General features: G+C 44.3%; 5 protein-coding genes across 6 annotated transcripts; 3 read left to right on the top strand and 2 right to left on the bottom strand.

Annotated features, from left to right (window-relative positions):
• Positions 1-20,612: 20,612 nt before the first annotated feature.
• Positions 20,613-74,907, bottom strand: TSNAX (translin associated factor X). Of its 2 annotated transcripts, XM_059841602.1 has the most exons (7): positions 74,767-74,907; positions 68,735-68,874; positions 42,469-42,576; positions 40,291-40,405; positions 38,525-38,655; positions 24,010-24,137; positions 20,613-22,414 (listed from the first exon to the last, which is right to left on the bottom strand). In XM_059841602.1, exons 3-7 carry the CDS (start codon positions 42,482-42,484, stop codon positions 22,040-22,042), a joined length of 765 nt encoding a protein of 254 aa, XP_059697585.1. In that variant the 5' UTR covers positions 42,485-42,576; positions 68,735-68,874; positions 74,767-74,907; the 3' UTR covers positions 20,613-22,039. The 2 variants fall into 2 exon arrangements, with proteins under 2 accessions (XP_059697585.1, XP_059697584.1); XM_059841601.1 differs by lacking the exons at positions 68,735-68,874; positions 74,767-74,907 and adding an exon at positions 44,341-44,435.
• A 521-nt stretch (positions 74,908-75,428) lies between these two features.
• Positions 75,429-109,517, top strand: EGLN1 (egl-9 family hypoxia inducible factor 1). Its single transcript, XM_059841600.1, has 5 exons — positions 75,429-76,490; positions 101,225-101,344; positions 103,412-103,548; positions 104,903-104,970; positions 106,761-109,517. The coding sequence occupies exons 1-5, from the start codon at positions 75,576-75,578 to the stop codon at positions 106,823-106,825; spliced, it is 1,305 nt and encodes a 434-aa protein (XP_059697583.1). The 5' UTR covers positions 75,429-75,575; the 3' UTR covers positions 106,826-109,517.
• A 10,590-nt stretch (positions 109,518-120,107) lies between these two features.
• Positions 120,108-125,463, bottom strand: SPRTN (SprT-like N-terminal domain). The gene is made up of 5 exons (XM_059841599.1): positions 125,066-125,463; positions 123,751-123,850; positions 122,876-123,004; positions 121,859-122,126; positions 120,108-121,572 (listed from the first exon to the last, which is right to left on the bottom strand). The coding sequence occupies exons 1-5, from the start codon at positions 125,338-125,340 to the stop codon at positions 120,848-120,850; spliced, it is 1,497 nt and encodes a 498-aa protein (XP_059697582.1). The 5' UTR covers positions 125,341-125,463; the 3' UTR covers positions 120,108-120,847.
• Positions 125,464-125,545: 82 nt separating this feature from the next.
• Positions 125,546-130,591, top strand: EXOC8 (exocyst complex component 8). Its single transcript, XM_059841598.1, has 2 exons — positions 125,546-127,181; positions 127,861-130,591. Exons 1-2 carry the CDS (start codon positions 125,658-125,660, stop codon positions 128,467-128,469), a joined length of 2,133 nt encoding a protein of 710 aa, XP_059697581.1. The 5' UTR covers positions 125,546-125,657; the 3' UTR covers positions 128,470-130,591.
• A 23,382-nt stretch (positions 130,592-153,973) lies between these two features.
• On the top strand, positions 153,974-161,252 carry RHOU (ras homolog family member U). The gene is made up of 3 exons (XM_059841597.1): positions 153,974-154,325; positions 155,110-155,168; positions 158,237-161,252. The coding sequence occupies exons 1-3, from the start codon at positions 154,001-154,003 to the stop codon at positions 158,690-158,692; spliced, it is 840 nt and encodes a 279-aa protein (XP_059697580.1). The 5' UTR covers positions 153,974-154,000; the 3' UTR covers positions 158,693-161,252.
• Positions 161,253-243,793: the final 82,541 nt, after the last annotated feature.

Here is a 243,793-nt window from a genome sequence, read left to right as displayed (position 1 = left end):
TTTCTCTTGTACTAAGGAGCCCAGAAGTGGACACAGCACTCCAGATATTCCTCACCAGGGTTCCTTAGAGGGGCAGGATACCCCTCTAAGGGTATTGCCACCATTACCTGCTGGCAATGCTCTTCCTGATGCATCCCAGGATTCCATCAGTCTTCTTGTCCACGTGGGTGTGGGCATGGCTCAAGGACAGTTTTCTGTCCACCAGGACCTTCAGGTCCTTCTCCACAGAGTTGTTTTCCATCAGCTCAGCCCCTAAGCCATACCTTGGGTTGTTCACCCCTGGTGAAGGACACAACCTATGCTACCCATACAGATATATGGCCTCCACCTCACAGGTCCCAGCACAATAACAAGTATATATACCAAACATACTCTTGGAAAACAATTTCTTTTCAGGTTTAGCCATACTGGCCATTGCTTGGTCTCAGAGCCATCGTGTGACTGTTTGTGAGTCCTGCTCTGGCACTGCTTTGCATGTCAGATACTCCAGATACTCACTGAATTTAGCAAGACGTGTACAGCTGTTATGGAATTCATTGGCTTCAAGTAGCCATAAACATCTTGGAAGCAGGACTTCAAGGGATGCTTAGAAAGTTTGCAGATGATACAAAATTGGGAGGAGCTGTCAACTCTGCAGAGAGACCTTGACAAATCAGAGGGCCGGGCAATCACCAACCACATGAAGTTCAACCAGGGAAAGTGCTGGACTCTGCACCTGGGCTGGGGCAACCCCAGATGTATGGACAGACTGGGGAATGAGATAATGGAGAGCAGTGCCATGGAAAGGGACCTGGAGGTCCTGGTCAGTGGCAAGGTGAACATGAGCCAGCAGTGCCCTGGCAGCCAGCAGGGCCAGCCCTGGCCTGAGGGACATCAGGCACAGCATCACCAGCCAGGCAAGGGAGGGGATTGTCCTGCTCTGCTCTGCACTGGGACAGCCTCACCTCAAGCCTTGTGTGAGTGCTGAGCACTACAATAAAAGAATGATATAAAGCACTTAGAGAATGTCCAGAGGAGGGCAATGAAGATGATGAAGATCCTTGAGGGGAAGGTGTTTGAGGAGTGGCTGAGGACATTTGTTCAGCCTGGAGAAGAGGAGGCTGAGGGGAGACCTCATTGCAGCTACAGCTTCCTTGTAAGGGGAAGAGGAGTGGCAGGCACTGATCTCTTCTCTGCAGTGACAGTGACAGGACCTGAGGGAGCAGCCTGAAGTTGTGTTTAGGCTGAATATTAGGAAAAGATTCTTCACTGAGAGGGCACTGGAACAGGCTCCCCAGGGAAGTGGTCACAGCACCAGCCTGACAGAATTTAAGAAGCATTTGGACAATACTCTGAGGGACATGGTGTGATTCTCAGGACTGTCCTGTGCAGGGCCAGGAGCTGGACTTGATGATCTTTGTGGGTCCCTTCCAACTCAGAATATTTTGTGATACTGTGAATTTTATATATGTATTTTCATTGCTTTTGTATGGCTATGGATATCTTTATGTCACAGAGTTTTTTCATTTTGTTGAAAGGTACTATCTTTTATATATATATGTATGTGGTTTTGTTGGTATAGAGGCAATTTTCTTCACAGTACCTTATTTAGGACTCTGTTTTGTGTTTGTGACCAGAATCAGGGATATTTTAGCTGGGCAGTGCTTACACTGCTTCTTGAAGTGCCCTGCCAGTGAGCAGGCTGAGGTATACAAGAAGCTGGGAAGGGACATAACTGGGACAGCCTGATCTAAACAACCCAAGGGATATTCCAAACCATATGTCTACATGATGTCATGCCCAACAGTAATGGTTGGGGGAAGGAGGAGGAAGAGAGGATGTTCAAATTTGTGGCATCTTTCTTCCAAATTCACTGTTATGCATGATGGAGCCTTGCTTTCCTGGGGATGACTGAATACCTGCCTGCCCATGGGAAGTGGTGAACGAGTTCCTTGTTACATATCTTTGGAACAACATGAATTTCTGCTAAAATCCCCTTTCCTGTTTTTAGGTAATTTTAGTCCTCCACCATTTCCAGTGTATCTTCTCCTCCCTAGTTAACACATACATAATTTTTGCTATCCCTAGTATTTCTCTAGTGATAGTTTTATTTCTATTGTTATTCATAATTACAAGTTTTATATGAGCTTATGAGTGCCCACTGAAAACAGCTTTTATTAACTTTGCTAAAGTTAAACCCGCTTCACTCATAAATCATCATATCCACTATTTAATCATGTACATGAAATCAGTGCTTTCCAGATGGCCTCCATCCATCCTAGTCTTCAAGAATGCTCCTTTCTTCTCAAATGCAGGAAATGCAATTGTAAGTTAAATACACCATCCTGTGCACGAGGAAGTTTTCACAACATTCAGAAAAGTTACTAAAAAAAGCTCGAGTTTATCTAACAACTGTCATATTACTAATTTTCTCTGGTTTCAGTCCCTTTACTATGAAATACAGGACATGCTAAGAGAGTTTTGACCTCCTGCTCCAGTCTGTGCCCTTCCTGACTTGAGAGAGAAGACAGCAAGCAGCTGTGCCTCACATGCCAAAAATAGCCACACATCCTTCTTCTTCCTTCAGCCTTGCTGCAGTGCATCTGATTCAAGTGATGTCAGTGCTGGCTCCCATCAATCAGAAAGAAATTGGTTCTAAAAGGGCAGCTCTAGGGGTGCAGACAAAGGGCCCATCTAGCACAGCCTTGCCCCCAGCTCAAAGCCAGGGCAGCTCTCTCAGCAAGAGCAGGAACAAGGCAGCAGCCACAACATTTCCCCTTTGGACTGTGCCACCCTCCTCTGCCCATGTGTGCTCAGGAGGTTTCTCAGCTCAGTGAGGTTTGGTGAGTCAGTAGCCTGCCATGGTTCTCAGGCTCTCCAAGGGCTTGCCCAGCCCCACCCTGAGCCTGCTGCAGCTTTTGGCCCACACAGCATCCACGGGTGAGGGGCTGCCCAGGTCTCACCTGCTGCACAAGGCACCAGCTCTTGCTCTGAGCCTGGCTATGGCTCCCTGCCTTTTGTGAGCTCCTGGATTTTTGTGCATGAAAAAGCATATTTTTCCCAATGAGTCTGTGCCTCTGATGATTTTGTGTGTTAACTCATAATGTAGTCCATTTTCCAAATTTTGCACTGCTAAACTAGTCAAACTGACCTAGTACACAGCCCCTCTCTAATTTTTTTCTGTTTCTGCTTTCTGGGATGAGGGGACTAAGTAAGTGTTCATGTTTGCTATGGATTCCTGCAGTGGCATCTTCATGTTTCCTGTTCTGTTCTGTGTTCCTTTGCAAATGGTCTGTAACATCTGATTGAGTGCAACCACACACTTAACTGATGTTTTCTGATATATAACTTATGCCACGGTTTCCTTCTCAGTGCCTGTGATCATTTCAGAGCTTTTCATCTTACATGAGAGGCTGGGAATTTTTTTTCCTGGTAGGTGCTGATTCAATTCACACAGTGAATTTCATCTGTGGTTTGATTGCCCAGTTAGTTATTCAACCTCACAAGGTCCTTCTGCAGTTCTTTGCAGCCAGCTCTTGCTCATGCTAACTCAAGTAATTCAGTAACAGCAGCAGACTTGTTCCAGCTGCTTATATGGTGAACAGGAGGGGTTCAAGAGACACTGGTCAATGCAAAGCTACCAAAAGGTACATAGTCTCAAAGCAAATATTTAAAAGAAGCAGGGCGTGATATGTACTCAGGAAAAAAAACCTGCTAGTGAGTTCTTTGCATTTGTTCTGAATCTACTGGTAGATTTTAAAGTTAATTCCAAAAGTTTTAAACTTTATTCCAAACCTCACCCCTTCTGCTTCAGGTGAGCTTGCCTTACCTCGTGTGTACTCACATCAGTGTGTATATTTAACAAAAAAGTCCCACCACAATAGAATACTCAGCAGACTATAAATCATTACCTCAGACGACAAGCAGGAGTATGTGTGAATATGTGTGAGTGTGTACAGAGAACATGACATTCTGTTCCTTTATCCAGAAAGGAGCTGCTTTTTGACAGCCATGATCATTCAACTGCCAGACCATTGGAAAGGAGTTGCAGGGGGATGGCAGATAGTTTTTACTGAAGACTTTAGGCATAACTGGAGAAAAAGGTGCAGATACCCTTCTGAAGCAAATGCTAGTAGAGGAGAATAGTACCCTTGGATTTTAATGCTGTTTTAATTGTGCCCTAACATAATTATAACCATAACCCTAAGCCTGATTCAAATGACATAGTGAGACATCCAGAGATGTAGAGAAATCTACCCCACTCCAGTTTGCCCTAATGCACTTTAGGGCAGCAGTTAAGTGTTTAGCTTGAGAAGGATGGTGTAAGAAATGACACAGTAGAGCATACCTAACAGTGGATACTATAATGCTGTCTTCTAGTTTAGATTAGTCAGGAGGGAGCTGGAGAATTTTGCTATTTCTTAATTTCCATTTTTCATTATAATGGCACATATAGGCACAGCTGCCAAAAGAAATTGTCCTGCCTGCTCCCTCCACTACTTCTCCAGTTGTGCCTGCCTTCCCTTTCCCCATACTACTGCCTGCTTTTTGCCGGCAGGAGAGTTTCATTGGCTCTACAATTAACTAGGATTTTTTTTCCCCACTAAAAACTTTTCTCCTGTGAAAACTGTGAAGCTACAGCATTACACGCTGCATCAGAAATCACACCAAATTTTAACAAACCCTCTCTGTACTGAAGGCAAAGCTGGTGCCTCTTTCCTTCTCAAACAGCTTCCTGAGCCCTTGTGCAAGCTCCAAATTGACCCGTTTTCCACCGCTTGTCTTGGCCTCTCAGCTTCTCATTATCTACACATAGCTACTTCTTTGTGCAGTACCTTCGCTTCCAATTGGCATCAGGCTATGAGAGCTCCCCCTGCACCTGCTGCCATAAAGAGCAGATTTCCTGTAGCTCTGTCCCTTGTGACCTCTGCTTCGTCTCACAGCTCAGCTGCAAAATCTGCCTTTCTTCTTCTTCTTGTATTCATCTTTGCTTTTCCCTCTCTGCCCCATCACTGCTTCACCAGAGATCTTTTCTGTTTCAGTAGTAAATAATGAATTCATCAAAGCACGCCGCTGAAGGGAAGCCAGCTCTACTTGCAAATTCAAACCAAATTAAAAAAAAAAAAAAAAAAGGTTTTGCCTGGTATAAAAATGAGGAAACCCCAGACATGTTATACTTATTTATTTTTATCTCTTCAGCATCAAGACATCTTGATATTTTTAAGCTGGGCTCGCATGTGGCACTGTGGCATCTATCATAGATCAGAAGAGTAAAAACCATCATGCTCATGTTCTAATATGGATTTTTTTTTCCAGCTATTCTTCTCATCCTCTCTCCTTCCCTTGAAGAACCATTTGCAGGGCACCTTTTGAAGGATGGCTGCAGCATGGACTGGGACAGCTGCAGTGAGGTGGGAGGCTGGGAAGGAGAGCCCAGTGTGGAGCAGCAGCACAGGCTGGCAGAGCGCAGTGAGGCAAAGCACCCACTTGCCAAAACCAGAAGAACTGATTTCACTTTCAATGATGAAATTCATCACCAAATTATTGTTTTCCATCAAAAACTAGTAAAAGCCAGGGTATTTTGGGTTAGTATGCAAAGAACTTTTAAATATATGTATTTTGAGGTCACCCACAGAACTGAAGCAAAAATTTTTTTGCATGGCTTTAATCAGTGTTTTGTTTAGATGTACCATCATACCCTATCCAAAATTAATTGTTCTAAATTTGTGCTTTAGTTAATTCTGTGGGTACTTACAATACTTCTGGAATACACTTTGTGATGTGATTAGCATAAAGGTAATCTTCCTAATAGACAGAAAAATAAAATAAATACAGGCACCTAAATACAGGTGAAAGGTAAAAGTCCCAGACTCAGTTATTAAACCACGGAACTCCTAGAAACTTCAGCTAAGCCAGGATTTAAAAAAATAAATAAATAAACAGCGGGTTTTTTTTTTAAATAAACAGCTTTTTAAAACAAACTCATGTCAATCTGAAAGAAAAAGATGAGGCTTTATTGTGATTCTTGTTATAGGTGAATACATTTCACTTTCCAGAATCACCTGTTTCATTATTCATATCCAACTGTGGCAGAGCAGCTCTATGGCTTTCCTGGCATCATTATCTGATCCTGTTCCAAAGACAGTGACTCAACTGGTGTCAGGGTAGGCTTCAAAACAAGAGTAAAGCTGATAGCTCATTATCACTCAATTAAAATATTTATGGGATTAATAATCACATATTATGGGTAACTCAAAATTTTTGAAGTCCTAATCCAGTGGTATACAATTCAAAAGAGTTAAGCCTTTCAATGTTTATTTTGACTGAATGACTTTCCATAAATTTAAATTAGTTGAAGAAAAGAACTAAGTTTCCCTAGAGACACCTGATCACTAGCAAACGAGATAAGGATTCACACTACTGTTCTGCAGGCTTTAAAAATGGGTTTTACTCGTGATAGTGTGAACCAGCCATAATTATATGTCAGTAAATCAACTAAGAACAAAACTGTGAGAAACAAAAGCAGGAACACTGGTGATTTAAAAAGTAGAATAAACCTATTGTTTTCATCAACTGTCCTTTTTACTGAATTAATCACCCCAAATCCCAAATTTCCTCAAATTTATTTCTCGCGCTGTTCAGTATCTACTGCTTGTCGCAAACTGGGGTTTAAACACTACACTACAGCCACTAAGTAAACAAACATTCCTACATTTTTTTTTTCTTTACATCTGGATATGGAATTACTTTCTATTGAGCTGTCATTATTTTTAGTGGGAGTTTTTTCACAGCACATGTGTGTTTGGGTTTGAAGTTGTCATTATTTGGCTGTAGCATTCATTTTAAATAAACCTTACTTCTATAACATGTCATCTTAGAATGGCCATTTTATACATCCATTCTCATGTGTGAATTGAGTGGGTCCCAATGAGGGGAAGGCCATTTTCTCCCATTTTCATACCAGCATGCCTTGTAAGTGAAGAATCCCTTCAATAATGTATTAAACAGAAATTCACAGCATTGAAACTCCTAATATGTAAAACATGTTCCCTTGCGTGCCAGAATTCCAAGGGGCACTAAAGCAGGATTGCCATCTGGGGATTGAAAGCCCACACCCTCACTTCTGTAGGGTTTGCCTGAGAATGTGCAGATGGGCAATGTAGCAGGCATCCAGGCATTTCTGAGGAAATGGGAAAAAACCTACTCTCCTCTGTGACCTTCACAGACCTTGCCTGTTCACAGGTATTTTCCTGACTGCTAAGCCAGCAGCCAGTCCTGCCGGTGGTACTGTTGTCTCTGCCTGATCGGAATTGCAAAAGGAAATATTTCTCTGGTTGGTGATACAAACCACACATAACAATTCTAGGAAATTCTGGTTGGCTACTTTTTAAGAAGTAAAGTATATGAATTAAAAAGTCATCCTCATTTTATTCTCCAGTTCAGGAAATGCCATCAGGTGACACAAATGTTTCAATTATAATGCCTCAAAAGAGGAAAGCTGATTCCATTTCAGACACCATCAGATAATGCTTTTGCCAGAGGATGTTATTACAGTTTTAGGCTAAATATATAATATAAATAACCTGTCTTCTGCTATAGAAAAAATCACTACTGTCTGGAAACAATTATTGTGAGATAATACAGGGAAGTTTGCCAGCCAAGCTTGTTACATTTTCTAGCTCTACATTTATAATTTACGTTAGTGCACAGCACTATCTCTGCACACAGCCAAGGCTCTGCTGCTCTATTTATGAACTCACTTTACGTATCAGTGGCAAAATTATAAGGCTGAAGTAAACCATGCAGTGAAGTAATCTAAACTAAATCCTTAGAAGATATTAATTTCCATTCAGGAAATAAGCACCACCTTTAAATGGACCACATTCAATATGAGTGAATTATTATTCCAATTATTCCGCCAGCTTTACAACTTGCCTGTGGCTCAATGCCAGCATTTTGCTTAGCAGACTAGTGAAAATTTGATTTTCAAAGGCACCAGGTCAGCTGCACACTCAGGGGGCAGGTAGCGAGCTGTAGCAGCCACCTTGGTCAGACACCCGGCCAAGGAATTGTCCATCACCTCATTTTACTATGTCAGTAATAAAAATAAACAAAGCGTGCTCCAAACAGCTATCTGGGCCTAAGAACAGGGACCCAGTTTTCCCTGCCCCAGTGATCTGTGGAGAAGGATAAAGTGTGGGAAAGAGTGTCCTGCTGAGCCTGCCCTGGGACAAGGGACGTTCATGAAGGAAGCAGTCATCCCTCCTGGGCCCACAAGTGTTTATAAGGGAAGGCAGGGCAGACATGCACAGGGAAGGGGAGGGAGAAAACCACTTCAACAATTTTTTTTCATTCTTGGATCAGCAAGTTTCAACTGCACTGGAGGTGAAATCCTACGGAAGCCAGTGAAAAAAATCTCACAGGCAGATCATAGGACCAGACTTCTACAGAGAAAACCAGCCCTTACCATTTCCCAGCTTGTCAACAAACTCAGAATACAACAGAGCATGCTCTGGGAGAGCTCTTATAATGTCACTCATATTTTCTTGGTCTGATCACAGGAAACTGGAAAATTCTCTTAGGGAACAAATATCTGGCTGGAGATAAGGCTGCATTTGCAGTTCATGGCTCCTGTGTGATTTGAAGTGGAAAAGGCTAAATGTGGCTCCATTCAAAATGTTGAAGTTAGCTCCTGGGAAACATTCTTCAGGTGAAATGAAAGTCATGGAAACTGTGCAGATGCCTGCTTTTAAATGGTTGTGTGAGAATGACACTTTTGCTTCCCCTTTCACTTTTATTTCCTTATTCCTTGCACGATACTTATTTTAAAGCAAAAAAAGGAACAAGAGCAAAAGTGCTTGCTTGGCTTTTTGAAGTTGGAGCAAGTGCTTTGTCTATAGCAGAGATAGGACTCTGGGGTGGGGGAAGGTTGTTGCAAGGCTCTGTCAGCTGCTGTGCTGCAGATGCCACTGCTGCTAACTGCCAGGCTGTGGGCAGGAGTCTGGCACCTGGGAGGGCAATGTTGGTTAGAGGGAAGATGCCCTGATTTGTGCTTCTCATCCATCTGACCTGTGCCAAAACTCTGCAAAAGCATGATTTGTACTAAATAAAATTGGGTCCCCAATTCAAAGCCTGTAAGTTAGGATATTTGTCTGTCTTACTGGCAGCTCATGGGATGACATCGGTCTTCACAAGGTCTTATGACAGCTCAAAACCTCAGTCACCTTCTGGAGGTTCCTATGCCTTCCAGCTGACTGCAGAGGGAACCAAGGAAGGTCACCTTCCTCAGCTTAGCACCCCACACTCTAGGAGATGACTCTGGGCTGAGATGACAAGTGGCCACTCAAACAGATTTAGCCCTTGGGCTGTGATTCAGCCCTTGGGAAAAATAACCAGAAAAGGAGAGAGTGGTGCACATGGTTTGGCAGAAAGCAAGAAGGAAAAGTAAGAGGAATAGGGAAGGCAAAAGAGAAAAAGGGGAAGAAATAGAAAGGAATGAACATGAGCTGTAAGATGGAAAGCAGCTGCCAAAGGGAAACACCAAAGAGACTACGGGGCTAAAAGTGTCTGAAGGGTCAAGCAGAGGGAAGTCAGAAGCACGTGATTGACAAGCCTGAGCATCCTGTGGAGAAGCATCCCTGTGCCTTGGCAGAGGGGCAGCAACTGCCCAAGGCCACCAGAGTGACTGGCTCAGCCACCTCCAGGGCCTGGAGGGAGCCCTGCGTGAAGGACACTGCCATTTCCTCTGTCAGGGTCACTCTGTGATGGCCCCTTCTGCCATTCCTGGTAAGAGCAGAAGTTTAGCACTTGGAAATCAGCAGCCAGAGAAGTCAATTGTCTTTTCCTCATGACAAGCATTCAGCACTGTTCAGCAGACACAGGGCAGGGTTTCTGACGCATGGTACCAGCAGGAGGAATTTTTCAGCTTTCTGTTTTCAATTTCTCTTTTAGATGGGAAATAGTTGGCAAATTATTCAGTGCTTTTTCCTTGCTCTGCTTTCCAAATTATCTCAGCAGGACCAAGGTAACATAAGCACAGAGAAGCCTTGAAATACATTCAGTGTGTACTGGAAATCTCTGGAAACACTTTTGGTTTAATTGTTAAATGTCTTTCATACTTACAATGTGCTCTGAAAGTTACACAAATCTGCATGTTATACAAATCCAGTGATTAAAATTCACTTACTGGTTCATAACAGTACATGTACTGCTGAATGGCAAAGTTAAGGCTGGTGAATAGAAAAGAATGGGGAAGACATTAGCCAGTGTAATTGCTTTGATAGGGTCCATTATCTTTAATGGAGTTTTTACAGTTGTGCACACGTGTACCTGCTGTGAAGACACCAAATTACAAATAAAACTCTGGTGGAGCCAAGCCACAACTTAACTATTTAACCATTGATAATAGGACCACCACTGCAGCTGGATTAAGTACTGTAAAACACAGTGAGATGTGTTTACTCTTTGACAAACCTTCCTGTTCACCACTCAGTGCTGTGAGGAAACATTCCTTAAGGGGAGCCTGCACATCTGGGAAGGGAGCATCCAGGCTCCAATGTGCCCAGAGCTGCAGCGAGAGGCCCAGGGAGGCACAGAGGAAATTCTCACAACTGCCTGTTTCCCCACCACAAATTAAGTGACTGAGTGATCACAGGCCACAACTGAATTACAGGAGTGAGTCACAGAGTTCAAAACAAGAGCATCCACTAATTGTTTCATGGAAGAGGCTCAGGGAAGTCTTAAGAAGGATTTTGTAGGATATTCTTTTACTCATTGTGAGCTTTGTAGTCTTTTGTAGCAAAGCCAGCCCTTGTGATCTGAGAGTTTATTTTACGACTCATAGCCCAGGGAGGGCTGCGTTCCAGAGCTGGGCATCCAGCCCTCATGGGCAGCTTTTTCTGCTGGGAGCCTGGAACAGCTTTGGAGCTGTCTTCTGGAGCTCTCAGACACCACCAGATGGCAAATGGGAGGAGGGGATAAATGGCCTTGCTCTCAGTCTAGCTGTCCCATCAGCTCTGTGCAAATGTTTTGGTCAGTTTGATTAAGATTTGTTCAGCTGCGTTTCAGGTGTTCAAGGGAGGAAGACGCCCTGTAATTTTTATTTGACAAATATTTCTACCCTAAGCCTCTAGAAGTGGATGTCTCCATGAGCATCCCCTGAGCCTTGCTTGGTGGGGCTTAGAGCCCCAAAGGACAAAGGACATTCACCCACGGGCAGATTGCTCTGGTGAGGTGGTCACTGAGGCTGAAGATGCCTTCCACAGCTTATTAGCACAGGCTCACAAGCATACTGCAAACTTATGGCTTGTCCCTGCCTCGTGGTTGTGCTTTGGCCCTTCCCTGCCCCTTCCTGACCACCACCCCAGCAAGATGCTGCAGCTGAGACACACACAGACTTTTACAGTGCTGATTCCCTCAATCTCTTTGGCCTCTGTCTTGGAAAAGCAATCTGTTACCCTTTCTGGGTAACTCAGCTCCTCCATAAGCGCTCTCGGCCCTGATTTGCCTGGTTTTTGTCATGTTCCTCTCCCACAGCTTCACCTCTATTGTGCTCCAAGTTACCAGGATCCAATTTTCAGAATCCAGGAATGCAGAAAATAGTCCAGGATCCAAAATGCACTAGTGGTATAGAAACATCTGCAAAAATGTCTTATTGCACGCTGGGTTTCCGTGTACCCATTTCTCAGGATAATTCAGATTTGTGCTCTCCAGCTGCTCTCCAGTTGGTAACCCTGAGCTTTTCCTTTTTGCTGCTCTCTCTGTGCTTTGAGACACAAAGTCTCCTCTCATTCTTGCCATCCACTTTCTGATTCCACAAACCTGTCCAAGACAGAAAAGGATCACAGCCTACCCGTTGGACTGTTGTTTCCTGAGCTAAGGCTTATTCAGTATCTCAGAACCCTTCACAGTACTTCCTTCCAGGTCAGAACCAACCAAGGCTCAGTGACTCAGTTGTCTGGAGTCATGTTCTTTTCTAATTTCAGTCATCTTCTTTCTAATTTCAGTCACCTGAAGATAAAAAAGTCAACAGAGGAAGCAGATGAATCAAAATGGGATTTGCAGTTTGGTGGAGAAAAGACTGTGGAGGCAGGTACACTTGGCAAAAGCTTAGCTGGGGGGATTCAGAGGCAGGCAGGAAAGACTTTATGCCTATATAGTGATTTCTTCCCATTGAGATTATATGGGCACAAAATATGTAATGCCCAAGAGCTAAGGTCCCTTCCAACACAAACCCCTCTATGATTTTCTTATGATTTTCTTATGATCTCACCCTTGTATTTTTTCAAGTGAAGAAATTGAACAGTGGCTGCTTCTGGACCTGTCCTCCACTAAGAGCTCTCTGGTGCAGAAAGATCCCTGCTGTTGGCAGGAGCTCCTTTGCATTTTTCTTCTACCTGAATTTTTATTAAAAAAGAGTATGAATTTTTTTCCATTGACAAAAAATAAAAAATAATGCAAAAATAAGCAGGCTTGGAAAGTGAGCAGAAATTAGAAACTTTTGCCAAAAATAGGAAATTTTCTGTGTTTTGCACTTGGATTTAATGCAAAGTCCATTTGGAATAAAGGTACTTGCCAAATTATTATCAGGAAAGTGAGAGTTAGCAAAGTTATCAGCCAGGATTAAGAAGGAGCCTAAGTTAGTGGAAAACTATCACATTTGGGACCATTTACTAGAATAGTAACATTTATGGTCTTGTATTTAAAACAACAGCTTGGTTTCAGCTGTCTAAAAAAACCCATTGCATTACTGCCAAGTCATTAGCTTACAAAGCTCCAGGCCCTGTCTACACACAAGCCTGCCATCAGTTTAACTAAAATCACTATTTAATCCATTTAGAGCAATCAGCACAACCCTTTTTTTTTGGGTAACCAAATTAACCTAAATCAATACAAGCCTGTTGCAAACAGAGACAAACAATTTTAGGACATTGACATCAAAACCTGCATTAGCTCAGGCAGTGTAAGTTTTTTGGTGAGGCAGGAGCTCAGGTCAAGCCAGGAAGATGCTGCCATGGTTCTTTTTGCACCACAGAGCTGTGGCAGAAGCACATTCAGCAGCAGCTTTGAGTTGAGGTGCCCATGCATGGTCTGGATCCCCACTGCTTCTCCGGGCCATGCCCTGCTGTATTCGGGAGCTGTGTCCTCTTCCCAGCCCCGAACCCAGCCTGAAAAACCAAACCAGTCCCCTGGGGGAGCTTTAGGGGAAAGGTTTAAGACATGGCTGGCTCCTGTAGAAATCATTCAGCTTCAATGGCCCAGGAAACCTGGTTTAAACTCTATTCTCCAGTGCTGAAAAACACGAGAGTGTAAGCACAGACAGCCCTTTTCAACAACATCCTCCTTCCCAGTGTTTGCAGCTGCCTGGGCAGGAGACCAGGTCTCCTCTCCAGAGACCTCTTGCGCCCTTCTGCTGGGAGACAAGGAGGAAAACACCAGCAGCAGCAGCAGCAGCTGGCCAGGGAACAGGCTGTTCCCCCGGGGTGTGCAGGTCTTGGTTGCTGTGCTGATTCCCTGCAGGGGCTGTCCAGCGCTCGCTCACGCTCAGGGAGGGGAGCAAAGCTCTCAGCAGGGCCACCCTCCAGCCAAACACAGCACTCATCTGCAAGAACCCTGGGCCCAAAGTGCATCAGGGGGTTCCTCAGCTCAGTTTGGTATGTTGAGGCAGCAGCCTGCAGTGGCTGTCACTCTCTAAGGGCTTGCCCAGCCCAACTTTGTGACCGCTCCAGTTTTTGGCCCACACAGCATCCACATGTGAAGGGTTCCCCAAGTCTCCATCCACTGTGCAAGGCACAGCTCCTGGTGCTTGCTCTGAGTCAGGACATGGCCAGCTCCAGTTGATGGTGTCTCATTCTTCTTTTGGCAGAGACACTGAGTGGTTGCTCCGTATCAATCTTTATGGCACACGTAACTCTCTTAAACCCTCCCTATCCAGCCCACTGGATTTGCAGTTTCCTTTCACAGAGAAACTATTCCCTACCTTTAGTCATCCATTCTGCCTTTCCATGGATCTTTTCCAGTTCTGCTATATCCTTTTTAAGATAAAGGATCAGAGTCACTCTCAAAAGCAGGCGACCCAGGGATTCATACAGTTACATTTATACAGCATATCCTCGCTTTTATTCCTAGCCCTCAAAATTCCTAACATAAGAATGGGGGGTTTTTTGCTTATTGACAATCATTGAATAGATATTTTCTTTTAAAAACTCCCAGTATTTTGAAGGAGGTACATGGGGATTATGTTTCTCTATGTATTGCTTCACATCTACGTACACTCAGTCTGTTCCCCATCCTGTCACTCTGCAGGTCCATATTGCTCTTCTGCACATTTTCTAGTCACCTGTTGTCTTTACTACGGTGGATATCTCACCGTGAGCAAACTTTTTCACCTCACAGCTCCCCTTCTTTTCCACATCTCTATGTGTATGCGCCGTATGTGTGCCCAGGGCAGCGGGAGGGAAGTGCCCGGGAAACAAGGCAAAAATCCAAGTAGGTACTCACGTATCAGTTATCCCATTTTCAGGTGCTGCATCAGCAAACATCCATGGTAACACCCTACAGTAAAATGTGACTTCCAAAAGCAAAAGAGACCAGAACCAGAGAAGCAGGGCCACAGGCAGGCCAGGGAAGGGCTGCCAAGTTTCGGAGACACCTTCATAGCTGCCTATCTCTGAGTTTTCCTGCTGCCCAGAGGGAGCATCAAGCTGAATTCCGAGAACTCCTGACGATCTCAGGGAGAGCTTTGAGCTTTGCCCCAGGTCAAAGCTGCAGGATGTAGCTGCTGAGTTTCATCAGCTTAGGGATGCCACTACCTTCCCTGCTGAAGCTGGGGATTTCAAACTCTTTACTGAAGCCACCAGCTGGAATTTATCATAAAGACTGAGAGGACTCAAACTGTCTCTGACCTTTATACATGTGCATGCTGGGTCCCAAGCATTCAGAGGTTCACAAATGAAATCTGTCTTTGTTAAGCTGTGGCAGAAAAAGACGGAAATCCCCCTGAAACCTGTGATCTTCCAGAGGCAAAGGAACTGCTCTAAAACAAACCAGCATCTCCTTCCTCCCATGGCTGTAATCCAGAAAGCAGCTTACATTAATGAGGTATCTGGCCCCCAGCTAAGCTACAAAAAGCCAAAGATGCTCAGATACGACTGTGACAATATAACATAAAACAGCGCTAATTTTGTACTGCAGAATGCCTGGGTAGCAACAGTTGTCTACAGCCATGTGTCCAGACACACCAGCTTCACCTGATCTTTTCCAGTGTGCCAGCCTCCACCCTGGAGCTGGGTACAGGACAGGCAGGAACTGTGGGTGTAAGAAGAGATCTAGGCTGTTCTCTGGCTTTCAGTCCCAGAGTAGGTTTCGCGTGGAGATCGTACCCTGCAGGAGAAGGACCTAACATTGCCCTTGAATGACCTTTAGAAGAAGAATCTCCAGGGTAACATTTCTAAGTCTATTGATGTAATTTTGTAAGTGATTGTTATAAATGCTTTTCCACTGGGGCAATCCAAGTGATGACTATGTCTATATTATCCCCTCTAAAAGCCTGATGGTTCATCATCCCTCTGCTGTGGTGCATGCTGGGTCTCTCCTGCCCTGGGACACCCCTGAGCAGCACAGTGCAAGGGAGAGACAAAAGCCCAGGACAACACAAGGGACCAAATCACCTTTAGCATAAACTGGGCAATTAAGCACCAACCCCAGCCCCCTCTCTGTTCAGCCACTTCTTTTATCCTGCAGACACACTGTGGGTTTGGAGCCTCCCATATTTCTACCTGAGGGGCTTCTGTGGCAACAACAGTCAGGGCAGAGAAGTACACAGGCACATTCACACATGTAAGAGCATTTTATTTCATACCAGGAGTTCAACAGCTAAAAAAGGCTTGCATTTTCTTGTATAGGTAGCAGGATTAGAACATAAATTAAGGAATTTAGGACTCTCGTCTATAAATTGTTATAGACTCTTTCAACATACTAGTTCAAAAAAGAACATTTGTATAATTCATAAATCTGCAAGAACACACCTGGTCAAAGTTTCTCATGGCTTTTTATTTATCTGTCTTCAAAACACCATATGCACATATGATGAGATATAAAATAAAAATATGCTATTCTCTGGTATTCCCCAGATTTCCAAATAGTAGGGTACGCAGAGAGTAAAAATTATTAGTATCAGAGACCTACCTCAGTCTAAAAATGAAATTTACACCACATCATTAATTGTGTTTATAAGCATTTAAAGAGAAAACAATAATTAACTTGTAACTCACAGCCAAAAGCTTGAGCACTCCAAAGGCTGGACACTAGGTGGCAGAAAAATTATATGTTCCCCAGTACATGACAAATACTCATCCTTCTAGTAAGGCAGGCCCAGGGAGTTATAGGATGTATCTCAAATAAATTGAAGGTTTTTAGCTGCTCTGCTTTTCCTGATCTGTTCAAATGAGCACAGATTCTGTTAAGGTTGGGCTTTTTTGCTCCTGCAAAGCAACATTTCTCCAACAGCCCATCAACCAGGAGCCATCACAGGCAGAGACTATGCTGAAAAAGCTGGAAAAAAGGTTTGGGAAGGAGGCAAAGGAAACAGATGTTAGTACACATCCTGCCCGTGCCCTGCCCTCCTCTTCGTGCGCTCCAGCAAAGATATAGAAACCATAAATAGAATAATTAATAAATATAAAATAACAGGCATCAGGACTTTATGAAGGCGAGCAGGAGGTTCTACATTAGTGCTTCCAACATCATCCCCTGCTCACTGGGCACATGTAAATGCAGGCCTGTGGCAGGTCACAGACACGCCCATGCAAGTGACCCTGGCATTTGGGTGGTGCAGCTTCTGGCCTTGGCTGGATCTTGGGAGCAAAAGGAGCTCGGGCTTGCAATGGTGGGAGCAGGGCTGGAGGTTAAACAGTCACACCTTATTACAGACTCCTGGCTGATTTACTGATTTATGGCTTCATCTTACTCATCTTCCCTCGCAGCCCCGGCATCTGCTGCCTGTCACTTTTACTTCCAGGTGCGAGGTGCAAAGTAAAACACACCTACCAACTGCCCCTGGTGCAAGGAGAGAAAACAACCCCCACTCCCTCCTAAAAGGAGACTCTTGGAACTTAATGTTCCCATGACATCCAAACTCCCAGAACTGATTATTCAAGCACATCCTTTGCCACCCTGGGGCCTGTCCCTGAGCATGAAGAGGTTCATTTTAACAAAAACCTGGACAACTTCCAGACCAGTATTTTCAGCTTCTCTTGCTGGGGTCATCTGAAGAGAGGACCTTAAGGAAGAATTTCATGGAACTAGTAGGACACTTCTGGATTAAAAGGGACTCGCAAGCCTGCAGGAAAGCTCAGGGCTATGGGAGAAGTGCCCAAAGCTAGATGCACCCCAAAACCTCCACTGCATCTGTAGCCAAGAAACAGTTTATGATGGGCTCAGGAAGTCATCTGACCTTTTGTGGCGGTGCAGGAGTAGAGCACACACAACAGAGTCTTTCTTTAGGAGGAATGAACATCTGCATGACATGAAAACAACACTAGGGGGAAAAAAAAGAGGATGAACCCACATGTCACTGGTCTGCAAAATCCAATAGTGGAGGCTGAGTTCAGCCCCCCCGTGTGGCTGAAGGGACACCAGAGCCAGCCTGCCTGGTCTGTGGGAGGAGCTGAGAAAGGAACCATCGCATCACTTTTGGCCAGCATTCAGGGAGGCACCGACTGGCTCCAGAAGAAGTCACGAGCAAGTCTCTTCTGCTACATTCTGCAAATAGGCCTTTCAAAGGGATGATGGGTGAGGTAAAAAGAGGTAGAATTTGTGGGAAATCATATTCCTCAAAGACAACCTTCCTCAGAACTGGCGAAGAAACTTCTTTCATGTTTGTAGGCAATTTTCCTTGGCTCGTGATGATTGCAAACCTCAAAAAAACCGAGGTTTGCTCACCTGCAAAAGCAACATGAGATCTGCCCACCCACCCACCCATCCTGACACATGGCACCATGGCTGCCATAGGACATATGCACCAGGCCTTATCCGAATGCAGGAATACCAGACCTCTCCCCTCAGAGTCAGAGCACTGCTCCCAAATTTGGAGGTGTGAGCAGACAACCCTACCTAAGAAACCGATCGATTCCTCTTGCTGCACGGACACATTTTACCCCAGGATTCCAGCTAAACATGGAAAGGACTGAACCATGGGATGGACATGGGCCATGGCTCAAAAGAACAGTACAGCCTGAGAAAGGATAAGTAAAGAAAGGGAAGAAACAGAGCAGCAATGCCAGCGAAATGGACACGTAAACAGCACACAAGGGGAAACTGTGGTTACCGTAAGCATCCCTTTATGTTAAAAACTGTATCTAACCATGTCTCTAACAGCTGCAGATGATGGCAATTCAAACATCAAGGTTTGTGGCTACTAGTGTGGGAGTGAAGGTAATGTGAGTGGGAAGTTGGGTCATATGGGAACTGAGAGCTTGTTGATTAGTGACAGCATGACTGGAAGCCTGCAAACCCTGCACAGTCCAGGACCTGCAGGTTCTCAGCTGCTCAGGAAATCAAGTTCCCCTTATTTATGGCCCAAAGCTAGATCAATGCATTGGGGACCTTGTGGTAATTTTAAATTCAGTTCCTTTGGTCAACTCCAAGTCACTGTTATAGCTGAGTCACTTGGTTTCAAAGTGTTGTTTCCAACTTCTTGCAGAGCTGTCTTCCTGTCCCACGTCCTCCACAGTCCCACCCTCCTTGCATGTGCACCCGCTGTCCTGTGGTTCAGCCTGCTCTTCCTCCATGCTATCCCACTTCTTGCCACTCTTCCCCCCTTTGTCTCCACCTCACTTCCTTCCATTTTGCCTCTCCACTGCCTTCACCCTTCCCAACTAACCCTTTACTGTCACACTGCAGACTTCCATAAGTTTGGACAAGTTTCTTTTCCAAAATGGGAAGTGGTAAACCAACCTACTACTACACACCATCTTATGGTAAAAATCCTGTCACTTTATCCCCTCCCCTTTCTACCATCTTCCTTTTGTTTGTCTTGGTTGACCTTTTGCCTAGTCTTAAACTGCAAACTCTTTGAGGGCAGTGCCAGAATCTGGCCTGGATTCTATAAAGCTAAATATGCTAAATATTATAAAAGGTGTGGTTTATTTTCTTTCTTGTTCTTTCGATTTTCAATAAACTCACTGAACACCAAGTAAGCAGGAGTTTAAGTAGACAGACATATGTGTCTTATCAACAGGAAGTTTCTCTTGCATAACTTCTGGCAGTTCTGGAAAGCTAAATGCGGGTGCATTTTTCCTCACTGAAAATTAACACTCAGGGAAAAAAGTGAACCCGTGAAGAAAAATCATTTCTGAGAAAGGAGATTCCAGAAAGAGAGATGATGTTTAGCACGCAGAGCTGCCCTTGTGAAACATCTGCTATGACGTAGGCCTGTTCTGGCTGCAGACCAAGCGTATCAATAGCTCCATAGAGTAATGGGATAAGAAATGGGAAAATTGCCATTGCTTGTTTAGCAGCTTGTTTTGCTGATAAATGTCTGTCACTTTTCAAATAGCTACAGTGCAATTGTTTTTTGGGGAAAATATTTCCTTGAGCAGGAGGTTTTCAGGCCATTAGCTACTTCCCATCTGTGCTGGTGTTTTAATACACTGCACATACACTTTGCTCCTTATTAGAAATTATTCACAGCTTTTGATTATGGCCAGGCAGCATGAAGTTTAGAAATCATGTCTGCCATTAAAAAAATTTCTCTTGCCTTACCGAAAATTTAAATCTCAAAATCATTAGAACCAGTATGTACTTGTTGAAAGAGCATCTACTTCTAAACATTGCTAGGGGGTAAAAAGTACTCTTTTTAGAGATCTGTAGTTTTAAAATGATTGACTGTATAAAAGCAGGAGCTGACTAAAGTGGTGGCCACTGTGTGCTCATTCCATGGCTAGAGGCAGAATGTCACTGAGCCAAGCAGTGCAATGTGCTGAAATTCATCTCATCTGTTTCAAACTGTGCCATGAACATTTTTTAATTCCCCCTGATAGCTGCTAGGACAGACAAGAGACAGACCTCTGTTTAACATCACACACTGCATCTAACAGTACCTGCTTTCACTTCACACACTTACACTAAACAAGCAATGACTTGCAGTAAATTTAGTGTGCCAAAAGAGGCACAACCACACTGTAGCTGCATCAACTGAAATGCTAGATGCATGCATCTCAGGGAGAAAGTGACACCCCAAAACTATTCCTTTTTTAGCAACAAGACTCCTTTCTTTTCCCTGCTCTCATCAGGAAAAAAAAAAAAAAAAAAAAAAAGCAGAGAACAAAGGTGAGACGTAGAAACATGGGAATTGTTGCAGATTTGTTCCAGGGATATACTTGCTTTGTCATCTGAATCCTTCGCATTTTTTTTCATTCAAAAGATTCACATGAAGTTTCTATACTAACTAGTTTTTAGACACCACAGAATAAAGTTAAGGGAGAAGAAAAACATTCAGCATTAGAAAGTGCCCATGGAAGTATGAATATAGGAATGGATCAAAACTTCCAAGTGAAGTCCTTCATGGTGGGAAACTTGCATTGTAATTTACCACTTGGACTGACAGGCAAAAGGACCAACATAGAGACAGTGACTACTTTTCAGAATTTATTTTAAAAAATAGTATTAAACAATAGGAAAAATACCACTTCTTGTTCAATCCACCCCATACTACTTTATGTGGAAACAATGGAAAAATTTGACAGAAATGTATTTACCCATTCCTATCCATATATCAGATGATTCCAGCTACTCAGGACATGCTCATGGGAAAAGTACTGGCAGTATCACAGCATATGGAAGTGGAAATAAAAAACATGCAGTATTTTCAATTGCAGTTGGGAGGCCTATTTCCTGGAGTCTAGAGATCATGTTGTTTTATCTGTTTTCCTTTAGCATTATGTACATTATCAGACTTTCATAACTTCAGACACCAGCATAAAGCCCTGATTTTTTGCCAACAGTGACATACCCCCCTCAAAGATAAATGTGGAAACCAGAATGCCTGCCTTACTTCTGTTTGCAATTTCCTTTCCACAGGAACATGCACATGATATAGTTCCTGCTAACATGTATTTAAAGCTTGGCTAGCCCTTTTCCACTTATACCAGTTCAATCCCACTGGAGGTCCTCAGGGCAGCACAAACAATGGAGAACAGACTTCCAGCACTGCAACACATTTGTTCTGGCCAAAAACTGCTTATCCAAACACCAAATTACATACTTTGTATGACAAATTATTTTGTCTACAAACAAAAATATGTCAGATTCTGCACTAAACTTTATTACAAAAAATGTAGAACAATACATCCCATAATTATTTGCTGTGGATTTCCTAGCTCATCTCAAACTGTGAAGTACCAGTGTTAGCTCAAACAGAGCTCAGTTTTAACAGAGACCCAAAATAACAGGCAACGGTGGTATTTACCTGGTGCATTTAGCTTCATTATCAATTGGCAAAAAGTTGACTTAGTTTCATAGTTTAAAGCACTAATCAGAGAAAACTTGAATTACACGGCACTGTTGAGACCACCCCAGTCTCAAGTCAAGGGGTGCGCTTATGCACAGGTGCATTGTTGTAGGTGTGACATGAGTACAGAACCCAAATACTCAAAAAATGCATCAGCACAAACCTATGGATAATGCTAAATAAGAGCACCTAACCAATTTTTTACCACTGCTGTGCTTGATGAAAACTTGTACCAACAACAGTTTGAGGTGAGTCATACAAATGACAGTCACTGGAGTAGAATGCAGTGGAAATTTTAGTAATTCTGAAAGAAGATACAATGGACCAATACAGGAAATTCCATACCAAGAAGCCAAAGTCAAACATTTCTTCTCTTGCACATCATAAAAAGTATTTTTGGTTACAAATTACCACTGCAGACAGCCTTCTCATAGATAAAACTAAAAATGTCTCTACCTAAAAAGCTTTGAGAAGGGTCAAAACCCCACAAAAGACAACTAGAGAGCTTTCTCTATGTCCTCTTCTCTTCTGAGTAGCAAGAGCTTCCTGATTTTAAGGAAGCCCCTCCTCTTGGTCAATCAATTCCGTTTTGGTGGAGAACACATCAGCCAACATGTGCTTTGGGATTTCGGATCCCCGTACTTTTAACGTGTAGCAGGCATTCTCTACTTTTGCCAGACTCTGTTTCAAGGTGTAGAGCTTCTTTGAGACTTCATAAGGTCCGGTGTTGCCAATGAAGGTGAACCCATCGTAAATCTGGCGCAAGAACTGGCTCAGTTCGAAGGGTGTGTCTATGTCCCCATTCCCAACGCTGCTGATGCACAGCCGCATCAGCTCTCCCGTCAGATCCGCCACTCCCAGCAGGTAATCCACAGGGGTTACCTTCAGGCTCCATGTATGCGGCTGTTTGTCACGGGAATTGGAGGTCTGGAGACAAATTGGAAGAAAGTCCAGCACAGAAATGTGTGAGAAAGCCATCTGTAATGGTTCAACTACATGCTAACTCATCTAATATAACTGGAAATTTAAAACATTCTGGAAAATTAAATTGCATGGCACTTCCATATGGACTCATTTCATAAGTACTAATCTCCTTCCAGCATACAAAAAGGTAATTTCGACTTGAGATGTCATTTTCATTCTAGCAAGTATGATAAATATACCCTAACTCTACCATCTCTATTTGCAAACAGTATTATCACATCTTTGCAGCAACGTTTATTTGCAGTTGTTTGGGCTTTTCTTTCATCTGACAGATCTCAGCCTGATAGATTTTTTTCCTAAATAATCAGTCCAAAGAGAGCAGATCAGTCAAAAATAGTCTGCATTATGAAAAAAAAAATATAATTTCATAATGGCGTCTTGAATTTCAAAATATATTCTCTACAAGTAGCCACAGTATTCTCAGATCTGTTTTATATCAACTGAGCTTATTAAAATAACAAACAAAAATCTTCATGAAGCAAACCCATTACAGAGTTACAAGTATGCTCCAATATCCAAGTTTCCAACACTTTTTATTGCCAGCATATTGGTAACATGGGAGACAATGCAGGTTTCTTTCTGTTCACTTGTTCCCATAATATGCTATCTACCCAAAGTGACAGCTCTGGTCAGAGGCATGCACGCTGGGGTTAACAACTTCATAGTTGGTACTTCTGGTAAAAACAAATTAATTTCAGCTAAAAATCAGGCTTCTCTGCAAATATCTTACCAAGAGAATAAAAAAAGAATGAGAAGTGCTTTACAGCAGAATCTCCTCAGCAGAAGCAAACTCAGGAATTCATGTAAAGCAGCATTACTGTACACTGCACCTCAACTGCTTGTGCACTTCTGTAGATGGCTACCAAATCACTGTTGTCCTCTGTCAACAATCAAACTGCACCCAGTTTACTGTGTTTGGTGATAGCAGTTTGTCCCTATAAGCTATTTAGGGCAGGCTAGGAGTACAGGCAAGTCAAGAAACAGCAGATACAGCATTAGGGCTAAGGTATGATGGGATACCAGTTTGTCCTCCGAAAGGAATCAGCTCCAGAAGAGTTACAAATGATGCAGTTAAGGCATATGCACAAGGCAAATACAGTGCCTCCAGTGACTAGTTCAATACCAGCAATAAGATTTCAGTCGTGGAGTTCATCCTGCCTTGGACTTGTTTGTGTCCTCCAACTTCTGCAACATCACTATACACCAGAAGGTCTTAGAGACAGCCCGAGGCAGGAAAAATACCTCTGCTACATTTGTTAGCTAGCAATTCACTGTCCTGGATCTTTTGCCGTATCAGAAAGAGTTCAGTTTGCTCTGAATGAAAAGGATGTGAAATTTATAAACTTGCATCCCACAGATTTAGTTTACTACTTAAAAGAATAAAAGGCATGTTTTTGTGAGTCAAAGCCCACATGTCTATCTAATCCCATTCCACTAACTGGCCTTATTTAATCAGATGCCAAAAATGTGACTAAGCCTTCTCGCTGCATTTCCATCCCAGAAAGATGTTTGTCAATTGAGAAAAGAAAAACTTTTACCATGTTTGTTGTTTCTTCTCTGTCTTCTGCTGTAAATATTAGTTGTTTGTTGATCTCTTCAACACTGATCAAAGACCGTGTTTTGATAAAATACTGAAACGAAACTGCCTCAACATATTCTTGAAGTCCTGCAAAAACAGCAGAAACAAGCTCATGCTTCAAACTTTCCAGCAATGACCCATGCTCACAATTATTTAGTTTTTAAGAAATCTTTTAAGTGAGACTATTTGAAGACTACCAGCAAAAAGTGGTATTAACATAATCCGGAAATAACATTGAAACATAATCTAACATAGCACGTTTCTGAAGCATGAAAGTCAGACCAAGCACACAGACCAACATGTTTAAGTTTTTACTCCATCTGCATCTTTCATGCAAAACCTTCTGTAATTTCTATATAAAGCATCATGGTATTCTCAGAAACATACTGAAGATCAGCTCCCCACAATGTTCCCAAGGGCTCATACTCGGACCAGTATAGTTTAATATCTGCATCAGTGTCACAGAGAGTGGGATCAAATGCAACCTCAGCAAATCTGCAGATGACACCAAGCTGAGTGATGCAGTTGATGTGCCTGAAAGATGCGATGCCAGCCAGAGGGACTAGGACAAGCTTGAGAAGTTGGGTCCATGGGAATCCCATGCAGTTTAACGTAACCAAGTGCAAGGTGCTGCACCTGGGTCAGGGGATCCCCAGTATCAGCACAGGCTGGGGGATGATCAGATCAAGAGCAACCCTAACCAGGAGGAGCTGTAGTAAATACTTGTTTAAAACTGAGCTTCCCACTTCTCTATTTTGTGAGAATCAGGCTCCTTAAAATACGCAGGTTTGGTGAAATTCACATTCAAGGCAAAGCATCTGTTGTTACAAATCACTCCAGACCAAATAAAAAAATAAATAAGCAAATAAACAAACCAAACAGGACTGTGATGTCCAATAAGAAGACCAACAGGTGATCCTCCTTTGGCAGAAGGGTTGGACTAGGTCATCTCTAGAGGTCCCTTCCAACCCTAACTGTTCTGTGATTCTATGAATACATTAATAACTGTTCTGTCCAAAAGAACTTACACTCTAAAATTAAGGCATGCCGAGGGACAACAGGAGTTAGTGTGTTGGAAAGGGAATAAAAGATGGGATAACAAATGCAGCTTGTACCAGATCTGTATACCGTCTACAGCTACCTGCCACAATTCTCTCTCACTACCTACTTAGCAGATGGTGGTTTTATTATGCATTAATGTGGATGTGACAGCCTGGAGAAAGAGAAAGCCAGATAAGTTTTCCCAGAATTGGCCTCAGAAGCTTTAGGGAGCTGGAGATAAACAACGATAGCCAAATATTAAAACAACCTGCAGTTGGTGTTTTTCTAATCTGTTTTACTGCTTTTTCTCGTAGGATTGTTTAACAAGACCTAAATCGGTGTCTTTTTAATTAGCCAATCAAGTGAAATGTATTGATTAAATGACCAATCAGGTCCACCTGTAGTGAACTGAGCTATAAAAGAAGAGAGGATGAACTAAATGACGCTTTTGCCACTTTGCCTTCTGATCTGATTATGTATCATCTCTCACTCAACAGTGACATGTTACAACAAAGGTGGGATCTAAAAAAAAAAAATTTTGAATGTTCAGAAAGAGATTTCACAGGTTGTCAGTTTATGTGCAGAGAGCAGATTTGGGGGAAGCATGTGATAAAAGTTCCTTAGCAGAAAGCTGAAGCTGGCACTGTTGGTGGAAAAAAAGGCTGGAACAAACAGCTACGGCAGTACTAAGCTAAAAAAAGTTGTAGAGACAAAGTCGATGCCTGTGTATATCTGACCCATGAACAGAGAATGCCCAAAGAGGACATTAAAGGAATGGCCACATGACAGAGGAGGTTCTAGCAGAGCTATTCTGAGCCATTTTAAGGGGATGACTTCACTTCAAGAGACACTAGCAGGTATCTTGCTGCAAGAGGGCCAGGATTAGACAATAGTTTTGTCAGTGAGAAAATGAGGATGTAACCAAGGGTACCAGAAGTAGAAGCCTGTTTCCATTAGAATAATCTTAATATTCTCAACTGACCTGTACAGTGCCAGGACTTCAGCTTATAGAAGTATGCAGGAAGAAGCAAATTTAGACTTCACCTGGATCAAAGAAATAGTTTAAATCAAAAAGTAGAGAACATAGATTTGAATAACATATGACTGTGGAAATACCCCAAAAAACTCAAGGGGTAGAAGGCTTTCCAAGTTACTACTACAAAAGTATGATAAGTGACCTGCATTTTTTTTTTCTTTTAAATATGTATTTGAGCAGAAGCAATTCAGAATGGCAATTCCTTTGCAGTACTCTACAGCAGCACTGGGAAAAGCAGAATAAATATGCAGCAACCAAACTCACACTCAAAACTGCTGTTCACAAACCAGAACACAAACACAGAGCTGGCAAGGCCAATTAAACACCATAATTTAATCAACAGAATTCAGGTAAAGCATTCTGGGCACAAGCAATAGAAAAACACTAGATAAAAGCTACTCAGGATCTTTTAAGATAAATAACTTCACAGGCTGTAGAGAGGTAGATTTCATCACTCACTCTTTCCCTGACTTACCTTCTGATGTAACAGGACCAGTAACCTATTACGAAATTTTAGCTTTTTCTGTGGATAAGCTGTAAGCTACCAGATACAGCAGCACTCATCATGACATCTGTGAGAATCTCCCTCTGCTATCTATGGAGAAGACTATCACATATGAAGAATCAACTTGGCATTTTCCACAGCTCTCAGAGAGATCAAATTAGCCCTCAGACTTTTTGGTAAACAGTCTTCTTGATCAGTCAGATCTCCCACTTTCAACTCACTCCACTTCACTACTTCATACATGTTTTGTCCTTCCCCATTGTAAGTGTTTGGCTCCTCTTTTATCTTTATTTACTTTTTAATGTGGGCATATTTATACATATGTACGCACATAGATCTTTGCTTCCTCCTGCCATGCCACACTAGCTGAAATGTTGCTCCTGCCTTTGGTTTAACACCACCATGTGAATGTTGCATACCGTCTGGTTGCCATTTACTGTCACCTTCTCACAATTAGGGAATCTATCTCACACTATTTAGTAAGGCTTACAAAACGCAATTAAAGTTGCTATCACAAATAGACTGCTAACAAATCCTGTTCATTACTATTTTGCAAAAAACATTAGTATTTTACTTTTTTTTTTTTAACAAGTCCTTCTTCCAGAAGTAGCTACAATATGGTATTTCAATGAGCCAAGACCTTGAAACAAGGTATTTCCATGTGCAGGTAGAAGGATGTTTAAACATGTTATGTTTTAGCTTAATGGTAGGACATCCGCTATTTTCAGCAAATAATTCCCAAGGTGAAAAACCCCATCCCATTTCACTACACCATCCAACAATACCTTTCCCCTTATGCTCTTGTTTTGGATTTATTCCAAAATTAGCTTATTTATGGATTGAGCTGCCAGTAATAGAATAGTTTTTAAGACTGCCTTTTATGGGTTTGGGTTTTTTTGTAGTACAAGGACAAAAATACCAATTAAAAACACCACTTTTTTTACTAGCACCTCTTAAAATTAAAGATGAAAGGTAAAAAAATAATTGCTTAAGTATTTTGATATTTTATTACATTTATTCTATAGAAATAGCTTATACTAGACAAGTAACAGTGATCCAGTATAGCAGCTCCCTTCTATGTTTTAAAAAATTTATTTTGTGCACAAGAACTACAGAGTTACACGGAGATATCTTCTGAGCATGTATCTACAAATATAGATTTTTCGGCCTGAAAATTTAAGCACCTTTTGCCAACTGATATTCAAGACCTTTTTCCTTAACTACATATGCAAGATCTGAAAAAGAAGAAAAAGAAGTTACCCTAAGAAACTTAGAAAGAAATTAGGTTTCTTAAATGAAAAAATAATTTAAAAAAAAGTAATTGGAGCACTCAATCCAAGAGTCATATGAATGCATAAGACAGAGGAAAAGCTAGTTCTATCTAAAGAATGAGTAAATAATTGAAAATACTTAATTGCAGGAATCATATTAGGGTAAACAGAATATAATTCCACTTGAGATATGCATGCATCCATGCATGCATGGAAGCTTCCACCCAGAATGACAGATCAAATAAGAGGTGAAAGTTTCCTTCTAAAATTTTGTTTACTTCATTTCCTCCTTTAAATCTCGGTTCAACAGTTACAAAACAGGTTCAAAAGGATTTCATGCTTCTTGGTTGTTAAGGTTAGCAATGCCAGTGCCACCTGCCATCTTCTCAAATAAGCTGCTTCTCTCCCTATTTCTTCCCAAACTCATTTTCTTTCATCCTTTGTCCTGTTTCTCTCTATCTTTTTGTTTAGAGAGGAGCCTGTGCTGATGGTGTGGACACAAGCAGATAGACACAAGTCTGTGCTCTCTCACCCAGCTCCTCCCCTAAGCCATGCAGCAGGAATCACAGGCCAAGAGCAGCCACTAGAAAGATGGTAGGAAGATACACCCAGCAAGCTTCTTCCAGGATCAGTGTATGAAGGGTGGGGTACATTATTTACAGGGCGAGTCATGTGAAACTACCCACTTGCTGATTCATTACAAAACCAAAACAGCACCGACAAGGCTCTATCTTATCCTCATGTTTAGGCTGGCAAGCTACACTGCCATTAAAAAACCCCAAACAAACACAGAAAAAAACTTCCCTTCTTTCTCCACTCCCAAAAAAACAAAGAAAGCAACGTCAAAAAAATACCCACCACCAAAACACAGAAATCCCTGCAATAATCCAGGGGAAAAAAAAGTTATATTCTTGTGGAAATCCCAAACAGAGAAATAATTACACAGAATATGGGGAACATGCTAAACTTAAAGAACTTGTTTCCAGAAGCATGTGGATGAATAAATGGGAAAACGAGTGAAATAAGCAAAAAAGTAACCATCAATTGAAACAAGTATATACAATAAATTTAGAAGTATTAATACAAAAACTAAAGCCACTGTCCTATTTAGATGAAACTGGTAATTCACACCTTAATCTACTCCTTTAAAGTTCTCTGCATACTTGACAATGACTCCTAAGATTCAGACATCTTTTTCTTGGCAGAAGGGGTAAAAATTTAGTAAATTAATTTAAACTGAGGCTATGAAACAATCAAAGCATTTTGTTGATTGTGAGCATGAAGTCAGAGGTTAATTTTATAACACACACTGAAAGAGGATAAAGCAAGCTCTCCTCACAGACAGGAATGCTCTGGACATCCTGTTGTGAAAACGGCTTAAAAGAGTAATTCCAGTCAGGGATGGATTTTATAAAACAGTACTAACTAATAAATACAAATAAAAGTACTAGAACAAAAGTCTGTATGAGCTTACATATTTGGAAAAACACATGTTTCTATTCACTCAGTAATAATTCAAAAGCTGAGTAGGTCTACTATTATATCAATAATTAAAATAATGTAAATTTCTTCTGCAAAGCCCTGAATGCTTTGTTCATTAGTCAACTGCTACTTGACACATCCACATCTCTTCTAGCTGCATGTGTTGAAGCGATGTATTGTAGATATTGAAGTGTTAATATTGCTTGCACTTTGTTTAAAGTTGAATACACACTTCAGGGGAAAAGGCAATACCAAGATTAGTCAGTTTTCCCAAAAACCCCAGAAACAAATATAAGTTCCCTATCAGACAGGTGCCTGTGAGAGTTAAATTATTTCCTCAAACAGGAAGAAAAACCCTTCAAAGAACTGCAAACAATATTTTAATCTCTCATTGCAGAGAGCAGGGAATCAAGCCTTTTTTATACTGCTATTAAAAACACATGGACATATGACAAATGATAGGCCTTTTTGCAGATCAATAATTGTGGGTGAGAAATTCACAAACTTTTATTTTGCTTCTACTTGGAGACTTAAGGGATGTACCATGCTTACTTTTGTAATCAAGGTTTTTGTTCTGAAGTTTGGGGTTTTATTCCAACTCACAAGCCCCAAATGTAGTAATTATGAAGGGCACCCAATGTTTTACATGAGTTCTTAAAAAAACTATTCCTGTGACAAGTAGTCTTCCTGACCTCTTTAACTACCCCCAACTGCCTTCATAATTAATACAGTTTTAAAAGTCATTCAGTCAGACAGCAAATTTTACACTGCTGGCAGCCTTGAGGGCAAGTGTTCAAGATACCAAAGAAAGGAAGCTCTGACTCAGCCAGGATGTTCAATGATCAAAGAAGAAAGAACACCTAACACAACACAGCTTCTGCAGTTCAAAACACAGTGAAAGTTCTTGAGGTGATGTTGTTTCCATGCAACAGACTCAACTCACAAGCACATCAGAAGAACCAATGGTGGCCATTTGTCCACATAAACACAGATCTGTGGGATGGCACAAAGGTACTTCACCACTTGCCAACCTCTATTTCTCCCCATGTGACTGCAAAACAAAAACCGAACCATGATGTGCTATCCCCCATTGCTTCTTGGAATGGAGTTCCTCTATGATATATTCTCCTGTGTGATTTTAAATAAACAAACAAAAAAGATTCACAGATTTTTTTTTAACTTCTCTTATGTTCCAGCTGTGCTTGGTTACTGCAAAGGCTGGAGAGATCTGGTCTGTGAACCACTAATGTCAATAACTGCAGGGTTGAAAAAAAATCCTGAGCCAGAGAACAAGGTCTCCTCCATTTCCCAGCTATGAAACTGAATTAAAAGACAAACAATGTCACTAATTTCAGGCTGTGATGTGAGTAACCGCAGTGTTTGTCACAATAGTACAGCAGGACTTTAGGACAGTTAGGTCTGAAGGGACAAGCAGGAAAGGACAATCTTTGTGATCATGCTGACCCACGGCATGCATCTTTAAAAGACTCTACATAGCTTCTCTTATGGACTTCTGCTGCTCTGAACGGCTCCTGCTGAATTTACCTCTCATTCAGGGATGAGCTGATAATCAATTCTCACATAGTGCATGCCTAGCTTGTTCATGTCAGAATTTGCATTCACGTTCACAGGTTTGTTTTAATTTTTGTGTATAGACATACAAAACTTGCAGCAGAAAATACAAAGTGAGAGGCTTTGCAGTCGGTGTTTTTTCCTTTTCCTTAGAAGAACTTAGGAAAAAGGAATGAACCAAAAATAATAAAAGGGCAGCAAAATGCAACAAACTGAAGGTATCAAATTTCAAATAGGCAACTTGCAGAATGAAAAAAAAACCAAACCAGTTTGACCAAGTGGGCATGTGAGTCAGAGAAACACAGAAAATAACAAAACAGAAAGAAATAAATTAACAAAATTGTATCTGATAACCATAAGCTTATTCACTGCAAATTCTGTTAATTTTCCAGTATAATCAGGAAACTTTGTTTCCATTTCTGGCATTTTACCCCTCACCTACAACAGCAAGAGATTAATTCTTCAGTCACATCCTGTTCCTGTGTTACTGTGTTTTCCCACCATCTTGCATAAACCTGATTGCTTCCTTCATGGTCAGCTTTCCTTTCAAGTTTTAGATGTATTTAGGTCTCATCCTGGGTGAGACATTTACAATTTGTGATACCTTCTTCCTGAAGTGCAAAGCTTTTCCTTTCTCTTACCAACCTAAAATTAAATATGTCATCTATTTTAATTACAGATTTGTTTTCTCAAGAAAAAAAACAAAAACAAAACCAGGTTTTTTACTTATACTGTTCCTGATGTGCAGAACAGTACATTAATATTATATTCTTGATATTGTGTACCTTGATATTATTCCAGAAATACATGTGTCTTTACAAAGGTAGAACAATCTGAGCATGTTATTTCCATATTTTGAGTTAAAAAGCTAAGGGAAAAAAAAACCTAAAACAAGCCAAGTATACACAGAAATCATTACATAGATAGTTCCTTTAGTTTGCATTCTAATTAAAATCCTTCATACAATACCCAAAAAATGTTGTTACTTAAATCATCAGTAATCTAAAGCTGGCCTGCTTGGACAGACTCCACTCATCTCCATAGCATTTCTTACAGCATCCTGCCTGGTGGTCCAACATACTGCAGTTAGAAAGTGGCATTCTAGTGCAACTGAAGTATTCCCTTTTCATCCACACAGACTTAACTGGCCTGGTCCAATCGAGCAGTGCAGTTTGTTGCAGTATCTTACATGCCTGAAGTGACTCTAAATGGCATAAGGCAGGAGACAGAAATAAGCTCCATTATACCAATCTCTCAGAATACAAATAGTGCCTGCACAAGATAAATGATGTGTTAGACTGCGTCAGTGCTGAACTTTTACACAGAATTTCCTGCATCATCATCAGCAGAAGCAGAGCAATAGTTTTGACAAGGTGCTGACATTTTACAGCCCCATCATCTAATCCTATTGAGAGCAAGTGCAGACATGATAAACAGCTAATGAGCTTCCCTGTGCACAGCACTCCATTCGCCACTGCTGCAAGCACAGGCACACAGCAAAGGTCAGCCACTTGCATCTACCATCATCACCTCACGTCACTCCACTTAAGGAACTCCAGAAGAATTACGGGCTCCCCATTCAATATTTCGTCTTAAGGGGTAAAAAACTGAGTAAATAGCTAGAGATTTCATTTAACAAAGTCATGTTGAAAAGGTACTCCATTCAATCCCACACAGTGCCAACTTACTGAGCAGTCCTTAATTTTCCCTCTGCAGTACACAAGTTTTACATTTATGCAGAGAAGATTCAGAACATGCTTTGAATAATTACATACATCCTAGCATAGAATCACAGAATTTTTCAGGTTGGAAAAGACTTTTAGGATCAACTGAATCCAACCACTAACCCAACACTGCCAAGTCCACCACTAAACCATGTCTCTAAGCGCCACATCTACATGTCTTTTAAATACCTCCAGGGATGGTGACTCCATCACTCTCCCGGGCAGCCTGTTCCAATGCTTGACAATCCTTCCCACGATTAAATTTTTATTCATATACGATATAAACCTCCCCTAGAGTGACTTGAGACCATTTCATCATATCCTATTTCTTGTTACATTGGAGAAGAGAGCACCCCCACCTGGTTACACTCTCCTTTCAGGCAGCTGTAAAGTGCAATGAGGTCCTTCCTGAGTCTCCTCTGGGCTTAATCTCCAGCTCCATCAGCCATTCCTCAGCGGATCTGTGCTCCAAATCCTTCACTTGTTCCATTGCCCTTCTCTAGACACGATGCAGAACCTCAGTGTCTTTCTAGTGATGGGTCTAAAACTGGACACAAAACTTAAGGTGCAGCCAGTGCTGAATACAGGGGGACAATCACTGCTCTGGTCCTGCTGGCCTCACTGTTGGTGATAGAGGCCAGGATGTCACTGGCTTTCTTGGTCACCTGGGCATGTACTGGAGGATCATGTTCAGCTGCTGTAGACCAGAAACCCCAGGTCCTTTTCCAGCAGGCAGTTTTCCTGTTGTTCTCCCCCCAGCCTGCAGCACTGCATGGGGCTGGTGTAGCAAAAGTGTGGGACCCTACACAAGTTGCAGAGCACTTCTTTCTTGTCATGAAGTTCCATACAGATATTTTCTGTATACTGTTGATATTTCCTTCCCTCAGTAGCTGAGAGTTAAATATATATATAAAAATACTTAAACACATATGTATATACAAATAAAAAATCCTGAAAATTTTCTTCCTTCCTTTCATAAATCCATACAATCTTTCTCAGTCCTTTTCTTGCATAGTGTCTCTCAACAATTTTAAAGAAAGAAAGAGTACATATTTCCTCACAGGATATATAAGGTATACACTGCAAAGTGGGCCAAAGGAGCAGGAATTCTATATTACAAATAGTAAAGCTTTAAAAATATCAACAAAGCAGAACATTCTAACATAACAAATGAAGAGCTCTGCATTAAAAAAAGACTTCATTATTTCAGTATCTCTTTGTTTGCTTGTTTAATCATCCCCTGGGACAATCTGTACTGTTAAGAAACGTGTAGAAAACAGTCATCAGTTTTTGTTGTTGTTCAATTAGTGCTATACTCAGTGTTTGAGCTCATGCAAGTGTCCTTTGGGGAAACGTCCTGCGTGCCATTAGCACTATTCTTAATGAGGGAAAGCACAAAACTCCTTTAGTGCTCTGCCAGAATTGTTTTATCTTCGAGTCAAAAGAACAACTGCTTGGAGTAACCCCAAAAAAAGCATTTAACAATTACAAGTGGCAAACAATATTCCCAAGCATAATACTCATAGCATTCTTCTATTTATAGGCTAACAGTTATAATACTGAATAAAATATGTATTAGGCAGCTTTATTATGCAGACAATCACGATTCCCCAGTTAAGGCTACTACAGTGGTTTCCATTATAAGCTCAATTTTGAACCCTTTTACTCCTTCAGTGAGAGGTAGGGTGGGGAACAGGAGGATGTTTCATGTTTGGTTTCAAGACAAAGGAGAATATTTTTAGGAAGTTTGAGGTTAATTAGACATGCTGCTTTTGAGATATGGGACATAAGCATTTCTTTATTCTTTTTGGAAGAAAAAAGAAATTTCATGGCAATGCTTTTGTTCATAAAAAGCTTTTTAACTAGTTCTCCAGAATTTCTTTAAAATACAAAATCAGAGTTGAAAACTAGGTTAAAGGAAGGTCAAGACTTACAGCCCTAGGAAATATATAAAGACAAAGACCTAGCACTTTTCTTAGTTGCTTTTATTTTCAAAAAGACATGCAAGCTTTTTCCACCAAAAAAAAAGCAAAGCAACAATTAAAGAACACTACACTTAAAACCAAAACTAAACGCAACATTCTTAACTCTTATCACTTTTCACCTCCTAATTACAGTTCTTCATAAACAGTGGTTGGCAGGTGGAATAAAGCATTCTCTCTCCCAGCTGCTCTTCATCTAACTGTCCCTTCATTCTTCCTGCTTCTAGGTTTTCTATCTCAGCTTCATAATCCTGACATCAAGCATCTTCACATCTCTGACACCTCCCAGATGCCAGCTTCAGCACAATCAAGATCTACGTCTTGAAGCCTGCGTATTCCCTTTTTGCCATTCCAATGACTAACTGGAGAGCAGAGGATTTAACGAAGGTAAGAGTAAGGGTCTGGTTGAAAGTCAGCATTTTATACTTGTCACGCACACAAGCTCATTTACACAACGCCTCAAAGCAATCCCTGTCTTCCCAGTGACACACAGGTACATTCTAACACTGCTTTACCAAACATGCACTATGGGCAACAGTTGGCACAAACTTTCCTTGCAGAGGAGCACATGTAGGAGAGCTAGAAGGTTAGGTAGATCATGTGGATGATGTACTGAAATAGAATGAAGGCAACTTATTTCAGTTGGATTTTATAAACAGTCTCCTTAAGGAGACACAAATACCTAATTACAGAAACAACAGGAAGATCTTAGGGCCAACTATTAAACAACTGATGGGAGTGCACAGACTCACCATTTACCTCACCTGAAGAGAGGGAAAAAGTAAAAGTACAGGTATTTCCAGTTCTAACTTCAGAAATGCATTGGGGGACTGTGTATTTCTACCCTTTAGTTCTATTCAAAAAAACTGCAAAGTTCAGGTATTTGAGAGATTCCACACCTGGCTGCTGGAAAGATAGAGAGCAGAACCTACTTCTTCTCTCCCTTATTTAGCACACTAATACCTTCTTGCCTTTCTTTCTTTTTACCTTGGGAGGTCAGTAAGATTCATTCTCGTAAGTTTTCTTAAGACTGTTGTAAGAAAATTCTTTAATTCTATGACAATCTCACCCCAAGTCCCATGTAAGCATTAAGGATGTGCTACCATACATGCAACTGTGTGCAGTTCTGGGTGTCACTATTTAAAAAGGATGTGAAGGTCCCTGAAGGCATCCAGAGAAGAGCAACAAAGCTGGTGAAATCATTGGAAGGAATGTCCTATAAAGAGCAGTGAAGGATTTTGGGCTTGTGTAGTTTGGAAAGGACAAGGCTGAAGGGCAACTTCCTGAGGTTCCTGAGGAGAGGAAGTGGAGAAGGTGGTGCTGGTCTCCTGTCCCATCCAGTGACAGGATATGTGGGAATGGCTCTAAGCAGGAGTATTTCTTTTGAGAAGGTGGTCAAACACAGGAACAGGCTTCCTAGAGAGGTGGTTGATGCCCCAAGCCTGTCAGTGTTTAGAGGAAGTATTTGGACAATGCTCTTCACAACTCTTTTTGACTTTTGGTCAGCCCTGAAGTGGTCAGGCAGTGCCATTGGATGATCACTGTAGGTTCTTTCCATCTGAATTTGCCTATTCTGTTCTAAAAGTTTGCAGCTGTGGAGGCATTGAGTCATCAAACACATGCATCATGGCCCCAAATTCCTCTGCTAACTACTTCTACTACTAACCTCCCCTAGAGTAACTCATCCCACTCTAAAATGGCCAAATATATCTTAGTCATTTTAAGAGGCTGAGATTTACAACACCAGAAAAAACTATTAAAAATTCTGAATTATTCCTGACAGAATACTTGCAGTTGTTTTCTAAACATTTTATTCAGGTCTTTTCTGGTATTAATGAGTACCTTTATGCAAGTCAGAAATAAATTATGCAGGAAAATCAGTGTGGCTGACTGTGTATTTGCCAAATACACAAAGCAAAGCTGAACAGTACTTTTTTTCATTAACTTCTTTATTTCCAGATTGCTATGGCTAGCTTAAGTTTAGGTATCTTTCACGTAAAAAAGAAATTTAACCTTTAATTTCTGAAAATATTTTTTTTTAAAGAAACAAAAACAGTATTTTTTTTTTTTTACTAAGAGGAGAGAATCTGGATATAGAAAACTAGCATCAGGTTTGCTTACTTGTTTTGTAAGAACATAGGTGCAGACAGAAGTTATTGTGCAGTAACTTTCCATATGTCTGCCATGTAGGTATACTCTCTCATGTGTGAGATGAGTCAATCTAATTCCAGGCCAACTGCTCCTCAGTAGAACTAGAGGCAGGTAAGCCTCTTTCATTTTTCTGCCACAAAGACATATATCAAACAAAACAGAGTCAGTTCAGGTGAGGCAGCTGATGCAGAGTAAGTGGTTACCCTGTGACAATCTGACTCACATGGCATGGCTGATGGCTTGCACCACACAGTCTCACAAAGATCCATGAGGCAGCAGAGCTCAAACACTGCTGTTCTATATACAACATTATATGACTCACACAGGACTACAAACTTCAGGGGTTATTCAAACAAACTTTACAGGTCACAATGAAGCTTTCAAAAAAAACTGAATTGCAAGGATTCTCAGCTTTTATAAGCAGTACTTAAAATGAAAATCAAAAGACATTTTTAATGTGTTAAGATACTCATAATACACTTTGAATAGTACTGTTCACAGTTTAAGTTCATCTGTAGTGTCAGCATTTTGAATTATCTCTTTTCATTGCGTCACTACAGTACTTGGCTATAATTAGCAGCAAGACATACAGATTAAATGGCACTAAGAAAAACTATTTACATCTAATTTGAGCAACCCAATGCATCACAGGTAAGAGGACTGTGGAATTAATCAGAGCTATTGAAGACTATCAGGGCGGGCTCCTTCCTGTTCCAAATTGCTAAACTGAGACTCAAGGCCTGTGTCACTCTTACAGCAAAGTTAGTTTAAGACATGAGTACAGGTTATCTTAACCATTGTTTGTCTTGTAAATTACAGACACGTATTTGCTGCTGGTTAATCAAACCAATCTTATGGACATTTTTAAACAATTAAATAATTCAGGGCAAATCTTCAGCTCTCATCAGCTGAAGTTTTGCCTAAACAAGGAAAGATATACACAATTCCAAATTGTTTAAAATGGAATTGATAAACACAAAACACTTTTATACCATGGAAAGAAGTTACATATTTTACTCATGTGTTGCCACAACCAAGGCATACCAATTTTAGGTAATATTCAGATTGTCAGCAAGGAGTCAGCAAAGAAATATGGTTTGGCAGCAAGAGTCATGAACAAACTGGGATTAAATATTTCAAGAATGTTAACAAAGACTGCTGTTTACAGAGGGGAGCAGAAAAAGATGCGACTCAAACACACAAACTAGTTTAATGCTTGTAACAGAGAGGCAGAAGCACATTTTGAACCTAGAAGAAAGAAAATGCTAAACTAAGGATTTAAATTCATTAACTTTATCACCTCGAAATCACTTTATCACACAAAATGGATCATTTCACAAGACAGTTGCTCCCACTCTCTTCTTAAAAATTGTAACTCTTCAGGCAGGGCAAATGAGTGCACTACATATTCCTCTCAGCCAGTACATTTGTGAGAAATACTCTGAACCTCATCTTAGGGCAGGGTCCAAATTGTTCCAGTTGTAGACTCCCATTTACATCTTCCTTTAAACTGCAATGAAACTGTAGAACAATAGCTTCTCTAATACCAGAGCTAACTTTGCTAGTAACAAAGATGAACCTGAGTCCTGATTTATAATCACAGAAATTTAACAAATTCAGACCTGCAGTATGAAGAGGAAGTATTGCTACATAAAGAGAAAATAAGCTTAGTTCAAAACTGCACACCTTTCCTAATTTAATATTATTTACCTGGAGATATAGCTCTGTGGAACTGATACATATCTTCTCCAATCAGTTCTTGTGCAACCTGCTTGATCTTCTGTCGGACAGCATTTAGCTTGACTTCAGATTCACTTAGTATTTCTTCCCCATTGGGAGCACTGCAATCATAAAACAGAAACTGAATGAGCAGTTTCCAGCATGAACAAACTGCTAAAAGACATTACACTTTTTCTTTCACTAATCAATACATTTTTACTGGCTTCAAGAAAAAGCAAAACCGATACTAGAATGAGAAATAGTTTAACTTTCACAGATAGCTATTGCAGGTTCTGAAATTCTGTAGATTCTTACCAAGAAAATAATCAACCAGTCAGGGTTCTGGTAGCATGATGCTTATTCCAGACTACAGTCATGATTATTGTTTAAGTAAGAAACACATACAAAGGCTTCAAAAAATATTCCAGGAAACTAGCAGTATTTACACAAGTCCTTCAACGTCTTTAAAAAAAATTAATATTTTGCAATACTTGACAGTATTGCAAAATACAATACATTATGTACTTCTACATGGGATTTTTTTTTAAGGAAGTAATTATGGATTGGGCTGTTCAGGAACAACTGAAATATCTGATTCACAACCACAACATATACTTGGCATTTAAAGTTTAGTTTATCTAATTTCCTTTAAACTTTCTCCTCCCCTGAGCCCAAATAATCCACATGGTATATTAGTTTACAGTCTCTTTAAGGAACTACTGATTAATTGGTCTGGAGAAAACATTTAAAAGCAAACAGTAAAATTTACTGAAATTAAAGCCACAATAATTGTGAAAAGCAATGAAGAAGGAAATACAAAATACAGCATGGAAAATTTCTACTCTCACAAAACCAGGAATGCCTTATAAAACAGGAATCTAAATTCAGAGGAATGAGTTCTTTGTTGTCTTTGTTGTTCTTTCCTCCACAAGTTCCCAGCTACCTAGCCCCTGCAGTGGGAGTAGTTATTTACAGTCGCTGTAGAGATTACTGGAACTATTGCAGTACCTCTCTGCAGAAGAAAACCAAGTTAAAGAGTAGACAACTTCATAATCTCCATTCATCACTGCAACTATAAATAGTTACTACTTCAACATAAATATATTGATAGGTAACAAAATGCAAATTAAGATAAATGAAATTACAAAGAAAAGTAACAGGGAGAGCTGTTATAACATGCAAGACCAGTGTTTGTCACGTACAGCAAACACTTCATACAGCAAGCTATGCAAAGCTTCAAATTTTCCTGTTGGCCTTCTAGTTTGTCTCTGGCTTCCAAAGATTGCTTGAAGGCTTATGAGAACACAAAACATATGGAAGCTCAAAACTTCACGCAGAAGCCTATCCAGCTGTAGTATTTACATAAACAGACCCCAGATCACCTCCTATTTGCATTTTTGACCCCGGGTGGTGGTGCAACAACCAAAATGGTGACGGAACTGCCCGGGCAAATAACCTGAAGGAAGGGTGCATAACTCCTCTCTCAGCTTGCTGAGAGCTGGAAGGCTCTCATCTGCTCCTCACTCTACTGCTTCACACTGGTTAAATAAACCAATAAAACCAACTCAGAAACCTGTACCGGCATCTTTTAATTCTCTAACTGGACTGTGCATTCATTAGCTCACATCCACTTGAAAGGATGCTTATGGGAAGTTAATTAAATTCCTCTCAACAGAACATTGCAGCTGTTACTCACAGACAACACTGCAAGCAGACTGTAGGTTTCCATGAACATTTTCACGCTTGGCGTGACTCACCTGGTGAACCTGTGGAGCAGAAATATCGTTCTTTTGCTTTCGATCGTTATATCCCGACTGAGCTTCACGAGCCGCTCGTATTTATCGTGCCGGGTGTCAAGTTCCAGCTGGAATGCTGCAGAGTCAATCGTTACAGCAGAACTCAATTGTCACACAAACACAGTGCAGGGGAAGAGAAGAGCACCTGTGCTGCACTAACTCCTTACAGACCCCACCAGCCTTGCCCCTGGGCACCTTTCTCCAAGGTGGGCTGTCCCTGCATGGGGCACGGCTGCAGACACCATCACTGCCTGTCACCTGCCACAGCTGCAAAATTCATCATTAATACTACCTTTGTTTAATAAGCCAGGTTAAGGAGATATCAATCCTGATGATGCCTTAAAGCAGCCTAAACAATTTTTAAGGTAAAATATTTGGTTTTGCTAATAAAATCTATTCCACAATACTGTTGTTCTGGAAGCAGACTGAAAATTTCACCCCAATTCAGCAAAACAAATCAAAAAATAAAACCCTACAATCATTTGTTAATAAGATTCACCAGTGCTTAAACCAATCAAATAAAAAGCATCTGGCTAAGGCACATAGACTGTTCAAAATGCACCATTTAATTATAAGGAAGGTTGCATTTCACATCCCAGCTAGACTTGGCCAAAAGCTGAATATTTTTATATCTCTAAGGACTAGAAGTACTAAAGAAAAGTGAGATCAATTGCTTAAAATAAGATTTCTGACTTGCTGATATTAGTTCTCCCTAACTACAACAAATACAGAGAAGAGAAGAAGCGTATCTGGTTTTGACAGTCAAACATGATAAATGTTTACAAAGAGTGGATCTTTGAAAAACTTTGAGGAAACCATGTCCCTTAAATTCTGTCTGAAATTAACCAAACATGGATGAATGGATCTCATGAGAAAGGAGGGAAACAACTGTTTTGAAGTGGAAGCAGTAGCAACTTTTGACAAACTGATATGCACAACGTGAAAAATTAAAGTTGAAAGTACAGTTGCTCTACTCAATTCAAGAGCAAGTGTATATACAATACTCAATATAAATGATAGAGTGGATTGGCTGAAAGAAGCCTTAGAGATCACCTAGTCCAAAAGGACAATTTCCACTAGATCAGGTTGTTCAAAGCCCCCTCCAACCCGGCCTTGAACACTTCCAGAGATGGGGCAGCCACAGCTTCTCTAGGCAAAGTTCAGGGGTCATGGTTAATCATCTGCCAAGCTGATTTACACAGAAAAATATAAACACCCATTTTTAAAATAGCCAGGAAGTTATATGACATTGAAGTACACATTAACCATCTAAAGCAGCTCATATTTTACCCTTCTTAGCTTCATAAAAATATGTGACATGGGGAAAATTTTACAAGAATTAATCTGTTTCCCATCTCAAATCTCCTTCCTTCTTCAGTCAAGGCTTCTCATTTCTGAAGGTCAGCTTTGCTTTGTTAGGGGTTGTCTAATGAGAAATTTAAATTTACTGGAGTTTAAATCTGGTTTGGTGAAAAATCCTATAAAAACAATTTGGCTGAAGGGAAGTTTACACCTGACTTTTTAAACAACTTCAAATATACGTTAATATTTAAAAGGCATTCAAAGTGAATAAAGTGACTACATGAAGGTCAATATTAGTTAGTTGAAGTCTTTTTTTTTAAAGTGCAGGTATAAACAACTACCATCTCTTGAAACAATGCATCCAGATTTACATTTCAGTAGTTTAGTAATTTGTGAATCATGTGAATCATAGCCAAGGTCAGAGCCTCCTCGGTTTCCCAAAGATCACCATCTCCTCCTGTTGCCCCTGTGGCTCAGATTTTGTATTAGAATTCTGCAGATCCTACAGTTTTCTGTCACCAAGGGCCTGATCACCATTTGCCTGGCTGAACACTTGTGCAATTTGCTCAGCATCAGGTTCAGCACAAGTGAGTAGGGCAGGGGGAACAGCAGGTGGGATGGAAACAGGACCAAGTCATGAACCAGGCAGAGGTATGCAAAATCCCACTCCGAGGACTTCACTGCACAAAGTGCAGAACACTAAGCTCTAAAGGTATGGAGTATGAGTCAAATTAGTTTAGAGTTTCTTCCTCGGAGAAACTGGTTTATTTCACTAATAACTTCCTACAAATTTCTACACTACATTTTTAAAATCTGGTTTTCCAAATGCTTACTTACATTTAAAAGACGTCATCAAAGCTGAAGGTGGATTAACATTCTCTTTTTCTTCTCTCCTTTGACCATGTGGAAAATGATCATGTTTTCGTTTTCTGAACCCACCTGATCCTATTAAATAGCAAAAACAACAAAAAAAATTGAAAAATAGTTTTGCTAGAGCATAAGGAGCACGAGAGTGCTGTCTTCAGAGCATTCCTGACAGCAATCATATTCCACAGGACAGAATAAGGTAACTGGATGAACCTTATTATCAACTGATGCCAGCTTCACATTATCATGTTACTTCTACCACACTGCTAGTGAAAATTAGGAAAAAAAAATCCATTTCAATGGATGAGCATGGCAGGAACCTAAGCCTTTTTTTTGTAAGGTCTTTGGGTCTTCACACCATTTTATGGTTTCTTGCTGTACATGAATGGTTGCATGGAAATCTGTGATTTTCACAGGTCTTCAGTAATGCAAAGAAGAAGTAAGGCACTATTTAAGCAGACTTCCCCTATTCAGGTATATAGGTTTAGCTCTTGCAGTGTAGCTTCTTAGGCCCTTACACTCTGCCCATTAACCAGTTTCTTCTCTGAATGTAGCTGCTCACTTCAGCTGCTTTGTGTGCCTCTTCCTTAACCCTCCTTTTCAAACCCACACCCAGAACTCATCTCTTTTGGACTACATTTTACTTCCAATTTACACCTTATATTGTTTCTTCCTTTTATCCTTCCTTCACCTTGGACTAACTCATTGTGTCACCCATTTCTCAACCATTCCTCTGTCTCCTTCCTTTTGGTAACAGCTGGACACTGTTCCTCCTTTCCAAAACAAAAAATTTGGCAAACTTGAATACAGGCATACCTTTTGAATACGTGGAGTTCTCTCAATTTCCTTAAAAGAAGAACCAAGGGAACACTGGATTTTAAAATGTTTCCGCTTAATTGTTTATTATCCCAAACCAAAACAAGAAGTGGGCGTAGCTACTTTCTTAAAGAGGACACTGAAAATAATTTTTTTCTTTTCTGTTGGACATGAGTTCAGGGTTTTGTTTTTCCTACAGCAGTATAAAACATTAAATGCACCCCTGAAAGAGTGCTGAAGGGAGGTCTGTGTGATTCTCAGTGGTGCCAGGCAATAGAACAAGAGGCAGCAGGCAGAAACCAATGCACAGGAAGTTCCATTCTTCCTGACTATGAGGAAGAACTTCACTGTGCAGGTGACCAAGCACTGGAGCAGACTGTCATGAGAGGTTGTGGATTCTCCCTCACTGGAGGTGTTCAAGAACCATCTGGGCACAACCCTGTGTCAGGTGCTCTAGGATGACCCTGCCTGAGCAGGGAGGTTGGACCAGATGACCCCGTGTGGTTCCTTCCAGCCTGACTCGTTCTGTGACTCTGATTCTGTGACTGCCAGGGCTAAACCAACACACAGGTGGCAGAGCAAGCTGTGAAAAATATGTATTTCACATATATATTATGCTATATACATAATATTTTATACATACACATATATACACACACACGCTATACTGAACAGTTAGCACAAATGCTTTACAGGCTTCACACTCAGCTTCCCTCTGTGGCATCTGCTTTTCCACCCCCAGGGACAAAGACCCCTACAGCCAGGTTCTCTGGCGCACCCGCACAGCCCCAGCGGGAAGGCCGGGCACCCACGAAGGAAAGGCCCGGCCTTCACGGGTGACACCCGTGAAGGAGCGGCCTCTCGCACTGCGAGTTTCACGGCACACTCGTAGGGCGCCGCTGGGCACGGCAGAGGCCCCGCACCCCCGTCCCCTTCGAGCCGCGGAGCCTCCCCCTGCTTCTGCCGGCTCCAGCTCCTCACGCCTCGATCTCCTGAGGGTGGGGTGGGGTGGGAAGGGGACATCACCTTCCTTGCCGCTCATCACGAAGCTGCCGCCGCGCCGCGTCCCCCCGGCAACCCGCAGCCGCCCCGCGCGCCGCCAGGACCCCGCCGCGCCGCCCGCCACCCCCGCCCTGCCGGCGCCATGGAGGGGCGCCCCACGGGTGCCAGACGGCGAAACGCCGCACAGGCGGCAGAAGCCCGGCCCGCCGCCCTCGGAGCGGGAGAAGCGGTGCGGAGCAGTGGCGGCGCGGAGCGTGATTCGGACGTTGCTACCCGCGACATCGGGGCAACGCTGAGGCTGGACCGTGCCTCCGAGAAGGCGACTCCGTGGGCAGCTAGTGTGCGACCCCGTCGTGGGGCCTCAGCGCCCGCGGCATTACGGGAAATGTAGTGCCGGGCGGGGCGGTGGCGCGGTCGGAGTGAAGCTGGGAGCTCTGGGGTTGCGTGTCCGATGTCCCGCTGGTGGCTGTCGTGTCCCGCCACCGGGGCAACGGTGGTCCTCGGCTTGGACCCGCAGAAATCCAGCGACATTCCGCAGCCCAGACCCGCACAAAGCGGCTGTCATGTCGCCTTCCCCTCACCCGCAGACTGATTCCTTACTGCCCCTTTCCTCCCCGGCACATCAGCACTATGGTTCCAGAGAATCACATAATCAGTTGGGTTAAAAAGGACCTCTGACATCATCGGGTCCTATCTATGGCTGAACACCACCACCGTGTCAACCAGACCATGGCACTGAGTGTCACGTTTAGGGACACGTAAAACACTGAAGCACTTCCAGGAATGGTGACTCCACCACCTTCCCGGAGAGCACATCCCAATGCCTAGCTGAGACATTCTTTCTGTGAAGAAATTCCTCCTCACGTCCAACCTAAACCTTCCCTGGCACAGCATGAGACTGTGTCATCTGCTTACTGCCTGTCCATTCCTGGCTGCTTAGTGCCCCTTTCCTCCCCAGCACGTCAGGATCCAGGTGCTCTCCTTCCAGGTAATGTGACTGGGAGCAATCCCCAGCGCAGCACCAGGGGCCGCCTTACTCCCCTTAGTGCCCATCCACGTGGTGTGCCAGGGGAAGGAGGCCAGGGGGGATGGCAAACTGACACCGAGACAGGATCTGGAAACTGGAGACACTAACTGTACACCGAAAAGATCTGATAGTGAAGCCACATGATACCAGGAAAAGAAATCTGAGAAGCAGCAGATGTAGCTGCTGGTACAGAGGAGACAAATTCCCAAACTCAGGGTATTTGCATCCTATGTTTAGTCAGGCCTGGTAAAAATTATGTTTCCTCTACTGGAGACTTAGTATGAGAGGACACACTGCAGGACTGAGCACGAAGGAGATGGATGCACACTGTAAACATTTCCCAGCACAGAGGGCACTTGATGATGCTTCACTTCTTATGATGATAAGCTACAAAAAGTCTGCTTGCCCACTAGATTCATACTTCCCTACACATGCATCCTCATGGATACCTCCGACGTGTTTAAAATAGGGATGGGTCTTGCAAATCCCCAAATCAAAAGGTTTGCAAATCATCAGTCTTGCTGCTCTGCTGCTAGATCTCATTTCTTGTCACAGCTGTTGCCTGTTTTAGTAGCTGGATTCCCAAGGAAACAAAGCTCATATGAGCACAAAGGCGGAGTGCTTGCAGCCTTTGTGTATGGGTGTGCATGTGTGCCTGTCCTTCCTCCCCACCCTTAATAATTTTTTAATCTGTTGGTCAACTGGTCGATCTGATTTGACAGAGGGAAAGAACCTCCAGGAGTGATTATAAACATCCTGAGTAAGGAAAAATTTTTGGGTGGAACTTGCACCTTACTAGAAATCAGATAAGCCCAGCTGTGAAATGCAAATGCTTCAGAGTGGAAAGTTAGCAGAGCCCAGCCTGTGGGAGTTCTGGAAGAGCAGGGATACCAGCCCAGTATCAGGTCTTTTGCATTTAACAAATAAACAAAGACAGCTTTTGACAAACTCGAATATCAGGTGAATCTGTCAACAGATTCAAGAGGACAGTAAATCACCTCACTAGATAGCAGAGGAGTAAAACTTTGACAGTGAGCTTTAAAGTCTGGAGGCAGCCAAGGAGGAGTTGCTCAAACCTGGTATTTTCGACTGTTGAGAACACGTGACTGTCATGCAGTGTTCAAAATTATTCAGAAGAGTAACATAAAAACTCTCTCCAATTTCCTAATCTGAGAAAACAGATTTCAATCACACTTGAAAAACAGAGGACAAAGAGGATCCCGGCAGAACTTCCTCAGGCCTGATCTGCATATTGAGTTGTGCAACAGCTTGATTGCTGCCCTACCAGCTGCACAGGAGATTTCTGCTTTCTATGGGGCAAAATCAGGTCATGAAATGATTTTTGTCAGTGTTATCGCTGCACACATTCAGGCACAGCCTTTTGTTTTAGAAGATGTACAAAACTGCTTTTGGAAACACATACCTTTTTTTTTTTTTTTTTTAAACTGTGCTATTTCCCTGTTCTTGGCAGCTCTTTGGACAAAAAGCAGAGTTGTTTTGGTTATATCGATGTCACAGGAGAGTGGAAAGAGTGCCTGCTTTTGAATGCTTCCCAGCAGTGGAGAATTTTCAGCCAATTGGGAGTGAAGGTCAGGTCTTCAGCTGATTTTTGCTGGATTTAGTGACAATTTGCACGTGTACTGAGATACTCAACTTGTTTGACTTCAATTGGGTGCTGTTGTGAAAAAGAACTGGTTGGGGTTTTTCTTCTGAAACAATCCACTTAAATGTGGCAATGTTAAACCACTTTGGTAACAGGTTAGTTGCAGTATTTTTCACTTTCTTCTAGCTGGTATTTAAACCTTTTCCCTTCCCCTTACAGTTTTATGTTCTTTATGCCGAAGTGAATGGCACCTGCACCTCCCCAAGTGTGAAGGTGGAATAGCAACATTTTGAAGGAGGAATTGGTAGGAGAAAGGAGTTGTGAGGATTTAGGGTAGAGCAACACCCTAAATACCAAAACCCAAACAAGCTAACAACAAACCAACAAGGTTTTCTCAAGAGACTTAAGGTCACACTGAGATGTTGTATATGAGTTGCACACGACTGTGCTCCAGATCCTAAGACAAGGTTGGTAACTCAGTTTTCACTTGGGAAAGAAGTGTTTTTCAAGACTCAGGGCTGTGAGGACAGTGCACAAGTGCATAGACCAGACATAAGCTGTGCCTTTCTGAGTGGGGAAACCAACTGAAAACAACCACTGTAGGGAGTTGTAGCTTCTCCATTCATTTTATCCCTTTAGTTTGCTGCTTTGAGCAATGACCTGCTTCAGCAACACTCCTACACAATGTCCTTCAGTGAGGCTTCTGGTCTTTTGCAGTACTATCAGCAGAGGCTACCTCAACATGGCACTCAAGGGAGCAGGAAAGGAATCATTCCTTTCCTGTAAAAGCCTGAGTTTAACACTGACTCAGCTGAACTCTGTGAAGAGCAGACAGAGGAGTGTGGTGGGTCCAGCTCAAGAACCACACTACTGAGGCTGCTTCAACACCTACAGCTTCAAGTAATGGAGCTGCACAGAGGTAGGGCCCAAGTGATTTGTCAGACACATGAAATTACCATTTCTTTCTGCCCTCAATCATTTTGATGTAGCTCAGTGGAAACTGTTTAAGATCCCTGGGATCCCTGGCAGAGCTCATGGTGTAGCTCTTCATGCCCCTGTATGGCTTGTATATCTTTAGAGACAAATGCTATCTTTGTGGTGCCCTCCCATGTTTAAATAACCAGCCTGGAAATGTTTCCTAAAGTTTCTGCTAAAGCAGAATAAGCACTATGGATAGTTAGAGCTGGAATTATCCCAGCGTATCCTTTTGGGTTTCATTTTATCTCATGACATGGCGCAGTACTCTTAGAGCAAGATTGTGAGGTTGCCTTGGAGATGGAGGGCTTAGCCACGGGGCAAGCTGTCACACCGAAACGTTCCATTAGCCAGGGTAACTGTGAAAGCTTTCCACAAACAATTGAGTGAAGTGAAGTGACAAAAAGCTTATGAAACGGTCACAGGGGAATTGCATAAACTGGGGTCAGATGTTCAGTTTGAGACTGTTCCATGACCGAGGAGTTTTGCAGCTGGTTGACGAAAGGAAGGGGGAGGTCAGCTGGTCTTTAGCTGTTATAACAACAACCTGTTATGTTTCTCAGGCAACAGAGATGCCCACAGCAGTGGCAGGATGGATCAGGAGGATGATTTCCTAATTTCCTGGAATAAGGTTTGAAAGCTGTGAATATTTTCCTGCTGGTAGAATTTGATATTTCAGGATGCAAGTGTTAATACACCATGGTGCAGCCTTTGAGTGGATCAGCAGAAAGACTTTACGAATGCACCATTGATTTAGCTGACTTGTAAACGAGTGAGTGGAAAAAAGGACAGAGAATCCACAGACTTGCTGCAACATCCATCTGGAAAAAAAAAAAAAAAAGAGACCAAACTATGCATGGTCTTTACTCCTGATGTTTAGTTTATTTCTTACAAGGGAAAACTGGAAAGTGACCGGCTGTGAATAATGTACCCATAGGGAAAGTTTGTTTCTAAACATGAACAGTTAGGGCCTGGCTTATGTCTGGGTGGGTGCGCTGGCTTTTTAATAAAGATTTCATTCTACTGAGGCAACCACATAAAAGAATTGCTTTGGAGGAATTCAAGGTGAGAATATCTTTATTTTGCATCAACACCAACACCCTTAATGCAGTAGAAGTGAAATGCAAAAATTAACCTTTCTCCTTCATCTCTCCCATGCCCTGCTCTGTCTGAAACCCTTGCAAAGTGTAACTGAAATGATATGATCCTCTGTATTTCTAGCTGCTCCAGAGTAGCTTGATAGTTAGATGCTGGGCTTTTCTGCCACAGCATGGAGGCAGGACAGAAAATGTAAGAGCTTAAGTTACAATGTGTTTTAGTTTTGGAAAAGATGCTGGTGGAGTAAGAGCTGCAAACAAAGAAAACTTAAAACGTTTCCTTCAGCTTTGGGAGTCAGAAAAGTGAGGGAACCTGAGGGTATGGCTCTCATCAGAAAAGGAAAATCCAATTACATAACAGCAGAATTTGCTTGGGGTTTTTTTGTTTGTGTGGTTGGTTTTGGTATGCATGCCTAGGTCTCTCATCTGAACCAAATGAACCTTAAAGAACCTCAGATGCTTTTCAGTTCCTACAGCCCTCAGTACTCTCTGCTGCCCCTGTACTGCAGTGCCAAATACATATTCTCCTTCACCCTCTTGGTCCTCTCCAATGCTGCAGCTTGGAAGTAATGGCTCTTGGCAAAGGAGTTAATCTGATTCATCTGCACTTAACTCTCTATGAGAAGGAATCTGAGAATGGCCTTTTGTGTCTACATCTGAGAGAGGCAATATATTATATTATATATGGAAAGCCCTTATTCACGCCTATGTAAATCAGGAATAATTACCATTAAATTGGGTGCCATTGAGATGACTATCAAGTCATGAGAATTCCCAATGTACAGAATATTTTATACTGCGGTTTAGGTAGGGCCAAAAAAACACAGCAAGGCTTAGGTAGTTAGAGAAATGCTTTCCTAACAATTCCCACCAAAAAGTTCTGTTAAAAAAGCAGTTAAAGTTGCTCCAGGGCAAAACACACCCACACAAGAAATGACAGGTTAGGGGAACCTTCCCTGCATAAGCTATCCTGCACACGTCACATTAACCACTCCCAGCGACAGACTCCAAACCCCAACAAGAAGCTCCCCTTGTTCTGCAGGATAAAGAAGCAAACTAAACACCTCCTACATGCTCCAGTGCAAAACCCTCAGGCTTTTGGAACACTAACATTAGCAGCTGGTGCATGTGGAGAGTCTATGGTGATTATACGCGGAAATGGAGATTAAGTGCCCCCTGAGCATAGGCTCTGTTGGTACTGCTGGTCTCAGGGACCTTCTGTGACTTCATCAGATTGTTTTTTTCTGTGGTTGGCCACTCCACTTAGTAGACCCCTTCCACTATGCAGAGCTGAAGAGCCATCTGTTGCCTTTTATTACACTGGAGAATGAGCTATTTGATATACTTACACCAGAATAAATATTTTCCCTTGCTGAAAAAATAGCTACATCTGCACCAGGTATTTGTATGCAGCTTCTTCTAAGTGCTTTATTCCCAGTTGGGCCAGAAAACATTTTACATGAAAGCTGTTTTGTCACACGACACTATGGGGTGCAAGGATGATGATATGAAGTTGCAATTTTAATTAAAGCTTTATTTTTTTAAACAGAATTTTATGATTGGCATAGCATACAATTCTGTGACCAGAATCAAACATTATTTTTATAATCAGCGTATCATAATTTTCTAGGTAGCTTAGCTCAAAATTTGTACCACAGGTTGGCTTACAGTTCCTAATCACCTGGACGCTCTGCAGAATGGGTCAAATCTTAATATTTGGCTTGTGGTATCAATATAATAATCATAATATAGAATAAAAACATGAAACACTCAGAACCTGGGGGAAGCAGATGATGGTGAAACTATCCCTGACCACTGGGAGATCATGGGTTCTGCTGTCCAGTGGCAACTGTGGTCCAAGTCTCACTGTAGTCTCATAAGTGCTTGATTTTATAGACAGCGCTCTGTGTTCTGCCACACCTCCCTGTTTTGTGATGGTGTCATCACAGCCTGAGTGCCTGGGACCTTCAAGGCTGGTAAGGAAGGGAGCCCAAGGCCCAGGAACCTTGAGGCTGATAGGGAACAGGGAGAAGAATTCTGTGTGGTGCATGGGACCTTCCAGACCTGATGAGGAAGGTAAAGGAGACTGATACATGACCAGTTTGGTCACAGAGAATGGCCATTTGCCTTTTGAACTGGCATTGGTTAAGCTACCCATATTATGAGGGGTCAAGAACAGGGGGTGCCAGTTACAGACTTGTATTGAAGAAGCCTTGCTTCACAGTGTGTTGGTGGTTTTCCATCTACTTCCCTACATAGCTTTTTACCTTCCCACACCTAGTGGCTGCTTTCATCCAGGTTTCTTGTGCTCCAGTGGGTCACAGTGACCAGTACTGACAGGTTTCACCTGGTTGTTTAAATGCTAACACAGAGTTAATTCTGCCTTTTTATGCCCAGGTACTCTGAAATAATGTTTTAGCATCAAACTAATAGGCTTTGTCTGCTGCCCCTGTGCCACAGGGGGCTTGTGAGTCTTCTCATACTCTGCAGAAAGGTAAATCTATTGATCCAGGCACAGAAACCAGAATTTTTGTGCTTGTTCTCAGGGGAGGGTTTTGACAGAGCTGCATCAAAACAAAGAATTCAAGATGAGTAGAGGAAGAACACTTGTGTTACAGACCTTTGTCCATTCAAAATGAGCTGGAGAAAAGGTAGTAGTCTAACAATGTCATTTTGTGTCATGGGTGATGACCTTGAAGACACTGAGGGCTGAAAACCTCCTCACAGAAACTTTCATATGTATGCCAAAGCTGTGATTTGGTCACAGGCTGTTACTTCTGCAGGTGTCTCCAAAATTCAGGCCCAGCTATTCCTATGTCCTGTGCTGTATGATCAGCTTTGACCTGGAAAACTGAAATAGTGTTAAAACTGTGCTCATTGCAGACTGAACATTTTATAGTTCTGTCACAGTGTGAAGGCCCCAGAGTGCAAATCAATAAAGGCTTTATATGCATTTATATTTTAAAAATCACCTTTAAAAAGTCAGCATGAAGGTTTTATTTTCTGTCCTCCAGGAAAATCCACCTATTCCAACAAACCCCGGAGAATCAATACTTGTTTAGAAAACCGTAATAACTGAAACATTAATCCTAATGACTTTTAAATGCCTCTATTACTGGTTTCTAAGTTTATCACAAGCTATGTAAGGGTAATGAACAAATTAGGGTAAGCTTGGAGCACAGGTCTTATAAGGATACCTCTAGATGACATGCATATCTCTACTCAGTGGTCCAAGAATATGATCTCAAAATGGGTGAAATACTTTTTTTGTTCCCATGACAAGAATACATCCCATATGGAAGTCATCAGTATCAATGCTAAGCTTCCCTGTAAGCCCTTTTGAGCCACTCTTATTAAATATACATTACACATACACCTGTACAAGCTGAAGTCTTGGAAGGACATGTCTATTCCCCAGAAATCAAAGTGCTTCAATGCGGATGCCTGTGGGGGGACAGTAATCATACAGCAGCCAGAGAGCCAAAGGAATGCTGAGATTTCAGAGCCTGTGTGATTACCCACAGCTGTACAAACAGTACAGTGGAGAAAACACACTGACCTTGGCCATGTTTTGAGAGTGCCTGATAACCAGGTCCTTCAACAAGCCTTTTTCAACATGAAGAGGAAAGAAGAGACGGTGACCCTGAGGAACAGGAGGAAACCCAGTAATGACTAAAGTGGCAACATGGCAGGTCAGCAGCTTGAACATCTTCCAGGGACTGGTCTGGGACAAAACTGGTCCGTGATGACAGACATCTGCCTTATGTACCTGGCAGCATGAGAAGTGGATTAAACCAGATATATGACAGCAATATCTCAAGTACAAGCAGACAGCACACTTCAAAACATTAACTACTGTGCTTTGACCATCCCAGAAATATCCATGGCAGAGAAATTTTAGTCTGTTTGCAGGAATTTTGAAATAGAATTTAAAAAGCAGAGAGTGTTTCAGTGCATTTCTAAATCCACAGGGTTGTGGCTATCTTTTTTCAACTTATTAGTGCCTATATCCTACTGTATAGAGAGAACATTGAGGAGGCCCATACTAGCAAAAATTGTAATGCTCATCTCACTGACCTCCCTTTCACCCTTGCAAACAGGTATTTTCTTTGCTGTTTCTTCACATGTCTGGGGAACACACCCTCCAACACTTGCAAAAACAAACACTATCACTGGGCTGGCCATCAGAGTCCCCTCTAACTCTTATCTTGGGCTGTGTCCCTCTAGGGTTGTTAAGTTACACACTTAACCTCAAGGAATCTCTCTCCCCTCCCTGTGGTGGACAAAACACAGTGATCACCTAACTCATAGAGATGTTTGGCCCGTAAATGACAGAGGCTTGATTCAGCATCAAAGCTACAAACTAACTTCTTCCAGAATATCCCACACCTAAGAGTAGGCTGTGAGGATGATCCTCAGAATGGTTGCAGCAAACAGTTTAAGGTTTGAAGGAAACCTTAGCATTGTTTGAGGTGGAGGACTAAGCATTACACAATACTTGTTTTTCTCACCTTTTGAATTTTGCCCTTGTAACATGCAAATCTGTATGCATCCCTGTGTTCACTGCCATCCAGCATCTTGGTAAGCAGAAAATAAAAAAAAAAAAAAAAACATAAAACCAAACACCTCAAAACACAACAAGGGCAGTGAGAAGATGGAAGAAGATCAGAAGGTGAAGGTCACTGTTCTGTCACTTAGTCATTCATGGAGAACTCCCCTCCTAGCACAGGCAGTATGAAAGTGTTTCCCTGTTAAGGCTTCATCCATAGCTGCTGCCAGCTTGGCAGGGAAAGCAACTCTCGGATGAAAACAAATTCCCATGTTCCCATGACATTGAGTTGCTCCTGCAACACTGCAGCTGTCAAAAAACTTGAGTGACTCCAAGGAGAAACTGCATTTACCCTGGCTGTTTTGCTCTCCCTTTTCAAACACTAATTTTATATTCTACAGTCAGCCAAGCAACTCTTTACAAATTTTACAACCCATTCTCTCAAGAGCCTGAGGGCACAAAGCATTCACATAGTGCACAACCTGAGAACTAAAGCATAAAATGTATGAAAACACATAAAGCCTGTATGGACAGTCCTGAATAAGGTCAGTGAATCTGCCTACACCTTTATGAGCAAGTGCTCACCTGACTAATAAGAGTTAAAACCAGACCATGTTAAAAGTTGATGAAAGCACAAGTAGATACAGCATATTAAATCTGCCACACAGTAATCCTGCATCTGATTTACAAGAAAGTGTATAAAGCATGTCCTCACCAGATTATCCACCAGCTGCATATCAAGAGCTTTAGAACAAATTTAGAGAATGAATAACTACAAATTGTATGTAATGAGTAGCTGGGAAACAGGATAAGATGCAAGATGAGTCTTTTAAAACTACATCATGCCAAACTAAGCAATTACCTTTCTTAGATGTGATTAACTCAATCCCTCTTTAGGCAGAGGTAACATAGTCTGTCTCAACTATTGGACTTCAGCAAAGCATTTGATTCAGTGCCACAACTTTGGTGATTAAAAGGCAAACTGGAGAAGATGAAGATTAGTCAGCAAACTGTAAAGCAGTAAGGAACTGCCTTAAGGGAAGAATACAAGTTGCATTGGACAGGTGCTGTGCTGGGATGAGGGGGTTCCACAAGTACCAGTCTTAGGACTTTCAGTGGTTTTACTGACAGTTCAAGATATTTTAAAAAAAAAAAAAAACACCAAAAAACCAGGGGGGTTGTGAAACATTACTGATCTGTGATGAAATCTGTCAACAGTAGACAGCTGGAGGGTGTTGCTGGTACTCAAAAAGTTATGGATATCACAGGCAGAAATCTCTCAGAGATTAAATTATACAAATAGAGTCAAATGGTGTAGTAAAAATCAGACAGAAAAACAGTAGAAATTTTTCTAATAGCATTGTGGAGAAGACACTAGAGAAACTTCATCTGGAATATTGTATAATATTCCAGTTAAAACTGTTTTCAGAAAGCTCTCAAACTGGAACAGGTGCTGTGAAGACATATCCAGGAACATTACAGGGAATAAACAGCCTGTTCTGCAAGACACTGGAAGAACTTCAGAAAAGCAAAGGAAGAGAGAGCTTATGATTTCTCACTATAAACAGTGGTGGGGGGGGTCGTCAACTTGAAGGACAATCTGACTCAAAAATATTTGACCGCAAGCTGGTCATCAGCAGACCAAGTCTTGAAATGAGACCAACATTCCTAGTTACCAGAAGCATGACCAAAAAGGCTACCCACAGAGGAAGACAGCAGCAAATGTTGCTGCTTTTCGATATGAGATCTCTTTAGTTTCCAAGGAACCTCTACTACATGGCTGCCTGCAGTGACCCAGGCCAGTGCTCCCAGAAATCAATCTCTGTTCCTACTCTTGTCCTCACAGCAGTTGCTGGTGGTGTCCCAGGAAGGTGTTCCTCATCTCTGGTCTTACACAAGCAGGCGTTTCACTGGTTGCACAGACTTGAGAGGCAAATCTTTGAACCTCTGTCTCCCAGCCCTCAGGGAAGATCACTCCCTCTTCTCACAGTGGCATTCAAAATACAAAATCCTCTTCTATTTCTCCAGCTGCCAGTTTTCCAGAAGTGTTCTTCATTTTTATCTTTGGCAGCAGTTGAACAGCTCATTTCTCCAGCCCAGGTGCTTCCTCCATCATGGCGACCGGAAACGAGCAGGCTCTGAGGCAGGCAGGTTACTGAGCCCCTGTGTGGTGCTTCTGCCCCTGCCCAGCCCTGCAGCTTGTCCTGCTCTTGGAAGGGCAGCACAAGTGTCTGTGGGGACCTGCCTGAGCCAGCACCTGCTCTGTCCAAAACACACACACTATTGCAGTTGAAAGAGAGGGGCACACAGGCTCCTGGGGAGAGAAGGAAGGGGAGGCACACAGCTGCTGTTGATCATCCATGTTATGGCTACAGATCCATAGGGCCTTTCCCCACAGGGGGAAAGAAATGTGTATTTTGAAAGGTTTAATGTTATCTTTTCTGGACTCAACTACTTTAAAACAGCATGTTAACTATGGCGGACAGTCAGGTGCTACAGAACAACACAGACGTGCTCTTTCATATTTTTGAACTTTGAAACCTCCTTTTTGGAAGAAGGGGCAGAGAGTGAGGGTCAGGCAATAGGACTGTAAGCTCTGTCAATTGTACCAACTCATCTAGAGCATGTTAGATCCCCCAAAGCCATTATCATCTCTTGGGGACTGGCTTTCTGTGTGATCATAGCGATGCACACTTTCACCACCTGCTCTGATATGCAGCTGCACCTGCCCCTCCTTCCCAACCCTGAGGCTGACCACGAGGAAAATGCCCTTTGTCACTTTGTCACTGCTGGCCATGCCAGGTTTACTAAACCACCCACCTTTTTTATTCAGCATTTTACTGGCCTTGTAAGAACTGGAACTTTTCCAAATAGTGCTTGAAGCCACCCAATATCTGCTCTTCCTCCTTGCTGGCAGGGGCTTTCTGCAGCCAGATGAAGTCGTGGGTACCTGCAGGGTGTCCCCTGCACCCCAGGAAAGCAGGGTCTGCTGGGAAGGTTAACACTGACTTTTCCTTTGCATGTGATGGCATCAAGGAGGTGCACAGAACTTGCTCATAGTTGCAGCTCATGTGAATGTCAGCTCTACTGGAACCCAGGAGTCCCCTGGGCTTTGAGAAGGGGATTTTGCCAGTTTTTACAGAAAGCATTAACAGGGAACACACTGTAAGCAAGCTTGTGGAAGGCAGAGAATATGAGACAGAGCTGTTTTAAATTTCTGTTACTACAGTACAATCCTGGCCTGGGCCCAAGGCTTCTCAAAACTGCCCAGTACCTACTCTAATGGTGATGGCATTCAGAGGTAAACCTGTTCCTATGCAGATGGAACAGACAAATGTCACAATAAATAGTTCAGCTGTCTATCTTTAGAGCAGAGCTTCCACACATAGACAGAAAAGTAGTTATTTTGCCCACTCCTTTGTATGTTGGCCCTGATGTCCCAGCCTGACTGACCTTTCACTAGTGTGAAACCTCTGAGGGCTATTTTCATCTTACTGTAAATCAGCAGAGCTTCGGGGTTGGCATCACAGGAGGTTCTTACCTCATGGGGACTGTCCCAGCACAACCTTCCTCTGGAGCACACCTCTGGGCAGGAGTTAACAGGATCTGCTGCACACCCTGACTACTGCTGGCTGTGGCTGTCCCCCCGCTAGAGGAATCCTGAGCCAATTATTTAGCATTTCTTTCTTCCCTTCCTTAAGAGAGGTCCCAAACAAGTACCAGTATCCTCCCTTCAGGCAGTACTTCTGCCACCCTGCTACCTCGCTGCAGCCAGTGAGGAGGTGAGCAGTGCAGTTCTCTGTGGTCTTCTGTGGTCACGAAAGGGGGAGGTGCCCGCAGAAAGCAATTTATCCCTCCTAAAATCTTAACCATGTCTGTCTCTGAGGAAGTGCCCAGGACAACTTTGCTCCTGACATTGGTGCTTCATTTAGACACCTAAATTGAGGTGTGGACAAATCCACACCCTTCTGTTTCTCGCATGATGTTTCACAAGCAGAAGTGTTGTAATTCTCCTGCTTGCTGCTCTCAGCCGCTAATGTTAGATAGGATATTAGATTAAGTACATCCACCCATGTTCTGGCAGAGCCCTTTCCCCCAGGTGACATAAATGATAATTTTCATCTTGCTTCACTAGATATTCAACATTGTGTAGTGCAAAGCATGCATATTTTCATATTTGGCTGTGATCAATAACACAGTTCCTATCTCTGGTAACAGACCAAAACACCGAGGGTTGGATCCTCTGTGGTGGTTGTCAAAATGGCAGTGTTTTGTAATCAATAGCCTGAGAGTCTTTCTCAGGAAGATTTGCATTGCAGGATCAACAGCAAGAGTAGTCCAAGCCAAGCTAATGAAAGAGACAGTTAATCCCAAAGAGCCAAGTCCCTGGAATGTGCCCTGCTCTGGGAAGGCATCACTCAGCTACATGCATATAGCTGGGTATGTCTGGTGTAGCTGAAGCTGGCAATTAGCCAGAGGTCGGGGCTTGGTTGGTGGTTGGGGTTTTTTTGCCTTTTTTTTCTTTTTTTTTTTTTTTTAAGTAAGAAAAACATCCACAGTTGTTCCACAGGAAAAGAACAAGTAATCTACCCACATGGAATATATGCCGTTGTCCTTGTTTCCTCCTTGCTAACTTTCACCTTCTGCTAGTGTAATTTGAGTGACAAGATTTTTCCAAACATCAAAGTAGGATAAACTGCAGTTGTGTGCAACCGATGAAGGAGAATAACTGGTAGGCTTTTAACAAATCAGGAATATGTGCACAGGACAGATACTGAAATGCACAAACTTTGCATTGTTTTACAAAAACAGCCAAAGGCAGAGCCGCACAGGTGGAGTCCTACAGCTGTAGGGTGTCTGTGCTTCACTTCCCACTCTCCCCTTCCCCTCGAGGCAGCTACTACTGAGCTGTGACAGCTGAGCTGCATGTGAAGCAACTCAAACCACTTGAAGTTTTCAACCTGACACGTTAAAGCAAACTCCCCTTACCCAAGCAGGGGAGTGAAAGGAAGCCCAAGGCATGATTCTTTAGGGAGGCAAGACACCCCAAGTGACACCACATCCCCTAGTGCCTGAGGAGGGCCATTTGCACATACAAATGGTTAGGAAAGCCCAGGACACAGTGGTTTGCACCTGCTTTGCCCGGATGCACATGCCTACACCCTGCCCAGTGCAATGAGGGACACGCGGTGAGTCACATTCAGTGCAAAGTCAGGTCTGAGCTGACCGCATGTGAACACCTTCTAGAAGGCAGCCTGTAAAACAGGCTTTCCTCACCACTGATCCTATGGAGCTACACACACACTGGCAATGAAGCACCATCTCTAAAAAGCATCCCAAGCATAAGCAGAAGCAGCAATGACAGTCAAAGCTAGAACCACATGAAACTGCATAGGCAGGCCATATCACCTATAGTGTCTGAGCATCAATTGGCTGCATGCAATACTGCTGACAGTGCAAGGGCCTGAATTAAATGAGTTTTAAGATGAGGTCCAGTCACTGACTTTCTGCACTTTCCTAGACTGCTGCAATATAAAATTAAACAGGTCTGTGTTGATCATAAGTAAAGGTACCAAAACATGTCAACCCCTTGCGTGGTGCTTGGTAGAGCAGACCCAGGGAATGTTGCACTTCAGGGCACCTCGTTGGGTTTGACTGGCCAAAACCATTTCTCTTGGCTCCTCATCTGAACTGGCAAAGTTGACTTTTGCCACTCCAGGATAAAAGACCAGGACTGGGACTGGCTCTTACCACTCAAGAGAACGTAGAAATGGTCCAGCTGTTACAGGGAGCTGACAGAAGATCTTGGAGAAATGAGTATGCTGTCATAACACCATCATAGGAGGTAGAAATAGCAGAGGTGGGAGCAGGGCAGTACTTTGTATCCTCCCATTCCAACTTCCCAAGCCCTGCTCTAACATACCTAGGAAAGCCACCACCATTCCAGCTGCTCACTTTTTCACCAGTGACAGCCAACTTAAGTGAGCAATCCTTATGTCTTGCTGCCTCAAAGCCCAGAAACAGCTTCATTTCTCCTGGCAGAGGCAAGATGGTGCTTTTATTTCTCTGTCAGGCTTAGAAAAGCCATAACATAATAGAGCAGATAGGAGAGCCCAGATAAAGGAGAAGAGGCACAGGCTGAGTATGGGGCCAGGTGCCCAAGCCGTCCATTTGCAGGTAACCCAGCATGCCCAGTGCAAGGCATCTGGGCGCTGGGTGGAAACTAAAATGTGGGGCTGAGAAATCGTGTAGCTGAAAGGAATTTACATGGCCGTGCCCTACATGCTGAAAGCTCCCCCTGCTTATGTGCTGGGAGGGACAGAGTTCCTCCTGCCTGGCACAGAGCTGCCTCAGCCCTGGGCTGCGTGCTGCCCAGCTCGCACCTTGGCCCCACTTGGATTCACACACACCACACAATGCCTTCGCAGAGATATATTTATCAAGCTAAAAAAAGTTCTGTTTAGCTGTTGTGTTGGCTGTGAGGCTGAGTTGCGCTATCTAGGAGGGAAAAAGAGGCCACCTGGAGCTGTAAAAATCTCACAAGCTGGCAAAATAAGAAGGGCAGCATGCTGGTGGGAGGTTGGATAGTTACTGGAGTGGAAGAATTCCAATACAGAAATGATTCATCTTCACAGCACGGTCCCTCCCCCCACATAAAAAAAAATTCCTTTTACATATTTCCTGGAATATGTGATTGTACTAGAAGAGTATTTTATGCTCCTGTTATGAAAGGGAATCCAGTCCAGTGGGAGAAAGTCATTCTTGGAATAATTTTCAGTGAAATCAAGAGTTGTAACTGGACAGACTTCAGTGTAACAAGTCCTTGGAATATTGGTGGCTGCTGCAGTCATGTTTTTGTAGGCAGTCTGGATCTACAAGTTTTCCTAGTATAATAATTGCAGTAAGAACTGTGAGGTTTTGTAACCAAACTCGTTTATGCTGGCAAAATCCCTTCTTTGGATGATAGAGAGGCGACTTACACCACTTAATTTTTTCCAGTTTTTACTTGGGAGTTGCTGTTCTATTATGTGTTTATGCTGTCTGCACAACAGGTGTGAATGATTACTTCTGCATTGTTGTAACAGTACCCTTTTCTAGCATAGACAAACTAAAAATGTCTAAACTATTTTCTTTTTTATAATGCAAATTTTGAGATATGTTTGGGGAAGAAAGAAACGACTACCTTAAAACAAAATAGATTGATGACCTATAATAGCCTGCAAGATAAATTCTGTGTGACAGTAAGAGAACAGAATTAACCAAAATAATCTAGATTGTTTTCTTGCATTATTTTTATCGCAGTTGGCATCTTTATTTCTGAAGCAATCTCTATAAACATCTGCATGAACTTATAGCCTGTGTATGTCTATTTTCATTTCTAAGATCCAAGTTAATCTTGTTTGCAGCATGCAAAGAACTTGAGCAGGATGTGATACCACTTTATGTCATCCCCACTTAGAAGTGCAATAGCCCTGCAGCATCACTGCCTGGCCAGTCCAAGCGGCAGTGGGACACCCGCAGATTTGCCATTGCCAGTTAGACTGCAGATGATCTAAGGAACTTCTGGGAAGAAGATGTTCCCTGGTGCATCTCCTGGAAGTGAAAGGGAACATGATAAAGAGAACAAAGTTGCAGGGGTAAAAATCTAAGCATGGGGAAATACGGCATCACCTTGAAGGTGGGATTTCAGCTTGTATTTTGTTCTGGAAAGAATGGAGATAGGCTTGAAAGGTTCTTAAAGCAAAGATAAGCAGGTGTGTTTGATGGTTTAAAAGCAGTGAAACTCAATCTGTGCTTGTAGAGAGCAGCTTTACAATATTTCCCTATGTATGGCACACAGAGCAAAGTCGCTCCATCCGCTGTGCAGAGCAAAGAAGCCCATCTGCACATATAGAGAAATACCATCAGCCACAATATAAATGGATTTGCAGAAGTTGGGTTGAATTTTTCTCTTACTAAGGTAAAGAGATCAGTGAAAAGGGGTGACAAAACAGCAAGCAAAGAAAACAGATTTCGTAGCAGCCCTGTGAATGTGCATGCAGCCACAGGGTCAATGAGTATGTGTCTCACAATCAGAGAAAGGATGTTGCAGCAATCAGTATAAAAGAAGGAGACTCTGGCACAGTTTGGGCTACCAGGCTGGCTAAAAAAAGAATGTATCTTGTAGCTATTACCCAAAAATAGTCTGCAAGATTAAAAATAGCATGGATATATCAATGTCTAAAAAGAGATCAAAAATGAAGCCCATGAAGATTGTAAGTCATATGAGATGCAGAACTTAAAAGCTTATAAGAGTGATGAAAATTAAATTATACTAATTCACACTGCCTAGTTTCAATCACCAGAGCCAAAACAAGCAGACAGCTTTATTTACTGTTCTTTCATTTTTTCTGGGATGTACAAACTGAAGGTGCTGTATGCCAGACCTCCCATGCTTCTCATTTACAGACCGTGTTTCCTGCTTGCACAGGCCTCTCTCTTCTGCCACCACCTCAAGCATGTCCTTTGGTGGCTACCTCAAAAAGTGCCTGGAGGACTGAAAAGGCAAGAAGCAAGAAACTGTCTGTGGAGGAACAGGCTGTGTGAATCCCTCTCTGCAGGTTAGACATCTGTCTCAGGTTTGCAGGGTTTTGCAAAGAATTTTATGTGCCACCTTCTCTTGCCCATGGGTTATAGGATGCCCACCAAATGAAGTTGGTGTCCTGGTCTTGAAGAGACAGCAGCAGATCTGACTGAATAGGGACCAGCAGCTCACACAGGCTGCTGCTTAGCAAGTCTTAGCACCACCAGGGGTGTAGCCAGCTGCCTGGGGGCATTTTAGACTTTAGTTACAGACCCAGCACCCTTGGTTAAGCATAGATCCTGCTAAGATATTCTAATCTTTCATCTGATTTAACCCTCCATCCCTGCTCAGGAGTATTAAGGGTTTACTTCAGCATTTGCAACAGGGCCCAGATAGATGAACAGCTTAAGGTGAAAGGACAAGCTAAGCAGAGGGGCTGCAGCAGAGGCTGATCCTTGTCCCATCTGGGAACAGCGCAGAGCCCTGTCATTTGTGCTGTGTGCTGCTGCAAGCACTGGACTCAGCCGCCTCAGCCTGAGCAGTCCCTGCATGAGCACACCAGGCTCAGATGAGACAAGGAGAGACAAGGAGAGCCACGGGAGGGGCAGGCAGGCTGCTGGGGGAACTGCAGCACCCTCTGGGGTAGCATGGGGAAAGGAAGGGAGGGAACAGCTCTACTCAAAGCCCTGCTTGTGCTGTCATAGCCTGTCTGCAACCACAGCATGTAAGCAGCCATATGGACCCAGCCAGACTGGAGACTCAAGCTTCCAGCTGTTGTTGAAGCGTCAGTACCCCCATCCAATCCCACCATGTCTGTTACCATTCTCCTCCTAACCATCGCTACCCTCCCAGATTTGTCAGCAAAACTGTTTGTATGCTTCCCCTGCTCCTCTGGAATCAAAGTGAGCCATGCTAGCTCAGGCAGCTGAAACACAAGGTCTGCCTATATCTAGTTCAATGCTAGTAAATAGGTCAAGGAAAGTTGGCAGGGTGTGTGTGTGCCTGAGAGCTGCGTGAGCAGTAATCTCCTCAGCTGACAGACCTGGAGTTTACACACTGACTTAGGCACCTCTGTGCTGGTCTGCCCCATGCATCCAGGAGCTGACTTTGGCTTGTGTTCAGTGCAAGCTACACCAAGAGAGTCTGGTCACAGGAACTCCAGATGTGCCCAACACTTTTTCATCCCTACATGCTCCTTGACTGCCTCTTCCCTCCACTGGCAGTCAAGGAGAAGGTTCCATTGAGGTCCAGCTGGGGTCAAGCAGAGCCACACCATGCTGCACACACTGTCAGGGGCACAGTCCCTCCCTCCTGGAACAATAGGGTGTGAAAGCAGGGGTGTGGATGGGCCTGGCCATGCAGGGTGCATTCCCTCTGCCTCAGCACACAAGAGCATGATGCTGCTGAGCTGCCTTCTCACACCAGCAGTTTCCATGCCCCTAATTGCTTGCAGCTAGTGAGATACGTTTTTGGTGATGCTTTAAATGCTCAGATCTTGACTACTGGGGCCTAGAAACGCTCTCCTCCTAGGTGTAATACATGTTCTGTGGTGTAGATGGGTTTGGGGTTGAGCTTATGAGAGCAGAGAATTTGCAAGTTCTCACCTCTTCCTTCCTTCCTTCTCAAGCCTCTCAAATCAAGATGCCACAAACAAACCACTTTCTTGCAAGTGCCTGTACTACTGTTTTATGTAATTCAGAACTGCAAAATCACTTTCTCTGGTACCATAGCAGGCATCAGTGTGAGATTCTCTGACAAGGGATCCAAGGAGACCTAGTGTTGATTTCTCTGTACAACAAGAACCTTACTCTCTAAATAAGATAATTATCAAGACGGTGCTTGTGCCCATTCTTGTTTTCGGGGACTCTCCTTTCTCTTTGCCACCATGACTCATAAAACTCATTAAGCCAGTGTATGCCTAGCAGAACATTTAATTACACAGCAGTTGCAGGGTAGTGACGAGATCTATGTTTAACAGGCTGACGGCAAGATGGCTTTATCTACAAAGCTGCTTAGATGTCAATATAGCCAGTGCCATCCATAAGGCTGGGCAAGCCATACCAGGCACCAAAACAGCAAGGAGGAAGGTAAAATTCGTGCCAGTAGGCTCAAGACACCAGAGATTTGCATAAACAGTCTGCAAACCTGCCTGTCATCACCATGTCTGGGGCAATGTGTGGAAACATTATCTGGTAAATCAACAGCCTTGCACTGCACAGTGACCTAGATAGGAAATACAATGCAAGAAGGGAGAAGGTTATACTGTGCAGTGTTGTAACATAAAGATGAGGTTATTTGCTGCTGCCTTTACTCTAGCTATAAGTTTAATAGTCAGTAAACCACTTGAAAACAAGTTCTAGCCTCTCCCTTCTTTCTCAGACACTCTCACAGCAAAACAGCATGCAGCCAGACCAATTTATGAACAATGTATTTCAGTAGTTAGCAAAATGTTAACAAAATATTCTTAAAACCACTGTACACATCTCAGCTATGGGTGCACAACTTCAGAAGTACAGCCTTAGGATGTCTGAGAAGCTGCTCAGAGAGATTAAACCAACATCGGAGGGACTACTTCTCTCTTGTGTGTGTGAACAGGCTTGTTTACATTAAGAAACTCTTTCCATTGTGGCCTTTGAGAGTGCAGTAGACAATTCAGTTGCAGCAGCCTAGGATATGTGAGACTGACTTTGCTCACTGGAACAAAAAAGCAAAGGGAAGTTTTTGGGAGCTAATGCATGACACTGTTAGAAATCCCCTCCCATTTGTACATTTTGTCCCGATTACTTAGAAGCCAAGCATGACCAAGTGATTTGTCATCAGTTTTGGTTTTGTGAGGTTTTCTCCTTGTAATTTACCTTACAATTAGCACTTTGTATCATACATTCTAGCCCATCTAAGGGCTGGTCTTAAAATTCCACCATAAAACCTCACCACACTGACAGAAGTAAGCACTGTTCTGGTAGAGAAAACACATCTCCCTCACCTTTAAAGAGATGAAGAAATTGTAAGCTTTTTTAAAGAAATTGTAGCTGGATGGAAGGCAGAGGAATGATAGCCTTGTAGGGCAGTGGCTCAGTTTTCCTATATTATTATTATTTCCATATTGTTTTTACGTCAACAAAATAAAGGTTTCTCTTAACTCTGAAACTCTGCTGGCATGAAGAAAAACATTTAAAGATTGCATATCAAAGGTCTTAGAGATCAAACAATAACTTATCTATAGACCACGTTCAATATGCAATCTGTAAGCAGGAAAGTAGCTTGCTTTCATTATTTCATTCTTCTGTAGACAGATTATTGCCTTCAAAATTAGCCTTGTTCACTCAAAATTATTGAGCTTAGCCAAAATTAAGCCTCTTTTTCATATTTCCGGGTTTTTTTTTTCCCCAAAAGTATCCAAACAAGTAATGGAGTATGCCTCTTTCAAATGTATAGTACACAAGATTTTGATATTGCCATGAGGCTGAGCTGTCAGAAGTCAGAGCGAAATTTTTCTTTTTCAATCCCATTTTTTATATTTACTCCTTTTGAAAATAACACATGAAATTTTACCCAAACATAACCTCTCTCCCATATTTAAACTGTAGCTAAATCTTGGAAAATACAGTGTAGCTAAATTTTGGAAGACAGTGCTTTTTAATCTGCCATCACAATCAAGGGACCTACAATACGGAAAAGGGAGAGCGTTAGGTCAGACTCTTCTGGTTTCTGTAACAGTCACCTGATTTCCTTCTATATTTCATATTTTTCAGAAACAAAATTCCAAGTGTTTTGCCCTTGGGACTTAGTCCAGAGTTATATTTGTGATTATTCTGTCATATATTACCACACTCATGACAGTCCATTAGAAAAATTGAATAACTTCTACATGGTAAACAACAGCATTTCTTACAGCATGTATTGCTGTATTCACTGGTCCCAGTGAAACTATTTCTCCATTTGTGGTGGGGAGAGAAAGATCCCCTCTTCAGGAGTGTCTCTGACTGATTGAGGCAGGTATCTTTTTTTGTCATTTGCAGCTGATGGTCACTGTGGCTTCATTTTCCACACTGCTGGCAGTAGTTTCTCTATAGCATCTAAGGGAATTTCTCTCTCCACACACATTTTTAGGAAGAACCTTATATCTTAATTATCCTCCTCTCAACCTGTCCTCACACCTCATCTCACAATGAAGGAGATCCTGTTCCCCTTCCTGGTTCCACCACACTGCTCCACAACTCTGCTTCCTCTGCCTTCATCAGAGCTCAGCACTCCCCCACACGACATTGCAAAACCTCCTCAGGGATGAAGACCTCCTCTATTTATAGAGCACTGAGGCTAGATGAAAGTTTCCAGAGAGTTTTCTGGAAGAGCTCACATCTAGCTGCTCTGAAGACTTACAAAGGGAAACAAGCTTCCACCTTGCTTTAGAGCTTTGCCTGGCATCTAACAATCACTAAACCTTTGCAGTACAGTATGTAGTGCACCAGGCATGTGTTTGATGTTATACATTGGTATTTATGAACCTCTGAAAACTTTTCTTCCTGACATGCTTGGGGCAGATTCTCTACCATGAACCCATATTCTCAATTGATTTTTGTCCTAGGTCTGTGATTCAGAGCTATCTTAAGATAACAGAGAAGAAAAACTTTGGTTTTAGCTTTGTGCTGTGGTTTTTCCTTAAAAGATTGAGGCTGATATTTTAAAATCAAAAATAAGGTTCCATTAACAAATGCACTGCTGTGTGTTGCTCCACAAAGATATGATTCAGCATTTTTTTCACTTGTGTCACACGTTAAATACAGAATATGCTTTAAAATAGTGGATAAACAGCTGTAGCTGTAGCTAAAATAAGGTAGGAGTCCGTCTGGGGGGGCAAATCCTCAAACACAGTCTGTGTGCCTATATGAGCTAGCCATGTTCAGCCTCTGAAACTGGTAAGTTGCTGTTTATTAAAAAAAAGAAAAAGGCAGCAAGTCTTTGACTACTTCTGTCCATAGCACATGGCTTTTATTGGAGGATGTGTTTGCACAAAGGGAGGAGTGTTGCCTCCTACACAAATTTCAACAACCATTTGAACAATTCGGTAAATAGATGAGGACAGAGTCTTCATCTATTGTCTGCCTGTCCCCTCCAGTCAGAAGTGAACCACACAGTGAGAAAGCTCTAAAGGAGAAATACTTTTTAGGAATCTGCCTTTTAATGAAAACTCCTGAACATGGTCCTGGCATTACCAACAATCTGAGGATAGACACATACACCCCGATACAAATGTACAAACAACAATATACACCCAAAACAAGAAAAAAAGAGAATAATTCCAGGGAGAAAATACAAACCTAATGCAACGGGAAAGGAAAAAAAGTGAAATCCACCTCCTGACAAGATAAACATTATCATCTTCCCTTCCACTCTAAGTGGATGAAGAAGGAGCAAGTTGCTTCTTGACCTGTTTTTTGCTCCTGCATAAAAATGAAAGGCCATTTTTTCTAGTACAAATATAATGCCACCTTTTCTCTAAGTCACCAATTAGCTGACTGGACAAGCAAGGAACAGGTTCAGGTGACTCAAACAGTGACAAGCTGATGCAGAATGATAGCAAGACTCAATCACAACCCAGCACTAATTACAGCTCTGTAGCACATACTATCACTCTGAACACAAAACAAGCATGTTAATAATACAAATTTAGCTGTGCACTTGCACAAAAATCCTTGTAAACTTAATTTTCCAGGACTTAATATTTCACTACTGCTTTGTAAAAGCTCTCCAATGTACAATTCCAACATTGTTTCAGTGGAGTCATGAACAGCATTGTGCCATCTGAATGCTCATTGAAAGAGATAAAATGAATAGTGTCAGTTTAGAACATTCAGGGAGAAGACAACAATTTTCATAATATGGGAATTTAAATTATTGTATATCCACTCCTAGCATTCCTGGTTTAGTAAATATGTCCTTGGTATAAGTTGCTTGGGATGTGCTTTAAAACATGATGAAATACCTTACTCTGGGATTAGTCAAAGATTATTTGCACAGAGGGTTGTGCTTTTAGCACAGAGAACACCATCATAACATGTGTGCATTGAATATCACAAATTTTAATACCGTATGAGTTCAGTTCTAAAATATCAATAACTATTATCATCAACAGCCAGAACCTTTCAACTACTAAAACCTGAAAAGAAAAACAAAGAAACAAACAAAAACTTACAAAACTGCAGTCCCTGGCATGCTGTTTGCACCAACAATAGCCTGAAACACCTCTCCTTGCATCCTTAGATAGCAGTATCAGGTGACGCTAGCCATTATCTTGTCTTGGTACAAAATACCCTGCACTTTGGATCTGCTGATTCCCTCAATACAGTTTCAAAATGAAAAGCTTCTCTTCAGTCAGAGAAAAGAGAAAGTAGAAATGGGTTGAGTTACATAATGTGAAGTAAATAAGAGTGAACTACATGACATGACCGAGTCAGCTTACTATTCTGACTTGGGTGGTCCTGCTTTTCCCTCCCAGACTCCTGGCCCTGCTGGTCCACACCCTCTCTTATACCACATCAAACCACTTGGTAAGCTGATCCAGCTTGTTAATCCAACAGAAAACTACTCTCTTAAACTGACTCACCAAAAGGCTTGACAAGAGCGATGCCAAGGAGAAAGGCTCTGGAGGGAGCAGAACCACCCCTTCTGGTGGCAGCAACTCAACACTGTGTCTTAAGTGAACCACAACTGAAGAAAGCGTTGAAGAAGGGCACGAGAGGAGCACTGAAAGCAAACAGAAAGGCGTAGAGTAAGGGCACTATGTCTTTGGGCAGAATAGAAATGCAAGAATAGACATCACAAAGCCCTTGGGATGGGGTAGACACTGAAGGGTGCAATGGCAGGAGAGCAACAGGACATTGAATTGTGTTATGCATCAGAGGGGGGCATGGGAACACAGGCACTGTCCTGGCAAAAGGAAGAATGGCTAATGACAGAAAACACAGTACTGAGCCACCTGGATTGCAGTGGCTCTTTGGGGTTCAGGCTCACAGTGCTTTTGTCTGTGTGCATCTGCAGCCAGCCCTGGCAAAGATGAGCTCTTTGGACAGATGTGCTACTTTGACAGTTTATACAAAACATGAGCTATAATCTTGTATCCCCATTGCTCAAGAAAAGAGGGAGGACACCACTGTTCACTCGAAAAACAAACAAAATGAAGCCTGTCCCCATTCTTCTCAAGAAACTGCCTCATTAAAAAAAAAGAAATAAAAAAAATCAAACAGCTAAGTGTTATTGAGGAATACCACCTAGTCAGTCTTAGCTCAAAACCTCACTCACTATTATCTTTTCCTTCCTCTCTTAAATTACTGAGACAGGTCTCTCCTTTCATAGCAGCAAATCTTTTAAGTTCACCATTTTCTTGGAATCTCCCCTACTTGCACAACTGCCTCCATAAGAAAAAGAGTTTAGGGGTATCAGAAATTATGGTAGTCATCTGGAGAAAGGGAAAAGAAACTGCATCTTCACCCAAAGATAAAATGTCCAGGTTTTTAACAAATTTGTCTTCATAGTTTTAAGGAACACTTCCTGAGTTCCTCTCTTGAGCTCTGCGTAACTGTCCATAGGTAATCAGAAAAACAAATAGAAAAGGTGGAGACTTTGTAACTCATTAAATAGCACAATATATTGCAAGGCATGAGCTGAGGTATTCTCAAGCTTCCCAAACCAAGGGGCAGAGGGCAAACTGTCCTTGCCTACACCCCAGGGCATCCCTGTTCTCTTTTCCAAGTACAAGACCAGGCACTGGCAGAAGTATGAACTACGTGCCTGGCAGCCGAAAGACGAGGAAAGAGAAAATATGATGTGCAATAAATCAGGTACACACAAAATAATCGTGGCAGGTCACATCATCCTAACACTGCTCGGCATTGTTTCCACCTTAATGATCTTTCAGCATGTCACCATGCTGAATCATGATGACAGAGAGGCAGGAAGCACATATCAGATGGAGAATGAACAGGTTTTTTGTGATTGTGGTGCTATGAAGTGCTGGGCTTTCTTTATGTTGGAGTCCTCTGTTCTCACTCTGGAAGACTTGTCTGCGGAAAAATCAAGAAAAATTTCTAGAGCAGTTCAGATAAATTTGACCTACATACAGATAAAACAGGAATCTCTCTTTTTTTGCCCCCAAAACTACTCATTGCTGTATCAGTGAGTGAATTTCAAATGGGTTTAAAAAACGTTCTTTAAAAGTAATTTTCTGTTCATAACTGGACTTTAAGCACCCTGAGGGCCTGCTGGCTTGCTTAAGTTAGAGGCCAAAAATGTCCGTAATTGTCAATCTTTAGTAAGACAGGGAGTTCTTTTCTAACCAGAGCCAGAAATACTCCCTCTGGAGAAATCTCACAAACAATGTGAAAAAAAGCTTTTCAACTTTCCATGGTACAAAGTTTAAAATGAGGACAAAACTGGAATGAGTTGGTCTTGAGGATTTTCTAAGCTATGCTGCATTTCCATAGCTTGACAGATACAGACATGTGGAAGCAGAATTTTCAGCTAAAAAGAAAAAAAACCCCTTATTTTTGTATTTAACTAGCATAATTAATTTTCCTTAAACATGAATAAAATTATTACAGTAGACAAACATTTTAATATGTATAAATCTCTCTGGATCAACCCTAACCATATTTTTGGTGTAATAAAAGTTTGCTATATTCCCAGATATGAAACTGCATATAATTTCAGACAGATTAAGGGACAGCAAAACCAATTTTAGTTAAACAGCCCGGAGGAATCTCATAATATTAAAGACAGTATTAAACACAAGTTTACATAAAGTAATTGAGAATACTCCTTATGATTTAATCCAACACTTATAAACTCAAATTGTAATGACAGGTTTTTTCTTTTAAACATTAGACCATTATGATATTCAGTGATAAACAACCAACTTATTCTATGACTTTAATTTCAGCAAAAACTTTTAGAGAAACTCCACAATGGCATCAACAAGCACTAAGCAGAATGAAAGATGGTACAGGGTGCTGCAGATTATTTTCAGAGCTCTAAGCCAAATTCTCTGTTGTCCCAAGGGCCCTATTCCACTTCATACTGTGGAAAACACCAAGTTTCTGGCATATCAAAGCCTAGATCTTGAAAGCTCTGAGACCCCTTCAGTTATGCTGACTTGAGGGAACCCTGTGTTTGGTCATGTGCTCCTCTGTAATGGCTGGCACTGGTTCTGCCAGCCAATAATCCCACATCTTTCAGACCACATCTACTGGGTGATCCTTTCCTTGCTTTCCAGAAACAGGGGCCAGGGGAGGTATCTGGGAGATTAATAAACCATGCTAACCCTTTGAGTACCTCAGGAAAAGAGAGTGCACTCAACAAAGGAGCACTTGCATAGCCTTGTGGATGTACTCTGTACACTTTGTCCTGATTAGAAAGGAAGTGAGCTTAACAGAGAATCCAACTCAGACAAACAGTTCTGTCCTTTAATTCAGAAAATCTGCAAACCTGTTACAGTTCACTTGCTAGTATGAAAAGCAAGCTTGAAAAATGGCACTGTTGAGACCAGTGAATAATGGTTTAAGTGGAACAGCAGCAGTCAGGCTGAAGAACATGGCGGAGTGGTCTGGGTGGAGGAGAACAAATGTTACAAGCCCCCAAGTTCTGACTTTTAATTATAATGCTGTTGTAGACACGCATCTGTCTCACTGATGCCTGAATGCTACCACCCACCTCAGGAGCACACACAGCTTCCAAGAAGCCTTCTGGCAGCAATGAAAAGCTTAGCCTGGAGTCCAAGCACTTTTTTCCCATTCACAGCGAAACTATCTCAGCATGAGATAGTTTCTCATTTAAACTTTATTTCTGAGCTGGCTTTGTAACCTTCTATATATCTTGTTACTCTGCATTCCCCTTCTCCCCAGGCTTCAAAGATTCTTTTTTGGTTCCTTATGTAATCTCAGCGCTGCAGTACGCAAGCTATCTAAAGCATGGTATAAATGCAGCTATTATTACTACTTAATAAAAACAGAAAAGTTATTCATTGACCAGCCTTTTTTTTATCCCTTTCTAATAAACATATCAGATCCATATCTAAGTGGTGATAAAAAACTATGACCTTGCACTAAGTTTATCCCATAATATCCTCATCATGACTGGTATTTAATTTTAAAGACTTCATTGCATTCTCTGCAAAGCAGTATGTCTCATCATTACCTAGTCACCAGTAAAGCTCTTTTCCAACATTCACTGACACAGACAAGAAATTAGCTATCTTAGAAAGGCCACTTAGGGACCAAGTGAAGAGCAACCAGCTGAAAAAAAAAAAGAGAAGGAAGTCCCTTCCTCCTCTGTTCTGGCAACCATCATATGGATCATTTTACTTAGTATACCATATGTTGCTTTTTGTTGTGCTTTGTCCTTACACTGTCTTTTAAGGCACAAGCTCTTTGGCAATGAATAGAGTCTTCTATGCTTGGAAAACATTTCTAGCATGTTGCAGACACTGCTATTGTCATATAAACACTCACTGTCCTCCTGAGTTTCCTTACCAACACTGCTCCTCAACACAGCTTTGTCACTGTAAAACAATCTTCATTAAGTTTTGTGTCACTGGTATAGTGCTGCAATAATAAGGCAAATGCTTCATACACCCAAAGATGGATTTTGTTGAAGCTGGTATTTCTGTTGACCATGCTGTGAAACAGTATGATGTCAAGACAACCTGAAGTAGCTTAGCACATTAGCAAATGTGAAAACTAAGACCTTTGATTGCATCCCAAAAGACATGAGGAAAAGAAAGGGAAAGAACAGAAGACTTTTGAAGCCAAATTAGCCAGTAAATTAATAACTATCATTAGATTTCAGCCAGGCACCATATTTGTGCCTCGGTCTTTTCCTAGTTGTTTCATGGTTGGATGACTGTCTGTGACTTTCATCTCCATTGTGTTTGCTGAAGGAGCACACAACAAATGCAAAAGATCTTTAACTCTTCTGTTTCTAGCTGGCAGGATACCATTATTTGCATTTCTCAAGTTTTTGAAAATAACAGCCTTGACACTCTTCTCATTTAGCCCAGTTTAACAATGCTGCAAGTCCAAGGAAATCAGCTGAATTCATCTCATCTTAAAGCAGCTAGAGGAATGCCTAAACCTAGCATTTTTGACATACCTCCTATACCTACAGTTGAAGGAAAAACTCTCATTACACATACATTAAGAATCTGTCCACTTCATGCACGGGATTTAAAACTTGGTTTTAATCCACTTCCCTCTGTTCTTATCAAAAAGAAATTACTAATCAGATATTTTGGGGTTTTTTTCCCATCTTTTCCAGTTCATTTGCTACCTTTTTTTTCCTTTGGTGGTTGCTGTTGTTTTTAATTCTCCCTTGGAGCTCACTAGTCATATTCACCTTGAAATTTTATCCACTGGGCTTTCATGACCTTGTCCTCTCAGCACTCCTTTTGCCTTTCTAATAATTCACCCTGGTTTTCCTTCTCATTTTTCATGTATGTACCACAAGGCACTTGTAGCCTTGGTACACTTTGTTTCTCCTGCATGCTTCATATAGTACATTCAGTGCCTAACACTTCTCCAAGTCCTATTACTATGCCAATCAATCCCAAATCCAGCTCTATAGGAGAGATAAGAACTAAACCATTTTTTTATTAATTGCATACATAAAGTCATATCACTGTAATACAAGTATATTGCAGTGTTAAACCTCACAAAAGCCTGTGAGAAGCAAGAGCATTAGTATTCCTCTTCTACAGTGGCAGAGGAACAAATCACTTATCCAATGTCATGTGAAGTCCTGTGGCAGTCTCTGGGTTCATTTCACCTATCTACCTCAAAATCTGTATATTGGGTCATGTATTTTACACTTCTTGTGCTTTAGAATGGATTTGCTTAATTTACAGGCAGTGCAGACCAATGGCATGAATCGAGTACCACGAGCCCAGCCCACGGAGCAGCTATTTGCTGTCTGTTCACCAAATGGTTCTCTGAGAACATGGATAGGAGAAGATCCAGCCCAGGAGAAATAATTGCTCTGCCCCACCACACAGCTCTGAAGCACTGACTACCGTGTTGGGCTGTACTGCAGGAAACTCCACTTTCCTAAACTAAACCACAAGCAAGCAAAGGCACGGTTAATTGGATCACTGGAAGCTTAAACATCACCTCTGAGGAGTCCAGATGCCCATGTGGCTTTTGGCAACGGATGTGACTGAGCTGAGACCTTTGTCCCTCTATAAGCACTGCTCTGCCAAACGAGCTTCCTTTTGCCTGTCAGGGACTTTGCCATGTTCATCCGTTCATCACAGCACAGGCCCCAACTCCTGGCCTCGCCTTGTTTTGGCAGCTACATCAACTGGCTCCTTTTTCCTGCTTTTTGCTTTTTAATTTCTTAATCAGCCTAGCTCCGGCCTTCACTACCACTCCGTTAGGCGGGACACAAGCCACGTGTTATTTATGAAGGAGACAGCACATGTCTCTCCCGCTCCACCAGCTATCCGGCGGGAGTATTTTGGGGCCTACGGGAGTGAAAAAAACTGGCTCTCCACTGTAGCCAGGTGCCGCCGCCGCCGCCACCCTGCCTGTCATTCAAGCCACAGTGCCCAGCTTCCACGTCACCCGCCGCTCCTCGGTGCCCCCGCCTCACCTGCGGCAGCCCACACCCACAGGGGCAGCCGGGCAGCTCGCTACTGGGCTCACGGACTCCCTCAAACTAGCGACTTGCCCAGCGACGACGGGGCGGCCGCGGCAGCCCAGAGCAGTGACACCACGCAGCAATTTCCCCACTCTCCGTGCCGGGAAGGCCGCACTCGTCATAGGGAGGGAAGAGCGCCATTCCCACAAGAGCACTGCGGCCGCCCCGCTCCGAACCGCGGCCTGTCCGTGCGCCCACGACTGTACCGGCGCCTCCGAACCCCTCACGCAGCGGCGCGGAGGACGCGGCCGGCTCCGAGCCGGCCCCGCCCGCCCGGCCACGCCCGCCTGACGCGCCGGCGGCGCTGGCGGGCTGGAAGTGGCGTACGTGCACAGCGGGCCTCTGGAGTGGCGCCTCCTCCTCCTCGCCCCGGCAGAGCGGCGGAGGCGCGGTGGGTAGAGGCGGCGGCGGCGCCGGCCTGTGCTGCACCGGGCAGAGAGGCCGGCGGGGAGCGGAAGGCAGCTCCGTACCGCGCCGCTCCGCTCCCCCTCGGCCGTTCCGCCGCCGGTGGGGCGGCGATGAGGCGGCGCTAAGCAACGTTAGCGGCGCAGGGAGGGCGGCGCGGGCCTCCGCGCGCTGGAGGAGGCCGCGGGCCGGCGGAGGCGGAGGGGGCCGCGGCGGAGCCGGAGCCGGGCGGCCATAATGCAGTAAGCGCTCCTTCCCCGCGCGGCCGGGCGGGGGCCCGCGTTAGCGCCGCTCCCGCCCGCCTCCTTACATAATACGACCCGACGGAGCGGGGCTGCGGCGGCACCACCAGCACCATGGCGAATGACAGCGGTGGAGGCGCCGGTCAGGGCGGCCAGGGCGAGACCGGCAGCGGCAGCAGCGGCGGCAGCAGCAGCAGCAGCGAGCGAGACCGGCAATACTGCGAGTTGTGCGGGAAGATGGAGAACCTGCTGCGGTGCGGGCGCTGCCGCAGCTCCTTCTACTGCAGCAAAGAGCACCAGCGCCAGGACTGGAAGAAGCACAAGCTGATTTGCCGCGGCGGCGGCGCTGCAGCGGGCGGCGCGGCAGAGGGCGCTACCGAGCCCCACGGCGGGCACCCCCTGCCGCCCCGCGCCCACGGCGGGGCCTCGGCAGGCAGCGGCAGCCGGGCAGGGGTCGGGAAGGGCGCAGCGCCGCCGTCCCCGGAGGCCCCCGCCGAGGCCGCTCCGCTGACCAACAATCACGTCGCCGCCGCTGCTGCAGCTGCCGGCGGTGAGACGGAGGCTTCGGCCGCGGCCCAGTCCCCGTCGCCCTCCGGGGAGGCAGTGCTACTGTACCGGGACAAGTCGAACCTGTACCCGGGCGGCGTGCAGGCGGGTCCCGGTGGGGCCGCGCTGCGCCCCAATGGGCAGACCAAGTCGCTGGTGCCGCAGCGGCTGGCGCTGGAGTACATCGTGCCCTGCATGAACAAGCACGGCATCTGCGTGGTGGACGACTTCCTCGGCAAGGAGCTGGGCGGGCTGGTGGCCGAGGAAGTGCGGGCCCTCCACCACACCGGCCGCTTCACCGACGGGCAGCTCGTCAGCCAGAAGAGCGACTCCTCCAAGGACATTCGCGGCGACAAGATCACCTGGGTGGAGGGCAAGGAGCCGGGCTGCCAGACCATTCGGCTCCTCATGAACAGCATGGACGATCTCATCCGACACTGTAATGGAAAGCTGGGCAACTACAAAATCAACGGCAGGACGAAAGTGAGTGAGTGAGGGAGGGAGCTGGGACCCCCGGTGCCCGGCCTCCCCCTGCTCCTGCTGCCGGGGGGGTTGTAGAGGGGGGGCGGGAGCGGGGCCGTGGAGCCGGCGCTTCCCCGGGTGCGGGCGTGTGTGCGCGCACGTGTGCGGCTGTCTGCGGGGCTGCGTGCGTGTGCGCACGTCCGTCCGGCTGTCTGTCTGTCCGTGCGGCTGCCTGTGTGGGGCTGCGCTGTGCGTGTGCGCCCGCTGCCGCTCCGCTCCCGGGAGCCGGCTCATACTTGCGAGTCGTGTCCAGTTCTGGGCTCCTCAGTATGAGAAAGAAGCTCCTGTCTTTCTCTAGAGGGTCACAAAGATGATTAGGGGTTTCGAGCATCTCTGTCATGAAGAGAGAGTGCGGGAGCTGAGCCCTTTTAGTCTAGTGAAAAGAGGATAGAAGGGATGTAATTAATGTATGTAAATATCTCAGAAATTGATGTCAAAAAGACGGTGCCAGATACTTCAGTGTTGCCCAGTGACAGGACAAGTAGCAGTTACCATGAACTAAAGCACAAGAAGTTTCACCTCAACAAGAGGAAGAGCTTCTTTACGTTGAGGGTGGCAGAGCACTGGAACAGGCTGCCCAGGGAAGTCGTGGAGTCTCTATCTGGAAGCATTCAAAACCTACCTGGACGCCTTCCTGTGTCATCTGCTCGAGGTGACCCTGCCTGGGCAGGAGGGTTGCACTGGATGATCTCCAGGGATTTCCAGCTCTCACAGTTCTGTGACCCACGCGGGCCTGGGCCGCAGCCTCGACGGGCGGGTTGCTGTCCCGCGGGCAGCCTGGAGATCGCTCTCTACCGAGGGAAGGTGCAAAAGGGTTTGATTGCAGGTAAAAAAGGTGATCTTATTTATATGCCTGCGTTTTGTTAAAAACTCCTTGACCTGGGAGCTTATCCACTAGGTGATGAGTATTGAAATCGGAGTTCTTCGTGGTCTCCCGAAAAACACTGGTCAGACAGCTCTGACCAGCCTCGGGAAGCAGGGGGCTGGCTGCGAGGTGTCCCGGCAGCGGCGCTGGCTGAAGAGGGTGGAACCACTTGTGCACAGCGTTTGTAGGCATGAATGTGCCAGGTTTCGGTAAACCTTGGCTCAGGATGTGGCCTGCCAGGTGCAGGACTTAAAAATGTGGTCAGGAGACCCGCATCAGTGAGTGAGTGCCCCGGTGGCACAATAAACCCGTGAGTTACAGTGAGGCACTCTGGCAAATGGGTGTTGTGGCAGGCAGTGGTATCACAGCCATGGAGCAGGGCGGCTTTGGGCAGAGTTTTTGTTTTACTCTCATTAAGTCACTTTTCCACAAAAATCTTACTCTTTAGCTCTATTTTGAGACCCGAGAACTGAGTCAAAATCTCCCATTGTATTAGCCTAATTTGCGATTCCTTTCTAGTCCTTTAAATAAAATTCATGCTCTTAGTAGAGAACTAGTAATGAATATTCATCAGTAGCTTTTCAGCTTAATAAAAAAAAAAAGAGGGGTGAAGCCCCTTCAGACTTTGCTACCTCTGTTAAAGCATAAGGAAGCCAGTGAAATGGTAGGAGTCATCCTGCCGAGGTGGTTGCACTGTCACAGATGGACTGTTGTTGCTGCAGCTGCAGGATCTCAGCTGGTAGGAAGCTGCGGGAGGGAGGGAGGAAGGGAGAAACTGGACAGCAAAAAACAGCCCTGGATTTGTTCAGGGCACGGGAAACTCCTGTGATAAAGAAAAGAGGGTGGGAATTTTTTTTTTTCTTTGCAGTGCTGTCTTTGCATTTCTTCGGTTGAACCAGTACTGTGCTCAAACATTTCAATGGGAACATGATGTAGAGTCCTCTTAGATTCCTGCATGACTTTTCTAAGCCAACTTATCTTTCAGGCAGTCTTAAAGCTCCTCAAGGCTTCAAACTTGCACTCTAAAAATATCAGTGGTTTTGCTGGATTTCAGTTTTATGTAGCAAAAAGGAATACTGCTTCTGTTTTTCTGTGCCAGTGGTATGCTTCTGTAAAAAATAGGTGCCAAGGCTTTTGGAATTGTAATCCTCAAGCACGCCTGTAATTTCTGGACCACTGTATTTTATGTTCCTGCTTGGTTTTTGAAATCCCTCTCTTTGGGGAGTCAGAACAGGTGTAGGGATCAGATCAGTAAGAGCACAGTACTTTAGTCTTGGTGGCACAGAAATGCATTACTTTGTCTTCTTGCTTTCCCTTGCTTATTTCCCTGCAAAAGACAGTGCTTTTAGTGTGCAGGAGAGCTCAGTTCTCTAAAATGCCAGCAAAAGCAGAATGAAAACTGTTATTCACTCTCAATATTTACTTCAGAGTTGAATAAACAGAAGCAGATGATACCCAGAGTATCGCTTCAAATAACTTGTATTGTAATCATATAACTTGTAACCCATTGGTGGTGTTGGCATTGAACTTGCCGTCACTTCTGTGGCAAGTGTCTGTTGAAGTGCACTTCAGCTGTATGGAAGCAGTGTATGAAAAAGAAAGAGGAAATGGGTCTGAGGTGTGTATATATATCCTGAATCTCTTGGCTTGTAAATCTGCCTGTCAGGGAAAAAGCTGTTATGTTAATAGGATCTAATTCAAACATTTACATTCACCAGGGCCAGTCCACTAAAGCAGAGAACATGAAATAAGGTAAAATGTTGATTGTGACCTGAGATTTTATGTTTTAAAGTCTCTGATAGGTGTTTTCTCTAGGTTACCTGGGCCACCTAGAACTGATCTGCTTATACTGATGTGGTTCTGCCTAGTCCTGAGTGTCAGCAAATTACTCTCCAGCCTGAAAAACAGCTATATAGCTCTAGTTATAAACTAGCCAGGCACCTTTGAGGTGTGTGGAGACAGCAACAAGTATAAGAGAGTGGCTAACTATTTACTCATCTTGGAAGTCCTGACTTACTGCATTCCTTGCTTTTGTTCTCTTTCTTTCCAGACTCTGCTTCCTTCTTTTCTCTAGCAGACAGTGGCACATACGTGCATATTTGAGCTCTAGTGTCTTTCTCCTACTTCCTGCTACTTTATAGTTTTTACTTCTTTCATCTTTTCATAAATCCCCTTTTTTTTCTTTTGTCTTATCAGTTGCCACATTTGTACATGCATGTATTTCTGGGTTTTGCCTGTCCTGTTCTTATGTGACTAGTGAAGGTAAAAGCCTGGTCATCAAAATCAGGAAAAGAAATTGTCCTGAATCACACCCCAGCTGAGATGGTTTTTCTTCCTTCCCCATATGGAGCATGAAGAAGGGGTTAGGGGTGGTGTCAGGTTTATGATTTTTTTTTTTGCTAGCTTTCTCTTTCCTGTTTTGTGGACTCTCTCATCTGAAGCTTACATCATTTACTGGTCCTGGAGTAATGCTGTGACTTCCCAGTTGTGGACTGTGTTCCTAATAATCACCATATAACCAGACATCTGATCCATCAGCTATTCCTCTTTCTGCTCACCATTACACCCAGTGCCAGCCGTCTCCTAAACCCTACCCTCTGCCTTTTGTTGGAAGGACATTAAAATAGACAGTTTGACAGGCCCACTTGCATCCCTTTAGTTTTTCCTTCATTCCTACTTCTAGAAACCTGTTAGGAGACCAGTCCTGTTCAATTTGCTGCATTTTAATGCTCTCCTCTCTCTGCTAATATGCTAGTGACACCCATTGCTTCTCAGCCACCTGTAGCTTAAAAAAATTCTTTATTTGTTACATATCGTGCAAACTTGCTTTTCTGCTTTTTCTGTCAATTGCTTATCTCTTACTCTGGAGATCCTGGAGTTTTTGAAGACCTAGAGGACCCTAGCTTAAGACTAGTCTAACTGTGCCCTATTAAATTAGATTCTTTCAAAGTTAGTAATGCTCCTTTAGAAAATAATTCTCTAAGAGTGAGTGAATTTCTTGTACCCTGCTGTTAGCTTTTTTATAAACTGGACAGAAGAGGCTCTCTGCTCTTGCTACTTATTTATGTTGCAGCTTTTCTACAAACATGTTGGATTAATGTTACCAAGGAAAAGTAAGATTTATGAGTGTTCTTTCCACTGTATCTTATTCTACAAAATATAACTGTAAGCATGTGTGGCAATAAGAAGACAGTGAAAAATAAGGGTGAATAAGGACTTGGCAACCAAGCAGGTACTGGAAAGTGATGATGATGCCAAAACTGTGGTAGAAGAAAGGAAAGAAATCACAGGGGCAGGTGTGCAGCTCAGGTAAGTCCTGCTCTGGTGGAAGATCTGTGACTGGAGATCTGGGCTTAGGAATGTCTGTAAAGTGGAGGCTTTCCTTCAATTTGCTTGTGGCAATGGAAATTATACTGATCCTCCTGTATCATTCTGGAGATCATTTCACTATCACACCTCAAAATTATTTCTTGGTAGAAAACTTATTCATCTAATTGCTTCCTAGTGAATGACCTCATGTATGGCCTTGAATTTGCCACTGGGTTGTGGGAAAAGTGTGGATAGGTCTGTCTCAGTCTCCCAGTACTCACTTGTGTTGCTTGACCTTGATACAGAACATGACCAATGCTCATCCTTATCTGTTGGTTGTTTCCCTGACAGCAGCGCTTCTGTTGATGATGTTGTTTTCTTGTAGATGAGTGTGCTGTCTGCAAAGGACTGTGTGATGATCCATGGATACACAACAGCCTACATGCAGTTCTTAAATCCCTGTTGGGAGTAGAGCCCTGACATGTGACAACTATAGTTTTCATTTTTTGTTCCTTATGTACAAGCCTTTTGGGTCCCAGGTGAAGGAGGTGATCAGAAGAGTTGACTGGGTTTTCTCCTGCAAAAGATCTTTTGATGGAAAAGCTCAGCAACATCCAGAAAATACTCTTGTTTACAGCCAACTTTAGCATTGCTGTGATTCTGACAGGTTCTTCTGTTAGAGAAAATTACAGAGATATGCTGGTTTCTGAGGGCAGCTGTGTGGTGATCGCAACTTCAAAGTGTGGTATGAATATAGTGTGTCCAAGGGTGGGGAGCACCACCTGTGACTGCTAGAACTTCTCCACACCCCTGTGTGTTAGGCTGTAGTTCAATGAACATTTTGGGCTCGCAGCGCTGGAGTAGTCACTCTTCTTTGCCAGCACAAGTATTTACATGGCCATCCTGTGAACTGGTTTGGGGAACTGATCCATCTGAAAAATAAACTGGCAAAAGAAGTGCTCCTGGTTCAGTGTTCGGATGTTTGTGCTGGCACAGAGGACTGGCAGATGGTGAGACTTTCTTTCAGCAGCAATGCAAATTTATGCCAGTTTAAAGTGTTTGCCAAACTACAGCCTTAGTTTAGCACTTGAGTCTGATTCTCCCAAAATTTGCCCTTGAAGATTCAAATATAGTTTAAGAAATCTTTGCTAGCTATGTATTTTTTTTGTTTCTTAACTTTTCTCTTTTTGCTCTTTTGTATCAGAGTGAGATTTGGTTCTTGCCATCAGAAACACATACTTCTGTCCTCAAAGAATCTTTCTTACAACAATTTCATACAGAAACTTGGCTCGTCTACCCACTAGGTGATCCCATATAGCATGTACAGAGGAAACATGTATTTTCCCAAATGAAAATTGATTTCCCCCATGCTCCCAGCTTCAAAATCAACCTGCTCTTAAGCTTTATTGGCTGCTCCTATCCTTTTTCTAGAGTTTTATTAGCATCAAAGATGTTCTTGACCTCTCTTTCAAGAGAGAGCTGGATTGGTGTCATCTGCCATAAACTGTGTGCTGCAGCTTGCTTCTGTTTGCTGCTAGTAAGGAAGGTTCCTGCTCAGCCCCATCCCCTTGTGTTAGCTCCAGTGCTTGTTCTTCTTGCTTTTCCAAGCCATTTTTGACTGTAACTAGAGTTGACATTTTTTTAGTTGTTACTGTTCTGGAGATAAGGAACCTGTAGCATTGTAGTTTGTGCTCATCAGTGATTTTGTGCCCTGTGGATAATTAATTTTTTCCTGTCAGTGATATCAATGATTTCTTGACCGTGTTGCTACTTTGATGTTCTGTGCTGTCTCTTCTGCACAGAATGGGCTCATTTAGTACTAAGAATCAAGTAGGATGCTTCTCATAGTTGTACAGCTTGAGAGGAAGAGCTGTCTTCCCTTCCCTGTGGCCTCTTGGACTGAAATTCTTTGCAAGTGATGTCCTGCCAAGTCATAGGACTGTCTGAACGGCAGTTCTCAGATCCCTGGGTTTGTTGTATCAGTAACCTTGACTGGTTGGTTGAGAGATGTTTTCCTTTTTTCTAAATGGTGCCTAATTTCTGAATAGGCTGCTTGGTATTTCCTGAAAAAATAAATTGGCAGCATATTATTCTCTTCTGTGGTATTTACTGTGTTCATTAGATTTGTAATTCAGTTGGATAGCCTGTCTTGATTAATATCTGATGGCTCTTGGCTTGAACAGGCTAGGTTGCTATTGGAATTTTGCAGGATGCTGTCTTTCTAGTTGCTTCTGTGTTCTGTACTGGGTGCTAGTATATATGTTTGTATCTCTAGGTATGTACATAGTGTACTTGGAGTTTAAATGAAAGCTTTCTCCTGCAGCAGAAAGGAAACTTGTTATAAAAGGGAAACGGATACTCTATGTAAAGCAAAAATTTCTTCTTGCCTATCTGGAGACTAAATAATTTCTCTTTAGACTCCTTAGAAAGCTCTTGTACAAAGACAGCACTTTTTTCAGTGTAAAAATTAATTTTGGGACTGTTGTGAGTGGGTTGGTTAGTGAATTCCTCAGTAGGACACTCGCGGGGTTCCCTGGCTCTTGTGCCGATGTATTTTGTTACTTTTCAGTGGGGGAGTGACTGCAAACAATGCAAGGACTGTACAAGTGTTTTTTGGAAATCAGCATACTCAGATTATATCAATTCAAGTTCTTTATTCATTGGCATGTTTTTTACACTCCACTAAGAAAACAGTATTTTGAAAGCTATATTTTTGGTGAATAGAACAGTAGAGTTATTTGACTTTGCAGTTATTACTGAGTGAAATAATCATTATTTATGATACCCTTTTTGTCTTCTGCATTTGTGACTTACTTAGACCCTTCAGAAGGAGGACTAATGCTAGTCTTTAAAGCCTTTTGGGAAAGTCATTTGGTGCTGATGAAATCCTTGCAAACTCCTTTGAGGTTCTGAAGGCTGTTGGTTAAGATGGGTGGTCAGGCGTATTTCCAGTGCAGGCTTGTGCCAGAATTAGCTGGTAAGTGGCAGTCGTAAGCTTCAGGTCAAAATCCACTCGCTGTTCCAGGGCAGTGTCTGTCAAAAATAGAGCAATGCTTTTATGCACGTAACAGCTGCTTACACTTGAAGACTTTCTTGTTCTTTGGTATTTAACTTAAAACTGCTTGAGAGTATTTTTGTTAGCACATGATGTTATAAATAGGAATCGGGTAGAAATGTGCGTGCCTGCACGTCTGGGCAGAGGTTGTGTGTGGAGGTAGGGTGGTTATCAATATGTTGTGTGCATAGTGCTCTAACAAAGAGATGAAGTCCATACTTGTAGGGTAACTAATGGGGCCTAAAGAAAAAGGTTATTTAATAACCAAGGATTAATTTTGTGGATTAATTTAGGCTCAGACCAGCTTAGAGCACATAGTTTGATCATGAAGGCATTCTGCATTGTAGAAATTATGTACACCTTTGAGGAGATGATGCTGTGTCATCTTAATGTGCTGCGGTGAGAGCAGAGCCTGAGACTGCCTTGCTTTGTTTCAGCAAAAACAAACATGATGTTGAAAATTATACAAAGATGAATGCAGTGAGGGAGTTGTTGGTATTTTGGGGTTTTTTTCCTCCTAGCAGGGTGGAGAAATTGTTGCATTGACTGTCAAGTTAAAAACTGTACTAAATGCTGAAGACATTAGGGCCTTATATGTGTTTGTTTGGTTTGGTTTATTTTTCCTGGGTTTTGTTTGTTTTGTTTGATTTGTCGTTTTGTATGAAGATATTTTAAATCCATTTCCAGGAAGAGCTTGTATTATCAATTCACATCAATTTGTTCCGTTGATAGCTTGAAATTCTCGGTGAGTTGGCAGAGGCTATAGGATTCTCTGCTGGGCATAGTCTTGCTGTGGTTTGCTGCCCTTCTGGTATGCCAGGGTCTGTTATCTTCCTGCTTGAGCACGTCAGACGGCTGCAGTTATATAGTTTATAACAGTCTTGACATTACTAGTCAAATGAAACAAAAATGTTTCAATAGTAGTTTACGTGACCATTGTGATAATGTGGAATTTAAATTGCTATAGATTAAAAACTTGTCCCAGCTTTGAGGCAGCAATCCTCATATGTTTAAGTTCTCTGGACTGTGAAAAAGTCCAGGGATGCAACATGTGTAAGGTTTCCAAAGTAGTTTATCAATAGTTAATAACATATCTCTCTTGTTGCTGTTCTCTGTCTTGTGCAAGCATCTGTTCAAGCGGCTAAACCTTGCCATGGGTGCCAGGATCCCTCAACAGCTTCTGCTGTATTCGAACAGTGTGTGGTCTGTTCTCTGCTGAAGGCATTGGGCCTTTCCAGTTTCAGTGGTTGCCGCATTGTTGTTCAGGCAGCTGGCATGCAGCCTTACTGCTGTGAGAAAGGAGACTGGGGCCAGTTGATAAGGGCTTCTTAAACTGACTCCTTTTCAGCTGGCACACTGGATGATGCCCAGTGAAATAGATGCTGGCTGAATTGTACCTCTGTTTGGCTTAACCTTATTTGTGTGTGCCTTAGGCCCCCTATGACAGTGCATCAGCCAGGCAGTAGCACTATTCATAGTGGTGGATTTGGTCTTTCAGGTCATACATGGAGATGCTGAGAGAGTTGGGGCTATTTATGTGGCAGAGGAGAAGGGGTGAGGGGACCATACCAGTGTGTACAGGTACTTGACAGGAGGAGTGAAGAAGAGGGATCCAGACTCTTGGCAGCAGTGCTCAGTGGAAAGGCCGTGGGTATGCTGAGATACAAGAAATTCCATTGAAATGAAATAAATGCTTTTTCCATTGTGATGAACCAAGAAGCAGGTTGCTACAGAGGTTGTGGAGTCTTCATCCTTGGAGATACTCAAAACCTGATCAGTGGTCACCCAGCCTGCTCTGGGTGACCCACCTTTCAACAGTGGGCTAGACCATGTGATCTCCAGAGGTGACTGCCAAATTTGGCAATCTGTTAAAATATTTTCTCCAGCAATGGCACTGTCAGTATAAGTCCTGCTTATTGCATCTCTGAATGAAGTTACCAGGAGTCTGTCTTCCTGCTAGTGTCATTCGCTCCCTAAAGGATCATTGTGGTCAAATATGCCAGTAATGTAACTGTTTGAAATATTCCTGCCTTGGATCCCTTTTGGTCATCCAGGTGGTCACTTTTACTAAGTCTGTGCTGCTGCCTCTTTCCTCTTTTCTCCCAAGTTGCCTGTTTTTCCATTCAAGTGTGCGTATGTTCATAGCACAGTCCTTTCCTAGCAAAGCTTGCTAATACTAAGCATGTGTACACTCCACAAGACTGATTTAAGCAAATGTTTAAGAAATTAAAGTCAATTGCCTGTAGGGGATTCATACTTACTCTCCAAAATTACTTTAAAGTTACATGTGATCTTGAGTCCACTTCTGTACTGAGAAGGCATAGTGCAGCAGGTATAGTTATCCTTTTCTTCCAAGACACACAGAAAAATGAAATATGCTGTTTCAAAGCCACAAACTACCAAAAAGTGCTTTTACTTTTAATATTTCATGTATTTTTACTTTTTTTTTTATTTGTAACAAACATCTGGCCAAATATTCTTTGTGGTACATTTCAGTTTTATTTTACTTATGAAAAATTCCACCCACTCCGTATTAAAAAAAAAAGTGTGGGGAGGGAACATTTGAACTGGTAAGAGTCAGGCTTATGTATTTTGCCAGGCTGTTGAATAAATAAAATCCTGCAGCTCTCAAGTTATGATCCTTACCTCTTCCATCTACTTTGTAGTCATTTTCTTTCATCTGTATTCCCCACACAAACTTGCTGCTCCTGCCTGCTTCCATCTTGCCTGTGCTCCCCTGGGGACCTTGATCTGCAGCAGTGTGTTCCTTTCCTGTTGCAGTAGAGGGGAGGGAGAAGGAGCAGGTGCTGAGAGAGGCTGCCTGCCCCAGCAAGGATGCAGAGGCTGAGGCTTGCCTCAGTTGCTGCTCTGTGCCAGGTACGGCAGTTGCAGGCACCCTGTCAATGGCCTGTCCTCTGCAAGGACTGTGTTAGAGAGATAAGAGCCGTGTGCCTCTCGGGAGTGTCAGCTTGGCCATCCCTACCGTATATCTAGTGGTAAATTGAAGCCAGATGGAGTTGTGTTCATCTGAAGTGACCTTCTGTATGAACTAGATGCTAGGCCATGAATTGTGGGTTAAAGGTAAGCATTTTAGAGGATTACCCAGTCTTACTATGAAAAAACCCTAAAATTTAAAGCCATTTGTTCTTATTGTTCAGATGCTGAAGACCCACCCTGCTCAAAACTAACACTTTTTGCATTCTGGCTAATTTGGTTTAGGTTCTAGCAGGCTGCCTTCTTGTGTTTGCTCAGTGGGAGTTCTCCCTTATCAATGTCTGTTTCACACAAGTATTTGCCATCTGTGTTTATACTACTATGTAGTTGTTGTAAATAATCAATAATTGTTCAGTATTTAAAGCTTCAAAGTGTATATAAATTATGTTCTCATATACCACTGACCTCTGGCAATTGAGGAGCTCTGAGACAGAGGTTGTATCTAGGCCACGCTCTGTAATACGTGCAGATGGATGGATACATTTGCCATTAATTTTTGTAATCTTGTTTTAAAAGCCATTTGTACTTTTGGCCTCTGCAACATCCTGTAACAGCGAGTCCTGCAGTTTGATTAGATGGAAAAGGAACTTCCTTTTGTTTAAAACCCACTGATGGTGATTTCAGTGTCTCTGGACTGTATTGTGAAAACTCACTTCCCAGTAGTTTACTTGTCATATTCTTTAAAAAAGTCTGGCACTTGCTTGCATGCATTTTTTCAGCTGACACGCTTTCCCTCCTAAATTGAAAAATTGCAGTCTTTTTTGTCTTTATCCAGTGGGTACTGTTTCATTATTCTAGTTATTCCTGCTGCACTTCTGTGCAGCTTTTTTGGTTATGCTGATCAAGATAAGGCAAGCAGAAGCACGGTATTTAATGTACGAATGTATCCTAATTTTGTACGCTGGCAGGGTGATGTATTCTGTGTTACCTTCTTTAGTGATTTATGACACTTCAGTTGCTTCCTCTGCTGTGCTGACATGAAGTTCTTGGGAGAACAGCCTGTATTTACTGAATTTTTTCCTAAAGTGATGGTATCCAGTTTAGAAGACACCACTGTATAAGAAAGATTTTTTTCTTTTTCCCCCAAGGGGTATTTCTTTGCACTTACTATTTCCTGAATTTCACCTCCTGTTTTGTTGTTTAGGCAGCTGGTACCATTTTACACCCCTCTGTGTGCCTTTCTGCAGCCAGGGCTGGGAGGGACTGCAGCATATTTAAGTACTGCAGGTAAACACCATCCCTCTGCTCCTTCACCCCTGTTTCCCAGGTCATATAGAAATAGTACAGGTTGTCTGGGAATCCTTCTGGTAACACCCCATTTTTCACTAAAAGGAGGTTAGTTTGCTGTAGTGAAGTTGCAACTGGAATTTACTACTTTATTGGTCTTTCCTTTGCCTGTTCCGTTACTAGAAAATGCCTTGGAAGTAAGATCCATGGTTCAAGTGCTTTATATTTAAAAATGTTCAATGTTTGCATTAAAATTAATGGGTTGAGTAAATTTGCATTAAATCTCTGCTATAGCTTGGACAAAATGACATGTAATGACTCTTGAAGGCCTCCTAACACCTGGCACAGACTCAAGAATAACACAGGAGTTCCTATACTGGAGTTCTGACTTTGTCATTTTCCTTAGTGAAAATAGAAAATGGGAGTTGTCCCACTCCTGAGCCAAGGCTATGCCAAAATTATATTTTAAGAGGTAATAAGATAAACATACATTATTTTTACCTGTTTAGTCCTATAGCTTTATATAAAGGACCTTATAAACATGGAAAATAATATTCCGCTGCAGGACATGCAATTTAGATGACGATACTATCAACTAGCTTTATTTTCAGTTTAATTGTCTCATATAGCAACTTGGATTTTGCAGATTTCTGGTTTTTACTGTGTCTTTTACTCTTTCTACACTCACATCCTGCTACTTTGAAGGAACACACCCACTGAAAGACAAAGCTAGTAATAAATGATGCTTCCTCACCATTGAGACTTCGAGTTCTGCAATTCAGCTTAGAATAGCTCCATATTAAAACCCCAGAGAAAACTTGCCTTTGAAGAGCAAAGATTCCACTGCACCCCCCTGCCTTCCTCCCTGCCCCCCACCCCTTCCCTTTGGGAACAGCTTTCTGGAGAGAGTGATGGAATTCTTCAGGGGCTCAGTAGGGAACAGAATTTGCCAGAGATAGGAAGATAGGGTCCCTTTGAGAATTTTTTTTCCTTTGAAAAATCTGTTACACTTTTTTTTTTCATCATCTTGCCTTCATTTTTAAGGAATGGTTATCTTTTTTTGGGAACCCTTAATTAAGGGTTGTCTTTACAGAGGACATAAATTCTTGTTTTCTGGAGTAACTCTGTTGTCTTCATGGTAGCTATATCACATTGCTTGTCTTGATCCTGGAAATAAAATACATCAATCGTTTTACTGATTTTTGTGTGCTCCAAGTGGGGGGATAAATTGATCAATAGGCTTGAGGGCAGAGCAGGCATTCAGAGAGGTAAGTAGCTTTTTGTAAGGCCACCCCATGCAAACATTTTACCTGGAGTACAGCTGATGTGAGCAGCCTTCTGCACGCAGTGGGTGGATATGAGCACAGTGCTGTGTGTAGAGCGGCAGCTTTTTTCTTATCTTTGGTTGCAAATCTGTGTGCTGAGCATAACCTTGGATGTCCAAGATGTTTTGTGGTGTGGTACATTAGGGGGCTGGAGGACACCCAAAAACAATTACAGCTGAGGCCTGCTGAGGTATCTCGCTCGTTAGTGCTTGCAGCTTGATTTCATGGGGTTAGTAGCAGGGTAATTGCAATTAAAACCTGTGCTGTGGAGCTTGCTCCCTTTGTTATTGCAGCACAGGATTGGCAAGTATATCCACTGTCCACAGGTCCTTGACCGCTCCTCCACTTCCTCCTTGTTTTTCCCTACAGCCTTTCCCTGGCTTCACATCAGCTTTCCTATTCTTGGTTGCCCATCTTCAAACAAGTGTGACTTTGAGAGAATACAGAAAAAGTCTTGGGGTCTGTAGTGTCTTTAGTATAAAGATAAAGGGCCCTTTACTACACATTGCAGAAATTAGTAAATCAGTTGGCTGCCTGCAGATAATTTTTTGAAGTGCGGCTCCTATTTAGAAACTGCTACCCAGTGTTAGTGTGCAATACTAGATGTAAATTTTAGGACATGTGTGGTTTATTTCCAACAATTATGTAGAAAATTTATTTCAAAACACAGTTTCTGCCCGAAAGACTATTTCTTCCAATCCTGAAAGCTGAAGTGATTGTTTGCTGACTTGAAGGGGAAGTTGACTGTGTAGAAACCTGGAATCTAAGATTTTTAGAGTTGGCTGCCGTTCTGTTTTTTCCTTAGTTCTTGTGATACTTGGTGTAACTTTCCCCCTTTCAATAATGCAGACTTTTGTCTGTGTCCTTCTGGTGTCTACTTTCTTCATCTTCCTTTCATGTCACTGTATGTTGTCTGTCCATCAGTAATTTCCACTGCTGTTGCCTGAGTTGATGATGAGTTCATACCTTGGGTATGAGTTGTTTCAGGTCATTTGCAAACTGAGCGAAACACTGTCATCCATTATGCTCTTGCCTCTTTTTTCTTCTTTTCTTTAATTGGCACAACGTTAAGCTGAGAACAGGCTTTACTTAAGCTCTGCAGATCTTGCATGTAGGTTGCATAAATATGTGCTGTGGAACAGTCCTCTTGTTCTGACGTGACACCTCTGATCTAGGCTACTATTGCTAATCCCCACGATCTCTCCCCAGTGAGTACTGTAGATTGCAAAGCCCTAGCTGTCCTTTGGTTTACCAGGAAAGTTTCTGCTGATTGGATTTTAAAGGACATACAGATAAACCTTTCTGCAAAAACCAAAAAAAAAAAGGAGGTGTGCATATCCTGTCTTGAAATTAATTATTTCTAGATGGGGTGTGGAATAGTGTATTTCTCTTTCTGACTAAATACAGTGCTTTTAAGAAGGTTTAAGAGTATGTAAGTGCTGGCTGTATGCTAACACAGCTGATGTTGAGATTTTTTGATTTTCTGTGTGAGCATTTGAGGGGAGAGGTCCTGGTTCTGTGTTCTTCTGAATGCCTTGGAAGAGGGTTGGGGAGGAGAAGTCTCAGTGACAAGTTGTTAAAGAGGAGCTGTCTTGTTCCTGTCAGGTTTTGTATACCATGGCTTTTTTGCTAACATTACCATTTTGTGTGGAGTTTGGATTCTGTCACTTTCTGATTTTTAGAGTGGGAAATTTGGAATTTGAGGTTAGCATGTGACTTCTGACCACAACACTTGAGTTAAAGACAGTCATAACCAATTTGATTGACAGGAGCCTTGTCACTTAACATTAACAGGCTTTTTAGTTGTTGTTCACAGGAAAAGACTAATCTATGGAGAAACCTACTTGCCTTTTGGGAAGGGTGAATAATTTTATATATTATATATATATATATATAATACTAATGAATACTATTTTTGTTGTTGAAATAGTGGCAAAGGTGAAAAGATTTTTTTATTAGGTTGGTCTTCTTCATAGCAGCTTCCTAATGCCAAGTATAAACAGACTTGGAACAAACCAGATGGGTCCATTTTAACCAATTTATAGTTGATAATGCAGCATGTTCTATTTTTTCCAAGGCATGAGAGTGATGTGTTTTTCCATCACGCTGGTCTCCTGGGCCAGTGGCTATGATTGATGGGGAGACTGGGAAAAAAACCTGTTGAAGCAGCACCAAGGAGCTCGGCAGGAGGTCCTATCCTAGAGATGATCTTGTTGCTGTCATGAACATAAACTCACTGTATGGTCAGTTGAATTGGCATTTCAGAAGACAGTGGGGCTTTTGTATTGGCCAGACAAGCACAGTTTCCTCAGGTGTTTTTGACTCCCTGGAGTCAGTGTTGGGTACGTTCAGATCTTTCTCATGCTCACAAGGCCTCACGCTCTTAGAGCAAATACATTGCATTCCTGAGCCACTCTCCTTCCTCTGAGCCAGTGCAGCCTCCGTGTTTGCAGCAGAATGCCTCCATAATCTGAAATGACACAGCTGGCTCTGCTGGGACATACAGAGATGGGGTGTGTTTGGGAGTCACTTTTCTGACTTGGCATGCCAGCACCAGCAGTCCTGCTCGTGGTGTTTATGTTCAGCCTGTAGTGCTGCATGGCCTCAGCTGTTCCTCAAGGCTTTGCCCAAGGACTGGTGGGAACTGAGGCAGCTGGAATACCAGTAGATTTGTTTAATGCCTGCGTGCATTTGAACTGGATACGCTGGGTGATCTGGTTAAAACAACAGAACCCCTAAGTGTTGTTTATGCCAGCTGAGAAAGAGGCCCTATTACTGGACTGCGGTGGGATTGTAGAGAAAACCTTGGATCGAGACAGTTTATGTGTGAAAGCCCATAAAACGTAGCATGGGCAGAGTCAGTATTTCTTGCATTTAAATTGTAGGTGGCTTGAAAGCATATTACAGACTGCTCGTTGCTGTTTGGCTTTAAACCTTAGTCAGACTTCTGTGCAGTGCTAATATAAATTAAATCTGTCCATAAATAATGTCTAATAACATTTCAGTGCATAGTTACTTCTTTTTCTGTAATTTATAAATAATTTCAAAGGATTATCTGGACTCTAATATTAGGAGTGTATGCTATAGCATATAATGTGAGGTTTGGGCATGCTGAATCATATATGTCCCCTTGAAAATAGCCTTAAAACCTGTTTTAAAATCATTGTCCTCAGCATACCGTTTATGACAGTAAATCTTTCTGTGGTTAAAATCTAGAGGTGGTACCTGAGGCCTAGATTTGGACATTTTACTGCAACTACATTAACATTTGCTAAACTTAAGGAACTTGCAGTGCACGAGCATTTCCAAGTATCTGGCTAAACATAGTGTACTAAACACACAATCCTGTTCCCGTGCAGTTGCGCAACATTCAAATTTATATAAAGATACCTTTCCGCAAGCTGAATTTCACTTATGTGGATATTTTATTCCCTAAAACAGAAACAAAATTGCAGTTTTAAGTAAGAAATGAATCTCCCTCCTAGCAGTTAGCAAAATGATTGTGTATGGTTTATCTTCTAGGGGAAAGAAATTCTAGGCTTCTCAGTATGTAGAGTTTTGAGGAGAGAAAGGCAGAGATGATGAGTGACATTCTTTAAATGGCAAATTTCTCAGCCATTTAGTTTTGCAGATAGTACAGTAAGGTTTGGTTTAAAAAGAAAAATAAAAAGCAACCACCTCTTGCCTACTGTTAATCCTTAGTGTTTCTTCTTTCCCAGCCACTTCTGGTGCTAAGAAGTCCCCAGGCTTGGTGTTTGGGCTAATGTGTGTGCTTTGTCTTTAAGGTAGTGTGTCACAGGTTGAAAAAGAGTCCTTAAGATTGAGTTCAGTTGTTGTTTACCCAGTAGATCTTACACAACTGAAAAAACTCACTGATAATATGTAATAATCTAAAAATAGATAACCATGCTTTTTTGTGTGCTGTGCCATCGGTGTGCCTGCTGATGTTGGTTGGCTCTGGAAATCTGGTGTGCACAAAATGCTGTCAGAATATATTTTAAGTGATGTAGCTGAATGAGACTTAACTCCATACTCTTTTAGTGCACTGTTGTAATTTGCTTTAGTGTTATGTTATTTTTAGTTCCTAAAGATGTTGCTGCTCTGTGCTCCTTTTGAATGGGTAGTGATGAAACTAGGAAGTTGAGTAGTCTTATGCGAGAGCAGAAAGCTCTGCCCCATCTTGGGGAAAAAAGTTTCAAAGTACTTATTTTCTGAATGGTTTTATTCATTTCAAAGCAATTATGGTGTTAAATTAAAAACAGACTCTTAAAATCTGTGTTGACTGACTTACTTCTCTGTCAAATTTTTATATACCGCCAAAACAGTGAGTCATGAGTCTGCTTCTCTTGAAGGGTACAGGGAGTTAGCCATGGAGGCCTGCCAATTCTACAAACATATTTAATATTATTCAGCAGTGGTTTGAATCTGAAGTGTATTGGTCATCTTATTTAATCATGCTCTGGACAGATTTAGACCGACACAAATAAAAGTATGCTTTAGACCCTTCCTAGCAGCAAAGCCAAGTGTTGTGTTTGCTCCTCGGCTTTTAACAGAGAACTTTCTGCCTCTGGTGGCAGTGCTTTCCATCTACTTTCTTTGGGAAGCCTCAATTAAGTATATCTGGGGGATTTTTTTGTTTGTGTGTTCTGTTGTTGACCTTTTTTTTAAGTTTGCAGTAGACTTTGATATCAAAACTATCAGACTGTGTTGTATTGAACCTTAGGGGAGGGAGCTATTACTGCTTTGAAGCACTGACATATCTTGGATGTGCTTATATATTTTTTTTTTTTTTTTTTAAGGAATGCAGGTGGTTTAGACTTGAAGACAGTGTCTGTATTCAGTGATATGTTAGATTAAAAAAAAGTAGTTTAAATTATTACTCTATTTAAGTCAGTGTGCAGCTCTCTGTGTTCGTTTTTAGATTTGAACTCCAGTTTATTTTCCTGATAAGCAGTTAGATTAAGTTAATGGAAACTTAGGGCTTCATAAGATTGAAGGACTGCAGGTGTATTTGCAGTGCCTTCACTGACTCAATTTTAAAACAGCACCTTTTTGTTAAACTGGCACAATTTTGAGAATAGGCACGTCCCACCTAAACTGGCTAGCAGCCTGGAAAATGCCTCTGTGTTGTGCTACAGAAGATACAATCTTTCTTTTTCCTTGCCATTTGTTAGCTGACTCAGCCCTCTCTTTGCCTTTGGAGATTTGAGACTTGCAGCTTTACTAGCTGAGTTACAGGAGAGCAGAAAAGCTCATTGATGTTTAAGCACTTTTATCTCAGTTTAGTAGCAGTGAGAGCTGGAGAACTTCAGCTGGGAAGTGTTTTAGATCTTCCTGTTATGTCTGTCTTTAGCACTGGTTTCAGTTGCTCATGGGTTCACCTTTGGAGATGTGTTTCCCCCATTGCCATGCTCTCCTCAGGGCTCAGTCAAAGTCTTCATGCAAGGAACACGCCTTCTGCTGTCCCCATGTAGAGAATCAATACCATTTCTCCCGGGCTAATTCCTCTTGCTTGATAGTTTCATAAGAACTTCTCTGTCCTATTTCTTACTTGTTAGATGTATTCATCAAAGCCTAAGCACATCCCACGTGCACAGTTATTTCCTGAATATCAAACTTAAGCAACTGCAGTTCTGTGTTTTTTCCTGTGCCATGTGTAAGAACTGATGAATCATCTAGACTTGTATGCACATTTCTTCAGCGATTTAAGAGCTGAAGAGCATTTCTTAGAGCCTATGGGCATGCATGGATTAAAGGAATGGTACTTGAAAATGAGCTTTGTGTGGTCCTGCTGTTGAGGACAATTAGAATTGGATGGTAAAAGGAGAGTACCAAACTAGTTGTTGCTACAGGGAAAAATACCTGAGCTGGTTTTTTTCTCCATGGCACCATGGTTACATTCAAGCTGTTTGGATCCCAACTTCATGTGGCTCTACTGGCCCCAGAGAGCTCAGCTGAAAGTGGCCACTGAACCAGCATGGAAACTGCTGCCTTCTGGCTTGTGTCACTTTATTAGGATGTTTGAAGTGAATGTCGTGACCAGGTAAATGTCACATAAAAATGAAGACAGGAATGAGGCCATGACTTGATGAGGAATTATCTACTAGTTAGCAAGGCTTTTCTGAAATGTGGTCTGAGAAATCAGTATCTGATTGGCAAGTTAGAAATAAGCAATGAATAAGGGTGTTAATATGTTGTGCCAAACTTTTGATGGTATGGTAGGTTATGTTGCTTGATTTTGAATGCTTATGAAATGTGGTTCTATCCAAAGCAAGTAGAAATCTTGTATTGGCCATTGCATTGAAAAGCCTGGGAAGGAGGGGGATAGGTCGGGTTACTGAACTCCCTAGAAGGTCATGGAAGATGTAATCCATGTACATAGCTGAGTGCTGATTCTATTAATAGTGTAAGCAGCTAAGTCAACTCTCAGTTTTTCCTCTCTCCCTTCCTGTCTAAGTTCATTTTTCATCTCTGTTCTTAGTTCGGTTTGCCTTCACTTTGCCAAGCTTTCCAACTTTGCTGTTAAAACTTGGCAGGATACAAGAGAGGGTGACCTGTGTTTGCCATCCTTGCCTTCAGTTGCTTGGGTTTTTTCCTGAAAGAGCAGATGACTCTGTTCTTACAAGAAGATGGCACAAATAGCAGGTGTACGCTTTAGCCAGGGTTTATTAGTTTGTGTGATTGTTGGTTTCTGTTTGGGTATTTGGGGTTTTCTTTCCTTCACTCTGCAGCTGGGTGTTTACCATATCTGCAAAGAAAAATGTGAAAGAAAATAATGGCTCCTAACTCCTTTGCTAATGGACAAATCGAATTGCTGTAGTGGTAGTTTAATATTAGGAGAAAGGGCTTAAAGATCAGCGATTCAAAGCTGCTTCAACATGTCAATTTTTTTCTTTATTTTTGTTTCTAACTTAGAGATTCCTCTCTTCTCTTGAGGATGTGTAATGACTTGATTAATTTTTAAGCTGCTAAGTAGCAGTTTACTTTTCTCTTGCATGTTCTCCAGCTGATGATGACTGCAAGGCATGAATTTTTAATAAAAAATTTTTGCAGGGCCTGATATTTCTCTCCAGCTTTTTTAGTTTCACATTGTTGAAATGTGTGAAAACTTGATTCTCTAGCCTTGCTTACTAGACTATGGAGGATAACAGCAGGAAATTTTACTCAGATAGAGGTTAGTATAGAAATATACTTAGATTAGCTGTGTCTCAGATTTATTTTACCTTTTTTAGATTGCTCTGTTATGGGTAAGGCTGACAGGAGTTTCTCCCTGCTGGCATTTTCTTTCTGTTGCAAGTTTCTGTCTGTACTTGTGAAGGATTTCTCTCCCAAATTTGCCCTAAACCAGGACATTTATGAATCCAAGCCAAGTTGTACCATACTAGCATGTGTAAGTTAGTAATCTTGATCCTCCTCACAGAAGGTGATACTAAACCAGTCTTTTGTTCTTTTGATTTGACTGTTACTTTGTTCAGCTTGTGAAAAGTCATAGCCTTATGTGTTCTTAAAATGAAATATATTTCTTCAGAACTCTTGTTTGTCAGGGATGAATAAATTTTTGAAATAGAAATACATCACAAACCAAACAGGGTTGGGTCTTTTTTATATTTAATTTTATTTTTCTTTGGTTCTTCGTTGTAGTGGTGTGTGAAGTTTTTTTCTTTAAATAATCTGTCAGATGTCCAATACCAAGGATTTCCAGTGAAGTCTTTGTGAGCACATCTGATAAATTTTGGTAGGAAGTCATCGGTCTTGCATTTAGACATCTTGTTTGGCTCACTGAGATTTGCAGTTCCTTCAGCAAACAGCAAAAGTGCCATCTCCTTGACTAATGCAGCTTTAATCTGAGATTAACAATAAAGTTTAAATATTAATATGTTTATTATATTTATTTAATAAATTAATAGAACACCTGTCCTCTCCATTACATGTTTGTGGTTTTGGGGGTTTTCCCCCCTTAGAGAATTTTGTGTTCTCATGTTACTGGTATTCTCCTCTCTTTCCTAAGAGTTTGCTTTGATGTTTCCTTTTTTTTTTAAGGAGCGATACCTAAGCTTTCAGGCATCCAGCAGTGAGAGAAACTGAGAGGATAGAAGATAAAGCTTAAGTTTGTTTACCTTCAAGTCTTCCTTCTTTAATAATGGGAGAGGCTATCATACATTTGTGTGAAAGGAGGCTGAGATTAGTCCCAAACGAAACTGTTTTCAGCTGCACTGTTGTGGTGCGCCTCCCAGGGCTGAGTCTTAGCTGATGTCTTTTACATAGTAAAAAAACTGTTGGGACTATGGTTTATTCCCTCTGATGCTACCTTTGTGCATTTAATTGTTGATTAGGGTAATGCCTGACACAGTAAGGATGCCTATTCTTAGCAAAAAATCTGTGGTTTCAATTAGTTCTTCTGTTAACAACTTAATGTTGCTTTTTGAGCTGATGGCCTTATATTCCGGACTTAGAACATTTACACACAGAACATCTCTGTACAAATAGGAATCAGCAGGAGCTTTAGCATGTGAGTACTTCAGACTTGATAGACACAAGTTGGGCAGATATCAGTGTGGGGAGGGCACGTTCATGCTTTCTTGATTACTCATGAATTCCAGGGGGTATCTTAGGACAGCGCTCATGTGCTAGACACGAGTGCTCAGCCTAAAACGGAATGCTCTTGGGTTAAAGAAGGTTAATATTAAAACTGTTGGCACAGGAATCCTGTGAGTGAACAAATCCAGTGTGACTTAAATACATTTTTTGCAGAAATTAAGTTTACTGAATGTTTAAAAATAGTAATGCCCAAGAAGGACAAAAGAGGAGGCTCATTTTTTTTGTTAAGAAAATGCATGTAATACTTTGAGTTGAATTAACTGATTGCTTCTGTGGGACAGCTGATGAGCCACCCAACTGGGTGGCTCCTTTTTTGGAAAGCTAGAAACTTTATTGTTCATAGCCCAAAATGTTAGGGAATCTTGGACTTTCAGGTCTCAAATGCCTGGCTGTACCAACTGCCACTAACAGTGTTTGGTAAAAAAAAAAAAGCCACGGACACCAATTTTTCTAGGTTCTTGATATACATGTCTTTGCTTTCTTATTTATACTGTAACATGTTAAAACAAATGACAAAGGCTTTGTTATTTATGTGGATCACTTCTTTGTCCTGTCTACGTGGGTAAGCTTGTACTTCATGACAGTTTGGCACGAACTCACTTCATACTGTTGCACAAAGCAATATATGTTCCATGTTGGATAAATTGTTACATTTTGTACCTTTCTTTATCATGGGTTAACTGGGGCCACAGCAGAGGCAATGAATATTATGCTACAGCAGCTGAGTTGCAAATTTATTTGCTTTCCAATTTGCTGTTGAGGGCTGAATCATTCTCAGTGTTATAACAAATGCATAGTAGATAAGTTACCGCAGCAAAACTTTCTTGTTACTTGGAGTTGATGATAGGAGACGTTTCAGACTCTAAAGTGAAAAACAGGAGGTCTTTTTAAAGACTGAAAGTATTTTAGACTCAAATAGTTGTATGAAATGAATATGGCTGCTCTTTATGTGAAATTGGTGACAACTGGTGTTTCCTCAGACATTCCAAAAAGTGTTGTTGGTCCTCTTTTTCTTCAGCAGTGTGGTGTGAAATATTGTTTTGTTGCCTTGGAGTCTAACTCCTCATGATTAAAGTGAGAATTTACATTGCTCTAGCTGCTTGATCTCAAAATTCACCTCATTCTGAGAGATTTTTAGTAGCTGTTTTCTCACAGGTAGTGTCTAGGTTTAATTTGCATGATAGATCTCAGCAAAGCCCATTAAATTAAAACTTTCCTGCTATTAGGAATACTGTTCTAGAGTTGGACCTGAATCTGCTTTCAGCACTGTTCATGCTCCATGAGAGCTTGGTACGATTTATGTGGTACATGGGACTTTTTTATCAGGTGTTGGCTTTCAGTGGAAACCAAATATCTTCCTCTTCCAGCCCAGCTTTGCTTTTGTTTTCTTCCTTTTTTTTTTCTTCCTAAGAAAGGAAATTACAGAACCCTGTTACATTATTTGGTATCTTTAACTCACTGTTTTGATTTCTGTGGGTTTATCTTCCTGAAGCAAAACTGATAAGTCACGACTTTGCCAAATATTAGATCACATTCTTGATTTGTGTAACATTTTCATAACATGATGCCTGTAATCATAAAGGCATTATGATTACAGTAAAGAGGCTAGGAAGCTGAAATGCCTAATGAAAATTAGAAGCATATTTGGATTTTGTATTTTTAAGTACTTTTCATGCAGTGCAGTCGCTTCCAAATAATACGAATGGAGTTTGTCTTTATTTTTAGGATTCTTTAAAGTCGTGGGCTTACAACTTGGCAAGTACTGTGTTCTGATTTCTGCCTAGACATAGCTACTACAAACTGCTGTTTCTATTAGTAGAGTATATATGGAAATACAAATTTTTAAAAGGTTGCTGCTATAGCAAAATCCATTCTGCTTACATGTGATATGCAAATATTTTATGGATTGAACTGCAAGTACTTTAAACTTTCTCAGTTTGCGCAAAGCACAGTTTATCCAGCTACCTGCACTGAATGTATTCCTCAATGCTTGCAAGTAATACAAACTGTGGAAAGCTTTATTTATAGCATATAAAAGGGGGGGAAATTAAAATGACCAGTATAAAGCAAAAAAGTCACTTTATTGGAAAATATTTTTTGTGTATTACATTAGAGGTGAAAGAGTTTGCAATGCAGAGCTCTGACTTAGTTCTAACTTAACCAGGCTAACTCTAGACCGTTTTTTTATTTGTTTATATAAGTTTTTTCTACTTTTTTTCATACAGCAGGCAGTCATTGAGATTAGCAGTATGCTGGTTTGTTGGTAGAAATTCACCTTTTGGTTGGTTTTTGGTTTTTGGGTTTTTTTTTGTTTTTTTTTTAATTCATGCTGACAGGATATTGTCACTGTGAGTACTGTGGTGACAGTGGGTGACGACTTGGAAAACTTCGTTCTGATCTCTTTCAAAAAAGTGAAATGATTATTTCTAGCAAAGGCACAAAGATACAGGGATGTGCTGTGCAACAAACCAGCCACGTGCTCTGATAGCTAATCAAGCTAATCATGCCATCTGGGTGCGAGGGCCAGTTTGTTTCGCACGCACATCCGTATGTCTGAAAACTCAGAAATCGCCTTCCAGGAGTCTTTCAAGTCAGCTGAGCAAAGTGCAGCCTGGGAAGTTTAATACACTGCTGTACTGAGAGTTGTTTGATGTCAGAAGGTTATTGCAGATTACTGCTCGGTGTCTGTTTTCCATTTCTCACTTCTTGTCTAAAAAGGATGTTTTTGTTGTACATGTAGGTTTGTTTCAACAAAGGTTCAAAGACCTCCTATGTACAGGACAAACCACAAGCCCAAGAATGCTCTTGGAGTGATGGAGTAACATGGGCTACTGGTTTTGTCTAAAAGCCTCCTAAAAATAGAAGTTTGGCAGTATTTTTTGAGAAGGAGTTCTTTGCATTGGAAACACAGGGGGGGGAAAAAAAAAAGATAAAAAGATAGCTGTCTGAACTTGAGTCTGGAAGATTTCTTATCACAAGGAGAGGCTGTTAAATTACACACAATACATTCTTCCTCTCTTCCATGTCATTCAGGAGAGGGAAGTCTGAATGATAAGTCACAACATGAGAGTAGCCCCACCTTCCATGCCTTAATTAAGTGTTCCTCTCAGTGTCTGTCGGTGCCTTTGTTGTCAATGTCTGTGTTCTAAACCACTTTTTAACTAGAAAGAAAGCACAGCTAAAAAATTTCTTTGCACATTATTTCTGGTTTAATTTTTCTATTGCTTATGTATTATTACTTAAGAATGAGTGTAGATAAAATGTAGACTTTTCCCACACACAGAGATAAAAGTAATTCTTGTATTTGATTCTTTGACTCCAGGCTATGGTAGCTTGTTATCCAGGCAATGGAACAGGATATGTGCTCCACGTTGATAATCCAAATGGAGATGGAAGATGTGTTACATGTATATACTATCTTAATAAAGACTGGGATGCCAAGGTATGCAATAATTTCTTTCTAAAATGTTTTTTGCATATATATATATTTGCTTGAGGTTTTTATTCATGTCCTTATTTCTGTGCCTTAGTTGTGATTTTACGCTGTGTTAACTGTGGTTGTCCTTTGCCTCCCTAATTGTTAGTGAGAGCAGATAGAGATGAAGCATTTATTTTCAAGATTTTGCATGATGTCAGCAGGACCTTCTTGACAGTAAGATTGGAGGAAAGTGGTCAGTGCCTCCCCATACACAAAGAGAAATTAAAGGCAATTTCATATAGTCTTAATTTAAATTTTCCTTATATTCCTGTTGAATCTTGAGTTTGCTGTTTGTGGAACTAGATTGCTTATTTGAGTATGCTTATAAAAAGAAAGATGCTATAGCTTGGGAGCATTTTCAGATAAGAAAAGAGTTACAGTCATTGCTACATCAGTATAGTTCAAAGCAGCACAAGTCTTGTATTATTGTAGGTACAGGGTGTAGAACAGATTTATACCACAGTTCAGGTAGTCTAAGAATTTGCTACTAGTGACTATGATTAAAGTGAATTTTTAGTAAGGATTTTCCTAGTGATTCAATGGGACTAGGTAGATTTGAAGAACAGATGTATTTGAATGGCAGTATTGAGACTGTGAAAAAGCAGTGCAAAGACAGCTTTGCTAATTCTTTGATTTCTCTGCCATTAATGATAGAGAAGTTTATTCTCATAGTGTATGGGGGAAAAAACAAGATAAAACTACTGATGCTTCATCATGCTAAGAGAGTAGCATGTGGAAGAGTACATGGGAGCAGTCAGATTCTGTGCATAGCATGCGCCAGATATGGATAACACAAATTGCTGATGAGAGTTCGTTTTCTTTTTACCCTAATAACATACTTGCATAAAACTAGTAGATCAGAAAGCTGAGTCAGATGGATACCCTTCAAGCTTTCTGTTTCTGATGTGCTCTTTGACATGTCAAATTGAATCTTAGAAGTAGAAAATTTTTTTTTTTTTTGCTGTGGTAGTATCTTTGCATGTAAATGGATTGATTGTACTAAACATCTTAAAGTGCAGCTGTGGGGATTTTTAGTTGATATATGGTTTCTGTCTTGGAAGAAAAAAAAGAATACATGCCAGAGTGTGGAAGTCAGGCAAATTGCATTTTTACAATCATTGTGAAAAATTTACTAGCTGGGTATTTAATTTATGAACAAAGACATTTATTTCCTGCAAAATCTATTTTAAATTACAAATTAATGTACTATCAAGTATATTGTTTATTGAAAAAAGAATTTCAGACTTTTTTTAGGTAATAAATGGATCTAAATTGTCACTTGTTTGCTCACTTGGATCACAGATGCACCATATTTATATCAAATTGCCTTGTTAGTACTTGCATTGTTATGTCTGTTAAGACATGAAGGTCTATGGTGGCCATCTGTAGTTAGATTTAACAACATCAACACCATCAGTAGGAAGAAGTTAGTGTGACGTAAATATAATTAACCCTACCTACTTGTGCTTATTTCTAGACATACACAGGTAGGTTCAGCTGTTTTCCAAACCTGGAAGAGATCTAAATTGACCATGAATAGTACAGATTCAAGCTTTAGTTTGAAGTTTCCTACTCTTTCCTTATTTTAATTACACATAAACTTGTGCTGCAGTGAAATGAAATAATCTCTTTAATGGGGAAAGGTGAAACTCAGATATGAAATAAAATGTTTCTCCCATCTAACACCCAAAACACCCATAGGTGTTTTTAGCCACCTATGTAATATTAGTCAGTCTTGTCCATTTTTGTTTTGCTAATAGTAATGCATCACTCCTTCCATCTAACTCACAGCTTTTACTTAAACATGAAAGGATGTAGCATTCTGAAATAACTCAGTGAAAAATGTATTAAACATTTTGTTAAATGAAATGTATTGACAGAAAAGCCATAGATTGATAATTTCTATAGCACGTGATAAAGGCTTTTGTTTCAGTTCCAGGTGTCTGAAATATTTTCAAATGTGACATTCAGAATTATTAAATACAATGAGACATGGCTCTCAAGCATTGTTTGTAAATATTTCATTTGTAGGTAAGTGGAGGCATCCTTCGGATATTTCCAGAAGGTAAAGCCCAATTTGCTGATATTGAACCCAAATTTGATAGACTGCTATTCTTCTGGTCTGATCGCCGCAACCCTCATGAAGTACAGCCAGCATTTGCTACAAGGTAGGAGTGATGGACTCTCTACTGTATGGTGCCTGTCTTAGCAAGTAATGAGAAATTAGGGACACTGTGAGTTATTACTCCTGACAAACAGGAGAGTGGTTTCTGCTAAGGGATGATTAGGCTTTCCCTGTGTTGCTGAGTTTGTAGTGTTGCCTGATTTCTTATTTTGGAGAAAACCTCCTGAGTGTGTAGATGGGAAGTTTTTGAGGTTGTGCTTGGCAGAACTCAGTGGGAGCACATAGAGCCATAAGCAGGCCCTAACTTAGCTAAAGGGTGCCATCTTCATTATTTCTCTGTAGTTTCTTTACATCCTTTTGACTTGCCTTTGTCCTTACCACCCTGCTGTGTTACTGGAAGAGTGACTGGGTACTTCAGTTTAATGTTCCCTTTTGTTGGCAGGGAGCTGTAAGAAAGTAGTAATTTTCAAGCTAAGCTACCATATTCTAATTTGGGAATTAGGTGAGGGCTGTGGAACACAAACAACCATCAATACACAAATATTTTTATGGAGTATTAGAGGAGCTGCTCCCAGTCTGAAGCACAGGAGGAACTTGATCTCTCTTTTGTCCCTCGGTGCAGGGCAGTATTTGATGCTAAAGGTACCCACATTGACTGCCCCCCCATCCCCCATGATAAGTGACATTTCTAGATAGTGGCAATAGGTAAATCATTTAATCCAGACTTCCTGTTGCCCATGTTTTAACATGTTTGGATGGCCAGAGCACTGAACATTGACTGGAGCTGTGAGATAACACAGCTACGTTTGCAAGAAGTAACTTGAAACTGCCTTTAGCATATCGTCTTGCAGCTTTTCCAGAAGCTGTACCATTTTCCCCTCCCCCTCTCTACTCCCAGAAGAGTCATGGTGAAATGCCATTTACTAAAGCTCCTTAAAGTCTTTTCTCAATTGCTGGCATTTTGTATTTAAAACCTCTATGGGCAGTGGAAAACAAAAGGACCTGTGTAAGAAAGGGTAGTTAATTGTCCCTTGTGGCAAATATCCAAAAAAAGATGATACTACAGTGTGACTCAGTGATGTACTTGACCTAGTAAAAAGATGAGGTCACAGGGCAAGGTGATGTGGGTAGAGACTTTATTCTGGACAAGAGCCATAAATAGCAACTCCTTGGGAAAAAGAGTGTAAACTTAGAGCATCAGTGTCACCCTTTCAATGACTTTTCAGATAATACCTACTAGTAGGAAAAAAACCCCAAGCCCACTGCTTGCTTTATGAAAACTTTCCTCTGTCAGACTGTAGAAGCATCATCTAATTTAGGTTGTGTTTCATGTCTGTTTCACTGGTATTTTGCTTCACAGAGTTTGCTTCAGGAGTTCTTTTTTCTTATTTCCTTAGGTACGCAATAACAGTGTGGTATTTTGATGCAGATGAAAGAGCACGAGCTAAAGTGAAATATCTAACAGGTAAGCTCTTCTTAATATTGTTATTTTTTTGTGGAAGAGTAGCTAAGTCTAGCCTCATCTCATTGGCCCACCCTCTGCACAAAAAGAGAGAGAAAGTGGCATAACTCGAGCTAGGTTTCACAGGGAAGGTGACCCAGGGATTGAACTCCTGGGCAGTGATTCATGAAATCCAGGTCAAAGCCTGTCCTGCTTATACTTCCTGAGGCCTGAAGCTGCTCAGTATTTTTATGTGGGGGATACAGTTTCTCCCTACTCTTGTCTCCCTAATATAGGTGGAGGATAAATACACCAGAGACTGTAAGGCACTGCAGAACTGAGAGCTCTGGAAATAGTTTCAATTGAACATAGGGGTCCAACAAGTGAATACAACTTTACTTGACTAGAATTTTTATATCAGGAAAACAGAAGCCTAAAATGAGAATCTGTAATTAAAGAATGGACTTACTTCCTTTATTTCCAATTTCACCTATGTAGCATCTGTTTTCCTTCTCTGGCTTCTCCCCCAAGAGGAAGTTGATCTAATTTTCCTGTTCAAATTAGCATTATAAGGAGAAATGGCCTAGGACTTCTGTCATGCTTGTAATTGCCATCACAATTTTGTGTTTGTTACAATAGTTTAAAAATAAACCAAAATCAGGTGTATGGCAAGTGCACACACACGCGAACACGGCTTTGTCAAGAGCTCTGAAACCAATGATGTTGAAAACGTGTGCCAGTCATTTCCAGCTGGGACTTCCATTTATTGCTGTCTGGAGCTCCTAAGCAGCCCCTGAGCTGTGTACAGTTCAACCAAGTCCCTCTTGGTGCTCTCCGTGACCGTGCATTTTGGGAGTGGCAAGAGCAGTGCACCTCCTGCCTGGCTTTCGAAGGGAGCCCCTCAGCTCCAGCTGGGAAGGCTGTCCCAGGGCTTGGTGGCACATGCCTGGCAAGGCACAGTTGACTTCCCAGGCAGTCAGCCTGCCTGGCGTCCACAGGAAGCCTCTCTGTTCCTAAGCCAGCCTTCATGTCACAAGTGTGCAAATCTGCAGCTCCTGGAGTCAGCCTTGCTGGATCAGAGCTGTTTTGTAGCCTCTGCACAGCTTCAGCTGCTGCCCTTTCAAAAGGAGTGCAGAGAAATGGTGGGCGGGGGTTGAGGCTCAAGCCCGAAGGAAAGGTGCTCCCCCTTCTGCCCACCTCCCTTTCCAGGTCCCCCTAAACTGCAGGCACTTAAGGAAGGAAGGCTGGGTTGTTTAAATTTCACAGAATCTCAGAACCACCTAAGTTGAAAAGGACCTCTGAGGTCATCAAATCCAGCCTATGACTGAACACCACCCTAAAAACCAGACAATGGCTCTGAGATGGTGCTGCCAGAGATGGTGACTCCACCACCTGCCTGTGCAGCTCATTGCAATGTTTAATCACCCGTTCTGTGAAGAAATTCTTCCTCCTTCAGTATTGATTTTCTCTTTAATGGGTTTAAATCACCATATTATTGTGGTTTCAGTTTCCAGTTGCAATTGAAATTGCATTCTTTGCTCTGTATCTGCAGCAAGAATTGTGCAAGATGCAGTTTATTTTCTGCTGACGATAATACGTGAAATTATAGCATGAAGTGTCATAAAATAGAAGCCTATTCATTTTTTGGATTAGTGTCAGGCTAACTAAAGTCATGCAGAAAATGTGTGAGTTTTTCTTGCTTATGGGATATTGTGTTTTGATAGTAAAACTTTATTCTGGAAAGTGATGTAGACTGTTAGACTGTACTTTGATAAATGCTGAAAAATACCATTTTCCTTTTCATATTTCTGCAGGTGAAAAAGGTGTGAGGGTTGAACTTAATAAACCTTCTGACTCAGTTGGGAAAGATGTTTTATAAGCCTTTGATTTAGCAACTCCCCTTGCTGTTCACCCCGATAAATCTTGATGCTATCTATTAACTTTTGAATGTGAATAACAAGATAAAGGAAAATCAACAACAAACCAACATCTTAATACGGAAGCAAACAGTGTTTCAATGTTGCATCAAAAAGAAGGTTCTTTGACTGCTGAAGCATTGTACTATGTGATTGTGACTCCAGGCCTGTGACTGCTTATGTGAAGAAGATAAGCAATCAGTAAGAAACACCATATGCATCTGGACATAAATAAGTGCCCTACATAGAATTTGTCCATCCTTATATTTTGCCAGACCTGTCATCCAGCTGAATCCATTTCATCTCTCCCTTTTTTTATATGGTAAAAGTTTGAATTTTGGGTAATTTTTGTATGACCAGGTACAGTTTGTCAAAATTGAGTCTTAAAAAAAAAAAAAGAAAAACTGATAAAAAGGAAAAAAATTACAGTATTCTCCAATATAACATGGATCTATTTTTGTAAAACTGTTCATACTGTTCTCCTCTGCCATGAAAGACCTAATTTAATGTAAGGGTTGCCAGTAACTGATAATCACTTTAATTTTTTTTTACAACTTAATTCAGAAAAGGAGCACTTTAATTACCAGCTAAAAATCTGATTGTTTTATATCATATCTCACACTAATCTTAACTTCTAAAGATTGCTGCTGTATTGGTTTTGTTGTTTTTTGGGTTTTTTTTTTTTTTTTGACTATGTTCTCTTGAACCTTATTAACAAAAGCAAATCAGTATCTTGCTATTAGTAACATTCAGTTTGTGGTTTTGTATGTTGAATCCACAGAGGGGAAGTTTCTGTCTCTCTTCTTTTTTCTTTGGTTTCTTTTTTTTTTATTTTTGGAGGGGGGATGTTTGGTTGGTTTTTTTTTTTAAGTGACTGGCACTAAGTGAACGTGACACTATCAGTTGCTGTCATTGGCTTTGGGGACCTAGTAAATACCATCAAGATACAAGAATATACAAGGGCTTTCCTAGGCTATTAGAGGTACCCAGAACCTCCTTACTTACTTGACAGAAATTTTTGAGCTTTCTCCGTTTTCTAAAAGATACTTGCCACCCCCCTTTCCTTTGTATATAAGTTAATAGAATATCTAAAATTCACTTTTTAAAATTTCCTTTTCAAATGTTGGTGTCCCATGCAGTCTGTAAGTTGACACCTTGATCTATTATATAGTATCAAGGAGGTGGTCAGCACACTGAAGCTGAACTGCATCACTCTGTAGGCTCCTTGTGCAATAATACATCTTTAAATTTTCACTGTTGCTGAAGGATTTCCCCAAAAAGGCACTGCCTTTTGATCAATACTGAGGTATATATTTAGTAAGAAAACATTTGCTTTCTTTTACATTGTTTTTATTTTATCCAGAAGATGGGATATCACAGAATAAAAGTGAGATGTGCAGAAACTGTGATATTCTTATTTCTAAGAAATGGATGTTTTGGACACAGATTTTTTTCTTCTTCTTCTTCTTTACCTTTTTTTTTTTTTTTTTTTTTAACTGAGCTTTAAAAGCTTGAGAAAAGAAAAGCAAACTTATCAAAGACAGCATTCATATTTACAGGAGTTTCGGGGTTGTTCACCTTACCCACTGCAGTTTTCTATCTGTCCCTTATTTCCTTATTTAGCCAAAACAATGTGAGTGTACAGAAATATTTCTGTATATATTACAACTTGTGACAATTTTAGCATCTGTATAGTTTGTATTCAATTAAAGACCCTTTCTATGGAAAGCTCAGTAATTTTTTATTAAAAACATTACTATTGTTCATGTAAAACATGAAAAAGCTAATTGTTTAGTAACAAACTGACAGAAGGGGAGAAAAATTCAGTATTGGTATATCATTTAGGAGAACCAACAGAAATCCCAGCTTTTTTTGATTTCACTTTTCCTTTTTTTAGTAAGTTCTTGCCCTGTACAGTTCTCTTCCTCTTTCTTCTTTTCTTCCCAGAGAAACAGACAGGATACCTTTACTGTAAGTGCCTCTGCCAACCTGGCCAAGGAGTGCAAGTCTTCATTACTGTCTGGTCTGCAGTGCTTTTAGGCTACCAGTGAAACAAGCAAAAAAGTCGCCTCTTCTACTTGATCTTCATTAGTACTCCTTTAACAGAAGTTTGGTTTTGTTTTAGCAATGTAAGCATAAGCCTTTAAACTCATTTCAGTCCCTCTGTAATTCAAACCGCTGCAGTCAAACAGCGTATCAAATTCTAATCACACTGTAGGTTTGTGCTTGCCAGACAGGTTTAAAAAGTGCTTAATTTTTCACTCCATGTAAGTCATTACAACAGGGTCAACAAATCAGGTCAGCCATTTCTTCCATGTCCTTTAGAAACTGTTCATTTCATGTCGGTTGAATATTCAGTCTTGAGCATCACCAAGCAGGTCCTTGTTTTAAAACTATTTTTTAAACTGTCTTATGATCTGTATGTGTCTAGTCCTGGTTAAAAATAAAGCTTCATAATGCTATTTTTATTCATGATGTTAGCTGGCTGTGAAATATGAGACCTTTATCTATAGCAGGCAAAGAAATTCAGGATTCATTTACAGGTTGCCTATAAAGTTGTGTAATTTCAAAGCAGTGTTCATTATGAAACATCTCCTCAAGTTGCTTGTAAAGCTAATCTAATTAAAAAAGATGATGTATAAAGGTTCTTGAAAACTATGTGGTTATTTGTAATCTTTGTAACTTTTAAAATTACTCTCTAGCAACTAAATTATGAATGCCTCCTGATAAAGGGGGTATGTAGAATTTTGGTTGTTTTGTTGTGGGTTTTTGGTTGGGATTTTTGTTTGCATTTGGGTTTTTTTGTCGTGGTGGTTTTGGTGGGTTTTTTTTTTTGGTGGTGTGTTTTGGTTTGGTTTGGGTTTTTAAGTTTTTCATGTTTTTGGGGTTTTTTTTAATTAGAGCTGTTTCTGTTCTGGAGAAGGATCTGGGTCTTTTTTCTTTAGGCTGCCTACAATTAGCTGGGTGTGGTCACCATTTTCCTGATGATTTCCTCCCTCAAAAACAGAACCCTTTTGAGGCTTTCTGAAGAGTGGTTATGATGTAAAGTCAGCTCTAGTTTTTTCACCACTTTTGACAGGTATGTGAGGTACAGAATGAGTCACATTCAAAGGGGATTTGTAAGGTTTAATGGGATGTCCTCAGTGTTATGTGGCTCCCAATGAATTACGGGCCCTTGAGAGAGGACAGAAGAATGGTGGAGGCTGCAGGTGCTAAACTGTAAGAGATAGCACACACTATTCTTCCTCTTTTTATGAGCTTTGTATTGGCTGTATGGTTATCAAGGAAGCAGCTGTCTGGCTGTGCTTCTGACATCACTCTAGCTTTTGTGAAGCCCCCTGCATGTGCTTGTCTGTCTTCAGCTAGTTCAGAAAGAGTTACCTGGATTTTCAGACAAGTCTCCAGAATTAGTGCACCTTTCATTGCACTTGGGTGCCAGTTGTGCATATTTCTGCTCTAAGGTGATGTTTTTTGGTATTTTGTTAGGTTGCTGTTAGGAGCTGATGGCAAAATGCTTTAAAGCTTTTTCCATGTTCAATGCTGTAAAACTTCTTACAAGTTCTCTTGAAAGTACTTCTTCCCCATCCTAGTTTTACATTGAACAAGGAAGAAGCCTTTCTTGCAATCATCCTGTGTAGACCTGGTTTGGGTTTTGTTTTGTTTTTTAAATTATCACATGATTAAGCACAATATGCAGGGGGATTTTTTTGCGTAGTAAATTTAAACACTGCACCAGGGAAAATAAAGTGTTTCTCTTGAATGTTTCTCAGAAAAGACATTTGCAGATTTGAGAGCTGACAGCCTGTATCATATGTAAAACATCTGGCTTTGCTGACCACTTCAAGGTCAGCAATGGAAAAATCACATCTCCATCCTACTGGTAAGTATGACCAAACTGAAAAGTGCCATTTCTGTGCATGCTGAATGCTTTGAAGAAGGGGGTAGAGGGCCAAGTGATGAGAGCAAAGTCAAAGTCACAAAACTCCAGGAGTCTCCCATTTATACCTTGCCTGCAGGCATGCAGATAGCAGCATGCTCTTGCAAATACTTAGTAGGAATTTATGAGCAGCAAAGACTTTGAAGAAGTTCATGGGTCTTAGCTGGATTTGGATCTCACCTGCTGTTTGGAGGGCATGGGGGTCAAAGTGTGGATCTCTGGGTCTCCCATTGTCAGCTTTTTTTTTTTTTCTTTTTTCACATGTAAAGCTTGAATGTAATTACTGCACATGTACTGAAGTCTGTTTGTACAGGAGCTGTTTTCACTCTGGAACATCTGCTGCATCAGAGTTGCTTGACACTGTCTGTTAGGGGTGGATAGCAGCTGACAGAAGCAGGTTTCAAGGTCCTCTCTCCTACCAGACAAAACCAGTTCCAGAGAATTTGCTCTGTTGACTTTTTCTACCACTTACTGAGTTTCATCAGGCTTTTCCTGATGGCTTTGAAGTTGCGTGAATATACAGAACATTTATCCCTTTCCTGAAATATGAAAAAAGATCTCCAAACTCATAGCTCCCAAATGAGTTGGCTCTAAAAGTGGAAGGGACAGATGAGATGTAACTTGCCAATCCACTGGGTATAGGTTCAAGTCTTTAGCAGGAGAGGAAGGGAATAATGAGTTGAATAGAAGTGGTGAAGTAGGATGTGAAGAGACTGGCACATGTGACCAAGGTACAACATGGTGGGTGGGTACGAGGAATATGGGACAGTCCAATTAAAAATATTCTATAGGTATCTGCTTTGGGAGGAACATGAAGTGTGAGGAAAAAGAATGCACAACATGTTTGTCTCAGAAAAGACAGTTGATGCATCCCATCCATCCTTTTCCTCATGCATGTGTGTTGCAAACAAGCATGTTTTTATCTCTGAATGTTCATTATGTTCATAACTTTACTTGAACTAGGAGATGGTTTCCTTGTCTGTATTCCAAAAGTAAGTTGTTGGACTTTCCCCTTATTAAAGATGTAGCTTGGGATTAAACTTCTAATGTAATAGTTGATGGGGTCTTCTGGAGAAGTTTTTGTAACTACCTTTGTAACATGGTGATAAATGCTGGAAGGGTTGGCTGGCTCGTTTAGCCCCTAAGCCCAGTACCGTCCTTTCCATATGGCTGAAAGTTGGCAGGGCATGCTTCACATCAGAGTGGGAGGGATGTAAACCACAGAGATGGGCTAACAACTTACCAGGATCACACACAGACAAGCTGTGATAAAAGGCAGAGGCTTCAGGGCAGTGTCTGAACTGAAACCCATTATTTCTTTAAAATACTGTTGGAGACGGGAAGTAAAATTTCATCTCTGAATATTCTGAATATCCAGTGCTCCTTGTGGGCTTGTCTGTGTCAGTGTGGTTTGCCAGCGTGGAACCAGTTCCTCTCCTGGGTTTGTTTCAAGGGCTGATGTGGTTCTGTTTTATTTTATTTAAAAGCAAAAAGATTAAGCCATCATAATTAAAGTGTAGAAATTTGAGTCCTACTCACAAATGGAAAGCCTAGTGCCTGAATATCATATTAGGTTTGAGTTGTATTTTGCTACCTAAAGAAAGCAAGGTTTAACCAAAAAAAGCAAAAAAGCAAAAATAAAAATTATCTGGAAGGCAAGTCAATTTAGTTGTAAATGTGTCTTGCTTATGTTACTGCATGTAAGCAAGCTTTATAAATATAGTTTAAAAGATTGCATTGTAGCAGAAGACATGGTGGCAGCTCTAAGGAACACAAGGAAACTAGAATTTTGGGTCTGGATTAATGACTGTTGGAATCCTGAGAATTTTTTTCATGCAGTAAGATAGGAGTGAATCAACCAACCACTACAGAAAACTAAATGCCACCACCCCTAGATCTGAAAAGTAAAATTTTGGTGAGTGCTGTGCCATGAGTTACTGGAGCCAAAAGATCCTTTGGAACTGTTTTTATAGGAGCGCTTGAGAACATCTGTGGACGTCAAAGAGAATATTTCCTCAGGGAAAATGTGATTGTGGACACCGCTAATGTTTGCCAGAGGGCCGTGGCTAATAACAATCTGTTTTCTGAGATTAGAGTCCAGTTGATGGTGTTGTTGATAGCAAAGAGCAAAGTTTGAGCTGTCACATTAGGCATATTTATTTTCCCTTCGCTTCCCCTTCCCCAGCCACAACATAATAGTGAGTAATGTGGTGCTGGACACGTGTTCTGCACAGTCATGTTTTAATGAACAAGCAGAAACTACAAAGTTAACTCTCTTCAATCCCAAATATTTCTTGTATCTAAAAGAGCTCCTGTAGGTAGCAATTTTGAAACTTCTTTGACTAGTTTTATTTTTTCCCACCTGCTCTTTAAGAACATTATAGCTGTTTGATTTGATTTTGGAGCTTTTTTAGCCCTTTATTTAAAATAGCACATTAGGAAATGACTGTATCTAGCTGCGAGTTGCTGTAGCTCTGCAACCGTGGAACATTATGCAATGAGATGAGGAGGGAGAGCACGTACTTCACGATAAGGCTTACACAAATCCAAGAGGGCAGGTGGGGAGCGGGGGGCCAGCTGTGGCCAGGCTGTGACTGGGACACCAGGAGTGGGATGCAGAAATGCTTCAGGCTCATGGGACTGAAGAGAGCAGGTGGGGTCCTGCTGTGTCACAGCCAGGACAAGGCCTCGTCCCAAAGCAGAAAAACATGTTCTTTGTGTCCCAGAGGTGACAGAGACACACTGCTCCCTTACAGAGGAAGGATGCTGTGTGACACAAAAGTCCACTGGAGCAGGGATGGAGGGGTGGTTACACCTCCAGACCTTACAGTAGGTTTGAAAATCTGCTCATTTCCTCATGTGAGAGCGCCTGGAGAGCAACTGCTCTGGTTCCAACCTGCCTTTGCCATGTCTGCTCCCACATGTGCCTGGGGGCCTCTCCAGCCCCTTGTTACCCCAGTGCTCTTGCATCCATCCAGGGCTCCCCGAGCACTGTCCCACGTGCTGTCAAATGAGCTGCAGGTCTTTCTCTCCCGCTGTGCCACTTGAGTGGGGGTTGGAGTAAATTGTAACAATCTTGGCTGAAGAAAACAGTTGGGGTGGGGGTTTTTTTGTGAGGTGACAGCTGGTGACGGCCTGGTGGCTGCCTTTCCAGGTGGTCAGGTGCTACACAAGCTCTGGCTGCGCAAAATGCCTTGAGAATAGCGGCTACCAAGCCATGGCTGGCAGCACAGGCTCTGGCTGGTGCTGCTCCTGCCCTGAGTGGGTGCTGCCTGACAAAAGCTCTGTGTGCTAAGCTGCTGTCTCTGGGAGGCCAACTAACCCTGAATTGTTCCTTGTCCTTCACAGAGGTGGTGAGGTTATACATGACAGAGCTGAACCATGGCAGTTCATGGGACGTACCCTTCACCTGGCACTGCATTTACAGTCCCTTGACCATGCAACAACCACCCAGCAACAGCTTCACACCAGGCTTGGGCAGTCTCTGCTGAAGAGAGGTAGAAAGAATGAGACTGAAAATTGTTGCAGGTTTCATGGGCAGGACATCTACTTGTCAGTCTCCTAAAAATGGTGTCACTTCAGCACACACCCATATCCACATGTGAAAACATGCTGAGGGTTGGGATCAACCCATCCTGTAACAACTCATAGCTGGGTGAGGATGCTTGCCCAACAGCAGAAGCCTCCCATCCCTCTCCTCTTCCTGAAGAAGTTAAGGCAGTGTTTCCCTCCATGTCTGCTGCAGGGTGTGCATGGACTGACTGCAGCCTCTGTGTGGTTCAGCGTGTGCACGGCGGGGGATGCGAGGCATTGCTTTAGGGTGGGAGTGCTGCAGAGTTGGTTTGGAGAAGGTAACATTTCTGGGTGCTGTACAGGGAAGGTGGCACTAAGGCAACAACTTTTCAATGTTTTCCTTCCAACTGAGGGCTCCCCATTCCTTCAGGGGATGCTTGTGTTTAATGCTTGTGTCTGTAACACCTGCAAACAGCTCCAAAGTCATGGCATTGCTTACCACTTGCGACCTGTGTCCGCTTCAGCAACATTGCATTTCATGGCCTAAGCCCAAATGTCAGCAGTGAGACTTCTTGGCAGAGTTGTCTTAACTCTGCCATATTGCCTGGGAAATGCTGCCTGATAGCTTGGATAGACTTAGGGTTTTGCAGTGCACAAAATACCTTCTACTTCTTCTCATGGGATGCTTTTCTGGCATTCTAAATCTCTTCTAGGTACATTCAAAGTTAATTAAGTCTGAGTTTTCATTCGTGCTGTCTGCAGGGCTGATAATCCTCCCCACCACAGCGTGACTTGGAGAGGATTCAGCAATTAGGCTTGGCAGGGCAGAGCTTCCTTGTACCTGTCCCTGTGTCATGGCACCTGCCCAGCTCCTGCTGAAGTCCCCCAGTCTCTGATGCACGTGACAGGAGACTTATCCCCCATGCCCACAGTCTGCATGGTGGCAGTGATGAGAGCTGCCCATGCCAAACCTTGCAGGGAGTGGAAGGAATGCCCAGCTGGAAATCAGCTGATGGTCAGAGATGGTGTGAGCACCTCTGGGATAGACCACGGCAAGGGCAAGCAGGTGGACCTTAATTGCCTTCAGCTGTAATTTCAATTTGACCTGAAGTACTCCTGGGGTTGTTAGGTGGAAACCTAGGGCTGTTTATGTGGGAAGGGGCGCCTGAAGGTGGTCTGGTCCAGCTCTCCTGCCCTTTAACAAGGTCACCCAAATCTAGCTGTCAAAGACATTGTCCAGTTGGGATTTAAGTATCTTCAAGGATGGACACTCCAAAACCTCTGCAGAAAATCTGATCCTATGTTCAGCCGCCCTTGCTGAAAGAAATTTTTTTCTCTTTTTAAAATTAAATTTCCCATATATGTACTGCTAAATGTAAATCAAAGGAACAACCCAAAGGATTCTTAGCAGCATAGCCTGGGGAACAGAGCAGATTTAAGAGTCCCTTACTTGCAGCTATCCATACTCCTGGTACAGGTGCCATCCTCTCTGAAGCTCCTGGGGTTTTGGCTTATCCTCAGGATGACTCTTCCCTTTGGATATGTTTCTGTTTGCCATCTGCCAGAAGAGCCCAGATCTGTGCCATGTCCTTCCAGAGCTGCAGTACCTGGAGCAGCCTGTGCCCAGCCCTGTGGCCCTGTGACACACCAGGGAGCTTTTCTTGCTGTTGGTGCTGCAGCCAGGCCCTGTCCCACCCTGCAGAGGCTGCACTGGCATCTGCAGGAGGGCACCTTCCAAGTGAGTCACTTGCACTCAGCTTTGTGCCTGCCTCCAAACACAACACCTTCCCAGCAAATCAAAAACTGCTTATGGATCAGTGGCAGCACACCCACCAAGGGGATCATTTGGGGAAGGAAGAAAATCATTACTGGGATGCTCCAGGAAAGAGACCAGTGGCAGTGGGAAGACAAATGTAGGGCAGCAAAGCAGTGGGGAGAAAGCGGGGTAAGAGCAGAGAGGCCCTTTGGCCATTCCTGCCATTGCAAATTGCTTACTGAAGCCACAAGAAGAATTAAAACCTTTAACTAAACCATATTTCTATAGCTCATATCTTGTAGCAGGCTGTCACTGATTTCTAGCTCACATCTCGCCCCAGACTTTTTATGCCACTCTGACAGCTCTCTGAATAGAAGGTACTTGCAGTAAACACAAAAACTGTGATCCAGAGACTGACATGAGTGAAAGAAAAATTAAGCAATGGTGAAGCCAAATACTTGACTCATTGGGTTTTGCCCCTTCAAAAATTCTTTGTTACACAGTTTAGGAAATATCATGTCCAAGACATACTAAGGCAAAAAAGCAGGTGAAATTATGTAAATGAAAGGTGATGGGTGGACCAGAGACAGGGTGAGCTATTGAGGCCAAGCTGCTGCACCTGCTTAGAAATTTAATCTAGTCTTAAAGCAGCCTGGCCTGGCAGAAGCTAAAAGGAAACAGGAATTAAGGCCATGGCCACATCCCATCTAAGCTTTCACACCTGTAGTGCACTACCCTTCCCTGGGCCTTTTACACCCCTCTGGCTCCCTGGCTTAGCCAAGGCACAGGAGTTCTGTGTTTTATAAACACCTCTGACTTCCTAAAACTCTGTCCTGCATCTCTTGCAGAGCTGTGTTGATGCCAAACGGGGACAGAAAATTAGCTTTGTCACTGCAATGGATGCAAGCAGTGCAGTATCTGTAACCCACAAAAAGGATGCCTTTGGGCTTACTCCTGAGCCCTGAAGTGGAAAAACGAGCTACTCTCTCATCTTCCCAGTCCTTCCTGCAGCAAAGTTAAAGAATCACTAACGGAATCTAGTTAGCAGTGAATTTACGTTTTGTTTCCCAGCTAGTCGCAGATATTTCCCCCACCACCAGCACTGTTCCTCCTCCTTTAGCTTGTTTGTGGTCCAGTCAGGGTTGCTGGTGGTCACGTTCAGCCTGGAGTGCAGGGTAGGCGAAGCACGAGCTGGAAATCCTGCACTCTCTGGTCTCTCCCCGCGCAGGTTGGAGAGGACGAAATTAGAATTTCTTACGTGCAAGGAGTGCCACCTAACGGCCTGGTGAAGGATCCCAAAGCTCCGCACAAAGCTCCTGGGGTCGTGACATTTTTTTTCCATACAGGAGTCTATGAAATCACACATACGTATTTTCACATACAGTGAAATGCAAGTCTCTTTCATGACCTGTGTGCCCACAAACCACACTTCAAGGGTAATTTTTATGCAGAGTCTTCACATTCCTATCTTTTAAAATAGTTTATTAAATCCCAAGGCTTCAAGACAGCTGTAGTAATGCGGATGCAAGTAAGAACTTGGGTATTTCAGTTTGGGTGTAAAACTGATGAATGCTGGCTATCAGTTAGGGAGCAGCTGCTGGAGACCAGCGGTTGCACTGCTGCCTTCACCACGCCAGGCAGCAATAAACATGGTCACAGGGAGATGTGGGCCAGGTGTAACCTCACAAGGTCGCCTGGTCCAACCTTTTAGTGGCCTTTCAATTTAAGGTGGCAAGATTCAACAAAAGGCACAGACATGGGGTTCTAGGATGACCAGACCCAGCAGTGCTGAGGCAAACTGCTGCGGTAGCAGCTTCTTAACATTCTCCAGCCAGAGCAGTCTGCATCCTCCCACCATCACCATGGATTGCTCCACCCACTTGAAAGAGATGTCCATCAGCCTTTTTCCTCAGAAACTTGTTGTTGATTCCTTCCTGCTGCTAAGCCTTCAGTACAGTGTATCTTGCTTTACTTGAAGAGATGCTGTGTGTATGGAAAATGCAGGAGAACTGAGGGGCTCCAGAAGAACACACGAGGAAGAAAACCCTCATAAGCCATTTAGTGTCCTGCTGCACCAAGGGAAGTTTGAGGTCTGAATAGCTGCTTTGCACCTCAGGAATTATTCAGTTCTTGTCCAGTTACGTCTAAGCCCCCTCTAGCCTTTAATTTTGTACTAGATTATTACCTGGTGACCTTCATTAATTACACTGGCCCAGAGGCAGGTAGCCAAGCCTGCTCCAAATGAGCAATATTTCTCTGGTTGTTCTCTTGGGAAATGTTCCTAGAACGGGGGCTCAGGTAACAGGTTCCTGGTTCCACACTCTGAGCAGCAGACCCTGCCCTGCCTGAGGGGCTTGCTTCCACCCAGATGCAAATAGCCTCCTCCTCAGCTTATGCACAGGCACTGGGGTTGAAGTGGCTGTGAGAATACACTTCTCCCAAATATGCCAGGTGAAAACAAATAGAGGAGACATGAATGCACACTATTGCTGTTAAAATATGCTCTAAACCAGACTATTTATTTTGCATATCTTCTTGCAAGATACTAATACATTTTAGGAGCCCTGAGAAAAATTCTTCCCACTGCTTCATCAGAATTCAAGTGTTATGAAAACTTCCTAGATAACATTTCCATAAAGTAAAAAATACTTGCTAATATGCGACCTTCAGGACTTCCTGCCTGATAACCAGTTCCAAGGCAACAGAAGAGCAGTCTCTTATGATAACAATGAAAGGGCCAAGTAACCCCCACTTAGGTAGTTTTAACCTCTGGAACTCCTCTCTGACTTATCCAGAGCAATCCCAGTAGGTCACCACAAAATGAGGTGGCTTTTTCCTTTAGTTTGCAGAACCTTCTAGTGACAAAATGCACACACACACTTGACCCTCCTTCACAGCTGCTTTGCCTTGGAAATCAAGTCTATTAACTTATTTCTCAAGTTTCCATTCAGGCAACTTATGGTGCATTTCAGTGAAGTGGGTTTGTTCAAGGCTCACTGACAGCATGTGTTGTTCCAGGCAGTATCTAAACTCACTCAAGGACAAAGACAACTGATAGAGAGGATGGAATTTCTCATCTTTGACCCAAATTGAGCAGTGTATTTAAAAAACATACTGGTAGTCATTGTTATCCTTGTGGGCAGGACACTGTATTCAAGCACAACATTTTACAGAAACAGCATTTGTAGTAACATACCCAAAATGAAGGTGCCCATGACCCACTAATAACAACCTGCAATAAATAGTAACTGCAAATCCTTCCTCTCTGCATAAAAGAGATGCTAGTCTTAGAATACTTCCTTGTAAAAACACATGACAGAGGTGCTATTTTTCCATAGCTAATCCAGAATTGCTCAATTGTTTGGACAATGACCTATTTTAAGACGTGTATATGAGGGACAGACTTGCCTACAACTTAAGCTCCCCCCTCTCTCAACGGGCTACACTATTCACTAAATTCTTCATTTGTTTTTTGTTTGTCATTCAAATGAACAATTCAGAAGTAAAAGAAGACATTAGGAAAAATCCCCACATTTAACAATATCCACAATCCTTCTCCTTTCCTCACGTCTGTAACAGTAGGAAAGTCAAATGAGGAAACTGCAGAGAGCAATTTTAATGGAAATACCTCTCAAAAATACTTCATGATGTAAGAGATGCTTTGTGGTGCAACTCTCTCCCTCATCTTAAAAACGTAAGATAATACAAATATTTCTTGGTAGTCCTGTCCTTGAAAATGTCAAGTATCACTGATAGACAGCTGCAGCTTTAAGAATGAAGTATGGAAAATTACCATGGCAAAGCAAGTTTTACTATCAGTATTCATAAAATTTTTCAGAGAAGTGCAACAATAGTGAAACCGTTTTAAAAACAGGATGGAGAAAGCAGCAGTTGATGCAATCTGTACTCACTAGCATCTCTTTTTACAGAGAAATTAAAGAAGGAAATATGTTAATAGAGAAAGGCTCTAATAAAAAAGAGTATTATATACAGGTGAACCCACTGGTAAGTGACACAAAATGGCCAGGCTTAGTGGAAATTTAAACTTCAGTAACAATTTATTCAGAGTATGCAACAACAACGTAATTTACATTAAACTTCTGTAGTGTCAATATTTTTTAAAATATGAAGCATTTAACATGAGTTAAGAGAGCAGCAGTAACACTGTAAACATGTACAGCCATTTAAAATTACAGTAACAAGATATAAAACTATTTTGTTTAAAACCTCTTTATATAAAACAATTTTTATGTTTAAGCAAACATCCAATCAGTTTTACTGATTGTAAGGAATCACACAGTTTAATGCTTAACCCATTAAATACCTTAGTGCACCAAGAGAACGTTTCAGGCAGCTCACATAGAAAACACACGTGCCTGGCACTCACAACTTCTCATGGCACAATGGCTTTAGTATTCAACTGACTGGCCTGCTAACCATGAACCTGGCTGGCTTCCAGAAGGAGCAAAATAAAGACTGGCAGGTAATGTCACTTTAATCCTAATTTGTCCTGTATAGCACTTGAAGGAAGTTTAACTGGAAAATCATGAAAGCTTTTATGACATGTCCAGGAACAGTCTTTACCAGTATTCCTAGCAGCATTCCACACAATTTTTACTTACTTACTACTGTGAGGATATGGAGGTCAGCTACATTTTAAATTCCATTTCAGAACAGGTACATGGAGTTTAACCACAGCTAAGCAAACCCTGAGCAAAAATTACCTTTCAAACAATGTTTCCAGCCCTGGTTTATCTTTCTAAGAAACTTTCTGCTGTTCTATGAAAGACAAGAATCAAGATGTTCATTTATTTCAGATTCCAAAACATCAGTCTCACAGACAGGACAACTGACTCTTCTCTCCTGCTGCACAGGATTGCTAGAACTTGCAGAGGACTCTGTAAATTCAGCTCCTGGTTTTGTAGTTGTAGGGAAAACAGTACCCCCCTTTTTGTTGAAATACTTTTCAAAGGCAGTTTTGTCTTCCTTTTTTGGCCATTGCTGCAGTGTATTAACACATTCTAAGCTTTTTTTCCCAGATGCACCCTGAGCTCTTGGGGTCTGCTCCAAACAAATTCGTTTTGGTGACCAGTTAGAAGATGGCATAGCCCTCTTGCCAACTGGTGAGCCTTGGCTTGATGTTCCTTCAGCAACACGAGCCGTCCTAGCAGGCAACCCCCAGTCGTTCTCGTCATCTTCTGTATCAGCAGCACAGAGTTTTGGAAACTCGTGCTTTAATGCAAAGTTGCTCTTCTCACTGGCACCACTGCTATGGAGCGGAAAGATGCTGCCATGGGGTAATTTTTCCACTTTTATCTCCTTTTTAGGGATTGGTGTTGTCCTTATGGCTGAATGATGCAGTGAGCTGTGTGCTTCACTGTTTGCAGTGGAGCTGCTGGCATTTGTGTTTTTCTCTGAAAGCACACCGTCTCCTCCTCCAAGCCGATATCCCATTCCACTAAAAGGAGTCAGGTCTTTGCAATTACCCTGCATTTGAGTCTTGCCTGCAAAATCAGATTAAAAATGAGTTAATAATTTTTTCATTAAAAAAAATCATGGGCTTATTATTTGAGGTGCTACACTGCTGCTTGAAAATAATGCATCAAACTAAACTTTTTGCAGACAATTCAGTTGAGGAGCAGCCTAGGAGTGCACAAACAAACAGGCCCTGTTCTTTGGCTATGTAACAGTAACATCTAAACCAAGCTTATATAGTGTTTGGTTCATATTCATTCAAGAAAATGTCTGGACAAAAATCAATTCAGAAAAGAAAAAAAAAATATAAAATACCTTTGTTAGCTGACTTGAAATGTGGAGATTTTGCTGTCTGAGTTTTCTGCTTGGACTTCTCTGAGAATTTGTCTGGCTCCTTCACTTTTGTGAATGTGCCCCCACAGGTCTTCTGATGTTCATCCCACCAGAAGTCATGTGCAGAGGGTGCTCTGTTCATTGAACGCTTCACATATCCAAAGTAAGGCGCTCTCTTCTGGCAGGGACCATTGCATCGCCACCAGTGCTGGCGGTACAAATTAATCTCATCATAAAAATTGTGATAGATCTACGTTAAGGAAAAAAACACAAAAAAACAGTCATTCAAGAAGTTACAAATTTTATATCACTAGCTCTATAATATTTTTTAATAATCTATTTCCATTCAATTCTTTCCACTACTGCTGTGATTTTTATACTAACACTTAAAAGAGCTGGACCTGAGTAAAATTTGATCAATATTTAGCTACCATTAAAACAAGGCTTTAAAAAAAAGACAGGATGTGTAGGAATATATCCTGGTTATCTTGGTGGAACTGCAATAAAATCACTTTGGAAATCTATCTACAATTTCACCTAGAATGTGAACTGTTTAGAATGCATTGCAAACAATACCAGTATTGTATTCTCCTTTTAGCTATTACCTTAATTGATCTTATTAGACACATTATTTTTAAATATTGACACAATATCATTACCCTTTATTGATGTAAATCTTGATTGCTCTTCACATGGAGCACTTCTATCCCTGCTACCATTTAAGCTCTTTCTAGTTTACCACAAAAAGCTTTAAGAAAAATTCTTACAGAGAACATACCTGAAAATTACATGACTAACAGCTCACCACATCTTCCTCAACCTATTCCCACCACCATCCCCAACAAATAACTATGGAACTAGCACGCACTTGGATGCAAATTTGTATTGGTACCAACTGTGGAGTGTCTAATAAGAACATTACTTATTCTGCACCAGTCAACTAAAACAGCAAACCAGGAAGAAAGCTCTGTTAAATCAGGTGAAGAGGATTATTCTTACTGTGACATTGGCTCCAGTCAGGAGATTAATGCGACGCATGTGCTTGCAGAACTCCGGTCCGTGAGACTCACGATCCTTGTAGTTATGAGTAACAAAGAGCAGGGCATGGATCATTTCGTGCAACAGTGTCTGCAATGATGCAACCATTAGATATTCACTGAAAAGCATTGCATTTTCAGTTTCACCATTAAGTTGCAAGTATTTTACTCATCTACATTGGTAGTGGTTACTGATCTTACCTTTGATTATTCACATACTCAGTCTGGGTCATAAAAACATAATTGATGTATCAAACCAAAATTACCCCTACTCCCACATCACTAAAACATGCTGCATAATATCACTCCAATAAGCAGCATTCCAAAAAGAAGAAATAATCTTCAAACTTTAATCACATCTTTAAAGACGTCATCCCCTACACACCCCCAAAAAAGAGCCACTTTTGAGCAAGCTGAAACTCTACAGCATTTCTGTTCTTAGGCAAATCGGAATGGTCAGCCAGCTCAAAGCAGCAGCTCTGGCAGAGGCCCGAGGAGCAGCAAAATATCATGTTAAGTCATATCCTTATTTTCTGCTGCTGACCCTTTAGAAGCTACAGTCCATGTTTGCTTTGAATATTAAAGGATAATTTAGGAGTTAAAAACTTGGAGTGTTTTTTTCTCTATATAAAGTCAATAAACTTCTACTTGGAGTTGCCCACTTAGAAACATAAAACTAAAGATTACCATGCTACTGCAACACAAGCCACACAAACGTAACAGTCCTATAACTTACAGCACAAAAGAATACCGCTATGAAATCTAAAATGTTTGTATGAAGTAGAGGGGTGGGCACAATACAATTTATGTGCAGGTTCATAAGCCATGTTCAAATACCTCCACAAGATCCTTCCTTGGCCGTAACTTTAGGAGCGGCTCACTGAGACGAATGGAACACAACCCACTTCTTTCGTGATATGAACAGATACCAGCAGAGCTGAAAGGAAAAGAAGAAAGAAAATATGAAAATCTATGTGTTTCTGTAGCACATGAAGAAAACTGAGAATTTAAGTTAAAATGCCATCCCCTGTAAACACATGCTAGGTCATTCAGAACATGGAATAAAATCACTTTGAGTAGTTACTTGAAAAACTCAGCATTGTTAAACAAAAAAAAAAAAAATCCACAAGTTCCTTAGAGAAGAAAAACCTCTTTTGAAGGCAGAAGAATGTTTCCTTCAGAACTTGTGATGGACTAAAATACACTGCACGGAGGCTGGAGAGTCACAGCAGCAAATGCTGACTTAATTGCTGGTTGTTTCAATTTCACTCCCCACCCTTCCTCAACTTTTGGCTCATACCGAATCTGCATATACTTCCACTTCTGTGGACTAACCCAGCAAGCACCACTTTTCTTGTCTGTGTTAGTCCTACTGAGTTAGTTAGTCCTCTATCAGTGCAATATCCAATTATTTCCAAATGCCTAAAGAACACTGCAGGCAGCAGAGGATAAGAGGCAGCGGGACTCCAGCCGCCACCAACTGCATCTGCTGCAGAACTGCAGACTGCACTTCAAAGATTCCCGGGTTTGTTTAACCTCAGATTTCTTCTATATTCCCCTTCCTAACCCATTCTACATTTTTCGAATATACTGTTATTGGTTTATATTTGCCTATCCGTCGTGCAGTAAAACTACCATAAAGACTGAGAACCAGAGCAGCAACACGAGTACGTCAGGTTTCCACACACACCATCTAAGACCAAGTAATTTCTTCCATTTTAACATCCCTCCGGCTTGCCTGCACCCCGGGGAAAGCCACTGATGGCTGCCAGGGACGACAGATGCAAGGTAAGGGAGACAACGACAGCGACCAACTCCCGTCCCGCCGTACGGTCTCTGCCAGAGATGTGGAACATCCAAGTGCCCGGGAAGAGAAGCCGAGGCACCAGCACGGCGCTAGCGGGGCACAGCGAGGAGCAGCACAGAGCGACAAGTGACAGCTCCTCCCCGACACTGGCAGCCACTCGCTGCGGCTCCATGGGTGCCGGCCCTTCCCGCCGCCCCGACACCGCGCACGCTGCCGGGGCAGGCGAGGCACGGCGGGCCGCTCCCAAACACAAGGATGGGCCTGCCCGCCGCCCGCCCGGCCGTGCGACCGCCCCCGGGACAGGGCAGCTCCGGGAGCTCGGCCCCACACCCCCCGGTGCCGCACCTGGTCATGCGGGGGCTCCAGGACACCGTGACAGCCTCCAGTTTGCCCCAGAAGAGCGTCTGGTTGAAGTGCACGAAGAGGCCGTGAACGTCGGGGCTGGGGTCCAGCAGCTCCCACGCCTCGTCCACCACCGACAGCGGGCGGAGGGACGAGAGGTACGGAGAGACATCAGGGCGCTTTGCTGCTGCTGCTACTGGTGCCGCTGCCGCCGCCTCGTCCTGCTCTTCCCATTCCCGCTGCAGCCTGAGCGCCAACAAGAAATCCTCGTCCTCCATCCCGAGCGCGGCTGCCGTCGGCCGGCACAGCCGCCACCGGAAACCGCAGCTGCCGCGGCGCACGCGCAGCACCGACCCGCGGGCTGCTGCCGCCGCGTCCTTCCGAGAGCGCACGCCGCCGGCGTCCCCTCCGCCCCTTCCTTTCCTTCCCTTCCTTCTCCTCCCCTTCCCTTCCTTCCCTTCCCTCCGCCCCCGCCTCATCGCGTCACCGCGGGCAGCCGTTCCTGCCGCCGAGCCGCGGGACGCAGGCGCGGCGCGGTGTCGCGTCCCCGGTAGCGGCAGGGCGGGTACCGGGCGGCGGCGGCTGCGGCGCGGACATGGCGCTGTCGCTGGGCGAGGGCGGCGGTGGGAGCCGGCTGCGGCGGCAGCTGGAGTCGGGCGGCTTCGCGGCGGGAGAGTACGTGAAGCAGCTGTCGCAGCAGTCGGACGGGGACCGGGACTTGCAGGAGCACCGGCAGCGCATCCAGGCGCTGAGCGAGGAGACGGCGCAGAGCCTGAAGCGCAATGTCTACCAAAACTACCGGCAGTTCATCGAGACGGCGCGGGAGATCAGCTACCTGGAGAGCGAGATGTACCAGCTCAGCCACATCCTCACCGAGCAGAAGGGCATCATGGAGGCCGTCACCCAGGCCCTGCTCCTCCAGGCCGACCGCGACGACCCCGCGCTGGGCGCCCGCCGCGCCGCCGCCGCCGACCCCTTCCTGCCGCTGTCGGCCAAGGATGCCGCGGCCAACGAGGAGGGGCGGCAGCGCACTCTCACCACCCTCCTGGAGAAGGTGGAGGGCTGCCGCGACCTCCTGCCCGAGAGCCCTGGCAAGTACCTGGTCTACAACGGCGACCTGGTGGAGTACGACGCCGACCACATGGCGCAGATCCAGCGGGTGCACGCCTTCCTCATGAACGACTGCCTGCTCGTGGCCACCGCCCTGCCCAACCGCCGCGGCGCCTACCGCTACGACGCCCTGTACCCCCTCGACGGGCTGGCCGTGGTCAACGTCAAGGACAACCCGCCTATGAAGGACATGTTCAAGCTGCTCATGTTCCCCGAGAGCCGCATCTTCCAGGCTGAGAACGCCAAGATCAAGAAGGAGTGGCTGGAGGTGCTGGAGGAGACCAAGCGCAACCGTGCCCTCAGCGAGAAGCGGCGGCTGGAGCAGGAGGCCCTACCCCGGCCCGCCCCGACGCCCCCCGAATCCACCAACCCCTTCGACGAGGATGAGGACGAGGAGGAGGAGGATGAGCGCTCCGCTGAGGAGGAGGTCGTTGACCTCTCGCTTGAGTGGATCCAGGAGCTGCCCGAGGACCTGGACGTCTGCATTGCTCAGCGGGACTTCGAGGGGGCGGTGGACCTCTTGGATAAACTGAACGAGTACCTGGCGGACAAGCCCGTGAGCCAGCCCGTGAAAGAGCTGCGGGCCAAGGTGGACGAGCGCGTCCGGCAGCTGACGGACGTGCTGGTGTTCGAGCTGTCCCCAGACCGCTCGCTGCGAGGAGGGCCGCGGGCCACCCGCCGAGCCGTGTCCCAGCTCATCCGCCTGGGCCAGTCCACCAAGGCCTGCGAGCTGTTCCTGAAGAACCGGGCAGCCGCCGTGCAGACGGCCATCCGGCAGCTGCGCATCGAGGGCGCCACGCTGCTCTACATCCACAAGCTCTGCCATGTCTTCTTCACCAGCCTCCTGGAGACGGCCAGGGAGTTTGAGACGGACTTCGCCGGCAACAACGGCTGCTACTCGGCCTTTGTAGTCTGGGCGCGCTCGTCCATGAGGATGTTTGTAGATGCCTTCAGTAAGCAAGTATTTGATAGCAAAGAGAGTTTGTCAACTGCGGCAGAGTGTGTCAAGGTAAGAGAGTCCAAAGAGGGGGGTGGTGGGGCACAGCAGCTGAAATAAAGGCTTGAAAGCTCTAAAGTCTCTTTTCTAACCCTCGTTTAGTTGTTGACTCTTGTGTGGGTCTACACATAGGTTTTCTGCGTTGAAAGATTAATATTTATATGAAGTTTGTTTGGCTTTTTTTCATTTTAACAGAGGAAAGCCTTAAGGTTATAATACATGTCAAAGAAAAACCCTGCCTTTATCAGGAATGCAAAATGTGTTGATTCTTAATTTGCCTTTAACTAGTAGGAGGTCCTAAAATTTACGTAAGCTACACCTGAATTATAAGTACTTCAGAACTTTTTCTTTGTTTTCCAAGGCTGTCCTTAGCTACATTTTCTTACTTTTTTTGCAAGACTAACTTTCTGAGGTTGTGCTTTCTTTCAGTTGCTAATTTGGGGGGGGGAGGGGGGAAAGCTTACGTGTGTGGGTTATATAGTGTAATTGTCCAGAGTATTTTTGGCAGCCAGGATGTATCTTTCAGTTACTAATTTCTCATTAACGAGATTCTTAAAGCACAAGAAATAAGTATGAGTAACCCTTCTCAGTTTTCTGAGATAAATTTGGTAAATGTGTAAAATGTAAAGGGAGCCTGCACAGTAATAACAACACAGTAATAACATAACATTGCTTTTCTTTGTTATCCCAGGTGGCTAAAGAGCACTGCAAGCAGCTGAGTGAGATTGGACTGGATCTCACCTTCATCATTCATGCCCTCCTGGTAAAGGATATCAAAGGTGCATTGCAGAGCTACAAGGATATCATCATCGAGGCCACCAAGCACCGCAACTCTGAGGAGATGTGGAGAAAGATGAACCTGATGACTCCGGAGGCGCTGGGGAAGCTCAGGGAGGAGATGAGGAGCTGTGGGGTGGGCAATTTTGACCAATACACAGGTGATGACTGCTGGGTCAACCTCAGTTACACTGTAGTAGCTTTCACTAAGCAGACTATGGCCTTCTTGGAGGAAGCATTAAAGCTTTACTTTCCAGAGCTCCATATGGTTCTCCTGGAGAGCCTCGTGGAAATCATCCTGGTGGCTGTCCAGCATGTCGACTACAGTTTACGGTGTGAACAGGACCCTGAGAAAAAAGCATTCATTAGGCAGAACGCCTCTTTCCTGTATGAAACTGTCCTTCCTGTTGTGGAAAAAAGGTTTGAGGAAGGAGTTGGAAAACCAGCCAAGCAGCTACAGGATCTGAGAAATGCCTCAAGATTGATGCGTGTAAATCCGGAAAGTACCACCTCTGTGGTGTGAAGTGAACCTAACTGTTCCCGGGAACAAGGTGGCAGCACTTACTGAACATGTTGTACATTGAGCAGATGAACTAAACAGGGGTTTTTTGAGTCCCTGAAAGATGCAGAACTCTTGTCTGCTGCATTCCAGAAGCTGAAGACTTTGAATCAATCCCTGCAAGCATGTAATGCTTTATTTGGTGAATGGGGTGCAGGGAAGTGAGAAGGTGTAGGTCACGTGTCCTTGGACAGCATATCCTGTATGAAGGGCTTGTGTAGTATTTGTGACTTGGGAAATAACTGTAATACACAAATTTTGGCCAATTGTTTGTGAAAGTCTTACATACATGTACAGCAGATGGCAGGAAAAGATCAATTCTCATCATGTCACTGTAGCAGTTCTTTTTTAAGGCAGTGTTCTGGTAGGAGGGGAAGTGCTGAAGCATTCCCAGGGTGTGGTATTCAGGAAGGCACATCCACCATCCAGATGTGACTCAGCACTTCAGATAAATGACATGGATTTGCACAATGTGATTTTTGTGGTAGCAGTGCAGACTTTTCTTTAACGTTGAGATTATCTTCATTCATTTCAGAGGCAGATTGAAATAAAAATGTTTTTAGTATAGGTTCTAGTGTTTGGGTGAAGGGGCTTTTTCTGTTAAATAAGCTGGCCTGTCAGCCCAAGTTATAAGTGTCTGAAAACAAACCTGCTGTCAGAACCATTTGTTCGCTTCAAGAGAAGTGAGAATAAATTGCTTCCCTTTCTCTTTGTGTTCCTCTTCCATGTTTTCTCATGGATCTAACTGGGGTCACATCCATTTAGTGAAGTGTGCACTGTTGCTTGAGGTGCTGTCACAAATGCATTACAGGCTGTTGTCTCCTGGTTGGAACCATAGTGAAGAGGCATAAATGCTCTTGAGACATGCTGGGCAGGGAGAGGGACTGAAGGGACTGTTTCATTTGGAAAAAATGGAATGCTAGTTTTGCTGTACAGAACCAACACCTGGTGAAGAGACTGAGGCTTTTTGTAAGAGATGTGAACTTTGAAATACACACTGTCTCCTGCAAGAACAAGCATCATTTCCTGTAATGCAGCAATAAGCAAGAAGAGCTATCTTCTTTGCATAAATCACAAGGATTTGTTTGGCAATTTTAGTGTTGATGGGGAAACTTTATACAAATGCTCTTATGTTTGGATTGAATGGTGTTGGCTGGTGTCTCATGCAGTGTATCTTTGAAAATAAAGTAAGCCAAGTCTTGTGTCAAGGCTGGCTTTGGGAAGCTGTCAGCTTCAACTTCTAAGCTGTACAAACTTCTTCTGTTTCTGTGCAAACTTTCTTAGTTGTGAGAAAATCATGTTACAGCTAAGGGACCTTGTAATCAGTCCCTCAAAAAGCATCCTTAACTGGAATAACTAAATATCCTATTCCTGTAGTGCTTTCAAATTAAAGGTCTAGCAGTTTGTATCATGGTCATGAATGCCTTGTGACTGCCTGAACAAACAAAAGGTATCACTAGTAAAACATTCTGCATAACTGTTATATTGAAGCTTCTTAATTTCTCCCTGTTTTCATAGTGCTAGTTCAATGCAGTTTCCACTTGAGTGGCTGGGTTTTGTTCTCTTGCTCTTTGGATGCCTTTTGAACTGTCAGATTTTGCAAAGCATTCTATTGTCTCTGCTCACTTGCTTTTCAATGTTTGGGCCTTTTGTTAGCAACTCACAAAAAAAAAAAAGTCATACAAAATGTTTTTAAAGGGTAACTTGTTGCTCCCAGCTTGCATTGATTGAAAACCAGTGAAATAGCTCTACTGTTATTTTAAGGGACAGGGACAGTGAGTTAGAACTTGTATAACATGTTCTGTCAAAGAGAGACTGAGTGTCCTACTGGTGTTATTTCAGTAGTGAACTATTTTTGATATCAGAACCTGGTGAAGTATAGCAAAGTAATACAATCTCTGTCATCTGTTTGAAGTGGGAAACCTAATCTGAGAAATACTTTCAAGTGAATTATAAATGAGAGCTCTCTGAGGTGATGGGTATTTTGGAGGAGAGGGAGAAGAGATGGCTTTTTTTCTTTCTGTGAATATGGATATATTTCTTTTTATTTAACAGCAGAAGAAAGAATAAATACAGATGAGCCTTATCTTGTGTGTGTGTGTGTGTGTTTGCAGGAGAAGGGTTAGATCTGGAACTCTAGACTGATTATTGTGATGCTTGGGGATTTAATGCAAGAAGCTGAATTGTCGTTTCCCAATTCCCAAGCATTAACATGAGGCTGAAAAGGAGGAGAGCCCTGTTCATGCTTCTGTTGTGAGATGGTGTAGCACAGCTTACCCTTAGCTGAGGATGAAATGTAGAATGTAATTTTGCCACATGCTCTGTTATGCCTCTGTCACTGAGCCCTTCATCAATCTATTTATGGCACACTGAGCCCACTGATTTTGTCTCTACTGCCATCCATGGAGCAGTGGGCATTAAAACCAACATTGATGTTGGTTTTAATGCATCAGGGACTTTTCATTTGAGTAATCAAACATCATGTTCCTGTGTCTGTCACAATTCAAACAGGTGTGGATTGTATAAACTGCTATAAGTGGCATTGATATTTTGTGACTTGTAACCCCAATTAAGTCATCATAAAAAAAAATACTAACATAAAGAAAATGGTGTGGAATTAAACTAAACACCCTTTTATATTAATTTGGTTAACAGAGAAAATCAGTGTATGCTGAGTCACAGTTTAAAACCTTTCAGTTTTGGAATGGCACTTCCCTTTTCCTGAGCTGTACACTTGTGGCGATAGTGTTGTTCAAGTTGGGATTTGCAGTAACTACTGAATGAACTACAGGTCTGCTAATCTGAGAAGGCATTAATACTGGGGTTTTTTTTGGGATAACTGCATATAAAATCTGGTTTCCTTTAGGTGCTGTGGCAAAATTGTGTAAAATGATTTTTTAAAATTCAGGTAAATTTATGTATTAGAATTTAATGCAATAACTTTTCTGATCAGTGAGAAACATGTAATTACACTTTTGGACCTACAGCACTAGTGGTGTGTTTGTTTTGATCGTCAGAAAAAGGATGTTTGGAGTTCAGGGAGGTCAGAGAGCTTCAGGTCAGTCCCTTGTGAGGGAGAGGTGAGCAGCAGCCAGCTGATGAAAGCCAAGTGATGTCACTTCAGTTACATTCTTACAAAGTCACTTCAGCGAGTTGAGGCTGGAAGAAAATGTTTCTGGACATAGAGAGGCTGTACTCTCGTCAGATGGGACTTTGTGTGTATGTGTGTGTATGCGTGATGGACCATCAACACAGAGGCAGTGTAATGCTAAAGGGTTTGTTATCTTCCAGACTTTGTTGTGTCTGGAGTCCATCCCTGCTTTCCTTGGGTGCTGAATGTGTAGCACAGCCTGTCCCCTCACTAGATGGAGCTTTGTGCACGCCTGCGAGCAGGCACAGGCATGGGAGCTGTGCTGCCCTGCAGTGTGGCTTGGCAGGTTTTGGGTAGCATGCTGGGGGAAGAAGATGCAGAAAATGATCCAGATGTTGTGTTCAGGTCTTTTTCATTCCTTGGTAGTGGCTGTGTTCTGCATTTTCTAATCTTTGTACTGTTAGTTTTTTAGGGTTTCCAGTTTTCCTGAGGTGTTTCTGTACTGCTGGCAGGTGTCCTCTAGAGTATCTCACCTTTCTGCTTTTCTTTAGGTAAGTACCAACATGTAACTTGTGTTCTGCCTGAAAAACGCTGCTACACTTCAAGCCCCTGCAGAGATGTAAAAAGTTGCTTGTCCCAGCTGCAGTTTTATGTCTCATGTAAAATGTTCAGATTAGTGACTTTTCAAAGTCAAGTTTGTGTGACCTCTGGTCATTTAACTTCAACATTGGACTGAAATTCCTGTGTAACTCCATGCTCAAAGAGCAGATTTGCACTCCAGCACAGTAACAGAGAAGGTCCCCACCACCTGTCGTTATAACTTACACACTCTTTGAATTTCCTTTGCTGCCACCTGTTTAAATTGAACTGGGTTACCTTTCACTTAAAATTATTAGTTGTTTTACAGACTCTTCAGTGTATTTTCTCTGATGAAAATCAAATCTGGCATGGGGCTTATCTGCCAAGCAGCTCTGTGATCATAGACATCTTTCTCACAGGTTCGGGAGTTGTGATATGCCTTCAATCCCTACAAAGTTGGAGGATAGTGGGGAGAGAAACACCTCAAACTGGGGAAAATAGATTTGCGTCATTTACCTCTTCAAGGGATGTTGACTGGAGTAATAGATTAGAATTTGCTTGAGCCACCTTGGACACAGAGTAGTTACCTCTTGTGTATTTAGGAAACTGCTTATACAGCTTCAGCAGCCTCAACATGCTCTGTAATACAGTTCTCAATTTCAGGGTTACAAACTGAACTAGATTATCTGCTACAGGTGTGCTCAGCTTGACACTGAGATAAAGTACTGGCAAGGGATATGGCCTGTGCTGTCCACTGAGCAGCAGTGCCTTTCCTGGGGCTTTACATGGCTGATCAGGGCAGTTTTCAGGCAATTTTAGATCAGCCATCTGAGGGAGGCCCTGTGGTATTTATTCTCTCTCCCTCCCCATGCAGTAGCCACATTCCTTTCGATGGGCAGAGCATCTCACTTCCCACCCTAGGGGGAGATACTGTGGGAGGATGGAGAGGAGCTGCTCCCCACATTTCTTGAAGCGAGGTGCAGTGGTGCAGGGCCACCAGCGGGGATCCCGCGGGAGCCGTGCACTGGGGAGCCTCCCCTCGGTGATGTGGGGAGCACGGGCACCCCCTGCCAGCAGACACAACTGCATTCCATCTGTTCTCACCAGCCACTGCAAGAGCAAAGCTGGTACAAAAGCTGAGAGATTGATCTCTTCGTGTCAAGGCAGGAGTTGGACCCTGAGGCATCATCTTCGATTGCCCAAAATATAATGTGGCACTCCAGCTGTTGGGAATCTTGTTCAGGTGTGCTAATAATATCTTGGCATGTGATTAGTGAATGCAATGCACCAGGGAGGTTGACCAGGAAGAAGAGTGGTTACTGTTAACTTCACTGCTGCTTTTGCCAAGGCAAAACCTTGGAGATGCTCAGATTGATGATGTTTTCAAGTTATTAATAAATTAAAAGCATATAGCTCTTCATCTAATTGCACCAAGACATACATTTCTTCCTCTGTCCTCCCTGAAACTGATCCTAACAAAATCAAGAGTCTCATGAAGGTAAGAGAGACTTTGTCAAATCCATTGTGATACAAGACATGTGAATCTAAACACTACAAACTTTGGGAAAATTAAGATCTGAACTTCAGACATTCTCCAAACTGACTGGGATGAGGGAAAACTTTGCCTCATACTCTTCCAGGCTTCTGGACTTTGAGTTCTCTGTGCTTTGAGTAATTCCTACTGTTAGTAAAAATCACAATTCACAGACAACAATCTGTGCCAGTCACACTAATGTGTTTTGCTTTGTTTTGTTTTGTTTTAATTGTAGCTTTATGGCACTGCTGCAGTCTGGGGATTCCTGTTATGTTAATTTTCCAAACCCAGTACTCACTATAGGAAGGAGCCCACTCCTAGTCTCAGCTCCTGCAGGATGGGATTGTCAGGAGAGTACTTGAAGCTCTGCAGAGAATTCTTCCTTCCTCAGGATTCAGTGAATTTTTCTCTCAAAGTGCTGATCTCTGATAAGCAGCTTCTGTTCTGCTTTATTTTCCCCTCACTATCAATTGGCAGGATTGTTTGTTTTCCCACTCCTCTCCAGCAGAGGTGCCAGACTCGCTTTGTGGAGGAAGGATGTCAAACTGAATGTTGAGTTACAGTCGGTACATCTGTCCTAGCACAATTCAGGCCTGTCTGCTCTTGCCATTGACAAAGTTGATGGGGAGGAGGGGGATTGGGAGGCTTTCAAAGAAAGATCTGTAATCTTTGTCTCTCTGACTTCCACCCAGCACGGTGCTTAAATACACACTGAAGATGCCCCCCTGAATTTGGGAAGCCCACTCCCATAGTCAGAGGCAATTAGATCCTAAAGTGCTTTTTAGGAGTGGAGGGTCAGTAAATTTCTTTTGAAATTTGCAAAAACAATTGGCAAAGAAGGGATGGAAGAGCAGCACCAGAGCAACAGCACCACATAAGCAAACAAAATGTGTGTTTCTGGGACATTTCAGCTCTAGTGTGACAAACGGTGATCCCAAACAAAGCCTGCCCCTTCTTAGGTGGGAGCAGTAGTCTCCATAAATCATCAGTGCTGCAACTTTCCAGGAGGCAGCAATAACAGCCTTGGACCCACTAAAATAAAGTCACTTCATCTGACCGGCTGTAATAGGTGACCCCACATCAGAGGGGAGGAAATGCCCTCGGGAAAACGATGACACTTAAGGAAGGGTGCACATGGAGGCTGGATCCCCTGCTGTTCTGAGACGTGGCTCCACCTGAGCCTGACACCAGTGCTGGCTGGCATTGCCCCAGCCTCCTGACACACAGCACCCTCCCTCATTTTGCCCCCTCATTTTGCCCAACTCCAGAACCTCCCGTGGTGAGCTTTTCCCTCCTGCTGTCTGCTGGCCTGAAATAGGTCTCCTCCCTGCCGGCAGGATTAACCCCATCCTCTTTGCTAGGGGACAAGAGATGTGTGCAGGGAACAGAAGGCCCCGGTGCCACCACCCCGCAGCTTCACACCAGATAACCCCTCTCCTGGTGTGCCTCTAATCAGTCACTAGTTTTTGTCATCCACTGAAGTTTATTACCATTTAAATAGCCTTTCAGCCTGAGACGTCCTGTGGGGTTTCTGCCTCTGCTGCCTCATGCCCTGTGAAATTAATTCCTGTAAGAGCATGTCCTCACAGGAAAATGGTAAGAGCTCAACTAAGCTGGTTTAGAAACTGTTTTAAATCCCCACAAGTCCTTCTATGGCCCTTTAGTTTGGACTGGGGCACTTTCTAAGTACTCGCTTGAGGTAAAATATGCTTAGGCTGGAAAGTGATTATTTCCAACCAAAATTACCGCACTGAATCCTGCTGTCTGGGGCAATGTTTTTGAGTACTGTGAGCAAATTCCATATTTAACTCTGCATGTGGTTTTAGGCCTTGAAGATTTAAGGGCCAGACTGCAAATGCCTTTAATCAGGAAGCAATTAATTGCACAGATTTCCTCCTTGCAGCCAGTGTAGAACTCCACCAGGTAATACTCCCTGTGAGGCAGTGGCTCATGCCTGCACACTACTTTTATTACTGTGCATCTCTGCTAATTAGTGTGGTAGGCCAGGTGGCTACAGGGGGTTCAGATAAAAGGTATGATCAGTTAAGACAATTTAAAAATAGCTTTAAGAAGAAATATCAAATGGTTTGCATTCCTGATGAGCTTTTTAATTTTTTTTTTCCTGAAGAAAACTTACAAGAAGGATTGATACTTTTGATGGAAGTCAAGGACCTGATTTTGACTTCAAGGGTTGTTCCAAGTAATTTGTTGTCAAGCACACTCAACTGAAGCTTTTTCCAGTTGATGCTCACCCAAGACCAACCCCAAGCAGAAAACACCTGCTTTGTATCTCTTGCACTCACCTTAATGCAAAGGATCCCAGTCCTGGTTCTCCATCAAAAATGATGCTCAGCTTCACTTGGAGAGGAGTATGGGAAGCTGGGGGACATATTTAGCCCTCATTGACAGACCCTGGAGCAGGACACAACACACACAACGTCTCACAAAACAGGAGGGTAAGGCTTAGCTGCCCCTCTGCCCCACATTCAGGCCAGGGCCATTGCTCCACCTGCTGATGCTGACACCAGCCTTGTTCACTCTCTCAAACAGAAGTCTCACATCCTTCCTGTCCTACAAGCTGGCTATAAAGAACAAATTTCCTCATTATGCTATTATAATAATTTACTAGCAGAAACCTTCCTCTCTGCACACACAACTCTTCATGTTTGACTACTATAATTGCATTTTCAAAGTTATAAATAACACGTTAGCCTGGTTTATGTGTTCATGCAAGTCAGGCTATAAACTGGCAGATGAATGAAATTAACTGTCTCCAGAATTCACATTCCTGTCACTTATTCAATTATTTGATCAACGTAATTGCTCAGAGCAAGAGCTAATTGGAAAATGACATGCATTTACCCTCTCTATAGAGGAAGAGAGGCTTATCAGGTATTTTACTGCAGGCACTTTCATTACTTCCAATATTCTGGAAGAAACAAGGGTTTTAAATGAGCCAGGCTCAAACACACAAGGCTTTTTTTTTTTGGCCAGATGCTTCCCCATCCTTAAAATAGCTCCAGTGTTTTGCAGTGCAAGGGTTTGAACACGCCTATACTGCAGCACACACAGGTATCTTGGCACACACGTATGCGAGCTGCAAGCCAAGCTTGCCTCCAGGGGTCTGCAGCACAAAACATGCTCCTGCTCTGTCTATCTGTATTCATGCTGGAGCTGCAGCTGTATGTGTTTGGTTCTTTCTGTGACAGACTCCCATCCCTGGCTGCTGATGCGGAGAATATTGGTTGGCTGAGCCTTGGCTGTCAGGAGTAGGAAAGGCAGAAAGTGATTTTTTCTGTACTGCTGGTGTAGACAAGACTGTAAATTCCCACCTTGCCAGCTCAAATCCTTCATCAAGGTTACAGCTTGAAACACCAATACCTTTCAAATTATTTTTCTCTCCCTCACCTTGCCCAGATATCCTGGTTAACATTCTGAGTTTGTTATTAAATTTTCTTATTTAATTAAAATCTAAGAAAGGGGTGCTAGAACAGAGGGGTGAGGGATAGAAAGAATCAGTAGGTAAGAGGCTCAAATCCTAAGCTGGTCCCTCTTTCCATTATTATCTCTAGCATTGTCTGGAGTTGGAATATTTCATTTGTTTAAATAAGGGACAGGGAAGCAATTTTCCAAGCTGTATGGAAGGGGAGGAAGTTCATCTATCAATGCCAACAGTTTGCAGCCTATTGTCAGCAGGCCCTGAGGGTTATCTGCTGGGGAAAGGGAGCTAAGAAAATCAACCCTGTTGCCAGTTGCCTTAAATTTGTGACAGATGGTCTGCACCTCTGCTGGAAAATACTGGGGTCTGCAAATTAAAATTTGGGTAAAACCTAGTGGGTTTTCCTCTGGCTATCCATGAGCAGGTCAAGCATCAAGGTTTTGCGTGCTTGGTGAGATAGCTCCAGAAGTGGTCCATGGAGCACATGAGTGAGAAACACTGTGCCAGTTCTCACTCCCTGAGGTGTAGCAGGGCTGCTAACTCTGCACAGGTGGTACAGGACAGCTCCGGGAAACTCGCTGCCTGCCTGCCGTGTCCGAGGGGCTGGCACTGCCTACATTTGATGAGTAGTGAACCAGGTGGGCAATTTTTTAGTTCATCCAAGAGGAGATGAAGAAACGAGTGCAGCACAGTCTATTTGTACATGCAGCAGGACATGCCTGATACTGGAGGATTTTTAGAGTAGGAAGCAAAAGTATCCAGTAAGAAAATAAAAATATCCTCACTGTGCTTGTGTATGTGTCCCAGCTGTCCCTGGGAGAAGGAGAGTTAGATTCATTAAGCACCTGTAAGCAGAATTTTCTTGTGGTGCTGCTGTGCAGTTTAGACAAGAGGGATACTGAGGGCCTCAGGTGCCATTCCTGCTCACAGCTCTGTGACACACACGGCCACAGCAAGCTGCAAACAAGGACGATACCGAGGTTTGGTGTCATGTCAGTGATCCCATCCAGTGGAAAAATGACCTCAGAGTGCAAAGCTGTGATCTCAGAGCTGTGGCTAAGGGAACAAATCAGTAACCTGATGGCGCCAGAGGACACCGCACACGGGGCATGCAGGCTCCTGCTGCCAGTTCTAGGCAACAAGGGAAAAAAACCCCACCAAGATATTGTAGGCATCTCCTTGAACTCACGGCTAAAGCAGGGCACGGGAGTGCCGGGAAGCGGCCGCTCCAGGGCGCCAAGGCAGCAGGGCCAGCAGAGGGAGCCCGCCGCTGCCGCATGCCGCCACCTCCGTGAGCCCAGCCCAGCCCAGCCCAGCCCAGCCCAGCCCAGCCCAGCAGCTCCCCATATCCCCCGCCCGCACCTTTCCCAGCCCCGCACGCAGCCTCGGAGCCCCGCAGAGCCCCCGCACGCATCCTTCAGCCCCCCCACTCAGCAGACCTGCTGCCTTGGATCTCGCAGCCCTCCCGCCCAACACTTCCCTCTGCCCAGCACCCAGAAGGCTCATGCCTCCCCAGCTCGGGGTCCCGGCAGTCCCACAACCAAGCACACCGGCAGACCTGCATCCATTCCTGTAGCCCTGCAGACCCGCAGCCTAGCACCAAGCCCCACATTCCCAAATGCTCGAATTTCATCCCCATGTCGCAGCAGCCCTGCAGTGCCTACACCCGTGCCCGCAGCCCATCACCCAGCACAGCACGCAAGCTGTAAAGCAGCCCCAGAGCTGCACAGCTCCATGCGCCGGCAGCCCCAGAGCCCGCAGCCCGGCTCCAGCAGCTCAGCATCCCAGCCCAAGGCGCAGCAAGCGCAGCCGGCACAGAGCTGCTGCTCCTGGGTCTGGGCTTTACTGTGGCTTCTGCCCTCAGGCACAGTGACAGCTGTGACTGGAGGCGGCTGTAGTTATATACTGGGTATTTGCCAGAGGCCCTGCTATGAACTATATTGACAGAGGTGCTATTTCTTTCCTGGAAGCTGGATAAATATTTCTAATATGATCTTGCCACAGCCTGAGCCTGAGGAGGCAGCTTTATACGTGTGTGGATGCAGCCAGCACTACTGATGCACTCCTGGTCCCAGTGCTCTGCAGGGCTGGAGGCAGGCAGGCAACACAGGAAAGGCAGGCAGCAGCTGCCTCTGCAACTTCTTGGCTCCAATACGACAGCTGGTACTTCACTGTGAGCTTTGCTCCACCAGGAACAGTCCCTCTCTATGCACAGGAACAGATTTTTCAGAGGGATTTTAGCACTGGAAATTAACTGGAAAACCTGTTGCTTTTGTTATACTGGGACATTCATCCTGCCGACTGTGAATCAACATGATTGCACTTCTACAATAGAAGAATTCAATGAATGTACGCAGAAAAATAATTCTCCCCCAGTTTTTGTCTAGTCCTGTCCACTTTGTGGTCCTGCTGAACCTCATGCTAGCAGCTCCATACAGGAGGGTGGTAGCATGATCAGCCTGGTGGAGCACTCCTCACCTGGCTGACTTACAGCAAAGCCTTGCTATTATATCTAAAGCCATAGCACAGGTGTGCTGCTCCTCTGTGAACATATTCCAGAGGCACCTGGGGGCTGTCTTAGCTGAGATTTCATCCTATTTTTTATTCAGGCACAAAATATCTGGTTACCATTTTCAGCTGAGAGAAGGTGCTTGAAATGGAAAAAGTCAAGTCACAAAATGGGATAGAAAACAAAACAGTGGAAAATATTTTCAGGCAAACAATCAAAATGCAGTTTGAGTCAATGGTAATATTAAATTTCAGTGCTTTCAAGATTTTTTTATTATTATTACTTAAAAGTAAAATTATTTAAATTGTAGAAGACATTTGAATAAAGAAAACATTATTCTAAATGTCAACAATGGAAAAAGGGATGCTTTGATATTCATAATTTTTTCCTTGCTACTTTCGTTTGAGAGATGTATTGGGTATGTTTTCTTTTGTAGGTCTCATAAGAAAAACAATAGTTTTAAGGAAACAGAATTTTTCAATTAGACAACATTTTGCTGAAAACTCCTATCTGGAAGAAAGCTGGAAATAGTTAGTGTGAAAAGTCTAGCAGGAATCTTTTAGTTCCAGATGTGTTATTCTGTTTCCCCTGGTATGAAAGAGGTACTTAAATTGAAGTTAAAAGATGCAGTGCCGGTGTAACTAACTACACATTTCCTGACATTTGTGCCTGTCAGCACAGGAGTGGTTAGGCTGCTATTTATAAATCTGAGCTTAATTCATTCTCATATCACAGGGGGCAATCAAGACCCCAGTGATTCCCAGGGAGAAATCAGGGCCAGTGTACAAGAGGCTTTTTCCTAATTTATTTCTGTCTGTGTCATGTTTGGAAGAAAGATACCCATTGCAAACACAGTGCAATCCCAGCCCTTCTCTGCTGAGTCCGAGTCAGCTTCTTAGGTCTTAGGGATCTCAAGTCAGGAAGGCAGGATGGTGTTGCGGCTTAGGATATGGACTGTGAGTCAGAATCGTTTATAAATTAAAAACAATGTTCCTTTAATTTATTAGCAGATCATTCTCTAAACAGAAAAATTGCCTTTAGAAAATTTCAGCTGTAGGCATTTTAAAGACAAAAGGACTAAAAAAAATAAGTCCAATTGACATTTGATCATTTCTGCATCAACATTATATTTATCCTTAACCAGCTGTTCTGGAAGGAAAAGGACCAGGGTAAATACCAGAAATATCCTGATTTGCATTTTAGGCTTGCCAAAGTCCCATTGATTAGGCTGGGAATGTTGATTAAGGACCTCAAGCTGTGACCCTCAACAATTCAGTGAGGTTACTCCTGCTGCTTAGCAAGGCTTGAGTTAAATTGGAAAGCAGGATAGAGTGTCAGTGAGTTTATCAGCTCTGAGCAGTGTGTTTCTATGCAGATAACCTGCAATACCTCCCTGCTCAGCCCAAGTCTTACAGGGGATTCAATAGGTTGTCTGTCTGCTGGTAGGAGATATTAAAGTCCTTCAAGGGAAAAAAAAACCCTAAAAACCAATCCTTCTTTGGACTGATCCTCTGGAAATCAGTCATTCAGTCAGTAGAGTTAATGATCAGTTGGTGGGGTTAATAGCCAAACCTGAAGTCAAAGATGATTAAAGCTTAAAAAAAATTAACCACTCAGTGACCATAGTCAAAGACAATATTTAGTTATTTTTTGATGGTTCCTTCTCTGTCTAGGCTCACACAGAAGCTGACAAGGGATATTTTAACTTGTCAAGGCAATAGCACCATAGAGACAAAATACTAAGGAGCCCATCAGTTTGCTGCACAGGACCTGTTTTGCATACCAGGCCTTTGATCTTTAAGTGTATTTAGCATTGCCATTTTTTAATGAGTGTGGTGAGGAGGTGAAATAAGTCCCTTGCTTAAGTAGGACAATTTATTATTGTCACTTAGCTTGTGAAGGACAAGCCATGCAGAAGAGCTCCAGTCAGGGGAGAGAGGCCTTGAACACAAGAACATTTATGCTTCAGTTAACAGGGAAGCAAAGTGCATAGGGGTTTGCAGAATCCAGTTCCCACTGCTTTGGGGAAAAAATAATGGGTTTATTTCTTCATCTTCAATTCATACTTCCTCAGTTTGCTGGCAAAGGAATTTTTAATTATTTACTAACAAAGATGGGTGCTTTCTCCTTCTGTTTCATGCTGTGGCAATAAGGTTGTTGGGTTAATGTTGACTGAATAATCCATGGTGCCACTAGCTGCTGTGCAAAGTCAAAGGAATTTACACCAATTTTGAGGGTACCTGCTGAGCCTGTCAATCCAGCAGGGAAGGAAACAGGAACCACTGCAAACCAAGTAGAGATTTTTCCAGTGAGACTATGGAGAGATGCTGTGATACAGGTAAACGATATAACATAGCTAAGAACAACTTCTTCTTTCAAACACAAGACTGTAAGAAACAAGTGTAATTTCTTGTTTCTGTGATCTTTCTCTGCTGGAGAGTAATCTAAAACCCAGGACAGACAGCACTTAACAGCACCCAGCTGTACATCTGACAGGTCTTGATTTTGTCTTCTTGCAAGCAGTGGCGGCAGCAAAAGACAGGCAGGGTTTTGCTCAGAACCCAACATCCATGTGTGCCTCACCCACAGGGACTAGTTATCTCCTGGGGCAGTGCCTGGCACTGGTCAGCTGGGCACACACAAGGAAGAGACCCAAAAGGGCTCCCATGAGGATATCTGCTCCTGTGGTTTTCAGGCTGCCCTTCAGGGACACACAGGCAATCCACAGGACAAAAGGAGCTGATCAGTGAAGTGAATGGAGAAAAAGTGAATGCAACAGGTGCGCATCTACTTCCACATACACAAACAAATATTACAGTGAGGGAGCAAGAGCACTGAAATACACCCTAGGCTTTGTCTGGTTTTCTTTGTGTTGTCAGTGAATCACCATGGAACCATAGCACTTGGCAATCTCTGCATTGTTTTACAAAGGTATGGTTGGAAGAGTGATTGTTAGGAAACACCACTGCATCCCAGCTACCTAGAAACAAAATGAGCTGTCCCTAACCATTCCTGACAGCCCTGGGTGTTTCACCTTGCTGGAGATGCCTCAGTCCCTGGAGGCAACTGCAATATGCAATTGCCCACACCTCCGGAAAGTATGTTCTACCATCGGTATTGAGCTTTCCATGCTGCACTTTGAGCTCATTACTTGCTTCACATACTGTGGAGAATGGATTATTTCCTTTCCCTTTGCTGTGGCAAAAGTGCAGAGTGTTCAGCTCCCCATTGTTCATAAGGCCCTACTGCAGGGACAGCTCCCACCTCCCTCACCTCAGCGCTGGCCAGTGAGCCAACAACAACCAATGTACCCCAGAGCAGCCCAGGAGCAGCATTTTCTACAGCTTTCCTTTTCTGTTGCATTGCTTTTATTCAGTGCTGTCTTCCCAACCCTAAATACCTGCTGGATTTGCCTCTAGTTTTGAGTTTTGAGTGCTTTTCCAGTGGTAATTTCTACCTCTAGCAGTATTTCCCTAGAAGGAGACAAAGCACACTCCTGTATCCTTGGAGCCTACTTTCTCCTTTTTTGCCCTTGAGGAGGGCTTCCCTTTCTTTGCAAAAGGCAGCTTTTAAACCCATGGGGACTGCACCACACACACACACACACACACACACACACACACACAGAGTGAGCTCTACATTAACCAAGACCCAAGACAACGCAAAGCATGGGAACAACAAAAAAATAGAGCCCTGTACGGTAGTCAGTACCTGGAGCTAAACAGAGATATTCTACCCCTCATATATTTTTTGTTAATTGTTGCTCTGGACATTTTTGTTTTATCAGATGGGGAAGGACACTCGAGACCCAGCTAATTTGTGTCTCTTGTCAATGGCTCTTTGTTTTCTTTTAGCTTTTTTTTCCCTGGCCCTATAATCAATTCTTTGTTCTCTTTGGCAAGCTGGCCACTCAGAGCATTACATCCCTGTCTTAAACCTGGCTGCAGTACTGTTCAGAACAGCAGCAGCAGCATCTGCTGGGGTGGCAGTGATGCGTGGCCACCGAGGCTCCCTCTGGCAGGCACTGCACAAAAAATCACCTACCTGCATCGAGCAAACCCAGCTCTGCAGTGACTAAAGAGACTGAACTGCAGAGGAGAATGCACCTTTTTCTCTACAAAACAAATGCAGTGCTTTGAACTTTCCCCTCACAGGCACTTTATTGTCCTTGTTCATGGCAAGCTCTCTGTCTGTACAAGTGTAGGCTAGCAGCGAGGTACTAATAAATTAATAAAGAGGAGGCAGGGCACAGGCCCAGGCAGTTGCCCATACAGTTAAATGGTTGGCACTGTCCTTGCAGGAGTTTGTCCCAGACCAAGCAAATACTCCGGCAGCCAACGCCCAGGCAAGTTTCAGGAGCCAGGGTTGTTCTCGGCAGGTGGTTTGGGCATGGCTCTCCTGCTCTGGGGGACAGGAGCTTGTCTCCCTGAGCATGGCTGGGAGTGCCAGTGCATCTTGGGAGTGGAAAAGACTCCCTGCTCTGTTTTATTGTCTTATGTGAGTGAAAAAGACTTCCTGCTCTATTATCTTATGTGGCTGTAGACTTTGTGTCACAGCAGTGTGCAGCTTTTAGTGGATTGACTCACCCTGGCATCCCTGCAGAGCAGGGAAGCGCTGTTAAGCCCCTGGGTCTGAGGGCAGAAGGAGACTCACAGAAACACTAAAATGGGTGCATGACTCCAGAGAAGCCTTCAAGTCCCACAGCCCTCTTGTTTCTTAAGCTGTTGCCCCAGCCCCAGGGTGTGAAGCTGGTGAGGGTGAGCCCGCCATGGAGATGGCCCCTGGTCTGGTGGGGATGCTGAGCTGCCCAGGATCCCATGGGGCAGTACAGGGACCACCTCCTTTTGAGCTCTGCAGCTGAGATGAAACCCAGCCTGGTGAGGCTGGGCAGACTAAAGTGTGCACCAGGCAAGCCTGGTTCAGAGAACAGGATCAGGCTTGCACTTAACTTGACCCTGAGGGACTTGCAGAAGCTTAGGCAGGGACATGGCTTCTCTACCCCATACGTTTTGACTTAGTGAGACATAGGAGGCCTCAGGGCCTCTCAGAGGCCCACACGTCAAATCCATATGGATAGTTTGTGCAGAGGAAATTGGTGGGGTCAGGAAGAGTGGAAGCTGCTCAGTGCTTTACAGACACATTGCCTGAAGTGCCTCTCCTGAGAAAAACAGAAAGCAGTTCAGCACCACGGATTTTCCATTTTCCCTGTTCCAATTTTTCCATTCATTTTCCCCATGTGTGTGTTAAGAGGGAGATGCTCAGTCACTCAGCTGCTGGGTCACCTGTATCTGTTCTTGAATCATGTCCATCACTGTGGTGTCAGGGACTGCAAATACAGAAAATCTGTGTTCATTAATTATGGCATTATACGAAAATACACCGTTTTACTAACAGTCCTATTTTGAGATTATTTTTATGAGTGATATCATTACTTTGATACCTGAACAACTGAACCTTTTGACAGAGCACCTTCATGTTTCCAGAGCCAGCTCCCAGGCACTCAGCTGAAGTCCCTGCAGAGCCCTGTGCACCTGGAGTGGGGATTTGCAGCTCCCCACTGGTGTGCAGTGGGTGGCCCTGCCCTAAGACACCCAGGTGCAGTGAGCCCAGCCCTGCCCATAACCCAGTGACGAGCTTTGCTCCAGCCAGTGGCCAGCCCGAGGCTCTGCAGGGCCATATGGATCCAGATTGTGAGGCTTCAGCTGTGTTTATCCCAGCCTGCTTTTTCTCCCAGCTCACCTCCCACTGACACCTAAACACCTGTGTGGAGGGAATATTTGCGCCTTTCCCTGCTCCAGGGCACTGACAGCAGAGTTGCAGTCAGGGCCCGTTACCCACTCAGGGTGGGGCTGCAAAACTGAGGGAGGAGGAGGCAAAACCTACTCATGGCTTTACCTTAATTGTTATTCTCCTTTCTGAGTCTTCTTCTTTCTCAGTATTGCCTCTGGTAGGTATTTTCTTACATACAATTGCTTAAAAGCAAAAGGAAAACTCACTAAAATGAGAAATACCACCACCACCACCAAAAAAAAGAAAAAGAAAAAAATCCACACAAGAAATCTGGGACTCATCCAGTCTTCTGCTAATTAGCCATAACAAAAACCATAAAACAAGAAAGCAAAGAAAAGCCCAATGAAGGTAATTGGGCGAGGCTGTTGTTAAAGCAGGAGCTGTGGGAAACAGGGACATGGCTGCAGACAACATCACCTTTTAGAAAGCCCAGACTTCTGAGGTCTGCCTGAGTCCTATTTTTTGTCAAATCATAGTAAATGGTGTAATTATCACAGCTGTGCTTTAGACTGGTTTAAGAGGTTGTACTTTCCTGACTGCCTTTGGAGCACAACAGCAGTGGCAGGCAGATTCCTGCCAGCACAGCTTGGCTAAATCCACCAAAACAAGCAAAGAAGCCTTCTGGAAGAACTTGCTGGGTGGTTTTTGCTGGATGCTTGTTTTCAATGACAAGTTTCTGAGGAAAACAGTAGCATTTTAAAACCTATGTGTATGGCCAAGAAAGCTTGTGGACTTTTCCCTCCTCCTCTCCAGCCAATACTTTGCTGCCTCTTTTACAATGCCGTTTCTATTGACGCAAAGCGAAGATAAGGAGTGTTTGCCCATGCTACCACGCTCAGTTTTCCATGTGTGGCTTCTGGCTGATTGGCCATGTGTCTCTGCTGAGGTCTCAATCCATTTTCAACTGAAAGAGTCTGGGTTCTTGCTTGGCTTATCATGCCGACACAGCTGGCAATCCATTAATCTCCTGGTCCCGATGCCTTTACTCCAGTGGGAAAGTTGTGGTGCTTTTCAGTGGTTTGCATTTCCAGCTAACAGAGGCTGGTGCACAAAGCCCCTAGGTTGCTTCTCCACAACTACCAGAGCTGGGAGTGGTTCAGCATTTTCATCCTTCTTGCTCTAACTCTCTCTGCCAAAGATATGGAGACCTGTAAAGCAGCAGAAGAAACAGGTTTTAAGCAGGATCACATTATCTACCAGTAATGCCCTTGTTCTCATCTTTAGTCTGAGGACTTCAAGACATCTACAAAGTACCTTCTCAAACACTGACAAACTGAGACTCAGTTTGCACTCAACAGAAGTTTTCCTGTAGAGTTTTGGGTTTTGGCACATGAATTCTGTCTGCACCCTCCCAAGCTAAGAATGGACACTAATCTGTCAAGGCTATCCAGAAAAGGAGTCTTTGCAATTTCATTCTGTTCAGAAAACTGTTTTAAACCAGACTGGTAAAAACACTGCTTTGTGAAAGTAAACCATTCTGGAAGAGTTTGCCTCGTAGAGCCATGCTGCTAGTACTGTTTTGGCAACTCTTTGTTTCAAAATCCAGCTCCAATGGACTAGACTTGCAATTTCTTGGGCCCAGCCTTGTATGCTATTGAGGGAGTCCCAGGAAGAGATGGGATGCTTGAAAGGGAAAGAAAACCTTATTCTGTGCCTGGCTTCTATGTCTGATCATGTATACCTATTATGGTTGAAAAGTGCTGTCTTGAAAACTTAATATTAGAAGACTTAATATTATTCTGTCCCTGAAAAGAGAAATATAATGCCTGTATAATAACTGCTTTCCAGTATACCAAACCTGCTCACTGTTCTCTCCCAAAGCAGACTGTGGGGTGGAGCATGGTGTGTTGAGAAGTGCCTGCTCCTCCCCAGTTGTGTCTGCCAGCAGCAGGGATGTGGGATGGATATAGCTGGCTCAGGTAAGCTGGAGAACCTGGGAGCCTCCACATGTCCAGCTGAGCCAGGACAGTGCTGTTTTGGATGGCAGGGTTTGCTCCACACCAAGGGAATCCTGTTCTTTCGTTTCCTTTGTTTTACGATGCAGCACAGAAAAAGCCATGACTTTCCTCCTCTGCCAAGCTGCCCTGGAGCTGTGGATGCTTTCCTGCAATTCCTGCCCTCAAAGTCAGGCAGCTATCGGGGAAGAACATCCTGCTCACTTTCAATAAAACTAACATTTGCATCGGCTTGTTCCAAGCTTTCCAATCCCCACCAAGGACATCCTAGCAACCACTTTTGGAAAAGATCTTTAAATGTGGAAAGGGAAAAAGGCTTTTCAGCAGTGGCTATGGGGTTCTTCCAAGTTTGATGCCAAGAGGAAGTGGCTGGCTCCAAAAGAGATAACACTAAGACCAGGTGTTGTTTTTCAGATTTTCAGAGTAACCAACTAAAAATTCATGGGACAAACTGTCTGCAAAGGCAGATCAGCACAGAAGTATTGGCTTGGCCAAACTTTTGGGAGTGGGAGGGTGCAGAAGCAAGTATGGGAGCATCCCTGAAGAGGAGACAGATCTCTCTGCTCTCCTCACATCCCAGCATTGTTAACAAAAGTGAAGGGTCCCATTAGGAAGATGGTTTGAGCCCTCATACAAGGATGTGTATGGCCCAGTGAGAGGTGTTACTAGTCTGCTCTAACAGGGAAGGGAATGCATATGAGAAAGGAAAGTTTTCCCAGCTGCTGGAAAGAACCCTTAAAGAACAGAAGCATGGCAGACTAGGATTTTGACAGCTGTATTGGAAGACCACCTGGGAATTAGTGGGATTGTGCCAGCTAAGGAAAACTAATAAGGGGATTCACCTGCTGGCTGACAGGCAGTCTGTCAAAGAGTACCTGTGCTGCAGATACCACGCCCATTTCCAGCGCAGGCAGCTCTGCTCTGGCTCCTCAGAGATGTGTCCAAACTGTGCTGTCTTCTCTGCTCAGCTCTCTCCTCCATCACTCCTACCAGTGTGCAGCACATTATCCAAGGATGTTTTCTTCTCCAGCTTAGTTGTTGGACTTCCCCCCTCTCCATCTCTTAAAAAGGGGCTCCTGTGGCAGAAACAGAAGAGTAGTTATAAAACCCAGTGTGCAGAAGGGCAGTGAAATGCAATAATCTCCAGGGCAGGGGCAGTTCCACCAGTCAGATGTTTGGCAAAGCTGGTATCTTTGTTATTTTTCTCACCAAGACATTTATCTGCCACCACCTAGGTCTTCTCCAGTGTGTCCCCAGCAGTGCCCAGGTGACCTGCTGGGTCCACTGCTTGAGCCAGCAGGGAGAGCCCTGGGAAGAGCTCCCAGCTCTGGTGCACCCAGAGGGGTGTGGGGCAGCCCTAAGGCAGTGAGGGGCTTACACAACAAGCTGGCAAATTGGTGACTGTCACACAAAATCAGGACATGCAGTGCTTTTCAGCAACTGTGACCCCAGATCAGCTGAAAAGGATTTTGAAAGTGAGATAAAGGGCTCACCTCCCACCGTGGTTCTCCTGCAGAGGGACTGCAGATAGGAGGCTAGGGTTAATTTGTTTTCTGAATTAACTAGGAATTTGGGAGCCTTGAAGCAATTGTGCTTTGTTTTGGTTTTGTGAGAGTTTTTTCCAGGTTTATCTCAACAACGGGTTTTGTCTGGGAGTTTTTGGTACCCTGTCCTAAATTCAATCAGAACTTAGCTGGCAGGGTGGTGAGAGTTCATTGTGTTAATAATGTGTGCTACTTACTGATACCATTCCCCAGGTAGTGAAAACTACCCTGAAATCCATACATAGGACATGAAAATGTTACTAAAAAAGCTCAGGCAAATACATATTTTTGTAAAACTACAAATCAAATGTAAAAGTAGCAGTATTTTGTACTTCTCTAGCCCTTTCCTCTCACAGTTCTCATAGAACAGCCTCAAAGGCACTTCTCTAGAGTCAGAGCAGGTCAGAGCAGTCCTTTATAAAAGCTGCCTTTTCTTCCCCAGGTTGCTGTCCTTTCCTTGCTCTCTCCCTCCCTTCCTATTCTTCCCCTTTCTTTTCTCACCAATTCGCCTGCCAATGAGCAGCTCAGTTCAGTCACTGGGATCCAACTCTTTGAAAAATGAATGGAGTCATCACAGATGGATATTTTTCCAGATCTTGGGAGTGCTCTTCTCGACAAAGATCAATATCTTGGCCTGCAGAGCAAGCCATACCCCTCTCCTGAACAAGCAGCACATCATGTTCAGAGAGTGCTGCTTCACTCCCTTGCCTCTCTCCCTGTCAAGCTTTTCAAGTTTCTGCAAGAAAAGAAAAAAAAGAGAAAGCTTTCATTCTCCAAGGCCAGCATCCCGTTCATATTTTTTGTATCATAGGAAAAATGATAAGCCAGGGTATAACAATGGCCTACTTCACGTCCTGATAAAAAAATTTCCTCTCTCTGTCATTTTCTTGAAGAATAACATTTGACTAAAACAAGCATGTAGGACAGAGTAAAAGCTTTTCTGTGAACTGGCTGATAATGCGTCAGATTCAGCCCTGAGACAGACAACTGCCACCCTGTTGACCTGTGGGGAGTTAAGCCTGTTTATCCCCCAGCTTAGAGCTCTGAAAACAATTGGGTTCAACCTGTAAGATGTGTGCCTGTGATAGGATTGAGGCCAAAAGCTCGGAAACAGGGGCTATCTGTTACAGCATCCCTCCATCACTGCCCCCTCAGCCCACTGCCAGCAGGGCTGCCCGGGAGCTGCTCTGCCTTGCTGATGTGGTGCAAACGCGCCCCCCCCTCTGCAAAACAACCGGTTAGCTCATCCTCTGACACAAAAGGCTACTGTACTGAGCAGGGTACATTACAGTATAGGGCAACCATGCAGCTCTGAATCCACTCACACCGCCCTCCCTGAGTACAGAAACAATGCAGACTCTTATAGCTATCCCACTGCAGCCTACTTAGCTTGATGCATCAGCTGTACTTGTGTGCTGAAGGTGTTTAAAAATGTACAAGTGGCACTTTTTGCTTGCAGCATTGCATGAGGAGATTTCTCACATCATCTTTCAGTGCTGTTCAAATGGGCTGTCACCCAGTGCATATTGCCCGCCCTCTCATCCCCCACCTACATCTTCTGTCTTTTGTCTTAATGAGTTCTCATCATGGCATTGATCCAGGACACGGATTTGCCACTTGCCATTGCTAGCAAGGAGTGACGTGGCTTGCACATCCTTGTGCCCTTGGTTGGGCCACATCCTGGTGTGGTGTCAGAGATTGCAGTACATCTGCTCACCTTCTCTTTGCCAAAACTGTACAAAATGGACATAAATTCATCTGCTGTCATGACTTCATCATTGCAGGACACACTGCCCAAAATGGCCAAAGCCAACTAGCTTACAGTCTTTGCTGTCAGCATACTTACTGAGTGCTGACTTCCAGCATCATATGCTGTTCCACAGTACTAACAAGGTACCTGATTTATGGGATGCTGCTGAGAGTAAAAGGTACTTAAAATATAATTATAGTGCTCCTTTCATTTCTTTCCTTGCATAAATGTGGTATGAAGCTAGTCTGGTCTATTGACTTTTCTCCAATTTCTTGTTCCCTGAGGTGGAAAGTTCCTCTGGATTTCAGGAGATGGAAAACTACCAGCTGCTGGGCTCTGGCAGAAGGGTAACACAAATCTTGGCTTGGAGATGGAGACTCCTCTTGACAGCTCCGCTTCTCAGGCACAACGGGCCTTTCTATCAACAAAGCTCATATGTGCTGGAGACAACTTTCTTGGGTGCTGCTCAGAGCCTGAAGAATGAACTCTGAGGGAACTAGGTCCTGAAAAGCTGTACCTCTTCCCAATGTCCATGCCTCTCGCCAGCAATGCCTTGTCTCGTGCAGGCACACAGCTAGGCATACACTGGGAACTACCCAGAATAAAAATGAGACAATGGGCTGCAAATGTGGCTCTGCCCCCTGCACAGAGCAGTAGGGAGGAAATGCACCAGAAATAACAGTATCCAGTCCCCATACTCCATGCAGTTCACCTGAAATGACTAAAGATATTCCTTGTTTTAAGCAGATCCTGACTACTTTCAGAGTTTCACAGAAAAGTGACTTGTTTTCAATTCAGAAGTAGGGACACAAGCCTCTGTGCAATTAATCAATTTTCCTTTTGTCTCACTTTAAGGAAAAGGAGAACATATGGCAATTTTGGTTATTGGGGTTGGTACCTGACTTTGATCAGGGATGTGATTTGTCACCTGCATCACTCTAATACTGAGCTTATACTGTTGAAACAGCATTGCCATTCAAGATGTTTCCACAGCACAGATAGCCCTGAACGCCCTCACCATGACAGCACAGCAGCCACCCAGTAATCTCAGGCCTTTCAGGGGAACACCTGCAGGGCTGAAGGCACCTAATACCGAATTAAACACTGTGATTTTGCAGCCAGGTGGCTGTGGAGCACACTTGCTGTAATGGCTCTGTTATGGAGGCAGCAAACCCAAGAACAAGTGTGGCAACAAGCTGACATGGCTGTAACCCTTCAACCAGCTGCAGCTATTTGCAAAAAGAGCCTGCAATGCACACATAATGTTTTTCCCTTTTCCCACGAGAATAAGCCAAACTGACATTATCCCAGCACAACTGCATGCATACTCTAGGGAATTAGCTGCAGTAGCATTACTAAAGCAATTTGGCTTTTCTAGGTAGACAGGCTATAATTACACCAAATTAAAATAGAATGCTTTTGTTCTAACTTTGGCTTCCCCATGAGGACTTGTACCAAAATAATCAAAGGTATGAATTAAGCCATTTCAGTTATTTTAGTATAAGCCTGAGTGCAGGCAGGCTCCTGCTCCAGTCCTTCTACCTTGGCAGAGCTCAGCTGTCTGGGTGATCTCTCACAGGCTTCATCACAGAGGGATAAATGTATGAAAGCACCCAATGGGAAGCTGGATTTGGTTGTAGCTGGGTGCCCTGTGATGGCTCTCTCTGGGGCTAATGCCATATGTGATAGCACCATCTTTGTTCATTTAAGAGAAGGTAATTCTGCAGGCCTGGCATGTCCCACAGGAGGGTCAATGGCCCCTATGGGTGTTGAGCATGAGGATCACACTGTGCCTCCATGCTCTGCTGGTTGCTGTGCTCCATCCCTGCCTGGCTGTGCTCCCTGCAGGGAGTAGGTGCTGCTGAGCTTGCATGGCGCTCCAGGGACATGGCTTTTTCCTACACCTTCAATTGCACACACAGTGTATCCAGCCGGGGGGTTTTGCAGCTGCTTTCAGCCAGGCAGAACCTTGGCTTTGGCCCTGCTTCGGAATGTCCAACGTGTCTATATGCAAAAGAGCCACAGCCCTATGGAGAGCCACAGCGACTCTTCCCATGGAAGAGGCCAGGCCACTTAGGAAAAGATCAGCTGTACAGGGTGCTTTTTCCATGAGACGTGAGCCTTTGCAGGGCCTTTGGTGGCTAGACCACACCACTCCAGGATTTAAAGGAGCAGGACGATGTCAGCTCCAGTGACCATGGGAAATACAGACGGGACGGCAGGCACGCGCTGCCTCACATGGGTTTCCACTTCACCGAGGGAATTGGGGAAGCAGCACTTCGGGACCCACTGGCAACTCAGTGGCGCTAAAAATGGTAAACTGAAATCGCAACTCTGCCATAGACCTCTCAATACCGATTTGGGTAAGTTCAGTTATTATATGCACTTGCTGCCTGTCAAATGAGGCACCCCAGATTCTCCAGGTGGTGTGGTTTGTATTTTTATGGTGCATTTAAGGGTCCCATAAGAAATGCGTTAATAACGTTTCCAATTGAGAACAGAGCCAGGCTACTCTTCAGCCTTTCATTTTCAGTGTTTACTGCAAAACTTTCCATGGCCAAATTATTGAAAACGTGCTAAAGATGAGGTGCCCCCTTTCCCACGGAACACGGCCCAGTTTACCCCTCCCCAAGCGTGCAGGTGGGAGCTAACTCAGCGGCTTCCACAGCAAATACGCCGAGAGCACCCATCGAAACTCCAGGGCCCTCCCGCCCTGCTAATCGCGACGCGCTCCCCTCAGCGAGCCGAGCGCTGCCCGGCAGAGCCGATCGGACCCTCACGGCGCATCCGCGGGCGGCTCCGCGAGCCCCGACGGGCGGCACCGCCCCCTCCGTCGAAGCCAGCCAATGGCGCTGCGCGGCAGGGCGAGGGGGCCAAGGAGGGGCGCGCCCGCACGGCGGGGCCCTCCCCCTCTGCCCGCCCGCTGCAGTCGGTGAGTGCGGGGCGGGGCTCTGCGGCGCCACCTGGCGGCCGTGCCGGGCCGGGCCGCGCGGCGCCGGCTCCTCCCCGCGCCGGCGATGTCACGCGGCGGCGCGGGGCCGGCGGCCGGGACTCTGGCGCGCGGGGCGCGGCGGTAGCAGAGCCGCCGGGAGCCGCCGCCGCGCCGGGAGCCGCCGCCACCTCCCGCGCCCGGGAACCGCCAGCGCCGCCGGGGCTGGCTTCGCGGCGGTCGCGCCGCTCCTGCCGGCCCGCCGGGGCCCCGCACCGCTCTCCCGCCGCCGCCGCCGCGCCCCGCCGCCCCCCGGTCGGCGGCCCCGGGCAGCGCGCCGCCCCCCGGGCCGCGGGGCTCTGCGTGGCCGCGCGGATGCCGCCGCAGCAGGAGGGCGAGGCGGGATACATCAGCAAGCCGGTGCCGCCGGGCGGCTGCGAGGTGCCGCCGGTGCCCCCGCGCAGGGTGCGCAGCGGGCGGGCGGCGGCGGCGCTGGGAGCGGCGCTGGGCGGCCGCTGCCGGGCGGCGGGGTCCGGGGCCGTGGCCGGAGCCGGGGCCGGAGTGGGGTCTGAGCCGCGGCGCAGCATCAAGTGCGTTCTGGTGGGGGACGGCGCGGTGGGGAAGACCAGCCTGGTGGTGAGCTACACCACGAACGGGTACCCCACCGAGTACATCCCCACCGCCTTCGACAACTTCTCCGGTAAGTGACCGGGGCGGCTACGGGCACCGAGGCGGCGGGAGGGGGTTCTGCCGTCCTGGGGAGCGTGCCGCTCCCGGGGCTGTGGCTGCGCTGCACGGAGGGGGCGCGATGTCCAGGTTCGGTGATTTCATTATGGATTTATGGGGAGCAGGACTCTACAAAGCAGGACCGAGCTTGTCAGGCTGCCATCGCAGCCAGCTGCACCGGCCGGTCTCCGGTGTAACGGAGCCAGGCTGGCAGCGGGTGTCATGCCCGGCCGCGCGGCCAGAGCCGGGCTTTAATTGGGAACCCTCTGGTGGAGAGCTTAGCGCTCTCGGGGACGTGGGAAGCGCCTAAAGGGCAGGTTTAAATCCTCGCCTTGTCTCCCCATTACAAAGGGGGAAGTCCAGGGGTTTCTCTGCGGTTCAGCGGGGGCTTTTCGTGTCCCGGGCGTGCTGAATTTGTAAGAGGAAATAAATCTAAACCCCTCTAGCGGGAGAATATCCCAGATTGCTGGGCTCGCTCTCCGCGCTGCCTGCGGAGGACTTGTGCCGTCACTGCCTAACTCATCTCTTGTAGTAAAATGAATTGGAAAGCTCTGAAGGGCTAGCTTGTGTGCGCCCTTGTGTTAGCGACGGGCTCCCTTCCAGCTCTGCTAAGTTGTTAAATCTGAAATAATTGAAGAAAGGGCTATTAGAGCTGAGGGATGGTAAATCTTCCTTTTTAAAAAAATTTTTTTAAACGGAAAACATGTAAAATTGAATTCACCATCGTTTTCCCCCCCTCCCTCCTTTCTCTCCAAAAGCTGTTGTGTCTGTCGATGGGAAGCCAGTGAGACTTCAGCTCTGTGACACAGCTGGTCAGGTCAGTGGAGCCACTTTCTTGATTTAAGTGACAGCGGGAGGGGAGAAGTTGTTGCTGTTGCGCAAAGTAGTCCTGCAAATGACTTCATGGATTTGAAAGTATTCCCAGTGTTTGATCATGTTGTTATCTGCTGTCATTTTCACTGCTGCTTAACTCACTGCTCTGCCTGTCTGTTGAAGGGTGGGGGACGTACTGTTTCACCATATAGGGGCTGGGCTCAGGCTGCTGCTCTGCTGGCTCAAGCTGCAGCTCTGTTTAGCCTGACTGGAAAGGCTGAACATATTGGGGATTCAACGGCCACCTGGTTTTCTCTTTGAGCGGTTGTAACCGTCTTTATTTTTGCTAAATAACTGCTGGTTTAAGAATTAGGGTGTTTGGCATATATACATGCAAAGCAACCCCAGCTATAGGTGTCCAGAGATAGAGACTGTGTTTTTGGAGAGACAGTAGGTGTCCAGAGATAGAGACTGTGTTTTTTGAAAGGACAGAAGCTGGAGGGAGAAAAAAGTACTATTGAGTGTTGTCTGTGGAGGCTTCGTACTCGCCATTCCCACCCATTTATAAAGTGCTGCTGCCACAAAGCTGAGCTTTGCTGTAATCTGCAACCTGAAGAGATGAGGGTGGCTGATGCCTCTCATCTCCTACTTTGGCTGATACACAAAAAAAGCCCATGTCTTGCTGCCTCAGATTTTCTGGAAGACCCAGGCTTGTACCACCCTGAGCAGTGTGCAACACTGCTGGCCAGGGATTGAGGCTGGATAACCAAAAGTAGCCAAAATTATTTTGCTACCTCGCTGCATTTGAAGGCAGTGGGAGTTAGGGTCCTGTGCAGCTTTGTGGATCTAGGTCTATGCCTTCACCAAAACCACGCTGAAAAATCTCAGTGGTCTTAACATACAAACCTATTTAGATGAGTAGTAACTGGGTGCCCTACTTAGGAATGGGGCTTTAAGGACTATGCAGTAGTAGAGAGCAGTGTGCACTACAAAGCAGAGCTAAAATCTTACAAACAGCCTTTTGCAGGTAGTGATATGAAGTCAAACAGCAGAACTGTCCCATGATTTTGCATCCTACTGAAGAGATGGGGTGGTACTGCAACAGTCTTGGCTGTGCATGTTCATATGCAGAGCATGGCAGGTGAAATTGCCATCGGATGACAGGCTGTGGACATGCAGTGCCTGTGGAAATGCAGCTGCAAGCTGCAGGAAGGATTAACAGGTCCTGTCACCCCTTGCCTTCCCTGCCCTTAATGGTTAAGGTGTTTGCTCTGGTGGCCCAAGTGCAGCTGGGATGAGTAAAGTAACTGCCTTTAAAATGAAGGGGTTATCTAAACTGACAGAAATTGTCCTGAGTAAAAGATTCCTGGCTGGATACTTTGATAGAACTGCTGCTGGGAGATGGCTGCTGAAATCTGGAGCTAAAGAAAGCACTCCAGGGAGCGGGAAATTCTGTTTCAGCATCACTAGCCCGAAGAGGTGTAGAATCCCTGCAGGCCATGTACCTACCATTGAAATGGCTGAAGTGTACTTAGGATATAAAGGGAACTGTTTCATCTTAGTAAAAACCCTTCAGATCTAGGGTTTGCTTCCAAAGCCATTGAATTGAGCCCTTTTGAGGTTTCACATGTAGCAAGAAGAGGGAATTACATGGCAAGGTACCTTTCTGCAAACCAGCCCTGTTGTTCAGAGCAGCATCTCAGTAAATGTCGGGCTTTTCTTGAGCCGAGTGGTAAGAGCTTGGTTTCCTCTGAGGCTCAATCTGAGAATCAAGAGAGCTAATGAATGTTACTTTTTTGACTGGTGTTTTATAATTGTCTATCTCTCTCAGAGATACTGCTGCAAAAAAATTCATTTGAGCAGAACAAGATTTCTGAGGCTTCCAGAGGGCTTTAAACTGCATATCCTGGGTCTCCAGAGGCTTTAAAGCAAAATTTCACATCTCAAAAATTAACATGCAACTCGCAATTCATCAGTAAACTGAGAGATATATTCAGCTTTATGTTTCTGTGCCTTTTCAATTCCAAGCATTTGAGAACATGGTCCATTTTAATTAAACGTCACTGCCGCTGAGGCAAATCCTACCTGTTCAGGCTGCTACCCTGGTTTTATCCTGCTGTCAGCATAAAAGCAGCCTGCCTGCCTGCCTGCCTGGAGTAACCCTTGCTTCTAGCTGCATTCTTCCATGAGGATCAGCACACCTTTGTTACCATGAGGTGTTTCACTTTCTTGTGGCTGCGTCCTGAAGCTGAAAAAGGGCCTTGCTTTGCTGGAGTTTGCATAAAAAGAAAAAAAAAAACCAGAAGGGTAGTGCTGGGAGGCCCGTGTGCAGTTTGTTTGATGTGGCATGGGTGGGAGGGAAAGGTAAAGCTCTTACTCTATGCCATTGGCATGTTAAGCCTGCACATTGTAAGTCATTATTCCTCCCATCAGATTTAAATCCCTGGGCACAATGGCAGGGAAATTATTCCCATATCCTGGAGGATGTTGCTAAGTAGTTACCAGTTTGAAAGCCGACTCCAGGAAAGGTACTCAGAAAGGTACACATGCTGCTGCATATCTTCTTTGCCCTTGCCCAGGTCTGTCAGCAGAACAGCTTTGAGGTACATGGTGCTCCTCCAGAGCTGCTCACTGACTCACCCTGGAAGAGGTGGGTCTGGAGAAAGTGCTCTCTCCCTCTTCAGTTTGTGGCTTTCTGTGCCGTAACCGCTTCCCGCAGCTTTGCTTCTTTGCTGAAGTAAGGCAGAGGCCTGTGTACAAAGAGCAGAGGAAATATTTAAGCACTTGAAATAACCTGCAGCATTAGTTGGAAAATCTCAGGTACGCGGGGAAGCCACCACCTTTGTCCTGTGTGCCTGATGGTGGCAGGGTGCCTGCTGGCTGGCAGCCACAAGACCTCAGGCTGGGTACAGGTGGCTTCTGCTTGGGTCACACCTTGCTGAGTGGTCTGGATGTTCATTTTGGGGTGCCTGTCAAGATGGCATTGGCAGGTGGTCCTCAGTTTCACCAAGGCTCAGGGCAGGCTAGAGCTGCTCTTTCTGTGGAGTGCTAACACAGTTTTGTTCTGTGCAGGATGAATTTGACAAGCTCAGGCCTCTGTGCTACACGAACACGGACATCTTCCTGCTGTGCTTCAGCGTGGTGAGCCCTTCGTCCTTCCAGAACGTGAGTGAGAAGTGGGTTCCTGAAATTCGCTGCCACTGCCCCAAGGCACCCATTATCCTGGTTGGGACACAGTCAGACCTCCGGGAGGATGTCAAAGTTCTCATCGAGCTGGACAAGTGCAAAGAAAAGCCAGTCTCGGAGGAGGCTGCAAAGCTGTGTGCTGAGGAAATAAAAGCCGCGTCCTACATCGAGTGCTCCGCTTTGACTCAGAAAAACCTCAAGGAGGTCTTTGATGCAGCCATCGTGGCTGGCATTCAGTACTCGGATACCCAGCAGCAACCAAAGAAATCCAAATGCAGGACTCCAGACAAGATGAAAAACCTCTCCAAATCCTGGTGGAAAAAATACTGCTGTTTTGTATAGGGGCTGCAAGGACCTGAGTGCTGCTCTGAGGAAATCAATAGAGGCTATATTAGCTGAAATTTCAATTTGTGTCGTCTTGAGTGTATAGTGTAGATCTGTATGTATGTGTATATGTTGCTACTGGATGACTCAGTTGCCCTTTTGAGGATTGCAGAAGGATTCTTAGTTAAATAATTGCTATATATCAGGTCTGGCACCCAGTTTTGTGACCAGACCTTCTCATTAAGGAGAAAAAAAAGCACCATGTGTCTGTGAGCATAGAAGGATTTGTCCAAAGGATTCAACTTCTTCTGTTGTAAGGTGTATGTGATGGGGCGGAGCACAACAGAGGCCTTCACTGCCAGGGCTTTGCAGGAGGAACGCACAAGCAACGGTGGAAATGTAGAGCTCTGTACGTGGACGATCAAAAGGAAAAATAACACTGTGCCTCCTAACTGACATTTGTAGCTTTAAAACCCCACTCCTGCTCTCTTTGTGTCTTCCCAAGCCAGTGCTCTTAGGGATCACTTTTAAAAGGGTATGCAAGAGGTGTAATCTATACGCAAATGCCATGGTTAAAAAGGTCATGGGTATACCTTCAGCGTGTGGTGAGGGAACCTAATCCCTTATGGAGCTGACATCTCATTTGTTCCCTCCTGACTTTCAGAAAGTCCTTTCTGTCCTCCTTCCCCTGCCTTTCCCAGGAAGCCGAGTGGAAGCCCAAAAACATGACCAAGCTTTTAACTCGCTACCTCGAGCAGTGGCAGTTTCCTCTGTGTTTTTGCAGACATGACGACAGTTCATCTATTTCAGCTCAAAGGAATGTAAATACTGTTGTGTTGGGATTTTAATTTTTTTTTTTTTTTAAACGATGTAACAAATACCTGTGCAGCACCATATAAACCGCATCTGGTTTTAAGTCTACAGCCAAGAATTCCAGGATGCCCCATTTTACCTTTTAAGGCTGCTAAACAAATAACAAATCAGGCAAATTGAGATTTATAACAAGCTGGACTCTAGAAACTGAGGCTGCTGTGTCCCTTTCCCGATGCTATTTCCAACCAAGTTAATGTTTCCCTTCTAAAGGCAATAGTCACTTCTGGTTGAATCTTATCCATGCTCATAGTTGTGAAATTGTCTGAGGCCATCCCCAAAATGTAACTGATGATTCTTTTTTTTTTTTTTTCCCCAGATCAGTCCAACAGATTAATTGAAATGTGCCTAAAATGTAGCTGAGGGATCAACATAGAGCTGAGTGTGACCTGTTCTCTGACTGAATCTAGTTCCTACTGAACTCTAAGCCTAATTGCAGTTCTAGTGAGTTCAAGAGACCCGAATGATAATGGGACTCTCTGCAAGGATCAGTATTTAAACCTGTTCTGCAGAGGACATTTAGTTTGTGCTGTCTGTCTGCCTTTTTTTATGGCCACAATTACTTTTTTCCCTCCCCTAGATAGTTCAAGATCAAATTATACTTCTGTTTTTTTCCCTTTGGCCCTAGCCTTGAAGTGACCTTTTCCTTAGTCTTAAACTGAACTGTGGTGACAGAAGGCCAGAACCTTTTTTCATCAGAAATGAATCAATGTTTGATACAAAGAACTTGTGGGGGCCATGTGAGTTGATAAAGCTGACCACAGTTTACCTCCTGGCCCATTAAGGAAAATGACACTATGTAAATGGATTCTGGCTTATTGGCATAGGCTCCACAGACAGTATTTTTTCCTTCTCTACAGAAGAGTGAGTGCAAAATGGGTAGTGTTCCATCACTGAAAACTTGAAAATGGAATGGAAATCTTTATCTTGGGCCTATTTCAATAAAAATATGTTGGCTTCTGCACTGGAAGAGCCTGGAAAAACAGTTTCCATAGCACAGAAACTGGATGCATTTGACTTGGTTGCATCTGGTTGGTAATGGTTTAATGTTTAGTAGTCCTGAAGTTAACATCTGAGCCTTTATATTTCTTACTCAAATGCTTTGACGGGATTTCAGATACGCAGTCATGCCAACATCTTGGCGAAAAACAAAGCTAGATTTCTCCTGGGTGCTTTGCTTCCCTGTAAAAAACAGTCTTGGTCGCTCAAAAATGTGGGATTGAGGAGGAGACAGGCTTGAATCTGAGCAGCTTCAATTTACCAAAATAACAAAATTTCCTCTGCAAGGTCATACTGCTTGGTATCATGCTGAACTGGAAGCAGTAGGTTATACTTTATAAGCAGCCTGTTTCATAGTCTGGAGTAGCATTACTTTTGAATGTAGCCAGCTGTGACTGTTTCTGAAGATGTGATTTATATACAACTTGTTATAGCCCTTTACTAGGTGTATGTAAACTGAGGTCTAATAACTCTATGGATACTGCTCTATGTGGGGCTACACAGGGTCTAGGTTTTAGAAATCTTACTTTTAAAATTACCAGTATTTTACAAGCATAAATGAGGAGGAGATGCCTCTATGTAGTCTATAATCTGATGTGCCTTATAAAAAAACTCTCTTCTGTTTTCTAAGTGTAGGCTATATTCCAAAAGAAATATTTCATGTGAGAATGATATAAATGAGGTATTTGGAAATAAATTCTGACCTGTGTATGTGTCTGCCTCTGCTGCGTGCTCGAGGAGGCTGGAGGGCAGTCCCTTGGCCATGCACTGTGCTAATACCCAGCAAAATACTGGGTCTGTGCTCCCAGTGCCCCAGCAAAAGGCCTCTGCCCAGAAAATACAGCCTTTTCCTGCACTGTCCTATCCTCAGGGGGCTGGGCTGGGTGAGAAGGGTACAATGGCCAGCTTTCTGTCTCCCTGCCAACACAGCATCTTGCCGTGCCACATGAGGTGTGGACAAGCTCATTGTGCCTGGCCCCGAACGTGAGGTCAGTGGCAGGGAGCACGGCATAACTGGGGTGTTTTGCCTGCTGCATGTTGTTCCATATGTGTTCTGGGGAGCCAGAGGGCATTTTTGGAAAGCAGAGCCTTCTCCATTTTGACACCATAGGTCTTGCCACTGCTTTCTGGGTCTTGCCCCTCATGCCAGGGCCAAGGTGAGTGAGGTTTGAGATTGTTTGTGCCCAAGAGCTGGATGGCTGTGGCGCAGAAGCCTTCCACCCTTCAGTGCCATTGTTAGCCAAGTGGGGAGCAGCATCTAGACCTCCAGGCATTCCCACAGACCCAATGTCCTGCTCCAAAACTGCTCCGGAGAGGGTGCTTTGCTCTGGACCAGCCAAGGTTTGTAAACTGTCCCCATTGTGTTTGTTTTTCTGGGAGCTGAGAGGAGCAGGCATGCTGGGGGTGCATACCAGGGTGCCCTCCTGTGCCACCTGTCTCTTGACTTATAAGGCCAAGGCATTTTCAACCATGGGAATGCACACAACCTGCACAAAGTAGAGGAAGGAGATCAATGCACAGTTCCTCTTTCTCATGGTTGATTCCTCACTGGAACAAAGCCTCGGCTTCTTCTGTTTGTTAAGTGCCAGGCTGGGCACTGCTGGGAGGCTGGTTCACCTGCTCGTGCCTGCAGCACAGTGGCCCTGCCCAAGAGCCCAGCCTGCCAGGGGGCTCCTTGCTGGGGATACCGGTGTTGAGTTGCCAGTGCCCCTGGTGATGCCTTCAGAGATCACTTCCATGGGGTTCCTGTGCTGCAGAGAGTGGAGTTGGGATGTGTTGTCTGGAGACCCTAGTCATCTCACCTTTGTGTGCTGACTTTGCAGGAAAAGGGGCTAGCTTAGGGTCCAGAACCTGCTCTTGCCAAATCCTGGCACAAAAATCCCTCTACTGCCTGTGGGGCATTGATTTTCTGCTGAGGCAGGCTGCTGTCTTGTGCATCCCGGCATCTGGACAAGGCTAAGGCAGTTCAGGTCATCCTTTACCCCAGTGTAACTTTGTGCCTGGATGTGCTGCTGTGATCAAAAGGCTCCCTCAGCTGCCCTGCTTCAGATACTGGATGGGCTGGCAGCTGAGGCTGATAATGAAGCTTACTGAAGTAAGCCCACTGTACTTAAGGTTTCCCAGAAATGCTGAAGTAGCTGATGGTCTGTGATGGATGAAAGTTCCCAAGAGAGGAACTTTCATATGAAATTAAACTGCTAGGAAAAATACAAATTGGGGGTTTTTTTGTTAATGGAGAAAAAAGGCACTTATACCATTCCCCCCCCTGGTGTTTAGTGGGTTGGAGATACTTCTAGGGTAGGATTGAAGGTTAACTAGAGCTGAGACATTGACAAATGTGACAGTTTGTCCTTACAAGGTGTCTGTAAGGATATTTCACCACACTCTTACTTTGCTTTTCGTTGTCTTTCTAGACACCAGTTACCACAGAGAGGGAGGCACTGCTTCAGGAGACAGGGTTTTTGTATGACCACATGGAGCTGACCTAATGTTGTCATATGTGTCATGCTTAAACACTGAACCTTGGTGAAGCATGTGAGTGCCCCTACAACAGGGCAACCTTTATGAGCTCTAGTAATTTATGTGCTCAGGGGGTTGTACAGAAGAGATCTCAACTTCTGCCTTTAGTGTTGCCCTGGCATGCAGCAAGGTGAGGAGAGAGGAAAAACAACTGCTCAGGAAAGAGTGAGACATTATAAACCTCAGGAGAGCTGGCAAAGGGACTCCAGGGCAAGGGGGAGTGATAGACACTACTTTTACCTACTTTAGTCATAAGCAGATTAAAAGAGCAATTAGAGTAATGTTTGAGGAAATGAACAGCCCCAAGGAGGGCTGTTAGGTATTAAAATACAGCCTTTTCTTTGGGAAGTCTCAAAGCTGTGGATAGCTGGAAGTTGGGAGGAAAAATCTCTGTACACAATAGGGAAAAATCACTCAGCATTTGCTTGGTGCTTACATTCTCTCCCTAAGCATCTGTGCTGACTAGAGACAGGATGTGGGATGAGGTGGATCTCTGGCATCAATCAGCCTGACTGTCCCAGTCTATTTAATGTTTTTGAAAGAGCAGGATAGGTTTCAGGCCAGCAGCAGGGCCCCAAGATCCAATGAGACCTTCTGAAGCCTTAGCTTCCCACATTGCTGGCAGCCAGCAGGAAAATATAATGGTTGAGGCTTGTTCATTACCCAGTTAGTGCAGTCCTCTATGCATAACCTGGGGAGCAAGCAGTTGTGTGATCCAATGAATTTTACCATCTGAGGCAGAGTATTCTTCAGCACTGCTGATTTATTTCTCCACAGTTTTAACAGGATGAATAAATCAGTGATGTGTATGAAAAAAGGCATAAAACCTCAGCTTGGAGCAGCTTTTTATTCAGCAAGGGAAATGTGTCTAGAGAAGGAAGCGTGAGGAGCAGCCCTGCTGATCTGCAAGGGACTGTTCCAGTCTGAGGAGCTCTCCTGGCTGAAGGAGACCTGCATTAGACACTGATTCAGACTCTAGTGCTGGAGAGTGTCCCAAGTATCCCTTGTTCCCTAGGTCTGTGCATTTTTGTTGGATCCTGATATTATTTGGAGGCAAAGGAGGAATAATTTCTCCCAGGTCAACAGAGTTGCAGACCTGTAAAACTTTATGTAGCCTGAAAAAGACTCAGGCAGGGATCCCTGTTGAGCTTCTGGCACTGCAGGTACATTTATAACAACATTGCCTCTCTGTGGCACTTTCCCCCTGGCTTCACTGGGAGGGAGGAATACTGATCTTCTCCTGCTGCTCAGACTTTGCTCAGACTTTTGTCCACTCTGTGGACCCCTGGGATGAATCTCCCACATACCTATCTGATGTTTCTCACTCTTGATCCACAACTCATTCAGTTAACTCAAATTTCCTAAAGCCCTTCTCTCTGGGAGGGTAATTTTAGCAGCAGTAGCCAATTTGAGTTAATATAGATGGGATAAATATGACATGGGATAAAGCATGATCCTTGTCCAGATAGCTGCTGCTTTTCCTATCATGATGGAATGTTCCTGGCCATGTGTGTTCCCTGGGCTCTCTGTGGCCACCTGGCCTGTGTGCCTGGTCACAGAATCACTTAGACTGGAAAAGACCTTTAAGATCAAGTCTAACCATTAACCCAGCACTGCCACATCTACCACCAAACCATGTCCCTAAGTGCCACATCTGCACATCTTTTACATCGCTCCAGCGATGGTGACTCCACTACTTCCCTGGGCAGCCTGTTCCAGTGATGCCAGCCCCTGAGATGCTTGTTAACAGTAGCAAAAAACAAGTTCAAAGCGAAAATGTGACTTTTATATTTGGCATTTCCATTTTCAAGTTGCTGATGGAGTAAGAACTGCATGCATGGTGTCCTGGCGTTTGTCCTGGCAGGCACTTGGTCTTCCGTGGTTCAGCAGGGATAAAAGCACCATAAAATGGCTGTACCGTTTTCCTGTGCCTCACTACACTTCATAGTCTTACAGTAGAGGAATGCTGAACAAGATTTATCTGAGGGCAGTGCTTGGACTGTAGCCCCTGCTCCATCACGCTCTCCTTCCACAGCTGCCCCTCCCCTGCATTCCCCTAGGCAATTTTCTTATTTTTAATTCAAAACGTCATGTTGCCCAAAGCCTGGTGCTCAGCATTTTTCTGCTGCCTGTGTCCCATTCTTCCATCTTTTGAGCTCTGTCATGGCCTTTCCACATTTTAATTACAAGCTCAGCAGGCACCAGGTTTCCCTGTTCCTCAGGGCTGAGAAAAACCACTCCTTTTATTTTCTGCTTGTTTTCGTGCAATCTTCTACGACGCACCCGGGTGAATCTGGGGAGATGACTGGCAGCGTGCTGCAGAGCAAAGACTGAAGAAGATTGGGTGGTGATAGTGAGGGGTAAAGTCTCTCCTGCTGCTGGCTGTTGTGGTGATGATAAGGCTGCTCTGAATGCAGGGGCGGCTGTTGACTTCTCGGGGTGAGGGTGCCTGTATCTGCTGGGCTACAGGCAGAGCCCTGGCCATTTTCAAAGGGCTTTGAAGTAGCCTCTGACAATCTCCTCCGGGAGATAAGAGATTGCAGGGAGAGGAAGGCGTTCCTGGAAACAGCTTTAACAGCATGTATGTTTATCTAGGCTGGGTAGCCCAGAAGGAGGCCAAAACCTGGGCTGCAGACACCTGAGAAGATATGCAGGGATTTAAGCAGAAAATGCAAAGTGATGCCAAACCTCAGGGCTCCAAAGTTTAAAACAATCAATTTTCTAGCATCTGACTCAAGCCTGCAAGTGAATGAGGTAGTCATGGGTACATCCCTTCCTCATCCTTTCAGTATCTGCGTGGAGCTGTTACTCATGGATTTGCCTTCTCCCTCGCAGATGTGGCTGTTGCTGCTCGTGTGGTTGCCCAGGACAGCCAGGCCCAGAGCTCCCACACCTCTGGGTGTAGAGAAGTATTATGTAAAAACACATTTGCTTTTATTTGTTTTAAACAGAGCCCTCGTTCATCCCATCACATCATCTCTAGCTCCAGCATTGTAGGAGGTGGTGAAGAGCAGTTTACAGGTAAGCAGGTGGCCAGATGACCAGGAAAATGTCACAGGGACTCGACTGACTGCCTTCTCTGTTTTGTAAACCACCATTGTTTTTGTTTTTTTCCTCCTCAGCTAAAGAGTCACAGCTTTTATATAACTCCTCCTGATAGAAGAGTTTCTCCACCCTATCAATCACTTTGTCTACTGTCCCTTTGGGTCTACCCTGGCCCCACCAACCCAATCCTGAAGGGCAGAGAGCAGAGCTGCACGCAAAGTCTATACTCCTGTTTTATTCTTCAGCACTCTTCCTGCTACTGCCCAATATTTCACTGGTGATGTTTCAACAAGTTTTGCTGTTGAACCTTATCCAAAATTTTCTGGAAATCCAGCCATCCTGTCCCTAAGACCTCCCTTATCCTCAAAAATGCCTGTACCCCATGGAACAGCAGCAGCTTTCCAGAAGCATTTCCCTTCAGAGGAGACAGACTGGCACTTTCCCAACAGACCATATTGTTCATGTGGTCCATTATGTGACTCTTTCTTGTAGTATCTACCCTCTGTGTGAGAGTGTTGAGAGAGTGATACCAGCAAGGAGAAACTGCCCAGGGATGCTTCTGATCCAAAATTTTAATGGATCTAAGATCTTGACAAATATGAAAGTCAAATGACTGCTTTCTGCATCATCCCCTCCATCAGGAGGACACAGATATGGAACATTTCCTACTGCACCACAGCACTATGAGGCTCCAGTACCCTTGGCTAAGACTTGCAGGTGTGACGAAAGTCATTGCCACTTTGGTGGGTAGCTCACCAGGGACTGTTCAATAGTTTCACTGATCACTGACCCCGTGGAAACCAAGTCCCTTTATCATCATCCAGGTCTGATTGCATTAATCTCCAGTTGCATTTTGCCTTTAAGAGGCCACAGATTTTTTATGGTGCCTGAGGTGGGAGGCAGAGCAGCAGTATAAAATAATGTTCTCCTGCTGAAGTTCTTTGAGAAAGAGATCTTCATGTCCTTCTTCAAAGTATAACTTAAACTTATTTTGACTCATTGGACAAATATTTTGTGCAGGACATGTCATTTGCCCAGTTAGAATGAATACTCATTACATTTTGTAAAAATTACATTGAAAATGTTCCCATCATAAATTTGGCCCTTGTGCAAATACGACAATTATGCTGGCAACCCAGAGAGCAGATTTGGCCTAGTAATTTCAAAATATTCCTAATTTTCTGGGAGAAAATCCCAGATTTTCAGCAATACACAACTGCTGTTGCTTGACTTCAGGCAATGGAGACACTTGGTATACTGTTGCTCTATTCCAGGAAACAATGGAGAATGATGTTATTATAGCTGCTGCCTTTAGCAGGAAAATGCAAAAGCAGCAAGTTGGATTCTAACCTGATTTTTAAAGAGGTGAAACTTCCCCTTTTTGCACTGGGAGCTTACTGTCAGGATGCAGACAGCAGCCTGGGGATGCAATCAGGCATTTTACCTTTGTGAATCCAGAGAAGCAACGGTTACATTCAATGCTTTTGGGAGCAAAACCATCAAAATACTGATGAGAAATAGCAGACAGGAGGCAGTTGGAAAGCCTGATGATGGAAGGATGCCTTGATAAGCACCGTTATTGTTGGGGATCCAGGCCAGAGTTTTGGAGTTCTTCATCTGAAGGGTCAGCTAAAGCAGTCACTAAACCCCTTTAAAGTGCCACAAATCCACCCTAATTGAAACCAGGTGGTTCTCACTGGAGGCTGCATTTGCCAGTAAAGCTTTGTGGCGTAAGCCAGGACTGGCTGACCAGGAAGCAGCCCCAGATCCTCATTGATCTGCCACAGTTCAAAGTGAATCCACTTGTCCCAGCAGCTTTCTTATGGGTCCTTTGTGTCACTTTTCTGTGCAGCTGGGGCCTCAGCATTTATGAGGCTTGAAATATTGACCTATGCTTTGGATGCAGAACACCACAGAGGAGAGAGTGGTGGAAGAAATGGAAGTGGCACTGGGCAGGGTCAGGGCTGCAACAAAGCAGTGTCCTGGGACTGCTGGGGCTCTTCACAGTCCTGACGTTGTCATTTCTGTAATGAGCAGGATAAAAAGGTGTTTGAGGCTAGGAAGTACTAGATCCTAGGCTCCTGGTTTAACACAAGCCCCCATTTGCTCTGTAACCTGTCGGTGTCAGAGGCGTGTTTCCACTGGAGGACAGCAGTTGCTGCACAGGTTCCTATTCATTTTCCTCTAACACTGTATTTCTCACCCAGGCACTTCTGTTTCTGATGATTAGGAATAAAGGTGACAAAAATATAGCACATTCTGGTGTTTACAAACAGTTTTGTCTCCCTGGGTTGACCAGAGTGGAGGTCCTCAGGACATATTGTCCATAAAATTCCCATAATGGAAGAGCTTGGCATTGCCCTTTCCCCCCCCCCCCATTTCTCCTTTCCTATTCTAGATGGTGGTTTTATTCCCAAGAGCAATATTCCAGATTGATAATTTCCCTGGATGCTGCAATCAGGCTGGAGCTTGTTTCAAAGACTGTTCCATTGCCTCCCGCCGGTCTCCACAGCTGAAACACGTGGCCTCTCAAAAGTGAGCACTTGAGTGGGAAAATGTGTAATAAATGGAATGGTAGCACTGATGGTGCTCATTTGGAAAAAGAGATAATCTCCTTTGTTTGCACTGCCACATGTTAACGGGGGAAGCATCTTGCTCAATAAAGCTGGTGCTGGATTTGTCTCCATTGCCTAGAAAATCCTCTTTAATCTTGTGAAATGCTATCTCTGTAATAAGACACATATCATGACCTGCATCGCTTTGCTTTTTCCCCTCTATTGTCTTGATCCGATGTGGTGCCAATTTGCAAATATTTAGTAGGATTAAAGCATTAGGCTTGTGCGAGGGGGAGAAGCATCATGTAATGTGAAGAGAAAAAGAAGAAACAGAATTTATTGAATAAATATGCTTCCAGACACTTTTTACTCAACACTTGAAGTCTTTTGGTTTTACTTCTCCTCCAGCAAGCTTTGCACCCAGGCAATTCATGCCTCCACATTTTTATGGCTGCTAATAAAAATTAAATGTTGTTTGGTCCTTTTGTCTGCATTTTGACACAAATAAAGACCTGATTTATCTGTGATCCATTTGGCAGTGCTTAGAGGTGGGATTTCTAAGCTCTTTCTGGGTAGCTTAGAAAGGCCTTAGCTTCGTGTGCTTTTCTAAGGCAGGTGGGCTGCTTACGTGAAGAGAAGGAGAGTTTAGGTGAAACAAAGAGGGACAGAGGTGGGATTTTCCCTTTGCAGTCTAGTGCTTTGGCCTGCAATCTCAGGTCCCAAATCTGCTCCCGGTTACACATTGTGTAACTCTAAAATAACTTGATTTACAACAGCCCGCTCTGGATTTAACTTGGTGTAATTGATGGCAGAGTCTGGTCCTTATTATTCATCCTGCACCCAGCCAGTTTAAAGGGTCAGGGAAAATATCTGAGGAACAGAACTGCCTTTGATCTTTGGTTTAATATTTCTGCTATGTTTTACATACACAAGGAGCTATCATGGCCTTTTGCTAAGAATTGTTCGACAAGGAGAGATGTGAAGTAGTCTCTGTGGTCGTGAGGAAGCTCTGGAGTGATGAAGTGTAAAGTAGAAATGGGTGAAAGAAGAAGATGGATTTCTCCTGCTGTTATTCCCACTAATAAGTGGGAATATATACAGGTAAAGAAAAATGGTTAGTGAGTATACAGCCTCTTTTTTAGACCTTTAATTTGAAATTGTTGGTCTGTGACACAGAAAATGACTTTGTGAGCATCAAAACTTGTCACAGTGGGGTGGTTGCACCCAAGAATTCACATTTGCCAGCATATACCCTACACCTGCAATAAGCAGTCATTATTCTAAGTACAGTGGAGGGGGAAAAAAAGATATTTCAGTTTACTGTTTGTACATGCTAACTTTTGTGACATCAGTGGTGATACTTAATGTCCTCACTGTCCCAGAATGTAACAGGAAGTGTCAAGAGGGTTACAGAGAGGTGATACACATATCTGCAACGCCTGTTCCAGATATTCACCAGGCCCCAGCTAATAAGTTGTATCTGATGCTATCTGAGCATAACTTGCTTTTCTTCTTTGCTTTGCAACTCACCTGTAGCAAAACAACGGATGGAGACTCGAGAGGTGCTTTTCAACACCTTTTGAGAAGCTGAGCAGCGTGGCTTCCCCAACGTGCCAGCAGCTCAGGTTTTCCTTTGGATCCTCTTCAAATCAAGTTATCAGCCATGCAGAGTAACCAGTGGTCAGAGGATCAAGATTAACCCTTAGGGACTGTTTTAAGAGGCTTCAAGGTATTTCCATTATCCAGCAAGTCTCCAGGCCAGGCAGACTGTGATGGCCACTATGGGTTTTGAGGCATCAAAGAGGAACAAAAACCTCTGTTAGGGTCTCATTCTCTAACTCTGTTAAAGTCGGGTGCAGATTGTGCAAATAAGTTTGTAATTGTCCAAGGGCTCAGCAAGGTGGGTGCAAACCTGAGGTGGGAAGGAAAACAGCACATAAGCACAGAGTCTGCTGCAGGGAGAGAAAGCCTCAGGCAGTGAAAGGAGTGGGTTTGGGCTTCAGAAGTGTTTTACTTTTAAATCCCTATTCCTGGCTAGAGAAAACTCATTACCACTTTATGTTGAGATATCTGTGAGGGACCTGCCTGCAAAATTATAGTGTCTAGGGAAAAAAATGACATGAGCATACATTTTCAACAAATTCCTTGTATTGATCAGAAAAGGAGGCTGTCTTTAAAAGCTGTTCCACTCCTTCAGCTGAATACATACCAGGAATGAAGTGTTCTTCAGGTGTGTATTGACATTTTTATCCATATAAAGCACTGCTGCCCCGTTAAAAAAATCTGTATATCTGGTGCATGTGTGTAAATTTTGTCTGCTTCTTTTGCATATTATTTCCATGACTTGTTGATATTCAATCTGGTGCTGTGGAAAGTTGGCTATTTTTCACCTCACACAGGGAATTAATTATACTTTTGCCATTCTGACTTGCAGAATTCATGCCAGATAATTTTTGTGTAAGATTAGGGGACTAAGCAAACCTATGAAAAGCCAAACAGCCCCACAGCCCCCATAACGAGGGACAGGCAATCAGAGGACAATTAATGTCCTCAGGAAGGTTTATGCATTTTGGCTTGCATCCAAGCACAAACATGATAATGGCTAGAAAAAAACACATTTGTCCACAGCCTGTGCCAACTTTTAGCTTGAAGTCCATGAACTGTTCCATGTGTGACAGACTGATAGGACAGCCCCATGGACAGCCCTGTGGGTCTCTGCTCATGGGGTGCTGGGCGAGCAGCAGCAGTCCCTCTGGGTGAGTGAGATTCCTGCAGCCCTGCTTGCTCATATGTCCTGCAAAAAGACCCCCATCCTGCTCCATCCTGTTCAGGACATGCTATCAGCAACGTGTGCCAAGCCCCAAATTGCCTGGATCCCTGGATTACAGCTGCACAGAGGACACTTACCAGTTCTAAGCTCCCTGCTCCGGTGCTGCCCCAGCTACACCCAGTCCCTGCAGAACTAAGGGGTCCAGGAATCCCCAGGGTGTGCTGCACACACCCTGCCCACACAGGCCAGGAGAAAAGGAGGGCATTGCCTCACCTGGAAATACCTGAAATTCCTGTAGACCACAGGTGCTCCCTCTCTACAGGCTTACCCAGCATTCGCAAGGATCTTCCTTCCCTATACTCCAGCTTTTCCTCTCTGCCTCCTCACTCCTGGTCCTGCCTAACCTTGGCAGGGCAAGAGTTCACCCTGTCCTTTCCTCCTGGGATTGCACGTCCTCTCTTGGACTGTGCAAGGGTTTGGATTGAAACTTTGCCTTGTGCGGCCATTCCTACAGTTTTGGAGTGGGTTTTCCTTTCCAAGAATCTGCTCTCCAGTACAAGCACAGTGAAGAAATTTCCTCTTGTAACTAGTCCTTGAGCTTAAAAAACAAATACAGCTTTTCTTTGAAACAGGCTGGTTTCATTTGATAGGTTTTTAGTTTTAAACACAAAGGCCAATGTGGGTTTTATGTCAGCTCTAAGAAGCCTTAATTTACCCTTTAAAGAACTTTCATTTGCCTTCTAGAAACCTGCCCTATAGTTGAACCTGGAGGGCTGAGCAGGATTCCTCTCTCAGAGTTCCAAAAAACACCCTTCCATGTTTCTCACAAGGATTTTGAACACCCCCAAAGAAGGATCACAGGCTCCAATAAATGCACTGTATAGGATATCGTGCCCTGAAACTCTGCCCACGATGCAGACCTGGCCTGTAATCCCAAAGTTTCCATTTCCCTTTGTAATCTCAAAGCAGGCCCACCAGTTTCCTGGCTAGCAATGCCACTTGGCCAGACCATGAGCTCGGAGATTTTACAGCAATTTTTTCTTTGCAGCTGAGTGTCTGTGACCATCCATTCCCTCCATCGCCTGCTCACTGCTCACGGTCCTCGCAGAGCTGAGCCCACAAACATCAAGCAGACATCCATGCCCAGGCACTGTGATCTTTGTTTCACCCAGCCTGAGCACACAGGGGTGAGCAGACACGAGCCACAAGTGAGTGACCTGTGCAGGAAAGCCTCTCCCAGGCCCCACAGACAGAGGTGGCTGTCAGTGATTTAAAGCTGCTGTCGGCAGAAAACAAGGGGACGATGGCTCCGCTGCTCTGCACACAGCAGGGAGCAAGGGAGCAGCTATCAGGCTCAAGCAGGCCTTGCTTTGTGTCAGCAATAGCTGCAGGGTCACAGGAGGATTCTGTTATTAAAGAAAATAAATTTGGGTAAGTTGGGCAGTTATCCTCCAGTGAGCTGTTTGAGACTGATTGATTGGGCCACAACTGGTACCAGGAGCATGAGGGCTCTGACCGACTGCTGCTTTTACAGCCCTACTTCTCCTTCTCCCTCCTCTCCACTTTGTTTTCTTTAATAGATGAGCAGAATAAAATGCAGGTGAACTCTGTGAACTGCAAACAATGGGAGCTCAAAGCTTCTTGAATTGAGACATTCAGGGGCAGCACAGTATGTACTTTGTGCTGGGGCAGGGCCTCGGTGCCTCTGGAGGAGAGTAAGCCACTTGTTTGGAGCACACACAGCATCAAAGGGAATAAAATGATGGCATTTGAGAGAAGGGAAGGGGAAAGGGGAAAGAAGGGGAAAGGGAAGGGAAGGGAAGGGAAGGGAAGGGAAGGGAAGGGAAGGGAAGGGAAGGGAAGGGAAGGGAAGGGAAGGGAAGGGAAGGGAAGGGAAGGGAAGGGAAGGGAAGGGAAGGGAAGGGAAGGGAAGGGAAGGGAAGGGAAGGGAAGGGAAGGGAAGGAGAAAGGAGAAAGGAGAAAGGAGAAAGGAGAAAGGAGAAAGGAGAAAGGAGAAAGGAGAAAGGAGAAAGGAGAAAGGAGAAAGGAGAAAGGAGAAAGGAGAAAGGAGAAAGGAGAAAGGAGAAAGGAGAAAGGAGAAAGGAGAAAGGAGAAAGGAGAAAGGAGAAAGGAGAAAGGAGAAAGGAGAAAGGAGAAAGGAGAAAGGAGAAAGGAGAAAGGAGAAAGATCAAAGTCTGAGCTCTGGTCCATGTTCCCATGAAGGGAAATCTGCCTCTCCAAACTCTGCTCAGCGACTGCAGCTTGGAAGGAGATAGTAGCTGAGGACTTGAGAGGAGGCAGGCTTGAGAGTGCTGAGAAGAGAATTAGTATGTGAATGCACAAAAAGGAAAATCAAGGTGATAAAGGGGAGGTTTCTTCAAGAACTTGTGCAGAGGAAGGGATGTGATTAAGAGGACAAAAGAGAGGAAGACCTCTAGAGGAAGTAAGCACATGTTTTCTAGGCCTCTCAGTGTAAACAAGACCAAAAACATGCCAGTGTTAAACTGGGTAACTGGGAACTGAGGGGTTTCTGGCTATAGACCACAGTCTAATACAACTTAAAAAGAAACTCAGTAGTGTATGTGAATGGGGAGGTAGATGATATTGCCCATGAAATAGCTTGGAGGGCCTGGAGAGACCAAGAGATGTAGCAGCAAAGTACTGCATCAGGAAAAAAAGTAGTAAAATGAAGGATGGTACTTGGAAATTTGTGTCCTACCTGACTGAGAGAGCAAGAGGGATGCAAAACTACCAAGCACAAATGCAGGTGGGAGAGAGGAGATTAAAGGCACTTCTGTCAAGCAGGATGCCTCCTCCTGCTCAGTGTGAGCCTGGCCTGGGGCATCAGGGTGAACATTAAACAGGATAGAGCCTGTATTAACAGCAGGGACTCTTTGGACTCCAGTGCCCAGGCACAAACCACAGCAGCCCAGTGGGAAGAGGAGCCTGCATGCCACCTGCTGAGGACTGAGAAGAGCATCCCTATGACAAAACATTAAGGAGGAAAAGGAAATATCTGTTGTTTTTTTGACATAGGAATTGTATTTTTATGGAACTGGACATTGCCTGGAGTCTGTAGAAACTTGGGGAAAGGCATTATTACTTTCATCTCCTCTGGGAATTTGTCACTGGGAAGGGTCTGCCTTCCCCAGGCATGGGGCTGCAGAGGGAATTTATTCCCACAGCACTGGCCCCTTAACATCAGCAGTAACGAGGCAGAGAGTATGATCTCTGAGTGGATAAAAACCTATTTTATCATTGCATTCCCCAGAATGTATTTCAGGGAAACCCTTAGGTGTTTCCTGCTGCCTTGGGCATCATGGCAAGATGAGTAATTTTGTTGATGTGCAGGGAGTATTTCTTCATGCTGGACAATGGGCTGCTCTCCAGACAACAGGGAGGCTGCCTGGGTTGTGCTCAGCAAGCAACATTTGTCATCTTCTGTGGGCATGGTGGTGTGGTGAACAACCAGTGTCCAGCAGAAATATGATAGTGAGGTGGAAGAAAAAGTGTCCTCAGTCACACAGCAGATGTGATAGACTGCTGTCACTGCAAAGTCACACTGTTTATAACTTGAGTGAAAGACAAAAATGGAAAATAAGAGAACAACGATTCATTTTGGGCAAACAAGGTGGAACTAATACTGGGAAAATCTAGCAGTGCTCATCACCTAGGAAAGAGTTAATTCCTGTACGAGCTTCTCCTAGCAGGGAGCTGGGAAGACTGACATCTCCCTCAGGTAATGATCAGCCATTGAGATTTTTTCCTGGTGATGTAACAGTTGTAACGTGACATCTTGCACACCTTTCCTGGTTGGGGTGGTTATCTGCAGAACAGGAATCATACCCCTACACATTGCTCTGGCAGTTGCCATGATGCCATGAAGCTCAAATGATTTATTTTCTTTATAATGAAGTAAATTTTTCTTTTTAATAAAATAAATTATTTCATTGATCATTTGTAGTGTAGAGCTGTGGGCCTCATTATTGCATTTCAGCTATTCCAGCATGGACCAATTATATAAACATTTAGGATATAAATGAGGGGGTGCAATGGAGAGATATTAACCCAATACTCCAAAAGTAGTGACCCTCATTGAATTGGTAACAGGACAGCAAATTCTTTCCTTGGTGTTCAGAAGACGTGCTGGAAGGGCATTTGTCTCCTACAGGCTCCTACATATATATATATATACTTGCCTGCCTGTGTAAATGTCTAAAGTAAGGTGGAGCTGCTCAAAAAACACCAGGCAACCAAATCCTCCAACACAAGTCAAGGGCTGGGCTGCTTTTCCAGAATAAATTTATAGTTTGTGGAGGGAAGCAATCATTTTGTGATTGCTGTGGGCTATGTTAGGTATCTACCACAAGAGAAGATGAATTGTTTCCTGTAAATGCCTGTTTATCTCTTTGAACTGAGCCCAGGGTGTCTGGCTCACGTGTAGATGTCACTCACACGTAAAGACATTTCAGACAAAAAGTCTGGGAAGAGACTGCAGGCAAATTTCCCAAGAGAACTCAAGCCCCATTTAACAAAGAGCTAAATGAACAGGTTCTTAGATTCCCAAGGAAACAACTGAAAACATGGCTCCTACTGCTCCTGACATGTTTCTTCTATGTTGACGACATGGTTGTGGAAGTCTTTGTTCCATCTTCCCTTCAGAAATGAAGTGTTGGTAGCTGAGCTCGAAGGGCAGTGCTGGCAGCACGAGCACTTCAGTAGCACAGCCCCAGCCTTGTCTGTGGGGCATCTGCTCTGGAGCTTCACTGGCTATTTCACACAGAATCACAGAATATGCTGAGTTGAAGAAGACCCACAGGAGAATCAAGTCCATTTTCCAGCCCTGCACAGAACAACCCCCAGGAGTCACACCCTGTGCCTGAGAGCATTGTCCAAAGGCTTCTTGAGCTCTGTCAGGCTGGTGCTGTGACCACTGCCCTGGGGAGCCTGTTCCAGTGCCCACCCCCTATCTAGGTGCCCAAAGGCAGAAAGGCCAGAACACGTAGGCAGTTAAATGCCAACTATTTGCCAAAGTTTCTGAAAGAGGGCCTAGTGAAGAAAAGTACAGGTTAGCAAGGTGCAGCACCTGGCCTGGGGGGGCTGCTTTTGGAGTAGGTGTGCAGCTCTGACTGCTACAGAAAGGAGCCTGGTGAAGTAGAAAAACCAACAGAACATAGCCAGGGTGCTGCAGGGGATGCAGGAAAGGCAGGAAGTTTAGCAATCCTGCATTTGTACTCTCAGAGGAGATAAGGAGATGGGGCTGTTATAACAAAGAGTGCTTTGCTTCTCTTGCACTTCCCAGCTAAGGGCATGAGATGTTCACATCCTCATGCCACTGTGGGGCTGCTACTTGTTTCCACCTGTTTCAGAGGGAAGCAGAGAGAGGGACTGCTGTAAGTGAGCCCACACAAAGCCAGGCAATGGCAACACTGGGAAGAGGGCTATAGCTTCCAAACCCTCATCCTCTACTTCACTGGCAGGTGGTGCCACATATGCTGAAAGACTGAGGCTCTCAGACAACCTGTGCACCATCATGCACAGTAAGAGAGATACTACTTGAGGAACAGAAAAGGGTCAGAAAATTGAAAGAAATATTTTAAAACTTTGCTTGCCTATGGCAACAGGAAGTTTGCTAAGGTAATCTGTGGTTATGAAGACAAGTGGGGTGTGCACCAGGATTTGTGGTCACAATCTGAAATTATCCTTTTGAACAAGGATCCCTCTTCAGTTTCACGTAAGGTAAGGCAAGGGTCACCCACAATACTGGTCAGACTACACAGAATCATCCTGAGCCTTGCAATGATCCAATAAATTGGACTTTTTTACTTCCTCAATGAAAGCCATCTCATGACACCTGAGTGTGCCTCAGTTTCCATTCTAGGATGCAGAGATCAGTACTTCCTGCCTGGGAAAGTGAGGGCAGGAAAAAAATGTCTCTGACATAGTTGCCCTTTTAGTTTCTGATACTGAGGTAGGAAATGCCTGGAGTACAAAGCCTAGTAGTTGTTGCTGGTATGGAGCTGAATAGAGCCCTTCAAGAAGTTTAGAAGGTCATCTCTGGGCCAGGATCAGGGGATCACAGAATAATTCTGGTTGGAAGGGTCACCTGTGGACTCTTTAGACCAAGCCCTGCTCAAAGCCAGGCCAGCTTTGGGGTCAGGCCAGGTTGCTCAGGGCTTGATCCAGCTGGGGCTTGAAAGCCTCCAGGGATGGAAACAGCAAAGCCTCTGCTTGTCTGAGTTGACTTGTGGGTGACATGGAGGTAGGAGAGACAGAGCTGCCAGATGTGGCTCCATTTCAGGAAGATATTAATGAGCCATAAGGCAGAAGGATTTCCTGTAGTCAAAACTCCATGCCTGCTTGTTCCCAGTTTTGCTGCAAGGCCCATGGTGCAGTGTGGCGTGGCACTGGTGTGACTGTCTTGGTGCAGAGCAGTGGCTGGAATATATTCCCAGTAGATGATGGAGGCTATCCTGACCTCAGACTATTAGATCTTGGTTTTATTCACCTACTATTAAAGTCTGGGTGTGTTAAATATATAAGATCAAAAGTAAGGCTGGTTTTTCTACTGCACAAATCAGCATGGTGACATGCAGACATGTTTTTAGAAATAAAGTAGGTAAATATTTAGAGAAGATATATCCCTGGCTTCTGAGAGAAAATAAATGATATGTAGTGGTATATGATGAAAGCAATGAAATCAGATATTCCTTTTGGCTTCTTCTCTACTTAGACCTTTTTTCCTTTCCCTAAATGAAAGCCCAAAATATTAAGGATTTATTCTGCAGGAGACTGACATTCTCTTCCTAAAGCCCTGAAGGCTTAAAAAAGTTCAAACCCAGACATTTGTCAAATGAAACGTTGTGTTCAGTTTGAAACTCAGCTTAAGCACTGTCTGTGTTATCCCATTACTGAGGCTTCCCTAAATCCCATTTGCACATCAGAGCTGCATACTGCCTTACAGATTATTATGGTTACTTACAGCGGCCTCTGACAACACTCCTACTTTAACAGTGTGTCATTCCTGCAAAAGGGATGCTTTCAGATGGGGTTGAGGGAAGGAAAAAGAAGACTAGGAGTAGCAGCACATTTTGGGCACATCTTCTGTATCTTTGGCAGAGACCAACACCTTCATTTGGGGCCAAAAGTGAGCCTTAAGACCATCATCCACAGGAGCTGCCCCAGAGTGCCAGCCTCCCACTGCCCAACCCCTGCCAGTTCCTGCTTTCTCCACTATGATTTCTCATCTCTCCCTAGCTGTGACCTAAAATTGTCACTATGTACAGATTTGATCCCATGAGCTCTGTCCAAAGGATCTCAGGCTTTTGCAGTGTTGGTCTCCAGGAAGACAGAAATCCACCTTTGCAGCTTGCTGCCTGCTCTCCATAGAAAGCCAGGATGAGGCCACCTTGCATGCTCCCAGCATGTCCCAGAGCCAGCAGAGCAAGCAATCTCCAGTCACAGCTTGATTCTGTAACAGTGCAGCATGGTTTTGGACATGGGCAGCTCCACATGTGGTGCTTCCAGCAATGGGAAAAGAGAGGAACTCTTTTCCCATCACTCAAAGTAGCTTGGTAGGGATATGGGGAGGACCACCCTGTCCCTGTTAGTGATGATGAGGAGCGCAAAGAAGGTTCTGGCTTTCTGAGCAACGTGGAGCCAGGAGCACTTGCAGTTGCAGACAGCCTGCCAGGGTGGGGTTTTTCACTGCCCTGAGATTCTCTTGTCAAATTCAGATTGTCACTGTTCAGCCCCATCCCCAGCTGGGGATGGAATAGACCTCAGCAGACATTTAATAATCTTCAGGGTTTTGAGGAGGGAAGGTAGAAAGGAGGAAAGGCTTCCAGCTTGTCCTTTTGGCTTGGACAGCCTTTTTTACATTTTGTCTTTGCAGCAGGAATGCGCTGGTCTGGCCCCTTTGCAGTATGAGTATCCACATCCACCTAGTTATTCCCTGTGGCAAACCCACCAATATTCTGTGTGCACACAGGCTTTCCTAAAGCTCACCTTCTTTGTGAAGTCAAAGCAATGACCTTTTCAAAGTCTTTCAGGGTCCTCATTGAACAGCAAGGCAATTATAGCCAAATACTGGTACTTGTCAATGTACTTCAAAATTTCCACACAGTGGATCTCAATCACAATTGTCTTTCTTGGATGTGAGTTGCAATAATAACCACAGAAAATATGTGCATCTTGGATCAGTCCTTGGTTAAGGTGGGAGTAGAGAGTGAAGGCATCATGTTCTTCATGAGCTGTAATACCTCTACACTCACACTAAGAACGAAAGCAGAGTTTGGTCTAAGGGTCCAAATTTCTGGCTGAGCCATTCTGACCCACTGTTCCTCCTGGCTGAGCATATAAGTAGTAGCATTTAGGATCACACTTGAAGTCTAACTTTGACTCTCCACTGGATGGATGCTTGAAGGAGAACCAGGGGACTGTCAGAGGGACCAGGGCAGGAAATGGTTTCATGAGCCAAAGAGAAATTGGAGAAGGTTAAAAATTAGCTGTGTGAATTCTCTGCTGATATCAGTTGGCCTAACATAATGAAGCTGCATTAATTTACTCTAGGAAACCATCTGACACTACTCCTTGTGCATGACTGTGTTGACAGAGTAGCAGCCTCTCTGGGAGAGACAGGGAAGGCGCCTGTGTCCCGTTCGGCACCGACCCTTTGGTGTGGACTTTGCATGAACATTTATTCCTGCACAGCCTCCCCAGCAAGAGACAGTGAGTTTTGCACAAGTGAAAAATAATGAGTCTGGATGCAGAAAAGCCTTTGGAAGCCCGAAAGCACACCAAGTTTCCTGTAAGTCTCCCCTAAATCTGGACCAGTATTCCTCAGTAACTTGTTCTGTAGATTTACAGTGTTTGCTGAAAAGAGTTCATATGAAGCCTGACCAGCTGAAATGGAGTCTGAGAATATCCCCAGCTTGCAGTGCTGTCATTAAACATTAACAGTGAGCAGCTGGGCCTTCCATGGGCTGCACAGACTTGTGCTCCTGCCACTGCTAATGGAATCAAGCTTCGTAAGGAGAGGGAAGAAAGCACCCCCTGGCACGCACAGCCCAAACCTGAGTCAGAGGAACGGAAGAGCAATGGTTTTACACTGGGCCTGCCTATCTTTGCCTTTGAGGATGAAGTGGGAGGCATGTGTCCCTAAGATGAGAGGCTGGGTTAAGCAGGGATGGAGCTGTCCCAGGCAGCCATTCAAATTGCTTTGGTGTTCACATCACTTTGCATCCAGATCAGCACTGCAGCAGGGTTAGGCAGAGAGGACATTTCACAGGGGCTCAGATCCAACATCAGACAACAGAAAGAAAAATTAAAGAGAGGGTTTTCATCGATGATATTTGAGATGGGAACCTTGTGGTGTCCCTGTGCTGTGCTAGCTGCTCCAAGCAGATTTGGGATGGTGCAGACGGCCTTCCCATGGCAGGGCCAACACAGGAGCTGGCCACTGCTAGCCTGGGCACCTTCCAGGCTACCATTCACAGCAGGTAACATTGATTTTTGCCCTGTAGACCTCATTGCTCTGCTGCAGACAGGTGATGGCATTTGCTCCCACTCATAAAAGACCAAGAGTGTTTCTCCTGCCACCAGTCTAGATACAGTTCAGCAGACAGCTGTGCTAACTCCCTGCAAATCCTTCAGAAGAGAATTAGTGGGGAAAGGAGACGAAGACAGACAAAAGCTTAGGAGCTGAGAGCTTGAGTGTCCCAAGTTGGACTTGCCATCTTGTGCATTGTTCTGTGGTGAACGCCCATAGGCAGCCACTTGCTGTTAGGGCAAGTAGCTCAGCCAGCTAAGGAGCCTCCCATCACCTGTGCCATGATCTAACCCATGAGAGCAGCAGCTACTGCAGGCAGCCATGGCACTGTGCCCATGGCTTTCACCTTCCCTTGGCTGCACAGACATACCTCTGGCCTTGCCTTTGAAGGTCCCTTTGCAATCATCTCAGGGAAGGAAATCTGGGGTAGTGACCCTGCAGACCACCACTCTAACCCTGACCAAATCCTCCTGCTGGCTTCTGCATTGTGGCTCTGCACAAGCGCGGGTGTACAGACTGGGGCTGAGGGCTGGTGCCTGCAAAACATGGGGCTTCACCCGTGTTGGTTATGGTGGAGACCTTGTCCCAAGGCTCAAAAAGACACACACCCAGCCAGTGAGGCCACCTGCAGTTAGGCAACCTGTCTGAATATCTCCTGCTGATCGCATGTTCAATGCCTCTCTTAAATGAGGTGGAGCTTGTTGATACTGTAAAGACTGCCTGGTGCCTGATTTTCTATGGCTCAGTCAGAGAAAAGAAACTCCTGGGTGTGGATTAGTAGACTGATTTAACCCGGACTCTTCTATCCAAGTGAGAACTGCTAGATACTGGCGTCACACTCTTATTCACATAAAATATGCACAATTTGCCTAGTGTACATGCAGGAGGCACTTGGAGTAGTACCACTCAACTCCACAGAATCCAAATGAGCTGGGCTCAAGATGAGTGAGCTTTGTATCAGTCCCAGTCCCTGTCTACTCAGGAACTTGACTCTGCTTCTGAAAGAAAGCAAAATCCACTCTCTTTCGGAGAGCATTTTCAGAATGAGATGCCACAGCTGCATAGCCGGACAGATCATTTCAGAAGAAGTTAATGAGAGACATGAAATGAAGAACTGCCAACCCCACAACTCAGAACACTAAAGTTTTGAAAATGTGTCCCTTATAATTTTCTTTTCTTTTTTTTTCCCCTCTCTTTTTTTTTTTTTTTTTTAAGTTGCTGGAGGTTTCTTGGGATGGTGACACATTTTTTATAGACTAATATGTGCTTCATGGATAGTAGAGGTGGTCTTTTTCCAGCCTAGACTCAATTCACGTTAGTGCCCAGGGGAAGACAATACACAGGAAGTCTTTAAAATACAGGACAAGAGCACGTGAGCTGATGAAATAATAATTGGAAGCTCTATTCATCAGAGTATTTAGGCATCTGACTGATTCTGACCGGAAAGGGTTCTACTCTTCACTGGGATTAATCATGAGATTACAAACAAATACTTTAAAATATCCTGCAGAATCATGGCCTGAGCAAACAAAGCTCATTAATTTGGGGGTTTTTTCCTACATGTACACTTTTCAGGACCTGCACTTTGCTTGCTGGAGACTCTTGCAAGAGGTTTTACTAGGAAACCTGGAGTACATTTTAAAATTCTGTGTGAGGAGTCATGGAAAACAGATTTTAAATGCCCGTCCTTGAGCAGCTGTGCCAGGAGATCTGGTGCCAGTAGGGGAAGAGCCCCAGTGTCACGTGATTTGTTTGAACAACGGAGCTTGGATTTCATGAGTTTGCAATCCAATATTTATTGGAATAAATATCCAAACCAAGTTCTGTTTTAGATACCTGATACATACTAGATGCTTGGATAATTAGTAAATCTGAAGGAATCCCAGTATTATCCAGGTTATTTCACCCATGGGGAAAAAGAAGTGAAATGCTTCCCTATCCTGAGAGCCACTCACTCAATCACAGTAATAATACTTCAGTTTTCCAAATGCATCTTCCATTTCAAAGCACTTTTCAAATGCTAATTAGCTCTGACCATAACCTTGCCAGAAAGAGAAATATTATCCCATACTAGACAGGTGAGGAAGACAAAGACCTAAAGAAGTTCCTTGCCCCAAATCTCACAGGAATCAGTGGTGGACAGAGCTGGGGAGCTCTTTTTCCCTTTTGATTTTTTCAGTGTCTGGTCTTGTGCTTTAGCTATTTGCCTAATCTGTGTCTAGACGCTGCTTCCTTGTCAGAGCAGGGCCACTGTGGGGGCTGCCTCCCTGCCTCTGAGCGAGGCTGAGCACTGGGAGGGGTGCACCTCCACAGCACCAGGCCACCCTGAGGTCCCCCCCTATGGGGAGAAAGGAGACAGTGGCTAAAAGGGCTTCACCCCCTGCTCGAGACCATGAGCAGGGTGGGACTGATGGGAGATGGCACGAGCATGTGGACCGGTGGGAGATGGCGCAGGGGGATGCTGTCCACAGGAGTGCAGACCCACTTTTGGCACCTCCAGCATGGCACAGGAGTTTCCCTTAAGCACTGTGCCCCCCTTGGCCTAGGGATTTGGGGCAGCAGCAGCTCCAGGGTTGGCTCCTCTCCCCCAGAAGGAGGTGGGGAGCAACGGGACACTCACTCTTTGGGTCTCCAAGCCCCCCTGGGAAGGGAGCTATAACCTGGATGGACACAGCTGGCAGGGTTGCAGCAGGTCAGGCTGACAGCAAAGGCTGGATGATCTCTAAGCCTCCCTGAAGGGCACCACTTGGAGAAGAGAGCATTAAGTACTTGCCAGAACACAGTAAAAAGGTGAACAAACTAATTGTCTGCTGTAGAAGGGAAAGTCTTTAACCTCAAACTGAGTGCTTGGTGCTGGAAACAGTTCACAGCCCCTTTTTTCCTCATCCTCCTCCTTGCAGCATGGCCTTGCACATGAAAAAGGAGAGGATATATGTTATTCACTTTAACAATGTGAGAGCCAGGAGTTTTAGAGCTTGTCTGTGGTGAAAAGGACTGGCTGGTCTATCCCAGTGAATATACACCTCCATTCTAAGCAAATAAAATCCAGATTGTCCTAGCATAGTCCGAACCTGTTTCTTGATGGAGAAAAATTGTATCAGCAGCACCATAGTTCCTGTGTAGCTGCACTAACTCTAGGAAGAGCAGAGGTTAGGGAGATAAAAGGTTTTTAATTTACTTCCATAACTGATGTGGCTGTACCAAACTATTTTTAATTACAGTGCTAGCACTGCCCTACTGCAGCAAACCTTGCATTTTCCCATTATACACTATATTTTCCCATTTCTCTGCCCAGCAGGTTGCAAGCCACTTCAGCTGTGGTTAAAGCATCTCTGGGCTTTTTTGCTGATGTTATAATGAAAGGCATTTAGTTGTCAGAAGACCTCGGTGACGCTGAAATCCCCACAGATGGGCTCCCCCAACCCTGAGCCTATGCTGGCCCTCAGCACACTGAGAGCTTGCCCAGGGGAAGGCTCCAGGAGGTTGCTCCTGGCAGGGACTGTCCCTGTTTCACGGATGAGCAAGCCAAAACCCAAGAGGATTAAGGAGTCCTATTCCCTGCAGCCGCCACTTGTGTGATGGTTACTCTGCAGTGATTAAAGGCACAGGTGGACTGAGCTATTGGGGATTATGCCAGGGGAAGGAGCCCTCTCTCCATCACATTATGACAAGGAGAGCTGTGCCAGGGGATGAGCTGTTAGAGGCAGACCTCTGCCTCCTTACAAGCCTAGGTCACTGGACCCAAGTGCTCACACAGTTGAGTGTACAGCTCCAGGGAAGTGGCACCAGGGCACAGCCACTAGAGAGGGATTTGCACGGGGTGGAGATGTGAAGTGGGCATGTGGGAACCTTGTTGGGATGGGGTCACTGGCACTGCAAAGAGATGGGAGCCATCCCATGGCCTGTTGGCAGCCCCCTCACTGCTCTTTCTCCCTGTAGGAATGAATGAGAAGCGTGTCTGTGTGTGTGGGGCCGGGGGACGCCGGGCTGAGCCACCCATGCTGACAGTCCTGCCACAGAGTGTAAGGCAAATCCAGCATAACTCACAGAACAAAGTGTGTGGGTGCCATGATGAGAGTTAAAAGTGGGCAAATTAGAGCATGGCAGTCTGTTTTAACTCCTATTTGTGTGATAAGAAGAGACATTGAAAAAAAGAGCGCGTGTGTGACAGAAACATACTTTTTAATATTCTCATAATTCATGCTTTATATAACTAAATAAATGTTAGTGAGTTTGTTGGAGAGGGTGGAGATGAAGTCTGTGCTCATCACAGAGAGAGAAAGAAAATTTGCTGGATCCACCCATAAAATGAGGATCTTCCTGATTTTTTTTCCCCTTGATATTTACAGAAGGTTGGTTCTCACTAGAAAACTCCAGAACTATCTGGCAGGTGTGTCTTAAAATGTTTATGACTGTACTCACAACTGCACATCTGTGAAACATCATCTGTGCTGGAGCCTGAGGGATAGCTGCAAGCATCTTTCCTGGCCATTCCTCTACAGTCCTCTCAGCAGATTTTGGCACCTCTACTTTTTACGTGAAAAAGCAGATGGGAGAGAGAGCACTTCTGAGAGGGCCTAACACCTTCTTAGCCCAGAGATATTTTAAGCATAAATCTGCTAGAAGACCTCAAGAGATTTCGGGCTCCAAATTCTCCCAAGCAACTGACTCAGCTCTGGTGTCCCATGCTGTGCAAATGCAGAAATGGTCATGAAGGAGTTCCAGAGGCAGTGGAGCCACTCCAGCCACAGCGGAGTCACACCAAATGGCACCAGTGTGAAAGTTTAACGAGCAGAGGGGGAGAGCCAAATCCTCCATGCCAGAAAAAGTACCAAGTTGTCTTGAATTGATAACAAACTTTTCAGTACAAAAGTGGCCAGATGAGCCTCTGAGGCTAGCCTGAATGAACGTCAGGAAAAGTAATCACAGGGTAATCCCAGGGTTTTGGAGCTGGATGTCTGCCTCTGCCATTGCAGAGCTTTGTTTCAGGGCCGGCAGGAGCACAGTGACCCCGGTGCAGGAGGGCAGTGTGCCAAGCAGTCATCATGGCACAGCAAGGACCTGCCACCCAGACCTCAGGACAGGCTGTACCTCTGCTCCTGATTTGTTCCTGGGCAGTGAAGGTTCTTCAGCTTAGTCCACATTGAGAAGAAAATTATTTGTTGAGGGAAGAAATACATCAGGAGCTGTTGCTTAAATGAAGCAGGGGCTATGGTTTGACCACTGATTGGAAAGCAGTTTTGTACAGGGTGTTTTCAAACCCACCACGCTGCTCACCTCTCCTCTTCCCTATTAATAATTACAGTCTCAGTGTTGCTGGTATCAAGTTGCTATACAAGTGCTGACTGAGCTTCTCTGCAAGCTGTTTAATAAATAGAAAAAGATCTTTCCCGAGATTTCCCAAGCTTTTCCTTGCACAATCAGCTGCAGGGCAGATTGACTCCTCACTGCCTTCCTGCTGCCTGACCCAACAGCCCCCTCAGCTCAGCGCCATGGTCCACTCCAGATAACTTGCCCCAACTGCAATGCCAGGAAACCTGCTTTCCATAACAAAGCCCCTGCTGACTGCTGTTTAACCCAAGTGCCTCTTCTAGCAGAGGAGGGGAGGTGCTGCCTGGCTGGTGCCAATCTGTTGCCCTTCAGGGCTGGCACATTTACTGATGTGCCCCTATGTGTTCTCTCCCTGTGAATCTCCTGTACAATGATGGGGCTTATGCCTCACCATACTAATATCACTTCATAGACCAAGTGCTTAAACTAGCAAAGCATTACCCCTTAATTTCAAGGGGAGGTTGTTTTTAAGCTTCTTGTATCTCCCCAGTCCACTACACAGTGCTTTTCCTCTCTGTCTTCAGGTTTCAGCCTGCCCCTGACTGTGTTGCAAACAGCAGTATCCCAGAATGACAGCAGTTTCCTATTCCCATCTCTGGCCATAATTAATGGCTGCTAAAGGAAGATCAGGACTGCCTTTTATATACATTTACCCACCCAGCACTCCCTCAAGCTTTCTGCTACTCCACTGGAGCCTCGCTGATTTATTAGAGCTCAGGCAGGCCTGTAGTCATAACAGGCTGGGGAATATTTTCTCTAAAGGTTCAGGATTAGCATGGGGGTTCAGATCTTACTCAGGGAAGGGATTACAGTGTGGGTAAGTGGACTCCTGGTATATATATCTGATGAGCCCGAAGAGCAGGGGCTGAGGAGATGACAGAAGATGCTGCACAGAGCCCAGGCCACAGGGTCATTGATGCCTGGGCTTCAAGCTGCTCTCTGACTATGCAGCATTCCATGTCATGGCACAGGCATGGGCACTGCTACCACCCTCACAGGCTCACCTTTCTCTCCCTTGACATTTTTTATCATCTACCAAAGACACAAACCATTATTCTGCCCATTCAGGAGGCGGAAGATGAGGTGTAACATTTCACATGGGCATTTTCTGCCCTGTAGAAGGGCACGTTCTGATGCCCCTGTAATCACCGGACACATCCATGCCATGAATTATTCCAGTCAAGCCTGTTACATCCTCCAAGGAGCAAGATGCCATCCAGGAGGGGTGGTTCATGGTTTGCTGTCTTGGGTACTAACTGCAAACTATCTTTCCAAGGCCAGCACTCTGTGCTGAGTTACATCACATCCTAGTGTAATGCCTTTAAATCATTAATCTGTCTTACTTCTGGACTAGCACCAGAAAAACCAATGAAGGCCAGGCTGAGTTCAGATCAAACCAGAGGATGTTGTGGTTACATTTATGGTTTTTTAGAGGATCTCTCACCTGCAACCACAAATCTGCCTTTATTTGGCTTGAGCATGATCCAAAATTACCTCAGAGGTCAACAGTGCATGTCTTGCAGATTAGTGAAAACTACTGACTAACCTAACGTAATGCATTACGACTATTATTATTCTGAGAAATAAGGGTGGCTGTAGTCTGTTGTGTTGTAATAAAATCTAACATTAATTTTTCCCTATTGCAAAAATACCCAGAAGAAGGCCAGGAAAAAAAAATAAGGCATGGGAGTGTTCTGCTCACTTCATCTTGCTAATTGCCACAGCTCTTGCTGCAAAGAATTCATTGTAGGCAGCACTCTAAATCTGCTTTACAAATGGGAATTACTGAAACTTCCCAACCCCTCTACAAGGTTAGTCAGAGGTGCTGAAGTCAGTCACCAGAGAGGGACCAGGACTCAGGTCATTGGTGGTAGAGCCCTCTGAGGGAGGAGGGTGGCACTCCCCGGGATGCCTGGGGATGCGGCCCCAGAGCTCAGCTCCTGCCCACCGCCAGGCTGGCGCTGGCTGTTTACTCCAGCTGCTCACTCCAGCTGCTCCTGTTCAAAGTTCCCCAGAACCAGTGGTAAAAGCACCACTGACTTTCCTGAGATTGAGATTAAGTCACCTTTGCCCTAGTTGTGTACTTGTAAAATGGGAATAGTAATATTTCCCCACTGCCCTGTGGCTGGCAAGGATCTGTTGTTGTTCCTGTGGCTGAGAAGGGTGCACAAAAGGGAAAGGAGAATAAATATTTACCCAGAATCTGATACAGGGAAATCCATCTGTGGATTGTCCCCTCCTCCAACAAACTTCCCTTCCTATGGGAAACTCTAGCCTCTATTTGGTTAAATCATTTACGTACATTACCGAACAATTAGGGAGGGAAGAGGGGAAAACCAGCCAAGAAAGCCTTCCACAAAGGAGCTGCCCTCAGTTTGGCTTGTTTGATTTAGGATAGGAGGGAAGTAACCTGACTGTGATAGATGAGGACTCTGCCATGACCTGAACAGTCTGTAAAATCAAGTCTGGGTGGGAGATCTAAGACAAAGGGCCAGACACAGTGTTGGTTCAAACTATTGTAGTTTCTCTGGAGTTGCTGGTGCATTGAGAGTTATATTGGGAAGTTCTGGTCCCGTGGGTGCTGAAAGAGAAGGAGAGGATTGTGGCAGCCCCACTCTCTTGGCAGAGCTATGGCTCTGTCAGAGGAGTTGTGAGTTTTGCTCTTGGTCATTTAATTCATGCACCTCAGCCTTGTGATGGTCCCTGGGGCACAGCTGCTATTGTGAGCTTTCAGCTTTTCACAGGAGATCTATGGGATGTGACAAGGTACACATGGGTCATATGCTGCCCTCTAAGTAAGCCACATTTAAGTGCAGCATCACCATAAAAACAGAAAAAACCCCAATCCCCTCCTTTTCACCCCAGTGCAAACTGCCCCCCATTAAGGTTTTTTATGGACTCATTTCCATCAGTATTCCCTGCTAAAGCTGCACTGGAGGTCCCTCCAGTAAACCTCTGCATGTCCTGGGGCTCTCTCCATACAAGGAGTAAGGAGCTGGTGAGCTGGCATGCTCTCCTAGTACAGATTGGCCAGAAGAGGCTAAAGCCCGGAAGGCATGTCCCTGTTTTTATGATCATTTGGGCTGAGAAAACAGATATCTGTGAGCTGGAGCTTTGGTTGCTGATTCTGACTGAAGCTCATCAAAGCTAGAGAGATGGAGTGCAAAAAGTGGAATAAACTAGATTGGCTTTGTGCTGAAGCCAAGAAATGTAGATCAAACAAATGCAAATTCAGGGAGAAACATTGTACACCTATAAATCTTTGTATAAAAACATCTCTTTTTTCCCTCAAAAAAGAGTGAGAAGAACAGAGTACTGCCATCCCAAAGTACTTTCTGCTCTGAGCAGCACTGCCTAGCACTTTGCAGGCTTCCCCATGCAGCTTTGCTAATTCCTTCCTTGGAGGATGCATCTGAACTGTTATTTCAAACTGCCTTCTCCAACCAGAGAAACCCAATACTTTAGGAATAGTGCGCTGATGCAGAACTTCCAGGGCCCCCCAGCTCATTCCCAGCATTGCTGGATCTGCCCCTTTCTCACATGTTGGAGTCAATTCATTGTCACATTTTCTGTCACAGCAGTCCTTGGACAATCTCCTGGGGTTTGGGACAGGACTGTGAGGTCACCCGGTACACACTGCCCTAGAGAGACTGGCAGCCCGGCTGGAGTCTGCTTATTTGTGTAGAAATCCTTTGACGTGGCAAACGGCCATAGCAGATCAGAGCAGACTCAAATCCCAGCGGGTGTTTGAAGTTAAATCTCCAGATGTTCAAATATTAGCCTACTCCATCACCTGTCCATCAAACATTAACTCACTCCACCAAGAGTACACTTACCCAGTCCCTCAGCTCACTGCTTCCCATACTGGTAATTTTTCTGGAGACAAATGCAAACCACTGCACCCTTGATGCTGCTGCTCTTGCAGAAGAAGATAAGCTCCAGCCCAATTAAGGAAGAACATTAAGTACCATAGATTCACAGCTGGGGATTTATATCTGCATAGGGACTGAGGTTAGGATAAAGAAAAATAGTTTCAGTGCATCTGTGAATCAATTTGTACATTAAATCTGCCTTCATCTTGATAAGGAAAGTTGGACTGCCAATGCCATGTATTTAAAACAATGTAAGTCACTCCTAAACCGTCACAAGACCGGCTTGAAATCACACAGCAAGGTGTCCTTTCAATTGCCTTTGTGGTCTTGGGCGTATCAGGAGTGTGTGATTGTCTTGGTTTGGATAAGACAGGTGCCTGCTAAAGAAGGCAGGAGCTTCCCCTGAAATGGAGAATGCAAACCCTCCCCACCCCTCCAAATTGCTATGAATTTTAAATTAAGGGGCTCTCAGGCAAAAAAAATACGGGAGCAGGAAATAACAGTTCTTTAATAGGGAAGGGGGGAAAAACCATAAAATGATAAAATAAAAACAATGCAGTACACTAAAATGACAGAGTCAGAACTCAACCTGACACCCTGTTGGTCAGGGTGCTGGCAGCAGTCCAGTTGGAAAAGTGGCTGCAGTCCTCCTGAGGTGTCAGGTGTGGTTCTGTTGGAGCAGGGGGTCCTGTAGAAAAAGGGTGATTCTTCCTCCGCAGATCCGTGGAAGAAGAAGCAGCTGCTGTTCCTCTGGTGAATCCAGTGGAGAAGCTGTGCTGGTGTGTCAGAATCTCCTGATTATATCTGGATAGCAATGCTCGGCTCCTCCCTCTGGGCGGAGCATCTCACAATGGGATGTTACAGTTCTTATCAGCCATGCAGTGACATTCAATAGCCTCTTATCACGGGATGCCCCCTGCTGAGGGAGGAGTGATTGTGATCTCGCAGGGAGAGAGATAAGGGGAAATTGCCCACTTAACACCTAGACAACTGCCATACAGATGGTAATAGAATACATCCTGCCTTGCAATCCAGAACAGTGATTTACATGCTTCTTATTTTTTAGGGTGAGTTAGATCTGTGCTGCTGTTTCTACAAGTGAGGAGAAAATTGGATAACCCACCCCAAGCAAAAAACAGAGCTTGAAGGAAAATGGGCTACAACTTATGATGAGAGCTGGCAGCACTGCACTGGCAGTACAATCTGTCCTGTCTTCTTTGCCTTCACACATTAGCTGAAACCTTCTGAGAGTCAGAAAGTCTCAAAGGAGCTTGAGCCATCCAGCTTTCTAGGGCTGCTGTCTCTTGCCCTAGCACTGCCCACCGCTGCTGGGACAGGCAGGCATGAAAGAACAGGGGAGCAACAGTCAGTGGGAGGTGGCTCGTAGGTAAAAAGCAGATTTTAAAAAAACAGGCAAAAAGCACCCTCTCTCTCTCTCTGTGCCTGAAAGGTGATATAAGTAGCAAGTTTTCCCTCATTCTTCTTTGGTGCTTATGCAGCTACGGTTCCATTGCTTTGGACAGGTGGGAACCAGTGGGGTTGTAGAAGGCAGCCTCACACTTCTTCTAATGTTGGTTCTTTGCTCAGCAGTGAGTAAGATTGTTTCTACCTGAATTATCAAGATCATGTATTATATTCACAAATTTTAACCTCTATATATCGTGTTCTCCAAACTCATTAATGATTAACTGAGAGAGTGTATTCCTGGTCCTGCTTCTCAGCTGTGTTAGGAAGCTTAATTGAGGTTCTTTGAAATTCCAGGATAGAGAGTTCTGCCAAAGTGCCATGTACTGTAATTATTACCTATATCAGAGACAAGCAATGACCATACAGTAATCTGATGAAAGAGCAGAGAGTCCACTTGCTATTTCCTCAGTCACAGACATTCTCAAGGAGCAGAGATTGCAGTATGAGATTGCACCATAAACGTATAAAGTTGGGCTGGTGGTCACACTTTCATCATCTCAATGAAGGAATGCGTTTTGGCCTTTTTTCACTGTGCCAGGATTTAGCATCCAGAGCTTCCATTTTTCAGGGGTTTAAACTCTGCCTGCAATGTTCTCACGCTCTGATGCTTGAAATGGTTTTACGTAAGGGCTGCTCACAACAGCTTGAGCTGTGGTGATCGAGGCAAAGTCACCTGGCTGCCAGCCAGGGAGAACAGGCTCCTTTCTCAGGCAAATTGCTCGGTGGTATTTTTAGCTACAAATGCACTGTCTGATGCAGTTAGTATTCGACTTGCAGGGCTGCAGGACACATCCCTGCAGCCCCTGCGAGGAAATGTGACAGACGTGTAGAGCGCTCGCCAAGCGTGAGCGCCCCGCTGGGGTGGCTGGCTGGGAGCCCGAGGGGAGCCCAGCATTGCCGGGAATGCTGGTTTCAGTTCCGGGAGCAGAAAGCCAGGCCAGGCGAGCTGGCAGCACTTCTCCCCACGCTGGAGCTGGTTATGTGCGTTACAGGACAAGTCATTAGTTCCTTTGCTAGTAATAACATAATCATGGCAATTACGTCAGCTGCTGTTCATTGCAGAACCAACCTTTCCAACCCCAAACCAAACACTGAAGGGGGTTGGGCTCCTGACAGAGCTGAGCTGCTCCAGCCTTTCCTTGTCGGCAAAGGTGGCTGTGATGTACAGTTCATATTCTTCCCACTGGGTTATCCAGGCTGACACTCTGACCTCAGCTAGAGCGAGGGCAGTACGGGCTCTCCACCCAGCAATGCGTGGTCACTGGGTGTGTCACCACGGAGGTACCCACTCAGTGAGGAAGTGGAAAGATGGTCACCTGCCTTGGGATGTACCAGCTTATCTGCAGCTCACATCGGGGAAAGATGCAAAGTCATTTGCTCCACCCCTCTCATACCAAAACCAGCACTTCCATAGGGGCGTGCTCTGATCTCAGTGAGTCAAAGTCAATGACTGTGACTTTCCCTGAAACTGGTTTTCCAAAGGAATATCTCCAAACTGATAATCACCCCTTCTCATGCACATGGCAGTGGGCTGGAGCTGCAGTCAGGTGGGAGCTTAGAGAACCTCAGGAGTCCCTCCTATGGGGCTCTGGTGAGAAGGGGACACCTTTCTAATGAGGCATTTATGGGTAACAGTTAGTTCTTGCACTCAGCATTTGGGCAGAATGCAGCTTCCCTACCAGCAGGAATGAACTCATTGCAGGAGGTGACAAAATACATGAACATGACTTTAAATACATTTCAAGTAGATCAAGTAGTGGTGTTTCTTGCACCTTTAACAGAGCAGGCAGCCCGAAAGCAGATGCTGATACACCAGGTGATAAGAGGCCCACACCTGAATTACTCCACGTGGTGTTTCTGGTACATTATAGCATTAGACTTCAGATCTAACAGCCCAGGAGAGACTATCACAATGACATAGTCAGTCTATTTCTGTAAAACAGGATTTTCTCTTCAGTTTTTACTCCACCAGCTTGAGTAATGTGTGGTTGAATTTTAGGGATGATTTAGATCTACTGATCTGAATTTTACAGGTGGCAGCTTTACAGCATCCTTCAGTGAATGCTTTCAGCTCCCGGCTGATAAAAACTTGCACCTCACTTCTTGTTCATACTTTGCTATTTCACCCTACAACTTCTGGCTTGCAAAGCACTCTGTAATATGCTGGGGAAGTAAAAGAGAGAGGGAAGACCCAGATGCTTTTCTCTGGCTGATACAGCAGCCCCTGGGAGCCACAACATCTGCAACTGGCCCAGGGATGGAGCTGGGATGCAGCCCTGGGAGAGAGCTGCCATGCTGGCTGTGGTGGGCTCTGCAGCAGCACTCTGCTGTGAACTGTTTCCCACTCCTTATCATGGCTTTTTTTGGTGGGGTCAGTACCAGCAAGTCTTCTGCAGTAAAACAGAGTTGATTTAGTCGGACCAACCTAGTAAAGATTTCCACAATCCTCAGCAAATATTTTAGAGGTGAGGTGGCAAATTCCTTCTTACTCCTGTACACATACCTACATTTATGAATATATATAGCTATATGAGATGTAGTCGTTCTGCCACTCCTTTAAAAGATTTAAAAATCTTTTCCCCAGGGTGTGTGTGGAATCTGTCATATTTCCAACATGTTGCAAATCTGCATTTCCTATTGATCTTATCTACTCTTCAGTGCTACAGCAGTCTCTGTTTCTCATTGTAGCCCCGGGGCTTCCATCCTCATTAGAAACCCTTTCCCAGGAGACTGGAGATGCACCAGCTGATCACAGATCACAGCAGTAACAGCCAGTGACTAAACTCTCTGAACCCTCAAAATAAAAGCAAGAAACAGTACATGAAAAAAGAATAAAAGTGCCTCCCTCCCAAGCAGGTTCCCTAAACCCCTGGTCCTGTTAGGCAGCCACGACAGTCACCTGCCCTCCCAAGCACTTTGCAGGCATTTCCTGCAGAAGGAAACAGCATGTGCTTATCACTGAAAAGAGCAGCTGAAACTTTTATCCTTTTTTTTGTAAGCATTAGGGAGGATTCCCTCCTCTCTTAGCTCAAACAATGGAGTTATCCCACTTCTTTATTTCTCACAGTCCCTGTGGGCAAACCCCGCTGTCCCAGCAGCACAGCCCTCACAGCCCCTAACCCCAAAGCCCATGGGGCAGTGAGCATGCAAAGTGCCCAAGCTCATGAGAGCAGGATGGTTTCTGAAGTTACAGCAGCAAAAGATGGTTTTCATAATTTAAGAGCTCTGACTTGGCTCTTTTAGCACATCTTTGCACCAGACCTGCTTGTCAGGCACTGCCTGAAGTTGCTGCTTTTCTTTGACATGGCACCTCTGAAAATATAATGAAAAACAGTTCCTGGACTGCATTAGACTACCTCTCCTTTTAGTTGGGCTAAGCCTCATGTGTGAGGCTTTCCCAGCTACAAATCTTAATGGAGTTCCTTAGCAGGGCATTAAAACCCATGCTGAAATCAAAGTGGTATCCTTCATTCATTCCTCCTGTGGTCACAATAAGCTCTTGAGCCCTGCCTTGTACTGTGACTAACAAAACAGGACCCTGGCTGAAAACTGGGGATCCGCTGAGTCCAATATAAATAATACATAAAAATTTCACTTCATATCAGGAACAAGAAAACACCAAACTCATATCCTTTGTAATAAACAACACATGTGAAAATCAGCTACAAGAGCAGAAATAAAAGCTTTCCCGACTTGTGCTTTTCAAGTTGGGGTTGCTGCCTACCCTTCTTCTCACAGCAGGCAGGGGAACCTCAAAGGAGCAGGTGTTTTACATGGATGAGACAAGCCCCTGGTCAGTGCTTGTCGTCTGCCTGAAACACACCACTAATCTTCAGTGGGGTCTCTACTCAGCTGTGCAAACACGGGGACTTTGGAGGATTAGGTTCAGATCCACATGAAGTTTTGTGGTTGTGTTTTAAAAGGAAAGATGAATCCAAAAAAACAATAGCATGGATTACTTTCCTTTTGGAGAAACAGATTGCAAGCTTTCCTCCAATCTAGGGCTGGACTGACCTCAAAGTTATACATCCCCAGCAGCTTCCATTTGTAGATTTCATGGCTCTTTATTAGAAGGAACATGGTAAAACATTGCAGCTTCCATGGGTTAGAGACAGGCTTAAAGGATTTCTTAAGGCTGTAGAGAAAGTACTGGGCACAACCAGGATCTGAACTGACTCCTGGCTTTAGGAGGTCTGCTTATGAGGGAAGCTATCTGTCTCCCTCTACTCAAGAAAAGAGAGTAGGAAGAGCTGGCAAGAAGCTTGTTAGAGAAATTATTTTATATTTTCTAGTGACCATCTAGTTAGCCCCACAAGGAGTGTAGAAGAAGCAAAGTGCAAGCACAAGCTGTGTAAAAAGGAGACGAGGATTCAAACGTGGTATCAGGGATGAGTTTTGAGCAAAGATTCGGGTTGCTCTCTTGTTTACCCCCTTCCACTGAGCCCCAGTCACTCTGAATGCATTGGCTTGAATCCCCATGGAGCTTTTTCACCCTGGCTGAAATTTTCTCCTTGCAGGACAGCGGGGGCTGTGACTGGCACCACAGGGACTAAGTGGCTGGAAGACTAACGATGCAACATGCTGATACTTCCATTTTTACTACACCCAATTAAGCAATAAATGATTCTGGTGGGAGAGGGGAGCGCACAGATTATTATGCAAATCAGGTAACTGTGCTACCCGAGGGCTCTGGCATTGCCTGAATTAGCACTGGTAGGATATTAGTGCAAATGTCACCTTTCTCCTCTGTTAGTTATTGCCTCCCATCTCACCCATCATGCAGCCTCCCTGAGGTCAGAGCCATGATGTCTCATAGACTTGGGAGTGCAAATGGATTTTAAAGAGGATTTTTAGCAAAGTTTCTGTCTCCTTCCGTGAACATTCCAACACATCCAGAGCTGGTGGCCTGAGAGCCTGCCGGACTGGCAGAGTTACCTGAAGAATTCACCTTGAGCCAAGCTACAAATTGGTTCAGGGGCATGCCCCAGGCTAGAAGAGGCACCTGCTTTTTGGGAGGTGGAGGACAGAGCTGCCTGAAAGCAATAAGCTGAGGGATCTAGTGGGAATCAGGTTTTCCCACCAGTTAACCCACACCATTACAAAGTAGAATGAGGGAGCAACACTGAGCACTTTGAATCACTTTATCTCCCAAGTTGTTTGGTTTTGTTGTTTTGTTTCCCCACTCCCCTTAAAAGGATCTCTTTTGCTCTGTGCTCCTCCAATGAAAGTGAGTCAAGAAGCCGAGCTGCTTGCCCCATCCCAGGCTGTTGTTAGCAGACAAAGGCCATTGTTTGCTGCCACTGTTGTTGTTCCCGTGGTGGCAGCAGCCCCCAGCACCAGCCCTCAGCTCTGGGCCCTTTTTGTACTCGGCATGGCACAAACAATTGCACAGTCCCTTTCTGTGGATGGCTGCAATTTAAAGAGAGAAATACATTTCTCTGCATCTTCCCACAGGTCCCAGGGACACAGAAACTCACAGGCTGGCTGGAGCCACCCTAAAGCTGGGGGGCAGAAAGGAGGAAATCCTCACCCATCATTACAGCGTGTGGCCCAGATCAGGAACACCGCGATCCCTCAGGTGGAAAAGGTATCGCTCCATTGGACGCACTTGGGTAGATCTGTCCCTCAGTTTCCAGATCCAAACCTCAGAACTCACTCCAGTGGGGTTTCTGCACAGTCTCCATGCCTGTCCCAGGTACAAAACTGAACTGAATCCATCCAGGTTCTGCAAAAGGAATGTAACTGTCCATGGTCAGTGATGCTGAGACCTGACCTCTCTACACAAGGCTGATAGAAAAGGTGAATACGAGCAAACCCAGCCACATAAAATGTGCAAAGGACCCTGCTAACAATAAGATCTGGGTCATTCAGTGACTTCTTTGGACATTCACACAGCAAGTCCAAGATGCCTGATGAAACCTGATCAAATTGTGTGGATTTCTTTAAATTTGTCTTAGAGTTTTTGAGGGTTTACTCAAAGATGTGACTTGGGAGACAGTGAATGTGGTCTGAAACTGCCAGGAGGGCAGCAGGTCTCAGCCAACCAAAGGTCCCACTGCTCGAGGTTGCTAGGGATAGATGATCTTCACCACCATAAATAAATTTTACTGGTTTAGCCTCTGATCCTGCTTTGCTTTGCACCAGGGTAACTGCAAAACTGCATAACCTACCTCAAAATAAAATAACAAAGGGGACAGAGAGATTGAGATTGTTCTTTTTCCTGCCACAGTCAGCAAAGCAGAATTCAATATTTTCTTCCTTTGCCTAAATTGGAGAGAATATGGAGGGATATTTTTCTTTTCAGATTGCAAATTGAATTGATTCTTGCTCGCTCCTTTGGGAGGAGTGACTTTTTAAAATATCAGAAGGCTGGTACAAATGGGCAAATCCCTTTGTCACTAGGCCATGGTGCACTTAAAAAAATGTCCTGCAATCTCTAATTCACTGGGATTGCACTGGGATTTTGAGATAGAAAAAAAAGCAGGAGAGAAATACCCAGGTTTTAGAGTTCCTTCCTGCTCTGACAAATTGTTTATCATAAAGCAGCAAAACAGTTTCAGGGCTTCCTTTACCTTCTGCTGCCCAGCAGGCAGGAGTGCAGTCCTCGGGCCGCCGGCACTCTGCAGCATAAAACAACAAGGGGTTTGTTTTGAGGGCTGTGTTTAAACATAACTTGGGGTGGGAAGGTTCTACCATGGAGGCTCCTGCCCATGTCCCACTGAATCTTCTGCTCCAGGTGTCCATGGTGAGAGCCCACCAGGCACAGCCTGGCTTGCACCACCCAGCGGGGGACACATCCCCACAGTGGCTGGGGGCTCGGGCACAGGCATCGCCCCCTCCCACGCCTCTGGCTCTGCCTTCCTGCCCCACTCTGCATCCTCCCAGGCCGTGGCTGATCCCTGCCATCACACCACTGCCCGCAGCTGGGGCTTTGCCCAGTGAGGAGCTGAGAGCTACCTGCCTTTGCAGATTAAGCTTTATGCCCCCATGTGCCTCTTGTCTCTGGCCAGCCACAGCAAAATGGGGGGGCTGGGAGCTGCATCCTGCAGGGCTTAGGAGTCATTTGGTGAAATGTAGAAAGCTGGCTGGGAATGCAGCACTTCTGCCCAGCAAGAGTTCCCCCATGGCACTGGTCACCCAGAGAAGCAGGGAATTCAAGATCCATCTTACAACAGAGCACAGGCTGATGGCTCGATGGCTGTTGCTGCCTCATTTAGACTGCAACAGACCCAAGCTGCAAAGGGAACCTTCTGGTCACATGGAAAGGCAGGCTGGGGCTGTTAAAAATATTCTATTTGCACACTGTATATTAAACATTATTATTCATTTATTAATATGCTTATTTTAATGCCTTGACTCTCCAGAGAAGCCAGTGTCCAGCACAGGCAGAAAATCAAATTTATTTAAGTTGGCCACACAGCAAAGGCTTCTCCGTTCCCTTAAAAGTCCTCACCAAGCTGATAACCTAGAAAGCTATCAACCAAGGAGGGGCAGAGAGATAATGTAGTGAACAGCTAGATGCTGTCTTGCTTATTGCCAGTTTATTTGTTGCATTTTTCCATGTTTCACTATTCATAATCCTGCACCCCTTTCCTTCTTCTTCCACACTACCTCCCAGGTTTCACCCGACAGGCACAAGAGTGATGGCCTGATCACTCTTTATTTTTTGAAACAGTACTGTAAAAAGAAAAAAACAGAAAATTCTGATCATCAGGGAGAGGACCTTAGAGAATAGCATGATGGTGTATCAGGATAGGTTTAGGCTGGATATCAGGGAAATGTTCTTCTCTCAGAGGGTTGTTGGGCACTAGAAAAGGCTCCCCAGGGAAGTGGTCACAGCACCAGCCTGGCAGAGTTCAAAAAGCATTTGGGCAATACTCTCAGGCACTTGGTGGGACTCTTGGGGATGATGCTGTGCAGAGCCAGGCGTTGGACTCAGTGATCCTTATGCATCCCTTCCAACTCATGACATTCTATGATTCCATAATAGAAATCCCCATTAAACAAAACAGAAGAACCTCTGGATAAAGTTTCTAGTGGCACTTTTGCAACACCAGTAGTGAAATACCTTAAAGCATCTCAAAGGCTTTTCACATTTGTATTTTTTTAATCTTCTCTTGATTTTCCCATCTCTCAGTCTGGCCCGTGTCACTGCCAGGCATTTTCACATTTGTTTGGGGTCCCATTATCCCGTGGATGTGGCCATGTCCCTGGTGGCATCAGCCTGTGCACAATACAGCCACCAACCCTGAGGTCTTGACTGCACTTCTGGCTTGGCAAGAGTAATTCCCTGTTTTCCCTTACTCTGCTGGTGAGATGGTGGGGCCAATGGGATCATGATTCTGACACCCTGCACTGTCTGTCAGCAGCTTTTCCACCATCCCTGGCTGCCATACTGCTGGCTGGCTCAGTGACCTGGGTGGGAAATCTTGGTCTCCCAACCAGATAAGCCAGTCTGAGGTAGAACCCACTGGGCCAGACTTTCCCCAGCTGGAGACATGGGCTGGCTTGAAGACATGGGCACAGCCTCCACTGCTTGCCAGTCCTCCAAGACACAAACTGGGTTTAGTGAAGGGCAGGGCTTTGTGAGGTTTCCAGCTCTTCATTCAGGTCCTGTTGGTATTTACCATCTGGGCCCCGTGACACAAAGTACTGAGTTTATTAATTTGCTTCAGCATCTTTCAACACCTCAGGTTGTTCTGGTGCATCATTTTGCATTAGCTGAGTGCAGTATGCATCTCCAGCCCCCTCTCTGGTAAAGACCAGCATTCAAAGGGATCAAACACCTCTTCTGCTGTAAGATTACTTCTTTGTTGAATTGCTCTGCTTCCTAATCACCCAGAGGGCAAATTTATTTTCTCATGTATTTCAAGGAATAGGTAAATTTGCTCCTCCAATTAACCTTTCTAATTTACTTTTTATATTTAAATCACAGTTGGTTGGTTGGGGTTTTTTACAGAATTAAGAAAAAAGAAATTATTTTCTAAAAATTCTGATTGTATTTTTTTAATCTAAGAAACATAACTTCTTTCCTTTCTGCAGGAGCTTGATGCTAAATTAAAAACTGCCTTAAATATACCCCTTGTACTTCCTTGAGCAATAAACCTTCTTTGCCTAGAGATTCTTCTACCCAGTACCTGCCTTCCTCAAGGACTCCCAAAGCTGTGACCACTCTCCTGGCTGCCCAGGCAGGGCCCCAGGCCAGCCTGTGTGATCCCAGTGCAAAATTTGATGGCCATTTCTAGCAAACTACTTCATCCATAGGGTGTGTGTGTGTATGTACATATATGTGTCTGTCTCTCTGTGTGTGTGTGTGTGTGTACATTTATGCATGTTAAATCCAATCAACACACAAACTGGTTAATTATTTGTGTGGAGAACCAGGGGTCAAAGTGAAGCCAGCTGTCAACCCTCAGTCACTTCCAAATTAATAATACAGCATGAGCTGGCCCTCTAAAGGTTTTTTAATGTGTTTATATCTTGGCTTGATAAACACAGTCGAGAGAGACAAGATGGAAGAGGCAGAAAACTTAGCAGGGTTACTTTTCCTTAAAAAACAACTTGTGAAAACATCTGTGCAGCTCACAACTCCCCAGATGTTCTCTTTAACAGAGCACTTAAATTGTTTATATTTTGCCAAACACTGGAATCGTGGCAGATTATTTTTGTTGCGGGGTCTTTGCAACATTTTGTAGGTGGTCTCGTAAAAGAGAGCAGATATTTAACCCCACCACCACCTCCTTCTCCTTTGCCCTGGCTGTTTACACAGCAGAGCCTGGTACCAGTTCCCTCTGATAGCGTGTGCGTGGGGGGCCTGGGGGCTTGGCTATCGCTCTGCTTTTGCACCAGAGTCACTCTCTTGGCTCTGCCGTGGAGGCTGGAGGCTGACAACAGTGAAAATGTGAGATGAGACAGTTCAGGCATTTCAATTCAGCCTGGGATGCCCAAAAGTTGGCCTCAAAATGTTATTTGCTGCCTTTGACTTGTTCACACCAACAGCAATGGAGCACTATCTTGAACCTGCACAACTTGTCCCTCTGAAGTCTGTGTGATGTCCTGTGTAAAAATGTGCCCACACATAAAGGATCTGGTGATCAGCATCTATACATGCAGTGAATCTCAGTGGATTTTCTATTTGTATGGGCTGGAGAACCCATGCAAATAGAAAATGTATATTTTACTGTGTACAGGTGCAGCTTTTAATTTGGAGTGTTTTCCTTAATGGTTATTTTGCAATACTTTCAGGAGATGTATGAAGAACCTGTGACCTCATCAGGTCCAAAGCTCCTTGGGGTCTGAAGGGCTTTACCACCTCCCCAAAAAAATCCCACATCACAATTCTGTCATATGGCACACAGTTGCAGCCCCACGGGCTTTCAGACAGCCTTGTGTCTTCTGCCCCTAGCCAAATTTCTCTGCTTCAGCAAGTTTGGGCTGATTCGTGATTAGATCAGTTTGTGGATGGCACATTCTCAAAGGAAAACCCAGGAGCTGAGGAAACGGTTTGAGCTGCTTTTTACACTCAGCTTGTAGCTCTGACTGGAGCTGATGCTCTTTGCATCCTGCCCTAGAGGGCTATTTCTAGCAGCAGGAATACATTTAGGAAAAGCTGTTAGAGCGTGGCCCAAAGCGATGGGCAAAGCAAGGCTGGATATGTCTCCTGGGGAAGGCTTGCACAGCAGGAGCTGGGAGCTGGGTACATTGCCCCCAGAAAGGTCAAACAGGATTTACCATAGATGTCTTATTGACACTGCTGTCTTAGAAAATCTTTTTGAACATGTCTATATGATTGACAGACATAGTTAGGTCACACAGGCTGAGGACTTAGAAAATCTTATATTGCCTTAATTCATTTGTTTTCTGTTTGGTTTTTTCTACAACTTCAAATGCATTAATCCTTACTGCATTTGGTGGATTGAAATGAAAGGTGTACTGGGTGAATTTAAATGAAAGATGCTGTAGAAACACTCTTTGTTTCCCAGTAATGATACTTGCAAGCTGTGCTGACAATATTCCATACTTCTGACAAAGCACAGACAGTTATAAAAAGCCATTTCTCCAGAGCCCTCTGTGGTTAAGTGCCTGAATGCTGGAGTAGAAGCTGACAATTGTATGTGGCCGGGATACAACTTAGCATATCATCTAATATACTCCTAATTCATGCTTTAAATTCACAGTGCACACTGAAGAGTGTGCACTCACCTTTTTACACTGGTGCACCCAATGTTAGCCAAGTCTACTTACTCTCTTTATGGGATGCTTTTTCAGACCAGTTTGCTCGGATTTGTTGGTGTTTTGTTCTTCCTTTTTTCCTTTTATAGCCTCTCCATTTGGTTTCCCCATGTGTGGGGAAAACATTGACTTTCAGCGCGAGGAGCCGCTCTGCGGGGAGCGGTGGGGAAGGCGCCATATGGTGCAGGCGGAACATCTGCGAATCTCTGACGCTGCAGTTCTGCTTCGCGGGCCCTGGGTGCATTTCCCACGTGTGCTGAGGAGAAATGAATATGACACAGGGACTTTCCAGGAGCCTTGATGTATGAGAAACAAAATGAATTTGCTAGAGGAGACTAAAAGAATCAGAGTGCTGCATTGTGCTAAACCAGCTTCCCTAATGGAACCATGTTGCCCATATTTGCTCCCTTTCCTGTTGAATTGCAGTATCTATTTTCCATTGCCGTCGTGTGGCGCTGAAAATAAATCTCGTGGCCAACAGAGATGGCTCATCTTACAACTTGCAGAAAGGTTAATTAAATGTGCGTGGTGCTGGCACTTGTTCACAGCAGCCTGAACTCGGGGATGACAGATTGCCGGGGGCGTGTGAGCAGCTTCCTCCCCAGCCTCGCACAGCCCGCACCTCGCAGAGCCGCACAGGGCGCTGGGTTTGGAGAATGTGTCTGCTCAGCAACAGCTCTGCTTCTACAGGTAAAGTTATTCACCTAACCAGAGGCTTTCTGCAAAAGAGACTTCAGTGCCCCTGTGTGTTCCAGACAATATTTCTGTGGCATTTTCCCAACTTTTCAGAAGGCTCATTGGTCTGCTTACAAGCGCCTCTTTTTCTTTTGGACTTGTCACAAAGACCTTTTGCTTGCAATGATCCTGCCGCTCTGCAGTGGCAATAATGTGGATAAGCACTCGAGTGGAGGGTGATGCACACTTTGAGCACAATCTCTCTTCTTGGTTTTGCCCACATAGCAGGGCACAGCTTTGTGTTCAGGACCACTGGTAACATCAAGCACCCAGACATTCCCAAGAACTGGCAATGCTAAGGATGACCTCACATTTAATGCACTTCACAGGGACTGCTGAGACTCAGTTCAGCTGGTGGCTCTGCAGAAAAATCAGTAATTTCTTAGCTTAAAAGTACAACCGTAATCTTTAACTATGAGAATAGGAAATACAGGAGCAGAAAAAGTCCTTGGTTTTACTTAGGATTGTAGTCCAGTGCCTGAAGTGCCTTGCTGAACTTCCTGCATTTTTGGCTTCCTTGCCTCTTCATTTTTTGCTCTGCTTAGCCTTGAAAAACAGAATGTGGGAGTGTATTGGGATGATTAAGGAGATTTAGGAGTAAAATCCTAGTCATGTCTGTGAGAAAAACTCTGCTAAGTGGCACAAGCCAAAGACCCCATTCCCACACATACACGTGAGCAACCTCACCCACAGGAATAATCACCCTGGAACCTGCTAGGATCAAGGACAGATTCCTGTGTCAGCATCATCATCAGTGAGCATTTCAGTATGAAACTTGGTGCATAGCTTTTCTCAGTGTATCTCTCACAGCAAGCTGAAATGCTCTCACAGGGACTTTGATCAGGATACACTTCAGTGGGATTTGAATGTTGCATGGGCCTTGACCTGCAGAGAGAGGAATTTTACCCTTCCATAAATATTCTGTGCCATGGCAGGTCCTGCTCTCTGGGGCTAGCTGGAGCTTGGGAAAAACTATCCATCCACATCATTTCTAATGTGGGGACATGGGGTTTGCTCATGCCTGGCTTGCTAGTGCACACGGGCTGCTCTGCTCATACACTGTCCAAAAATTTCCAGAGAGGCAGCAAATCAAAGAGCATTGCATGCATTTCCTGAGCCCCCACTCAGGGCTGTTGCCTTCACTGGGCAAGCAGAAATGGTGCCAGGAGTGGGGGATGGCTGTAGGGCCTGTGAATATCTGCTGTGCATGATGAGGCTGAGACCATGTTTTAGCAGAGTTCCTCAGGTGATGATTTCCATTCCCCTGTGATGTCAGTGTGAGAGGCACCAAGTCACTGCCCTCCTGGGCACTGCTCATGTGCAGCATGAGCTACTGTGCAGCTGGCATGAGCTCTCCTTTCCCCTGGAGAAGAGGCTGAGCCATGCATCAAGGATGCTGACAGCCCAGGGCTGTAGATCTGCCAGCACACAGTCTGTATTTTCTGGAGTGGGGACACAGAGTGCGTTTACCTTGACGTAATGATGAGCACATTTAGAGGTTTCCATCACAGACGACTGAGGAGACTGATAAAACCAAGGTCTGGTTCCTCCTGGACTGTAATACAAATGTTTCCTTTGGCATTCTCTGTTACTGGCTCCGTTCACGGTGGTCTCTGAGGAGCCCATCAGAGGCCTCTGTGCTCATTGTGTTCGAGCATGGTTTCTACAGACAATTGCCTGCAGCTTGCAAAAACAGATTTGCCAAACCACACATAATAAATCAAAACACAATTTCCAAGTGCTAGAACGAGCAAAAGCTATGTCTTATTACAATGCACTCTTTCCAGGACAATTTCTCAGCCTTGCTTTTTCAGGAATATATAACGAGAGGCACAAAACCAGGTGGGTAGCAGAGAAACAAGATGGCACAAATAGGTTACTTGTTGCCTTTACCTGGTTACTCTCAAAAGCAATCGTTTTACAACTGTCAGAGTTCCAGTCTTTGGGAGCTGCTTCATATTCCCATGTTCTAAGAACTCCCACAAGCAGCAAAGCAAGTTCAGTTACAATTCTCCATCACCCTTCAGAAATAAACTTCCTTCAGAAACAGCTGTCTTCTTTCTAGATACAGACAATCCTCCAAAAATGTCAAAGATAAGGCTGTACATAATTTTAGAAAAGGAATAATAATACTGTTTTTCTACCTCTCAGATATGTTCTTTTTTATATGATAACAAAGCTTTTTATATGCTGTGAATTATTTTGGCACCATGTTTTTAACATCAGATTGCATTGCGTCTATGTCAGAACATACTCACTGAAAAGATCTGAAAGCAAAAAGACTATGGGTGTGTTTAAAATAAGCACAAACCTCAAAGCTGGGCCTGTTTAATGAAGGTCCTAGGACAAGTGTCTGTTTCCTACTTCCAATTCTCTTTTTCAACTGGCATCTGAAACTAACTTTAGTTCCTGCTTCAATCAGAGATTTCAACAAGATGCTTCTTGGCAGCTTTTGCCTGTCACTGCCTGTAACCCTCTGCAGGGTTAATGTTTTCAACACTGGATCTGAATGTGTAACATCCTGCAGGATTAGTTCTTAAAGCTTTATTGCATGGGGTCTTTCAGACAGTTCTACAGCCAGGCTTCTTGCTTGCATCTCACAGTTGTCCCTTTCCAGGGATAAGGCTTCTAGAAATCCATGTGACACGTTCAGTTGTGATCCACCAAGCACAGCTCTGGCAGGTGAGTTGCAGAGGAATGCATGTGAACCAGAGGGTGCCCTGAATGACTTCTGAAAGTGCACTTATTTGCTTACCATCTTTCATTAAATAAATGTTAATGAGGTGAAATTGGCTCTGATGTTTGTAATTCAGACCTGAACGTTTGTTTCATGGAAGACCCACAGTCAAACCCGTGTCACTGCCTGTCATGAGCATCCCTTCAGCTTGGATCCTTGGGAATCATCATCACCTGAATTTTGCAGCTTTCATTTCCCAGACCCAAATCCTGCTGCAATATCACCCTTTTTTCTTTTGGGAGGCCCACACACAAATCAAAGTTGAGTGAACGTGTGGGGGAGGAATATTCCTCCCTTATTTTCCACAGTGGTTTTCAGAGGTTCTCACAGTCCTGGTGGGAATGAAGCATACAGCAAAGTCCCTTTAACTTTAGACTTTTAACTTACCCTTTAGCTAAAGTTTAATTAATTATTGTGGAATCCATGCTAAGTACATGCCAAATACCTCATGACCATTATTTTTCTGCAATCCTTAGAACATTTAGTATTCTTGAAGATGACAAATCATAGAAAAGAATCATGAAATGATTTGGGCTGGAAGGGCTCAAGAAGATCTTCTAGTTCTAACCCCTTTGCCATGGGCAGGAACGCCTTGCACAAGCCCAGGCTGCTCAATGCCCCATCCAGCCTGACCTTGCACAGTGCCAGGGATGGGGCATCCACAGCTTCCCTGAGCAACCTGTGCCGGGGCCTCACCACCCTCACAGAAAAGAGTTTTTTTCTGTATATCTGAGCTAAATTTCCATTCTTTTCTGTTTGAATCCATTACTCCTTATCTTATTACTACCGTCCCTGATGAAATCTCCTGCTGGGGCTATGCTAAGGCAGTTAGCACCTGCAAATGGGTCCATAAAAAGAGGAAAGCTCCCATTCAGTGAAGTGAGAGACAGAAGGATGCTCCTGTACCTGCACCCTCCTCCCCAGCTCACCTTCAGGCATATTCCTCTGCGGGGCTTTGGTGTGCCTGATTCAAATGGCAGAGGAGATGAGGGTTACCTTCTGCAGGTGGAGTGAGTATTGGAGCATTTCCATCTGAAAGTGCCCTCCTTTGTTCAGAATTTGCAGCTAAGTCGGGGGTGGGGGCGGGGGAAGAAAAGTTTTGAATGATGTGACAAGCACTAAAGATAACTTGGGCTGTGATCTCTGCCTCAGACAAGAGTTAGGTGTAAATAAAGCAGGGAGACAGAAAGATTTAACAGCACAGCAGAGCTGTCAGGAACTGGTCCCTCAATCTGTCCCCCTCCTTTCCTAGCTGAGGGAAGCTAAGGGGATTTCCAGATCCCTTCAAATAGCCCTGCTGGGAAATCTCTGTCTCTCCCAGGCTTATTGTGTTTTCTTTCCCTTTCTCTCTTGATGCCTTTTCCCATCACAGGAGTATCCAACATCTTCCATTTACAATAATTAACAATAATGAGGTCCCTGGTGAACTTCATAGAATGACTGCAATTTCTGCCTTTTCCAAGGGAAATTGTGCCTTGGGCTGGGTGATCTGCCTCCCCACAAGGATGATGAAACCCTCCTTGTATCTTTGAAACCATCGACCAGGGAAGAGACGAATCTAAATTCCTTTAATAGCCTGTGAGCTGGGCATACTGCACGGGGTAGGCAAGCCAGGAAATACTCCCTCTGCCCTAAAAATGATGTCTTTCTTTGCTTTTATTATTTTTAAAAGGTCACGATTTCCAGAACTGGACATGAGAATGCCCAGTTTTAAACAACACCCTTTTCAAAGGACACAAGAACACCCAGTTTTGGCAGAATAACCTGAAACAATAAAGTCAGGAGGCTCAGCCTCTCTGTCCTCCTTCACCCTCTAAAAAGGAAGACAAGGAAGGAGCTGGGGAAGAGCTCCAAACTTGGGGTTTGTGGAACTCTCTGATCCCAGACAAAAGCAGTGCAGACACCTGAGCAGGAATGCCCTCACCAGCATGGGATGCTCAAACCCTAGACCTGCAGCGTTTCTAATCCTGCACTGCTCTCCCTGAGGTCCTGCCCCAAGGGCAGCCTGAGGGTCAGAAGGGGACGAGGAGGAGAATTGGGGGGGTTGGTTGGGCACTCCTTTCTCAGATTTTACTTTGGGGTGTCAGAGGGGCAGTTTCCCTCTGCCTGTCCCAGCCCTGCTCCAGGTCTAATCCAGAATGATGTGGTGGCTGCTGACATGGTCCATGCACCCCAAAGTTCCAGGGTGGCTTCCACAGCCCTTGGCCCCTGTGGCAGACTTCCTCTTCATGGCTAATTGCTAGCATCTGTCAGGACAACCATTTCAGCCACATGCAAAATCCAGGGTGGGGATCTTTATGCTTTCCATTAGAAGCTACTGTCTTTCAGGATGGGATTATACACTTCCTTGAGCCATGAGAAAGAACATGCAGATCTCGCAGGGCCAGGCAGCCCTACAGTCACCAGGGCAAGGGGAAACTACCCTCTTATTTATTACATGGAGTGGGAGTCTGTGTTTCCACTCCCTCCTTGTGTTCACAAACCAGATTCCCAGGCAGCAGAAGCAGGAGCTTTGCCCAATGCTTCCACCAATGCTCTGTAAAAGTGTTTTCTGGGCTGGGGGCAGAGGCAAACCTCTGGCCCCAGATATTAAACCAGAAAGTCCCACTCTTACTGCTGCTTTTTGCAGCAGTGTTACAGAACTGGTATCTGGAGGCAGGGACAAAACTTTCCCTGCTGGTTTATTGTGTAGCCCTTCACTGGTGCCTCCTGAGCCCCTCAATCATGGAAACACAGTGTTCTTGCTGCCTCTGCAGGCAGGGGCAGGCACAGAGGGATGGGCAGCTGCCTACAGTGAAGGTAAGAACAGGATTCCTTTGCCCTGGCTCTCAGTCTGGAGTGGGCTCCCTTTCCCCTGCCACTCACTTCCATCAAACCATCAGACTGGGACATCTCCTGTTACCTCCCCAGTTACTGATTTCCTTGCTCCAGAGGTTTGCAGAGTTCCATGGACAGCAGACTGTTGTGAAAGGGAAAGATACTTCACTTCACCTGGGATTCAGGACTTCAGGATTTCCATTTGTTTCAGGTAGGAATGACAGGTTTTTAAAAAAACCTAACTAAAAAAATTCCCCACAGTTCTCCATGAAATATGTCAAAAAACATTTTAGTTTGACTGAAGCATTTTGTGTCAATTTTTGCCTTTTAGTTAATGACATGTTACAGTGGAGATAATAACCCTTAAAAAGCAGTCATATTAAAATGCTGTTCCTGAGAAATCAAAACATTTAACTCTGTGACATTATTGAAACCTTCCACTTCTCTGCTTTCAATCTTCCTCATTGCTCCCATTTTCCACAAAACACAGTTGACACAGCTGCCTCTGACTGCATACTCATAAAATTAAACAGTAAGATTTAAAGGCTCATGGGACGTGATGGACTCATCTGGATTAAAAATCTGCTCCATCCTGACTTCTTCTGTGCCCTAAAGACTTCACACCTTTTTGGTTTCTAGTGTGTCAGAACTGCCTCTGTATTTGTGCCTGTATCTGTATCCATGTATGTACCTATATCCATAGCTCTGTGCTCCATATGCCCATTGCTTTCTGAACTGCATCACGTCACAAACGCTCCCAAGTCACTCATTCTGGCAGAGCAGCACTGGGCTGCACCCTCAGCCTTCCCTGGCTACTGTCAGAGCAGAGGACATCTCCTCCAGCCCCAGCACCTCAGCTATGAGATGGACCTGTGCAACATCTATGCAAGAGTCTGCCGCAAGCAGAAATACAGCTGAACTCCAAGGCAGGCAAGAATTGGGTCTGAACTTTATGGCTTGTCAGTTAGTCCTTAGCCTCTCACCAGAAAGCAAAAAGTTCTCCTAATCAGAGCAAGTCAGCATGTTTTGAGATTTCAGCCTGGACTTTATGTAACTGTAAATGCAGAATTCAAAACCATGAATCAAATATCGGGAGTTGGGTTTGGATACCAGGCTACTGCTGCTGGGTTTAAAGGCTCACTTCTCTTTCTGCTGCTACAAAACAGTGGGTTAGAAGTGATTTCTTTGATCATCAGTAGATTACCTCTGGGATGGGTGTGCCCCCTTCTGAAGAGCCCAGAGCTGTGATGCCCTGTGGGTTATACCATGCCTGCTTTCCATCGTGCCCCCCGGTTGGTTCCTGCTGAAAAGCCAACATGTGTCACGGGTTGGAAGCTCTGACAAATGGAGCAGCAGTGCAGCCTGCCAGCAGCCTGCCTCAGTCAGTGCCCCCAGGCACCCTGCTGGATGCAATTCCCGCAGCAGAAGCTGAGGAGCCCGGGTTGCAGCTGCTCCATTGTCCAGCGCTGGTGCCTTGGCCCGACAATGAACTGCTCTGTGGTAAGGCTGCTTTTCCTCAGGCCTCACCAGGAGGCTCCACATCAGGACATAAAACACCTGAACTAATGCTAAACAGAAGACAGGTTTGTAAAAAATAAGTGGAGAATTTTCTAATTTATCTATGGTTGATAACTAATCTACATATGCAATTCTCTCCTCTCCTAAGCAGGCTGTGGCACTGGATAAAAGGGATGTGGGTAACATGTTCGTGCCAGCCACATCATTAAGGAACTTTTAAAATTAAAAATGGTCAGATCAGACTTTGAAAGGTAAATCTCTTCCTCCCACTCTTGGCAGAATTTATGATGTTAGCAGCCATTGGCTCCTTTGTAAAATTCACTAAAAAATTTTGTTGTACCAAAACCCTGAAGTCTGTGCATAGTTGGTACCAGGTCTCCTCCACTCCAAAGTGTTGTGGACTTGTCAATCGTTTTCACAGGGCTTCTTTGCAAAGAGCTGTGGGGGGTCTGGTCCAGAATGATGTTCTGGGCTGTCCTAAGAACAGAAATGTTGCAAGGCTTCAAAAACTGTGGGAAAGAGAGTCTTGCTAGGCTTTAATCTTCCCTCAACATGTGGCTGACATGTTCACCATTGCACAGGACTTTCCTTCTGAAAGGATTACTTTATCAGAGAGCTCTTTTCCTCATTAAATTAAAAAATCAAACCAAACTAACCAAGACCATAGTTTATTTTATTTCATGCTATGGGTTTATTTTAACTTTATTAGATTTCCTTCTTAAAAAAAAATGCAATAACTGATAACGAGTGCATATGGATCTTTTCAGTTTAATGCTTTGTTTACACTGAACACTGGTTTGCTGCAAAGTGTATGTTTTAAATTACTCTGCTGCTTTTTTTTTTTTTTTAAACCAAATATTAACCTCTCTGTGCATGTGTGAGAAAGAGAAGGAGAAAGGGAGATGAGAGGGAGCTGGATGATGAGGACCACGTTGTGTGCTGCAGTGCTGGGGGACCCTCCTCCCCTCCTGTGCCATTCCCACTGCTCCTCTCCACCACCCTCAACATAAGAGTCTGAATGTGCAGCAGTGCAATATAAGGTTTGTGACACAAAACAGAAAGGGAGACAACAAAGAACCTCCTTTTTTTGTCCAGCCCAGAGGGGCTAGTGGGGTGTAAGTGGCCCTCAGTGCATTGCTAGCTGTGCAAGAGCACTGCTGCCAGGCCCCATCCCTGCTGGGGACCTGAAGGATGGTGGTGTCACCAGGCAGAGGGAGGCATGTGGCCTGCAGCACAAGGAAAGCTAGGGAAGCTCCCTGTGGTCCCTCATTCTAGTCCAAGAATATGGCAGCTCCGCTAAGGGCCTTTCTTCCTGTGGAGGAGCTCAACTCAAAAGACAACCAGGACAAGTTAAAACCACCTCTGGAGCCCCATGCCCTCAGGCTGGCTTTGCCATGAGTCCCAGTGTCCCTTGTCCAGCAGAGCCCCATGGCTTGTGTCCCCACCAGCCACGTGGTGCCAAGGCTTGGATCAGCAGTGAGAGGAGCAAATGTCTGTGCAGGGGTGAAGCATCAGGCATGGGGACATGGTGCTCCACCTAGGCTATTATTTGTCACCAATTTGCCACTCCTGCTGTAAAGGTGTTGTTCACATCTCAGAGGGAACAGGTAAAATGGTGTTTTCCCCCTTGGGGCAGCAGCAGGGTAAGGAGGAGAAGCAGTGCTGCAAGTCTCACCCCAGGAGCAGTGTACAAGGATTGCCAGACCCTGTTGAGCGGAGTCTCCATCAGGAGGCAAATCCGAATTTCTCCTACAGTTGCAGAAGTGTACGTGCTTGCTTAGGACCTTTTTGGAGCCAAAGCCTGCCTGCAGCAGCCTGTCACTTTGAGGAAGAGCTATTTCTGGGCTTCCCTTAAGCTCATGACAGTAATACAAAGCCCTGAAATGGTTTTACAGATTGCATTCAAAGTTTTTTGGCTCGAGTTGATTCGACTTCAAAAGCAGGCAAATCCACAGAATTTTTAAATCTCCTCAGTCTGTTTCTAAACACAGACCCGACATGCTACAGGGTGCTTCCTGTCTGCTGGACACATACTCGCAGTATTAAGTGAGCACTAATATCACAAACTGAGTCCCCTGGAATATCTCCAGACTGCCTAGAAAACATGACCCAGACTTGAATTAAATCCTTTAAAACCAGAAACAAGGCTTCTTGCAAGCACAAATCATGTGGGTTTTAGTGCCTTCCAAAATGAATCTCAGCTCTAGGTTGAAGCTGGCCTCGAACATCCTTCCCAGTCCACAGCCTAAACTTCTCTGGTTGTCACTGCCTCACCACTTGGCTGTAAATTCATCCTTATAAAAGTGTATGTTGTCCATCCGTGGAAACCCTCAGAAGCTGAATGACTTCTGAAGGGAAGGACTAGAGCAGAGCCCACATGTGCAGGTCTGGGCAGATCTTGATATGAAATAGCCCCTTTTTTTTCCTGATGTTGCACACAGACCCTGTCTTAGTCCCATTCTTCTTCTGTTTGTGTCAATTTAGCATCACTATATTCTCTGCTATTGTCCTAACACCCAGGCCCAACTGCAGCTCCATTGTGCCAAGCACAGACCTGGAAGGTTGTCCCTGCCCCAGGGAGCCTCGTTATTCAAATGTGAGACAAGCCACAGCAGAGGCCCTGGCCAGGTGGACATGAGCAAACACTGGCTTGTGGTCTCTGCATGCCAGACACAATTTCCATCCCATTTCTATCCCATTTTCTATCCCATGCCAGACATTTTCTATCCCATGGTCTGGTAGTGATGGTCTGTTTAACCTTTCCACAGCAGTGGGTGAAAATACACTACATTTCTAGTTTTTAGCAACAGAAAACACAGGGGAGTGTGCTGGAAGGGAAAGACAGAGCACAGTATTTTGTGTTCTCCTTTTCCATCAAGTCTGTAAGGCCAGTGCTGAGGTGCCCTCATCCCCACCATGTCCCAGTGCTGCTACTGAGGCAGTGCCTGTGTGACTTCTGATGCTCATGCCCTGCAAAGGGGGCAGAGGTAAGAGAAGGAATAAAGGCTCTGAAGGGGAAGGAAACTGAGTTATGTCTTTGCAGGGGCACTGAGCAGAGCTGTGAGAAACAATGGGTCTGCAGGTCCCTGTATTTGGCATCACTCTGTGGGTTTTTTCCCTCTATAAGGTGAGCAGGTTTCCTCTGGTGAGTGCAGGGCCAGGGCTTTCACTGCTCTCCCCGTGGAATGACCATGACTAGCAGGCAAGTGCTCCAAATGAAAAATTCATCTCTCCAAGACTTCAGAGCAAGCCAAACCTTGCAATTCCTTAAAGAGTCCCCATACCACTTTATATTCCCATAGACCCTGTATGACAGCAGGGCCACCAGAACACGGTGAGGTGTTGTGGCTGGCCGGGGCCAAGTGCCCCTAGGCTGTTTTGCACTGCTCAGCCAGGGTGTTTCAGGCAATCTCTGCTCCCTCCCTTGCTCAAGCACAGAGTTTCAGGGAAAATCCTCTTCCTGTACAGGGTGAGCCCTCCAGAGTTCTCAGCATCCAGTGGCTTCTGGGATGCTGCCTCCAGCCAGTTTTTTAGGCAGCATGGGTGCTTTTTTTGAACACTTGGACACTACTTTTGGGCTTGTGGTGGGAAGAGATGAAATTTTTTCCAATAATGTCTTGTAGAGTCAAGTCACAAGGGAAGGTGTTGGTCGCGGTTCAGGGAGTAATTGCAGTTGTCTGCCTCACAGTCTCTTTCATCCTTTCCATTCCATCCTTCCTAGCGCAGTTATCTGATGTTTATTAGAGCTTAGTTTATCAGCCTTCATCTGGGGAAGCACTGGCAGGACTTTTTTCCATTGCTTCATAGTTAATTTTCATAACCTGGAAGAAAAAAGACAGCTTTTAAAACTGCACTGTCCTGTCAAAATGGTTGGCCAATGAGTTGAAAAGCTATTGGCAGTAGATAGTGGCAGATGAACTCACAAAGCCTGATCCTATAAACCTTGTTTACTTAGGGAAGCAGGCTAAAACCAGCTGTAGCCTGGAGATCATAGTATTTCCACTCAGGACAAGCATTTCACCTAACACTCAAAGCAACATTTCCTACTGCATCTGTAGCAATTAGGAGGCAAGATGTGTTCAAGCAGTTTTCAGGGCAGTTTCAAAGCTGCTGGAGTGGACCCCACACCGATAACCACATCTCTCACCACCCTGCAGCCTGCCATGCAAGCAGTGACAGAAGCTTTCAGGGCTCTGCTGGGTGGATCTGCCTGGAAGGGCAGGCATGTGTTCTGGGGAGATGGAAAAAGAAATGGGCTGGATGATCTGGAAGAGGGGAGGCTTCCTTTGTTAGGGAGAGTGGCTACAGGTGCAGAGGTGCCATGTGCCTTTGACTTAAGAAGCAGTGTACATTATTATTTATGATTAAATGTCCATCTGTCAAATTAAAATGCCTTCTTTTGAAGTTGCACATCACAGAAGAATAAGAGTGAAGCCACAGACATCTCTGTACAATGTTTTTTTGTCCATCATTCTCTGAAGCCTATTGAAGTAGAAAACACATTTGCATTACAAAGGATGCAGTGCCTTTGTGTCTCGGTGCAGTGTCTCCAACCTGAGCAACCTTCCTTTCTAATGATGGTCAAGTAAAAAAACTGATCCAAACTAATCTGTGGTGTGACTCCTGGCAGTTCAAAGGAGTTACAGCAAGAATAAAGGCTCCCCATTAATCTCTTTTTCCAGGCAGTGCTCTTCCCTTTCAGAGCAACCTGTTGCACCAACCCAGCTACAGAGGAGACACCAGCAAAGAGTGCCCAAGGACCTGGTTCTTTTTGTCCCCCTCATGGTGCACATCTGGCTTGACAAGAATCGCCTGAATTAACACAGTGTAAAACCTGTGGTGAAAGAAGGGTAAACCATGGAGCTTCTACTCATCAAGTCCACCTCCAGTATAGTGATTTGGAGGCTCGAGCTTGCTCATCTGCTGTCTCAATATTCAAAAACCAAAGAAACATGACAACTTCAGCCCAGCTGTTTCTAAAGAAAAAGTTTTCAAGGGATCAGTTGTTTTCCAAACCTTTATGTGACCCCTCCAAAGGCCTGGATTTGCAACAGGGGTTTGTTTTTCTTGCCTTCACACTCATTCTCTAAGGCCACGTAGCAAGGGCCCTGCCCCGCTTGCTCTTGTTCTGCTGATGAGATCCTGCCTCTTTCCCATTAAGAAGTCTCTTTCGCCCCTGCCTCCTGCAGCACAGACCTTGGTGAAAAGCCCTCCCTGCAAGGGGAGGACAAAGGTAAAAGGGTCTGCATGCCACCAAGGGAGTGAGCAATTGAAGTGCTCCTTGCCAGCAAAGAGCTGTTGCAGACGGCTGCTGACTGCGGGCCCGCTTTCTGACAGCAGCAGCTGATGCACAATGCTCCCATTCAGCTGCTGACAGGTCCTCGGTGCTCACAGAACAGCCTGGCCCTTGCCTAATTCAGTATGTAATGGATAAATCACAGAAAGGCTTTGCTCCCTGCACTCAGCCCAGCCGGGAAGCGCAGCACTGGGGGAGCCTCAGCAGCCTCTGCCTTGTTTGCAAGCCCAGGATTTGAAGGAGAGCATTCCACTGGCCACAGTTTGTGACTGTCTTTCCGTGATGCCGAGTCTCTTTCCCACTGGTTTTATCAGGTTTCCCTGCTCTCACTTGCATTCTGTGCACATTGCTGGGTGGCTCCTGACGCCTGCAGCTCCTGCTTTTGTGCAGTGCAGACCCCTCCCTTGCTGTGGTATCAGTGCTGCTGATCCTCAGTGGTATCCGAGCATCACTGCCAGCACTGCACAGCGTGGTGGGCAGCAGGAATAGCCTCTCTCGGCCACTACACCCCACAAAGTGGCCTGGAGGTTAGGGACTAATTTGGATTTAATCAGGTGTAATTTCGTTTTGGAAGATAAGGGGTGGAAAGGCAGGTCAGACAGTGAAAGTGAGGGATTATGGTTTAGGCAGGCATAGAATGTGACTCACAGTGAGAGGATGGCTTTGAAGCAGACAGAATAGAAAACATCACAGTGATTGCTACATGTTTCTTCTTGCTTCTTCCAAAATTTTCTAAGCCAATTCCATCAGGAATTCACTAAGAAAATCCCATCCTGTTTCTGTTCCTACGTTGCACTCTGACCTCAGCAAGAAAAATCATAACCACACTGAACACTGCAGGCAAAGCTCTGGCAAGCTGGGCACAGAAGGGACATGTATAAGCTCCAGGTTAAGCTGTATGACCTTATAAGTATTGGCCAAGCCTGCAAGTTCTGCCCCCCAACCAGGGCTTGTGTAGTGCAGGTGATGCTGTGTGAGCTTCGTGCAAGCAAGTGCCATCCCTGAGCTCTCTGTCTCCTCTGGGAAAGAAGCCTTTGCAGCATGGGATTCAACCTGCAGCTCCAAGCTGCTCCAAGCTGGGCCAATGAGACAAGGTTGCCTAGGGTAGTGTCCAGTCGAATTTCAAATATTTCTGAAAATGAACATTGCTCATCCACCCTGGAAGCCCATTTCTCTGCTTAGCCACAAGCATAGGGAAGTTGTTTATCCTAATATTCAGTGACTCACAGAATAATTCAGGTCATGATGACTAACATTATCTTATGACAGGAGGACATCTTTTCTTTCCTTGGTGTGCACGACCTTGTACTTGTGGCAATTTTGGCTTAACAGTTGTGAGAGCATCAGGGGGAAAGTGGGGCTCCCACTGTGTGATGAAAGACTGCTTGAAAAATTCAGCCAAAGATGGCTCCAAATAAAAACCGTGCTCCAAAAGCCCTTAAAATGCCTAGTAGCTCAAGCTTGGCTCAAGAATTTTGAAATCTCATCATTGAGCAAGGCTTAGTTTATGGCTTTAGATAGAAATCAAATAAATGTGTGGAGTTCTGGCTAAAAAACGCGTTTGGGATTAATGGCTTGTAGGATTTAAAAATAGCTGTATCATTTAAACTAATCTGGGAGTCCTTTGGTGGTCCTGCATCGTGAAAGCTGCCAGGAACAACTACAAGCAGCAGGACATATTAATGCATTTTTCATAGAGGATTATGTGGAATCCCGTTCTGCCTATGAGGTCTCTTGCTACCAGTCAGCTGAGCAGGAGCAAATAGCTCTCTGAGGAAAGGCATGTGCCTGCTCTTGGGGTCCATCTCTGGATTTTGTTGCTCTGATGCTGTCACCTCAAGTCCTGACGTTTGGTGCCTGTGGGGAGCCCTGGTAATTTGAAGAGGTAGCTGAGGAGTGGGGCTGAGCCCTGTGGTCAGGGCCAACCCAGGACCCTGCAGCAGTGCCCCAGCAAGGTGGGACCTGGTCAGTGACTCCTGGCAATGTGTGAGAGCTGACAGCTCCACATCAGACACTCCAGCCCAGCAGGTCCTGGGTGAGGGTCTGGGTCTGGTTCAGGCTTTGCAGCCACCATCTTCTCCTGTGTGATTGTGATCATGATTTCGATTGATCCTCTCACCATTCAACCAGGAGCCAAAGAAACAACTATGGCAAGCCCATACAAGACACTGCTCTCCTTTTTTTGTAAGGTAAAGATTTCTGTATTCTCCTGCTCAGAGAAAAAGCCTCCAGGTCTGGAAATTAATTTCCTACAATCTCTGCCAATCATGCCAGCATTTCAGCAGTTAAATCAGATCCTACCCCACCCTGCCCTGCCCAAGAAAGCATGAAGTCAGGAAGGGCTGCTGTAAGGCCCTCTCCACCAGCATACCCAGAGCAACTTCCCCAAAGCTGCTGTGGGTGTTTTTTTCCTGCTGAGCCTCATTACCAAGACCCTGCTTAGTGGCTCGGGTCACCCTGGCTCTCTGCGCAGCAGTGTTGCACAATTCATGTGTAAATGTCAAGTTTTAGCAGATCCCAGACTTGGCCCTGGCCCTCGTGCCACAAAAAAAAGCAGGAGTAGGCTGCTGTGGGACACTGGGGAGGGAACAATAGCTGCTGCATATGGGATAGGTCAATGGGCTGCCATATGCTGGCTCCCTCAGTGCTTTGCTGCTTAATCCCCACTTTCAATACCATTATCAGTGCTGGATGCTCACTGCCTCTGCAGAAAGGCAGTTAATACTCTGCCTTTTAATGTATTCTTGGTTTTAAGTCTAAGAGTGCTTCTGCTTTGTTGTACCCTTATTAAGATGGAGAACAGATTAACAGGGGAAGGTTAGCTCTCTGACTGCCCCACGAACGAGTCCACAGCCAGCCTGGGAAAAGCATGAAGTTCATCTTTTAGCAAAAAGGCTTCAGTCATGAAGTTTAGTTTGAGGCATTCACCCTGTGAAGCAGCAGGGCTGTTGGGCAGAAGTATAGAAAGGGCTTTGTTCAAGCTTCCTTGCCTTGATTTATATGATGAAGGGGTTCTTGCACCACATAATATTTCATCTGTGCACGAGGTTGTGGTACCGATGGAGCATGAAACTCCCCAGTGATCAGACATGAGGTCTCCCAGCAGCAGCTCCTTATTCTGCATCCTCCTCAGGATCTAATTCTGCATCCCTGCCCAGCAGCACACCGTGTCTGGCATCCCCCAGCTGGCAAAGCAGGCAGGGGGTGGCTGCATGGACCCTGATGGCTCCTCATGCTTCATTCAGTGTGACACTGGTGAACATATGTCTTTCTGATTATAAATGAGCAGTGAGCTAAACAGCTCTGCTTTGGACAGCAGGCTGTGCTCGCTGCAGGATTTCAGGACTCCTATGCAAGGGCACTGGCTGGGGCATCTTGATCTCAGGGGGGCATCCTGATCCCAAAGCACTCAGGATGGGGATGTCCTTAGCAGGATGGCCTGCCTGGCAGCAGCTGCACAGGACAATGGGCTTGCTGTGGCAGCAGAGAGGGAACCTGGCTGGAGGAGGGCTGGGAGCCCACAGGTTAGCACTGGTTCAGGTGGGAGGCCACAGTGGACTCCAGCTGCTGTGGGGGTATTTGCTGCTCCAGCACAACATCTGCATTGGAAGGACTGGAGGGTTTCCCCAGCATCACAGGTGGCACAGCAGAGCAGTGGTAGGCTCCTGGATTTCCCCTGCTGATTGATCCCAGAATGTCCCGGCAGCCATCCCTGATGCTCTTCCCACCACTGTCCCCTGCAGCAAGGCAAGGAAGTTTCCTCCTCCTGCCCCCTCCTGACAACTCATTCCTCTCCACAGCACCTTGCTTCCCCTCAAGCTCTCCCAGGACCTCTCTGGCAACCCTTCCATCTTCTCTGGTGCAAGGTGCTCTAGTACTCCTCAGCCGCTTTCCTACAGACAGCTGTGGGTGTCTTGGGGGTAGTTCTGTTGTCCCTGGTTTTGGCTCCAGAGTTGAACAGAGATGGTGCTGCTTGTTCATCTTCTTGCCTTCTGTACAGAAAGGCAGACAGGGACAGGGATCTTATGCAATCAAACTACTCAAACCTTTAGCTCTGAAGACAAATTTGGGAATACAGCTGAGGTTACTGGTTCATATATCCCCACTAAATATGTTGTGTTGGTGGGCCTGAAAAATCCTTTGTCAGGTTAGATTGCTCCTCAGGGAGGTATAACAGAAAGGCAGAAAAACTGGCAGCCCTTTTCTGGAAGCAAGGCTGCAAGCAAGAGGTCTATGGTAGATTAATTGGTAGGTGATAGCTGGGAATCTGATGAGCTGCTGCCCAAAATTACAGCCTCCCTCCCTGCTGATGGGACAGCTGAGCAACACTTCAAGAAAACAAATGTGCCTGCGTGTCTTAAATAGTCAAATAGATTTTATACCAGAGAACAAGGCTCCACTAGAAGCCTGGATGGATGGATGGATGGATGGATATTTCTTTCCAGAGAGCTACAGATCCTCCCAAATTTAACAGTGAGGGTGTGCAGCCGGATTCTGCAGTTGTCAGAAGCCAGGGTGCTCAGATTTGACTAGGAAGAGAGAAAGATTTGAACTGCAGGCTTAAAATGGGGTTTGAGTTTAAATTTTCCCTTAGTCCACCTCTAATCCTTAATAATCCTTAATATCTCCTTTTTCTCTCTTAACATATGAATGATTTCACTGGTGAATGGAGCAATGAACCTGGGAACAGGAAGCCCCAGTGTTACATATGTACATGCCTAACACCATGCTCTGCTTGACAATAAAATTATGTAAGCAAAGCTGAAATGGCTTGTGGTAGCATCAGATGCCCTGGGATGACAACCTGATCAGTCTGATTTCTCATTTTCTTTTGTTCCAAATTTTGTTGGACCACAAAAAATTTTACCCACAGAAAATCTCATTGAGGATCCCTGTTATGCTGTTGGCTTGCTGTCTGTGTCACTGCAGCTGCTGCCCGTGGCTGTGAGCTGAAAGTGCTCCCCACCACTCAGGACGTGCACACTGCATTTGGGATGTCAGGAAACACCCACGGGGCCATCACTCCAGGAACCACAGGGCTCCTGTCACTCACCCACGGCTTGGGACAGTCACATTTCTAAAACACTTCCATTTGATGTCTTATAATGATCACCAGACCTCACATGGCCCTCAAGGGAGATGCTCTTAGCTTGCTCTTCCCAGCAGGACATTTTGTCTGCCACTGTGAGCTAAGGCACAGGAAAGGCAGCTCCATAGCCAAAATCTAGGGGCTGTGGGGATGCTCTAACACTGCTAGGGTGAGTTCCTGCATTCCTGGGCAAAACTCCCCAGGGGCCATGGGGACTGTGCCAGGGATCTGGTGAGCACAAGGCTTTTAGCCCAGACTGCACTCTCTGTGCTGCAGAGTGCTGCAAGGGTTGTGGGGGAGGGAAATTTCCTCTTATCCATCAGCTTTTTCCATAACTGTTGCCTTCTGAGGTACACTTCTCATGCGCTTGGTTGAGGCCCAGGAAAAAAGAGTTTAATAAAATCCATTTTCTGCTTTTTTTTCATTCAAAATAAGCACCTGTGTGCTCCAATGATGAGGTCTGGCAGAGGTGCCATGGGGACAGGAAGATTACCACTTGTCAGCAAAGGGCCAATTACTGTTTAAGTGCCAAGTGGGTGGGTGGGTGGGAGGACATGGCTGTAGGAGCCTTCCTATCAGTTTCTTAAGCTTGAATGCTAAAAATCTCAGGTCTACTGAGGAATCAACACAAAGATTTCAACACAAAGATTCTCATGCTTCTCTTCTGTGAATGAAAACTGTCATTAAAGGACTTTGGAAAGTGGCTATAATCTGCAGCAGCCACTGCACTGGCCTTTTAAATGTTTACTTGAAACCTTACATGCTTGCTTATTCTGATTCTTTATTATTTATTAAAATAAAAAATTACCCAGGTGGGTAAGTGATTGAAAAGTCACTGTGAAGTGATGTAAGAGAAGAGTGAAAGCCTTATTGTATTCTCTCAGGTGGAAAAGACAACCTCAGAGATGTCGAGTGACTGGTTAGGGTTAGTGTGTAAGCTTAAAGCATCTGGCACAGTCACTGGCAAAACTCATCTGGTGGCTGTTTGCCCACTGGCTAGAGAAGTATTTTTACTGAATTTGTTAAATTTTAGCCTCAAATAATGTGAGAGAAAATGAAAAAGGATGCTTTTAGCCATTAAAATTACATCTGTACTAAAATAGCCAAAGGTTTCTTGTTTCATAATCAGAAATCTTATTTTATTAGTAAATGAAGACTGTCAATTATCTCCCTCTTTTTCTAGCTCCCAGGTAAATACTTCTATTCATATCTCTTCTTCCTATTTTGCTAATTGTTTGTTTTCTTAATTTTTATTGGTTTGGTTTCTTTTTTCCTTTTCAGTTTATTAAATTTACAAATAAACAATATAAAAAAAGACTTACATGATGCTATTGTTAGCACCATTAGGAAAAAACTCCAAACCATATGAAAAGCGTGTGCTGCAAGCAATCAAAATGATCATTCTTCAACAAAAACTGTCTTCCTCTTTTGTGTTTGTAGAGCTGGCTGCCTACATTCACAGGTCAGGCTATGGTTTTGTTTGGTTTTACTACCAGGTTGGTGAGGCTGGAGCCAGGTTCCTGCTGTTTCTCTTGACTAGAAAAGAGAGTTTGTTCTTATGGGGCCAGCCTGGAAGAGCAGGATTCCAAAGCCTGCAAAACTAGCAGAATGTCTTTGTAAGAGATTAAGGAGAGCTTGTATTTTTCTTGACAACTTTCAAGCAAAAATTCTTCTTTGTTGTTTTGATTTAAATCAGAAACTGCAAGTGACAAGTAAGAAAGTCACTACTGATATGACCCACTTTCAAAGAGGAATTTCCATCAGAAGCCCTGGAAATGAAGACAAGTAAGTCTCACAGAGCATTATAGACCTGAGAGCAAGGGTAAAACTATGACAAATTCAGTTAATGCTGTTCTTCCTCTTTTCATCTACTTCATGACAGAAAATGCCTTCATGAGCTGAATGAAATGTCTCCAAATAAAAGTGGAATAAAAGTAAATTGAAATATCATTTCTTCATGAAGAATTTCACACAAACCATTACCTTAAAAAAAATGAAGAAAAAATGTCAGTACCTATAACATTACTTCAGACATTTGTTAGCTCTTTTTCAAATAGGAAATACTACTAATCAAAGGACAGCCAAAAAGTAGTATTGAACCAGTGTATTTTTAAATGAATGAGAGGAGAACCTTCATTCATTGTGCAGGTGGAACAGAGAAGCAGCTCCCCAGCTACATTTCTGGGTGATCGGAGTGACAAAATCAACCCTCAGTAGTAATGTCCAGGTTCAGGCACTTCACTTCAGGCCTTATTTGCACGAGATGGCTGCAGCCACATTGCTCCATGCTGTTCCAGTAGCTGGGGAATCAGGAGGCATTATTTGCAGGTTTTCTCATGCTCCAGGCTGGAGGGTGGTTTCGCATGCCCATGGCAGGGTACCAGCTTGTTGTCAGTGAGGCCTATTAGATCATTATCCAGCATCATAGCATACCACAGAGCCAAGCAGTGCTCCTAAAGTGATAAAATCCTGGTTCCCTGGTGAATTTCAGAGAAATGTTTATAGTGGCTCTTGTTAAAGTTAAATGTCTATTAATGGTCTTACTAAAATCCCTCTATTTTGTGGAAAGCACACAGTATTCAGTCATATAAACTCTTTCTGAGAAGAAAGGTGGGTTGTGAGAAAAGCCTGAATATTTGTAGTTATTGATTTCTTTATTTCAAAATAAAGTGCTTTGTAGTTATATACATTTTTTTTCCCAAAAGAAGTGGGCACAGGAAAACCCACAAGGATTAATTTTTAATATGTGTTTTACATTCCTTTAAAAGTCTGGGTTTGGGAAAGCATTTCCATGCCCTGCAAACTAATGGATTTATTTATACAAAATCACAAGAAATATACACAAATGACTGGGGAAACAAGTCTTACTCAGATTTTGCTTGAGTGGAGGAGGTACTCAAAAAGGTGTTGCAACACCGTGCCACAGCCCATTGCACAGGAGGGCTAGAATGCAGATAGAGCATTGTTTCTGTTTTACCACTCACATATTTACTATTATTGGTACCTTTTAATGTGCAAGTTACATGGGAACCAACTTCAGTTTTTCACTGAAACTGTTGGGCAAGAATTTCACTGTTCTTATTTGACTGATTCAGGATGGAGGCTGAACTCTTCTTCAGAGAGCTGCACAAAGCTGCTATAAGAAGCTGCTGCAAGGCTGATAGAAATTTCCGCCTCATGTCCCACCTTAAACTGATGCAGAGGTTCCCTGGTGCACACAGACCAGCAGATCTGCACTGGAGCCCCAGCATGGCAGAGGCTCACGGTCTGGCTGCACTCGAGTATCCCTCGCCCAAGGTCCCGCCAATCCATCTCAGTTTGCAAAGTGCCCTTGGACAGGATGGTGGTGCCAGGCCAGGCAGGTGCCCCACCCAGATCCCTTCCCTGTCGTTCCTGAGGGCTTTCTAACACCAACATCAGGATCTTTTCCAGCTGTTGCCCCATCTCTATTTTTCTGTTATTAGGCAGAAGCAGGGGAGAGAGGAGCCTTGGTCTGCAGAAACACCGAGTTGTCACAGCCTACCTCTTTATCAAGGTGTCTCAGGCTTAGCTGGGTGTGTATTCAATTACCATCTGTTAAAGGTGGGGCAGTTATCCTCTGTTAATTGGGCCCTGTTAATTTAATACTCTTCCACAACCAATCCTCTCTCCGGGGAGATATCTTCAGTTAGTGGGCCATTGAGTGTCACTGCATGATAGAATTACATCATCCACCCAAAGGGAGGAGCCAAGCATTCCTACCTGGATATGATTGGAGATTTGGAACAACAGAGACAGCCTTTTCCCACTGGGGTCCCAGAGGAAGACCAGGCCCATCTGCACCACCACTGGATCTTCAGAGGAGGATTACACCCTTCTACAGGATCACTACTTCAACAGAACCACTCCTGTCACTCCAGGAGAACTACAGCCACCATTCAGTCTGACTCCTACCAACACCCTGACCCACAGGGTGTCAGGTTGTATTCTGACTCTGTCAGTGCTTTTTTGTTGTTGTTTGTTTGTACTATTGCATTTGTATTTTAATTTTCTTAGTAAATAACTGTTATTCCCATATCTTTACCTGAGAGCCTCTTAGTTTCAGCATCATAATAGTTCAGAGGGAGGGGGTTTACATTTTTCCATTTCACAGGAGGCTCCTGCCTTCCTTAGCAGACACCTTGCTTTTCAAACCAAGATGCAAGGTCACATACCTCAGTGGGGATTCTCTCCCACGGAGCACGTGCCTGCAGCAGCACAGGGTCTCTGCTGCCCCTTGTTTGCCATTGCTGTGCTTGCCTCTTTGAGGGCAACTCACTGGAATTTCTGCACTCACAAAGTGCTCTGGGTGCAGATTTAATCTGTGGCCACCTCAGCCCTTTTGGACTCTTCCACCAGTCTGGAAGCACCAGCAGGACTGACTGAACACAGATGTGGCCTCTCTTTAGCACCTGTGTGGTGGCTCAGTTTTACTTGGGTGGCCTCTGGGCTTTTTGCTCAAGCCTAAATCTTCCTTGGTTCTCCCCAGGCAGGTGCAGCCCTTGCTGGAAGAGAGCTGACTTCCACTGGAGGCAACTGGCATTGGACCTGACCCCTAGGAAGGGTCTTTGCTGCTCCAGCTCACCCTCAAGGTCATGTAATTACTGCTGAGTCATGAACACTCACAATCCCAGGCTGCTGGCAGAGAGAGAAGCAGAACATAAGTCTGAGCAGTGTGAGCTGTGAGGCAGCAGCTCCAGCTATACAAATAACCATTTGCAAAATGAGCCCCTGAAGCCCAGAAGAAGCAGAGACCGAACAGATTATTATTATTATTATTATTATTATTATTATTATTATTATTATTATTATTATTATTATCTTTATTACCTCACCCTCTGTCTGCAAGGGCTGCCATGTTTTATTCATGGAAAACACAGCTGATTATGTTTCTGGTCTTGTCTCTGTGTGTGCCCCTTCCCCTGCTTTTCTGAGCAGTTCTCTCTTGCGAGGATCTGGCATGCTGGCTGGGTTTGCCAGTGTGGGAGCTGCTTCCCTTCTTCCCTCTTGCAGGTTTTTTCAGCCAGCTTCTCTGCATTGCTGTGTCCCATCCTTTGAGGATAGCAGACAGGCAATTTGGGATTGCCAAACAGGGGGTGTCTTCTATAGTCCCGACCTGCTGAGAGGGAGCACCAGGCCTCAGAGGTGGGGGTGGTAATGGGCTTTTTACTGTCTTGAGGCATCACATCTGGATTTGCCCTTCACGAGCCCAAATCTGGAGAAACTCCACTGCTCTCTGAAAGGTCCTGCAGGAATAATGGTCCAGGCAAGCTGGTAGCCCTTCAGAACAGACCAAATTGTCTTGCACCAAATGCTGGGCCAGACATTAAACCCAACAAAGACATCATTTGCCCTTGGGACTGTGAGATCCTAAAGCATCTGGCTTCAGTCAAGGATGATTGCTGTTGTTCCTCATAACAGGGAGAGCCAAGGTACACAATTTGCTGAGCTCCCTCCTATAGGCTGGATCTATGACCTGCTGAAATCCAGGGAATCTTCTCCAATAAACTTTGCAGCTGATGCTGTGTGTTGCACTCTGCTAATTCAGCAGCAACTGAGTTTAATGCAGCTGAAGGTCCATGGAAAGCAAATTTCAAAACCCATGGTGGCATCCCGAATGAAAGCAGTCTCTCAGAAGAGAAAGAACGTGTGCCAGGTGTGACTCTGCTGTCACCTGGCCTGGGGAATCTTGAACAGCACCACCCTTTGAGCTCTGGACAACTACATTCAAGATACATAACACCAAAATTCAAGCCCTGTGAGCAGGGCAGGGGGGAGGTTTGCAGCAGTAATGGAAAGTAGCAGCAGTAAGAGCCCATGGGAGCAATAGAGCATGGGATTTTGGAGCATCAGTCTTGGCCTCTCTGGAGCCATGGCAAGCAGAGTGGTCCATAATCACAGCTTGTAGATACGACACAGAGCAGGGCTCTGCTCTTGCCTGAAGAAGAGGAGTCACCATGGCATGGCTTGTCCATTGTGATTGGCTCAGTGTGCTACTCACCAGTTATTTCTTTCCTACTGGAAACAAATTGGGTATGTACCACTTTTGTCATCTTTGAAATGTTAAGTGGTTTATGTCCAACAGAGCTGAGCTCTTAACTTTAGGGGGTTCCACTTGGCTTGCTGCCCAGCCTGACAAATCCCCAGGGAAGATATTTAAAGGCTGCCTGAAAGAAAACAGCTTTAATGATACAATAAATAAGTACACCCACCTCATGAGGAAATGGCAATGCTCTTGGAAAGGTGACATCTATAAGGAGTTCACCAGCTGGATTATTTCCAGGGATGACCTCTTCAGGCTTCTACCCATTGCTGATGGTTTAAAAACACTTGAGCTATTAAATATTTTCTGTTAGTTTCTCTCCTCCCACTTCAAGGATGTGGTGAATATGATGTGGAAGAAAAAAAACCCCAAAGGCTAGAAGGAAAGGAAGAAAAGAAAGGCAACAAGAAAGAGAGTGCATAAAAGGCAATTTTTAAAATTTAAAAGCAAGACTTTTTCATGTAGTCAAAATCATTTTCAAGAAAATCCCAACCAGCTGGAAAGCAGCACCCTAAAATGCAGAGTCTGCAAGCAGCAGGAGGGTCTCTTACCCTGAGTCTCCAGAACCATTTTTTGTGTAAGCCTGTCTCTCCACCAGGCTGGTTGACCAAAGTGGGAGAAGACCTTCAGCTGAACACAAGGCTTTCTAGCCCTGGTCCCAGGGAGGCTCTCAAAGAAAAATGGACTTTGCTGGTTACAGCTGATGTGATTTGTGTCTTTTCTCTTCCCGTCAATTCCCTCCCAAATGTTTAAGGAAGGAGTTATTCCTTTTCAATGTTGCCACCAGCCACAGAAAGGGATGTTCAGGGCAAACATCCTCAGCTGCAGGAACCAACAGCGGAGCACTCAAACTGACAGGCTGTTTTTCATCATTGCTGGATATATCTCCTTTAGAACACACACACCAGAGCCAAATTTTCCCCAAGTTTGTAAATAAAGTCAGATTTAACATGGTTACTTACGTCACTTCAGCTGAGAGGTGAAGTAGAAGAACCAGACCCACCACAGTGATGTAGAACCCTAGTCACCCAGATTTGGAATCTGTGCCGTGCGGGCAAGGCTGCCTGAATCACTTCTGCAGATGGAATCACACACCTCAGGTACTGCACTTCTGCACCCCTTTACCTGGAAGAGGAGAGCTGGAGCAATACAGCTGTCCACAGTGCACATGGAAGCCCAGCCACTTTCCTATTGAGGCAGAGGTAACGTCTCATTAGCCTCAGAGAGGCATTTTGTACACCCATTCCAGCTGTGTGCCAGTTTCTGCAAGTGTATACAAATACCCTGGAGGACATTTTTGCTTCATGCTCAGACTTTTTTAGATAACAGCTGCTCCTTTTTATTATTTATAGAGACAAGCTCTATTCTCAAGTGTTGTGGATTGGTTTCGCCTCTTACAAGCTTGCCAAATGCTTTCCATTCCAAGAGCGTGATTTGAGGAATTTATCAGTGTTTCCAACACTTCACCTTGTGGGTTGAAAGCTTACATTCCTGGGGATTGCCCCAGACTGAATTTTTGGTGAAATAGGTTAGCCATATATGAGAAGTCCGAAGACTCGTGGCTGTATTGAAAAAATCTAATGGCATTACTTCTACAAGTCCAAGTGCTCTTCTGGTTTGAAGCAAGAACTTAAAAGCACTCAAAAAATGAGGAAGAAAAGCAGTGACTGCCAGCAAAACATTTGGGCAGAGTGATGTGTTTAACATATCCAAGGTGAGCAGGAAGAACTCCATTATCCAGGGGAACCATGTCCTTGCTTCTCTTTGCTAGATCCCCTCCTGCCTCCATCCTTACTCAACATGCTCAGTAACTTGGATTAAAAAACACTGGCTTAGGAGTTGGGAAGGGTAAAAGAGGTTCCAAGAGAGTGTCACGCAAGCGTTGCTGTTTGCCCAAGTTGGATGAATGTTTTGTTTGGAGCAAAGCCAGCATAAGTCCTTCTTTCCTAGTCCTCACTCTCATCCTCACTCCTGTATCACCCCCCCAGGCTTCACACAGAAGAGATCTGGGCTAGAGAAAACCATTAGTTCCTGTTGTGGTATTTTTCATCCATCAGCTCCTTCACCCCACTGGCCATGCAGCACTGTGCTCCCACAGCTGCAGGGTACACAGGAGGGACAAAGGCAGATACCTCCAACACGTTCAGCCAGCCCTGTGTTTGACTCCTCATGGGAGCAGCAGGGAGTTACTGAGGACACCCAGAAAACGTGTCCCTGGGTTTTCCCACTCACAGCAAACAGACTGCACTGAAACCACAGCAGCTGCTGGGGCTAGGATTTGCATTAAAGTACAGAGGCAATAGAAATTCTATTGTTTCCTAACTTTCGAGTACTTGGCCCTGCAACTTTAATATTGTGTCTGGGTATAATTATAATTTGGATGGGAATCCTGTGAGAGCCCCACTTTGAACACTGTTTAGACATTTTAAAAGACAGTTCAAAGAGGTTAGAGAATACAGACAGACAACACAAGGCATGGGCTGTACAAGGCAGACCACTAGTTACATCTCCTGGTGGCTGTGCACCCGAGGCTAGGACTGATGACCCTGATGAGTTCAAGCTGTCCTGCTCAGAGCAGAGGCTCACACAGACTCTCTGGGAACCCTGCTGGACTTCAGTGACAAGAAGATTTTAGTGTGTGTTTAGGGCAATCGTGGCACCTTGGCAGACTCCATGGAACCCAAGAGACTCAAGGAAGGTTCTCAGAAACCCAGACACCTTTCCACCCTTAGCTTCATAAAGAAGCCACCTGTGCACACCTGTGCTGACTTCTGTACTTTGTAGAGGAACTGTGTTAGGCTTAGAGAATTGAGGCCATGAGAGAGTGGGGGAAAGCTCACAGATGGGTCCCTGCCTGGCTTTGCCATGACCAGCATCTACAGGACACAAGGGCAGCATCTTTTTCATAAAGCAAACCCCACCAGTGGCTCTTTCCACATTGGGTTTGCGGTTTTGCTCCTCTTTGTTTGCTGCAGAGCTGTGAGGAAATCTGAAAGTGGTGCCCCTGTTGTTGTTGGCTTCTCTCAGCTAAGGGTGCTCCCCCTGGCTTGTTCACACAGGTTTCTTCTGCTCTGGTTTTCTTATGGAAAGGAAAATACAAAAGAGTGTATTTGAATGCTTGTTTTGAGAACAAACACAGAGAGTTATGCAGGCCTTGCAAGCAGAGCTGACAGAACAGGTAGGTCCAGAGATGAAAGGCTGTAAGCCACAGTGGCATTCGCTGGAGCTGGCTTTTGTTAGGCCCAGAAACAAGCCCAGCACATCTCTGTTCCAAACACTGCCCAGCTGAGGACAAAGGCCTCGACATGAAGCAGACTGAGAGCCCAGGCTGCCCCTGCTGCAGGAGCTGCATTGTTAATAAAGGCAATGTAGGAGAAGGCTGCACCTCCAGCTCACGGACCTCGGTGTGGATCCCCTGGCATCAACAAAGCGAGGGTGGTGCTGGGTGCTGCTGAGGGCCCGTCTTGCTGTGGCCTGAGGGTCACCGTGGATGGCTCCATCCATGCAGTGTGAGCAGTGCTGATCCACTTGCACCAGCCATCCTTCCACTCTGCTGCCTCCTTTCCTTGCCCACACGCTGCCATTGCCGTTAGAGAGAGAGCTGCTGCCTTGGATGGATGTGAAGCCACAAGGCACTCCAGTGAACCCACCATCATCTTAAATTGATTGGAGATGGTCCTTGGGGGCAGGGGGTTTGCAAGCACTGCTGTCTGCTAAGCACTCCTCTCCAGCTCAGCCGTGCTTGCTATACAGGCATGCACACGTACAAGAGACAGCTTTATTGATGGAAGCAGTCATGTTCAGGACATGCATCCCTTGCTTCCTTCTTATTCCCAGCTGCCTTCTGGTTTTTTGGTTTTTGGGGTTTTTTTGAGTTTTTTGGTTTTTTTTCTGGGCAACAGCTAACAACTCATGTGAATAATACAGCTTATCCCAATGACTGCATGGCTGTGTCAAAAGGTTGCCCTGTCTCTGATGGGAACTTTGCACTTACAGCATCCTCCTTGGAAAGGAAAATGGGGCTTTACAGCACAGGAATCATAAGAATACAAAAACTGATGCAGTTTCATGTTGGATTCACCCAGGTCAGCATGCCATTTCTACCAATGGGCAGCAGCAGGTACCTAGAAAAATAAAAGCAAAGACAAAGGAAGAAGAATCCTCCCCTTGGCCTGACTATTTGCTTTCAGGCTTGAATCCATAGAATCTCAGAAAGTCTGGGCTGGATCCCTGCTCTTGGGGACCATCTGGTCTATGTAAAGCAGAGCATAGGTTGAGCTATCCAGGGCCCTGTCACATTCAGTCATGAATATTTCCAGAAAATGAGAGTCTAATTCTTCATGCTTCCCTAGCTGCCCCAACCTTCCAGCCTGCCCAGGGTTCTCTGTGTACTGACTCTTCCTTTTGACCATCTGTCCTGCCCTCTTTAACCACTGCTGATGAGCCAGCATTTCACAACTTCAGCGGCAAAAAATACTGAGCCTGCTTAAGCATTTGCCTTTGCAGCTTTGTTTGGCAGTGAGTTCATGGTTTAAACTAAATGTTGGGCAAAATAAGTACCTCATTTGGTTCAAATCCTGGTACCCAATCTTTTCATCAGGGAATTATTTGAGAACTCCTGTGTGCTAGGTTTTGACAACAGTTCTGATGCCAGCACATAATCCAGTATAAAGATTTATCAATTTACTGTGATAGCCCAAAGACTGAATGTCTTGACCTCCAGCTTAGCTGGCCATCTCTGTCTCACTGTGTGACAATGAACCTCCATCCTGGAGCATGGTGACCTTTATTCATTTAGCCCTGAGCTAAGGCTGCAGCCTGGGCTTTCTCACGAGCCCTGTCAGAGGGCTAAACAAAGATGTAGAAGGCAAGCACTAAGCCTGCCTTTTCTGGGTTGCAGGCTGGTTTTGATCCCCGTTGATGATGAATATGAAAAGGAGGGGTTGATTTTGTAAGGAAGGAAACCTGGTCATAAAAGCATGGCTGAGTGCTCTGTGTGGGATGAAAGTCTAAAAATGAGAAAGAGATTGGGATGCATAAATCCTATTGATTTCAGAGGAGACAGATGTCTAGCTCTTTTCATTTTTAAACCAAATTTCCTCCCTTGGAGGATATGAATTGTATTTGGCATTCTCCTCCAAGCAGCAGAAAATTCAGGCTACATATGAAGTACACAGAGGATAAACTCCTTCTCAACTTTTTTCTAGACAAGGGTTTTGTCTTACTATGGACAGCAGTATGTTTATCCCATGTGGCCCTTTCTGTCTCACCCATGGCCAGCAACTCTGCTGTGGGAAGCTTTGCAAGCATCCCTGCACACCTCCCTCAGGCTCATAGTAGTCAGCCTCTCACTGGGCTTCAGACAGATGCTTCAGAAGAAAGTGTGACCACGAAATCCTAGCTCACATCCCACATATGTCTGTGTGCTGGCTGACATTAGCTTTGAGCATCAAAGCCAGTCTCTGTTCATATAGATTCACTAAAAATTACAGTTTTGCAGGCATCAGCTCCATGGTGTTGTTGCAGCAGCAGACCCATACACAATATAAAAGCTCTGGAGAAAATCATTGATCCTATTAGCTTAGATTCCTTCCCTGGGTTTCAAAGCACAAAAAATTAACATGGATCAATATGGATGTTTGCTTCCTCCTGTTTTTTCTTGACATGGCACAGGCACTCTGAATGCTAAATTCCAAAGTCCCTTGGGTTTTACCCAGAGCCACCAAAGCAAACAGCAGCAAAGGTGAACAAAAGATGCCTAGCATTTCTACTGGACAAGAGTGTGAGGCCATCCTGGGAGATGTCATCATGTGTAACACAGGGCATGGAGCTTCACGCAGCTCTCAGCACTGAACCCAATAAACAGGGTGTGATCACCCAGCTCAGCACAACAGTCAGGATTCCCATGCTTTTCATCCCTCCATCCTCCTACTCTCCAGCATAACAGGACTCCATTACCAGCACCCCACAGATGGACCCCAGATGAGCAAGCACAACAGTGTGATTGTGAGGGGGAGTGATGACATTTCAGCATGCATACTGCATCCGTGCTGATGAGGAAGGGAAAAGTTAAATTAGCCGTGCGGGGTGGGGGAGGAAAGTCACATCAGTGGAGCAGGGTCTTACCATAGAGAGAAATTTTATGGCCGAGGAAAGAGTGGAGGCTCCACTGCTTGAGCTTTCTGAGAGGAAATTAGATGGGACGTACAGACAAATGCATCTGAAGGGCTCCTTCCTGATTGCAAAGCAGCAAGAGTAGATGGGTCTTTTAGTTCAGAGGCTGTTTTCAAGAGTTTTACTGCTACTGTAGTTAAGCAGGTGAACATCTGTTGTCCACCTGACCCACTATAAAACTGCAACTGTCAGGACCAGGAGGCACTGTGCTGTGATCAAGGGACAAGGTTTGCTTGTTGTGAAGCCTGTAGAGTTTCATTTGCATCTCTCCATCCCGTTAACAAGCAGCTGAGCATCTGTTAAGAACAGACTCACCCCAACCAAACAGCATGTGAGTGCCTGCCAGAACAACTGGTGTTTGGTCTTGGACATATATGGGATAAATTATACTTTTTGTTATTATTAAGTAGCTGCACTGAGTTCTCACTTAGGGGCGTGGATATGACACAGCTTTTGGTAGGTTTGTATGGAGTCCTGATGACAAGGGAAGTATGAAGAATTGGACTCTCCTTTGCTGTCTAACTGTGGGCAAGGCATGTTTCTTCATTACACTTCAGCTTTTTCAGCCCTTAAATGGCAATAAGAATGCTCCTTTTTCTTTGTAAAGAGCCCTGAGCACCACGGGGGAAAAGCAACCCATTATTATAACTAAAGAACACTAATACAGAGTAGCACTGCACATTTTGGCTCTCCTGTTCTGGAGCTAATGATTAGAAACCAGTTGGGATCTTCTCTGCAGGATACAGGATTGCTCTTGAAGGTGTAAACAATCAAGAAACCAAGATGTGATGTTGGTTATGACAGTGTGAGCCAGAGGAACCATTCAAGGCTGACTCCCCTTTTACAGGAAGTAACAGGTGATAATAAAAGTGGTAGTGTGATCCTATCTAGTGATACTCGTGGTGAAGCATGGCTCCACCACCCTGCCATTACCATTCAATATTTGTTGCAATGGTGCCAAAAAGTGTTGACCTAGGCAGGGCCTGCTGTGCTGGGCACTGCACAAATGTGTAGCAAATGGTTCTTGTTTCCACAGAGAGCATCCTATAGCAAGGAGGTGATGCACTGGTGTAAGGAAAAAAAAAAAGGCAAAAAAAAGCGTAGTGGGGGAATAGGATACAAGGAGCAGGGCATTGCAGTTCCTAGTGTACCCTGGAAGGAAAAAGGGCATGGAAGACAGAGCACCCTGGACTGTTTAGAGGGAGGCCAGGGATGTCATGTCACCATTGGATAAAGGTTGGTGGCAGCTTCTGAGCTGTAACAACTTAGTGCTGAGTGCTGGATCACTGAGGACTGAAGCACACAATGGAAAATAAAATTCCCTCGCTGCTTCCAATTAACTAGCAGCTTCAGTCAATTTCCTGAAAACAGTCATCTCTAGTTAAAAGCATAAATCCATGCACGTGCAGCCATCCTGGCTCTGGTAGCATAGAGCCCAGTAAGGACTCTTTCTGCCACTCACCAGGGCATGCTAGGAGTGCTGGTGGGCAGCATCTGCCCTGTGTCCATGAGACCTGGGTGAGGTTTGTTCACTGATGGCTCCTGAGATTATACTCCCGGGGAGGGTTCCTGGCTGAGTCCCACGCAGAGCCTTCCCTCTTTCCATGTGGCTTTCAGGCAGATGCCAAAAGCTGAGGCAAAAGCTCATAACATGCCAATTACCCTGGCCTCAAAACCACAAATGATTGTATACAGCTGTTGGCAGATGAAACCTTGTTCCAAACACTTAGTACCTAATTGAATAAACTTGCAGAGCCCTGCTCTGGGTTTGCCTGCTCTCCTGCCCTCGTGTCATCTTTCCAGCCCACTGCCAGACCCTGTGTTAGCCAGAGGGGTGAGAGGCTTGCCTCGTGGCTTTCTGTCATCCATTAAAAAAAAGGGGAAGATTCCACCACAGCAGAAGTTTCAGATCTCTCAGTTTTCTGTCAGAGCACTAAGAAGGTTAATTAGAAAGCCCATTTCCCCTGTCTTCCCTGCACCAGTTTTCAGTTAATGGAGAAATAAACCTATTCATAGAGTCTCTTGGTTCTCCAGGAGAGACGCAACAAGCGCTTCATTTAGATGTGGTGAATGGTAATTATGTTTGATGGGAAAAGTGGGCAATTTTTCCTTTCTTTGTCAAATGCCTTGGATAAATTGTTTTTGTGACATTATCTAGAGCACAAAGGTCTAGTCACCACTTAAAATTATAAGGTAATTCATGAAATACTCTCCTGGATCAGACAAAGCGACCAAACATGACCTTGCCAACAATAACTTACAATGCAGAGAAGGGTCAAAAAAGGTTAGCATTGTCTTTTTTAGAACAGCAATATCCTAAATTAAAGGTACCGTGTTTAATTTTAAAAAATCCAGAAATTATGTGGTTTACTTCTAAAGAGACAGTATAGTTCTGAAACGTATGTAATGTTTCAAAGGTTATGAGAAACAGATGCCACTACCCCATCCTTTTTGAATGACATCTGAAGCTATATGCAATTTTCTCCAAATTGCCTTTTAACATCTGATTGCCTCAAACCCAGCTAACTGAGTTGCACTGTGCAATATACAAATGTGAAGCATATAGCCTCAATCAACACTTCCCAGGGAGGGAAATATTCCTGATCCAAATCATTTTGACCCATCAGTAGTGAACTGTGCTGCAAGGAGATGTTGCTCTTGTCTTCAAAACCTCTGCAAAGTCTGCTCTAGGTTCCTAATGTTCCTACTAAAATAACTTTAAAGGATTTTTCTAGCTTTGGGGAGAAAAAGGGGTTGTGTTAAGTGTCCCAAAGGGAATTTATTTTTTCAGTGCTAGCCTGATCTTTCTAGTCCACAAAGTCAGTACTCTTACAAAAAGTAATTCAGATTATAATCTAAATAACAGATCCCAAGAGACACTTTCACTCTTTAGTGAAGACATCTAGAGAAAAATAGAAGTACTGCTTTTATCACCATCCAGACTTGCTTTCTCCTTCTCCAGCGGAATAGTTGCCTAACAGACAGCTCTATTAACACTCTATATATAAACTCCATTGCAAAGTCATTAAAGACTTTGCACTCAGGATAAAAATCTACAATTCAAATAGTGATGCTGATTCTTGGACTAATTGAAAAGAATTCATTATCCACACAAAAAAAAAAAAAAAAAAAAAAAAGGAAAAGTTCCATCCTATTCCTTCAATACCTTCACATGCAGGATGCTGACAATGTTCAGGAGGTTGCCTGGATATACCAAGCAGCAAGACTTCAGTGGGTTTCCACTCTAATTCTAAAGCAATGTGAGGAATTCATCCAAAGACCTGCTCAGTGAGGCTCAGTGTGCAGCACATCAACCTCCCAAACCCACCAAATCCCTCAGCAAACTGTAACTCATTTGTTCCCTCTTCCCCTTGCGTGGGTGCCCCGGGACAGAGAGGGGTGGGCTCCCTTGGTCCCGCAGCCGGGTCGTGCCTCCTAACCGCGGGGCGTGTGGCACCTTGAAGGGGGCTATTGTCAGTGCACTCGGGCAACTGGGCTGCACAAAGGGCCTTTACACAATCAGCTCGGGGTGGAGACCAGCCAGGAGCCCCAAATGCCCTCAGCCCACCAGTCCTGGGGCAGCCAGCGCTGCCAACCCCATGTGCTGGGCAGGGGCATGAAGCAGAGCCAGGCTTCCCCTCTCCAGCACAGGGAGGTGTGAAGGTGGCAGGTCAGGCTGGCTACAGAGGGTGTCTGCTAGGGCAGGTGAGGTTCTTAACACCCCAGTTACTCCACTGATTTTAGCAGGACCAGTCACATGCTAAAGAAATGCACATCTTTAAGTACTTAGCCTGAATTAAAGGGTTAACTTAGTGCTGAAGAGAAGGAAAGGGACAATAAGGAGCTTGACTATTTAGGTAACTGCACAGAGCAGGATGGAGAGGTTGTACCTTGGAAGGGAATCAAGAATGATATGGGAAGGGCTCTTCACCCTGAAAAACCCTAAAGATCTCCTAGGGAGTAAAATGGGGGATGTGGGCAAAATCAAGAGGTGGGATGCGGAGGAGGGGGAGGAGAGGAAACAAAAAAGAACATAACTACATAACTGTGGAAATGGGGAGTGAAAAGATGATGGAAAGTTTGAAAGGAAAAGCTGAAGAAACACTTTGCAGTCCTCCCCTCTGGGGGTTATAGTCAGTGATGTGGGCTTTTTATAAGCCTGTGTTAGGATAACTCTCTCTTCCCTTCTTGTTTATTCCCCCTTTTAAGATCTATACCATGTTTGCATTTCTCCCCCTCCTCTCCCTTGCCATGGCTGTTCAAATCTAATTACCAGAGGTTCACTATATTCATTAGCTTCAATCCCTCAAAACCCTGGGCTGCATGTCATCTGGATCTGATTATGTATGGTGCATTTCATTTTCCCAGCTATTCCCCTACCTGCTTTTAATCAGCATGAGATTTTTCATTTAAATATCATTAGACTTTTGAATAAATACGTAAAGAGCATTACAAATAAATAGAAAAGCTTCATGCAAGTCAGGCCCAAGGAAAGCCATGCCCAAGACCACCCACTGCAGTGTTTTACTCCAAGGAGAGTGTACCAGATATGCCCAGAGGTGCTAACACAGCCTTGCCCGCTCTGTTAGAAGAGCTCTTTGCTAAGATCTGGACTTTTATTCATGCCTCAAACACTGCTGTGAGGTTGGATACGAGGCATGGCTGAAGCTCAGCACTCAGCCATGCACTTGTGCCTTTCATTTCTGTGGGAGCTCAGTGACATGCTCACAAGTGATCTGCCCTGTGGCCTGCAAGGCGGCTCCCCAGGCACGCTCACCTGATGATGTCTGTCAGCTCGTGCCCTTCAGCGCCTTCCCATGCAAGCAAGGATTGATTCTGCATGGAGGGGGGATCTAATTAACAGAAATAATTGCTCTGTACTCATTGTAGGGAAGTTAAGCTTTGTTGCATGCCTAATTCTCCATCCTTGACTTGCTTAGCTCTGCTTGTCTCGGTAAGGCTGAGTGTTAGCTGAGTCCTCCACAGAGTGAAGGTCTTACCATAGGAGTCTAATGGGCCAGAAGTACAAGTAAAACACACAGAGCCTTTGGGAGGGGTTAAAAAGAGCATTCAACATCTTTGAAAGAGCATACACAGGTACAGGTTTGACAAAGTCTCTGCACTTGTACTTCTGGCCTTTTAAAGAAACAGCTCACTGTTTCTGTCACATTTTATTCTCCTGAAATTTCCTTCTTCGCTGTTTCTTCTAGGTATTTTCGTTTTCCCAGTATCTGTAAAGCCTGATCTTATTTTCCTTAACTCTTTTTTTGTCTTCTTCAGGGTACCTGATATCTCCAGCTGCTTCTCTGAACAAATGTAGCACACAGTTACTTTGCCATTAGACCCTAGTTTGAGGCTTGTATCTCTTAATTTGCACTTCTCTGTTTCACCCTGAAGCATCTCTCTTTTCCCTGTGCAGGTTTTCTAACCTTTCATGCCTGAAGTCCTCACAGAGTAACCCCTGCTTGGATTTGGCTACTCCTTCCCTTTGTACTGCAGCAGAGCTGAGAGAAGGCACATGTTTGAGTGAACAGTGCAGCAAGCTTGACTGCTTATTGTCTTGACACACACTACACTGGGCCTGGCAATTCCCTAGAAAGATGCTGAGTACCAGACAGAGCTTGTAGCTTTCTCCTTTCCTATGTGGCACTGAGGCTATGCCTGTATTTAGAGGCAGATTTAACTTTCGAATTCGTTTGTGGCACTCGACTGTAAATACACTACAGTTAGCCTAATTACTAGCAGAAGGAAAAAAAAAAGATCCAAAAAGTGCATTTTAGGAACCCTTTCAGAAGAATTTAAAATAAAAAGCTGCATCTCTGTTAAAATGGGTTTAAACACCACTTCTCTGGTATGACACACATAGCACTCACTGGATCAAGGAACAGCAATGCACAATCTGAGTTACCTATTTCTTTGAGTGCCATTTCATTTCAGTGACTTATTTTGAATAAGGGTTTGGTTTAGCTGCTCAAATCACCTAGCAAGCCATCTCAGGTAGCCAATTCATTTTTAAAAAATTGCAATCTGTTTGAGGACAGTTTATATGTAAAATGAATAGAGCATAAACAGGAAGAATGCTTGTCTTGCTTGGCCTGCTGACTCTCATCCATGTGCTCTTTCACTCTCCAGCCCCTTTGTGGTATTGTGCACTCCCAGAACTGTCCTACATGGAACCAGTTCAAGAAAGCTGTGGTCAACATTACAGACCCACCTATCTTCCTAAAATATTTAGGCTTTTCCCTCCCTCTGTATCATTTGATTAAAAATAATTTCACTCTTTTTTTTGATTTATTATGCAATAAAATGGTCCTATCTGGAATAAAAGAATGAATTTGGTTTAGGATTGAGGAACATCATACCCAGCAGATGTATGGATAATTAAAGTCCCCAGGAGCTCCTGAGCTCCTGTAAAAATGGTTCAGTAATGTTTCCTTCTTCCTTTTTCTGAGATGGGTAACAGATGCCCTAGCAGTGATCCTTTCGTCTTTCATGTCATGACTCCTTACCCAAAGCATCTGTCTGCTGGCTTCCTGACAGCCAAACTCTGTTAGCAGCTGTTTTTCACAGGTAGGGAGCTTCACTCAGAAATTCAGAGCCATTATCCATCAGCTTCTACATAGGGACTGATTCCTCAGGAAGAGGATGTGGGAAAACAGATCAATGGTACAACAGTATTAATTCTTGGCTTGCAAGTAGGTCAGGTATCTCTCAGGCTCTCTCTCTCTCTCTTTTTATTTTTTTATTTTTTGGGGGGTAGGGACAAGGTGGGGATTAAAATGTGAGCAAAATTGGGCTTTACTTCTGAAAATTCAATCCAATTTATGCTTAAATGCTTGCTTAATCAGGAACAGTTTGAAAGATCCATTATAAGGTTTATAAGCAAAGAGAACAGACTCCTCAAGTGTCTGTGCTTGCTGTTGCTTTGTAAAAGAGAAACAAATTTGGTAGGGATTAATCAATTGTGAGTCTTCAGTCAATGAAATATTCACCAGCCAGGTGTTCAACCATCTTACATCATCCCAAAGTCTTTGTGTTAAATATAAAATCCCTTCAGGTGAATGCCACTTTCTCTACTTCTTACTTTGTGTTCAGTTCCTCCACATTTCACCACATCCTCTTTGCAATTAATATGACAGAGCCCCATCTAGGTCTGAATCCTGATTTTCTGACAGAAAATTCAAACTCAGATCCAAACCCAGACCCAAACTGGGGTAACCCATGTGTATCCTCAGTGCTTCACATCAAAGCAGAAAGATAAGGACTGTCCTGACCTTACCATGACACAACGCAGGACCATCAGTGTCAATGGTCACTGGTCATCCAGGCCTGCTTTTAATCTCTATTACACTGACATAGACTGGGGACCAGCCCACAGAGTCAGTGAAAACCATGTCCACATGGTTCAGTGAAATATCTTTGATTTTGCTACAAAGTAGATGACTGACGAGAAAATCCAGCCCGCTATTTCCAGAAGGAAGGAAGCTGCAAAAATGAAAGCACTCAACTCCACAGAAAATCATGCAGGGATGGAGGAGCCAAATCACGTGGGTTTACTGTGCTGTGGGTAAGTATAGCCCATGGAGTAGAAATGGAGAGGAAGGAGTTACTGATTTTGAGAATTATACCCTGAATAAAGGAGTAGAGTAGAGAATTTAACGCCTGGGAGGGGCCAAGTGGGTCAGACCCAGAACACGAGGAGTTCAGACCCAGGTTCCTTGTGCTGTCTTCTCTGGCTGTAAAGATGCAGGATGAATTAGAAAGGGGCCTCCTTTGTGGAGGAAAGGCAGCAAAACACTTTGCAAGGAAAGCTGAAACTGAAGCTGACACCTTTTCCTTGTAATGAGAAGCCATAATTCAAGGCAAGGTTCCCAAGGCACAGATATGTGTGTGTGCTCGTGAAGACTCGCTGCAGTAAAGAGGAAAATGGGAGCACAAAAAAATTATTTTCCTTGCCTTAATGAGGCTAATGGCCCTTTACTCTCCGTGGGGCACTGAAGGATGCCACCATTAACTTTTTATTTGCAATTTGTATGCACCTTGCTGTATTTGTTTTTTTTTTAGAGGAGTAATCTCAGTGCAATATCTCGGATAAAAGAAAAAGCAGCATGGAGAGTTCCTGTGGTGGGTAGTGATGAACTGCCTGGCCTATCAGCCAAGCTATCCCCTGCCAAGCCACAGAAGTCACGTGCCATGGTCAGGCAGCTTGGGCACGTGATGAGTGTCAGTAGTGCACACTTTGGACAGAAGTTCATGAGGTGAGCCCTCAGCTCCTGCTAGAAATGCCCTCAAAACCAAGGGCTGGGCAGCGTGTCTTGGCAGCAGTGCAAGGAGCACCCTGTTTGCTTGAGCTGCTTCTCTTAAAAAAGCTGTAGCAGATGATACAGAGAGGAAGGAAAAGAAAATGTAGGGAAAAAAGGAGGCAGAACATCCTGTTCCTGCAGGGAAGGAAAATTATAAAAGCAGCATAAATATATGACATTTCAGCATGTGCAAAAACATATGGCTCTGGCTAATGTAACTGAGGCTTTGCAGTGAGTGGCAAGACATAATTACTATAAAGCTATCCTGTGTGTATGGAAATACATACATATATATAAATGTAGGTGTGTGGGATGGGAGAGAGCGTCAAACAAAAGTCTGTCTCCTCGGGCACTGCTGGGTTTTCTTTTCTTTGGTGGTAGATCTCAACACAATCACCATGCTTCCGACAGATCCACTTCTGGAAGTCAGTAACAGCTGTGGGATAGTTTAATTGGGCACTGGGGGTCATGCAGCATGCAGAGCTCCCTGTTGCTTTTGAAAGAAAGAAAAAGGCCTTTGGAGTTGTGGTGTGAGAAGGATATGTTCAGGCCAGACTCAGCTGGGAAACTCCAGCCTATATTACACTCAGCCGTAAGGGGAATTGCTGTTTGCCTGGATGTCTCTTGTTAATGCAGTTGTTGATGTTGGTAATAGCTGGAAAATCAGTTACAGCCATTATAGGAGCAGGGAAACACCGAGACCCTGCTCTGGATTCAGAGCTGGCAGCAGCCCTCGTGTTCAAGACAGCTGGGCAGGAGGGATGAGACCACTAGTGATACTCAGGGGTGAGGAGTGGAAGACCTGAATCCTCATCCCAGATTTACCACAGTTTCCAGTGGGAACTTCTCTGCCAGCAGCCACAGATTTTCTTTTCTGTGACCCTGGGCAGGTCACACTTGCCACCTGCCAAGGATAATCCATTAGGCTCTGAAGGAGACCCTGAGATGCTTAATTCAAATGCAGTGATGAAGTTTGGACCCAGACAATGGTTGATTTTTTCTAGCAGCTAAAGGGAAAATCAAAACACAGAGAAGATCCTACTGATTCTAGAAAAACAATTTTTTCTTGGTGGATTAAAAAAAAGCAAAAAAAAAAATCATATTATGCTTGAACAAAATATTTTATGTTGGGTCTCTGGCCACAAAGGAACAAGAAAATAAAAGGCACCCCATGCTCTCTGTTGAGCTGAGAGCCTGACCTTCTGGCAGGGTGAGAATTCACTCTGCATGGATTGTACACAGACATCTGCAAGTGTGATAGAGATGGGAACAGGATGAAACTTTCCTGGGTCTTCGGTCTCTCTGCCTAAAGGCTTGCCAGAAATCATCTCCTGATTTTCCTCTGGTGTTTCCTTGAAGAGTCTTGCATATCTCCTGTTTGAGCTTGAGCTATTTATAGCACAGAAGCAGGCAGGGAGCAGAGTATAGCTAAGGCTACAGACCCACTGGCATTTGTCACTAAACCAATGTCCCGTGGCTCTTGCAAGGAACAGTGCGGTCACACACTCATAAAAAAGATAAAAAGGACTTAATACAATATATCTTGACTCCTTCCTCCCTAAGACAGCCTTATCAATTTTAATGCTAAATGAATAAATAATAACAAGACACTTAAGGTGTTAATGGAGCATTAATTATTGCTGAGGTTTCCGTGAAAGGGCATGTGACATCCACATTAATACCGAATGACTTTCTTTATGACTAACATAATTACAGAGAATATTAAATGAAGTGAAAAGTGATGGGGCTCTTAGCAGTAATTGTCACAATTGTTCGTAGAGAACCCGATTTCTGATACTGTATTTACCTAAATTGGCCAGGAAAAGCACAGAAGGCATGTAAAGCTCAATGAATCACTCCAGTTTACATCTCCAGCTTGAGAAACTGCTTCCTCATTGCCCACAGGAGAATAACAAGCATGGCCATCAGGATCTGGTTTAAACCTGAGACTGTGGCAAAATATGTCAGAAAAACATAGTGCTGCTTTCCATTTATGTTTGGAAAGTTGATTTTTTTCTTTTCTTATCAGAAGTAATAGCAAGCATGATTTTATGAATAAAAGGAGGAGGGCAACTGAAGTTCACCTGGCCATTCACACATGGCTGTGAAGTCAGTTTTACATCCAGGGGAAGTTTTGGGTCTTTGCTTATATTTGGGTGGAAAGTGAGGGCTTGAGCA

The sequence above is a fragment of the Haemorhous mexicanus genome, chromosome 3 (assembly GCF_027477595.1).
Source record: "Haemorhous mexicanus isolate bHaeMex1 chromosome 3, bHaeMex1.pri, whole genome shotgun sequence".
Classification (NCBI taxonomy): Eukaryota; Metazoa; Chordata; class Aves; order Passeriformes; family Fringillidae; genus Haemorhous; species Haemorhous mexicanus.
Note: the sequence above shows the minus strand (reverse complement) of the source record. Positions and strands in the feature narration are given on the sequence as shown.

What these genes read in the sequence shown, in the direction of transcription:
- TSNAX (XM_059841601.1), bottom strand. An exon ending in TTTGATGACGTCTTTTAAAT is followed by an intron (nt 40,406 to 42,468) that starts GTAAGTAAGCAT and finishes TTGACTCTGCAG; the next exon opens with CATTCCAGCTGGAACTTGAC. An exon ending in CCACAGAGCTATATCTCCAG is followed by an intron (nt 24,138 to 38,524) that starts GTAAATAATATT and finishes CTGTTTTTGCAG; the next exon opens with GACTTCAAGAATATGTTGAG.
- EGLN1 (XM_059841600.1), top strand. Translation starts at nt 75,576, where the DNA reads ATGGCGAATGACAGCGGTGGAGGCGCCGGTCAGGGCGGCCAGGGCGAG. An exon ending in ATAAAGACTGGGATGCCAAG is followed by an intron (nt 101,345 to 103,411) that starts GTATGCAATAAT and finishes TTTCATTTGTAG; the next exon opens with GTAAGTGGAGGCATCCTTCG. An exon ending in CAGCCAGCATTTGCTACAAG is followed by an intron (nt 103,549 to 104,902) that starts GTAGGAGTGATG and finishes TTATTTCCTTAG; the next exon opens with GTACGCAATAACAGTGTGGT.
- SPRTN (XM_059841599.1), bottom strand. Translation starts at nt 125,340, where the DNA reads ATGGAGGACGAGGATTTCTTGTTGGCGCTCAGGCTGCAGCGGGAATGG. An exon ending in TGGAGCCCCCGCATGACCAG is followed by an intron (nt 123,851 to 125,065) that starts GTGCGGCACCGG and finishes TTTTCCTTTCAG; the next exon opens with CTCTGCTGGTATCTGTTCAT. An exon ending in CAAGGAAGGATCTTGTGGAG is followed by an intron (nt 123,005 to 123,750) that starts GTATTTGAACAT and finishes GCATCATTGCAG; the next exon opens with ACACTGTTGCACGAAATGAT.
- EXOC8 (XM_059841598.1), top strand. Translation starts at nt 125,658, where the DNA reads ATGGCGCTGTCGCTGGGCGAGGGCGGCGGTGGGAGCCGGCTGCGGCGG. An exon ending in CTGCGGCAGAGTGTGTCAAG is followed by an intron (nt 127,182 to 127,860) that starts GTAAGAGAGTCC and finishes TTGTTATCCCAG; the next exon opens with GTGGCTAAAGAGCACTGCAA.
- RHOU (XM_059841597.1), top strand. Translation starts at nt 154,001, where the DNA reads ATGCCGCCGCAGCAGGAGGGCGAGGCGGGATACATCAGCAAGCCGGTG. An exon ending in CGCCTTCGACAACTTCTCCG is followed by an intron (nt 154,326 to 155,109) that starts GTAAGTGACCGG and finishes TCTCTCCAAAAG; the next exon opens with CTGTTGTGTCTGTCGATGGG. An exon ending in TCTGTGACACAGCTGGTCAG is followed by an intron (nt 155,169 to 158,236) that starts GTCAGTGGAGCC and finishes TGTTCTGTGCAG; the next exon opens with GATGAATTTGACAAGCTCAG.